The sequence below is a fragment of the Hemitrygon akajei genome, chromosome 2, assembly GCF_048418815.1.
Source record: "Hemitrygon akajei chromosome 2, sHemAka1.3, whole genome shotgun sequence".
Classification (NCBI taxonomy): Eukaryota; Metazoa; Chordata; class Chondrichthyes; order Myliobatiformes; family Dasyatidae; genus Hemitrygon; species Hemitrygon akajei.
In genome coordinates this window covers 96,945,496-97,233,853 of record NC_133125.1, presented here as the reverse complement: position 1 = coordinate 97,233,853, position 288,358 = coordinate 96,945,496, and the positions used below count along the sequence as shown (strand labels likewise).

The 288,358-nt window shown below is 40.0% G+C and overlaps 3 long non-coding RNA genes across 4 annotated transcripts; 1 reads left to right on the top strand and 2 right to left on the bottom strand.

Annotated features, from left to right (window-relative positions):
• Positions 1-84,290: 84,290 nt before the first annotated feature.
• LOC140714617 (uncharacterized) lies at positions 84,291-181,278 on the bottom strand. Its single transcript, XR_012095948.1, has 6 exons — positions 181,158-181,278; positions 121,437-121,508; positions 120,362-120,448; positions 88,124-88,247; positions 87,350-87,418; positions 84,291-85,521 (listed from the first exon to the last, which is right to left on the bottom strand). It is a non-coding gene; the product is annotated as an uncharacterized lncRNA (long non-coding RNA).
• Positions 181,279-181,494: 216 nt separating this feature from the next.
• LOC140714628 (uncharacterized) lies at positions 181,495-213,074 on the top strand. Of its 2 annotated transcripts, none has more exons than XR_012095956.1 (3): positions 181,495-181,603; positions 195,130-195,238; positions 210,524-213,074. It is a non-coding gene; the product is annotated as an uncharacterized lncRNA (long non-coding RNA). The 2 variants fall into 2 exon arrangements; XR_012095958.1 differs by having other exon boundaries at positions 181,508-181,626.
• A 7,843-nt stretch (positions 213,075-220,917) lies between these two features.
• On the bottom strand, positions 220,918-252,050 carry LOC140714633 (uncharacterized). The gene is made up of 3 exons (XR_012095959.1): positions 251,913-252,050; positions 222,494-222,675; positions 220,918-221,374 (listed from the first exon to the last, which is right to left on the bottom strand). It is a non-coding gene; the product is annotated as an uncharacterized lncRNA (long non-coding RNA).
• Positions 252,051-288,358: the final 36,308 nt, after the last annotated feature.

Here is a 288,358-nt window from a genome sequence, read left to right as displayed (position 1 = left end):
GCTTAGACAGAGTAGATGCGGAAAGGATGTTTCCCATGGTGGGGGAGTCTTAGGACAAGAGGGCACAACCTCAGGTTAGAGGGTTGTCCATTTAAAACAGAGATGCGACAAAATTTCTTTAGCCAGAGTGTGGTTAATTTGTGGAATTTGGTACCACAGGCAGCTTCGGAGGCTAGGTGAGTGGGCATACTTATAACGGAGATTGATAGGTTCTTGATTGGCCATGGCATCAAAGTTTACAGGGAGAGGACCAGGAAGTGAGGCTGACAAGGGGAAAAGGAAGGAAAAGCCATGATTGGATAGTGGAGCAGATTCACTGGGCCAAGTGGCCTAATTCTGCTCCTATGTCTTATGGTCCTATGGTCTTTACCAAGGAACTACCCAGTTAGCAGAAAAGGTGCCTGAGAACATACAGGCAGACCTGACACAAGGAAGGAAGGAAGGAGGCAACATAACAGATCTCATTTTCAAATATTAAGCATTGCAATAAGGCCTAATTCATTGCTTGTCTATAATTGTCTTTGAATGGTGTCTTGTAATTTGAGATGTCAAAAGTATTGTGGATTAAATTGGGGGTTGCTCGGAAGTGTGGCGCAAAGGGTCAGAATGGCCCATTCCACATTTTAACTCAATAAATAAAAAATAAATAAATAATACAAAGTGCATTCTTTCCATTCTTGCATTCTTAATGTCACTCACTAATGCATGCTCATAATCTCCATTATATGTGTGATTGCCTGCAATGAATATCGGGAAGACACCCACTCCTGCTTGACTCACCTTGTACAGACATTTTTTCATTACCTAAACTTAAATTCCTTGGATGCTGTGGTGAGATTATAAACTCAAGGTAATTCAGATCTCTGGAATGCCAGGCAACTAATATAACCACAGTGACACTACTCAATCCCCACCAACCTTTGTTTCAGGACAAAAATGTCTAAACTCCATAAGGAGATTACTAACATCCTGTTCCAAATATAGTGTCAGCATCTGCTTTCAATATGTCCCTTACTGGTATAAATTTTATATCAGGAACTCCTCTCTCAACTGCCCAGTAGTACTGGGTTCCCATCTACTTCTTGCCTATTTAGATGTTAATCCCAACGGTTTTCGGCAGGAGTGAGTTCTACTGAGAAAGTCTCGGAACCTTGGCCTCACTTTCAACTCAGCGTGAGATATATTTGTTTACTGGCCACATCAAATGCACCCAAGTTGAAATTAAAGTTCTTACTTCAAAGTATTAAAATGTAGAGAAATAAAACAAATCGTTTCCTGCTGGGCTTTTTCTTCTGACCTTGACAACCTGGCCTTTATTTGAAGAATCTGGGGATTTAGAAGCAGCTGTCAGTCCACATAAATTACTCTCAACAATTAGCCACTAATTAACCTTACAATATGCCCATTTAAACCATTTCCCCACTCCTCCCCACACCCCCACCTCAGGGGAATACCTGAGCTGTGGGTTAAAAGGAAACTCTAGTTTTCATTATGACAGTCTTACCAATCTCCAAACACCTGCAAGCAACAGCCAGACAAAGTTTATTAAATAATATGAAAAATGCATTCATAATATGTAAGTGTGTTTTTAGTTAATAGAGCTCAATTACTTTGAAAATAAAATGTTTTGTTCAAACTACTGAGGAGACTTCAGATGGGTTTGGCTCCAAAAGCAGCCTGGAATGCAATTTTGACCAAAAGGCTGCCACAACGGAAGGTGTCACTTGAATAGCAGAAGCCACTTCATGGGAGAATTTGTGTCTATTTTTTTAAAGTGCAGGAAATGCACCATAGGTAAAACAGCTTCACATGTAGGATGTTAGGTCAACATTTGCGGTTTGACCTTTCTGCACAACCTTCGCTGTTATGAAAGGTTAAGTAGCAAAACCATAACCTGCCTTCCCCAAGCTGGTCTTTGATGGTCCTGCCACACATTTCGTGTAACCACTTTCTTTAATATTTTAGATCTGCAGCATTTCCTTTTGCCTGCGCTGTTTCTCTTTGTTCTTGCAGAGCTGATTCTAAAATAAAATTAAATGCCATTATGTCATTTACTGGCTCTTTCTGACCCAAACACCAAATGTATCTGGAATGATCGCATCTTTTTGAACATTTAAACAGGTAGAATATAGAACATAGATAACATCTTATATGAAGTATATTTAACATTTTAAAGCATTAAAAGCATGAAAGAAGATATTTCAGTGGATATTTTGCATTTAAGCAGTCTTTTGACAGGAACAAAACAAACTGAAACACAACTTTGTGTGTTCCATTTTTAAAAAATTTTATTTTATTGAGATACAGCACAAAGTAGGTCCATTTGGCTCTTTGAGCCAATCCAGCCAACAATCCCCCAATTTAATCCTAGATTAATCATGGAACAATTTACAATGACCAATTAACCAACCAACTGGAGCATCTTTGGACTATGAGAGGAAACTGCAGCACCCAGAGGAATCCCACATGGTCATTGAAAGAACGTACAAACTCCTTACAGGCAGTGGCAAGAATTGAACCTGGCATCCTGTACTATAAACCACTACACTACCATGCTGCCCAAATTATGAGAAATTTTCTGTAATTTTTGTAAGGTATGTAACATCTTAATCTATTCTGATGCAACGTCCAATAAACTACCAACATTTTACTGCTATTCATGTTATATGATTGTGAGATTTTTGATCTTTCTTCTATAACAGAAGGAAAGATTTTGGGCCTGCATTATTTTTAAGTGCTTGATAATACAACAAAGTGATTTTTTTTGCATGGTTAGCAAAAAGCTTGTAACCATTGAGGTTATAAATTGTGTTTGTGGGATGATATAACAGATATGATGAAAGTCAATTATCTAATGCTGGAGCCATTAGTCAGTTGTTTTATAGTTCAAGCTAATCTAGAAAGAAAGGTAAATCAAAAAACAAATAAATTTAAGTATGAAGCGGAAGTTCCATTTATATTTTGAGCGGATAAGTTTGTATTAATTCAATTGAGTTTTCCAAATATTCATGATGAAATAATTCTCCTTAAAGAATTGTATCTGTCTTAACCTCATGGAGTGTTTCAAGTCAAGTCAAGTCAAGTTTATTGTCATTTAATTACATATATGTATAGCGTCAAATCAGGCTATGTTTCTCCAGACAAGAGTGAAAATCACCAGTAGTAAACATAACACACAATTACTTAGGAAAGTAAGAAGAAAATCTGCAAATGACTTATGGATAAATAAACATCAAGTGCATAAGTTAAATATTGTAGGGTACAGAACAAAGTAAACAGCAGCATTTGGAATGCAATGTGGCAGGGAGTTCAGAGCCTAATGGCCTGAGGGAGGAAACCATTTCCTATCCTGACCATTGTTGTCATTATGCATCAGAGTCTCCTGTTTGCTGGTAAAAGGCAGGAAAGTTAGAAATAATGGTAGAAAGTCAAATAGGATGCTGAATGGATGAGTGGGATCCTTCAGTCTTACAGTGCAAAGATTGATGTTCATGTGAAGCTATGTGGGCAAGTTCTGTTGGAAGACTAACCAAAGGGTTGTATACTGCATACATACTTTGGTGTAACTGTACTTTAAATCGTTAATCTTTGAAGGTGCAAAACTGAGCAATAGTGGCCAAATTAACCTAATCTCTTAGCACTAAAGCAGTGCCAACCCTAGTCTCAGTTTTGCATTATGTTCCACTCAATGCCATTTTGGTAGCCCTCTTCTGCACTTCATTCTATCAACCCTGGATAGTTTTTGCTGCCAATCAGCAACTATAATTCTTCAACTGCCTTACTATGAAAATAATATATTCTGCCATGCATTATAACCAGCTCTCAGGTGTTTGTACTAAAATTAGACCAAAATGAATCATGTGCCAGAAAAAGTGGAAAGCCAAAGACATAGAATGAATGAGGAGTTCAAAGTAAATGCCATGAGCAAAAATTAGTATTTCAGAAAGTAACTTGACTGAAAGGCAATAAATCTCAGGACATTATAACTCACATCATTCAGTACTTCAATGATGGTATCTAAGAGGAGAGCACATGGTCTCACCTTCCAGAATTCCATAAATTTTGAAATGGTCTCCACAGAAAGAAAGGTATTAAATGTAACTCCACTTTTTAAAAACTATGTATGGGAAAGAAACAAGGGAATTATGGACCAGTTGGCTTGATATAACTACAAGCAAATTGCAAGAATCTATTATTAAGGATGCTGTAATAAGACATTTTGCAAACAATAATAGGATTGAGCGGAGTCAACATGGATTAGAAATGGAGCAACAACACACACAAAATGCTGAAGGAACTCAGTAGGTCAGGTAGCATCTATGAAGAGAAATAAACAACTGATGTTTTGGGCTGAAACACTTTATCAGGACTGACAAATTTCCTGATGAAGGGTCTCGGCCTGAAACATCGACAGTTTATTCCTCTCAGTAGATGCTGCCTGACTTGCTGAGTTCCTTCAGCATTTTATGGGTGTCTCTCTGGTTTTCCAGTATCTGCAGAATCTCTTGTATTTAAAAAAGAGAGATAATTTTGCCAAATCTATTAGAGATTTTTGGGATTGTACCTGACAGAATAGTTAAGTTGACCGACTCCATGTGGTACATTACAACTTTCAGAAGGCTTGTGATAAGGTGACTTATAAGAGATTAAAGAACAAAATTCAGATATTGGGGGACTATATTAGCATTGATGGGGGACTTATTAATAGGGAAATATCAGAACGAGAAAGCTATTGTTGAGAGCTTCAACTTGTGCCGTGCCATGAAGATCCCTACCAAAGAAAAATGTTCAGTTTCTCAGTTTATTCAAGATAAAGATAGATGAGTCTTAAGTATCATCAGAATCTCAAATATCATGAGAATAAAAGCTTAGTGCAGGATAGCAAGACTAAATTAAAAGATCAGCCATGATCTTATGATATTAAATTATAGACTAAACACAACAGGCTGAATATCCTATTTCTGTTTTGACTGTTTAGGCCCATTGTAAACTGTGGGAACTGCTTCGTTGGTCACCTCCACTCCATCTGCTAAAAGCGTAAAATCCCCATGGCAAAATATTTTAATTCCAATTCCCGTTCCCATTCTGACATGTCAGTACGTGGCCTCCTCGTGTGCGACGATGAGGCTACCCTCAGCGTGGAGGAGTAACACCTTATATTCTATCTGGATAGCCTCCAACCTGCTGGCATGAATATTGATTTCTCCTTCTAGGAAAAACATTCTTCTCTCCCCCTCCTCTCTTCTATTCCCCACTCTGGCCTCTTACCTCTTCTCAGCTGCCTCTCTCTTCCTCTTGGAACAGTTCCTCCTTCCCTTTCTCCCTTCATCCACTCTCCTCTCCTATCAGATTCCCTCTTCTCCACCCCTCTACTTTTCACACCCACCTGGCTTCTCCTTCTAGCTACTCTCCTGCCACATCTTTTTATTCTGGCGTCTTCCCCCTTCCTTTCCAGTCCTGAAGAAGGGTCTCAGCCTGAAGCATCGATTGTTTATTCATTTCCATATGTATTGCCTGACTTGCTGAGTTTTTCCAGCATTTTGACTGTGTTATCCTATTTTTACTTCCTTTGTTCTTGTATTTTAAAGCTCTGCATATAAGAAAAGAACAGAAACAATTTCAGCCAAGCATTACAGTGTGATCTTTCTCTGTCAGAATTATGTTAGTTTACTCAATGTATGATGATGTTCCCAAACATTCAATGCCACTTGTGTATGATGCTGAAAAATTACTGCCAGGTGTGGTCCCAGTTAGTCAGAGTCCAATGCTTACTGATAATCATCATTACTTCAGATTTTCCACTTACTGCTAAGGCAGTTTTCCTTCAGCAGATGATTAAAATCCCAATGAAAACAACTAATGGTTAAATTTTGCTGAGCTAAACAAACCTTTTTTGCACATTAGTTATTGAAGTCATATTGAGTGTAGAATCTAAAGACTTTAATTGGCATGCATTCACACTTGAGCAAATTTTTTGTATTATTATTTTCAAACTGGAAAGATAGAGCTTTTAATGTTTCACACTGATGTAATGCTGATATATTCTACTTACTTTAACATTCTTTTGAATTGATTTTCAAAATAATGCTTTTACAAAAATATTAATCACTTACAAGTTGAAATAAACTCATAATTAGATTTGTAATTCTGAAAATGAGTAATTTTGATCTAACATTAATTTGATAAACCAATTTCTATATTTTCAGGTCACATTCTACCATTGTTGGTAGAATCTCAGGTGGCGACAAAAGGGCACACAGGAGCGAGATATGCCAATTAGTGGAGTGGTGTCACAGCAACAACCTGGCACTCAATGTCAGTAAGACAAAAGAACCGATTGTGGAATTCCGGAAGGGTAAGATGAAGGGACACATACCAATCCTCATAGAGGGATCAGAAGTGGAGAGAGTGAGCAGTTTCAAGTTCCTTGGTGTCAAGATCTCTGAGGATCTAACCTGGTCCCAACATATTGATGAAGTTATAAAGAAGACAAGACAGCTGCTATACTTCATTAGGAGTTTGAAGAGATTTGGTATGTCAACAAATACACTCAAAAACTTCTATAGAAGAGCATTCTGACATTCTGCATCACTGTCTGGTAAGTGGGCAGGGGAGGCTACTGTACAGGATTTAGTTGGCTCCATCTTGGGTATTAGCCTACAAAGTACTCAGGACATCTTCAAAGAGCGGTGTGTCAAAAAGGCAGCATCCATTATTAAGGATCTCCAGCACCCAGGGCATGCCCTTTTCTCACTGCTACCATCAAGGAGGAGATACAAAAGCCTTAAGGAACACTCTCAGTGATTCATGAACAGCTTCTTCCCTTCTGCCATCTGATTCCTAAATGGACATTGAACGCTAAATGGACACAACCTTATTTTTTTAATACATATTATTTCAGTTTTTCGCATGACTTTTCATCTATTCAATATACGTACACCATAATTAATCTACTTATTTATTTATTCATTATTACTTTTTTCTTCTTCTACATTACGTATCGCGTTGAACTGCTGCTGCTAAGTTACCAAATTTCACGACACATGCTGGTGATAATAAACCTGAATCTAATTCTGATTCTGAGTGGCAGGATCAGCTGTTACAAAGGAGTTGTAATGCACTCCTTCCCTCCGCAAGCCTGCATGTCACCCTTGGGCAAGGTGTAACTCATGCTTAGGCTCACAATCAGAGTCACGTGAAGCCAAGGGAACATGTGATGGGTGGTCGTAAGAGCAGTTGATGCATATCACAAGTCCAGTTATGTGACCACTGAAGCCAGGTAGGCAGCTTACATTATACAACACTGCACATAACAAATGAATGATAGTTTAAAATAATCAGAATCCAGAGTTTTAAAAAGCTTACAATTTCTTTCAGATTTTGAGTATTGTGTGCCGTTCTAGCCAGTCCAGTCCTACCTACAGAAAATATATCATTAAGATTTAAAGAATACTGAGAACATTTACAAGAATTTTGCCGGGACTTGAGGACCTGAGTTATAGGGAAAGGTTGAATAGGTTAAGAATTATTCTTTTCTGTGGAGCAGAAGAGAATGAAGGGAGATTTGATAGATAAAATTATGAGGAGTATAGACAAGATAAACGCAAGCAGGCTTTTTCCTCTGAGGTTGGGTGAGACTAAAACTAGAGGTCATGGGTTAAGGGTGAAATGTGAAATATTTAAATGGAATCTGATGGGCAACTTCATTCAGAGGGCAGTGACAGTATGGAATGAGGTGCCAGGAGAAGTGGTGGATACTGGTGCAATTTCGACATTTAAGAGAAATTTGAATTCGTACATGGATGGGATAGGGAGAGAGGGCTATGATGCAGGTGCAAGTCAATGGTACTAAGTAGAATAACAGTTCGGGATGGACCATCTGGGGTGAAGGTCCTGTTTCTTTGCTGTATGACTCAATGACTCTATAACCAAATGTTGAGATTTTTTGAATTACACAGCTGAGAAGTTTATGTTAATTTTCTACTGAAATGTCAAATTATGACAACTTCACTGGGAAAACTGGAAGGGAAGAATTTGTAATTAAATGTAAGTGAGCCAAGTTAATACTCAAAGCTGAAGTAATAATGCAGTGGGTTTTAAAACTTGCATGCTAAATTTGCTTTTTCATTGAATAAATGGAAACTTTAAAAGAATACTATTCATATTTTGCTAATATTTTGGCAGAGCCAAAATCATTGATTTTGATATGGTTGTTATTGTATAGATTTATTGAGTATTCCCACAAGAAAATGAATCTCAGGGTTGTATATAGTGACATATATATAATTCAATAATAAATTTACTTTAACTACTGAATTTTGAGCATCATTTTGACATTTAAAAAGAAAATGAATGAAGGTTCTATTTAGAAGAAATTTGTGATCTAAGCCAGGTAGCTAATTCCTTGGCAGGGATATCTGTCAACCTGAAAATCATATAAAAATCTACTAATCCCTTATTCATTTATTCAACTGAAAAAAAAACAGGTTAATAGTTTATGGCTTCTTCCCCTTTCCTTTCCAGTCCTGATCTCGGCCCAAAAGTTCAGCTCTTTGTTCCTCTCCATTGATGCTGCCTGGCTGCTGAGTTCCTCCAGCATTTTATGCGTGTTACTCTGGATTTCTAGCATCTGCAGAGTCACTTGTGTTTATAATGGTTACCGATACCCAATACACAAGAAACATTGCAGTAGCCTACAAGCTGTGGGCACAACAACTGTAAAATTTAATTTTGATCTTTCTTACTTACTGTTGAGGGCCGCAATGGAGGTCCTCCATCTCTGGCGGTGTTCAGGGCTTTTTTCATTATGTCAGTAGCTCCCTCCTGGGTTCCACGACTGTCAGTCATACACGTCCCGGTTGGAGACTCAGGAATACTGTCACACTCAGTAGTAGAAGGAGTCTTCATTGCTATTTCCGTAACAATTTTGTTTTCCCAGTCAGCAATGTTAGCCCTCAGCTGAAATTTTGACCTTAGCAACTATGTTATGAGGCCAAAGTTTATAAATATGATTTTGTGACCTTTTCATAGAGTATTACACATTGCAGTAAAGCCCAAATCTGTCATCACATAATGTGCTCACATATGGCAACGCTGAATTGAAATCAGAAGAAATATTTTCTCACTCAGAGCTCATTTGGGACATTCTGGGTTGATACAGCTCAATTCAACACAGGGATGTGCTTTTGCCAACTTCTCCATTGGGAGGTTTTCAGATTTAGCATTTATGTTCATGTGTCACATTCATCTGCTTTTATTTTACTAATGGAAGGAGAACAGCTTTTGTTCAGATACAAATATTTAGTGGCATTTTCATCAGATTATTCCTTCATATGAAATTAATCTACTCTAGTATAGTATAATCAGAAACCTGGCCCAATAAAAGGTGCAAAGCGGTGCCATCCGGTTGAAATATGAGCTCTTTTCCAGTTTTAAATAGATTAGTCAAAAAGATCAAAGTGACCACATCAAGGATCTTCTTCTGAAAGAGCCAAATAAAATCCTAATAACTCAGCAAGTAGTGCGTATCGCATGTTATATAGTTAAGAATGTGCATACGTGTATATACAAAGGTGCATTATTACTTACATGGGGTCCAAATTGACTGTTCTTTATATTACAATAACATGTTAAGATTCCCTACTGTTCACATCTTCTAGCATCTGTTTCTCTGCATTTAAGACTTGCTTTGTAGCAGCAAATCTCTGGGAAATGTTTCTGACTGTTAGCCTGCAAGGCAAAATAGATGAGAGACACTGTCAGGCGCAGTTAAATCGGAGACCTGTCTATAATTGTTTGCAATTTAATTTCAAACAGTGATATAAACTATAATCCAGCAACATTTGTCCAACAAAATATTTTATTGGTTTAGTAAGACTTTGTGAGAAGCCAATCCCACATAGGGAGAAAATAGTGTTGACACTGCGCTATGGAAGAAGGTTGCAAGATTTTAAGATTCTGCAAAAACCGCTTCGGAGTATTGATTTGAGATCCAAACAGAGGAACATTATGTATTACGATACAAATTATTGAGCATTATTTTATTGCAAAGGCTGATAACATTTTGAGTGTATGCATCAAGTAAGGCTCACCTGGTATTCTTTAGTTTATTCAAATGAATCGTCTTTTCCAATTGCAAATGATTGAATTTTCGTTTGAAAGCAATTGTATACCAAACTCTCAGCCAGACTACCAGACTGGTTCAGTGTTATGTCTGCATAGATACCCCTTCCTCTAATTCCATCAATTACAAATTCAGGCGAATGCAAGCACAGAGAAGTCCAAGAAGACCTGAGGCTATATAAAAAATGATTAAAATGAAATAGATATGTTTTTATTTTTGTCTTTTGCTTTGGAAAGATACAGATTGTTTTTCTGGCAGCAGAAAATAAAGACTAAGAGAGAGGAGTTTGTCTGGGGTAGGTCAAGAGCTCTGTTATAATTGGAAATCAGCACCATGCAGTTTTAGGTAGTTGGCATTAATTTAACACCACGGGGTTATGCAATTATGGCACTATGCCATTAGGTTTAATGTTTTTACTTTGTTTCCTGAAATTTCCTCCTTTTGCTGAAGATATTGACTCATGGTGGAATTTAATTCTGATAGTTCAAACAAGAGGTCATTCTTCATGCATGAACTCAGTCAAGGAGGTCAGTTTTGACTTCTGGGTGTAGAACTTGTTCATCAATGACAAATATTGAGTCTCGGTCACTTCAAAATATGAAAACTGACCTAGTTTCTTGTTAGGTGCATCATATGAAGGCAAGACACAGACTCAGACTACCCAATGATATAATGAAATGACAGAGCAGGGTTGAGAGGCTGAAAGACTTATTCTGCTCTTGTAATCTGGCATTAAGTGCATCACTCAGTTGAAACTGGCCTTTGTTGGTGGCTTGTGGTTCTGTTGTTATAGAACATACAAGTGTGCCAGTGGCGACCTCGCTGACTAGTTCTGTGCCAGAACAATTGAAGTCCTTGAGACGAATACACATTTATAAATCACATGAAACAGCCAAAGACTTTGGGCAGTCATAGATGGAAGGCTATTGAAGTGACGGAGTAAGAAATCCAATTCAGTGATTGTTATCCCTATAAGACCAGATATGAATTAATTTAATTGTTACCATCAAGACAAAAGCCCACTTTTACCCTCAACCAACATCTCTATATATATGTCTCACAGTCTTAGTATTTGAAAAAAAAAGTAAAAAATTTTAAAAATATATTTACAGTACCATACAAAAGTCTTGGGCATATATATCAGGTGCCTAAGACTTCTGCACAGTACAGTAGTAATTTTATGTATTACACTGTACTGCTGCCACAAGAATAAACAGAAACAAATTTCATGACATATGAAAGTATAATATACCTGATTCTGATATGGGTCTCTATTGTGGAGTGGAAGTGGGAAGTGGACAGGGAGAGGGGAATCATGGTTCGGAAAAGGGGAAGGGAGAGGGGAGGGAGTAGGAAGCACCAGAGACATGTTCTGTAATTATAAATAAACCAATTGTTTGGAATTAAATTACCTTCCCTGGTGTCTCAGGGCTGGACCTGTCTCCACCCTCACTATTCCCAACATCTTTTGCTCTCGCCAGGTTCACAAACTTGCTGTCCACTCCACGTTGACAAATACAGTACTGTGCAAAAGAATTAGGCACCCTGGAGATATATGTGTGTGTGTGCCTAAGACTTTTCCACAATACATTCAATGTTCTTAACTCTTTAATCAAATCTATTTAAATAAACAATGTAAGACTTATGACAGCCATCCTCTATATAAAGTCAAGTAGCCAAGTACATACATTCCCAGCTGAGTAGGTTTTTGCTCTTCCACAGGAGGCAGTGCCGATCGGTGTTGTACTGACATCACAGTCGGAGGATATCATTATGATGGAGGGTGATCTTCATAAGAATGACAGATGGAGCTTTGTCTGGATAAGTTTAATGCATTGATCTTTAGGAAATCAAATGTTAAGGGGAAAATATGGAAGCATTGATAGACGGAGGTTTCTTTGGATGCATAGCCCTTTGGAAATAGCAGTAGGTGTGGGTAGGCCTACTTGCCTTCATCGGCCAGGGTGTTGAGTATAAAAGTCATGCTGCATCTGTTGAACCTCATTCGGAGTATCGCATGCAGTTTTCCTAGCCCCTTTACAGGAAGGACGTGGAGGCTTTGGAAAGGATGCAGAGGACGTGCATCAGGGCGTTGCCAGCATGAAGGTGCATCAGTTACAAAGAGTGGTGAGACATCACTATGTGAATTCTTTTCTCACATTTTTCAGAGGCTAAGGGGTGACCTACTATACTATTAAGTGATGTATAGGGTAGTAAAGTAAAATACTAGAAGGCATAGCTTTACAGTGAAAAGAGGAAACTCTAAGGGGATGCTTTTTTTACATGGGGAGTGGTAGGTGCCTGATACACACTTCCAAGGGAAGTGTTAGAACAGAAATGTTGCAACGATTAAGAGACATTTAGACACATTAAAAGGCAGAAAATGGAGTGATATAAATCACAGGCAGATGGGTCAGCACAGGCACTGTGGGCTGAAGGGCCTGTTCCTATACTGTATTGTTCTACGTTCTATCTATTGTATGTGGAGGCTGTTACAGTTGAAAGCAGTAATGAGAAGTCTACCCTCGCCTTGGTTTAAAAAGGCTGAAAGTGCCACTCTCCATATTCAACAGAGTAACCTCCATAATATTTGACAGGACTAGTGTGATTCAGCATTCAAATTCATCCTCTGCTTCTCTCAATGTATAACATAACTTATAGATTATTCTGCATTTAATGCTTTGATTAACCCTTTCACCTCCACTAATACCCACTCCATCACGTGCAGCAAGTCCCCTGAAACCACAAGAGCTGCTAGCCCTGCCCTTTTGTCCTCTCCCTTCCATCAATCAGGACTCCGTCTGCAGTGATTCCTTTTTGGATGTGATGTAGAAGCATGTGCAAATGTACACCACCTTTATATTTTGGTTCCATTGAAATATTTGAGGTATTGGAGAACAGCTAATTTACAGTATAAGCAAAAAGAAATTGGCAAATTTGCAAGTTGATAAACGGAGTAATTTTAAACCACCTTCACAATTCATCCCTGATCCAACTTCTTCAACCTTTTCTCCTAACAATTCCTCCAGCTCCAGTTTTATTTTTAATATAATGCTCAATCTTCATTCTCTGATTGAGGACAAGGGCTCCACATTCCCACTCGGATCATTTTAAGGCAAGTCATCATTGTACCCATGTTTGTATTTCTCAAACAAATTTAAGAATGAATATTGACTCCCTTTTTCTAAAGTGCCAAGGAATATTTCACTACATTAAAAGTGCTTAATGTGATAATTTGTTGTTGTGTCTGTATTACCAACACTATACACCCACTTCTTATTGAAGCCGAAAATCAGATACGACAGTGGGATTTAAATGCTTCAAACTTTATTTTTTGAGCTGATATTTTAAAGTGGCATTTATTTTCCCTCTGCTTACAGAACACATGATTCTTTTATATTGAGGCAATCACCTCTTGTGAAATATAAATTTTCAGTGATTTGCTTTTTCCTAATACACTCATAATGAAAGATATTAAAATTGTTAAAACTGAACAAATGATTGAATATGCTCAAGCCAGGGAGTAAGTAATTCCTGTACTACATGTAAAAGGCAAACAGACAGATGATACAATCACATTAACACAAGAGGTTCTGCTAGTGCTGGAAATCCAGAGGAACACCTACAAAATGCTGGCAAAACTCAACAGGTCAAACATCAACTACAGAAATGAATAAACAATCAATGATATGGACTGAGCAAAAGATTGACTGTTTATTCATTTCCATAGATGCTGCCTGACCTGCCTGAGTTCCTCCAGCATTGTGTTATTGTGTGCAGATGCACGCGTGTGTGCATATGTGTGTGTGTGCGCGTGCATGCGTGAATGTGCGTGAGCGTGCGCGTGTGTGTGCGTGCGTGTGAGTGTGCGTGCATGCGTGTGTGCATGTGTGTGCTGCTGCACATGGTACAATAGTCTTCAATGAACTCACCTGACAGAAAGTAATGATAACCTTTCAGGCTTGTTATTAATAAAATAATTAAATTAAATAATAATCATAATAATTAATTTAATTTTCCTCACTCCTTTATTTAAACAGTGAGTTTAACAGGCATTGTTTTGGAGAACAGAAAGTAGCCCAAGAGAGTAAGATCAACAAAGAGTGGTATAGTGGCATAACTAATGGTAACCATCGCCAGACAGCGACTGAAGTACAGGTTCAATTCTGACCTCTGGTACAATCTATATGGAATCTGTATGTTCTCCCTATCATTGCTGGATTTCCTCCAGCTCCTTTGCTTTTCTCCCACAAAGTCGGCAGGCTAAAAGAACCCAGTAAATTGTCCCTGGTTTGTAAGGGAATGGTAGAATCAAGAGGAGTTGATGGGGATGTGGGGAGAATCAAAGAAATGAGATTAATATGGGGTTTAATATAAACATATGGCTGATGGGCAGTGTAGGTCTAGTGAGCTGAAGGAACCTGTTTCCATGCCAAATGACTCGGACAATATTTAACATCACCATACTATAGGAATCACTGATCTAATATAGTCAGTGGTTCCCAGCCTGGGGTCCACAGATCCCTCAGTTAACGGTAGGGGTCCATGGCATAAAAAAGGTTGGGAACTCCTCACTATAAAGAAGCACATGACAAGCAGGTCTAAATTAACATGCAATTTAAGTTAACATTGTGGAGCTAAGATGGTGCCAAATGGCTGATACTTTGAGCTGATCTGTAGAAACAGCTTAAATTCCTCTCTTTAACGTCCATTTTTTAAATTCCTTTTCAAGTCAGAATAATTTACTCAGATACTTGAACTGGTGGTAGCAAAGGCAGGTTAAGCATGATGGTCACTACTTGAAATGATTGATTCAAAATCATATTTTCTGTTACATATTTAATAAAATAATATATAGAACCAAATGATCGTTCGTGCATTTATTTATTGAGATATAGTGATATACATATATATAGGCCCTTCCAGCCCTTTGAGCCACACCACCCAGCAACCCCCTGATTTAATCCCAGCCTAACAGTGGGATAATTTATAATGACCAACCAAGGTTAAGTCTTCAGTCTGTGCGAGAAAACCAGAGTCACTGGAGGAAGCCCACACAGTCACAGGGAGAATATACCAACTCCTTACAGACAGTGGCGGGAATTGAGCTCCAATTACCTGTACTATAATAGCTCACCACTACGCTATTGTAAGCTGCATCAATTTATCTTCACTTCTAAAGCTAAAATGTGATTGGTGTTATGATACGGCAACAATGAAAATAGAATTGAGACTGTTTTTTTTATAAACGAATAAAACATTTATTTAAACACTGCTCAATAAAAATGAAAAGTAATCAAATGACTAACCTAACTGGAAGTTAACTGCTATAGAGCAACTCAAACAGTTCTTAAAGCAATAAATGCGAACACAGTTCTTAAAAGTGGTATATGCAAAAATCCAAATGATTTACACGGTCAATTAGGAGAGACTTTCCTGAAGTAGCAAATTCCTCGACGACATGACGTTACTGCTGATCCCTGCTGAAATATGCCTTGCCCGAAGGATTTACGACAAAGGAAATAAAACGGCTTAAAGGCACTGACCTTTCCTTGGCGAATACCACTGCATTCAGCCCTTTCTGCTTTCACAGTGCAGGAGCTATCTCGGATGCAGATTACTACCCTCTGAATGAGGATTCAATAAGGTCAATCCTGTATTACCACTGACAACACCAACTTTACTCCATCCTTTGGGTCTCCCCACTTCAATAAATTCTTCACTCTCCAACTGGACTGCAAAGGTAGGAATCAAAACTGGCAGCATTGTGGCAAAAACTACCAGCAATAACCTTTGAGACTTAAGATAGAAAGTAAAACTCCACTTTAAAACTGTGTCATGACACAAATCTGCAGCATAACGGAGTAACTGATGAATTAAACCATGAACTGACCTGCGTCACCGCAGAGTTTTCCCGTTATATACCTGTTGAAGCAGGTCATCATATGACCTCTCACTGGCAGGAAATTACAAGACCATTACATCGTGCTCATAAGACAGTCACAAGATACCCATGGGGTGTGTAACATTGGAAAATGGTACATTATCAATTGTTTCTGTTCCTGAATAAAGATCAAGATGGTATCATACCATAAAAAGCTTTCTATTTTATCAATTTAAAGATTTCAGCTTCAGTGGGAGTGTGCTGTTCACTAGTAATATCTTGATATCATGAGTCATATTGAGACTTTGAAATACTGCAAGGAGGAGGAAATGAGAATAATTCACAGTCCAAAACATTTTGGTTGTTAATCTAGACTAAAATATCTACTCCTTTCTATTCTACAGACTATGCGATAATTTGATCAAATATAATAATATAATAAATGGGTCAGGCTCTGAGGAAAATTGATATGCCACCCAAGACACTTGCAAATTTCCACAGATGTACCGTGGAGAGCATTGCAACTACCAGCATCACTGAATGCTATAAAGAGGTTACTGCACAGGAATGGAGAAAGCGACAGGAAGTTGTAAACTCAATCAGCTCCATCAAGGGCACCAGCCTCCCCAACATCCAGAACACCTTCAAAAGGCGATACCTGAAAAAGACAGCCTCCATCATTAAGGATCCCCATTACCCAGGGCATGCCCTCTTCTCATTGCTACCATCAAAGAGGAGCTACAGAAGCCTGAAGACACACACTCAACATTTCTTCCCCTCTGCCATCAGATTTTTGATTGGGCAATGAACATTACCTCGGTATTTCTCCCTCCCTTTACGCACTACTTATTTAATTTATTGTGTCATATTACATGTTGTAATTTATCATTTTTATTACCATGTATTACAATGTACTGCTGCCACAGAACAACAGATTTCTCAACAGACAGTATGCCGGTGATATTAAACCTGGTTCTGATTCTGACTGTGTCTGAGAATTACAACATCGTCTGAATTTATCACTTTGGATTTCTTCCCATCTAGTTATATTTTGTTGTCGGCCGCTGTAGTGTGACATCCTACAAGAAGTTGTGATCAGAGTTGATTTGCCCCAGTTCAAGGATTTCCCTTTCCAATTTACTTTGAACGGCAGAGTTAGGAATTCAACAGTATTTCAGAATGATCTACTCCAAAACAATGCACTTTCCAGATCATATTTGTAAGGCCCCTTTTGCTCTAACTCCACAAATTTTGCTTGTTTCACCTCACAGAGCTCCACAATACAAACCTTAATATAATAAAGGCAATGGTGTGGTTCGTCAATATTCAGCTGCCAAGTTCATGTTGGTTTAGAGCTCACATTTTCTGCTTAAGTGATCATGTTTACTATAGCCTATCTCCCTCTGTGGAAACTAAGACTTTTTTGTAGAGTGATTCTTTGCTCACATCATGTGAAGAGTCATGCATCAATCAAATCCAAAGCTGACTTGTCAAATGTATTTCTCAAGCATATTTTTACATTGCATGCATTTTCACCCATGGCAAAAGCATATATAAAGCAATCTATTGAGACAAGATTAATGGCAAAGCTGAGCAAGTTCCATCAAGTATCCTGACACTATTGCAATGTAGTGATATAGTGATATGCCATTTTTCATTTTTAAAGGCTACTCGTTGAATCTGCATGATCACACCTGTAACATCAAAAATATTCACAAATGCTGGTTTATTTTTACATCAAGTAAAATCTACACCGAGACTGATGTTTCTGAGGCAAAATTTTAAAATGTGACTACAATTCTCATTCACTTTGAAAGTACCAAATTATTAACTGTAAGAAGGCATAGTTTAAACCAAAAACTATCTCATTCATTGTTCCTCGACACATCCCACACAATGTACTAACCTCTTATCCATGGGATTCAATATCCACGGGTTGAACATAGTTCCAGTTTTTGGCATATTTAAGCAACATCATCTCAGCCATGCATCCCAGTTGGTGTATGAAGGAGCCCATGACTTCAGTTTTGAACTTCAGCAAGTTAATTTGTTCATCTGTCAAGAAAATCTTGGTGTAATGTAAGCAAAATGTACATAAGAAATAGGAGCAGGAGTAGGCTATCTGGTCCATCAAGCCTGCTCCGCTATTCAATAAGATCATGGCTGATCTGGCCACGAACTCATCTCCACTTACCTACCTTTTCCCCATAACCCTTAATTCCCCTATTATGCAAAAATCTATCCAACCTTGTCGTAAATATATTTATTGAGGTAGTCTCCACTGCTTCATTGGACAGAGAATTCCACAGATTCACCACTCTCTGGGAAAAGCAGTTCCTCCTCATCTCCGTCCTAAATATACTCCCCTGAATCTTGAAGCTCTGTCCCCTTGTTCTAGTCTCACCTATAAGTGGAAACAACTTTCCTGCCTCTATCTCATCTATCCCTTTTATAATTTTATATGTTTCTCTAAGATCTTCTCTCCAAAAAGTAAAAACTATCTTGATCTTACATTAAGGGTACTTTCTGGCATCCTATTCAAAGTAAGCTGACAGAGGCAACAAAAAAAATCATACATTCTGGGAGATTCAACAGCATGTGTATAAATATTGACCCTGGTGACTTCAGTTGGGTGTTCCTATGGCACGCTTAGGAGAGCATATTAAAATTCACTACTGTGAGATTGTCTTCATCAATTATTTATTTATTTATCTATCTATCTATTTATTTATTTGTTTGTTTGTTTATTTATTTATTAGCATACAGCAAGGAATAGGCCCTTTGGCACTCTGAGCTCAGCCACCCAGAAACCACCCTCCACCCAATTTAACTCCAGCCTATCAAGGCTCAATTTACAATGACCACATAACATACAAATTGGAAATCTTTGGACTGTGGGAGGAAACCAGAGCACCCAGAGGAAGCCCACGCAGTCACAAGGAGAACATACAAACTCCTTACATTCAGCAACAGGAACTGAACCCAGTTTGCTACTACTGATAACCACAACATTACCATGCTGTCCTAGTGGATATTAATTCTCCAGTTACCTGAACTTCCACGATAAGCATAATGATAAAATATCCCCTGAAATTTTGAATGGTAGGAAAGTATTATCTTGTTCATGGTACTCATTCTTCTTTTCATAAAATAAATTATTTGGTGGCTGGCAGTGCTTTACAAGTAGGTGGCATGTTGTAGAATCCTGATGTTATGTAGTTGTATGGCCTAAATTCCAGTTGTACAGCATTTTTGAATATATGTTAGGGTGTAATAAGATAGTGAGTGCTGATAAATTTACAATGTGCAACACCTTCATTCAGTTTAATCACTGTAGATAATAGCATATTATATGTAAATATGTAATCTCATCAAATGACATACTTGATCAGCAGTGTTTTGCTGTGAGCAGCTTATGAAGAACTTGCCCTTTATTTCTGAGATTTTCGTGTATTCTCTACATTACTTGGTGCAATCATTATGTTACTCATTGTGAAACTAGGAAGTGTGAGGCTGGAACAGAAAAGAAACTAACTAAGCACAGGAACAATAAAAGGGAGAGCATGCAGACTGACAAGTAAAAACCTTGTATCTTAAAGCATACTCATAACAACATGGCAGCTTCGACCAATTCCAATTATATCAGGAACTTTTGCACGCCTGATAAGCATTTGAGTTCTTCTGTGTCCTTATGTTGAATGGATGGAGGTAAGTACTATCATTGCAATTCAGGGCAAAGTATCAGTGTTTCTGTTCAAAACAAAGCCATGAAAGAGCATAAAAATCTAAGCTTGATAATGGTAACTTTAATCCAGCATTTTCAGAGATAATAGAAAGCTATAAATTCACAAGCAGAAACCAAAGATCAAGCAACACCAAAAGACTAACCTTGATAATGGTTGGAATTGCTTTAATCCAGCGCTTTCATAGATAATAGAAAGCTATAAATTTAGTCCCAGTAACTGAAGATGAAGTAACACCATTTTTTTTTACATAGCTGAGAGAAATCTGACTGAACACTAAAGTTTTGGTATGTACCTGGAATGTGTATTAACGGACAAGTTTGCCAGATAAGCCAACTCAATCTAAATTATTAATATATCAAGTTTAAATCCGCATGTTGATGGAGATGGCTTCTTAAAATTTTAGGTGGTAAATAACTTTCATAAGTTAAATCGATTTTAGTGACATATGGTCTTCCCAAGGAGATTGTTCTGAATATCACTGTTTATAAAACAAATGGGTTCAAACATCGTTTTACATCTTGTTATCATCCAATCTCAAATAAGAAAATAAGGAATAGAAACAGGAATGAATCATTCAGTCCCTTCATGCCTCCTCCAAACTGAGTGCTGATCTTCTGCTTCAGCTCCTATTTCCTACACTAAACTATATCCCTTGATACACTAGTTTTGAAAAACAATCTCTCCCTTGCATATATTCAATGACTAAGCCTCCAGAGTGCACAGAAAGTTCCAAATGTTCACCATTCTACAGACAAAAAGACAACTTCTCAGTTTTGCCTTGAGTGGATGTCCCATTATTTTGACAGTGTGATGCATTATTTTCTGGACACCCAGCCCGAGGAAATATCATCTTATGTCAAGCCCATAAGATTGTTATATATTTCAATGAGAACAACTCTCATTCTACTAGAGTCCCCATCTACTTAATCTCTCTCAATAAGACAAACTAGGAAAGGTCAGAGCATGCAATGAATTGAATACTAAAGAAGCAAGTCACGCAAAGCAAATAACCTGCAGAAAGTTGTAAACTTACTGGAACACTAGACTCTCCAGCATCCAGAATGTCTTCAAGGAGCGATGCCTCAAAAGGTGACATCCATCGTGAAGGATCTCCATCATTCAGGATATACCCTCTTCTCATTGTTATCATCAGGAAGGAGGTACAGGAGCCTGAAGGCACACGCTCATTGATTCAGGAATATCCTCTTCCCCTCTGTCATCAGATTTCTGAATTTAAAAAAATTATTTATTGGGATACAGCGCAGAAAAGGTCCTTCGAGCCATGCCGCCCAGAAACCCTGATTTAATATGTAGAGAATGCAGAGTATTATATAGACCAGCTACAAAACAGTGTAGCTACAATTTATAATGACCACTACATGTTTGGTCTGTGGGAGGAAGCTGGAGCACCTGGAGGAACTCCATGCAGTCACAAGGAGAAAGTACAAGCTCCTTACTGACAGTGGTGGGAACTGAACCCGAGTCATTGATACCATAAAGTGTTGCGCTAGCCGCTACATTACCAAGCCGCCCCATGGACATTGAACCCATGAACACTATCTCACTCCTGTTCTTGCACTACTTATCTAAATTTAGATAATATACAAAGAGCTGGAAGAAAGGCAGCTAAAATAAGGCATCCTAATATTGATTGGCACTTGATTAGTTCCAAGGGTTTAGATGGGGCAGAATTTGTTAAGTGTGTCCAGGATGGATTCCTGTCACAGTATCTTGACAGGCCGACTAGGGAGAATGTCAGACTAGATCTAGTATTAGGTAATGAACCGGGTCAGGTCACAGATCTGTCAGTGGGTGAGCATCTGGGGAACAGTGATCACTGCTCCCTACATTTAGCATTAACATGGAAAAGGATAGAATCAGAGAGGACAGGAAAATTTTTAATTGGGGAAGGGCAAATTATGAGGCTATAAGGCTAGAACTTGCGGGTGTGAATTGGGATGATGTTTTTGCAGGGAAATATACTATGGACATGTGGTCGATGTTTAGGGATATCTTGCAGGATGTTAGGGATAAAGAATGGTAGGGTGAAGGAACCATGGGTGACAAGTGAAGTGGAAAATCTAGTCAGGTGGAAGAAGGCAGCATACACGAGGTTTAGGAAGCAAGGATCAGATGGGTCTATGGAGGAATATAGGGTAGCAAGAAAGGAGCTTAAGAAGGGGCTGAGAAGAGCAAGAAGGGGGCATGAGAAGGCCTTGGCGAGTAGGGTAAAGGAAAACCCCAAGGCATTTTTCAATTATGTGAAAAACAAAAGGATGACAGGAGTGAAGGTAGGACCGATTAGAGATAGAAGTGGGAAGATGTGCCTGGAGGCTGTGGAAGTGAGCGAGGTCCTCAATGAATACTTCTCTTCGGTATTCACCACTGAGAGGGAACTTGATGACGGTGAGGACACTATGAGTGAGGTTGATGTTCTGGAGCATGTTAATGTTAAGGGAGAGGAAGTTTTGGAGTTGTTAAAATACATTAGGACCGATAAGTCCCCGGGGCCTGACGGAATATTCCCCAGGCTGCTCCACGAGGCAAGGGAAGAGATTGCTGAACCTCTGGCTAGGATCTTTATGTCCTCGTTGTCCACGGGAATGGTACCGGAGGATTGGAGGGAGGCGAATGTTGCTCCCTTGTTCAAAAAAGGTAGTAGGGATAGTCCAGGTAATTATAGATCAGTGAGCCTTACGTCTGTGGTGGGAAAGCTGTTGGAAAAGATTCTTAGAGATAGGATCTATGGGCATTTAGAGAATCATGGTCTGATCAGGGACAGTCAGCACGGCTTTGTGAAGGGCAGATCGTGCCTAACAAGCCTGATAGAGTTCTTTGATGAGGTGACCAGTCATATAGATTAGGGCAGTGCAGTGGATGTGATCTACATGGATTTTAGTAAGGCATTTGACAAGGTTCCACATGGTAGGCTTATTCAGAAAGTCAGAAGGCATGGAATCCAGGGAAGTTTAGCCAGGTGGATTCAGAGTTGGCTTGCCTGCAAAAGGCAGAGGGTCATGGTGGAGGGAGTACATTCAGATTGGAGGGTTGTGACTAGTGGTGTCCTACAAGGTTCTGTTCTAGGGCCTCTACTTTTGTGATTTTTATTAACGACCTGGATGTGGGGGTAGAAGGGTGGGTTGGCAAATTTGCAGACAACACAAAGGTTGGTGGTGTTGTAGATAGTGTAGAGGATTGTCCAAGATTACAGAGAGACATTGATAGGATGCAGAAGTGGGCTGAGAAGTGGCAGATGGAGTTCAACCCAGAGAAGTGTGAGGTGGTACACTTTGGAAGGACAATCTCCAAGGCAGAGTACAAAGTAAATGGCAGGATACTTGGTAGTGTGGAGGAACAGAGGGATCTGGGATTACATGTCCACAGGTCCCTGAAAGTTGCCTCACAGGTAGATAGGGTAGTTAAGAAAGCTTATGGGGTGTTAGCTTTCATAAGTCGAGGGATAGAGTTTAAGAGTCATGATGTAATGATGCAGCTGTATAAAACTCTAGTTAGGCCACACTTAGAGTACTGTGTCCAGTTCTGGTCGCCTCACTATAGGAAGGATACGGAAGCATTGGAAAGGGTACAGAGGAGATTTACCAGGTTGCTGCCTGGTTTAGAGAGTATGGATTATGATCAGAGATTAAGGGAGCTAGGGCTTTACTCTTTGGAGAGAAGGAGGATGAGAGGAGACATGATAGAGGTGTACAAGATATTAAGAGGAATAGACAGAGTGGGCAGCCAGTTCCTCTCCCCCAGGGCACCACTGCTCAGTACAAGAGGACATGGCTTTAAGGTAAGGGGAGGGAAGTTCAAGGGGGATATTAGAGGAAGGTTTTTCACTCAGAGAGTGGTTGGTGCGTGGAATGCACTGCCTGAGTCAGTGGTGGAGGCAGATACACTAGTGAAGTTTAAGAGACTACTAGACAGGTATATGGAGGAATTTAAGGTGGGGGTTATATGGGAGGCAGTGTTTGAAGGTCGGCACAACATTGTGGGCCGAAGGGCCTGTAATGTGCTGTACTGTTCTATGTTCTATGACACGTCATAATAGAAGTTTAAGATTTCATGATACGGACCATATGCCAATAGGTCAAGGATAGAACAAATGGGATGTCAGAGAAACTGTGGAAGCACATGATTCTGAGAAGCCTATCTCACAAGATTAGGTAACACCCATTCGTTCATATGACGTAGGCAATCATGGTCAAGGCCATGATCGTTTTTGGCAATTTTTTCTGCAAAAGTGGTTTGCCATTGCCTTCTTCTGGGAACATAGTCATAAAAATTCATCCAAATCTACTGATGTCAGCACAAGATATCCAAGAGAATATAAAGGAGTATTGTGAGTTTAATATAATCTTGACGTAAATCCTGCAATTATTCATGATAAATTGGCAATGGACATCAAAGACAGGAGTTAAGAGGTGAGAGGTTCTGTGTGTGCTTAGGCTAGTGAAAGTTGTGCCAGTCAAGCAGGCTGCCTTGTCCTTATTGTTTTAACCTTCTTGAAAGTTTTTGGAACTGACTCATCTGGGTAAGTAGAGGGTGTTCCATCAGCACCTGGCTTTTACCTTATCGATGTAGGAAAACGACAGGATTCACAGCCTCTGATCTACATTTGTAGCTGTGATTTATTTAAATAATAAATAATACTCTGCATACTCCATATATTATTTAACAATAAACTAAGGACTCAGAGAAGGAGATACTGTTCGCCCATTTACAGATGCTCATAAATGCTTCAGGAACTCGGGTGAGTTGGATTTTATTCAGGATTGAATAGAATATATACATCACCACTTCAAGTGAAATAAAGGCAGAGAAGATTGATGGTGGAAGTGTGCTAAGGAAAACACTGAAGTGATCAAATCAGAAATGTAATAGAAATATCCAAGACATTTATCAGGAGCGCTGCATACGCAGGGACGTTAGCATTGTCAGTGATCCTTCCCATCCATCCAACAATCTCTTTGACCGCCTACCATCAGGCAGCAGGTACCATAGTATTAGGACGAAGACTGTTAGGATGGGAAATAGCTTCTTCCCCCGGGCTGTGAGACTGCTGAACTCCCTGTCACCACCCAGTTCTCATCATGTATGAAGCACCAGTAGAGTTATAGCGTTTACTTTTTAACTTGTATCATAAATGCACTTTATTATCTGTTAATTTATTTGTAGTAATATTCCTTTAAGTTTTAGGTGTGAATTCTTTGCACTTTTTGTGCATCTTGGTCCAGAGGAATGCTGTTTCATTTGGCTATATACATTTATATGGCTGAATGACAATAAACCTTGAACATGTTCTTGAGCTTGATAGAAACCTATTTCTGTGACATGTGAAAGGGATGGAAGAGACAATATTATCTTGTTACTGGGCCATTGGTTAACATACATAGTGTTAGTAAGGGTGGATAAATCATCAAAGGAGAGATATAGGAAAATGGTCCAGTGAAAGTGCTTTCATCTGGAGTGTCATCAGAAAGCAGAGTGGAACCAAATTCATGCAGGCTTTCAAACAGGAATTGCATGTATTCACAAAAACAAAAGAAAAAGGGGAAGGGATGCACATTCACTGTCCAGGACCGGAAGGCATTTTTGCCAAGCTTAGCTTTCTAACACATCAGCTGACATTTCTAGAGATCAAAGAGTTGTTTTTGATTAAGTTGAAGTCCCAACTATTATTATTTGTTCAACTTCTTCTCATGAATGGGAGCAAGTCTTCAGTTCTTAATGTAAATGGCAAGCAATAATCAGTCTGAAGTTTAAAGGACAGCTTTGCAAACAAATAGCACTGTCTATAGAGCACAGTTTGCTGGCCCATAGCACAATGCTGACTCTCAAGAGATGCAGTGTAAAACAAGTAAGTTATGCTAATTGGCTGCATCAAACAAGACTACACACACCACGTTACTTAGTTAAGAAAGTTTGCTGACCAGACTGATACTGTCACTTAGCACATCAAATAGCTGTTAGTCAAACTTCTAAGCAAAGTGTATGCCTTTAAACTCAGCAAAATTGGTACTTGTTTCCCATTGCAACACACACACAAGATGCTGGAGGAAATCAGCAAGCCAGGCAGCATCTATGGAAAAGAGTAAACAGTTGACGTTCAAGCTGAAACCATTCCCCAGTGGCTGTTTCATTTGCTTTAATATACTGCCCAATCCTTTCAGAATACAAAATTCAATTATCTGTTGTGATATTAAACGTGTCTATCTTTCTGATGTAGTCAGTCATTTCTGCTCCTTTTTAATGATTATTGATACTTTTTTAAATTCATGAATTCTTCTGTTTTCTCCTTTTATTTTAAACATAAATATTTCTTATCTTCTGAAGAACACACTCTGCAAATTTTTTTTTTAGCCTGAACGTCTTCTTGCACTTCCACAGGTTCTCTCAGGTTAATTTTAAAAATACCTTGTCATCACTTGTTATGTTTTGTAACTCCAAGAAATTAGTGTAATTATAAGGAAAAGACAGGAGTCCAAGAGATGTGCGAGTCCTGGTTTTTTGTTCTTTACTTTAAGCGAGGTGCTTGTGTATCACGTGGTAGTGTCATAACGTATGTAATTCATTTATTTTTACATATAACCCATAATAAATTATTTAAATGGACAAGAATTCTTTATGATGCAATATATTTACAATATTACTCAAATATTACTGAAATATTAAATACATTACACTGTTTGTTAATGCAAATAACTAACCAGCCAATCATGTGGCAGCAACTCAATGCATAAAAGCAGAAGGCATTGTCAAGAGGTTCAGTTGCTGTTCAGACCAAACATCAGAATGGAAAAGAAATGTGATCTGAGTGCCTTTAACCATGGAATGATTGTTGGTGCCAGACGGGGAGGTTTGAGTATCTCAGAAGGTGCTGATCTGGGATTTTTGCACACAGCAGTCTCTGCAGTTTACAGTGAAAGGTGCAAAATCAAAACAGAACACACCCAGTGAACAACAATTTGATGGGTGAAAATCACCTTGTTAATGAGAGAGGTTACAGGAGAATGCCCAGAGTGGCACAAACTGACAGGAAGACAACAAGTAACTCAATAATCACACGTTACAATAGTGTGCAGAAGAGCATCTCTGAATGCACAACACATCGAACCTTGAAGTGGATGACTTACAGCTACAGAAAACCACAAACATACATTCAACAGCCACTTTATTAGGTACAGGAGGTACCTAATAAAGTGGCCACTGAGTGTATTTCCAAAACAATTTTAATGCCTTTGTATAAACAGCATTTTTACTTGTTTGACAATGTAATCATATATGGTGTCATTCTGAATTTCAGCCGATTGTTCTCTCTCATTTCTAACCATCTGACTACTTCTTGCAAATGTCTTTGCACATTTTCCTCCAGTTCCTCAAGCAAGTGATCTTTTAATATAAAGTGTTACAAACTGTTTGTTCTTTTGCCAGGTTAAACAAGTCTTTTTTTTATCACCATACTATTAGCTCGCTTTGCCATTCAAGCACTTTTTTTCCAATTAAGATTGAAAGTAACCTCAATAAAATGTTATCTGCAACTGTAAATTTCAAAGTACATTTAGATGGAGTTTAAGATCATCACTAGCAGGATCTATTTGAATGCATTGGTGCCAGTTGTGTATTATTGATCTTGTGCAGTAGTGCAGGTTCATTGAATGGATGGGTGAAAGATCAACCAGTGAGCAATGGAAAACGTGTTCACACCTTGAACACCAAATTGCCTTTCTCATGCATTCGTTTCAGGCAGGCCTTTAAATAAATTGCTAGAACATCTGCTTTACGCAGGTAGAGGGGTAGTTAAGTATGGAAGTATAGGTTTTCATGTCAATACAACTTTTGATATGACCAGACTACCAGGTTCAGAAACAGTTATTACCCCTCAGCCGTCAGGCTCTTGAAACTGAGGGCTAACTTCACTCAACTTCACTCTCCCCATCATTAAACTGTTTCCACGACCTATGGACTCGCTTTCAAGGACTCTTCATATCATGTTCTCGATATTTATTGCTCATTCTTTTCTCCTTTCGTATTTGCACAGTTTGTTGTCTTTCGGATAATTGATTGTTTATCCCGTGGGCTGCATCTTTTCATTGATTATATTGTGTTTCTTGGATTTACTGTGTATGCTTTCTAGAAAATGAATCTCAGGTTTGCATGTAGTGACATATGTGTACTTTGAACTTTGAACTTTGATTGTTGTTTAATTACAATACTATTTTCAATAATATACGTAGCACCTTAATGTATGAAAAATGCCCCAAGGGTGTCCGGTAATAAGTAATCAAATCTGTGCAAAGGTTTTAGGCACATATGCATAGTGCCTAAGCATGATACCCTCTCCCTGCCCCTTCCCACTTTCAGTCCACAATGGAGACCCATATTAGAATCAGGTTTATCATCACTCACATATGTCATGAAATTTGATTTTTTTGCAACAGCAGTACAGCACACTACATAAAATTCTAAGTTTCAAAGGTCAAAGGTTCATTTATTTTTATAATGCATCCCTATACAACTCTGAATTTGTATTCGCCAGATAGCCGCAAAACGAAGAAAGAACATGGAAGTCGTTCAGAGAGAAAAATCAAATCCACTCCAAAAGGAGCAGCATCCCAATCATCAACATCCCAAAACCCCACTCCCCTCACACAAAATAGAACAAGAACATCGCCCCCCCAAAAAAACAAGCCCTCCTCCGCACAAAAACCTACCAGAGCATCAACCCTCAAGCATCCTCCCCTTGCACAACAAAACGGAAAAGGTACGAGCAACAAATGAACACAGAATACAAAAACCAGAAGTATAAAAATGTCCACCATCCATATACACAATAGTCCAATCCATAAAAGCAGAATCACAGTATCGCTGACATTTATGGAAAGAAACCGCGTGAGGCAGAGATGCCTACCCGCAGAGAGACAGTGAGCCACGCAGCTATAGGCCACTCACAGACTCCTTCTCCAGCAGCAATCCAAAGGAAGGCAGTCAGTGCTGAAACTCTTGCCCGCCTTCCGCATTCACCTCGATGTCACAATCTTTGTCGTCTCTTTAATTGGTGATTAATGGGCACTTTAAACATTGAAATGGTATCGAAGATCAGCTCCTGTGTCACCTTGAAGTTTCTTTGCATTGAGACCGCACTGGTACGTGCTGGCTTCCCAGAATCTTCCTGGAGACAGCAAAACACTGGATCACTCAAACAATCTCCAAACTGTAAATTGCAGGCTCTAATCGTCCTAGAAACAAACGTAATGGGAAAAAAACATATGTAGGAAAAGAAAAAAAGATACTTTCATGAGCTATCTGGAAGATGTGAACCGAGGGAGCGCTGTACGCTAGTGTCATCTTGACCGGAATAAATGCAGTTAATAAAATGACTTCAGTACTGTGCAAAAGTCTTAGGCAAGCTAGTCATACTTTCTAGAATAGATTTTCCTCTGAGGTGCAGAGTATGCAGTAAGTCTGGTTATACTACCAACAAAATGTTGACTTCAGTGCAACTAATTTTTGGACTGGGTGTGCTATAAGTGTCTGATAGAATTGTGATCACCAATAGTTGCCATCCATGACAATTGAAAGTTTGGTGGTATCATTTACTATTGCTCCAACATTTCATGCTGACCGTTCAGACTGAACTTTATAGTGAAGAACTAAATTCATAGGGTGAGTAAGTCTGACATTCAATGGGCTAATTTTAAGTACCTTTGCCAGAAGTAAAAAGAGGTAGTGGCAGTCAGCAAACGACAGAGTTGCTTACCACACAGTTTTTTGCTGAAACTGCAGTCATTGCTGAGGAAATGCTAAGAATATAGAAGTACAAGACACGGCAGATGAAGGTCGTAAATGACTGTTTGGATGAGTGAATCTGGTGGAGAATGAAGATAAATTAGAGAGGGAATGCTGATAATTTAGATAATTTTAGTGAAAAATTCCTTAGAAACTGGGATCTCTTGAAATAGATGCAGACTATTTTCAAAATGAGGGGAAAAGTTGAAAATCCAAGGTGCAAGGGACCTCGTGAGTCCTCGTGCAGGATTCCCTAAAGGTTAACTTACAGGTTGAATCAGTGGTAAGGAAGGCAAATGCATTGTTAACATTAATTTCAAGAGGACTAGAATATAAAGCAATGACGTAATGCTAAGGCTTTATAAGGCACTTGGAGTATTGTGAGCAGCTTTGGGCCCCTTATCTAAGAAGAGTTGTGCTGCCATTGGAGAGGGTCCAAAAGAGGTTCACAAGAATGATTCCAGGAATGAAAGGGTTAATGTATGGGGAGCATTTGATGACTCTGGGCCTGTACTCACTGAAGTTTAAAAGAATGAAGGGATCTCAATAAAACCTATCGAATATTAAAGGGTCTAGATATAGTGGATGTGGAGACAATGTTTCCTATAGTGGGTGAGTCTAGAACCAGAGGGCATATCCTCAGAATGGAGGGACATCCATTTAGAACAGAGATGAGGAAAAATTTCTATAGCCAGAATGTAGTGAATCTGTAGAATTTATTTCCACTGACAGCTGAGGAGGGTATGCCATTGGTATATTTAAAGCAGAGATTGATAAGTTCTTGATTAGTCTGGGGGTCAAAGGATATGAGGAGAAGGCAGGATAATAAATCAACTATGATGGAATGGTGGAGAAGACTTGATGGGCTGAATGGCCTCATTCCATTCCTTTGTCTTATGGACTCATGGTCTTATAACATGTCATTACTGAAATATTAATATCTGAGAGCTACGCACAGACGAGGGTGGACCTCTAACCGGCTGGGGCTTCAAGCACTTATGAGGAGTAGGAAACCGTTAGACTCAAAGCATTTGTTGATTGCCTAAATTTAAATTCAGCCCCACTGATGGTGAATAATGTAGCTCATGAGGAAAGCAGGAACTATACAGGTTAAATCAAATATCAATACCACTCTTCATCAAGCTGAGCCTAATCCTTAAATCTCAAGACAAATTATGTCCTTCAGTGTACAATATTAATCATTCAGCATGCGGAACTCATGCACCTTCTGCTTTTAGAAAGGTTCAGTTTTGGGCTTAACATCTGAGAGTCATAGTCTTACTGACTGAGATACACATATATTTATGCATTTTATTACTTTGCATTTGGGTTTAGCTTGAATGATCCCTATGGTCTTACATTTGCTGTTCATATGACCACTACAATGACTAATGGGGTGTTAGGCTGTGTCCCTATCACTTTCAAAAGCCAATCGTATGATGGGTATCTGTTCTAATATGCCAAGAAGTGAATGTAAATTACAAATCGCAGCACAATCTCATTTGATGATAACACAAATACTCACTGTATATAATAAGAAATATCTTTTGGTCAGAAGTCAAAATTAAACTTTCTGAATGTCACTAGACTATCTCTTTTCCGTTTCAAGATCATTTTCTTCATGCCACTTGATAATCCATGAAGGATTGCAACACTGACAGCATTTCTTTGAATAAACAAGAGGGTATCTGTTAAATGTGAAGGTTAAGTTTGTCTGTCTCTGATGAAAAAAGTATCCATTGTATCTCTTAATTCCAAGGTGGAAGTGACAACATCATTCGTGCAACTTTATGAGATCTTTCTTATTTAGCACTCTGTAGGGTTTTGATAGGATAAATTGAGCAAGGAATTTTTTTATATTCTCAGACTGCTGTTTCATACCATAGTGATTATAAACAGTCCACTGAAGGACAATCAGGAAATGAGAAGCTCTCTTGTATCTGCGTGCAGAAGGGAAATTCCAAAGCTACTGTGTATTTTCTTGTTCGAATTGTAGTTATAAAAGAATTTCCTGGTACTTTAATTGCCCAACTGGCATTCTCTTTGTGCCATCTTAACTTTCCACACACAGCACACTACATGTTGAATGCAATTGTACTCTCTGTTCTTGTTCTCCACAATCAGCAGATATTACTGATTGCACTCAGTACCTGACAGCAATGAAAGGGAAAGCGATATCAACTAATGACTGACAGGAGAAAACACATAAACATTTTAGAATCATGAATCTTGCTGAGTGTATATAAGAAGTGAAAATTCATAATGTTAGGCAAGTTCATCATCCTCTTACCCAGTGCTCCCAGCTTTATCCAGGCTTCAGATTTCCCAGGCTACGATCCAGGTTCACGTTTCTTACTCCATTCCCATAATGCATGTGTTTCTTTGTCTGTAAGAAGAGTAGGAAAGAGTTGGTGAATGTTTGTTGAAAAGCAGTGTGGAGATGTGCCAATGCCTAAATCTAAAGAAAAGGCAAGAGGAAACGAGGCTGAAATGTTTCGTAGAACATTAACATAGAACACTGTAGCACAGTACAGGCGGTTTGGCCGACAATGTTGTGACAACCTTTTTACCTTGTCTAAGATCAATCTAATCCTTGTGTAGGGTAATGTAATGGGTGACAGATAACATATACTGTTCATAATAGACACTGTTCTGTATAATTCACAAACATCATCATTAAGTTGATGTGTTCACTTTAAGAGACAGTGTCTGTCATAATGACGTCAGTGTAAGGTGACTGCTTTTATTTTGTTGGTAATGGATGCAAAGGGCTGCAGCTTTTGTTAAGCACATAATACAACTCTTGCATATTTTATTCACAAAATTCAGCCCTGGTGACCTCAAGGAGATCAGACAATTAAAGAATTACTCAACAACATGTTGACCAATGCAGTGGCTTAGAATCTGCCAGGAATTTGGGAACAGCACACAACCAGAGGTATCCGCTCTACTACCATCCCTGGCAAGGTGTTCAACAGTCCCTCAAGAATCAACGAAGCCAGCAGACCTTACTCAGTACCCCATCTGAAATTTCTTCTAAACACAATCCCCAATTCACGTCAGACCTCTGCGCCAAAATGACCCAGAACCTTGGTGTTAAATTGTATCACACCACAGTGTATCACCCACAGTCTAATGGCCTGTGTGAGCAGTTTCACCATTCCTTAAAGGCTGCTCTGAGGGCCACCCTGACGGACAAGTGTTGGCACAATCATCTCCCATGGGTCCTTCTGGTCCTTACAAAGGCTCTAAAAGAGGATCTGCAGCACTCCGCCGCTGAGTCGGTGTATGAGCAACTGCTGCGGGTGCCAAATAATTTTATTCCTGATGTCACGGCCGCCTGGTCTACATCTCAGTAGGATTCTGCCCTCCTCAGAAAACTAGATCATTTTACATCTATTCCTACATCCCATCACAGCCTACTGCTTTCTTAGGTACCAACTGACCTCTGTTCTACCTCGTTCATTCTTGTCTGCCATGATGCACATCAACACCCTCTTAAGACCCCTTACGATGGCCCATTCCATGTCTTGAGACACGGGGAAAAGACTTTTATTGTAGATAGGAAGAATAAACAAGAATGTCTATCTGTAGATCACCTTAAACTGGCCTACCAAGACCAGGATGGTTCCACTACCTTTGCCTTTGCATCACGTTATGACCATCTGCATGTCAACACACCCTTGGATGAGGCAGAGGCACTTGGTGTTACTCTAACCAAGGCACATAGGACCCAAGCTGGGTGATTCGTAAAAGCTCAAGACAGACTCACAATGCCGGTTTTGGAGAATTTATGGGGGCCTGTTTCAGGTAAAGTAATGGTTGATAGATTGTTTAGAACAGAAACTGTTCTACGTAATTCATTAATACCTTTCTTTGAGTTGTCGTGTTCACTTTAAGAGATGGTGTCTGATGTAATATCGCCAGTGTAAGGCAAATGCTTTTGTTTTGTTGGTATTCGAAGTAAAGGCCTACGGCTTTTCTTAAAGTGCATAAAATGGCTCTCGCATGTTTTATTCACAAAATCCTAACATTCCCTCCTATACAGTCATCCACTTTTTAGTCATCCATGTGCCTATCTAAGAGTTTCTTAAATGCACTAATGTATCTGTTCTACCACCATCCCTGGCAAGGTATTCAATAGACTCACCACACTGTGTAATCTCTGACATCCCCACTATACTTTCCTCCAATCATACTAAAATTCTGCCCCCTAGTATTCACCATTTCCATCGTGGGAAAATGTCTCTGGCTATCCATTCAATCTGTTCTTCTTTTCATCCTGTGCACCACTATCAAGTAATCTCTCATCGTCTTTCACTCTAAAGAGAAAAGCCTTAGCCCGCTCAACCTAGCTTCATAAGACATGTTCTCTAATCCAGGCAGCATCCTGGTAAATATCCTCTGCACACACTCTAAAGGTTCTTCATCTTTCCTATAATGAGGCGCCCAGAACTAAATATAATATTCCAAGTGTCATCTAACCAGGGTTTCATTTTGTCTTCATATACAGGATATGATTTATACTGATGATGAAAGAATTTTATTTTGTCCCTCTTGTTGAAAGATCTTTATTACAACAGAGCACCTTTCCGGTAAATTGATTACAGATTGTAATTAATGCTATGGACTTTGATATGGATATACAGTTACCTGGGCGGTGGGGTGGGGTACATCCCGACCAAAGGAGGTGTAAGGCACTCCTTCCCTCCGCTAACCTGCATGTCACCTTTTGGGCAAGGCGTAACACCTGCTTCACGTGATTTGATCAGGGTCACGTGAAGCTATGGGAGGTGGATATTCATTTGAGCAGCTGTTGCTTATCTCAAGTCCTGCTTATACAACCACCGGCATCAGGCAGACAAACTCTGAGGAGTATCGATACTGCTCAGAAGGCGGCCTTGGCAAACCACTTCTGTAGAAAAAATTGCTAAGAGCAATCATGGTCAAAGATCATAATTGCCCACGTCATACAACACAGCACATAATGATAATGATGATAAAATTCAGGTGATTCAGACCAATGAAAAGTTTCCTTAGGGAAGCAGCTAGGTTTGCCCAACAATTCAACTGACTCTTTATACTACTGTCAGCTTATTGTCTGAACGTTTTTAAACAAATGCTCAAATTCAATTAATTAGGATTCAAATTGATCATCTTTGAGATGTCACTCTAGTAATATTGCCTCTATAATACCACATTGACGTATTGAATGGAAAGTTGGGTGCATAGAATTTATACCAAGGAGGGAATGAAGAAAGAAATTTGGTTCGGTACATACATTGAGTGGAAGGTGTAGAAATGGTTGAGTGTATTTGTTCTCAGAGAGAGAATATGTAGGATGAAGACTATATTTGATGACAGAGAGCAATAGGAAAAGTCTGAGATCCATACTGGCACATATTTTAAAGTGGGAAATGGAATGCTAGTGGTCTCACTTGAAGTTCACATGCGATCATTGAACAATTTCCTACATTAATTCCAGGGTTGATAGCAATGAAGCTACCACTGGACTATTGAGAATGTGTTACAAGACGAGAAGTCTTACAAAAAAGGCATTGGTATTTGTAGGATTGGATAAGTAGCACCAAATGCTACCTGTGCCTTCCTGAGATCTGACTGCATGTCTCTTGCTGATATTGCTAAGATAATGGAAAAGTTTTCCAAGCCTAATGTTGGCTAAATAGAGCTCCACAACTCCACCCCCTTCCCAGTCGCAGAAATTCCAATGCAAATTTGGTCAATGACTGTTTCCTCCAATTCAAGTAGTGCATTAATTTTAGTGACACAAGAAGTTCTGAAGATGCTGGAAACCTTCAAAAATGTTGGAGGAACTCAGCAGGTCTGGGAACACTGTGGAGGGAAATAAACAGAAAACATTTGGGGCCAAGGCTCTTCTTCAGGACTGGCCAGCTGTGTTCCTCCAGCATTTTGTGTGTAGTGCACTAATTTCATCATGCATCTTGCTAAATGCAGGAATGTTGCATAAAACCATAAGAACATGAGACCAAAAGATATAGGAGCAGAATTAGACCATTCAGCCTATTAAGCCTGCCCGTCATTCCATCCCAGCTTATATATTATCCCTCTCATCCGCAATGTCCTGCCTTCTCCCTGTATTCCTTCATGCCCTGACTAATCGAGAGTCTATAAATCTCTGCCTTAAATATATCCAATGACTTGGCCTCCATAGCTGCCTGTGGCAATAAATTCCACAGATTCACCACCATCTAGCTAAAGAAATTCCTTTTCATCTCCGTTCAAAGTGGATGTCCCTCTATTCCGATACTGTGTTCTCTGGTCTTAGACTCCCCTGCCATAGGAAACATCCTTGCATAATCCACTTTACTGAGGTCTTTCAACCTTCAACAAGTTTCAAGATCCCATTCTAATGATGCTGCTGAGTATCTGCTTGGGATGAATATCTTGAGTAGTTAAAGCCAACCTTCACCTCTAAAATGTAAACAATGGCTCCTGCAGAGGCTGCATATTGGACCATAACTGAAACTTACTTGGAGACTCTTGGGAATGGGTATGCACAGTTATCAGGTAGCCTGAATGAAATGTCAAAGGCTTTGTGCAGAGCTTGGAACCCATCCTAAGCAACACACAAGAAATGCTGCAGGAACTCAGCAGGCCAGGCAGCATCTGTGGAAAAGAGTAAACTGTTGATGTTTTGGGCCGAGAGCCTTCATCCTTCCTGGCAATGAGATGGTATCTAGCTTGTAGAATTATTATGTAGCATTTACTTATAGCTGAGCATTGTGGCCAAGCAGATGCTGTTCTGGTCAGCAACAACTGACAACTGGAAGAATGAACTATCTGCTGGAGGTCCTAATGCAGGGTTGAAACCTAAAACATTGACAGGACTTTTCCCCACACAGATTCTGTTCAACCTGCTGAATTCCTCTAGAAAACTGTTTGTTGCTGCCAATTCCAGCATCTGGAATCTCTCGTGCCAACAATTACCATCATTTGAGGGAATAGGGAAAAGTAATGCTATTGATGGTAGTGCTGATATTACAATCAGTTGTGTTTTCAGAAAAACTACTTCCGCATTTAACAAGACGTGTTCCGGAATTCAGAGTTTAATTCTGGCACTGTTCTGTAAGGAATCTCTATACATCCTCCCCGTGGAGTATGTGGGTTTTCTCCAGGTCTCCCCATTTCCTCCTACAGTCCAAAGACGTACTAAGTAGGTTAATTGGTCATTGTAAATTGTTCCGTGATTAGATTAGGTTTAATCAAGTTTGTGGGGTTGCGTGACTCGAAGGGCGAGAAAGGCCTACTCCATGATGCATTGTCAAATAAAATTTAAAAATTAAATAAATTTCCCTCTATCCGTTCTTTTCCCTCACTTTCTCCATTTCCTTCTAAATGCTCTCTGTCCCGTTGGGCCTGTTCCCTGGATTCATGAATGGCAGCTGGTAATCACATTTTAGCTGTCATAACTACTCAAAACCAGATGACACAAATGACTGATATTGATTATGACTACTAGTAGTTGAACTGACAACAGTTAAATATCAACATTGCAAACAGATTCTTCTTCTATACAGCTCAGAGTGACCTTCAACCATGTGAACCGAGTCAATGGCACCCTGTCCTATTGGGGAGGTTTGATATTTCCTCAGAGTTGCTTCCATGTTACAAATATCCAGCTCCACCCTAGAATCTACCCGGCACATAAAAGAAGATGCAATAATCACCTTAACAACCTCTGAGAAAGCAGTTACTGTTTGTCTTCACTGAACCAGAGATGATTTATATGTTCTTCCTGACAAAGAGTTGGATACTCTGGATGTGGTAATCTCCAGCTAAAAGCTTCTCCCCACCTCCTCTTCCAGCATTCTTCCCTATTCTTCAAGAACTTCTGTCTTTCTCTATGTGATTTGATCTTTGAAGAAACATCCCTACTAATATGCCAATGTCTTTGAGAAAGAAGTTCATGCAGAACTTTGAAATGAGGTTAAAGCTTTTTAGCACCTGCCACAAAACCACATTCTGTTGAATATAACAACTTTAAAGAATGATGCAAAACACTCTAAACATATATAATCACAGGAGCAGCAGTAGAAACCAAATATTAGTTGATGATCACTTCATGTAATAATGAGATGGGTTAGTATATTCTGCCTATTGTTGACATTATGGAAGGCATTAGTATAAGTGCAGAGCTCCAAATGGCAGTTTAGTGGCAAATGAATACAACCTTGATTGATGTCAAGTTATGCCTAACATGTAGATTACAATTCAAAGTTCAAAAAATTCAAAAGTAAATTTTATTATCAAAGTACATATATGTCACCATATACAACATTGAGATTTTATTTTCTTGTGGGCAAGTCTATAGAACAGTAACTAAAACAAGATCCATGAAAGATCAACCAGAGAGCAGAAAACAACAACTGTGTAAATGCAAATATAAATTAACAGCAATAAATAATGAGAACATGAAATAACAAGATGAAGAGCTCTTAAAGTGAGATAATTAGTTGGGGAACATCTCAATGGATGGGCAAGTAAGTGTAATTATTCCCTTTTGTTCAAGAGCCTGATAGTTTGAGGCACTAACTGTTCTTGAACTTGGTGGTGCGAGTCCTGAGGCTCTTGTACCTTCTGCCCAATGGCCGTAGCAAGAAGAGAGCATAACCTAGGTGGTGGAGATCTCTGATGATGGATGCTGCTTTCCTATGACAGTGTTTCATGGAGATGTGCTCAATGGGTTTTACCTCTGATACACACTGCTGAATCCACCACTGCTGAATCCACCACTTTTTGTAGGATTTTCTGTTCAAAGGCATTGGTGTTTCCATACCAGGCTGTGATACAGTGAGTCAATATACAGTACCCTCCACTGCACACCAGCTGAAGTTTGTTAAAGATTTAGTTGCCAAATCTCCACAAACTCCAAAGGAAGTAGAGGCACCGTAGTGCTTACTTTGCAATTGCACTTGCGTGCTTACATGCTGCTCTGAAATAGTAACACCCAGAAATTTCAAGTTGCTAACCCTCTCCACCTCTGATCCTCCAATGAGGGCTGGGCCATGGAGCTCCGGTTCCCCTCTCCTGAAGTCTCAAATCAGTTTCTTGGTCTTGCTGACATTGAGTAAGAGGTAGAGTGAGACATTAACCATGCTTTCACTAACACCCTCGCAATATGATATCTTGCACCTAACGTTTTGCATCTCAACACACGCTATTGACTAATTCAACACCTGTGGAGCCCAAGAAAACAGTGGTAGGGAGCCAAATTTTGTGGGCCAGTTGTTTTAACATACACATATCATCAAATTCCCTCTAATCATCACTATTACATTATAAAATTATTCAAACATTTTAATATTAATGAAAAGGATATTAAACTGAAAATTTAGCTTTCCTAAGTAGATAATTACTAAAGACATATGAAAGCTAAATGATTTTGTAAGTTTTGGAACTGGAATTGAAATTATTATTGTCATATACACCAGGATGCAGTGAAAAGCTTGCCCTGCAAACTGCTCATACAGATCAGATCGTTACACAGAGCACTGAGGAAGAACAAATAAAGCAATAACAGCATAGAATGAGGTGTAACAGCTACAAAGAAAGTGCAATGCAGGGAAAACTATAAAGTACGAAATCACAGTGAGGTAAATTGTGAGGTCAAGAATCCATCTTAACGTATTAAAGGACCATTTTATATTCTTTTAACAGTGGAGTAGAAACTGTGATGGAACATGCTTTCAGACTTCTGCCAAATGGAAGAGGGGAGGAAAGAGACTGTCTGTAGTGGATGGAGTCTGTCATTATGCCGGTTATTTTACTGAGGCAGCAACAAGTATAGACAGAATCCACAGAAAGGAGACTGGTTTCCCTCATGTACTGAGTTCTGTCCACAACTCTCTCTGGTATTCTTGCAGTCACGCGCAGAGCAGCTGCTATACCAAGCTAGCTTGCATCCGGATAGGATATGTTCTCTGATACACTGACAAAAATTCATAAGAATCAATGGGTCAGGCCAAACTTCCTTAGCCTCCTGAGGAAATAGAGGCATTGGTGAGCTTTCTTGCCATAATGTCGATGCAGCTAGACCAGAACAGGCCATTGGTGATGTTCACTCCTAGAAACCCTTCCAACCTCAACTCCTTTGATACAGACAGGAGGAATATGTACATTGACCCCCCACCCCCCCACTTCCAGAAGTCAATGTCTGTTTTCTTTTTCATTTTGTTGAAATTATTGTCATGACATTATGATACCAAGTACACTGTCTCCTTCCTGCCCTCTGACTCATCATTATTTGTGATAAGGGTCACAATTGTGGTATCATCTGCAAGCTTGTTGAGGGAGTTAGAGCAGAATCTGGTCACACATTTGTGGGTGTACAGGGCGTAGAGCAGGGGTCTGAAAATGCATTGTTGTGGAGCACCAGCATGTAGAATAATCACAGTGGAGGTGTTTCTGCCGATCCTTACTGATTGTGATCTGCTGATCAGGAAGTGAAGAAGGAGGCATTGACTTCCAGGATTTGGAGTTTAGTGATAACTTTGCTTGGAATTATAGAATAATAAAATATAATTGTAAAAATTGAGATAAGAACGATCTCTAAGGATAGTATTTTGTACCCAGAATATAAAATTTAACATGTAAGTTATTTTCCTTGTCAGAACTAACCATGCATAAACCAGGGATTTATCCCAAACAACATTGTTTTAGCACAACATAATGCCCAGAGACAAGACATTCCCCAATGTAATTAGAAGTATTACTACGCAGTACTATACTATTATACTATAGGGTGCCACAGTAGCATAGCAGTTAGCGCGCACTCTTACAATTTGGGGCATTTCTGGGGTTTGGAGTTCAATTCCAATGCCCTTCTGTAAGGAGTCTCTGCACGTCCTACCCGTGGAATGCATGGGCTTCTGCTGGGCCTCCAATTTCCTCCCACAATCCGAAGTAGTACCAAGTAGGTTAATTCGTCATTGTAAACTTGTCCCGTGATTACGTTAGGGTTAATCAAGAGCACCGCAAGCCTTGTCGTAGAGTCTGGAGGCTTCGTGCCTCAATGACCCCGAGAGCTGCGTTGACTGGAGTCAGGGCCTTGGCTCTTGTTAGTGTCACCCATGCTGAACAGATCAATGCATGGGGACCAGGCTAAGAGTGGTCCACCAGTCCGCCAGGTTAGAGGGTTCAGCTCAGGGATACCAACCCTAACTGGTCAAAAAATAACTGTTACAGAAACACCAGTGAAGAATCCTTCTGTGCAGACAGAGACGGAGGACCTTCATTACTGTCCTAAATGCCAGCAGTGTAACGGGCAGTAGGTAAGCAAGTAATCAGAGTTTGTCAGGGGTTGCTGAGACAGTGTGGCTCAAAGCGCTGGAAGGATCTATTCCAGCTATATCGCTAAATAAAATTAATACAGTTGGCCCTCCTTATCCACGAGTTCCGCATGCGCGAATTCAACCAACCGCGAATCGAGAAAACCCAGAAGTATGTACATGTACATGTACGAGCATGTACAGACTTCTTTTTCTTGTCATTATTTCTTAAACAATGCAGTATAACAACCATTTTACATAGCATTTACATTGTATTAGGAATTATAAGTAATCTAGAGATGATTTAAAGCATATGGAAGGATATGCGTAAGATACCATGGATAAGGATGGAAAAAAAAATCGGAAGTTCTCTTACAAAGTAAGTCAGAACAGGTACATCCGGTATTATTTAGCATCAGTTAGTCAAACGTTTGTCTTCATACATTGTATATATTTTACCTTTCTATGCATATAAAACACTTAAGAATGTATGTTTCAGTGCCGGGCTCGGGAACTGAAGTCCCCGAGTTTGATCCAGTGACAGATCGCCTCCGAGCGTGCTCTCCATCCATGTCTGGTTGGTGTGGAGGATCAAAAACCCAAAACCCCAAAACCCAATAATTAAACCACTGCGTTGCTTAGTAATAATTGTAGCTTTCATTGGGGCAGGGCCTTTCTCACTTTATCCTTTAAAATTGTTCTGATCGTTGACGACTGTAGCCTAACGCTTTTCCAATGACCGATGGTGTTTCACCTCTTTCCAATTGCTTTATTATTTCCACTTTATTTTCAATCGTGATTATTTTCATGAACAGAAACACTGCGGATTCAGAGCTCCGCCACCAGATCCTAATGTCCACCGCACTGAGACAGGTTAAATAAGGTCTGGGGTTCCGCTGAGTCCTAAGGTCCACCGCATTGAGACAGATCGAATAAGGGACTTGAGCATCCGCGTTTTCTGGTATCCACAAGGGGTCCCAGAACCAATCCCTCACGGATAAGGAGAGCCGACTGTATATCTTTAGATCATGGAGAAGGTAGTGCTGTGAATTAATTTCCTGTCACCTCTTTCTTACAAAGCCTCTGCAAAAAGCAACCCAATACCAGAGCCAGTACAAGGATTACCCACCAGCAAGGATTAATAATGCAATCGGCTACATGTGAAAAACAGATGGCAGGTATATTTGGCAGAATGATCATTTTGAGCCAGGTCCAGGCTTCTAGTAGTAACTTTAAAAAGCTGCACAGCTTGCTAAGAGGTACTTCGAAGATCCTTCATCTCTCATCTCTCCAAGAAACAAATTCCTTCACAGGCATTGAATAGCCGAAACTGGTCAAGTCATTAGTGTCCACAACTTTTGTCCCTCAGGATCTTTATTTCTTGGGTCCTCAGCAACATAAGGCAATTAGCTTCTCTAGAAATATTAAGCAAATCACTCAGGTTATATTTACTTGTGCAACAACATGGAAAAAGCATCAACTTTTGAATGTAATACTCAATCAACCCTTAAAAAATCGATTTCTTGTTATCTCTTACTTGGGAAAAATGGAATCACAGGCAAATTTATTTGGAAAAAGTTTTAATAATTGGTCAACACTGCAGTACTTTAAAACTGTGCATTTGTTCCTAATAGGTATCAATGGAAGAATTAATTCAGTGTATGCTAACATGTTCTTTGATTGACTATAAATGAACACAATCAGCGTAGACACCTGCTTTCGATGATTACATCCTCCAAATCTTCACATTCATTGTAACATTCAAGATGTTTGCCAATGCCTTCAAATTCTTTATTGTTCCTAATTTGTTGAAGTAGTGAAATTGTTTCATTTTCACTCCCAGCCATTTCTGGTATCTCCAAGCCTGAATGCTCAAAATCGCAGTGAGCAAAACAGTTCTAAATTGTCTTACTGCTTATTACTCACCAACTGTCAGTGACAAAAATCACGGCTCTTTGAACACAAACGCACAAGTGAAGCTATTTTAAAATTTTTCTCTCTTAAGCATGGTGTAGTGTCTAGCCGCCGCACAACATTCACCTGACTGACGCTAGTTAGAAAATATTCAGCAAAAGCCTCTTGCCCCAATTAAGCAGCATAGTGTCCCAAATAAATGAAATGAATCCTGGTTATTTTCTTGATTTAAGTTTTGTTCTTTAAGAGTTGTCACAAATAAGTGGCTGCTCTGATTAACTGATGGCTCAGTTTACCAGAATCCATGGTTCTTAAAACAAAGGGGGGTGTAAATGGCACTCAATGTCTACTATGTGGTGTTTGTGGATGTTGATAGGGTTATCTTTCTTGGCTGCACAAGTGAATTAATTAAATTTCTTCAAGCACTGGACACAGCACTTGAAGAAATTTAATTACTGCCCTATAGCAGTGTGGTGGAGCTGGCATTAACATGTGCAATATAGTACAGATACATTAACATTCCTCATCACGTGCTTCACTCATGGAGTTACAACGGCTTCGTCTGACAAATGGGTCTAATTTCTCAACAGTGTGTTGTTCCTCTAGAGCAGGGGTTCCCAACCTTTTTGATGCCATGGACCTCTACCGTTAACCGAGGGGTCTATGGACCCCGGGTTGGGAACACCTGCTGTAAAAATTATTTATTTATTTGTTTGTTCATTATTGAGGCACTGCGTGGAATAGGCCCTTCTGGTCCTTCAATCCGTAACACCCAACAACCCCCGATTTAATCCTAGCCTAATCACGGGAGAATTTACAATGACCAATTGCCTGACCAACCTATGACCAATCTTTGGACCGTGGGAGGAGATCGTAGCACCTGGAGGAAACTCACACTGTCATGGGAAGAATGTACAAATCCCTTACAGGCAGTGGCAGTAATTGATTCTGGGTCGCTAGTACTATAAAGCATTGTGCTAACCACTACACAATCACGCCAGCCTACTGGAAGAAGTCCTGAAAATTCTGTGGCTGCACCACAGTTCCTGTGTGGCAATGTATACACATCCTCTTTGAGTGTTTCCAATGCTGGAAGCAATAATATGTTAATTATTTCATAAAAGTTCATCTGGATCTCAAACTTCTTTGAAATTGCCTACCAAGTCTGTGGCATCCACTAGCAGGACATTAATATCAGGAAATCAATACCTGAAACCTCTATTCCAAGTCACATACAAGTCAAGTCAAGTCACTTTTTACTGTCATTTCAACAATAACTGCAGGTACAGTACACAGTAAAAACAAGACGACGTTTTTCAGGACCATGGTGCTACATGAAACAATATAAAAACTACACTGAACTACGTAAAAACAACACAGAAAAAAAACTATACTAGACTACAGACCAACCCAGTGTCTTGCGATCCGAGATGGTGCAATTTCCCAACCAGGCAGTGATGCAGCTGCTCAGGATGCTCTCAATACAACCTCTGTAGAATGTGATGAGGTTGGGGGGCGGGGGGGTGGGAGATGGACTTTCCTCAGCCTGACTAGAAATACATTATCATTCAGCTATTACCATTGGGTCAAAATCCTAGAAATCCCTCTCAACAGCAAGTGGCGGTATCATCACTAGAACAGATGGCTGTGGTTCAAGGAGGAGTTCACCACCATCACCACTGTGTACTTGAAGATAATTAGGGATGGCAGCAATGCCTACATACTCTAAAATGAAACATAGAAGAATATCTGTATTTGACGACATTATAAAAAGCCCAACCATCAAGGTTGTTTTTTGTTAATATAACTATATTTTACACAGCTGATGTTAAGAGTCAAGCAATTATGAGAGTTTGCTACCTGAAGTGTGAGACAGTATAAATGTGCTGCATTCTTTACTGTTATTGCTGGAGAATAACAATCTTTGAAAGTGCAAAATAACATTGCAAGTGGTATGCATGATAGTTACTCCTTTACAAATTAAATGATACAAAAATGATGTCTACATTTGCCATAGTTTGTTGTAGTCACCCTTGTGACATTTTACATTTGATATTAATCCTCAGTTGCCTTTGGCAGGAATATGTAGCTGACCCATCCAATTGTATATAATTATTGCTTAATTGGATAGGGGTATCATACTGTGCAAAAGTTTTCAACAGTATTCCATTCAAAAGCTTTGAACTCTACAAATTTGTTACTTAAAATAAAACTAATGTCAAATGCAAACAAATTATTCATTACAATATGTCGTGGTTGAACCAATTTTTATGACATATCAATGGAAAAACATCATAACACATATTCTTAATTAGTAATAAAATGAGAATCAAAAAGTGTAAAATTTGAAGGACCAGGAATTATTCATGGCTGTCAGTGACAGTAACAGCATTTTCAGTAGGAAAGAAAATTATTGGAGTTTCATATACAGGCAATTTACCTGTGTGATGAAACAGTTCATTATTTCAATACTATTTTTCTTACAGACGTGATACAAATTCTCAGGCTTCCAGCCAGGTGCAAGTCTCAATTTTAACCAAAATTTTGATAACAAACTCTGCCATCTTCATCAGAGATGATGCACTGGCATTTCTAGTATGGTGGTATATATACTGTACTCCCATCATCCATCCCTCCTGATTGGTTAGTCTTCAACCAATCAGATTTCCATTGTCCTTGTTTAAAATCGTATTCCAGTTCTGACTTAGAGCAAGAGCTTCGTCTTTGTTAAAATTCTTGGTGTCTAGTCTTATTTCAATGGCTCCCTTTACCAAACAGTCCCCAAAGCCATTGGTGCAGCACAGTAGTTTTGTGCTGTCAAAGTCAATCTTTTGACTAGAGAATAAGAATTCTAACAAAGATGCGAAGGCCTCGCTCTAAGTAAGAACTGGAATACAATTTTAAACAAGGTGAGACAGCGAAAACCTGATTGGTGAGGACTAACCAATCAGGAGGGATGGATGATGGGAGTTGTGTATATATACCACTGGATTACACATGCCTAGGCATCATCCCAGATGAAGATGCCGGAGTTTGTCATCGAAACATCAGTTAAAATTGAGACCTGTACCCATACGGAGGCTTGCGAAGAGCTAATGCATCATCTACACCCGGAAAGCATTTGCTCCTTCTTGATATAATTTCATATTAAAGCACATGCAAAAGAATAAAAAAGAATAAAAGAATAAATAAAGAATATGCAGAAGATATTCTGTGAATAGTTTTGAAGATGGCAGTGCAAACATAATGAAATATTCAGTCTCTTATTGTCAACATTACAGAGAGTATTCAAAGGGTTAAATACAATAAGTCTTAACTGTTTCAATTCAGTGCTCTGGCAGAAGCGTGCGTATGTAGCCTAGTGCTGCACAGGAAGCTGTGCACTACTCACGTTGCTGCTTCAGTGAAACCGTGCTGTCCCACAGTTTAAAAAAAGGGGAAAAGAGCCTAAAGGCAGTAGGATAATTAAGCAAACTCAGTGACAGCTGTGGCAGGTCTTGTGCAGGACTGGCTCCACTGAGCTGAATTAATAGCATCAACAGCCCAACAACCTAGCATCTACATTAACATTTGATCATTAATTATTACCCCCTGACAGTGAGATCTGAAACCTGTCTAAAATTGCATGGTTACTAATCTATTGTACCTGCCCTGACAACCCCAACTGTCCATCTCTTGCTAACATTCCCTTCCTCTTTCCTTTACATTTCTTTCAAATCCTAAGAAACTCGATCCTTACTGTTTTGAGTAATTCCAAGGATTGTATAAGTATTAGAACATAACTTCGAGAGGTTTCCTGTATTTCAATCACAACCAACAAAAATAAAAAGCATTAGCAGCATCCTGAAAGGCTTCGGGAGAATCCAATCGCAATGACACTTTGGAATCCCACATGTGATGAATGGCCTCTTGGGTAAGATGCCAGAATCCTGGCCAAACCCATGACAAGTAAGCAACGAAAGCCAGCACTTTGGGGAGAGTTCAAGAGGTATAATTGGATAGGGATGGGTGTGAGGGGTGGGAACTTGCTTATAGAAGGAGATATATGAAGGTAATAGAAGTTCCCACAGGCACAATAATATCAATATATGAAAATTCTTTGCACCAATTATTTAGTCAATTAAAAAAAAATAAGTGTTCTTCTTGGTTTAATCAAGAAGCAAAGCACAGATGAATGTGTAAAAAAAAGTTTAAACCTACTGTATATACAATAAGTACATATTGTTATTTGAACCCAATTGCTTTGCTCATGTTTTCAGAGACAGAAAGCTGCTACCTTAATGTATTTCGGCCTATATGTAATTCCAGATCCACGAGACACCTCACTGCCTTCTATGACGGACCAGTTGATCCTTCATTCCAGGGCTGTTAGGTGTGGTGGTGAACACAAGGCTTTTGCCACCGTTAGCCACATCCAGTAAATAAATAAATCTCAAAGCCACTTTGCAATATTTTGACGGCAGATGCGTAATATTGCTCCCAGCACCTTCAGATTTGCATTTGCAAAAGGTCGCACAGAATAGAGAAAGGCTTTTTGGCACAAAGGAGCCCACACCAGGTTGATGTAAGAATCATCCTAGTGGGATCATTCCTCTACCCTCTCCCCAGACACCCACATTCTTTATCCTTTCAGATATGCGTGAAACTACTGGGTATCTCCCAGCCTGGTGGCATGAACACAGAGTGATTTCTATAACTTCTGGTAATTTCTCTCCCTCACCCTTCTCTCATTTTCTATACCCCATTCCAGCTCCCCTCTTACCCCTTCTCTTCTTCCCATCTGGCTATCACCTCCCTCTGGTGCCCTTCCTCCTTCCCTTTCTCCAATGGTCCACTCTCCTTTCCTGTTAGATTCCTTCTTCTTCTTCTTGAGACTTTTACATCTTCTACCTATCACCTCACGGCATTTCACTTCAGCCCCTTTCCCCACCAATCCACCTTCCCCCTCACCTGGTCTCACCTATCACCTGCCACCTTGTACTCCTTCCGCTCCCCCGCCTTCTTATTCTGGCTTTTTTGCTCTCTTCATTTCCAGTACTGGAAAGGGTCTCAGCCTGAAACATTAACTGTTTATTCCTCTCTATAGAAGCTGCCTTACCTACTGAGCATTCTGCGTGTGTTGCTCCAGATTTAAAACATCGGCAGAATCCTGTGTTCATCAATCGCTATGTTTTCAATCCCGCTTTCCCAGTTTTATTCCCTATATTCTCCTGTCTGACTTTATTTTTATTTGATTAAACTTAAAAATTTTAAAGTGGGAGCATGATATGGGGTTAAAAAGCATGTATCTTACCACTTATAAAATGAAATATGAAAGGCTTGAGGCAGTGAAAATGCATTATTTTAACAAAGTAGAAAAAAGAAAAATCATAATAGACATTTCTACTACAAAATCAAATATCTGATAGCAATAGACTTCATTAAATTTTGTCACTTTCCTCAGTGTTTGTGTTTACTTTCTGCTGTATTGATCCAATTTTAATCTATGCTACATAGCAAGAATATGAAAATATTAGCACCCATAATGGAGTGTTATAATTACCTATGAATTCACCCATAATGTTAATTAACACATGAAATTAAATCAGTTAATGGCACACTGGGAAAGGTAAGAAATGTGTATTGATCAATTGATCAATAACTGAGTATTGGCCATGATTAATTGGTCACAGAAATTTCAAGTGATCAAATCTCAAATCGATATTGTTCAAATGAAGTTGTCTGTTGTATTACCTGCCTGTCGTTCATCACTCCTGGCTGGTATTAGGTCTATACAGTAATATTGCAGATTTCTTGGAAATAAGAATTACTAAAGGTTTGTTTTCAGATTCCTGGATTTTACAGCCTTCTTGGGTTACTTGAAGTACGCCAAGGTTGCAGTTTTACTGGTACGTTACTAAAATTGTCTTTCCCATATTTCTTAAGGCCATCCATTAGTAAGGTGAGTCTATAAACAAGTGGTAAATGAAATGCTGTTTCTTCCACTGAAACCGAATTGCATTTCAATTCATATAAAACAGAAGATTCAAAAATCCGCATAAAAGCAGGTTTGAATCTTTTGTTTCAATGCTTTTAGGCATACTGCTGACCAGTGTCATGGGATAAATAATCTGGGAATCTGCAAGATTTAGGTGTTTCCAAAAACAAAAAGGAATATTTAACACTGGCCTCAAAGGACAGCATGCAAGTTTTATTAAACCCCCCTCTAGAGAGAAGAGACACAACCTTCCTCTGCCAGGAAACAGGAACACATTCTGTCATTGACACCTGCAGAAGATGGATACAGATACCACTATACTTAGAGGGATCAGATGCAGACATTTATGCCCCAAAGGTCTATCAACCCATCCAGTATCACTTGGGAAAACAGATGTATGCATTTCCACTTGGGCATTCGAGAAATTAATGTGAATTTTACCACAATAAATTTAAGTGCCCTCGATCTGGACAATCAGGGATCAGGTGTCTTCCAGCAGGATTAAAATGATTTCAAGAGATACTTTACAGAAGTCTTGCAAATCTCGTCATAAAACATAGGAATTTGTTCCTCACCCAAAGATTGAAACAAAAACTAAAATAAGAATATGAATACCTAACCAGATTATACTTCCCTCTTTGGAAGTATGCAATCATGGCGGGAAAATTGTGGACTGTCACACAAAAGTGTAGTTAATGCAAAGTCAGTGTAAAGGTAACTCTTTGCCATACTTAATCCTTCCTTAGCTGCACAAGGAGTAATTGAAGATTTTGAGTTCTAAGGGCTGTTCATCTTTCAAATCAAAAAGTATAAAATTCATAATTTTCTTAAGAAATAAAAGATTATAGCACTAAGTCTAACATGATGTGTTGATATGATAGTTTTCCTATTGTCTCTTGCAGTGGCAACTTGAGTCAGAATGTTATAGTTTGAACCAGGGGTATAAGGTAAGTAGATCCTCCAACACACTTCCGGAAAGGTGTTACACTGCTGAAGGGGCTTTCCTTCAAATGAAACATTCATCTGTTTAGGTGGACGTTAAACTTCATTGTAGACAATGCTGTTCTGGTAGACAAAACACATACTGTGTACAAAATAATTGTGTTGTTAATCTGTGTTAGAATGTTCATTCAAAATTTGTGAAATGCTTCAAGTATTTTGGGGAATGGTATGTTATACTACCAAGTGAAGCAATTATTCTGGAAAATTATGTCATTTAACCGTTTAACTAAATATAGATCACAATAAACAGTTATGGTTCAAGTGATATTACTTCAAGAAGTTATCTGGGAAATAATTCAAGGGAGAGAAACCTGTTTTGGTCGAATAATTTGGAAAAAAAAACAGAAGCTGGTCTTTAGATTTGAAAGAGAAAGATTGTTGGTTTGCACACATTAACATTAATAAAAGATTATTGTGTTTCACGTATCTATAGGATCTGATTATAGGGTATGATGTTCTTTGAATGGAAACCGTATAGTTTCCAAGAGTTAGTAATAGGTTGCAACTGAGTTCAAGGGGCCAAACTCAAGGTTTATGTTGTGAATGGCGTGTATTTTCACCCATTCAAAGTTTGAAGTAAATTTATTATTAAAGTACATATATGTTACCATATACAAACCTGAGATTCCTTTTCTTGCAGGCAATCACTGTAAATACAGTATACACAGTAGAATCAATGAAACACCACTCACAACAAGGTGGACAACAATTAATGTATAAATAAAAACAATGAACTGTGCAAATTTAAAAAGAACGAAAAGAAAGAAATAATAATAAATAAATATGCAATAACTATCAGCAGCATTAAATGAAGAGTAGTTAAAAGTGAGTCCATTTCAGTGTTGGGTTGAAGCTGAGTGAAGTTATCCACTCCAGTTCAAGAGCCTGATAGCTGAGGGGTAGTAATAACTCTTCCTGAACCTTTTAGTGCAGGTCCTGAGGCTCCTGGACCTTCTTCCAGATGGTGACCATGACAAGAGAGCATGGTCTGAATAGTGGAGTTCCCTTGATGATGAATGCTGCTTTACTGCAACAGTGCTCCATGTAGATACGCTTAGTGGTGGGGAAAGCTTTACCTATGATGGACTAGCCATGTCCATTACGTTTTGTGGGCTTTTCCATAAAGGGAAATGCCAAATACCAAATACCAAATACCAAATACAATACCAATACCATACCAAGCCATGGTGCAACCTGTCAGTATATGCTCCACCACACATCTGTAGATGTTTCTGGTAGCAAATGAGCAATCTTTTAAATCCATGATCCAAATAAATTCACATTCATACTATGTCATAAGGAAATCCTAGGAGAATTTTCAGATGTTGCACTTAGAATCAATTATCTCTTTGAACCATGTGAAAATATTGAAATCAGGAAAAGGTTACAAACAGCCTCGAAGTGCATGCTGATCTTATTGTTGACACACCTCAAAAGGAAATTCTTAGAGTTCCTCTTGAAAACTTCAGCCACCAAAGAAAAAAAAGTCAGTATATCATACCTTTTAACAGCTGCTACATAGTTCCTATGTCGACAAGATGATACAACAGAGAGCATTTTGAAATATCTAGCATCACTGAACTTACTTCAGTAATTATTACAAAGCTTTTCCTTGCAAGACAGAAATATGACTGTGACCTTTAATTCATGGTATTTCATCGCCATCCTCTCCTCTTCTGTTCCACCTTTGTAAACTGCTTCTCTTTTTTAACATTACAAAAACCATCCTGTTCAGGTCGATTTCAAAATTAGCAGTTTCTGATAAGTGTGGAATAATGTATTAGTTTGGCAGGTGCAAGTCTATCATTGTAAAGGAAGGGTTAATGAAATGCCCGATACTTTTTTAAACTGAAAAGATGCCCTCAGCACAGTTGTCCTCAACAGCAAAATTAATTAGTCATGGTTTATTCTATTAACTCAATAAATGTCAATAGCAGAACAAATAAACTTCCAAAAGTTGGATTTGAATTCACCCTGCACTTTCCCTTTGACTTTATTGAACCAAGACTGCAAATAAATTAAGCCTGAATGACACAATTTCCGCACGAGAGAAAAGAACTAGAAATTAATTAGTAGCACTACATTTCATGCACTAAACAATTTGACTTCTATCAGAGATTTACTATGGCAATTGTGAAATCCATGAATTTTTGCTCCAGGTGTAGTACATTGTGCATATGATGTAGGCACCCAGATTGGCAGTGACATCTAATGATATGGATAACATGTCTGGACACGATTTCTGTGACTTTCATGTGTACATGCATGAGCTACAGATGGCCACTTGTGCAGAAGATCTTCCACGCCTCATTAGTTTTTTGAGAAGATGCACGCCTTAACAAGGAGTCCCAAGGAGTCAGGTGCTGGAAGCCAGCTATAGGTCCACGTTTGTACTCAAAATTGTACTGTCCATGCTAAGACCTACTTGAATATCCTGTATGCACCCCCCTTCTCAAAAGAAACAAACCGATCTTCCTTGAAGCTCCAATCTAATAAACAGAGAATGGCCAAACCCTTGCATTGCTGATATCCCAACCTCTTTCTTTCTCCTTGATTGCTCAGCCAACCCATGAAAAGTGCATTTACCTGGTTTTTTACAGTTCATTGTGCACTGCTGGAGAAAATTACTTTGTAATCATTAAATGTGTAGGGCTTAAGAATGAGATTGTGTTGGCTTGCCATGCACCCAACAGTGTAAGTACCTTTCATTGCTAAAGAGTTTCTTGGGCAAGTGCTTTGTAAAGAAAGAGAATATTAATTAATGGATGTTAATACAGTTCTACGCTCAGTTTACAAGTATCTTATTGATATTGCAAATATTTTATTACCACAATCTGGAAATATGCAGATGTTTCTCAAAATTATTCAAAGATTTCCCTTTCAATAATCTATAATAATATTATGGCACATATTTTTAACTATACTGTACACAACAGTAAATAAGAAAGAATCATCTTTTCTTTCTTATTTACTGTCATATACATATGTAGTGTTTACATCTACTACATGAATTGTTTGCAAGCAAATAAATATAGTTAATTCCTTTTGATCATAAAAGGAAAAATTGTCTGAAGATAGTGAATTGACTTTAAGCTACTGAAATATATTACTGAGGGTCAATTATCTTCAAGTATCTTAGAAAAGTTCCACAAGCATGAAAGTAACTGGCTTTAAGCTCATCAACATCAGATTAAGCAAGAGACATTCAAAGAAGTGTGTTATGCTAATTGACCTAAAAGTTATTAATAACTTACTCGTGTTTAGAGGATAGTGTCTGGCATTTGGTCACAAATGTGATTTGATTCACTTCAGAGATCAGTTGTTGATGAAGGAAGGAAAACTAACTGAGGAAGAAGACCTTCCCTGCATTACTCAAATATAGTTTCTGATGAAATGGCTGGAATGACATTGACAGTATTCAAGATCTCTTCCCTGACTAATGTTACTTTTCCTTAGTACTGAAAATTAAATATTTATTGTGAGACTAACAAATGATAGCAAAGAAAACAAAGGAGTTCAGACTTGTGCAATGTCTACCATGGACCAAGGACTCCTTGAAGTGTTCAACAGGCAATAAACTAAGGTATTTTGGGGAAAATGTGGCAGACAAATTGTATGCAGCAGGTAAGACGCATGGCCAGATGATCCAGTTCAGCAGTAAATACTAACCAGGACATCAAGAAAACTACCTACCACAAGATCTATTATATCCACCTAAAGGACTGACAGCTGGTTAGTTCAATGTTTAGTTTACAAGCTCATACTTCCTATAATGCTACATCCAACCAGCACTGTACCAAGTAGACAGCCTGGATTAATATGCTCAAATCTCACAAACAGGGCTTGAACTTCCAACTCTCAGTCATTTGTGCTAAGTATCAGATTATTATTTTCTGAGGATTTCATGAAAATTCTCTTCACCACTGAAGCAAAAAATTGTGTGTTTTTTTAATCTCCCTTCCTAAGTAGCTCCAAGTATTGTTTGCTTATAAAAATAGTGGAGAGTATTTTCAATCTGACTTTAAGAAAAGTGGTGCCTGGTTACAGTAACTATAGAGGTGTGTCTAGCTGTCTGCCACAGGATACCAATCACCAGTGGCTAAACAACTGATACCACTTTCTTCCAGTGGCTAAACAACAGTGTGGATTCCATCCTTCTGAAGGCACTAGAGTTATCATTATGTCATGCAACCTCTCCAGAAGGAATCTGGCTTTTTTCAATCTCATAGTTCAAAAGAATAATGTAAGATCCTTCTTAACTTTACTTGTCCTCACATTTGTTTCTACCTATGCCATTAATGACATGCAAGATGTGTCCTTAACTGACAGAATTCACCACAGACTCAATTCCACCATAGAATGAAACAAAGTAAGTCTGTCTCAATCCTCCTCACTGCATTAATACGTCTTACCTCAAATGAGCTTCTCCCTGGAATGGAGTTATCTATCGTACATGGAAGCTGTTCAATCTTCCTCCCTCCATTCCAGAAGTAAAAGAACCAATCCCTGTCACAAGGTCACGGCAAGCAGAAAAGGTGTGCACGTATTCAAGAGGTTGTTATTGATTTTCAATGAAACATGAGGATAAACATTTCATTTAATATTTGAAGGACAGAGGTTCTCTACCAACCTACACTAATCACACAAACGAAACTCCAACAATTAATATCCACAAAATAAAAAACCTCTTGGAAGAGTAGATCACTTCCCACAAGTTGGTAACAACTTCTTAACCAGACTAGCTGTTGCTAATAAAAACACAAAATGCTGGCAGAACTCAGCAGGCCAGACAGCATCTATGGGAGAAGGTAGCGACGACGTTTCAGGCCGAATCCCTTCATCAGGAGTTTCGGCCCGAAACGTCGTCACTACCTCCTCCCATAGATGCTGTCTGGCCTGCTGAGTTCTGCCAGCATTTTGTGTTTTTATTTATTTCCAGCATCTGCAGATTCACTCATGTTAGCTATTGCTAATGAAGTTCACCATTGTTTTCAGTGCACCTGCCCAATCCTCTGACTGAAGAAAAGATGTTTAAAGATCAATACTTCAAAACCAACATTAAGGTCATGATTTATCAAGCAATAATGATCTCCTCTCTGCCTCAGAGATCAGAATCAGAATCAGGTTTAATATCACCAGCATATGCTGTGAAATTTGTTAACTTTGCAGCAGCAGTACAATGCAATACATAATAATAGAGAAAAATACTGTGAATCACAGTAAGTGTGTGTGTGTATATATATATATACACACACTCACATATTAATTAAATTAAATAAATAATGCAAAAATAGAACTAAACAAGTAGTGAGGGTGTGTTCATGGGTTCAGTGTTCAGAAACCTGATATCAGAGGAGAGGAATCCTGAATCATTGAGTGTGTGTCTTCAGGCTCCTTTGCCTCCTTCCTGATGGTAACAATTAAATCAAGGCATGACCTGGGTGATGGAGATCCTTAGTGAATGATGCTGCCATTTTGCGGCATCACTCCTTGAAGATGTCCTGGATACTACGGAGACTAGTGCCCATGATAGAGCTGACTAAGTTTACAACTTTCTGCAGCTTGCTGTGATTCTCTGCAGCAGACCATCCCAACCCCCCCCCCCACCCCTATACCAGATGATGATGCAGCCAGTTAGAATGTTCTCCATGGTACATTGGTAGAAATTTTCAGGTGTTTTGGTGATATAGCAAATCTTCTCAAACTTCTACTGAAATATAGCCACTGTTGGACAACCTAGATGGGCACCCATTTGTTTTTTCCCATTCTTCATGTTCTTGGCACTGCTGTAAAATTACTATTGGAGCTACATTCAACCAATTAAGTGCAGAAGATTTCATCACACTCCTGATTGTGCATTGAACAGATGTCAAGAAGTGAGTCACTTACTACAGAATCCCCGGCCTCTGGCCTATTTTTGTGGCCACAGTAATTTTGTGACTAGCTCAGTGTTTCTGGTCAGTAATAACTCCTAGAAATTTGCTGGTAAATGACTGAGTAATGGTAATATCGATCAATGTTGAGTGTGTGTGGTTAAACCATCTCATGGTAGAGATGATCATTGTCTGCCATTTTTGCAATCTGAATGCTAATTGCCACATCAGCACAAGCCAGCATATGGTATTGACATTGTTGCACTTTAGTTCAAACTGTAAGGAATTTCCAATAGAGCGATACACAAGACTCTGAAGGACCTCAGCAGGCCTTCATTATCGATAGAGGGAAATATTCAGTCAGCGTTTTCGGTTAATATCCTTCATCTGGACTGATCTAATATCTGCAGTCTCCTGTGTCTCTGCATTTCAACTAGATTTACAGTACTGTGCAAAAGTCTTAAATATACAGTAGCTAGGGTCCCTAAGACTTTTGCACAGTATTGTAGTAATTTTATGTATTGCAATGTACTGTTGCCACAAAAACAAATGATTTCATGACATATGCGAGTGATGATAAACCTGATCCTGATATGGGTCTCTGTTGTGGATTAAGAGTAAGAAGGGACAGAGAGGGGGAATTATGGTTGGGAAAAGAGGAAGGGAGAGGGGAAGCACCAGAAGGATATTCTGTAATGATCTATAAACCATTAGAATCAAATGCTCCTGCCTGATATCTCAGGACTGGGTGTGTCAGCACATGGCGCCAACCCCGCAACCCACCACTGCCCACCCGGCCCTGGCAATCCTACTCTGCCACCCGTGCCAGACTCCCCCAGCAGTGCTCCACTCTCGCCATTTCCCAGCATCCTTTGCCCCCACCGGATTATATTGCAAATACTGATTTCAACTGCAGCCAGTCTTCAGACCCAACCATGGATTGTAGATTGAATTTAAAACATACCCCTGAACAATGGTCTTCCTGGAGCTGCATTTTGCCAACAAAGATACACTCCATTTGACCTCAGATGCCTGCATATGAATGACCGCAGCCCAGAGTCAGTGAGAATTAACATTTTGGGTGTCTGGAGTGTTGATGTGAAGATAGAGGAGCTTGAAAATTACATGTAATTTAAAGGAAGCATTGTAGATACATTGTAACTATAAAATTGCCCTGCTGTTACCTTTGATCTTTAGCAGATAAAAACGTGAAGGAATATTGGGTCTGACAGGCCTCTTCTTCCAAAAGTAGCACAAATATGGTGCCTGCTATTCATTTTGCCGAATAAAGACTTCGATATGCACCAGCTTCACCGTCTCTCCAGTGACTTAGTTCACAGTCACACCACTCATGTGAGTCCCAGACTTTTATTGCTGCAAAATGGTAGGGCATTAGGTCTCTTTGACAGGAGGTTGTAAATGCCACATACAAACAGCCCAAAGAATGTAGATGACTTTAAGCAAGCCATCTGCCTTGTCAGTCTCCACCCTCCCCAACCATAGCAAAGCCTGCGTACCCTACACAGGACTCTTCAGCCACAGAATATAGAAGTGGAGAGGAAGCTAGTCATTCTCAAACCCCAAAGCCTTTGGTAGTTGAATAAGTGGAAGAGATCCTGGGACAAATAGATCATCCAATGATCTAATACACTTTAATGATTCAGAGCAGGATCTCTGCCGGACCAGCTACTGCTAGTGTAGGATCATTGCCAAACATGTGTACTCCCTCTCCACAGCCCCGCAAATGGCCAAAGCATAAATCTGATCTTACAAGCATTTGCAACTGTGGCAGCATGGTAGTCACAAACTGCAGTCTTACCCAAAATGTTTAAACCTGAAGTAAATGAGCTGGCTCAGTGGCACAGCTAGTAGAGCTGATGTCTCACAGTTCCAGAGACCAAAGTTCAGCCCTGGCCTTGGGTGCTGACTGGGTGGAATTTACATGTTCCCTCCATGACTGCATGTGTTTCCTTCAGATGCTCTGGTTTTGTGCCACATCCAAACAATGTGCAGACTGGCAGGTTAAATTGCTCCTGGCATGTGGGTGAGTGGCAGAATTTTGTGGGAGTTCATGAAATGGTAAGGAAAATTTTTAAACATTTTATTTATGTAGCAGTTGGGCTGTTGATGGTCAGTGTAGATTCAGTGGGACGAGGGACCTGTTTCCACACTGTATCCCCCATAACTCTGCAACTGCTGCAAACAATGCAAAAAAAATCTTTGTTTTACCAAAAAATCATGTAAAAATTGTAAACCCATTGGCTATTTTAAATTAAAGCAAAAACTTGTTCAGCTTACACATCTGTGTTCCAATTAATTTTGATTCCGAATTTAAATTCAATTCAGATAGAGTGATAATAAAAAGCTAAATATTTTAAGTAATTTTCTTGCTCAATTGTCTGATTGAATTTATTAGATAATAGCATGATTGACTTTTCTTATTTGCTTCATATAACTTCAGACACATGTAATGTAGGAAAGTTAAAACATTGTAATCAGAGAGGATTTTATTTAATTCTTATTTTTCTGCCCAATCATACTATTTAAACTGTCAGATTTGTATATAACTTTGACAACATGGCTGAATACTGTAAATTATCTACAAAAGAACGAACAGATCTTGGCTGATCTCAGTACAAATGTCTCTCCTTACATTTGAAAGCTAATGATATGCATTGAATAATATTTGCAAATATTTATGTCTCCGTCTCTGGGAGTTTGTTCCATTTAAAGATAAATTAAAAATGGAACATAGTCAGTTGATTGTGTAGATGCCCTAACAGTAGCAAGATTGCAATTTTTTAATAAATTTTTTCCAGGACATGGGAACAATTATAAGTTCAATCCTCATTCCCTTACCCTAATTATCATTACGCTGAATAGCTTGCCAGGTGGCAATTAAGAATTACCCACACTAGTGTGTCTAAAGTTGCATATAAAAACATCAGATTTATTTCCTTGAAGAACGTTGGTGAATGAGTCAGGTTTATATTACCATATTTGCTATTTTTATTCCATGTTACTTAATTAATATAATTTAAATTCACCTGCAGATTTGTTAATGATCTCTGAAGGACTCAAGTCTCCAAATCTTTAGTGTAGGCCCTAAGATTACAAGTAACATATGACTTAATCATAATGTTACTGTACCTAGAACTGGGTACAGTGGATTTGAAAAGACTCCCTTCATATAAAGACTAGGTTGGATAAAAGAGGTTGTAAGTCATAGCTTAGGTTAGTTGATTATAATTGAAGAATGAAGACTCTGACTCACTCAACAGCAATTGAAGAAGACTATGCCATGATCTGCAAAGCTCACTTTGAATAATCAATTAACCTAATCGACTTACTGCGTGAAAGATTCTATACTACTTCTCTTCCTAAGGAGAACAATACCACAGTAGACAGAAAAGCTTATCCCAGTAGAGTCCATCTGGTCAGGTTCCACTTTGAGAGTTAAATGTAGGTGATCGATTGTAAATCAGAAGTAAACTCTTCACATCTTTTCTGTCACTGTCCACCATATAGCATTTGTCAAGATATGCTGTATATCTTGATCTCGTATCTATAGTTATGTAGTGATTGCAAGTTAAGATGTTTGCAGATTATAGGTAATTCTGTATAATTTATTGATGGGTCTGACGTGTTGGTTTATTTTATATTTTCTATGTCATTATGGTTATTCCACTCACACAATGTCTTATGTTTCACATTTAGAGTCATAGAATCATAGAAAAAGTACAGTAGAGAAACAGGTCCTTCAACCCAACCTGTCCATGTCAAACCATTTAAACCGCCTACTCCCGTCGACCTGCATCAGAACCATAGACCTATATACACCTACCATCCATGTACATATCTAAACTTCTCTGAAACATTGAAATCGAGCTTGCATGAACCACTTGCATTGGCATCCCATTCCACACTCTCATGACCCTCTGAGAGAAGAAGATTTCCCTCACGTTCCCTTTAAGCTTTTCATCTTTCACCCTTATCCCATGACCTCTAGTTGTAGTCCCCCACAACCCCAGTGGAAAAAGCCTGCTTGCATTTCCCCTATCTATATCCCTCATTATTTTGTATACCTCTATCAAATCTCCTCTCAATCTTTGACATCCCAAGGAATAAGTCCTAACCTATTCCATCTATCCTTATAACTCAGATCCTCCTGAGTACAAAAAAAATTTGATATTTTTATCACTTTACAAGTAAGCTTCACTTAACTATTCTACATAAATTTATATTTTTACAGGATGGCATCAGACAAGCACACAGATTTTATCAGGAGCATCATAAGTTTGGTAATTTAACTTTGCTCACAATAATGAGATTTCAATGAATGGTGCACTAATTAATTCCGAATCATTGATGAAAGACGAAAACCATATCCTAATATTTAAATGTATATATCTGGTATCTTGGTGATGGCCTAAATCTATCTGTTAAAGGCTAAAGCAACCTAAGTGTTTTTAGCTTACTCAGGCCTCTTACTTCTCACCTGCCCATCACCTCCTCTTGGTTCCCCTGCTCCTTTCCTTTTTCCTATAATCCACTCACCTCTCCTACCAGATTCCTTCCTCTCCAGATTTTTACCTGTCCTATCCACCTGGCTTAACACATCACCTTCTCACTGCCCTCCTTGCCCTCCCCCACCTTTTTATTCTGGCATCCTCTCCCTTCCTTTCAGCCCAAAACTTCAACTGTGTATCCATTTCCATGGATGCTGCCTGACTTGCTAAGTTCCTCTAGCATTCTGTTTGTGTTGCTTTGGATTTCCAGTATCTGCAGAATCTCTTGTGTTTCTAACTATGCTTATGTTGTTAGACTAAATGTATTACAGGCTTAAAGCAGTCAGCAGAGATTTAGATAGGAGGTGCATAAGGTGAAAATGTTCATGGGAGTATTAATAGTAAATAAATAATTTTCTGAATACTTCTTCCTAAAGTACTATTCCATCCTTGGGTAGATCCTGTTGTCCTTGAAGAGCCATGGTCTGTATTGAATAGACATAAAAGATGAAGGATTATGCAAAATTTAAAAAAAGGGACTTTACATGTAAGGAAAGACACTTTTCCTATCTGCTTATTGTACTTGGAATCCAACTATTCTCAATAGCCAACTAGTAAAGTATCAAAGTAGGACCTGTTCTAAAACAAAATAAACTGGCATGATAAGTCTCTACAATGCTTAACAAGTGTTGTGCAGATCAATGCTGAAGGTTATCTATTCTGAAAGCAATTGTGGAATCAATTTTCCACTATCCAGATCTCATTGCTTGTTAGGAGCATTTCTCTATCACAAGTAAAATTACATTGGCTGCATACAGAAATCAAAGCTTCAACATACTCATTAATGACAGCACTTTCACAGAGAAAGGAAATTTGACATTAATATCATAAGTTGTAAGTTTGTGACATTTAAAGAGAATTGCCTGTTTTATTAGAGAAAATAGCTTAAATTCAGATTCATTTACTTATGATACATATATGAAAACATACAGTGAAATGTGTCATTTGCGTTAACAACCAACACAACCTAAGGATGTACTGGCGGCAAGCCCACAAGTGTTGCCACACATTCTGACACCAAAATATGATGCCCACAAAGTTTAGCAGAGCAGCACAAGGAACAACTGTACAACAGATCAACAGAAGCAAACCAAGCTCCTTTCCTGACCGCCACTTACCCACCCACTCACACACACAGACAGGCCTCCAATCTCAGGATAGGCCCAGGCTCGCAGACTGGCAGACATCAGGCTCCAGCTGATGTCAGGGCCCTTGACTCGCAGAATCACAGACTCACCAACATTAGGCCACTAGCTCACAGACTCACAGACATCAGGCCACCAACTCTCAAACATCGGGGCCCTGACTCACAGATATTAGGCCTCTGACCAATGGAGCTATCACAGAATTTGTACAGGGTTGGGAATATTTTAGCATCTGAAAACAGTAAAAAAAAATCTTCTAAGACTCAGCTAGCATCCAGTTGTAAATGAGTACTCTTTCACTTTTACAGTAATAATTAAACTTTTCTTTAATGGAAGTGTTTTCAGTGTAAGGGAAATTTAATTCCATTGATATTTATTGGGTGAAATTAACTGTTATGAGCAGTGAATGTGCCAGATCTTATAATAACTGTTTAAAATGCTTAAACGTTATTTACTGTTATGAAATATTTCTCCGCCAACTGCTAACTGTTGGGTTTGCTGTGGTTTAACTTTTCAGCAGCATTCAGGAAAAAACACAGCTTCCCTTTAATTGCAAAATCTCTTGAGTCCAACAGGTGTGTGCAATCAAGAACCGCAGCAGAAGAACAAAAACTGTTACCTTCTAAAAATTCCACTGATCTACGGCACAAACTGGTCAGAGTTGCATAACTTCACTTTCCTGTAGCAATTCTGATGACTCATTATCCTCTGTCAGGGAAACAGCGTAATTTTTATATGCCACAGCAGGACATATCTTGCTGTTTGATTTGACTCTGGTGATTAACACTTCAATTACTGGATTCCCACTAGCAAGCAAAGCACAGTGATTACAATATGCAAGGGCTTATTCTGTCCATGACTATAACACCTGTTCCACTATCTGTAAAAGGCCAAGGTTTCTTTGCTGGCACCTCCCAAAATCTTGACTTCTTCTGGCTAAGAAGGCAAGGGCAGCAGGTGCCACTACCTAGTTTCTTCATGCCAAACACCCTCCATGCATTGGAAGCACGTCACCATCATCACCACAAGGTTAAAATTATGTAACTTCTCTGCTTTCACCATATCATGAGCAATTCATCAAGGTTGTTCATCAGTGGTTTGAAGTCCCTTGCCAGTAAATAAAAATTATCTTCACTAATTACTCAAAGATTACCCATTTATTCCTGGATCTTCGGATTAATCATAAGGAGCTTTTAGATAGTTAAATGAATTGGCAGAGAACAGAATGATGTGGACCATGTTCAGGCAGAAGAAACTAGCTTAATTTGGCATCATGCTCAATGTAGATACTGTATCATGAACCAAAGAACCTGTTTCTGTACTGAACTGTTCTATGTCTCTTCCATGACTGTTCTATAATCACTCCAAACAAAAATTGTCAGGATTCTCTCACTGGCATGACTAGTGGATTAGATCATGATTTTGTTCTGAACCCATTTACTAAGCCTGAACTCAGATTTTCACAGTGTAATATTCAGACGAGGGCAAGAAGTACAAATAACTTTCTGATAACTATTTTGACGTTTGATTATATTATACATTTCACATATTGTACTCTCTTATCACTAAAAGAAATGCAACTTGAGTGTTCCCTGCATTATCCAATTTAATACTGGTGTCAATTGATAATGACATTGTGAAGCAAACGGTTTCATGGTTCTAAGAAAAAAATGGGAGGGTTGAAATTCAACCAGAATTATAGTAGGTGTAGTATCTGCCAATATATGAAGTCTGTTGTGTTTTTAGCTGATTTCCTGAAGGACGGGTTGTTACAATATAAAAGGTGAGTGGCAACAGAAGTAATTACCTTGCTGAAACTTACGCTGGTGACCTTCTGCTTCACTTTGGCTAATGGCTTAAAGCAAGCGAGCCTGAATACTGGTCAGCTCACATTGCATATTCCCGTGTCTAAACTGCTATCAGTTCCAGTGAGGACATGGAGAGATGGAACTTAATGTTTGAACTTTGCCTTCCAGAATGTTTTCATTCTGCTGTCAAGTCCATCTGGATCTACTGCTGGCATGCCTGACATGTTCTTGGTGTTAACCAATGAGCATGAAAAAATCATAGAAAGCCGCATGAGGTAGAACAGAGCCTTCTCTATCCCTTCCAATTTTCTGGGCCAGCTTCAATGAAGTGAATTCGCAACAACTGAGTGCTACCTCCACTGGAATGTATGTCACAAAAGGACACACGCTTCTACCTTCTCATGACTGATAGGTGATGAGCAATTGACTATGCCAGTAATGCATATATCCTGAAAAATAGGCATTCAAAAAAAAATACAAAGAAAGGAAGATTGTTTTCTGGCAGTTGAGATTTTCAGTTGTTGAAATGGGATATAGAACTTCTAATGTCCATTGTTTGCCACAAGTGGAAGATTTAATCATCTTCTAAGTGTGTTTTATCACTTTCAATGCCAGCAACCTAGATAACTCGGGTGGAAAGGCATGTGTGGGATGTTCAAGCACGTAGCTTATCACAGCTTGTTTGACAAGGTTACTTGAACTTTCTGCCTGCCTCCCTCGTATTCTCTTTGGCGACTTCATCCACAGAGAGAGTTCAGAGAGAAGATGGTCACTTTTTTTTAATAAAAAATCACCTTGGCATTGAACCTCATCCAAGAACATTCCATTGAAAGAAAACTGATAGATGAGCAATAATCACATTGCTCCACCTCCATTTAAATTACTTGAACAAATGTTTCACCATTCTACCAGACTGCACAGATGATCAGACCATGACTCTCTTTCTATCAGCATATCACTAAGTCAATCCTTTGATGTGCCAGAACATGGGCAAAGGCACATTACTGCAGGTGAAAAATTCCTTAGCTCTTGAATTGTAGTAGAGGTGACATAGCTTTGAGTTGTGCTACTTTCTCATATCTCTTCATGAGCATTCCCCTTTCTACTGACTATGTGACTTGTAGTAATAGATTCCCATTCCTGTTCCGACATGACCTTATAAGCCATCTGAGTAGACTCCTACCTCATGGCGTGAATATCAATTTTTCCTTTGGTTAAAATAAATCCTTCCCCCTACCCTCTTCTTCTATTCCCCATTCTGATCTTTTAACTCTTCTCATCTGCCTATCACCTCCCTTTGGGTCCCCTCCTCTTTCTCTTTCTTCTGTGGTCCTCTCTCCTTTCCTATCAGATTTCATCGGCTCCACCCCTTTATCTCTCCAACTTCCTTGGCTTCACCTATCACTTTCCAGCTCTCCTTCTTCCTCTCCCACCACCTTTTTACTCAGGCATCTTCCCCCTTCCTTTTCAGACTTGAAGAAGGATCTCAGCCTGAAACATTGACGGTTTAGTCATTTCTACAGATGTTGCCTGATCTATTGAGTTCCTCTAGCATCTTGTGGTGCTTTGAATTCCTAGTATCTGAAGACCTTCTTATGTTAGTAATAGTGAATGTCATGGTTATTATAAATAATAAACTATACTCCAGTAGGTAGTGAGTAACTGGAACTAGCAGCTAGAGGAAGTGGTTGATACGGGCACATTTGCAACATTAAGGAGGCTTTTGGATTGGTACATGGAGGGGTGGAGTTTGGAGGGTTATGGACTGGGACAAATAGTGAGGGTACTGTGGTCAGCATGGATTAGTTGGGCTGCTCTATGACTCTCTAAGCAACCTTATGAAGTGGATCATCAATTATAATAGAATACATTAAACTGGGTTTTAGTCTGGAGTTCTTGTTCTTTATAGTGTGTGGGGGGGGGGGGGGCACAGCTAGGATGCCCAAAAGGATAGATAGAGAAGACTCCTGAATTTCCTACTGAATTGAATTTAATTGGAGGACTTTTTTAAGAGGTGTTCTCAGCCATAGGCAGGCTGATTGATGGGGTGAAACCTGGTGGTGTTAAGTCTAATTCATGAATGTAAAGCCTCTGGAGCAGGGGTTCCAAACCTGGGGTTCACAGACCCCTCGGTTAATGGTAGGTGCCCATGGCATATAAAAGGTTGGAAACCCTTTTTCTACAGTGTATTGAGGCTGGAGAGAGGCCACAGGATTGTGTGATAGATGAGGATTTTGGCTTCACTTTATTGAGGGATTGGAAGGCCTCAAACGTGAGAAATGGTGGTCCATTGGTAGTAATGTATGACTTGCCATTCCAAAAATTACACATTTCATTCAAATAGCATCAAAAAATACTTAATGCCATGGCTTCCCGGGCTCTCTAGCTTGATCTGTACTCTGAAATTTCTGGAAAGAAGTGTTTGCTTGTGTATAGTCAGGATAGGAACCAAATCTTGCTCTACACTGCCACCATTTTTGCTAAATAAGCTATTATCATACAGTTATTCTTTTGTGAGTAATAACATATACAAAATGGAGCGTCCCTTATCTCTTCACTAGACCATTCTAAAATTTAATCTGACTGAACTAAGAATTTTCCCCTCTTGAGTTTGAATAGTTACTGTAATATTTCACCCCTTCTTATTTGTCATCATAAAATATATATTTAAATGATATAATTTCATTCACTTCTGATGGCATTATCTGTCTGATGTATCTCAGTTGTAAGAGCAAACATGAAGGAAGTACTCAACATCAATTTCTGTCATTTGACATTGTTGTTTCCAGTTTATCCTTCTCACTAACATCTGCTCCACTTTACATTTATTCCAGCAATGCTTTCGTTTTCTTGTTAATTTAATGTGCATTACTAATTTTTTAACACATCTGTTTTAATCTTTTCATATTCACCTTTGTCATGCTGTCCCCAGCTATTCTTGTACAGTATGTAGTGTATGCTTTTATCTTTTCCCACATTTTTTTCTCATTTCTTTAGTTGTCAAAAATGCTTCATTAGTAATTGGTGCATTGTTGTTGCTTGCATGGTGGGAGGAGGGGAGGGGGGCTGATGCTTTGCTGGAGCAAGTGGGAGGAGAGGAGAGGGAGGGTTGATGCTTTGCTGGAGTAGGTGGGAGGAGGGGAGGGTTGGGCTGATGCATTTGGTGCTGCTTGTACATGGGAGAGGATGGGAGGGGAAAGAATTGATGTTCAAATGTTTTTTTTACCATTCATTCTTTAGGGATTTTTCTCTCTGTTTCATGAACGTCTGTGAAGAATAAAAATTTCAGGTTGTATACTGTATACAGTTTCTGACAGTAAAGGGAAGCATTGAACCACCTATATTTTGTTTTAATCTGTAATTCATTACACATAATTTCAGGAATTGCCATTGCTATATTGTATAAATGTCTTAACCTGATTCATTTCCTCTGTTCAATTATCAGTGCCTCTAAACCAACCTTCCACCAATCTCTTACCTTGGTTTTCATCATGCTTATCTCCTGACTAACTGCATGAGTCTTAGGTTAGTCTACAATTGTGTAGATGATCCTATCAGAAATGAGGCAAATAAAAATTATTTTGTCTGAAATCAGAAGGAGTATGTCATCATCAAGTAAAAATTAAACCAAAGTACCGGTAGGTAAACTTTTCTGAGGAGAAACGTACAATGATGTACTTACCTATTTTTGGGATTTGCTTAGAACAGATATTACTTAATATTCCTATCCATCTACATCAATCGTATATTTTGCTTTTGATCCTTAATAAAGTTCCTTCTAGCTGGGCACACCCTTACTTTTAATTGTGTTCTGTTAATTTGTATCTCTATCCTGATCATACTTATCAATAGGACAGCTGTTGAAATCATTTCCTATGAAGTTAGTCGCATGAATTGCATGTTAAAATGCAAAATAATATTCACTGAGCAGTACACAGACTTTCATTTTACTGCTTCTCATAAAACACCTGGGAGACACTCCAAAAGTGTAAGTTTTGCTCTAATTTTATTTTTGTTTCAGAGCAGAAGGACTGACAATCAAAGTTCAAAGTTCAATGTAAATTTAGTATCAAAGTACATCTATGTCATCACATACAACCCTGAGAATCACTTTCCTGTGACAATTACAGTAAATACAAGAAACACAATGGAATTAATGGAAGACCACACTCGACAGGACGGACAACCAATATGAAAAAATTAACAAACTATGCAAAGGAAAGAGAGAGGGGAAAAAAGAAATGTTAGTAGCAATAATAAATGAATAAATAATAAATAAATCATTAATAAATATCAAGACATGAGATGAAGGGTCCTTGAAAGTAAGTCCATTTCAGGATGGGGCCAGTGAAGTTACCCCTTCTGGTTCAAGAGCCTGATGGGTGAGAGGTAGGTAACTGTTCCTGAACCTCGTGATGCTGGTCCTGAGACTCATGTACCTTCCTTCTCATGGCAGAAACAAGAAGAGAGCATGTCCTGGTTGGTGGGGGTCCTTGATGATGGATGCTGCTTTCCTGTGATAACGTTCTGTGTAGATCTGCTCAATGGTGGCAAGAGCATTATCTGTGATGAACCACTTCCACTACTTTTTACAAGCTTTTCTATATAAGGGCATTGGTGTTTCCATACCAGGCCATGATACAACCAGTCAATACACGCTCCACCATCCATCGATAGAAGTTGGCCAAAGTTTTAGATGCATGCTGGATCTTTGCAAGTTTCTAGTAGAGGCACTGCTGTCTTTTCTTCATGATAAATGATAGCACCGAGGAATTTAAAGTTGCTGACCCTCTCCACCTCAGATTCCCCCGATGAGGACTGGCTCACGGACCTCTGGTTTCTTGCTCTTGAAGTCAATAATCAATTCCTTGGTCTTGATGAGATTGAGAGAGAGGTTGTTGTTGTGGCACCACTCAGCCAGATTTTCAATCTCCCTCTTGTATGCTGATTTGTCACCACCTTAGATTTGGCCAATGACACTAGTGTCACCAGCAAACTTAATATGGCATTGAAGCTGTGCCTAGCCGCACAGGCATATGTATAATCCAAGTAGAGCAGGGATCTAAGCACATGGCCTTATAGTGCACTTGTGCTGATGGAGATCATGGAGGAGATGTTGCCATTCCGAGCTGACTGGGGTCTACAAATGAGAAATTTGAGGATCCAAATGCACAAGGAGGTATTGAGGCCTGGAAGTTATTGATTAGTTTTAAGGGGATGATAGTGTTGAACGCTGAGCTGTAGTCAATAAAGAGCATCCTCATGTATGTATCCTCACTGTCCAGATGTTCCAGAGTTGAGTTGAAGAGCCAGTGCAATGGCATCTGCTGTTGACCTGTTGTGACATTAAGTAAATAGGAGTTGAATCCAAGTCACTTCTCAGGGAGGAGTTGACATGTTTCATCACCAACCTTTCAAAGCACTGCATTACAGTGGATGTAAGTGTTACTGGACAATAGTCATTGAGGTAGGTTACCACAGTTTTCTTAGGTACCAATATAATTGAAGCCTCCTGTGGGGACCTCCAACTGCCAAAGTGAGAGGACAAAGATATCAGTGAACACTCTAGTCAGTTGATCAGCACAGGTCTTTAATACTCAGCCAGGTACTCTGTATCGACCAAATACTTTCCATGAGTTCCAGAATTGTCACTTCGCACATGAGATAGCTTTCTGGACATTGTTCCTGGACCTCCTGTATTTAACTTGGTCGTCAGACCTGAATGCCATTGATCTGACCCTCAGCAGATTGTAGATCTGATGGTTCATCTAGGGCTTCTGGTTTGGGAAGACTTTGAAAGATTTTGTGAGGATACGGTCATCTATAACTGAGGGAAATGGGTCCTCTCTCTTCCCTAATCTCGTTCATTCTTTACGTGCTGTGTCATATAATGTGGCTGATCGTGGTCTTTCCATGATCATGATTGTTCTTGGCAAATTATACTACAGAAGCGGGATGCCATTGCCTTCTTCTGGGCAGTGTCTTTACAAGACGGGTAACCCCAGCCATTATCAAAACTCTTTAGAGATTGTCTGCCTGGTATCAGTGGTCACATAACCAGGATTTGTGATATGCACCAGCTGTTCATACAACCATCCACCATCTGTTTGCATGGCTTCACGTGACCTGGATGGGAGTGAGGGGGGCTCTAAGCAGGTGCTACACCAGTAGATCAGTGGAGGAAAGAAGCGCCTGACACCTACTTTGGTAGAGACGTATCTCCACCCCACCACCTATTAGCCTCTTATTATTGCATAAGATTTTGCTAAATAATCCCTGAGCCTTCTTTATCCCAAAGAAAACTTTCACAGCCGAGAGAATCTCTCCTTATAACTGTAATTCAAATCCAATCATGTGCAAAAGCTCCGGTTATCACAAAGAATTGCAAACTCCACTTATAGAGACTTCTTTAATATGAGAATGATTTTATAAGCATATAGTTTTTATTTGGATTTGTCAGATTATATTTTAAGTTCAACACTACATATTTTTCTCAGTGTAGCATTCTATTGTTAAGCCATTGACAGAAAAGTTCTGCCATGCTGCCAGAAACTATGCAATATTGTTAGGGGTTACATACACATTCCTACATCTTTGTACTCTGCAAAGTCTTCAATGTTGCTTTGTGTTTGACTTGGAAGTGTAGAATTGTGAATACATTCTTCTCAGTGAAATTGCAATGATTTCCAAGCTTTTCCATCAATGGAGGATGTGCCTCTCAATTTATGTGGAATGACAGGTAAGTAAATGCACTCCAATTATGACATTTTAATAGATATTTAATTTTGTTACAGGAAGTTAGCATTTACAGCTTTTCATGGAATCATACAGCATGGAGCCAAGCCATTGACCCTATAATATCTTACTAACCAGTGAACATCCATCCATATTAATCCTGTCTTCTTGGCCTGTAGCCTTCTATGCTTAGGCATTTCAAATGGTCATCTTGACATTTCTTAAATGCGCTCAGTTACTCTGTTTCCTCAGGGAGTGAATTCAAGGTATTGGCCCCTTTCTGAGCGAGAAAGTTCCTTCTCAGATTCTCTCTACATCTCATATCCCATATGTTAAATCTACCTATGATAGGTATGTCTTGTATGTTCATGGGCACTTAATCATCAAATGTTTCAGGTTGGGGGAACAAGAGTGCGACAAGACTGCTGTGTCTGAGCATCAGAAAGAGTTTATCATAAAACACAGACCTCACCTTTTGCCTTCTCTGAATCAGCAGTCCAGTCCATCCTGTGTATTGAGAAGCGGTACACGGTGGATGTTCATGGTTTTCTGCTGCTGTAGCTCATCCACTTCAAGGTTCAACGTGATGTATGTTCAGAGATGCTGTTCTGCACACCATTGTTGTAATGCGTGATTATTTGAGTTACTGTCACCTTCCTGTCAGCTTGAACCAGACTGGCCATGCTCCTTCTACCTTTCGCTAACAAGGTGCTTTCACCACAGAACTACTGCACACTGGATAAACCCAAGAGACTGTTGTGTATGAAAACCCCAGGAGTTCAGCAGTTTCAGAGATACTCAAACCACCCCATCTGGCACCAGCAATCATTCCACAGTTAAAGTTACTTAGCCCACATTTCTTCCCGATTCTGATGTTTAGTCTGAATAACAACAGAACATTATACATTGAAGTGCTGCCACATGATTGGCTGATTAGATGCAGTATTTGCATTGACGAATAGGTGTACAAGTTTCCTAATAAAGTGACCATGTTCTTTTGTTTTATCTCCCCTAGTATGGGTGGTGGGGGTCAATTGTGTACTGTTACATTTTGTAGCTCCAAAACATTAAACTATTTAAATGAAAGTCAGGGGAGTCCAAAATATGAGTCTAACTTCATGTTAACTTTAAGCAAAGGCTGTACATATCATGTGATAGAGTCATAGCATATGCAATTCACATATTTTTTACATATAACCCATAATAAATTATTTATATGATCCAGAATGCCTAATCAAATAATATATTTACAATATTACTCAAATACTACTGAAACATTAAATACACAACACTCCTTCCTGCCTAGCAATAAACTCCAACTCAAAATAAAAAGTACCTCAATTATAAACACAGTATACTATAAAATAACAACTACAATACTGTCATTCACAGCATAGTAAATTTTAAATTGTCCTATTCAGCCCTAAAGATTTACTTACTCTCTTGTGGGGTAACGTCTTTCCTGACAAGGGAGGTCATTCTGCTTTGCAGGTGGGACTTGTGGCTGTGAAAACAATCCCAAGTTCAGGGCCCTCCTCCATGATGGTTACAGGAGTTGACTCTGAGATTGCAGGAAGTGATTCTGACAGCTCTGCACACTTCTCCTTCCTTTTTCTTCATCTAGTTTGCACATCTTGTTCTTGGGAATGTGCAGTTGTTAACTGAAGTATTTTCTCATTAATCCTTCTATTAATCCCTTTACAATCTATTCTCTCCTCTCGATTTCCTCATCCACAACAACGTCCTTTGTTTTCGTATCGCCACTGACTCCTTTCTTTTTGGCCTTCCATTCATCCAGCTGCTCATTGGTCTTTGTACCCACTTTTAGAAGCAGTTTTTCGTCTTTCAGCTCATGCGATAACCGTAATGCACATGAAATAGATTCTGGTTGCAACTTTCCTGAAGCTCCCTGAGCTCTCTTCCAGCTTAAAACCAAGCCACATTTCGTAAGTAACTGCCTGATTAATGTATCACAAACTTTCTCAGATAGGTTGTCTGTGAAAACTGTTCTGAGCAACATGGTTCCTTGTTGCTCCAATATGCTTTCCAACCAGAGGCACCAATATCCGTTTGCCCTCTGTTGAGCAAAAGTTCATGGTGCACAGCATGGAGAGAGATGTGACATCATCCAGTAGATTTCTTAACTTTGTTTCAGTTGACTCCCTTGCGAGGGATATGGCATGCAATTGGCAGATGGACTTCCAATCAAGTTGTATCTGTCTCAGTCAATCACATCCCACAATGCTGGTCCTTCTGTTTTTATCACATACAAGCTCAATGTGACCTCTTGGTTGCTGTATTTCACTGTCACAAATGGCATTCCCACAGGAGTTATCTTTCCTCCAGTATAAGATCTTAGTTGCATATCTGCAGGCTTCAATTTAATATCTTTGAGATGCCATTCAAACTCATTTTGTGGAATGACTAAAACAGCCACTCACTTCTGGTGCAAGCCATATTGTTTGTCTCTTGTTAGTTTTCACATTTTAAATCTTAAGGCTACCTAGTCCTGCGTCACTTTCATCATTATCAGATTTTTTTCATCAACAGCATGCAGACTAGTGCTCTTTTTGAAACTGAAACTTGAATTTTATCTTTATCTCTTCCCTGTGCGGTCCATTTATTTTTGTCTGCCTGACATGCTCTTTTTATGTGACTATTTTGTTGCATTTTCAGCATGTTTTGGCTTTGAATCTGCATTGGTCTGAGGTATGTGAGCTCCTGCCTCAAGGGTAACATAAATTCCATGAACTAAGTGATTTCACCGTGCATTATTAAACCCATTATCGAATTGCAATGCACAGAAAATCTCTTTAATGCAGCCATACATGCTGAAATGGACACCCCTTCCTTTTAATTCCACTTAGAAACCTAAAACTTTCTGCAATCAACAATGGTTTTGGTTCTAAATGTTCCTGCATTGCTTTCATGATATCAACAAAGCTTATTCCTGCTGGTTTGTTTGGAGCAGTTGAACTTCAAAGCAAACTGTATGCCTTTAAATCCAACGTACTCAGCAAAATTGGCACTTCTTTCTCATTGGTTATTCCATTTGCTATAAAATACTGCTCTATCTATTCAGTATACAAAATCCAGCTATCCGTTGTGTAATGGAGTGTGTCAATCTTTCCGATGTAGACACAAACAAGAGAAAATCTGCAGATACTGGAAATCTGAGCAAAACACGCAAAATGCTGGAGGAACTCAGCAGAATGGAAACAAGTACAGTCGATGTTTCAGGCCAAAATGTCAGCTGTACTTTTTTCCATTCTGCTGAGTTCCTCCAGCATTTTGCGTGTTTTGCTCAGATTTTCAGCATCTGCAGATTTTCTCTTGTTTGTGATTTGATTACTACTCTGCAAACTCTCTTACAGTGATGCCTGCCCTGAAGAAGTTTAAATCTTCCCTCTGCTGAGTTCCTCCAGTATTTTGTGTGTGTTTCCAATATAGACAGCCATTTCTGCTCTTTTTTTATGATTCTTATCACCCTGTATTCTCTGCCTATGAGCCTGTGAATTCTTCGATTTTCTGCCTTTTTTTTTACTAGATTTTGTCTTCCCTTCCAAAATACATGTTCTGCTGCACTTCCACAGGTTGGCAGTTGTCTCAGGTTCATTTTTAAATTACTTTGCCTCCAACGTTATGTTTTTTTGCTCCAAAACATTAAACTAAATAAAAGAAAGATATAGCAGTCTGAAATGTGAGTCTAACCTTGTGTTTACTTGAAGCGAGGTGTGCACATCATCTGGTATGATGCATGCAATTCACATATTTTTGCAGATAACCCATAGTGAATTATTTAAACAAACAAGAATGCTTAATCAAGCAATATATTTATAATATTACTCAAATACTACGGAAATATTAAATACGCAACATATACTAACCCAAACTGTGCACAATACTCTAGCTAATGTAAACAACAAAAGCTTAAGTGTGGGTTTCTTATCCTAAACTTAAATTATGAAGATTATGGATGAAAATGAAATGTTCTCATACTGTGCCTTAGTTTCCTTGCAAAACATAAAACCTGTGATCAGACCTTGGTGATGGTGATCAATGAGTTAAAATGTACCAGATTAAACCAGGTTGGCAAATTATGGCGTGAGCAGTGTTAATCTTCGTGTATGAAATACATCAAATGACTCCTTGAACTAAACACTAAGGAGTTCACTTGTTCCAAATTGTTATTTGAAAACAAAAACCTGAGAGGATTGAACCTCTTGTAGAGAGTATACTGTATCATAGCAACACATGTAGATATTCAAACAATTCCATTATGCTGGTTGGAGCTCTTAGCAGGTGGGTGATGCCAGTGTTGATAAACATTTACAGCATTGTGGTGTATGGTGTTTACCAACACCATGACGATGAAAACATTTCATAGCAATATGTTCAGTGGCTCATCCATAAAACAGCTGCAGAAGTATATTTGTACTACTTAATGTCAGAGTCATTTACTTAATCATTTAACAAGTGGTGTATAAAATTATGAGAGTTCTTAATATAAATAATAGGAAGGAGCTGCTTCCCCTGACAGAAAGGTAGATTTAAGTCGATGGGTAGAGATTATGGAATTAAGGAAAAGAGAATTACAGCAATAAACTGGAAGTCATTGCCTGAAGTGATCATCAGACTTTAAAAGTACCTCAGAATCAGGTTTAATATCACCAGGATATGTCACAAAATTTGTTGTGATGTGGCAGCAGTACATTGCAATGCATAATAATAAGTATAAATTACTCTATTATGAGTTAGTGCTTATGGGTTCCATGTCTATTCAGAAATCTGATAGCATAGGAGAAGATCAAGGGATGACTGTGCAAGTGCGTGGACGTCAGGGAGTTAGATCAGCACGAAGAGATTAAAAGGAGACAGCTTTATAGAGTGGGCACAACAGAGAAGAGGGAGTCAGAGTAGGAGGGCTTCGGCTCAATGGGGCTTCAGCGATAACGGGTCGAGGAGAGGTAGATTACCTGTGAAGAATAGAAACAGGAAGCATGTCTGTGAGGCTGGTGTTCTGTACTGAGTGTCGGATGTGGGAAGTCCAGGAGACTCCCAGCCTCCCAGAAAGGCATACCTGCTCCAGATGCCTCAAGCTGCAGCTCCTTAGGGACTGGGTTAGGGAGCTGAAGCTGCAGCTCGATAACTTTCGTCTGGTCAGGGAAAGTGAGGAGCTAATTGAGAGGAGCTACAGGCAGATAGGCGCACCAGGTCCTCGAGAGACAGATAAGTGGGTAATAGTCAGGAGAAGGAAGGGCAAGGGTCAGATACTAGAGAGTACCCCTGTGGCTGTTCTCCTTAACAATAAGTACTTCTGCTTGAGTACTGTTGGGGGAGACGATCTACCTGGGGGAAGTAACAGTGGCCGCAACTCTGGCACAGAGTCTGGGCCTGTGGCTCAGAAGGACAGGGAAAGGAAGAGGAAGGCAGTAGTGATAGGGGACTCTATAGTTAGGGGGCCAGACAGGTATTCTGTTGATGCAGGAAAGAAACACGGATGGTAGTTTGCCTCCCAGGTACCAGGGTCCAGGATGCTTCTGATCGCGTCCATGTTATCCTGAAGTGGGAAGGTGAACAGCCAGAGGTTGTGGTACATATTGGTACCAATGACATAGGTAGAAAAAGGGTGGAGGTCCTGAAAACAGACTACAGGGAGTTAGGAAGGAAGTTGAGAAGCAGGACCGCAAAGGTAGTAATCTCAGGATTACCACCTGTGCCACGTAACAGTGAGTATAGAAATTGAGTGAAGCGGAGAATAAATGTGTGGCTGAAGGATTGGAGCAGGGGGCAGGGATTCAGATTTCTGGATCATTGGGACCTCTTTCGGGACAGGTATGACCTGTACAAAAATGACGGGTTGCATTTGAATCCAAGGGGGTACAATATCCTGGCAGGGAGATTTGCTAAGGCTATTGGGGAGAGTTTAAACTAGAATTGCTGGGGGGTGGGAGCTAAACTGAAGAGACAGGGCTGGGGCTGTTGGCTCACAAATAGAGAAAGCTTGTAGACAGTGCAAGAGGGAGGATAGGCAGGCGATAGAGGAGGGATGCACTCAGACTGGTGGCTTTACATACGTCTATTTTAATGCAAGAAGCATCATGAACAAAGCACATAACCTTAGAGCGTGGATCAGTACTTGGAGCTATGATGTTGTGGCCATTACAGAGACTTGGACGGCTCAGGGGCAGGAATGGCTACTTAGAGTGCCAGGCTTTAGATGTTTCAGAAAGGACAGGGAGGGAGACAAAAGTGGTGGGGTGTGGCATTGCTGATCAGAGATAGTGTCACGGCTGGAGGAAAGGAGGAAGTCATGGAGGGATTGTCCACTGAGTCTCTCTGGGTGTAAATTAGAAACAGGAAGGGGTCAATAACTCTACTTGGTGTTCTTTATAGACCACCCAATAGTAACAGGGTCACCAAGGAGTAGATAGGGAGACAGATTCTGGAAAGGTGTAATAATAACAGGGTTGTCATGGTGGGAGATTTTAATTTCAAAAAAATTGATTGGCATCTCCTAGAGCAAGGGGTAGAGATGAGGTGGAATTTGTTAGGTGCGTTCAGAAAGGTTTCATGATATAATATGTAGATAAGCCTACAAGAGGAGAGGCTGTACTTGATCTGATATTGGGGAATGAATCTGGTCAAGTGTCAGGTCTCTCAGTGGGAGAGCATTTTGGAGATAGTGATCACAATTCTATCTCCTTTACCATAGCATTGGAGAGGGATAGGAACAGATAAGTTAGGAAAGTGTTTAATTGGAGTAAGGGGAAATATGAAGCTATCAGGCAGGAACTTGGAAGCATGAATCGGGAACAGATTTTCTCAGGGAAATGTACAGCAGAAATGTGGAAAATGTTCAGGGAATATTTGCGTGGCATTCTGCATAAGTACGTTCCAATGAGACAGGGAAAGGATGGTAGGGTACAGGAACCATGGTGCACAAAGGCTGTTGAAAATGTAGTCAAGAAGAAAAGAAAAGCTTATGAAAGGCTCAAAAAATTAGGTAATGATAAAGATCTAGACGATTATAAGGCTAGCAGGAAGGAGCTTAAGAATGAAATTATGAGAGACAGAGAAGGCCTTTGGTGAGCAGGATTAAAGAAAACCCAAGGCATTCTGCAAGTATGCAAAGAGCAAGAGGATAATTCATGAGAGAATAGGACAAATCAAGTGTGACGGTGGAAAAGTGTGTATGGAACTGGAGGAAATAGCATAGATATTTAATGAATACTTTGCTTCAGTATTCACTAAGGAAAAGGATCTTGACAATTGTAGAGATGAATTACAGCAGATTTTAAAGCTTGAGCATTTAGACATTAAGAAAGAGGAAGTGCTGGAGCTTTTGGAAAGAATCAAGTTGGATAAGTCTCCAGGACTGGATGAGGTGTACCCAAGGCTACTGTGGAAGGTGAAGGAGAAGATTGCTGAGCATCTGGCAATGATTTTTGCATCATCAAAGGGATGGGAGAGGTTCCAGAGGATTGGAGGGATTCAGATGTTGTTCCCTTATTCAAGAAAGGGAGTGGATCTAGCCCAGGAAGTTATAGACCATTAAGTCTTCAGTGGGTGGTAAGTTGATGGAAAAGATCCTGAGAGGCAGGATTTATGAACATTTGGAAAGACATAATATTATTAGGAATATTCAGCATGGCTTTGTGAAAGGTAAATCATGCCTTACGAGCCTGATTGAATTTTTTGAGGATGTGACTAAACACACTGATGAAGGTAGTGCAGTAGATGTAGTGTATATGGATTTCAGCAAGGTGTTTGATAAGGTACCTCATTCAAAGCTTATTGAGTAAGTAAGGAGGCATGGGATCCAAAAGGCCATTGCTTTGTGGATCCAGTATTGGCTTGCTCAGAGAAGGCAAAAAGTGGTTGTAGACAGGTCATATTCTGCATGGAGGTCAGTGACCAGTGTTGTTCCTCAGGGATCTGTTCTGGGACCCCTTCTTTTGGTGATTTTTATAAATGACCTGGATGAGGAAGTGGAGGGATGGGTTAGTATATTTGCTGATGACACAAAGGTTGGGTGTGTTGTGGATAGTGTGGAGGGCTGTCAGAGGTTACAGTGGGACATCGATAGGATGCAAAACTGGGCTGAGAAGTGGCAGATAGAGTTCAACCCAGATAAGTGTGAGGTGGTTCATTTTTGTAGGTCAAATATGATGGCAGAATATGAGTATTAATGGTAAGACTCTTGGCAGTGTGGAGGATCAGAGGGATCTTGCAGTCTGAATCCATAGGACACTCAAAGCTGCTGCATAGGTTGACTCTGTGGTTAAGAAGGCTTACAGAGCATTGGCCTTTATCAACTGTGGGATTGAGTTTAAGAGCCAAGAAGTAATGCTGTAGTTTTATAGGACCCTGGTCAGACCCCATTTGGAGTACTGTGCTCAATTCTGGTCACCTCCCTACAAGAAGGATGTGGAAACTATAGAAAGGGTGCAGAGGAGATTTACAAGGATGTTGTCTGGATTGGGTTACCTTATGAGAATAGGTTGTGTGAACTTGACCTTTTCTCCTTGGAACGACGGAGGATGAGAGGTGACCTGATAGAGGTGAATAAAATGATGAGAATCATTGGTCATGTGGATAGTCAGAGGCTTTTTCCCAGGGCTGAATAACATGAGAGGGCACAGTTTTAAGGTACTTGGAAGTAGGCACAGAGGGGATGGCAGGGGTATGTTTTTTACGCAGAGAGTGGTGAATGCGTGAAATGGGCTGCCAGCAACGGCTGTGGAGGCGGATATAGAACCATAGAACCACAGAACATTACAATACAGAAACAGGCCTTTTGGCCCTTCTTGGCTGTGCCGAACCATTTTTCTGCCTAGTCCCACTGACCTGCACCTGGGCCATATTCCTCTAAACCCCTCTCATCCATATACCTGTCTGAGTTTTTCTTAAATGTCAAAAATGAGCCCACATTCACCACTTCATCTGGCAGCTCATTCCACACTCCCACCACTCCCACCTAGGAGACTGATATATGATAGGATCTTTTAAGAGACTCCTGGGTAGGTACATGGAGCTTAAAAAAATAGAGGGCTATGGGTAATCCTGGGTAATTTCTACAGTAAGTACATGTTCGGCACAGCATTGTGGGCAGAAGGGCCTGTATTGTGCTGTAGGTTTTCTATGTTTTTAAGTAGATGTACCTTCAGGCTGCTCTACCTCCATCCTGATGGTAGGTAATGGGAAGCAGACATATCCTTGGATAATGGAGGTCCTTAGTGATGGATGCTGCCGTTTTGAGCATCTCTCCCTTACGATGTCCTGGATGCCGGACCCCCTCATGGAGCTGATTGAGTTAACAACTATCTGCAGCTTATTTCGATCCTATGCAGTGTACCCCACCCCCACCACATACCAGATGGTGATGCAGCCAGCTAGAATGTTCTCCACAAAACATCTTTGGAAATATGTGAGTGTCTTTGGTCACATACCAAATCTCCTCAAACTGTTAATGAAATTTAGCCACTGTTGTGTCTGCTTTGTAACTGTATCAATATGTTGAGCCCAGAATAGATTTTCAAAGATACTGAGTCCCCCAGAATTTGAAACTGCTCACCTTTTGTACTACTGATCTCTGGATGAGGACTGGTATATGTGCCCTCATCTTGCCCTTTCTGAAGTCCACAATCAATTCTTTAGTCTTACTGACGTTAAGTGCAAGGTTGTTGCTGTGACACCACTCAACCAGCTGACCTATCTTACTCCTGTATGCCTTCTATTCACCATCTGCAATCCTGTCAACAATGGTTGTGTCATCAGCAAATTTATAGATGGCATTTGAGCTGTACCCAGCCACACAGTCATGGGTACAGAGAGGGTATATCAGCGAGCTAAGTGATGCACCAGTGTTGATTATCAGTGAGATGGAGATATTATTTCCAATTCGCACAGACTGTTGTCTTCCAGTGAGGAAGTCAAGGATCCAATTGCAGATGAAGGTGTAGAGGCCCAGGTTTTGAGCTTTCTGAGCAGAACTGGAGGAATGATTTTGTTAAATGTTGAGCTGTAATCAATGAACAGCAGCCTGATTTAAGTATTAGTATTGTCCAAGTGATCCAAAGCCATGTAAAGACCCAATAAGATTGCATTTACTGTATAGTTGTTATGGCAATAGGCAAATTGCAGAGGGTCCATGTCCTTATTTAGACAGGAATTGATTATAGGCATAACTAACCTTTTCATCACCGTAGATATGAGTGCTACTGGATAATAGACATTAAGGCAGCTCACCCAGCTCATTCTGGGTGCTGGTATGATCATTACCCTTTTGAAGCAGGTGAGAAATTCTGAATTTGAACACACTTGCTGGTTAGTTGGCACAAGTTTTCAGAACCCTACCAGGTACACATTGGGGCCTGTTGCCCTGCGAGTGTGCACTCACTTGAAAGATGTTTTGAACTTGTATACACACTCAAAGAGCCACATGTGTGAGCATTAATCCAGGGCCAGAAAGTAGGAATCTGGTGTCATCATGATGGACTGGGTTCTCGACCTTACTTTCCCAACATCCATAGCCTGTCATTTATTTTTCATAATAATGAGTTAGAAATACACAAATAGATTTTGTTGACATTTTGGCCATTCACAGTAAAATTGCAGCATTCCTACACTCAGCTCTTCACCTACACCAAGGCTCTAGCCTTTGTTTAACTGAAGCATGGATTGGGAGCCAGAATCAAGCAGAGAAAGACTCCTTGGAGGAGATGGTTTGGCCCTGCTTTGTTTCAGAATTAATTCCTTAACCATCACCTGATTTGTACTGTATATTTAGCAGCTGTTGGAAGTTTTGAGCAGTGTGAATATGTTGATATTCCTCAGGAGGTACAAATTGGGATAGTAAGATAGGCCAGTAAGATAAAAAAAAAAGAAAAGGAGAATAGAACTTCTGCACAATTGGCAATGGATAGTGTAAATTCCTTCCCCATTATATCATATCTGTTTTATAGTCTTTAAGAACAATAGTTATAAATCCTTTGAGAGTGAAAAGGTCCATAATTTGCACATAATTTGGTTGAGAACCTATCGCTTTGAAATTTTAAAAATGAGAAGACCCAAGGCAGCAATATTCTCAAAAATGCTTCATCTCCAACAATCTTCCCAAATGAGTGAGCCGATCTACGGGATAAATAGGAGACAGTTCATTGTATGTTACCTCCACTTCAGGTCTCCTTTAGAAATGGAAGTGATTTACTGTTAGTGGAATGGAAACACTAATGCCCAAGGACAGAAAAGCCTACAGAAAGTAGTGGATGCAGGCCAGTACATCACAGGCAAACCCTGCCCATCACTAAGCTCATCTGCAAGGAGCACTGCCACAAGAACACAGCATCCGTCATCAAGGACATCCGCCATCCAGGTCATGCTCTCTTCTCATTCCTATCACCAGGAAGAAGATACAGGAGCCTTAGATCCCACACCAACAAGTTCAGAAGTACTATTACCCTTCAGCCATCAGGTTCATGAACCAACGTGGATAACTTCACTCACCTCAACCTATGATTCCACAACTTATGGACTCACTTTCAAGGACCCTACAGTTCATGTTCTGTATATTATTTATCATTATTTGTTTTAGTTCATATTTTAAAATTTTGTCTTCTTTTGTACATAGGTGGTTTGTCTTTATTCATATTTTCATTGATTGTATTGTGCTGTTTTCTATCTACTGTGAATGCCTGCAAGAAAATGAATCTCAGAGTAGCACTTGTTGACATATATGTAATTTAATAATAAATTTACTTTAAACTTTAAATTTACTTTGAATGTGCAGCAGAGCAAAATTTACTCAGATGGTCAGGTGCATAACTTCAGTACTGAAAGATTCTTGTACGTGTTTTAATGGTAAAATTTCCAACTGCAAAGCCCTCTGCATCCCAAGTAAAACTAGCAACAGAAATGTATGGGATGAGGGGCTGAGGCTTCCTACATTGAGAATTACCACTTCCTTACTTCTTATTTCAATGAAACTGTAGTTAAGATTGTTGTCAGGTAATTGATAAATTGCAATTTGCCAACCAATAGGTATGTTCCAGAAAGGGCCAAAGTCACCAAAAAAGGGATTAAAATTAAAATTAAAACATCCATAGGGATGTATGTTTCCATCAGCACCAGGTGTGTCAACCTACCAGTAATACCGCAAATCCTGCTGGTGACAGTTACAATGTACTTGGCTTGATCCTAGTCCTTGTGTATTAAGCATTGGAGCGCACATTACATACATCTGCAATTTTATATATATAGTAATAATTATACATATAGCACTGTGCATAGTCTTGGGCATGTATTTATGGCTAGGATGCCTAAGACTTTTGCACAGTACACTTTTTGTCAACATGGAATGGAGAGTGAGCTTGTCAACCTGGTGGGGGCAAAAGATATTGGGAATGAGGAAGGTGGAGCACCGTTGGAGGGAAGTGGAACAGGTGGGAAAGGAAGTGGTGGCATGGGTGCAGACACACCAAACCTTGAGATACCAGGCAAAGTCATTTGAATCCGAATAATTGGTTTATTGATCATTACAGAAAGTCTCTCTGGTGCAACCCACTCCCTTCCCTTTTTCCCAAATTATGATTCTCCTCTCCCTGAATTGATTAAAAATGTTTTGGATAACTATCTCACCTTCAGAATTGAATTGAATTTGACAGTCTGTATATGTAACATTGGTTCCCATTACCTCTACAGCAGCTACTCACTAGAGTCTCAAATTGGAGCAAATATAAACGTAAATAATTTGGTTGGATTCTGTGGAATTTGTTTATGTTTTCCACTTCTCACTTGAACCGAATTGTTCATCATTGAATCATCAAGAATACATTAGATAGCTTGACACCATTGTGCTTGGGACAATAAAATTCATCTCAGCACCCTTCAAGTTGAAGAGAGTATTTTAAAGTTGCCAGGTTAGAACAAAATATCAAAACTTATGTTTTATTATATTAGGCAATGAATTCACTCTGCTAGTATTGCTCCTGGATATAAATTTTACCCTAAGTGTTTCCTCAAACCATTAACTTGTGTATTATTGGTTCAGTTCTTTTTGAATAATGTGTGGTGAAGGGTTGGATTAACTCTCCTCTATTGAGTGAAAGCACAGTAATGACCATGCTGAGGAGAATACACTCTATCCCTCATTTAATCTATTGGAATTCTCTGGGGTAGATATTGAATATTGACATTCATCACCTTTTCTAAGGTCTGTAAATGCATTGCAAATACATACAACAAAATAATTGGAGAGATTGGATGTCAGGAACGGGGGCAGGATTGGACCCAAATGCAGGACGCAGACACTGAAGTACTAGGGGTAGGACAGGATGGGGATGCCATGGCATGTAAAGGGTAAGGCAGGTGGGGCTGGATCCCAGAGTTCAGACGAGGCAGGTGGGGCTGGATCCCAGAGTTCAGACGAGGCAGGTGGGGCTGGATCCCAGAGTTCAGACGAGGCAGGCAGGAGGATTCCTCATGGCGGGCCGCATGGATCTCAGGCAGGGCCGCCTCCCAGGCAGAAACAGAGGTCTGGGCCAGTCGCGGACACCTGGGCAGGTGCCGGGCACAACCCATGGGAAACGAGGGGAGGAAAGGGTGGGAGTCCTTAAGGCAGGCCGCATGGATCCCGGGCAGGGCCGCTTCCCAGGTCTGGGCCAGTCGCGGACACTTGGGCAGGTGCGGGGCACAACCCTTAGGGAGCAATGGGTGGAAAGGGCAGGAAAATCTGCTGGCCAGTGGCAATCCGGCCAAACCTGCCTAACGGAGGTAATGGGTAGGAAGGGGCAGAACCCCCACTGGGCAGCGGCAGTCCAGCTGGAGCTGCCCAACAGAGGCAAGGGATCAGAAGGAAGCTGGGTCCAGGGTGAACAACAGGACTACTGTCATACACAGGTAATTTGGGAAAGGCAACCGACAGTGAGGTAGTGCGAGCAAGGAGAATAAGGCGGAACAGCGGGACCAGTGCACAGGAGAGAAGCAGGGGAACAAGACCAACCGGATAGAGCATATACAGAACAGGCCAGCAACCAGGACAGAGCAGGATTCCGAGCAGGGTGGCAACCAGGGTAGAACAGGATTCTAAGCAGGGCGGCAACCAGGGCAGAACAGGATACAGACAGGATTCAGAGCCAGCAGTCCAGGTACAGACCGGGTTAAACCGGCTTCAGAGCAGGACAACCCCAAACCTAGGCTCAGTCCCCGAGCCCCTTATAAACACCTGCCCCCTAATAGGCAACAGGTGTACCTCCTTAAGCCAAGATGATCCAATGGTTCCGGGTGACAGGAGAGCTGGCTGCAAGGCCCGGAGTCCGGAGTCCGCGGACCAGAGCAAGACCCAGAAGGCAGGCTCCGGACTGGACCTTAACATTGGAATAAGTATCAGAATGATTTTCATAGTTCTCAGTGTCTCAAGTGAAATGTTTATTATTGGTGCTATATAAATTTAAGCAAGAAAACACGTATACATTACAAAGTAATAATGGCAATATATTGAATGGATATCATACAAAGAATTTTAGAAAATCAAATAAGATGGCAGAAGACAACAGTAACACACACAAGATGCTGTAGGAACTCAGCAGGTCAGGCAGCATCTATGGAAATAAATAAACAGTCGACATTTTAAACCTAAACCCCTCTTCAGGACTGGAAAGGAAGGGGCAGATGCCAGAATAAAAAGGTGGTTTGGGAAGGGTAAGTATGATAGCTGGAAAGTGATAGGTGAAGCCAGGTGGGTGGGAAAGGTCAAGGGCTGGAGAGGAAGGAATCCGTTAGGAGAGGAGAGTGGACCATGGAGAGAGAGAAAGACCAGGGGCACCAGGGGGAGGTGATAGGGAAGGTGAGAAGAGTTAAAAGGCCAGAGTGAAGAATAGAAGGAGAGGGAAGAGGGAGGGAATTTTTTACCCAGAAGGAGAGATTGATATTCACGCCATCAGGTTGGAGGCTACCCAAATTGAATATAAGGTGTTGTTCCTCCACCCTGAGGGTGGCCTCATCTTGTCACAAGAGTAGGCCATGGACCAACAGTGACATTTTAAGTCGCTGATAGAGTGGGTGATCAGGGAGGCAGCTAACTTTGAGTGTGCGCTGGCAGTTGTGTACACAGATGGATGTGTATGGCAAGGGGGGGGTACAGATCCACTGGAAGTGCGGCACGGGAATACTTTGGGTGATAAAAGCAGCAGACTGTTTGCAGGGAAGAGTGTGGCAACACAAATAAGTGCAACACTGCAATGACCTCACGTGCTAGGAACAGGGAAGCCATAACATACAGCAGCCATGAAACAATTTTGTTATTGACGAAAGTAGAAACCACATAATCTGGTGTGACAGCACTTTGGGGAGAATGATCGTCAGTCCTTATATAATCATTTACATTCTGCTAATTATTGATAAACTGGTAATTTTTGCAGTCTGAATATATACAATATTATCCATGGGAGTTCCAACCTTTCATTTAGAACATATTTAAATGTTATTCTTACCACCATTCATAATAAAAATTGATAGCAAGACCACAAGATGAAGGGTCTCATCTCGAAATGCCGACTATCCATTCCCCTCCATTGATGGTGCCTGACTTTTGCATATGTGTTGCTCAAGATTTTGCACCTGTGTTCATAGTGTAGAGATCATCATCTATGGAATCAAGGTGATATATTATTAGCCACAAGTAGCAAGGATATAAAATCCAAAGACTGATTCAGCAGTAAGTCTAACATAACAATAGGAACAGGAATCAGCCATTTGGCTGCCATGCTTTTCTACCACTCATTAGATAAAGTTTGATTGATATCCTTAAACGTTCAAAATGTTCAGCAAGTCATGCAGCATCTGCGGAGTTCATATTTCAAGTCAATGATCTTCAGCTGCAATTGGCCCTATAATTCTGACTTCTGTTTTCCACTTGGCAGCTGCCATCTGGCCTGCTGTGTGTTTCCAACATACTTTGTTTTTATGGCAAAGAATAAGCTATAAATATCATAACTGTTCAGGTATGAAAATGAGTACCATGAAATGCTTATACTTTGTGAGAAAGGCTAAATATAATTGGATTGTAAATGGTCATAGAAAAATTGGAACCAATTGTGAAGGAAATAAAACCTTGAAACACTGCAGAACTTGGATCATTCCTAGACATTGGACACTGTCATGTTAGATTTCTGCCAGGTCTTGCAGAAATTCTGGCACCATTGCATAACTTACTGAAGAAAGATGAAGTAGACTTGAGACAAGGAACAGAAAATGCATTCTGCATTTGCAAGAAAAGTATTGCAAGTGATTCATTGTTAGTCACCATGTTACAACATTAATATTGAACTTTGGATGGAGATTATGGATTTACAGCTGTCATTTGTCATGTGGTGCATGATCAACAAGAAGACAAGCAATTGCACCACACACAAGATGCTGGAGGAACTCAGCAGGTCAAGCAGCATCAATGGAAATAAATAAATAGTCGACATTTCAGGCCAAGACCCTTCATCAGGACTGAAAATGAAAAGGGGAAGATGCCGGAATAAAAAGGTGGGGTGATGGGAAGAAGGATAGCTAGGAGTTGATAGGTGAAGCCAGGTGGGTGGGGAAGATAAAGGGCTCGAGTAGGAGGAATCCGATAGGAGAGGAGAGTGGACCATATGAGAAAGGAAAGGGGGTGTTTTGGAGGGGGGGAGTGTCCCAGGGGAAGTGCTTGCAGTTGAGAAGAGGAAAAATGCCAGCATAGGAAATAGAAGAAGAGGAAAGGGAGGGAAATTTCTTTTTACCGGAAGGAGAAATCAATATTCATGCCATCAGGTTGGAGGCTACTCAGACAGAGTATAAGAATTTGTTCCTCCACCCTAAGTGTGGCCTCATCTTTGCACATGAGGAAGCCATGGACTGACATGTCAGAGTGGGAATGGGAATGGAATTAAAATGTTTAGCCACCAGAAATTTCTGTTTTTGATGGATGGAGTGGAGGTGCTTGACAAAGCTATCCCTCAATTTACACTTAATGTTTCACCGATATAGAGAAGCCACATCAGACTGGGAGCCTGTGGAGGAATTGTGCTTGCATCAAGTACATTGACAAAAGTAGCAGAGAAAAGTACTCAAATTGATAAAGAGATAGTCTGTGGAGTGAAAATATATAAAGAATTTCTATTGGGCAGACCTTTACGTTTACTCACAGTCTACAAGCCTTTGAAAACTATATTTAGTCCCAGGTTAATTGTAGAAGAAAGGAGAATGAACAGTAAAATATGAATACACAATCAATCATCACAAGCAAAATGAGATTGCAGATGCTTTAATAAAATAATTATGTGGGTCCATGGCACCTTCCTGTCCCACAGTAAGGCCACCCCATATACATCTGGATGGCCTCCAACTTGACGGCATGCATATTGATTTCTCCTTCCAGTTAAAAACATCACTACCCCCGCCCCCACACTTCACTTTCCCACTCTGGCCTTTTACCTCTTCTCACCTTTTCCATAGCCGCTATCTGTCCTGCAGAGTTCCTCCAGCACGTTGTGCGTGTAACCATGCAAAATTCCTGAAGCGGAATAGGAAAGCATATTTACTCTTATTTGCCCATTGAAAGTAGGAGTGGCCATTCAGAGCAACGGAGCTGACTGAGAATACGCAGAAGTGGGTATATTTGGAACATTTGGAAAGCTTGTGCTGAACTAGGCATAAATCCAGATGAAGCCATATTAAAACGTATGATATGAGCTGTCAGTACAACGAGTTGGGCTAAATGGGAATGCAGAGCTGCCATATCTGTAGAGAAGACAAGCTTTGGAAGGGTTTCACATTGAACATTTGGCATTGGAAGCATGAAGGTAATTGCCAAATGTTTTGATTATGACAGTGAGTTGGATAAAGATCTTGAAGAACTAGTAGACAAGTGTACTATCTGCCAAATCTGCAAAGTCAAACCACTAAAGTAATCTTTACAGAGTTGGACATAACTAAATTGACTTTTATAAAAAGGTCTCACTGATTGTTCTGAGATTTATGACTTCTCAGTACCCATAGTTACTCAAAATGCTTGAGTGTTGAGTCCATAATACCCTAAGACATTGCAGCAGTATTAGGCCATTCAGCCCATCATTCCATCATGGCTGATTTAGTATCTCTGTCAACCCCATTCTAGCCTTCTGCCTGTAACCTTTGATGCCCTTACTAATTAAAAACCTATTAAGAGTCCTATACTATAACAGAGTATGGAACTAAAGAATTGAGATTCATTTCTCACCTCATAGACTATTACTTGTCCCCAGTTCCATGCATTCCCATATGGGTGTTCTAAGAATTAAAGTTTCCGTCAGGCCCATTGCATCATATCATCCAGCATCCAGGATGGTGCAGTGGAGAGTTCACTGAGAATTGTCAAAGAATCATTGAAAATACAAATATTAAAAAGTTGCTTGAGATTAATGATGACACATTGATGAAGTAACTTTGCTTAGCAACAGGGTGGCATCACATTTTTCAACATGTTATTCATCCAGCTGAGTTATAAACACATAATAATTTCAGTATATTACAGACATGTGAATTAGAAGCAGGAGTAGTCTGCTTGGCCCTTCAAACATAGTGTGTGTTTCAATACAATTAACTCCACATTCCTATCTTTGCTTGCTGTCTACCTCTTCTTGGATTAGACTGTATAATTGTTATTTTCTTTGCAGTTTAACTCTTTATGCCTGCTCATCTAATATACTTGTAGCTGTTTAGTATGTTTCTTGGTGGTAATAGTATGTGTATGCAATTGTTCAGTGGGCTCCTTGGAGGTTACAGTTCTGTCTTTCTGGAAGCTTCTTGGTATCACATTATTTGAATAAGCTGATCTGATTGTTTAACTCTATTCTACTTACTTAACTATTATCTACAAATTTGAATGGAATGTCTCTTATCTATGGTATAAGAAGGGCTGGACATATTGATCCACCATCTTTGCTTCTTCTTTTCCTTCCACTACTACATCCCACTCATCTTCATTTCCAATTCTCTTTGTTCTATTAGTGCTTAATAAAAAAAATCATGAAGCAACAAGTTTTATGCCTCTTTATTGACTTCTGAAAGAACTTTGGTTCAAAAACATCAGAATACAACACTTTCTTTATAAGTAATCATAGTGTCCACTTTCCTTTGAGGAAGGGAACCTGAAAGAATCTTAATCCACTGAGTACAAAATAAATCACCCCTCTTTAAATAGTTAATCCCTTATTTTTCACATAATCACTAGCTTTAGATCCTTCCACAAGAGGAAATATCCTGCCATTGTTAAGACCATTCAAACTTTTACCTGTTTCAGTCCAGTACCCTCTCATTCTCGCAGCAGATATAAACCTACTCTGCCCATTATTTCCCCATAGGACAACTGACCCATTTTAAGCATAGATTTTGAATAATAATGCACCACATTCTGAAATGAGATATTGCTGCTTTACAAAGAAATAAAAGTGTACATGTAAATAAATTTAATTCTGCAAGAGATATTGAAGAATTATGTAATTGTCAGTGTATTCTACAACTAAATCTATCATTACCCATAGTAGAGACATCGCAAGATTCTAGTGATCCAAATCAAGTAATGACTCTTCATTTCAGACAAGACCCAGATAGAGACCAACAACACAACTTGCCTTGAAAAGATCAAGGAAGATCAGAGAATCTTGGAGAGTTTAAACTGTTCCCACAACCAATGGGCTCACTTCAAGGACACTTCATCTCGTATTTTCAATATTTATTTATTTGTTTGTTTGTTTGTTTCTTTATTTATTATTTCTTCTTTTTGTATTTGCACAGTTTGTTTTCTTCTGCACTCTGGTTGAATGCTCTAGTTGGATTTTTTTTATTGATTCTGTTTTGGTTATTATACCATAGATTTATTGAGCATGCTTGCAAGAAAATGAATCTCGGGGTTTTATATGGTGACATACAGTATATGTACTGTAATAATAAATTTACTTTGAACTTTGAAATTGGTAAATAATGTGTGCAGATGCGAATCATTCTTTCTTTTCAAAGAGGAAATCTATAAAATGGATGCAAGTATGTGACATCCAGGTGTAACGTTTGAATGCTTGTGATGTAATTAAGGAGCTGAATGAACAAGATGCAGCTAGTGATATCTCTCAATGTCTCAATACATTTCAAATACATATCCTACTATCTAGAGCCCAGATACAGCCATTACATTGGAGAGGATATGCTTGACACCAGACTCCAAAAATAGATCTGTACTCTGTAACGATGGGAGGTTATCCAGAGCAGGGATAACTCTTGAAAACTCTTGGAAACATTTGCCTGTTGGAGCAGTAGAAGTCAGGATGGCCCTCCAACATGAGTGCTGCAAATCAGGAAAGTCACCATACAGTGGCATGCAAAGGTTTGAGCACCCTAGTCAAAATCTCTGTGAGTAGAAGATGAACTGATCTCCAAAAGTCATAATGTTAAAGATGAAACATTCTTTTCAACAATTTTTTTTCAACTTCTTTTTTCTCTTCCAGTATTGAAATGCCACAGAAAATGTTTTTTGTTTTCTATTGTAACCTGCAGATTGTTAAAATGTGGCTTTTTTGGTAAACTAATGAACTTGTGGTGAATAATGGCTAATGCTATTTCACCATATACCTCACACTATATATCACAGCCTCGGATTTTCCTACAGCTCTGTGACTAGAGTGTATGGTTCTACTAGTCGCTTGTGGTGGATACAATTATTTCATATTCCTGGATCTCTGTTTCATCAAAATAGGAATTTTACAAGCAAGATCAAATGCTTGGTTTGCCAACACGTTCAAATGAAATCATTCAACTAACAAGAATATGGAGAGAATACAGTGATATGAACCACATGAAAACAGAAGGGTTTTATTAAATCAATTTTTTGCAGCAACATCATGGGCCAAAGGTCTGCTGCTATACTATATTCCATATAGCATATATAACTCAGTCAACTCCATCATGGGCACTAGTTTCCACAGCATCCAGGACATCTTCAATGAGTGTTGATCAAAAGGAAGCATCCATCATTAAGGACCCCATCACTCAGGTCAAGCCCTCTTCTTATTGGGAGAAGGAACACACTCAACAATTCAGAAGCAGATTCTGCCTCCCTGTCTTCAGATTTCTGAATGGACATTGAACCCATGAACATTACCTCACTTCTTGCTTTCGCACTCCTTATTTAACTATTTTATATTATATATACAGTGGCATGCAAATTTTGGGCACCCTGGTCAAAATTTCTGTTACTGCTAATAGTTAAGTGAGTAGAAGATGAACTGATCTCCAAAAGTCATAAAGTTAAAGATGAAACATTCTTTTCAACATTTTAAGCAAGCTTAGTGTATTATTTTTGTTTTGTACAATTTTAGAGTGAAAAAAAGAAAAGGAGCACCATGCAAAAATTTGGGCACCCCAAGAGATTTGAGCTCTCACATAACTTTTACCAAGGTCTCAGACCTTAATTAGCTTGTTAGGGCTATGGCTTGTTCACAGTCATCGTTAGGAAAGGCCAGGTGATGTAAATTTCAAAGCTTTATAAATACCCTGACTTCTTAAACCTTGTCCCAACAATCAGCAGCCATGGGCTCCTCTAAGCAGCTGCCTAGCACTCTGAAAATTAAAATAAATGATGCCCACAAAGCAAGAGAAAGCTATAAGAAGATAGCAAAGCATTTTCAGATAGCCGTTTCCTCAGTGCGTAATGTAATTAGAAATGACAGTTAACAGGAACGATGGAGGTCAAGTTGAGGTCTGGAAGACGAAGAAAACTTTCTGAGAGAACTGCTCGTAGGATTGCTAGAAAGGCAAATCAAAACCCCTGTTTGACTGCAATAGACTTTCAGGAAGATTTAGCAGACTCTGGAGTGGTGGTGCACTGTTCTACTGTGCAGCGACACCTGCACAAATATGACCTTCATGGAAGAGTCATCAGAAGAAAACCTTTCCTGCATCCTCACCACAAAATGCAGCATTAGAAGTTTGCAAAGGAACATCTAAACAAGCCTGATACATTTTTGAAACAAGTCCTGTGGACTGATGAAGTTAAAATAGAACTTCTTGGCCACAATGAGCAAAGATATGTTTGGAGAAAAAAGGGTGCAGAATTTCATGAAAATAACACCTCTCCAACTGTTAATCACAGGGGTGGATCGATCAGCTTGTGTTACAGCCAGTGGCACAGGCAACATTTCACTGGTAGAGGGAAGAATGAATTCAACTAAATACCAGCAAATTCTGGAAGCAAACATCACACCGTCTGTAAAAAAAAGCTGAAGATGAAAAGAGGATGGCTTCTACAACAGGATAATGATCCTAAACACACCTCAGAATCCACAATGGACTACCTCAAGAGGCGCAAGCTGATGGTTTTGTCATGGCCCTCACAGTCCCCTGACATAAACATCATCAAAAATCTGTGGATAGACCTCATAAGTGCAGTGCGTGCAAGACGGCCCAAGAATTTCACAGAACTAGAAGCCTTTTGCAAGGAAGAATGGGCGAAAATCCCCCAAACAAGAATTGAAAGACTCTTAGCTGGCTACAGAAAGCGTTTACAAATTGTGATACTTGCCAAAGGGAGTGTTACTAATTACTGACCATGCAGGGTGCCCAAACTTTTGCTTCAGGCCCTTTTCTTTTTTTTTTGTTATTTTGAAACTGTAGAAGATGAAAATAAAAAAGTAATCTTGCTTAAAATATTAAAGAAGTGTTTCATCTTTAACTTCATGCCTTTTGGAAATCAGGTCATCTTTTACTCGCTTAGCTATTCACAGTAACAGAAGTTTTGACTAGGGGTGCCCAAACTTCTACATGCCACTATAAGTGGCAGAAGAGATACATCATCTCACAAAATACTACTTACCCTTAGCTGCGTCTTGTCCCAAGTATGAAGAAGCATCTGTAGACATTTATTGAATGAAGGAGTTATCCTCCAAAGAAGATAACCTCTGCTACTTATTGCAGTGTAAATTAGGAGCCACGTGTTCGGTTCAAACTTGATAAGCTAATTCTCATCATAAACATGAAATAAGTCAGGAAAAGTAAGGCACGTGCGGTCATGAAGACAGTATTAAATTAAAAGCAGGAAAACATATGAGAAACAAAAATCTACATTTTAATTTAGTTTTCATACCTTCAGTAACCCAACCTAGAAATATTGTTGAATAATAAGTAAAATTTGACCTATTGATTAACTATAGAAGTCTTGCACTTGTTAAGGGTGACTAACTTCAAAGACAACATCAATTGTACAGAAAAGTGAAAGTGAATGGCTGACTTAGTTTGAGTGGGGATTAAAGACCCACAGTCAGTGGGAGTAGAAGACATTGGTATTTTAACTGTGGGAGGTTATTTTATTAGTTAGTAGGCTGTGAATTATCCTCACCTTTGAAGGATCAACAGCCTAATTATGGGTTACAAGATAGATGTGTTTTGCCTATCACTAAGCACAAATAATTGTTTGCTTAAAAAAATGATGCCGTCTGTAATTATTTTATGCAATCTGAACACATTATGATTTGTGTAAATGAAATAAAACTAAAAAGTAATATGCAGATCTCTCATTAAACAACCCCATAATGATGTCATGTTCAGATTCTCACCTTAATCTGTGATTTCTGAAAACTGGAACTGCTATTTGGTCAATCCCCTGTTGTTTTTCCTTTGATCACAGTTGTGGTGAGTGCCATATTCCAGTCCTTTCTAAATCAAAGATACCCCTGTGACAAGTTATTTATATGCAGCCACTGCTGTCAGAATCAGGAGGTATTGTGGGCTGCCCCATTCAATTTGAGCAGACTATCTTTTGGAGATATAAGAAGCAGCAGATGCTGTAATCTGGAGCCAAATATAAGTCACTGCAGGAACTCAGCAGCAGTGGAGGCAAAAGGATAGTCAACATTTTGGGTCAGGACCCTGCCCAAGTCTTGGGACTTGGGCAAGGTTTAATCAACACGGTTTGTGAATGTTACACTGTGGTTCACGTTATAATGTGTTTCTGCTTTCTGCTTGCTCCTATCTTGCTGCTATCTTGTGCAATTTTGATCGGGGTGGACTGGCTCTGCAGCCTACAGTCAACAAACAACAAAGTGCTGGATTGAACTGAACTGTGCTGAAAACAGAACATTCCTGAACTGTTTCAATGACTTTGGGGTTTAATGTTTTATATTCTGTGTTTTTCACTCTTGTTTTCTGCTGCTTGTGCGATTTGTTCTTTGTATTGCGTGTTGGGGGTTTGATGTCTTTTTCTTGAATGGCTTCCATGGTTTTATTTGTTTCATGGCTGTCTGTGGGAAAACAAATCTCAGGGTTGTATACTGCTTATATACTTTGATAATAAATGTACTTTGAATCTTTGAATCTTTAAAAAGACATTAGAGACTGTGAATGCTGGAATCTGGAGCCAAACGAAAAACAAATTAAAGAAGGAACTCTCCTCAACTTTTATCTTAGTGCCATTTTCCTGGATTCATCCCATATCCTTTCACCAATTATATCCAAACCAGGACTATTCTTGATTGCTTTTGGAGATAACAGTTTCTTCAATAAATCTGTCGACAGCTGATAGGTTGAGATGGAAGTGGAATTAGGTGATATTGTGGTGGTTGAAGTAGATGGCCTTTGTGACAGAGAAGATTGGAATAGAATAAAATCATTGTCAAGCCATGAATAAACAAAGTTTCACTTATAAAATACCAGCTGTGATAGAATTCTTGCTTGAAGCTGTGGGCTCAAAGCTTATTTCTGAGGTGTGAGCATAAGATTCAGGCTAATGTTCCAGTAAGTGCTGCATTGTCAAAAGTGGCATCATCTCGTTGAGACTAAACAGAGGCTTTCTCTGTCTTTTTATGCATATGTGAAAGATCTTGTGCCTTACAAATATAAAGGTTTTGCTGCAATCTTAGGTAATAAATAGCTCTCAAACAAAATGGTCAAAAATAACCGTACAGAAAAAAGACACATATTTTGAAAGTGAGAGCTTGTTCCAAACAAGCTGTTTTTTGTATTTCTTACACTCAATTATTCAAAAATACAAGATTGGCCATGAAGTATTTTAAAAAGTTTGTAAAACTGTAATATCAGTGAAATTCATTCTTTTTTTGTTGGGAGAAACAAACATGCCATCACCAAAACCAGCTATAAATTCTACAGCAATGTTATCCTCTCTTTGGTCACAATCTTTGGATTGCCTTTTTATCTATTTTGAATCCAAACTAAGCCGCTAATGTTATGCCCACAATATCAACAAAGTTCCCATATTCTTCAGTTGTGGAATCCCTATAAAAAGGTAGATGGATCTCTGTTTAATATCCCATGCAAAAGATTACAGCACAGCAATCAGTGGCATATTAAACTGATATTTGTATACACATCTTTTGAAGCAATATCCTTAAATCTCTGAGACAAAATACTACTATAAAACTACAGCTGACACTTACATCTTACTATTTCCTACTTCCAACTATTGCTATGTTTTATTTAAGTCTGGAACTAAACATTCAAGACATGCCTGCTGATGTCAGGCCACAACTGAGCGATTGCTAACAAAAGTTGTGGAGGAAAATGTATGGAAATTTCCATTGGTTTATCCCATTTCCCATAAGTGACAAAAAAGAGACAGTGGAATTTAGGTAGACATGTCATAGTTGCAGAATTTTACATTATCACATTTATCACTCTACTGATAAGCATTGGAACATTCATACATTTCTAAGAAGTTTAAAGTGAGGAAAACTATATTGTTCTTGGGCATGGGTATTGTAGCATTCAAATCTTTCTTGTTCCAGGGTTCCCAACCTGGGGGTCCTTGCTTAATAGTATTGGTCCATGGCATAAGAAAGGTTAGGAAATCCCTGTTCTATTTCAAATTCTATCAGCAAAGGGGTTCACATTTAAATCACTAATCATTTAATGGTTTCTAAGGAGCCTGTGACTACTGGGATAAAGAGCATTAAACTAATTGAAAACAATTTCCTTCCAACATAAATCTGCAATTGAACTGGAATAATGCTGGAACTGGAATCATTACTGGAATAATACTTGTACAGTAGGCACATTTTACACAGGTGACTTGAAATCATACTTCTGGTTAATTCTTGCAGAAATAACTCCTTAATTATTCCTAGCATGTTAATGGTTAGTTGAAGTTTGTACCATATCATTAAAACAACCAAGGTAACACAACTGCATCATCAGTTTTACACTTGGGCATGCATTAATCAGTTATAAATATACCTGAAATACCTGGATATCAATGAAGCATAAGTATTGTGAAACTGTTTAAAAGAACAAAGGCTATGTGGAGACAAATCTCAGAATTATCATTGCCTGGTTACTCATTATAGTTTGATGCTGTTACCTCCTACCTGAGTGAAGTCATGCAAGATGCTGACAGATTTACAGCTGGATTAACAGAGGTTCATACTCTATCCTTCTATTTACTGAAAGCATAAAAGATTGCTATGTGCAATAAAAAATAATTAACTTTGTCTTAAAGGCCACCTGTAGAGATAAACCACAAATATATAAGGAGTTAATGGTCACGGATTACAACCCTTCAACAGAACATCTATTACTTAAACCTGGACCTGCAAATCATTTCTAAAGTAATCTTAGCATTTGCACATTTGTGGGAAGATCTTGTGCTTTAAGAATTTTTATCTTCTTTGTGGAGGTTCTCCCCTATGTTTCATACCATTATCCAGCAAGAAAACTTTATGCAATAAAATGGCAGCCATCAGACATCTCATTCAACTGGTTCTTATTCATCTGCAGAAAGATGCATGACTGTATCCCTGACAAAGTGGCATAAACTTTTTTTTTCTTAATCCATTTCTGACAAAAAATTTGAGGATAATCATATATAGTACAAGCTATGCATCAGAAACTAGCTATTCCATTTTGCCACACATTAATTCGACAATCATTCAGTCCCCTATAGATTCTAAGAAGGTTTTCTCTCAATGGAAATTGCCAAACTATTCTAGTGTTACAAGAATCACCCCTTGTAATAATGATCAGTGAGGCACGGAGAATCTGTAGTTACTGACAAGTAACTTTTATTGTCTCAATTAAAAAGCACGAGGGAGGGTTCACAAACTAACTACCTGTATGCACCCTACTTGAATCCCTGACCGTGCATGAATAGTCAATGAAGAGGAAAGGTATTATCCGGGAAAGGACTCTGCACTGGCCAGGCTTTCCGCGTGGTCCCGATCTCCACGTGTCCATGAGGTCTTCTTTAACCACAATGGTTGGTCTCCGGTTGCTGAAAACATATCGCCCCTATGTATTTGGAGCTCCTGACTCTTTCTGCGTTCTTCATCAGTTGAACTGGTGGATCTCCATCTCATTGGCTCAAGGTCACCTGACTTAACTGGGGCAGCTTCTTACTGGTTCTAGTCCAGGGCTACAACCAACACTGTTTCATGGTTCTGCCCAACCCAGCATTGTGCATCTGTGTCTTTCAGCTCTAACTGGCCCAAACAAGGTCTAATGAGATTATAGGTTGCTTCTTTGGCAGGGCTGGCATTTTACATTTTAAGTAGCTACTCATCTGAGAATGTCTTCAGGTTTAGCAGGTCATTACCTGAAGCTCCTTATGTCCACATTCACTAGATTATCCCAGAGCAAGATTCATTTCAAATGGGGAGGGGTGAGAGGAGCAAAGATAATTGGTTGCCTTCTTCCCCTGTCCTTGATTCATTCAATCCATGAAGTGTAGACTGTAGTTCATCTGGCCAACATCTCCCTCCGCTTGTATCTTTTATCTTCAAATCATTATTCTCCTCTCCTTCAGTTGACTGCCCAGAGAACTGCCAAGGACCACCAGTAGGTGTGCAACACTGGCATTCTATAAATAATAACAATCTCTTACTAAATTTACCCCCTTTATACTGACAATTATCTCTGCTGTTTCATGAAAGCATTATCCTCAATTTTGTCCTTTATTTCGGTCTTCCATCTTCACAGTTGATAAACATTGAGCAATACAATTAACAAGGTACATAAAAGTAGTGTGACAACAGAATGTGATTGTTTTCTCACCCACAGGTGTATTTAAACATTTGTTCCCCAAATCCAAAATGTACTCTGTGGGTTACTCAGTATTTCATTTGCCTTATCTGAGTGTGTTTTAATAACTTTAATGTGTTCAGACCATTGATGGATTATCTCCCTTGTCTCCACTACAGTACATGTCCAGTCTGCAGTAAAGTGAGGAACTGGTGGCAACTCAGTAACATAGAAACACAGAAACTCTACAGCACAATACAGGCCCTTTGGCCCACAATGCTATGCCAAACGTGTCCTTATCTTAGAAATTACCTAGGGTTACCCATAGCCCTCTAATTTTCTAAGCTCCATGTACCTATCCAGGAGTCTCTTAAAAGACTCTATCGTATCCGCCTCGACAACAGTTGCCGGCAGCCCATTCCCTGCACTCACCACTCTCTGCATAAAAAGCTTACCCCTGACATCTCCTATGTACCTACTTCCAAGAACCTTAAAACTGTGCCCTCTCGTGTTAGTTATTTCAGCTCTGGGTAAAAGCCTCTGACTATCCACACGATAAATGCCTCTCAGCATCTTATACACCGCTATCAGGTCACCTCTCATCCTCCACCACTCCAGGGCAAAAAGGCCAACTTCACTCAACCTATTCTCATAAGGCATGCTCCCCAATCCAGGCAACATCCTTGTAAATCTCCTTTGCACGCTTTCTGTAGTTTCCACATCCCTCCTGTAGTGAGGTGACCAGAACTGAGCACAGTACTCCAAGTAGAGTCTGTCCAGGGTCCAATATAGCAGTAATATTACCTCTTGGCTCTTGAACTCAGTCCCACAGTTGATGAAGGCCAGTGCTTCATATGCCTTCTTAACCACGGTGTCAACCTGCACAGCTGCTTTGAGTGTCCTAAGGACTCGGAACCCAAAATCTCTCTGATCCTCCACACTGCCAAGAGTCTTACCATTAATATTATATTCTGACCTACCAAAATTAACCACCTCATATTTACCTGGGTTGAACTCTATCTGCTACTTCTCAGCCCAATTTTGCATCCAATCAATGTCCCACTGTAACCTCTGACAACCCCCCCACACTATCCACAACACCCCCAATCTTTGTATCATCAGCAAACTTATTAATCCATCCCTCCACTTCCTCATCCAGGTCATTTATAAAAATCACGAAGAGAAGGAGTCCCAGAACAGATCCCTGAGGTACACCACTGGTCACTGACCTCCATGCAGAATATGACCCGTCTACAATTACTCATTGTCTTCTGTGAGCAAGCCAATTCTGGATCCACAAAGCAAGGTCCCCTTGGATCCCACGCCTCCTTACTTTCTCAATAAGCTTTCCATGGGGTACCTTATCAAATGCCTTGCTGAAATCTGTATTCACCACATCTACTGCTCTTCCTTCATCAATGTGTTTAGTCACATCCTCAAAAAATTCAATCAGACTCGTAAGGCACAACCTGCCTTTCACAAAGCCATGCTGACTATTCCCAATCATATTATGCCTCTCCAAATGTTCATAACTCCTGCCTCTCAGGATCTCTCCATCAACTTACCAACCACTGAAGTAAGACTCACTGGCCTATAATTTCCTGGGCTATTTCTACTCCCTTTCTTAAATAAGGGAACAACATCTGCAACCTTCCAATCCTCTGGAACCTCTCCCATCTCCACTGATGATGTACAAACATTTGTAAATATCATTGCCAGAGGCTCAGCAATCTCCTCCCTTGCCTCCCACAGTAGCCTCGGGTACATCTCATCCATTCCCGGAGACTTATCCAACTTAATGCTTTCCAAAAGCTCCAGCACATCCTCTTTCTTAATGTCTAAATGCTCAAGCTTTTCAATCCACTGCAAGTCATCCCTACAATTGCCAAGATCCTTTTCCATAGTGAATACTGAAGCAAAGTATTTATCAAGTATCTCTGCTATCTCCTTCGGTTCCATACACCCTTTTCCATTGTCACACATGATTGGTCCTGTTCTCTCACGTCTTATCCTCTTTCACTTCACATACTTGCTGTGTGTCTTGGGGTTTTCCTTAATCCTGCTCACCAAGGCCTTCTCATGGCCCCTTCTGGCTCTCCTAATTCCATTCTTAAGCTCCTTCCTGTTGGCCTTATTATCTTCTGGATCTCTATCATTACCTAGTTTTTTTGAACCTTGGTCCATAATAACATAGTCCCACAGATATTGATCTGATGCAGTGCATTGGATCTTGAAGTTCTCCTCATTACTATGTTTCTTACTGGCTAAGGATAAGTTCATCCTCCGATGGCCAGATTTAATGTCACATTCCCTGTGACGATATTGCTACTTTCCAAAGGGCATTGTTTCCATCCCTTGATATAAATTGTGGCCGTTGTTGCTATATAATATGTCTGTCCCACCAATGCATATTGTAAGAAAGGCTGATTACTCACAGGTAAAATAGACAATGAATAGTTCTCATAAATACTGAAACCACAGTTTGTTAGCTTCTGCTTTGTAATTTCTTCTGGACAAGGCCACTAGTCTCTCCTTTGACGGCATCTTGACAAATCTTTCCCTTTCACAGTACCATTCACAACAATAGCTTGTGTTGGTAGGTTACTTAAGGATATCCATGTATTCTCATGATATTTACCAACATTGTGAACCCTTTTCAAAGGGTAGGTTGAATAATTTCTATGTCAAGGAATGTGGACTACTGATCCAACATAAAACCTTCCTTTACCATCATCAAGGGTATCCAGCACTTTGTTGGTTATTATAAAGCTACTAAAATGGCACAACAGCACCCTTTCTCCAACCCATTCTTTTAGATGCTCATCTGAGGCTCAATTTTTACTTGATGTACATCAATTTGTAATAAATTACTGCCAATCAAGGTAAACAACCATCTAGCATATATAACACATATCACAGTTTTATGCATTTTCTTAGACATGAGGTCTATATGGTCAATAATCAGATTTGTTGTATCTTGAAGGAGCTTCAGAAATTTAACCACATCCAGAATTACTTGGGATGTATCTCAATCAAGCTGATTATTTTGTACCTGATCTTGATCATTTTCTCCAGTAATATCCTGTATTTTCTGCTGGAGGGACTGAATCTGGTTTTCTAATTCTGTTATATCTAGTGTGTTCACCATTGCTACCCTGATGCATAACCTGTTCCCACAAATTCCAATAGTCTTCTTTTCCTTCTATTTTTGACTGACTTAAATTCACTCCTGCTTAGGTGAGTAAATAATTGTTTTGTTGCAGGTGAGCACCATTCAGGCATCATTATTTCAGTAGGATTAAAGATTACCTGCACATGCTGGTCTCCTGGTACCAATATGACAAATTCCTCATATCATCTAGCACTAATCCTACCCCATTCGCAGTACGCTGGGTTTGGTGCAGTTTCCATCACTTGTGGGTGTGGAGTAGAGATTTTTCTAATAGTTTTGAAAACTTGGAAAGGGCTTGAGCCCTGACAAAAGCTCTTCTCCGTGTCCTTTAGTGCCTTCCCCATTCTACTCTCCCCGCATACTACATTCTCCTGTGGGCACTTTACAATGACGGAAGCAACCTTCGAGAAGCAAACAGAGTGACCACCCCAGCTGATATACTCTTTTGTAGATCACTGCCACACTCAGTATTCACATGAGTGTGATCCCACAGAACTGTAATCTTACCATGCCTGAAGGCTGCTCAATAATTGGACTTATAGACTGATTTAGGATTATTCCCTCAGGGATACTGAACAAAGTCACCTCTTGAAATTTATTGCATAGGAACTGTACCTTTGTACCTTCTGGAATACGAAGGGATTTGTCCATGCATGCCAAGCCATTTACCCCAGTAGAGTACCAATCTGAGTCCCCCCTTTCTCCTTTGTGAGCCCACATTACCTGAGTCCGTTGAGAAGATTTGTTTTTGTTCACTGAGTGTTCTCCAAGCACCAACCTCACTGTTGACACGTTTGTGCACTGTAAGGGCTCTGAGGCAAGACTGACCATGGCCCAAGTCACAGCTAATTCCATCGCAACAAAATACATTATTATCTTCAAGTTGAATTAAACCTTCAATACACAAGGGTAATTTCTGCTCTTATTTTCAGTTTAAATCTTAAAATCATTTAAAGTCCTTATTTTCTATTTGTTCTTCCAGACTATCCAATCTGGACTCCAAATTGTCTTTGTACTTAAGGCATCCATTTATCCTCACCCAATTTTGCTTCAGGATAAGCGGGATAAGCACTGGCATATTTCCCTTTTCCTTTCATCATTTTGACAAAACTCCCAGGGTTCTCAGGAAGAAGGAATTGAAAATCACCCCCTTGATAGGACCTGCCCCAGCCGTCTTGGAACAGTTGTTCCAACCTCAAGTCTCCCATATCAGGGCCATCATGTACATCAATTGCTACATGATGGTGATAACATTCCTGTTTCTCTCCCAACTAATTTCAGCCAGATGTTATGGTACCAACCACTTTGATCTGGAGAAGTCAGTACTTTGTACCCTGAAAGGCTTGCTTTGTCTGGAATTTCAGAGGGCCCTGAAAACCTTGGATTAAAAAGTGATCACTCTTTGTCCAGGGCTTAATTCTATGGGACTGACTTTTGAGTCAAAGTAGGCTTTACTCTGTGGCTTCTTATTCTCTATTTGGTAGGCTGCCACATAATTGGCCTCTTTCACTGTCTCTACCAACTATTGTACCCGCTTTTCTAACACAATCCCATCTATTTCAGGTTCTGACAAATCTAATCCTAACAACTCCTCTAATCCTCTCATGTTCCTTTCGGTCATGAGTGTGTAAGGAGTGTAACCTGTTGAAAATGTATTCCTTATTATCATCAAGGTATAAGGCAAAACTACTAGCCATGTTACGTCATGTTGTTGCACCAGTTTTGCACTCATACTTTTTAGTGTTTGATTCGCCCTTTCCACATTTCCACTAGACTGTGCTCTACAGGGTATATGAAATCTCTGCCTGACCCCTAAAAGTGCTGTGACATCTTGCATTATCTTGGCTGTGAAATGTGTGCCTTGATCTGATTTGCTACTCTGGGATAGTCCCCAGCGAATGAATATCTTTTCCAATAAGATTTTTGCAATGCCCTTTGCTGTGTTTGCCTTAGCCGGGAAAGCTTCCACCCACTTCATAAGTGTATCTATCACTACCAGAGTATATTTGTACCCTCCTGGGGTGGGTGGTAAGGGACCAACATAATCTATCTGCTAACTAGTCCAAGGCCCTTCCACTATCCTAGTGAATCAAAGAGCTCTTTTCTTTACGTTTCTCTCCAGATTATATTGTGCACAGATCAAGCAATTATTGACATAATGCACCACATCTTCCTTCATCTTAGGCCTCTAGCTCACTTCCTTGATCTTTCCCAAGGTGCTTTCACACCCCTGGTGCCCCCATGGTACCAATGGATCATCTGGTTTCTTCCTCCCTCCAGAACCACAAGCTTTCCTTCATGAAAGACAACTCTATCTTTGACAAACACTCCCTTGTGCTCTTTGTATATTTTAGACCCTGCACCTTCTATCAATTTTTATTTTTAATTCCTTATTTTTCTTCTGCTCCTCTGTTAAATCCATTACCTTAATCTGTTGTTTTACTGCCTCCCAATCTCCGCAATCTGTGGCTGCCATTCCTGCCCACATAAATCACCTTGCTTTACCAATTTCTATTTCCCTCTGGAGATAACTTAGAGTGGGCTTTCACCTTTATGACTCCATATTCTTTTCCCTTTGCATCCTCAAATATATATTGTAATAAAGCTGCAGATGGGAAGGGCTTCCCATCAGCTGAATCAAACCCTCTGGCTTCCCACAGAGGGAAATGTTCTGTAAGGCTGTTGCAAACATACATACTATCAGAGTGTATGACTGACCCTGGCAGAAAATGTTCTGGGTGGCTAGCCACATATGCTACAGCTGACAATTCTGCTGCCGATGCACTCATGGTTTTGGGTAACTTTAAAGCTATACTATACCTTTCCTGACCATGTTCATCCTCTGCCTATGTGCCACACTCAGTTCTCCTCTGATCATCCAGTACTGATGAGGAGCCATCTACAAAAATTTTAAAATAGGGTTTTTATTTTTCCTTTGTGTCTTTGTTTTCAATCATTACTTCATTTGATCTGCTTCCAACCCCTCCTTTTTGTTTTGATACAAATGGACCCTTGGGATCATTTGCTATCATAACTTGACACTCATGTTCACTTCCTTGGTACATCAGGTTATCAGCAAACATTGAGGTAATGTTTACTCGCTTTGCAGTAATATTTCTCCCTTGCAGCAGCAATGCTAGGAAACTAATGCAAATGAAAATTGATAGAGGATGTGGCTTAAAATATAAATAGCTATAAGTAAGATTTTCTTTAGACATCTGACTTGATTTCAGTTTACAACTCCAAAATTATTGTCAAATGTGAATAAATATCACCTGGCAATATTCAATTGCATCTTGGGCAGTCCCCTGCTCTATTAGAACCATAGAATACTACAGCACAGAAAACAGGTCATCCAACCCTTCTAGTCTGTGCCAAAACTTTATTCTGCTAGTCCCATTGACCTGCACCCAGTCCATAATCCTCCAGACCTCTCCCAAACATGCATCTGTTCAATTTATTCTTAAAACGAAAGAGAGAGCCCACATTTGCCATGTCAGATGGCAACTCGTTCCACACTCCCACCACTCTCTGAGTGAAGAAGTTGCCCCAATGTTCCCCCTAAACCTTTCCACATTCACCCTAAAGCCATGTCTTCTCATATTTATCTCTCCTAATCTAAGTGGAAAGAGCCTACTTGCATTTACTCTGTCTATATCCCTCATAATTTTGTAAACCTCTATCAAATCCCCCCTCATTCTTCTACGCTCCAAGGAATAAAGTCCTAACCTGTTCAATCTTTCCCTGTAACTCAACTCCTGAAGACCTAGCAACATCCTAGTGAATCTTCTCTGCACTCTTTCAATCTTACTGACATCCTTCATATATATTCTTTATTCCCTAAAGATTCATGACAATGTGGCCATATCTGCTCTAACTCTAACTCCATCTAAATGTTTGCAGATGATGCCACCGTAGCGGGCCATATTGATGCATAATTGTCCATTCAGATTCAGCATTGTCTTGTCCCTAGAAAACACTGGTTGATGGCGGTTACTCTGGCTGGACATTTGTGGCCAGCAGTATTCTGTTTGGATCCATATCTGGACCTTGACTTGGATGTAGGTGGGTGGTTTAGTAAGTGTGCAGATGATATGAAGATTGTTGGTGTTGTGGATAGCATAGAAAACCTGCAAAGGGTACAGCATAATCCTTTACAGTTATGGGTGAAAAATTGTCAGACAGAGTTTAACACAACCAAATGTGAAGTGTTGCACTTTTGGAGATCAACCATAAAGAGACGGTACAAAGTTTAGGACAAGACCTTAGCAGTATTGATGAGCAAAGGGATCACATGGTCCAGGTTCGTAGCTCACTGAAAAAGGCTACACGTATTGATCAGGTGGTAAAGAAGGCATGCTTGCCTTTATTAGTTGAGGATATGAGTTCAAGAATTGAGAGGTTATGTTGCAGCTCATAAAATTCTACTAAGGCCACATTTTGGGCAGCCTTTAGTTCTGAGCAGCCCATTATAAAAAGGATATGGCATTTTGGAGAGGGTGCAAAAGAGTTTTACCAGGATGCTGTCTGAATTAGAGAGCACCTACTATAAGCAGAGGTTGGACAAACATTGCTTCCTTTCTCTGCAGTGGCAGAGCCTGAGTGGGGATCAGAGGTTTGTAAGATTAGGAGAAGCATTGATGGAGTAGGCAGCCGGTGTCGTTTACCCATGGTAAATATTTAATACCAGAGGGCATGCATTTAAGGTAAAACAGAATAAGTTCAAAGGAGATGTGCAAGTTGTTTTACACAGAGAGTGGCAAGTGACTTTAATGTGCTGTCTGGGGTAGTGGTGAATGCAAATGCCATCGGGATATTCAAGAGGCATTTAGATAAACACATGAAGATGTAGAAACTGAAAGGATAGGAACATTGTGCAGCAATAACAGAAAAAATTAGTTTAGTTGTACATTTGAGAGCTAATTTAATTGGAAATGTTATTGTGGGCTGAAAGGCCTATTCCTGTCTGTATCATTCTAGATTCTATGTTCTCCGTTCCATGACTCTTGACCTTGCACCTTACTGTACTGCACCTTCTCTGTAAATGTAACATTTCATTCTGCTCTCTATTATTCTTTTACCTCTTACTACCCTAATACATTATTGTAATGAATTAATCTGTATGAACAGTTTGCAAAGACAAGCATTTCACTCTATCTCGATACATGTGACAATAATAAACCAATTGAACCATTTATTTGCTCATTAACATTATTTAGTATTAGTTTAGTGTAATCCTCGGGCATTTTTAAAACTACTCAATAGCTATTGTTGAACTAAAGCAATGTGTAAATTACTCACATTCAAGGTATGGTATGTATTCTACCCTTTCCTGAAAGAAACCAAAATTGCATTTGGGTTTTGTCCATGAATCCAAGTTCTTGATGGTGGACTTTACCTAAACAAGTTATGGGCTATAATCTGTCATGGCCTCATGCTTTATCTGAATTCAAATCTCCTGCAAAAGCATACAATCATAAAAGAATAGCAGAATGTTGGAAGGCCACGCATCTATTATTTTGCATGCTGACTAAAACTGGAGCAATGTGGTTCATACTAATATCACAGCCCTGGTCTGTAGCAGTATCAATTATGGTTATTCAAGTATTCATTGAGGTGCCTTATAATTTTTTTGCTCCAATAACAGGTTATAGAATCTATCCATCTAATCCTTCCAGTTGTATTAGAAGGGTAGATTATAGATTTACCATAGGTCAATAAAGGAACAGTTTATTACTTATATACAAAGAGCCAGAGAAGCACAGAAAATAGGAATAAGGATAGGCCGCTCTGCCATTTGAGAATGTGTCACCATGGCCAATCCTCTTTCTCAATATCATATTCCCACCCTTTCTGCATATCCCTTCACCTCTTTTGTGATTTGAAATGTATCCATCCGCTTCTGAAGTATATTCTACAGATAGTCAAAAAGTAAACCAGGAAATTAATATAAACATGGTCAAAATATCTGGAGTGATGAAACAGGGACTCTAATTTGTTTTTTGGTATTTTTTTCTGGTCTTTATTACATCTCTACATGGTTTCACTTAAAAGAAATCTTGAATCATAATAAAGTTTCAGCAATGCACAGAAAGGTCCTTCAAGCATTGTAGGTGAGGAATCAATAAAATAAATCTACTGCAGTCAATAAGAATAACTTTAAGATTATGAACGTGAGCTCTTCATACAAAATATTTTATATTAAGGTTTTCTTTAACATCCTTTCTGAAAAACTCTAATTCAAACAATGCAGAAATTTCTGAACTGTGCAGAAAACAAAAATCAGTGATATCCTGCTGTACATCTGATGCAAACTAATCCAGCAGTTATTGAGGCAAGATTCCTTACCTATAGTTTTTCCTCAATATGAACATATTGTATCTCAACAGCACATGCATGTGACACTACCGGGGAACCAAAAGAATCTAATCATGTGACTTTGTAGCGGTTAACTAAAATGCTTGCAGTTCCATAAGAGGAAAGCTTGGCTTAATACTTTACCAGTGATGTCATACTTTGTACAAACATTCATTTATTTATTTATTGGGATACAGCACAGAGTAGGCCCTTCCGGCCCTGCAAGCAATCCCCGATTTAATCCGAGCCTAATTTACAATGACAAATTAACCTACTAACCTGTATGCCTTTGAACTGTAGGAGCATTCAGAGGATACCCATGTGGTCACGGGGAGAACATACAAATCCTTTACAGGCAGCAGCAGGAATTGACCGCAGATTGCCTGTACTGTAAAGCGTTGTGCTAACCACTCTGCTACCAGAATATGAGAGTCAATGTCTACTCTCCAGCATTTTTTGCATAATTATGTTATAATTGCTTGCTCAGGTTAATAATAATGCAAACTCTTGCACCGCCATACTATACCATACCCTATCATGCCATACCATACTGATTCCACAACCTATGGACTCACTTTCATGAACTCTACAATTCATGCTCTCAATATTACTTATTTATTTATTTATTATTACTATTATTATTTGTTTTTTTTGCATTTTCATAGTTTATCTTCCTTTGCACATTGAGTGTCTGCCAGTGAGGTTTGCCCTGCGGGCCGCTGCAATGTGCCACGCTGCGTTGGGCTTCTAGATTTCTCATGTATTTACTAATTGTCTTAACGAGAGTCGTTAAGCCCTTGTGCTTTCTGTTTAATCTTGTCAAGGTAATTGTGACTGGCAAGGTATTTCCACTTACTATGATTATTTAATGTGAAGTCCCGTTAAGCACTGATCGCGACGTCCTCGTGTGGAGAATGATTTGTCTCAAGTTGTCACTCGGTCATGCCACCGATGCCGTATTGGCATAACCCCTAGTTTCCATCCCTACATGGGAGTCTGCCATTCCTCCGCAAATGGGTTCAGGCGTTGCCAACACGCATCGTAACAGCCAGTCTTTGTTTGTGAGCAGTTTGTTCGCTAACTCTATTGTAATTTGTTGTTCTACTGTGAATGCCTGCAAGAAAATGAAGCTCAGGATGGTATATGATGACATATACAGTACGTATTTTGATAGTAAGTTTACTTTGCAGTTTGAGCTTTGAAAACAATAAATAATTAATAAGTTTGTGTGACTGGTTGATCTTACAATTTTGGAAAGCAAAACTCTGCAAACATTATAAATTAAGTTGGTTATGTTAGTCCACAAAATAGGGTGCACTCTGTCTTTTGATGAATTCTTGCCCTCTGTGTATGCGGGGTTTAGGCAAGGGTGCCCACTCATCAAAGCAGATTCGTAATCAGTGCAATAAAGTCAGTAGGTTCCATTTTAAATTATTATAATGGCATTAATATCTAACCACTTTTTAGAAATCCAGAAAGTTTCTATTTGCTTTTGTAATATATTGTTTAAAATGAACAGATTTGGGAACATTGAGAAAAATTTTAAACAAACATGCAAAAATATGATGTGCTTTGCAAATGGGAAAGCGATTTTACACTCTAGATTACATGGAGCTTTTAATTCAAACATACACTCTCCAGGGAAACTTGAGAGAGGTGTATAATGACCAGTGTACCCAACATTGTCTGTTTTACACCATTGCTAAAAGTTAAAATTAGTCCTGCTGAGCAGATGAAAAGCAAATCCCTGCAAGGAGAAAATTATCACAGAATGAGCTAATCTGAGCCATTTTAAGCACTGGGCACCTGGGAGCGTTGTTTCTTCCCTACTATTCTAGTTTAGCAAATTACAGTTGGGGTGAGTGGATCATATGAAAGGAGAGAATTGATTGCTACAGACATCACAGTTACAATATAATCATGCTAACAAGATAAATTTCAGAATAAACCATTTCAAAATGATGTTTCTTAGGTAGCAATCCACCTTTTTCTTTCAATAATGATGGGATTTCAATTCCTTGTAACTCTGAAACAAAAATAACTGTCACTGTTTCAAGACAAATGAAACAAAATGCTCACATGTGGAATTAGACTTTAAGAAGGTGCTAATGTATAGAGTATCTGAGATCCAGTCCTGAGAAAGGGTCTCAGCCCGAAACGTTATTTCCGTACTTGCTGCCCGAGGTGCTGAGTTACTCCAGTGCTGCAATGTACAGGGTATGAGAGTTTGCATCGATGGGGAGACCATAAGACATAGGAACAGAATTACGTCATTTGACCCATTGAATCGGCTCAATGCATATGTTACAATAACTGTTTCCAAAACTTGGCCAAAAATGAGAATTCTCTCTCTATCAGTATGTCTTTTAGCAAATGAAATATTGAAATGCCAACAGAAACAATTTAAAGGAGAATGGTATGTTTCCAAGAAATTATAAGGCACATAAATGGGTGTGTTAGATGGGAACAGCAGCGGAATCCACCTCTGCCAATTTTAGTTGTCAATAATGTCCATGGCCATGAGTTCAATTTTGGGGCAATGGATATTTTCATAGACTGCTAACTTGAACTGATGCCAAGACTCAGAGGGAAGGGAGAGCTGGCAACTGTAAGCCCAACAGGGACATTTATTCAAATGAGTCAGATAGAGTGATTGGTGCCTAAATTTTCCTTTTTTGGTTACTTTTCAGAATCTGGACGTTACTGGAGGATGAGCATTTATTTCTGATTCCTAATTGCCATTGAACTAAGTGGCTTCAAAGTAAATGTATTATCAAATTACATATATGTCAACATGTACAACCCAGAGATACATTTTTCTTGTGGGCAAACACAGTAAATACAAGAAACACAATAGAATCAATGAAAGACTGCACCCTATGAGGGTGGACAAAAACCAATGTGAAAAAATAACAACTGTGCAAATACAAAAGAAACACAAAAAATAACAAATAAGTAATAAATATTGAGAACATGAGATGAAGAGTCCTTAAGAGTGAGTCCAGTTCATTGGGAATAGTTCAGTGATGGGGCAAGTGAAATTGAATGAAGTTATTCCCTTCGGTTCAAGAGTCTGATGGTTGAGGAGTAACAACTGTTCCTGAACCTGGTGGTGTGGGTCCTGATGTTCTTGCATCTTCTTCCTGATGGCAGCAGCGAGAAGAGAGCAATACCTGGATGGTGGGTGTCTTTGATGCCGCAATGCTGCAACAGCACTCTGTGTAGATGTGCTCGAAGGTGGGGAGAGTGCTTTATCCGTGATGAACTAGACTGTATCCACTACATTTTGTTGGCTTTTCCAGACGAGGACACTGGTGTTTCCATACCAGGCCATGGTGCAACCATTGAATATACTCTCCACCACATATCAACACAAATTTGTTGGAGTTTTAGACGACATGCAAATCTTCATAAACTTCTAAGAAAGTAGAGGCACTGCCACGTTTTTTCATAGAGGCACTGAGAAATTTGAAGTTGCTGACCCTCTCCATCATGAGATGATCCCTTGATGAGGATTGGCTCATGGGCCTCTAGTTTCCTCCTCTTAAAGTCAATATTCATCTCCTTGGTCTTATTGACATTAAGTGAGAGGTTGTTGCTATGGCATCACTCAGCCAGCATTTCAATTTCCTTCCTATAAGCTGATTCATCACCACTTTTAATTCGACCAACGACAATGGTACCAAACTTAAGTATGGCATTGGAGCTTTCACACATTCATAAGTATAAAGTGAGTTGAGTGGGGGGATAAACACATAGCCTTGATGCATACCTGTGCCAAGGGAGATTGTTGAGATGTTGTCAATCTGAACTGACTGGATTAAATTACACAAGGAGGTATTGAGGCCTAGGACTTGAAACTTATTGATTAGTTTTGAGTTTGATAGTGTTGAATGTCAAGCTGTAGTCAATGAAGAGCATCCTGACATATGACTCTTCACTGTCTAGATGTTCCAAGATTAAGTGAAGAGCAAATGAAATGGCATCTGCTGTTGACCTGTTGTAATGGTAGGCAAACTGAAGTGGATCCAAGTGGCTTTTCAGACAGGAATTGATGATTTTCCTAACCAATCTCTCAGAGCACTTCATCACAGTCAATATAAGTGCTACTGGCCAATCGTAATTCAGGCACATTTTCTTAGGTGCTGGTATAACTGAAGCCTTCTTGAACCAGGTGGTTACCTCAAACTGCCAAAGCGAGAGCTTAAAAATAAGCATTCTAGCTAGCTGATCAGCAGAGGTGTTTAGCAATTGGCCAGATACCCATTCTGGTCTGGATACTTTCCATGGGTTTGCCCTCCTGAAGGATACTCTCACATCTGACTCAGAGGCTGAAATCACACAGTCATCGAGGGCTATGGGAGTTTATGAAGGTTCTTCCCTGTTTTGACGGTAAAAGCAAGCATAAAAAGCATTGAGATCAACTGGGAGTGAAGCCTTGGTGTCACCTACATCGCTTGGTTTTACTTTGCAGGAGACGGAAGCATTCAAGACCTGCAACAGCTGTCGAACATCCTTCAGTGATTCAAGTTGCCACTTCATGCCTGAGATGGCTTTCTGGGGGTCGTACTTGAACCTCTTGCACTGAACTTGGTCATAAGACCTGAATGCCACTGATCTACCCACAGCAGGTCTGGGATCTCATGGTTCATCCAGGGCTTCAGTTTAATTGTGTGGTGGCTCACGTGTCTATGACTGTTTTTATAAAGGTCATGACAACCATGGTGTATTCGTTTAGATCCTCTGATGAGTGCCCAGTCTACTAACCCAAAGGAGTCCCATAACTACCCCTCAGCCTTTCTGCGACCACCTCTTTGTTTACCTTATCTCAAGCTTTGCTCTTTAGTCTCTGCCTGTATGCAGGTAGGAAGAGGACAACTAAGCCTCAGATTTCTCGAAATACGGCATGGAACGGTAGATATTCCTAATCATAGAGTAACAGTGGTTGAGAGTGCTGGGACCCCTGGTACTGCAGGTGATAAGTTGATGAAAATTGTGCAGTTTTTTCAAACAAGCCTGAATGAATTCCCCAACAATGATTTGAAAGCATCAAGGTAGGCTGTTTCTTGTTTGCTAATTGCATAATTCAATACATTGAGTACTTGCTTAACATCTTCTTTTGGCAGAATGTAAACTGCAGTCAGCATCACGGAGGAGTACTCCCTTTGTAAGTAGAACTACCAGCGCTTAATCATCAAATGCTCTGGGTCAGAGGAAGAAGACCACTGTGTCTGAGCACCACAAAGAGTTTATCATGAAACATAGACCCCACAGTTTGCCTTCTTCGAGTCAGCAATCCAGTCAAATTACATGTTAGAACCAACCATATAGGATGGTTTGGGACTCATATATAGGACCAAAGAATCATAAGTAGAAGAGCCAGCTGGAATTTTATAATAGTCTGGCAGTTTTTACAAATATCACTTCTAAACCACATACCCAGAAAATGCTATAGATGAAAATTCACTAGAGTTATTAGAATACTGGATGGCTGGCAAAGTTTACTGTGGGAATGTGTGAGATGATTCATTTGGTTTAAATGTGCAGAAGAATAAAATATTATTTAAATGGCATGAGACTAATGAACTGTTGGTGTGATAAACAAAAATATAGAAAGTTAGAATTATTAAGGGAAATTAAGATTTGCTTTTATAGAGTCATAGAGCAATACAGGGCAGATTCAAACCCTTCTACTTAATGAAAAAACACACACAAAATGCTGGTGGAACGCAGCAGGCCAGGCAGCATCTATAGGAAGAAGTACAGTCGACATTTCGGGCCTGCTGCGTTCCACCAGCATTTTGTGTGTGTTGCTTGAATTTCCAGCATCTGCAGATTTCCTCGTGTTTGCTTCTACTTAATGAGCCCATCCTAACCATGGCATCTGCTCAGCTAGTTCCAACTTCCTGCCTTTGGACCATTGCCCTCTAAGCCTTAGCCCACCATGTACCTGCCTGTGGCAGAGAGTACTCAGTAAATGCACTCCTTACGCACACACACAAATATCGCCTTGTCGTTCTGCTGTCATTGTGCTGAGTGTACGCACTTCAAAGTCTTTCCTGGTATATTTTCATGTGTACTGCATTCAATGTAAATACTTCTGTTTATTTTGTAATATGATTGTAACTACATTGTGGGGTGCTTCATATTCTAATTCATATGTAGCTTTAAATTAACTTTGCTGATAATTGCAGAGGAAATGACCTAGTGTCTAAAAAAAGGAGCTCTTCTCCCTCAGTAGGGAGGAGAGATAGTGGCTGCCAGCAGTTCACACTGGACAAGCATAGTTGGTGGAACCATTATTCTATTTTCTGGTAGATATTTGTCAATATTGGCAGTTCTCTTTTAACTTTTTTTGCTAATTTTTGAAACTTTGATTTTTGTTGCACCTAATGAACTAAAGAGCTAAGCGACTCCAGACATATTTCCTTTGGTCATAATCCATGTATCTGGCGCTGTCCAAACATCTCAAATGATACTATTGTACCTGTCTTAACCACTGCTTCTGGAAGATCCTTCCATTCACTCACCACTCCTCTGCATGAAGAAATTGCTCCTCAGCTGACTTTTAAATGTTTTTCCTCTCACTTTAAATCTATGCCTCCTAGTTTTGGTCTCAATCCTGGAGAAAAAAAGAAGCCTGTTACTATTCACCTTTTCTATGCCTCCTACGATTTTAAGCATTTTTCTAAAGTTCTCCTCTCATTCTCCTTTGTTCCAGTGAATAAAAACCTTGCCTGACCAGCCTCTCCCTAAACCCTGGGCCCTGTAGTCCTTGCAACATCCTTGTAAATCTTTTCCAGTTTAACCACACCTTTCCCATAAAGTGACCAAACACGTACACAGTAATCGAAGTGCGGCCTCATCAGTGACTTAAACAAATGCAATATAATGCTCCAACTCCGATACTCAGTGCTCTGATGAAGGCCAGTGTGCTGTAGCAAATTGCACCATATATTGCATGTCAGCGATAATAAACCTGATTCCGATTGTGATTCTGATTCTGCTAAATGCCTTCCTCACCATCTTGTCAACCTGTGACAGCACTTTCAATAAACTATGCATTTGGACTCCAAAGTCCTTCGGATCCATTACACTCACCGGTGCCCAACCATTCATGGTACAAGTCCTACACTGGATCGACTTTCCAAAGTGCATCCTCTCACACTCATCGTTATCGAAAACCATTTGCCACTCCTCAGACCACTTGCCTAAATGATGAAGACCACCCCCTCCCACATCATCTACAATAATCACCTTTGCTATCAACAATACCTTCTAATTTCAAGCACAGAAGCGTTGTTTTAATGGTGAGAGAAATTTACCATCAAATCAAAAAAGCAAATGCAATGTTGGCATTGTACCTGGAAACACGATGACAGTTGGTCTACTTTTCCAAGGAATGGATACTTTGTTTGGGAGCAACACAGTGAAGGTTTACTAGGCTGATGTCCAGTATGGAGGGTATGTATTAGGAGGAAAAATCAAAAAGTGATCTTATAAATTCGTATAACATTTTAATGAAATATTTTTGAGAGGACTTGATGGGTTGAAAGCTGTAAGAATGGTTTGTTTAATAAGGGGATGCAAAAGCTGGGAGAGTGGCCTTAGGATGAAAAGGAGCCTGCCTGAGAATGAGATGAAGAAGAAATTATTCTTTAAGGAGATTGTGAATCTTCGGAATTCTCTACTCCTGAACATTGCGGATGCTGAGTTATTATCGGCCATTCAAAGAAGAGATAAATAGACTTTTGGAGATAAGGGAAATCCAGGATTATGGAAATCAGGTAGAAAAGTGAAGCTCAGGTCAATGATTAGATCAGTCGTGATAATTGAATAGAAGAACTACATGGACAATACCTGCTCCTTTTTCTTGTGTTGTTCTGTGCAGTCAAAATATATAGCAAAGTTTAAAGATAGCCCATTCCCATTGCACAATGACTTACCCTTCTAAATAAAATAATCCCAATAAAATACTTGACCAACAGAGAATAGAGGCAAAATTATCAATAAGAACATTAAAACTAAAAGTATACCCTCTGTATAAATATGAAGTTTTTTTTGTTAGGCTAATGAAGATAACAGACCAATAGATTATGCTAATGAGCAATCATTTACATCTCTTTATATATGTAAATTGAGGTAATTACCAAATAAACATTCCCATAACTTACAAAATATACTTCCTATCTTCCTGAATCTCAGAGGGTATTTTCACTACACCAACAGGGATAACAGATTAATGAAGTATGCTAATTGTGTTAAATTTACATATGCAAATAGTGAATATTTGAAAATAGACTGTTCTATCAAATTGAAATACTACAAGCCTTAACTTGCAGTTCATCAATGTTGTGCTATTTCTGGTAACAAATTAATGGATTATTTTGGCTAGGATTTTTAAGCAGGGCACAAACAAACAGCATTTGCCATTCATTGTGAATACAATTGCCCACAGGCTTGCCATTTTGTGACTTTGGACTATGACATGCAGTAATTTGAGAGTCAAAGCGGCACCAAGGCCTCTGCAGGGGATCTGGGACTTGTGTGAACAGGACAGGCAGTAGTCTGTCCCATCAATCAGTCAAGATGAAGAATATGCTTACTAAGCCACAGATGCAGAAAAATTTAGGTGGATAGCGCTCTTTGTTCAGAAGCTACAGATGGCACTTAGATACCTAAATGATATCCACCGGTGGACACACATTGCGGAATGATCTCTAGACACCATATTGTTAAAAGTGTTAGCTTACACGTAACTAGCTAACACCAGAGGTACATAGAAGAGACATTTTCAACAGCGTGTATTACTGATTTAATGGTACAGTTGCCAATTTCAACAGAGGGCTCCATTATTGACCTTTCTTAACCAAAGCTGAGTGAACATACCCACAGCAGCAAGAGCACACAATGTAAGGATTTCATCCTCTATTTCCAGGTTACTCACTGTCTGTTGCTATATTTAATTTTGTCTTTGGTCCTTTCTGGTTGCAGAAGAGGCAAGCGCAGTGGAACATTTTCAAACTTTAGGATAGATTTGCCACAATCAGATATAAAACCGTAAGGTACTGGAGCAGAAATAGGCCATTCAGTTCATCAATTCTACTCCATCAATCCATGATGTTTGATATTTGTTGCTCAACCCCATTCTCCTGCCTTCCCACTTACCTTAACCTCCTTACCAATCAAGACCCTATCAATCTCTGCCTTAAATCGGCTTGGCCTCTGCAGCTCTCTGTAACAACAAATTCCACAGATTCACTGCCATCTGGCTGAAGAAATTTCTCTTCCTCGCAGTTCTAAAAGGCTAATTTGTCATTCTGAGGGAGTGTCCTCAGATACTAGACTTCTACTATTGGAAACATACTCTCCATATCCACTTCACAGGTCTTTCAGTAATCAGTAGGTTTCTATGAAATCTCCCATCATCCCTCTAAACTCCATTGAGTAAGGGCCCAGAGCAATCAAATGCTCCTCAGACATTAAGCCTTTCATTCCCAGGATTGTTCTTGTAAACCTCCTCTCACTGCTCTCCTGGGCCAGCATATCTTTCGTTAGATTATGCAGTTCAAAATATTCAATAATACCTGTACCTGTACTCATCTGGTTAGTTGATGCTGCTTAAATATCCACATGAATGAGACCTTCGTGCAAGATGATACAGAGTGATGCTTCATAGAGGCAGCAGCAGCGGCATTGCCACAGACTGCAATTGTTAATGGGGAGATTCCTCCCCTCCTCAGACCCTCTAAACCCCCTTTTCTACAGTAATCCTGGCACTGAAGGTGGTCCAGAGGAGCAGGATCCCAGGAACAAAGGGATTAACGTTTGAAGAGTAATTGATGACGCTGGGCCTATACTCACTGGAGTTAAGAAGAAGTACAGAGATCTAAATGAAACCTACCAAATACTCCAAAGGGTAACACGTACAAAATGCTGGAGGAACTCAGCAGGTCAGCAGTATCTATGGAAATGAGACATTTCGGCCCAAGACCTTTCATCAGGGATATTGAAGTCCTCAGTTAAATTAGATATAGAGAGGATTCTTCCTATAGTGGGGAAGTCTAGGACCAGAGGGCACAGCTTCAGAATAGGATGTCTGTTTAGAACTGAGAAGAGGAGGTATTTCTTTAGCCAGAGTGCAGTGAATCTGTGGAATTCGTCGCCGAAGACAGCTGTGGCGGCCATGTCAGTAAGTATCTTGAAAGCGTCGGTTGATACTGTTTGTGATTCATAAGGGTGCCAAATGTTTCAGGGAGAGGGCAAGAGAATGGGGTTGAGGGGGTAATAAATCAGCCTTGATGGAATAGCAGAGTGGTCTCAATTGGCCAAATAGCCTAATGACTTAGGAGCCTAATGACTCCTATGACTTATTGGGGTGCTTAGCTCCCTGCGCTACTCATTTTACACATATTTGTGTGGCTAAGCACAGCTCCAATGACATACTTAAGTTTGCAACAACACCACAGTCAAAGATTGTGACAAGCTAGCATATAGGAAGGAGATTGAAAACCTGTCTGAGAACCAGCAGTGCCTCTGCTCCCTTAGGAGTTTGAGGAGATTTGATGAACTTTTATATTTATGTAGTGAAGGGTATATTGACTGGCTGCATCACAGCCTTTTATGGAAACAGCAATGCCACTGAATAGAAAATCTTACAAAAAGTAGTGGATACAGCCCAGTCCAGCACAGATAAATCCCTCTCCACCAAAGAGCACATCTACACAAAGTGTTGTTGCAAGTAAGGAGCATCCATCATCAGGGTCCCCCACCTCCTTTTATCTTCTCGTTGCTGCCATCAGGTAGAAGGTACAGGAGCCTCAGGACTTGCACCACCAGGTTCAGGAGCAGTAATTACCCCTCAACCATTAGGGTCCTGAACCAGAGGAGATAACTTCACTCAAATTCACTTGCACCATCACTGAACTGCTCCCACAACCTATGGGCTGAAATTCAGTGACTCTTTGGCTACATCCACACTAGACAGGATAATTTTGAAAACGCCGGTTTCGCGTAAAAACGATAGGCGTTCACACTACTGCATTTTTTAAAATATCTCTATCCACATTGTAATGGAGATTTCGGCGAATCTCCTCCTGCGCATGCGCAAGACACATCTACCGAAAACAAGCGACATGTTTGGTGTTGAATCTCACTGTAAAAGTGGGTGTTTGTGTAGTTACAGACTAGAAAAACTTAAAACGGCGGACAGCTGTTAGCTTTCGCACAGGAGAACTTAAAAGTTAAAAAAAAACAAATACTGGAGCATACAGAGGCCACCGACAGGGAGTTCATGGACAGATTGACAGGCTGACGACGAATATTGAAAAACTGACTAACTCTGTTGCATTAATAAAGCACCTTGTTAAACATATAAAACATGTCTGCATCAGTGTTATCTTGTATTTCCATACAATGTTACATTAGGCTGTTACACATCTATTGTCAGAGAAGTACTTGCATAAATAGGTAAACCGCCTTCATACAAGCAAGGACAGAAAACAGGGCAAAGTGAGTATGCTTATTTATTCATAAAAAACACAAAATGCTGACAGAACTCAGCAAGCCAGACAGCATCTATGGGAGGAGGTAATAATGACATTTCGGGCCGAAACCGTTCATCAGGAGTGAAGTAACATGGGATGGTCGAGGGGGGACAAGAAGTGGGGGGAGGGATAAAGTAGAGAGCTGGGAAGTGATAGGCTGGAGGGAAATGGGCTAGGGGGAAGGTGGAGAATTATGGGAAATAAAAGAGAAAGAAAGGTAGGGCTGGGGGGAGAGATTATAGTGAGGGGGGGAAAGAGAGAGAAAGAGAACCAGACTAAAATAATAGATAGGGATGGGGGTAAGGGTGGGGGGCAGGGGTATCAATGGAGGTCAATGAGTTGGATGTTCATGCCGGCAGGAAGGAGGCTACCTAGGCGGGAGATAAAGTATTGCTCCATCAACCTGCGTGTGGCCTCATCTTGACGGTACAGGAGGCCATGGACAGACATGTCGGAGTGGGAGTGGTCTGTGGAATTGAAGTGTGTGGCCACAGGGAGATCCCGCCAATGCTGGAGGACTGAGTGCCGGTGTTCAGCGAAACGGTCTCCCAAATGTATAAATGGCCACATCGAGAGCACCGGATACAGTATATCACCCCAGTTGACTCGCAGGTGAAGTGGTGCCTCACCTGAAAGGACTGTCTGGGGCCTGGGATGGTGGTGAGGGAAGAAGTGTGGGGGCAGGTGTAGCACTTCTGTTTGCAGGGATGAGTCCCCGGAGGGAGGTCCGTGGGAAGGGATGGGGGGGATGAATGGACAAAGAAGTCACGTAGGGAGCGATCCCACTTCTTGGTCCCTCCCCCCACTTCTTATCCCCTCTCGACCATCCCATGTTACTTCACTCCTGATGAAGGGTTTCGGCCCGAAACGTCGTTATTACCTCCTCCCATAGATGCTCTCTGGCCTGCTGAGTTCTGCCAGCATTTTGTGTTTTTATTTATTTCCAGCATCTGCAGATTCACTCGTGATGCTTATTTATTCAGTAAGTTATGGGTCGAAGTATTTGGTGAGTACATTTCTAATTCTTCTGGAGTCAGTTTCATTGCTGTCTGTTCTGAAATTGTTAGGTTGCGTTCAAGAAAACAATGAAACAGCACGTTGCCGTCTGACAGCGTTTTCAGAAGTCTCCAGTTACCCCGTCCACACTGATCCGGCCAATCCGGCGTTTTCAAAAATACACACTTTGGAGAGCGTTTCTGAAAAGCTCCGGTTTCGGGGGACGAAAACGCTGTTTTAGTGTGAACTAAGGGTAAAAACGAAGAGAAAAAGCTTTGGTTATGGATTTATCAGGTGTAGTGTGGATGTAGCCTTTGTCTCATGTTATCAATACTTATTGTTTATTTATTTATTATTATTATTATTATTATTATTTCTTTCTTTTTGTACTTACATAGTTTGTTGACTTTTGCACACTGATTGCTCTGTTGGTGTGGTCTTTCATTGATTCTGTTGTGGTTACTGGATTTATTGAGTATGCCTACAAGAAAATAAATCTCAGTGCTGTACATGATGACATATATCCATATACTTTGATAGTTACTTTGAACTTTGGACTTTTGAACAAAGGGCTTATACTCTTAGAAGCCACTTACACCAGCACCAATTAGAACAGAAAACACACTGCAGCTCGTGCCAACAGTAGAAAGAGAAGCAGAGTGTATGTTTCAGGTCTAAAACCTTTCATCAGAACTGGGACAAGAAGACAAGATATTTTAACCTGTAAAGATGGTGAGAGTGGAATGTATGGGACAAAGGGAAACTTTGATAGGTTGAAGCCAGTGACACCTAGGTGATCCCTATGTCCATAGAGTTGTCTAGTTAATAGATTAGTGAAGGCATTTAAAGAGATAGAAAACAAAAAGATCTGTTGCACTGTGTGGTGCAGTTCAGGACTACTAATGAACCTGAAGCTGAAAGGAAACTGTGGGGACATCAGCAGCAGTCCGACACGTCATCATGGCAGTGTTATGGTACTGCTTGTATTGTAATGGGTCAGGGCATTAACATTAATTCACAGGTAGGACCTCAAGTGCATGAATAAAATTGGTCACTATTTCCAATTCCAATTTAAATGCTAATTTGTTGATTTTCTTGACATTGAACACAGGGTTTCTCGTTCACTTCCTTCATTGCCACAAACGTTTCAGTTTGTGTGGGGTTTTTTCTCTCTTCTACAGTTAACTCCACGCAAGTGGGCATTTATGACCTTGCACTCCAGCAACCTGCAGCATCCTTTACCTCTGTCCTGCTCCTTCCTCTTCATAGCCCACAGTCACGGCCTTTGCCTTAAACTTTAAAAACTTGTATCAGAACTGGTGACTGAAAGTGTGAAATGAAGGGAGTGTTTCTTTATCATCACTTTCACCTTGTTGCTCCTCTATTATCTGGCATGTTTGCAGTTTTTGAAAACCTTGAAATGAGAAATGTACATGGCTAAAGTTGTGATTGTAAGGAGTTGCACTCACCAATATGCTTACCAGCAGGACTGCTCTACTACAGATGCCATAGCAATAGTCATGCACCTGGTCCTGACAAACCTAGAAACAAGGACACATAGGGTGGAATGTTGTTTCTGGATTTAATTTCAGCAATCAACACTCTCGTCCTACAAACCTTGATGAATAAACTTTACTCCTCGGTCTCAATACACTACTGTGCAAATGGGTGTTGGCCTTCCTAATGAACAGACCTCAGACAGACAGGATGCATGACCGCTCCTCCCTCCCCACCCTCCTCAACAGGGGTTCCCCCACAGTCGTGTGCTGAGCCCATTGCTGTACACTCCACTCACACACGACTGCACTGCAAAACACCCAAGTAATTACACTGTTAAGTTTGCCGATGACACGAGGGTGAAGGGGTTCATCACCAACAACAATGAGGCAGCCTACAGAGAGGAGGCGGAGGAGTTCAAGGGCTGGTGCCAGGCAAATAACCTCTTCAGCAATGTCAACAAGACAAAGGAGATGGTCATCGACTCCGTGAGAACTCGCACCACACACACCCCTCTTCACAACGACGGCACGGCAGTGGAAACTGTAGGCAGTTTCAAACTCCTGGGAGCGCACATCTCGCACAGCCTCTCATGGTCCCAGAACACATTTTACACAGTCAGGAAAGTCCACCAATTCCTCTCCTTTCTGAGAAGAATGGAGAGAGCTGGACTTTGCACATCTATACTCACGTCATCCTACCGCTGTGCGGTTGAGAGCATCTTGACAAGTTGCATTACACACAAAATGCTGGTGGAACGCAGCAGGCCAGGCAGCATCTATAAGGAGAAGCGCTGTCGACGTTTCGGGCCGAGACCCTTCGTCAGGACTAACTGAAAGGAAAGATAGTAAGAGATTTGAAAGTAGGAGGGGGAAGGGGAAATGCGAAATGATAGGAGAAGACCGGAAAAGGGTGGGGTGAAGCTGAGAGCCAAACAGGTGATTGGCAAAAGGGATATAGAGCTAGAGAAGAGAAAGGATCATGGGATGGGAGGCCTAGGGAGAAAGAAAGGGGGGGAGGGGAGCACCAGAGGGAGATGGAGAACAGGCAGAGTGATGGGCAGAGAGAGAAAGAAAAAAAAGGGGATGGGGAAAAAAAACTAAATATATCAGGGATGGGGTAAGAAGGGGAGGAGGGGCATTAACAGAAGTTAGAGAAGTCAGTGTTCATGCCATCAGGTTGGAGGCTACCCAGCCGGTATATAAGGTGTTGTTCCTCCAACCTGAGTGTGGCTTCACCTTGACAGTAGAGGAGGCCATGGATAGACATATCAGAATGGGAGTGGGACGTGGAAGTAAAATGTGTGGCTCCAACCAGATGGCATGAACATTGACTTCTCTAACTTCCATTAATGCCCCTCCTCCCCTTCTTACCCAATCCATGATATATTTAGTTTTTTTCCTCCATCCCCTTTTTTTTCTCTCTCTCTGCCCATCACTCTGCCTGTTCTCCGTCTCCCTCCGGTGCTCCCCTCCCCCCTTTCTTTCTCCCTAGGCCTCCCGTCCCATGATCCTTTCCCTTCTCTAGCTCTGTATCCCTTTTACCAATCACCTGTTTGGCTCTCAGCTTCACCCCACCCCCTCTGGTCTTCACCTATCATTTCGCATTTTCCCCTCCCCCTCCTACTTTCAAATCTCTTACTATCTTTCCTTTCAGTTAGTCCTGACGAAGGGTCTCAACCCGAAATGTCGACAGCGCTTCTCCTTATAGATGCTGCCTGGCCTGCTGCGTTCCACCAGCATTTTGTGTGTGTTGCTTGAATTTCCAGCATCTGCAGATTTCCTCAAAGTTGCATTACTGCATGGTAGGGAAACTTCACTGCAACAGACCGGAAGGTTCTACAACAGGTCATCTAAACTGCCCAGTGCATCACCGGCACCAACCTATTCACCATCAAGAACATTATATACAGAAAGGTGCCAAAGAAGAGCCAGTAACATCATGAAGATCCCATTTACTCTGCTCATGGACTGTTTGTCCCACATCCATCAGGGAGGAGGCTGCGTAGCATCCAAGCCAGAACCAACAGACTCATAAACAGTTACTTTCCCCAAGCAGTAAGGTTCATCAACACCTCCACCCACTAACCCAGCCCTCCACACCCCTAACCACCACTACTTTATCATTCCCTGTCTGTCTCTTTATGTACAGACACACCTGTGCCTAGCGTTACTTTATGGATATACAGTCAATCTATGGTCATACAATCAATCTTATGTATTTAGATTTATTATGCCTTTTTTTATTCTTGTATTATTTATATTATTGTGGGGTTTTGTGCTGCAGTGGATCTGGAGTAACTATTATTTCTTTCGGCTTAACACTTGTTTTCTGAGAATGACATTAAGCAATCTTGAATCTTGAATAAAACTGTCTGCAGCTTGCAAATCACAAGAGAGTATAGGTTGAGAAGGAGGTGGATTATGAGCAGCAGGATTAAACCTGAAGAGACAGTCAGCTTTGATGATTTCAGCCCCATTGCTGGCTGTATCCTCTTGCCTATAGTCAACCATGAAATAGACTGCCATCTCCATCAGTGTGATTTCTGTGATGGCAGATTTGTCATACAAGAGGAGTCTAGACAGATTGGGTTTAGCTTCTCTTGACATAAGAAGAATGAGGGGTGATTAAATGAATTGAACAGAATTCATAATAGGGCTGACAGTGTAGACAGAACGTTGATGTTTCTCTTGGCTGGGGTACCTGGAACCATTTGTCAGAGTTTCACAATATTGAGATAGCCACTCAGGACAGAGACAAGAAGAAATTCGTCACCCAGATTAAAGATACAAGATTTGCTGTACACAAGTGCAAAGGGGAACAAAATAATTGCTACTCCAGACCCAATGCAGCACAAAAAGAAGTAAGATAAAGAACATAATAATTTAAAATACATATAAATACATAGATAGCTGATAGACATAGATTGGTTATATATCCATAAAGTGACACTAGACACAGGAGTGTCTGTACATAAGGTGGCTCTGTCAGGAAATGCTAAATAGTGGTGGTGTGTGGTATCTTGGGTAGGTTAGTGGGTGAAGGTGCTGATCAGCCTTTAGCTTGCGAAAAGGAACTGTTTTGAGTCTTATGATCATGGTGTGGTTGCTATGTAGCCTTCTCCCTAAAGGTTCTGGGACAAACAGTCCATGAGCAGCGAGGATGGGACCCTTCATGATGTTACAGTCCTTTTTAGGCAACTTTCCGTTAACTATTTGCTGCAGTGCAGTTCCTGTATCATGCAGTGATGCAGCTTGTTATTTTCCTTATAAGGGCCTGCAACAAATGAATCTCAAGGTAGTATATAATACTGTAAATGGACTTGATAATGCATTTACTTCAATGTTGAATTTGAATTTGGACACACAGGCCTACCAGTATTCTTTTGGTCTGTTGATATTGCATCAGATGGACTACAAAGAGGAAAGTTGTACTTAATCTTTCCACTAATAATGTGAACACAGACCCAATCATCACTTTTATTCTTACTGGAACTGGAAAGGTCAGGTACAGGCTAAATCGAGAAGGCAGGGTCCAGACCTTAGTGCGTATCAAGGTGGCAGGGCCCAAGTTCAAGAATGAGGAACGACCCGGGGTCTAGACGATCTAAGCACCGGGCTGGATTGAAAATGTCACCATGTTGGGGCCAGAGGCGAAGGACGGGCCAGTTCAGCTCATTGCTCTGCGAGGTTTACTCATCTCGGCATTGAACTGAGGCTGTTGTCTGCAACTAACGGACTGAGTGCAGTGATGACTTGTCCTCATGGTTATGAACTCACTTTCATGAACTTCAGTTCCGAATGTTAGTTGCTTACTCTTATTGTTTACACAGTTTGTTTTTTTTCTGCTCATCAGGTGTTCGAACTGCCTTCTTTTAGGTTTCTTTGTTTTGTGGCTGCCTGTAGTAGATGAATCTCAAAGTTGTGTATAGTATACATACTTTGATAATAAATATACTTCCTACTTTGTGCTGCTAAATTTAAGCCATATTTGATCTATGAAATGTTTGCATATAAAGCCATCATAATTTGTCTGGGGCATGGACTATTTTCTCCATAACTCAAATGTGCAGGTTAACATTTCCAAAGTTTGGAAGGCATAGCTGTTCAGCTATTTAGAGGAACCATAAAAATAATCAATGAACTGATTACTAATCAGACTGATTGCTTAGTCAATTAACTGTTGATTGTTAAGCTTGAAATGCTGGGACAAATTAACACATGAACACAAAATAAGTTAAGCCCAAAAATTCCACAAAGAATGCAAATGGTAGATTAGATTTAAAGATTATCTTTATTTGTCATGTGTAACATACAGTGTGATGTGCTCTTTGCTTCAAACCAAATTAATGAAGATTGTACTGGGCAGCCCACCTGTGTCACTACGCTTCCAGTGCCAAAATCGCATGTCCGCAACTTACTAACGGGAAGCAGACCTCTTTGAAATGTGGGAGGAAATCAGAGGAGAAGCACGTGGTCACTGGGAAAACATGCAAACTCCTTATGGGCAGCTGGAGTCCCAGACGCAGTCCTACATTGCGTTGAAGACTGACAACTCCTGCGACGCTGCTGGTGCCAAACTGTGTTGGTCTCTGCCGTTCCTTTGGATTCATCAGATGCATGGAGGGGGACTTGCTACATGAACAGCAGTTTGCTCTCCATATCGTACTGCCCTAGCTTGCACATCTGGGCAGCTAAAATGTAAGTAACTCCATGGTCAACCCTGACTGACACAGACCTCACTCAAATAAGCCAAATAAACATTCTTTTTAACTTTTAATCTTTTGAAGAAAGAAAAAGCAATGTTTAAATTTATTATCACTGAATAATTACAATTTCTATTGAAGGATTACATCACAGCATTAACTCATCCTCCCCTTGCAGGGTTTATCGTTATCTCCCCGAAAATCTCCTGTGTCTTATTCCCACATTCTGTTTAATAATATCGCCTGTAAAGTGTTTGCCTTTGTGTATTTTGATTTTATATTTTGTTTTCTGTGATAAGTTACTCAAACTGTGAACTGACAGTGTAGCATAAGGGAATCCAGGCACCAAGTAATTAGGACGATCAAGAAGGAATCACTTTAACCCATTTGATTAAGCAGGAGAGAGTAAATGGGCTTGAGGAGAAAGTGTAAATTACAAAGATGAATCAGGTCCAAAACAAAGCAAAATGAGAGCAAGAAAATTTGGATGCAGAGACACTGAAACAAAGTGTCTGACAATTGTGTGCATGCCTCACTTAAACTACAATTTTACAGGACCCTCAGACCTCACACCACCAGGTTCAGGAACAGTTATTACCCCTCAACCATCAGGCTTCTGGACCAAAGGGAATAACTTCACTCAATTTCACTTGCCCCATTATTGAAATGTTCCCACAACCTATGGGCTCACTTTCAATGACTCTTATCTCATGTTTTATCAAATCTCATCTCTTATCAAATATCTCATGTTTTCGATATTTGTTTATTATTATTACTTCTTTTTTCTTCGATTTGCACAGTTTGTTGTCATATGCACATTGGCTGAATGCCCAAGTTGGTGCGGTCTTTCATTGATATTATTATGGTTATTATTCTATCATGGATTTAAGAGTATGCCTGCAAGAAAATTAATTTCATCGTTGTAAATGGTGACATACTGTATATATACTTTAATGGTAAATTTACTTTGAACTTTGAACTTTAAATTTATATTTATTAATGACCTGTGTCTATTGTGCTATTTGATGGAGAGATATGTGGACAATTTCCATTTCTTTTCTAAAGTGCTCTTGGACTTTTTACTATTCACATGAAGGGCTAGAAATTCAATAACAAGAATGAAAAAGAATGTAATAATTTTGGGCAATAGTTACTGTGGTCAAGCCCAGAACTACAGAGGACAGTTCTGTTACTTGGATAATCTGCCTCATCCATCTCATGTATGATGCTCAGACATCCTTGAAAGCCAAAATTAGAAAACAGCCCAATACTACATCCCTATACCATGAAAGCACAGTAGCACACATGTTCCACTGTTAAAATATACAGATGGACAGAGTGAACCAGAACTCATTAGGAACAGACTAAATTCCAAAGATTTTTCAGAAAGATCAATCCTGTCTATTTTTTTAAATGCAATCTTTAGCAAATATTACTAATCTTTTTCATTGTTTTCAATAATATTGAATATTGAACATTGAAATAAATCATGAGCAAAAAGTATTCTGAACATCTCAGGTATTTCTAAATACTCTCCTTAAATTTTTTAAGGAAGAAAAAGATGAAATATGAAAGTAAGCTAGCCAGCAATATTTAAGAGGATACGGAAAGATTTATCAAATATATAAAGAGTAAAAGAGAGACAAGAGTTGATATTGGACTGCTGGAAAATGACACAAGAGAGATCGTAGTGAATGACAAGGAAATAGTGGACAAACTGAGTAAACTGCCTTTACTGTGAAAGGCACAAGTTCGAGAGTGTTGGAGTCAGAAGTGAGTGTAGTTGGTATTACTAGGAAGAAGAAGCTTGGGGAAACTGAAAGGGCTGGAGGTATATAAGTCAACTAGACCAGATGGACTACACCCCAGGGTTCTGAAAGAGGTAGCTGAAGAGATTATGGAGGCATTAGTAATGATCTTTTAAGAAACACTAGAGTCCAGAATGGTTCCAAAGGACTGGAAAATTGCAAATGTCACTTCATTCTTTAAGAAGAGGAGAAGGCAGAAGAAGGGAAATTAAAGGTTAGTTAGCCTGATCGCTGGGGTTGGAAAAATGTTGGAGTCGGTTGTTAAGGATATGGTTTTGGAGTACTTGTAAAATTGGCCAAAGTCAGCACGGTTACTTTAAGCAAAATTCTAGCCTAATAAATTTGTTAGAATTCTTTCAGGAAATAACAAGCAGGAAGACAAAGGAGAATCAGTAGATGTTGTGTACTTGGATTTTCAGAAAGCATTTGACAAGGTGCAGCACATGAAGCTGCTTAAGGGCTGCTTAACGAGTTAAGAGCCTATGGTATTACAAGGAAGATAATAGCATGGATAGAACATTGGCTGATTGGCAGGAGGAAAAGAGTGGGAATAAAGAGAGCATTTTCTGATTGGCTACTAGTGACTACTGGTGCTCCATAGGGGTTGGTGTTGTGACTGCTTCTTTTTATCTTATTTGTCACTGATTTGGATGGATGGAATTCATAGCTTCGTGGCCAAGTTTGCAGATGATATGAAGATAGGTGGAGGGCTAGGAAGTGTTGAGGAAGCAGAGAGGCTGTTGAAGGACTTGGGCAGATTAGGGGAATGGGTAAAGAAGTGACAAATGGACAAATACAGTGCCAGGAGGTGTATGCACTTTGTTAGAAGGAATAAAAGCATCGACTATTTTCTGAACGAGGAGAAAATTCGAAAATCTGAGGTGCAAAGGGATTTGGAAGACCTCATGCAGGACTCCCTAAAGGTTAATTTGCAGGTTGAGTCAGTGGCAAAGAAGGCAAATGCAATGTTATCATTCATTTCAAGAGTACTAGACTATAACAGCAAGGATGCAATGCTGAGTCCTTATAAGGCACTGGTGAGGCCTCACTTGGGGTATTACGAGCAACTTTAGGCCCCATATTTGACAAAGATTGTGCTGACATTGGAGTTGGCTCAGAGGACATTCACAAGAATTATTCCAGGAATGAAAGGCTTATCACATGGGAGCAATTGACAGCTCTGTGTCTTTACTCACTGGAATTTAGAAGAACGAGGGGAATCTCATTAAAACCTATTGAATGTTGAAAGGCTTAGATAGAATGGACGCAGAGAGGATGTTTCTGATGGTGAGGGAGTCTAGGACCAAAGCGCACAGTTTCAAAATAGAGGTATGTCCACTTAGAATAGAGATGATGAGGAATTTCTTCAGTCAAATGGTGGTGAATCTGTGCAATTCATTGTTACAGGCAGCTTTGGGGGCAGCAAATTGGGTGTACTTAAGGTAGAGGTTGATAGTTTCTTGATTGGTCAGGCCATGAGAGGGTACAGAGAGAAGATCAAGAATGGGATTGAAAGGGAAATGGATCAGCCATGATGAAATGGCAGTGCATACTTAATAGGCCAAATGTCCTAATTCTGTACCTATGTCTTATGGTCTTATTCCACTTTCCAGTTCCAAATAACTTTGTATAAAATGCAGATCAAATGGCGGAACATAAGAGCACAGAAAGAATGTTCTTTTGTAGATTTAGAAGGAAACAAGTGAAAATTTTGAGAAGTCATTTGATAAACAGAATAGATTCAGGTGTTTTCCTATTTGGAAATTTCAGGCATCGATTATGTGGTACAAGCTGTGAGCTAAAACTAGACATTCCTTTCCTCACCTAGGAAGACACTCTGCACTGCACACTATTCCATATGAGAATGGAACTAATGGGTTGTTAAGGAGATAGTGGCATGAATTATGGTTGCTGGCTGTGGCCAGTTCTGTTTTTTACATTATCTCATCTCCAGGCAAAGAGGTCTGATGGCAAAGGGGAAGAATTTTCGAGCAACCTGTCAAGCAAAAGTTGTACTGATAACCTACCAACTGGTACAACTTTGGACTGTGGGAGGAAACCAGAACACCCGGAGGAAACTGGGGAGAGCGTATAAACTCCTTACAGACAGCAGTGGGAATTGAACCTGTGTCATCTCTACCATAAAGCATTGTGCTACCATGCCTTCTGCCATATGGAAGTGCGATTCATGGCCACACTTCTGATTTGCAAACTGTTCAGTTTACCAGAACCTTGCTAGAATTAAATAACATTTTCATGGAAATAATGTGATCTGTAAAAATAAAATGTTCCCTATGCAGACCCAAAAATTTTAAGACATGTGATAATCCTGTTAAATTATTGATTTAGAAAGTTTGTGAAAGGTATTCCACAGAATTCCATCCAATGAAATTAAATGCACTCAACATGCTGAGACACTTGAACCTGTGTCTTTTTTATTACATTACATTAATCAAATGCTTGAAGAGGACACGTTTCCAAGCAAATGTCACAATGATGTTCTGTAAAAACATCTTTCGAGCTGGAGGATTTTTGACAGCAATATCAATTGTGCTGTCTCAAATGATCAGTATGACTGAATTAGTTCAAAATTAACAATCGGAATTTATGAGTGAGTTGCCTCATTTCCCTTGAAGAAGTGTTTGGAAAACAAATAATTGAATTGATTTAAATGCTTAAACAATTCAAATGGCTAACTTAACATGCCTAACTGGTTTAACTGAAGCATGTGCACGGTCATGAATTGTATTTCAAAATGCAAACTCTGTTCTATTGCATGCTAAGTTTTTTTTTCCACAAGCAAAGGATATCCAGTGAACTGACAAGGGAATACTGTTGAGTTGTAAGATGCAATTTACAGGATCTTTACAAAAGTTGACAATTTCTTTCAAATTCAAAGGTCTGAACATGCATACAAAATGCTCGTCAAACTGCAAATGTGGCAATTACAGCAGGTTATTCCTTGACACTGTTACTTCAGGCAAGCGGCCAAAGTGCAGCACCAGTCAAAATATCCCACATGATCCAAGCAGCTTAACAAGCTCTTTTACTCTCTGCAGACTTGGAAGAAAAAGAGAATTCAACCCAAGAGGAACAGGACAAAAAAAAAGAAAGAGAAAGGTCTGGTGGTGTTTGCTGAAGAAAATGGTGCCAATGATTCGCCCTGATCAAGGTGTGTGTGTATATTGCAATGACAGCTGTCCACGCTCACATTTAACAGAGCAGCTTTAAATAGGCAAGGAGTCTGTCTGTTATTCACTGTTTGCTAATGAATGACTTGCTTCAGTTCATGTGCTTTTGTGTTCCAGAGGCTCCTCTAACTACACCTTGCCTACAGACACATCAGCCTGTCACAGTTTCCCCAACTCACCACCCCCACCATTTGCTCTTTTTTAATAACTTAATTTTAATTCCACCTCACAGCAATCCCCTCTGCACAATGGGCTTCTAAACTCATTAAGTAAATTCCAAAAGAACCATTTACAAATCATTTCTCTTTGGCCAGATATATCAGGTTTAATTAGGTGAGCATTTTTGACATGGCGCAAAAACAAAAGGCCTGCTCCTCTCTGAAAGCGTTCAGGTCCTTTACAGTCCGACTCTTCCCACCATCGTTCTGCTAATGATTCGGAATTTTTAAGCAAAAAAATAGAAGGGTAAGGTCTCATAAACTCGGCTGTACACAAAAGCCTCCACATGAAACCTATTGCCTCCTCACCAGGTGACTTTCGAACCTCATTACACGATGGTTGTCAGACAACAAAGACTCTGTATACAGTGCGCCGTACTGAAGCAAACACCAAATGGGATATGCATGTTTAACTCTTCGCTGCAGTGAACTAACTCGAGGACTTTCATCTCTCCCATACCTAGTGCAATGAAGAGGATTTCTTACTACTACCACAGGCACAAGAATAATACAGACAGTATCACTACTGCACTTTATGCTGCAGGCTTTTAAGGTAGCAATGAAGGTCCTCCATCCCTGGCAATGTTCAGGGTTTCCTTCATCGTGCCAGGAGCTCAGTTTTCACTACTGTCAGTCACTCAGGAACACTGTCACACTCAGATGTAGAAGGATTCTCTATTACTGCTTCTGTAACAGTTTTGATTTACCAGTCGGGCTTGTTAGCCCTGAACTGAACACTTGAACCTGGAGGATTGGTGGACCACTGTTAGTCTGGCCTCTACCCTTTGACCTATTTGGCATGGGTGACCCTAACAAGCGGCAAAACATAAAGCCCTGACTCCAGTCAACATAGCTCTCTGGGTCATTGAAGCACGCAAGACTCCAAACCCTATTCTTCTTAGAGGAATACAGACTATTCTCCTGGATATTTACAGAAGGAGTCAAGGGTGGGTTTCATTTAACCTCTCTGGTCTGTTCTGCCATGCAGTGGGCTTATGGTTGATTTATATCTACCTTTACCCCATATTGTTAATGTTTTTATTGATAAAAACAAATCTTCAAAGTCTATTGTGGAGAAAAATGAGCTGTTCAATAATAACATAATCAAAGATCGCATGAAAAAGAAAATTGTTGTTTTTACAGGCACTCTCCGAGGATGTGAGTTTCCCAGCTTGGCATATTTCAAGACATCCCGAAGTCACAAGCATATTTTCTGATATCAGAAACATCGTCTTCAGGTTTAATGAGATATAAGGCAGCAAAGTAATTGCAGTAACTTTATCAATGGATTTCTTTCCCAACGTTTGGCCTGCAGATACAGTTTCATTAATAAATATTGGCCCACCATACTTTATTTCTTGGATAGTGACAATGAACTTTTCAACATTGAACAGATCAGTATGACTCACATCTCTAGCATACCATTGTGAATAACATCATCTTATCTTCCATAGTTACAATTTAATATTTAAGGATGGAATGGGGAACTGAAAGAATTGCTCTTGTAGAATTTTATCCACCTTGTCCACAGGCCAACAGTATTCATAGGCAATTCTGCAGTGTGTGAGTGGCTGATCAAAATAGAAAGATTTTGCCCAAGTTGTACAAAAGAGTTCAGAACATGTGCTAGTTTAATTCTATTTTCCTTTACTCTTCCCCTGTTATATTTGAGCCAACATCTCTCTTTGGTCAATCCTGCATGATTCACAGACCTGAAAGAGAAAATAAATTTGATACACCAAAGATCCAAATGGATCTACATTGAACTCTAATTAACCTCGTTGTTTTGAGGATCGCTGTTACTGAAATTAGCTTTTTATTCCAATTTATTAAAATAATTGAATTTGAGTGAGGTTTATCGCATGATCATTGATCAAGGCTCCCTGGTTACACAACCAGAAATATTGACGCACAGCCATACATTTTTCCCTCTGAGATTGGCTGTGTGAAGCATGTTCCAAACTAATTGGAGCACTGGTTCTGAGTCACTGCATCATGGAAACAGACGAAAAACCCCTTTTGTAACATCTCTTGAAATTTCCTTTAATTATCCTTTCTAACTGGAAGATTCTTTCTATCAAATCCAACATTATTTTGGTTCCAACATTTCATTAACATTTTCCAGCCGGAGGGATATGTATTTTCGGTTCGTAGTATCCACAAAAAGTTACAATATGAAGATCTATGTTTGACTGTGTTAACTTTGCCTGAGTGAGGTCTCCTGCAATGACTCAGTGAAGTTATCCAGTGAGCATTTGAGTCACACAGACCAGGAAGCTCCCTGGCTCAATCCCTAGCCTAGATCAAAATAATTAATCTCAGCCAAGGCAAAAGCAGAACAAAAGGCTCATGCATTCCTGGACTAAGGAGTGGAAACTCAGAAAAATTAAATTCAGCTGTATAGTGAATATGATATACTGATTAAAAACTAATAACTCCCTCATGGAATTGCATGCCTATTGATCTTGGGTGAGAACATCCTTGGGCATGGCTGTAATGTTCCCATGAATAAATAGGCTGTTGATATTCTCAGGCAAGTTCAACTGTGTTCTTACATTTTGCAGGACTCGTCAACATTGGCACTAACTTCCATTTGTAATTTCTAGCGACAGGTGAGAGACACACTAGGGGTGGTGAAGTGGGGATATATCTCTACTAAAGGGGCTGCAAGGCAGTCCTTCCCTCTGCTAGCCTGCAGGTCACCCTTGGGTAAGGTGTAACACCTGCTTAGACTCTCTGATCAGGGTCATGTGAAGTCATGGAAGCAGTGGATGGTCGAATGAGCAGCTGGTGCATATCACAAGTCCGGGTTATGTGACCACTGATGCCAGGCAGACAAACTCTGAAGAGTATTGATAATGGCCAGGGTCATCCATCTTGTAAAGACACTACCTCAGAAGGCGGCAATAGTAAATCACTTTTGTAGAAAGATTTGCCAAGAAGAATCACGGTCATGGAAAGACAATGATCATCAACATCGTATGACACGGCACATAACGAATGAACAAGTGGGAGGTACTATATGAAGAACTGCAGGCTATCATTGTTATTCTGCACATGGTGTTTATTGAAGGTAGACTACCTGGTCAGTGGAGAGACGGGTCAGATCAGCAAGTGACTGGTTAGATGAGCAGTTACGTAATAAGCCCTTTCCACAATGGCTGGAGTATTGTGCCATAGCTTACTCTGTTGCCAACATTGGCTTAGAGCATGGAGACTATTCTATCCAACATGGGCTGAGAGATTAGCTTTATAAACAGGGCTTGGCACACACCATTGGGAGCGTCTGTCATGGAACTCGGTGATAAGCAATAAGGCCAACACCTAACTATACCCTCACGTAACAGTGTTGTGATACTTTTTTGGGAGACTGAATTTGGTTCTATAATATCCAATTGCATTCCACTTTCTGAGTGTTAGAAAGCTTATCTTGTCCACAACAGATGGGTCAGGGATATTGATCTAATTTCACAAAAGGGTGAAGTATACTAAAGCACTGTGCAGGAGATCTATATGGAAATATCTAAACAGTCTGATTATTTTTGGTGTGCAATTTAATAGAGTTGATTGTTCCAACTTCTCACACTTGCAGTGAGAGACTGGCAAATATGTACCACTATCTTAATCAGAAGAGATTGTGCAGATGCTGAAAATTCAGAATAACACACACAACATGCTAAAGGAACTCAGCAGGTCAGGCAGTATTTATGGAGAGGAATAAAGAGTCAATGGTTTGGACTGAGAGTTCGGGCCATCCTGTTGAAGGATCTTGGCCCAAATCAACTCATTATTCATCTCCACAAATGCTGCATAGTTTGCCAGCATCGTGTGTATGTGTTACTATGTGCCACAATCTCATTAGCTCCCTACAGTTTGGTTTAATGTCTATAAGATGGGTGAGAAGTTTTGCCACTACACTGGCTATACATGTATGATCACAAAACTCATCAGAAGGCAGATCATTCTCAACCTATTGTTGACATAGGAGCAGAGATACATGTAGCATGGAAACAGGCACTTCAGCCCACCAAGTGGTGGCATGTTAGTGTGGTGGTTAGTAGAGTGCTGTACAGTACCGGAGACCTGGGTTCAATTCCTGCCGCTGCCTGTAAGGAGTTTGAACATTCTCCTTGTGACCACATCGGTTTTCTCTGGGTGCTCCAATTTCCTCCCACAGTCCAAAGATATACCATTTGGTAGGTTAATTGGTCATTGCAAATTGACTCATGATTAGGCTAGGGTTAAATCGGAAGTTGCAGGCCAGCCTGTTGCAAGCTATATCTCAATAAGTAAATAAAGTCTGCATTTAACATTCCACTTATACCAGTCCAATATTAATCCTGTGTTTTCTTAATTTTCTTCACAATGCACAATAAGAAACTAAGAATGCTGAATAAAAATTGTAAGATTCTGAATGTTTTAAAATGTCTCTTTCAGCTGTGGGTTATTTCATCAGATCTATTGCATTGGGGAATAGGAAACTTTATGTTGTGTGTGTGAAAGAAACCCTGGCTGACAACAGAAAAAATAGAGTTGACGAGCATGTGTGTGTTTGTGGAAGACTTTCGCTTATGAATAGGATCCTAATACAGTAGATGTGGCATAGCACTAACCAGTTAAAAATAATACCGGGCTGGGTTATGAGCAAAACTTGTCTAATTGCCTGAAGTCTTTGTAAGCTACTAATGTCACAAAATAATAAAAATGAGGAGGGTATAGCAAAAAGAGTACCATTTGACAAACAGGAAATTATGTGCAGTAGAAACAAGAATCTGTTGGATCTCCCTATATTAGAAGCATGTTGCAAACCATTTTTCTATTTTTATGTAAAAATGGAAACTATAATGAGATAATTTCAAAGTGGAGTAATTTCTAAAAGATTCATAGAGTTTCCAATAATCTTTAAACTGATTTCTGTTCTTTGCAAGAATGAACTCTTAAAAATTAAACTCCAATTTTGGAAAATAATATAATCTCTTGTTTCACAGTTTATTATCCAATTAATCAGTTGTTCACTAACTTTTAAAATAGAGAATCTTTTGCATGGTGCTGATGCATATTAATTTCCCTGGAACTGCTGGGGAATTATTTATTGAGGCAATGCTCAATACCACTCGTGTGGTAGATTGTATTGACTGATTGATGTCAACAAAGCTTGTAATTTTTCAGACATGTTATTTGTGTCAAACCTGCTGATTTTTTGTTTGATTTCTTTTTTCAATGATATTTACTGTATATGATCAGAAACAAGATAAATGCATCAATGTTCTAATGATTTTGTGTGTTCAAGAGTCATGTGGATGTCTATTTTCTGTTAGCTTTTAGCTTTGCAATATAATTGAGTTAGTCAACCATGTAGGAAAGATTGTATCTGTAATGTGTGCATGTGACTTTCTTAGAAGAAACTAACATTGGCGTGGACAGATACTTCTACAAAACTATAGTCTGGTTGTCATAACATGCCATGGTGTTGTAAAGCGGAAGTCAGTGGTGAGCTGAGATGCCTCGGGAAGGCAGCTGACAGTTTTAGACATCCACACCAACCAGGACATGCCCTTGTCTCGTTACCACAATCAGGATGGGGGTAGAGCAGCCTGAAAACACACACTCAATGACTAAAGGACAGCTTCTTCTCCTCCACCATTTGATTTCTAAACAGTCTTCAAGACATCTTCCAGGAGCGGTGCCTCAAAAAGGCAGCATTCATAATTAAGGACCCTCATCACCCTGGGCCCTCTCTCATTGTTACCATCAGAAAAGAGGTACAGAAGCCTGCAGGCACACACTCAGCAATTCAGGAACAGCTTCTTCCTCTCTGCCATCCGATTCCTAAATGGACAATGAACCCATGAACAAGAGCTCACTTTTGTATATTTTATTATTTCTGCTTTTGCACTATTTTAATGTATTTAATATACATGTATATACTTACTGTAATTGATTTACTTATTTTTTTCTATATTATCATGTATTGATGCTAAGTCAACAAATTTCAAGACACATGCTGTTGACAGTAAACCTGATTCTGATTCTGATTCACAACTCCTTCCTAAGCTATAAATTCCAACTCAATATAAAATGCTTCTCAACTCAAATATGCAACATATTGATCTCTAGTTCAAAGGTTCAAAAGTCCAATTTAATGTCAGACAGATGTATACAGTATGCATCCTGAAATGCTTTTTCTTCACAACCACCCACGAAAACAGAGGAATGCCCCCAAGGAATGAACGATAGTTAAAGGTTAGAACCCCAAAGTCCCCCCAGCTCCCCCTCCCCCGCATGTAAGCAGCAGCAAGCGACGATCCCCCCCTCCCCTCACCGGCAAAAAAAAGCATCAGCACCCGCCACTGAGCACTCAACCGTGAGCAAAGCAACAGCAAAGACACAGACTTGCAGCTACCCATCTATCTATCTATATATATATATATATATATGCGTGCGTGTGTGTGTGTGTGTGTGTGTATACAAACATTCACATTGATGACTAAAGATTCAATTGCTGTGGAGTGTTTCTTACCCTTATGGGATAACATCTTTTCTGTCAAGGGCAGTCACTCTGCTTGGCAAGTGAAAATTGTGACTGAAACAACCTCAAGTCTGGGTAACACACACAGAATGCTGCAGGAACTCAGGAGGCCCGGCAGCATCTATGGAAAAAAGGTACAGTCGACATTTAAGGCTGAAGCCCTTTGGCAGGACTGGAGAGAAAAAAAACTGAGAAGTAAATTTAAAAGGTGGAGAGAGGGGAGAGAGAATGACAAGATGATAGGTGAAACCTGGAGGGGAAGGGATGGAGTGAAGAGCTGGGAAGTTGGTTGGTGCAAGAGACAGAAGGACATGGAAGAAAGAAAAGGGGAAAAGGAGAACCAGAGGAAGGCAATGGGTGGGCAAGGAGATGAGGTGAGAGATGGGAAATAGAGCAAGGGGTTTGGGGGGGGGGCATTACCAGAAGTCTGAGAAATCAGTGTTCATGCCATCAGGTTGGAGGCTACCCAAACAGAATATAAGGTGTTGTTCCTCCAACCAGAGTGTGGCCTCATCATGACAGTGGAGGAGGCCATGGATGGACATATTGGAATGGGAATGGAAGTGGAATTAAGATGGGTGGCCACTGGGAGATCCTGGTTCTTCTGGCGTTTGAAGCATAGATGTTCGGCAAAGCAGTCGCCCAATCTACATTGGGTATCATTGGAGGCAACACCGGGAGCACTGAACCCAGTAAATGACCTCAAAAGATTCACAGGTGAAGTGTCACCTCACCTGGAAGGACTGGAAGGTCTGGGTCTCCTCCGTGGTAGTTGTAGGAGTTGACTCTGGGACTAAAGGAAGTGGTTCTGACAATCTGAACACCTTTCTTCTCCAAAAATTGACTCTGCTCTCATCAATTGATCAACATGTCATCTCCAAATGACATCTGATGCAATCTCCTCTGTGTAGGAGAGTAGTCCAGTCTGCCTTTAATCTTTCCAAGTACCAACTTTTGATCATCTCTTTAGTCCCTCACAGGACTGCTTGGCCAGGAGAGAAACATCAGACCTCCTTGTTTGAGGAGCCTACAATTTGTCTCAGCTGTTTGTCCTCCATACTCCCTCTGAGAATGGGTCTGAGAAAATCTAAGTGTGAGCACAAGGAGCAACCCTGTAACTGGGTAGCTTGTGAGTTGTTGGTTGTGGAGTGTGGGGCATTGCGATATGCAAAGAGAAACTTGTCGAGCTTCTGATTCAATGTTAGTGTAGTGTGTTTGGCTCACATTGCTTGCACGTTCTCCCTGTGACAATGTAGAACTTTTCTGGGTGCTCCAGTTTCCTTCCACAATCCAAAGACGTACCAGTTAGTGGTAAATTGTCCTGTGATTACCCAGGGGTTCAATAGCTGGGTTGCTGGGTGGCCTACTGGGCTGTAAGGGCCTGTCCTACACTGTATCTCTAAATAAATAAATAGATAGATAGGTAGTTTAGTAAATAACAATTTTCAAGAAGCACTCCGTCATCTAATTCGCTGAATCAACAACTTTTCTGCTGGTATATAATTACTATAATCACAAAAATGAATAAATAGTCCAAAAGGCAAAAAATGAGGATGATTTTCATGGAATATTCAGCTTCACTTGATGGTAGCTTGAATAGTGTTTAGGGCCAAATTCCTGGAACTCTTTATCCAACTGTGCTGTGGAAGTACCTTCACCGCAGAGAATACAATTTCATACATAAAATCCATCACCACTTTCTAAATAGTAACTAATGATGAGAAATGAATGTCAGCCTTGTCAGCAAAATTAACAATCCAAATTAAAGACAGAAACAATGAAAAATCTGTGCTTGGTCCGCCAATTCCAGCTTTATTGTTTGAGTCTAGAAGAAGAGTCTTGGCCAGAAATGTTGACTCTGTATCTCTCTCCATAGATGCTGCCTGACCTGTTGAGTTCCTCCAGCATTCTCTGTTTCTTCTGTATCATGAGAAAATATGGAAAATAAAATTTCACTTTGGAATTCCCAGTTTGATAACCTTTCACTACCTTAGATATGGAAGATAATGATGATGGTAATTAGCTTTATTGGTCAGAGATACATTGAAACATTGAAATGCATCATTAATGCATTAAGTGAAATGCATCATTTTGTGTCAACGACCAACACAACCTGAGGATCTTCAGGGGACAACCTGCAAGTGTCACCATGCTTCTGACACCCATATAAGTAAGCCCACAACTTATTAACCCTTAATAACCTGTGTTTTTGGAATGTGGGAAGAAATTAGACCATACACATGAAATTCACATGGTCACCGGGAATATATACCAACTCCTTACAGATTGTTGCGGGAACTGAACCTCAATGACTAGCACTGTAAAGCATTCCACTAGCCGCTATACTACCATGCCACTTTCTGTCTGCCTGAAAAATATTCAAAGTCTTCAATATGCACAACCATTTAATAAAGGAAATCTGTTGTGTATTTAACATCACAATAATATTGCAAATATATTGTTCAATTCTTGTTTGTTTAAATAATTCATTATAGGTTAAGTATAAAAGTATGTGAATTGCTTACGTCATTGCACCTCACTTAAAGCAAAAATGAAACTAAGACTCTTTCTCCTGGGCTCCCGTCTTTTCCTTGCAATTAGCTTAGGCAATGAAGAATTTTTAAAGCAACCCCCAAGATAATTACCTACCTGTTGAAGTGAAGCCAGATGTCTGAGTTAAAAAAAGAAGCTGTGCGGCACATGTCTCTTCAGAAGAGAGGACAGAAATATCAAGTTCAAATATAAGCAGAAAATGTTCAAATTCACCAGTTCATAAGCAGTGAGCTCTGGGTGATAATAGCCATTAATTTTTAAAAAGGAGAAGAGGCTGGGTAAATCAGGTTGATAGATGGGTTCAATTGCACAACAGATAACTTGATGTTGTATCCTAAACGGATTTTAAAGTAAATGGAATAGACAATGAGGTACAAGTACCAATTTTGCTGAGTGCATTGGATTTAAAGGCATAAAGTTTACTTACAAGTTTGACTGCTCCAACCAAACCAGTCAAAACGAGCTTTGCTTTATCATGAAAGAAATGCAGGAATACGTAGAAATGAAATTATTGTTGATTACAGGAGCAGAATCAAAAGGAAATGCTGTCCATTTCAGCATACATAGGAGAAATGAAGAGATTTTCAGAGCATTGTCACTTCAATAATGGGCTTAATGATGCACTGAGAGATTGTTTAGTTTGTGGAATCTTATAAGAAAGTTTTCAAAGATGGCTTCTACCTGACGCACAACTTACATTTAAAAGAGTAGTTGAAATACCTGTATCAATGGAAACAGCCAACAGTGACACAACTGAGCTGCAGTCAGGAATGAACAAAATTGCAACGCCTAAACAGAAACTGGCCTGGCCAAACAAATTGTGTTACTGCTGTGGCAGGAGCTCACATCCACCACACCATGCAGCCTTAAGGGTGAAACTTGCAAAAAAGAGCACATACAAAGAGCATGTTAGGCAGACAAAAATAAATGGCATGCACTGGGAAGAGAAAAACAGAGAACATCAAATTTCAGTTTCAAAAGGAGCACTAATCTGCATGAAAATTCAGATTATGATGAGAGAGACACAGGACTGTGCAACCTTAAGATTTCCAATGTGAAAACTATCAATAGACAGGCAATATGGCTCACAGCAGATGCAAACATCAAAATATTTTAAATGGAATTGGATACTGGCTCAGATGTTTCAGTTGCTTCACAAAATATGCTTCAACAGCATTTCAATGATACTGAACTGAATTCTGCAGAGATCCAAATAAAACTTTTACTGGAGAAAATATAACTCCAATGGGAATGACATTTGTAACAGTGAAATACAATAAACAAAAGCCACATTGGGTTTGGGTGTGGTAAGAACAAAATGGCCAGTATTGTGGGGTCATGATTGGCTGAGACAATTACAACTTGATTAGCGATCCATCCACCATTTGCATGCTACATCCTCTGTGGTAGAGTCAATTGAAAATGAACTAAGAAAGGTACTGGATGATGCCACAGCAGTGTTCAGGGATAGCAATAGAAAACCAAACATATCAAGCATAAAACAGTGTTAAAATAAAATGCCAAGTTTTGCAAAGTCAGTCCGGTTCCTTATACCATCTGTGATAAAGTAGCCAACAAGCTAGATCGCACGGAGAATGAGGGAATTCTTTCCAAGGTTGAGGAGAGTCCATGGGCAACAGTAGTTGTCCTATTAGCAAAGAAGAATAGGCATCACTACAGATCGGGAAGAAATGGCAATGAAAAAAGCAGTGTGAGGTGGCTTTCCAAAAGGTACAGGAAATGGTGATGTCAGACACTGTACTCACAGATTATGATCAACATTGTCCAGTGAAGCTTGTCATGCACTGTTTGGGATGTCCTGAAGAAAGGTGTCCAAGAGTCAGCTCCAGGGCTGTCAGAACCACTTCTTGCAGTCCCAAAGTCAACTCCTACAATCACAATGGAGGATGCCCCAGAACCTGAGATTTCTTCTACAGCCACAAGTCCTACCTGTCAAACTGAGTGAACCCCCTGTCAGGAAAGACATTATCCCACAAGAGTAAGGAAGCCTCCACAGCGATTAAATATTTAGGCCTGAATGGGACAATTTAAATTTACTGTGCTGTGGATGTCTATGTGATAGTTGTATTATATAGTATACTGTGAATATATGTATATAAATTGAGAAGTATTCTATATTGTGTTGGAGTTTATAGCTGAGCAGGGAGGAGTGTCATGTATTTATTATTTTGATAATGTTAGAGTAGTATTTTAAATATATTGTTTGGTTTAGCATTCTTGCTTGTTTAAATAAGTTATTATGGGTTATATGTGAAAATGTGTCAAATGCATACACCCCACGTGTGTGCCTCGCTCTAAGTAAAAATTAAACTACGACTCGTTCTCCTGAGCTCCCATCTTTTTCTTACAATTAGCTTTGTGTTTTACAGCTAAAAAACGTAACACAAACATTCACAACTAGCTGAAAGAATAAAAAACCTATCTCACTTTCCAGTATTCATCTACTTATTTTTAAATGGCAATCCCTGCTTCAGGGAGAAATATCATTTCCACACCCACTGTACTAAGACCTCTCAGAACAATAGGCCAAATGGCCAAATTCTGGTTCTATGACTTCTGTTCATATATATTTCAGATATAAAAATTACCTGCTTAATTGCGAATCAAGTCCATTGTATGCAGTTTATATAAAAAAGCTTTATTTTATTCTACAGTGAAAAGTTAACATATGAATATGCCATTCAGGATCAAGCGAATCTTGATGCATTGTCACACCTTCTTCGGTGTGCAAACCAGGTGAAGTGGCTCATGAGACTTACCCTTTTTAATAATACCCAATTAAACTTTTGATCTCCCAAGTATTTTTAGACACTAAATCTGTTCAAGCACTGAAGCCTTATGCCACAGATATCAATGTTTTAATACCCAGCTGTCCTGTGGAAAGCAACCATAGCAAAGACACTGAATCCTGTTTGCAAAATGTAAGGTAATTATCGCATTTTGTTTTCTTTAAAGGGACACTGCCTCAACACAAGCCAAAGCTGAGCTTATTGCCATATGCACAGGTACCTGTATAGGTGCAATGAAAAACATATTTGCAGGAACATCACAAGTGCACAGCCTAAATGTGGAGAAACTGGTTTTCACACTTGTTTGGTAATGAGTACATACAATGTATAGCACCAACTCCTTATCATTCCCTTCAGAAATGTATGAAATTGGCCAAAAAATACTTTGGAAACAGGGAGTAATATGATGACTTCTCCTGCAAGAGGTGCATCCAGCTAGAACTGGAACTGGAGCTGGATGACCTATGACCACTGAGGAGAATGGGAAGTTGATGGATAGAGGCTACAGGAAAGCAGTAACACTTCTGTGGTAGGAGGCAGGTAAGTGGGTGACTGTCAGTAGAGAGGAAGGGAATCAACAGATAGGGCAGAGTAGTCCTGTGGTTATTCCTCTCAATAACAAGTATAGCGCTTTTGATACTAGGGGAGATAAACTACCAGGGAAAACCCACAGCAACTACATCTCTGGCACTGAGTCCAACTTTGTGCTTCAGAAAGCAAGGGGAGAGAAGAAGAGAGTGGTGTTCATAGGGGATCTAATGGTTAAGGGAACAGAAAGGACATGCTGTGAACGTGAAAGAGACACCCGAATGGTATTTTGACTCGTAGTCACCAGGTTCAGGGGCATCTCGGATCAGGTCCATAGTATTCACAGGGGTCAGGGACGGAGGGCAGCCAGATGTATCGAAATAAACTGGTATCAATGACATAGCTAAGAATAGGGATGAGCTCCCAAAGAGCAAATATAGGGAGCTAGGAAGGAAGAGAAAAAGCAGGACCTCAAAAGGGCAGTAATCTTGGAATTGCTGCCTGGACCTCACAAAGCCCACATTTTCCACTACAGTCGCAAAACATGTGGGAGTATGGTGCTTAAACACAAATGACCCGTCAGTCCATGCCTGAGCATGTAGACTGGATCCAGAAATGCTAGCAACCCCTAAGGCTGAGTTTGCCAACATAGAAAGACTCAGAATTGTACACCGGTCGAATAGCCCCTGGGCTTCTCCCCTCCATATGGTCCCTAAATTTGACGGTGGTTGCCAGACATGTGGTAATTACCGATGCCTTAACAAGGCCACCAGTCCCCGATCGTTACCTGGTCTCACACATACAAAACTTTTCAGCTCATTTAGCTGGAGAGTAAATTTTGTCAGAAGTTGATCTAGTTAGGGGCTGCCATTAGGTGCTTGTGTGCTCGGAGGACATTCCGAAAACAGCTGTGATAAACGTGTTTGGCCCTTTTTGAGTTTCTGCACATGTTGTTTGGGCTGAAAAATGCAGCACAGACTTTCCAATGGCTGATGAACGCTGTATTAAACGATTTCGATTTTTCTTTCTGTTTACCTGGATGACATACTTGTCACCAGTGAATCCAAATCCAAAGCTGTATCTCATCTCCGCACATTTTTTGAGTGCTTAAGCCAACACGGGTTGATTATTAACCCTGCTAAGCGCCAGGTTGGGTTGTCACCCATTGACCTTCTCAGCCATCGCATCTCCGCAGAAGATGCAAAACCCCTCCATCAAAGGAAGCTGCTATTATGGATTTCCCGTTACTAAAAAAACTACAGGAGGTTTTAAGAGATGGTGAATTTCTATCACTGCTTCATTCCCCAAGCTGCTGAACTCATGCTTTCCCTGTATAGCGGACTTAAAGGCAATACCCCTAATCATGTGCTTGACTGGTCAGGGAACATGACCAGGGCATTTGATGATACAAACAATCTGATCCTAATGCGACCCCACTGGTGCACCCGCTCCCCAACACACGCATAGCCATTACTGCTGACGCTTCAGACTATACTGTGGGTGCCGTGCATGAACAGCTGGATGGAGCTGTGTGGCAGGTAATGGCTCCATCTCCCCAAAAGGAATTACAGCACGTTTGACAGGGAGCTTCTCAGTCTCTATCTCGCAATTTTTGTTTCTTTCCAGATGGTTGCCATGTCACAGCGTTCATTGACCACAAACCCCTCGTGTACTCAACGTCCAAAATATCAGATCTTGGTCTGCCTGGCAGCAACGCCACCTGGCCTACATATCCGAGTTCACAATGGACATACAACATAATGCCGTGGCCGATTGCCTCTCACGGCCAGCCATTGAGGCCGTCATGGCAGCCAACCAGGTTACTGACCCAGAAGTTCAGGCTTACAGAACAGCAGTCATGGGCCTGCTGTTAACTGACAATAAACTCAGGGAAGCTGGGGTTTCTCTCCTGTGCGATGTCTCAACCGGCCACCCTTACCCTATCGTGCCTGCAAACTGGAGATGGACTGTTCTCGACTCCATAAATGGCATCTTGCATCCAGGCCTGGAGGCCTCATAGAAACTGGTGGCACTAAAGTTCGTTCGGCACAGCCTCAGAAAGGACGTGCGTGATTGTACTGCAGCCTGAGTGGAGTGCCAGCAGGCAATAATTAATCGTCATGGTCAGGCGTTATTGGCACCTTCTGAGGTCCCTGAGCGATGGTTTGTCCATCTCAATGTTGAGCTTGTTGGTCCTCTTTTCCTCTCTCACAGTTTCACGCACCTTCTTACCATGGTGGCCAGAGGTTGTCCCTCTAGCATCAATGGCCACCATAGATGTGGCTCAGGCATTCATCAGCACCTGGGTTGCTTGGTTTGGTTCCTCATCCGACTGTGGTCCCGAATTCACTTCAGACCTCTGGGCTGCAATGGCACAGAACCTTGGCGATAGGAAACATTACCCCACGATGCATCACCTGCAGTCCAATGACTGCTCAGTGGGCTTCCCTGACCAATAAGGGTTGACATGATCAACTCCCTAGGGTCCTGCTGGGGTTCAAACAGCTCCAAAAGAGGACCTGCAGTTGTCCGTGGCTGAGTTGGTAGACAGGTAGCTGTTACGAGTCACAGATAATTTAATTCTTGGTGCCACAACTGTCTGGTCGGCCTCTCAACATCACTCCACTCTCCTCAGTAAATTCAATTCTTTTTCACCTTTTCCTACCTCCCATCATTGTCTATAGCATTCTTGGGTTCCTGTTGACCTATGTTTCACCTCATTTGTTTTCGTCCGCCATGACGCACACCAATATCCCTTTAGGCCCACTTAAGATGGCCTGTTCTGCATTTTGGAACAGGGAGAAATTTTTTTTATCATAGATAAGAAGGGTAAACCCGAACATATTTTGGTAGATCACCTTAAACCAGCCCACCAAGATTTGGAGTACTCCATTGCCATGCCCCTGGCATCCCAACATGATCATGAGCATGTCAATATATCACTGGATGAGCCAAGGCACCCACCATTTCTCCACCCATGGAAAACAGGACCCGAGCCAGGCAGCTCGACCGAGCTCCAGACAGGCTCACTATGCCGGTTTTGGTGAATTCTGGGGGGAGCTTGTGTAGGGTAATGTAATTGGGAGAAATGCACGTAATTTGCAACAAGCAACATTAAGTTGGGGTTTCACTTTAAGAGGCTAGTTTGACATGATGATATATTTACTTAAAAGGTTTTCAGCGCACATTTGTGTTTACATTTAGGAGTTCAAAAATGTTCCCTCTAGTTTGTAATGACCAGTGTGCGTGAAAATATTGTGCTGTGCAATTTTTTTGTCCAGTGACAACAACATGTGCACAATGAATAATTTCTTCAATAAAAACAGTATAAATGAGCCAGTTCTAAAATCTGCAGAGAAATCATCACAAACTCCACGTTGTCAACACCATCCGCATCAGAAACCATGAAAGGAAATGTGATTGTGCACGATTGTGAAATACACTTAACATGCCAACGAGGTGGAGGATGACAGCCTTTTGAGTGCATTTAAATTCCCTTGTGCGCTAGTAGCAAAAGATGTGCATGTACGCACCTTAAAGGGAACATCGATGTTCAGTTCAGTTCAATCTAGTGCTAAGGCGTTCGTTGACTGCGGGCCACAGAGCCAGTCTGTCCCAATCAAAATCCCTTCAGACTTTCATCTCTATGCTGACCAAGATGTTTGTCTAAGCTAATATTTTTGGCCCATGTTTGACCCATCTCCATGTAAAGGCCATGTTAGACAATTATTTATTGACCACAGATCCACTTTCAATACTACAATTCCAAGCAAACTCGTCTCCAAACCTCTACACCTGGAACTCAATATCTCTCTTTGCACTTGGATGTTTGGCTTCCTGATCAACAGGTGTCAATCAGTAAGGACAGGCAGCAATACCTCCAACACAATTATTCTCAACACTGGTGCTCCACAAGACTGCATCCTCACTCCTTTACAATTACAGATACAAATTGATTTTTATCTCTTATTAGCAGTATTTAAGACAATTCTGTGCATTTTAACTTTTGGAAGTCCCTTGACAAATTAACATCAGCTGGACATTAAATAATTGAAAACAATTAATAAAATCTGTCCTGTGAAACAAAAGGTTTACTTGTCCTCTGGTGCCATTCAGTTCTTTATAGCACATTCAAAAAATGATTCATCGGTGACAACACGTCTACTGACATTGTACATTTAGAAGGTGAACCTAATGCCAGGCACAACAAAATGAATATTACAAACACTGCAGTGTCACTCTGCTAATGTAACCTGTGCACATAGTTCCAATAGTTAAAGCGTCAGGACATCATATGAGAGTATCACTTACTACTCACACAACTATAGCAGCAGTGGGTGAAGTAGTTATTATATTTATCTTAAAAAACAGATTGTTTACTTATTATTACACAATACCCTGTTAATATATTAGAAGTGAGCCAAAGGTGAAATCTGAACTAGAGGAAGATCATTCCTTGAGAAAGGAGATGACTCCGAGGTGACCTGATAAGGGTTATTAAAATTATGAATGGATTTAATAGGGTAGATTTAGAGAAAATGCTTCCATTTGTGAGTAAGTCCTGAACTATGAACATAAATATGAGATTCTCACTAATAAATAACAGCTGTGGGAGGTCAGTGTTTTTAAGATCGCTTTAGTAGTTGTGTGTTCTAACAATTATGTTGATTCTACAGTCACTTTATCATTGATATTTTGAGGACAGGTATGCTGCCACTGCACAGTGTAGCATACGAAAATATACCTCTCATTAGCTTCAGAAAAAGAGAGCTGAAGAAATACTTGAGGAAATTGTGAGGAAACTGGGGCTGAAAATGAAACTCACAAGTTGCTGGAAACAGTCGTTCAAGCAACTTCTGCAGAGAGACAGAAGGTCGTTGATGAAAATCATCAGCCCTGCCTTCCTTGTAATGCAGATACTGTCTAATCCACACTTTTTTTCCAAAGTCGTGGCCCTTGTAGAATTTTGGTTTGTGTGACTAAAAATTTGGTTAAATACTTTGCAAATGCTTCATGAATATATTTTTGTCACAGTGCAACAATTCAGACAAATAGTCTGTAAAACTCTGCTTCTCAGAATTATGCTTTTCCACTGTTAAATAATAAATCCAAATCTTTACACCTGTAGCAAATTCCTCTCAAGCCACCTTAACCTGTAAGACACAGCTTGGCTCATTTCAAATCAAAACTAATTATTTTATTGGGCAACTGACAGATATATGTGACATTAGGGAATTCTGACAGGAGCAAATGTATGTATAAGATCACCTTGAATCAGTCAGGTGCAGTGTAACTAAAACAAACGGCTGAAAGCAGATGGGTTGGCAGTGAATTATGAGAGTAATGTTCACTCACGCTGATCTTTTTTTATGTTGCGAAACGTTGTCATGAACTTTGAGAGGTTCGTGGGTCTCCATGATTCTAATACTTCATGAACTCCAGATATTCTTAAAAGAATGTGAACGTTAGAAAGAATTCTAATGCTTCTTGCTGAGCCTCAGCCTCTCTGCTGTGGCTAAACAAAAAATTGCCTGATATATATCAATGATAATAAACCTGATTCTGATTATGATTCTGTATATTGCTTTCCTTTACATGACAAGATGATGCACTGATGCAATAAAATGATCCGTATGATGACATCCCAAACAAAGTTTTTCATAGTACCTCGATACATGTGATGATGAGGAACCACTGTACCAATTTACCAAGAGTAATGGATCACTGTGCTCCTGACAGTGAATATTTTAAAAGTATTAATATAAACTGCAGAGTTTCAATGTCTTCAAAAGTCAACCTGCTATGCCAGGGGTCCCCAACTCTTTTTTAAGCCACGGACCAATACCGTCAAATAAGGGGCCCATAGACCCTAGGTTTGGAACCTGTCTTCTATGTTTTTCTCTACTGATGTAATGCAACAATTTGCTTAATATTTGTATAAGACACCGCATTTTCCTTCCTGTTGTTTTCACTGTAGTAGCATACATCAGCATAGCAATCTGCAATCACCCACTTGCCACCTCCTCACAAAGTGAAAACTATCTTCTGGATACTAAACAGCCTGTCCACCTAACCTTCCCTTTTGGAGAAGAAATTATGGCACAGCCTTAGAAACACTGTGTGGTTAGGTTTCTGGTTGCCTTTTTTCCCTGCATTGCCCATGTCAGGATATTTGCAGTGATATTGCAACCAGAAGTGCACACAGTGCTCCAGGTGTGACTATGCTAGTGCCTCAGATTCATTATCACCTCCTGGGATTTGTGATTTATCCCTCTGGCTATTCATTCAATGATCTGGATATCTTTCCTTAATGCTGTTGTGAACCAGGCTGCAGATGCTAATTAGTTATTCACCAGTACCTGGCGATCCTTCTGTATCTCAGGTCCTTTAACTTAAATCAATTATGTTATATAACCCTGCTCTCATACAACCCTTCCAAAACACTTCATATATTTCATCTGTCTTAAAAAGCTGGCATAGAAGTGCATTTTGGAAAATTATATGTGTGTGGGCTTAATTCCATAAATTGCCTCATGTCACCTCAAGTGACAGAAGACTAGAAACCCACTGAACAGCCTTTGAACTCACTTTCTTGATCATGGCTCACACTGTCACCAACTTCTGTGTCCAAGGTCCACGGTCATGTAAGTGTCATCAAATACGCTCCCAGGTTATTTAACATCACTGTTATGTGCCCAGTCTTATTTTTGCAGAAGTACAACTGCAAGGAGAAACACACGATTCAATGTCTTATTTTACTCGATGTGCTTTTATAAATTCCAATTGTTTTTCTGAATTAATTTTACACTTCGATTCAATTGAGTATCACTTGAAACCATGCACCACGCTATTGAATTTTAGGGCCATGATGTCAGTTTGTATTTAAGGATAACTCATCCCAGAATAATGATTTTTTTCCCTGCCTCCCAATCCACATTTCTCACTCCAAGTATTCTGATTGTGATGAGGTGCTCACCTCAAGGAAAAAAATAAGACAATGGGAACACTTTCACTGAAATAATGAAAAAAGAGTGCAGCTCGGACAGTTATAAATAAGACACCGGTTATTTTCTCACACAAAGACAAAGAAAGCAGTGAATACTAATTCAAAGGGTTCAATTTAATATCAGAGAATGTATACAGTATACAACCTGAAATTCTTACTCTTCACAGACATCCATGAAACAAGAAACCCTATTCAATGAATTATACAAACATCAGAATCCCGAGGCTCACCCTCCCCTCCCTATTATTTGAAAAATGAGTAGAATTGTTTTCAGGTAAGTCTATCAAAGATGATGGAGTAAAGGCAAGTGAATGGAGTTGAGAGATTGGATTTGCTATCAACTAATTGAATGCCAAGGGAGTTCAGGAGGCAGCGTAATCTATCCTTGTTACTACTTCAACAAAATCAAATTATGTGGGTTTAAATTACATGGAAGTTTCTCATTTTAGTCTCCTTTAATCTTCTCCATCAATTCTTTCCACACACAAACCCAAATATTCACTTACAGTATAGTCTCAGACGTTTCAGACAAAATCAATTTGCAATATATTTTGAAATTATTTCTCTTTGATTCAATTGTCAACAATTCATGCTGATGAGTTATTTTGCAATAATTTTCCCATGATCAGCCTGTTATGTTTAATGAAATTCTGTTTACTTGTGGTCATAATCCAGGCATAACTGTGCTATAACATACATCAATAGAGTCATAGAGAAGTACAACACAAAAGCAGGTTCTTCAGTCCATTTTGTCTGTGCTGACCACTTAAAGAGCCTACTCCCATGCAGCTGCACAAGGACCATAGTCTTCCATATCCCTACCACCTATGTACCTACCCAAACTTCTCTTAAGCATTGAAATCGAGCTCGCATGCACCTCTTGTACTGGCAGCTCATTCCACACTTTCACAATCCTCTGAGTGAAGAAGTTTCCCCTCAGGTTCTTACCCATGACCTCTTGTTGTAGTCCCATTCAACCTTAGTGGAGAAAAGCACAACCCACAAAATGCTGGAGGAATTCAGCAGGCCAAGTGGCACCTATGGAAAAAAGTCCAGTCGACATTTTGGGCTGAGAAGGCTAGAAGGGTCTTGGCCTGAAATATTGACTGTACTTTTTTCCATAGATGCTGCCTGGCCTGCTGAGTCCCTCCAGCATTTTGTGTGTGTTGCTTGGATTTCCAGCATCTGCAGATCCTCTCTTCTTAGTGGAAAAAAATCTGCTTGCATTTACCCTTTATCGATACCCCATTTACAAGATTATCTCATTTTCAAGATTGCTGAAATTTATATCATAACTTTCCATTTATTTAACTCAATATCAAAGTTATGTAAAATGTAGAGCTTATGACGTGTATGGTTCTGCCACTCTGTAGCATAGTGGTTAGCACAACGTTTTACGGTACCAGCAACATGGGCCGTTGTCTAGAAGGAGTTTGTATGTTCTCCCACTAACTGTATGGGTTTCCTCCGGGTGCTCCAGTCTCCTATCACAGTCCAAAGATGTTCCAATTAGTAGGTTAATTGGTCATTGTAAATTGCCCTGTGATTAGGCTGGATTAAATAGGTGGGTTGCGGGGCAGCGTGGCTCGAAAGGCCAGGAGGGCCTATATAGATATATAGATGATAGACTGATAGATAGACAGAGAGAAGTAACATTTTTGATTACTTGCTTTTTCTTCTGATTTTCAAACTTCTTCATATACACAATTCTTGTTAGTCATCTGTAATTACACTTTGCTCTGCAGTCTGCTGATGGGACTGTTCAGGCTGTAAAATATCTCAGCAATGTTAGAAATCCCACTCCTCGGCTGACATGTGGAGTGCTAAGTGAAATAATTGGGAGCAGACCCCTCACTGGCATCAGTTTATCCCTTCTCTCCCAGATGTGAACCAATGGCAAGATTGGTGAAAGTCACACTTCAGGTCAAGGCAAAGTGAAAAGTTTTTAAGATTTGATTCCCCTGGTCCATGGGTACATTATATTCAACTGAATCTAATAATAGTCCACATAATACCACTTATCTCTTTTTTTCCACCTGTTTCCATTTTAAGTCAATGCATATAATGTAAGTATTGTAAATGCTTGCATAAAAATTAGTTTATAGAATACTATTATTTTATTGGGAGGGGTTGTTGGATCTCTATCAAAGGAGGTGTTAGGCACTCCTTCTCTCTGTTAGCCTGCAGGTCACCCTTGGGCAAGGTGTAATGCCCTGATCAATGTTATGTGAAGCCATAGGAACGGGTTATGGATGGTCGTGTGAGCAGCTGGTGAATATTATGCAACCATTGACACCAGGCAGACAATTGCTGAAGAGTAATGATAATGGCTGGGGTCTCCCGTCTTGTAAAGTCAGTGCCCAGAAGGCAATGGCAAACCACATCACAAACTATAGAAAAACACTGTCAAGAACAATCATGGTCATGAGACATGGCGCATAACGATGATGATGACATGCATTGTGTGCATTATATTGCACTGTTTTATGATGTGATAACTATATTGGGTATTTTACTATCCAAGACATCTTCAAGGAGTGATGCCTCAGAAAAGCAGCGCCCATCATTAAGAACCCCATCCACCTCAGAACATGCTCTCTTCTCATCGTTACCATCAGGAAGGAGGGACAGAAGCCTGAAGACACACACTCAACAATTCAAGAACAGCTTCTCTGCCGGCCAATTTCCATGAACACCACCTCACCACTTTTTTTAAATTTCTGTTTTTGAACTACTTATTTAATTCAACTATTTAATACACATAGATATACTTACTGTAATTCAGTTTTTTTCTATATTTATCATGTATTGTACTACTACCACAAAGATAACAAATTTCACAACATATGCCAGTGATATTAAACCTGTTTCTGATATTAAACAGTTACAATGTATACATTAAACACATACGTGTTAGTGCATTGTTATATTATGTCATAGCTATACTGTTATATTAAACAGTAGCAGTGTACATACATTAGAGACAATTTCATGTAAAATGACTGAATTTGCTAATGGGCAGATAGAAATATTAAGCGGACAACCCAACCACTTCTGATTTAATAAAAGCAACCTGCTTATGGAGTCTTTACTGCCTCCATTTGAAACCACTTTTTACACCAACTGCATAGAATTCCTGAGTCTGAAGAATCGCAGCACATGCTAAATGTGAGAAGAACTAGATGAACAAGGTCACCACCTTTGGTCCATCATGATTACCTTTTAAGAGCCTCTTGATTAGATCCTGACAATAACTCCGACAAAATGTTCATTTCCCTTGAAGAAAGAAATATTGCTTGAGTACTCACTCATGATTTTCACTAGGCCACGCCTCCACATCATCTAATTTTCTAGGCACCGTATCATTCTATTAATAATAAATAAATTATAACTTCATTTACAGAGCACTCTCCATACAGGCGATGTAGTTCAAAGTGTTCTACGATGAGATAAAAGTACAAGCATGAAAATAAAAAATAAAAATTGAACATGAAAATAAAAGAAGTTAGTCAAAAGCAAATTAGTTTAAATAAATAAGCTTTGAGTTGGTGTTTAAGTTAACAAATTTCACGACACACCCTGGTGATAATAAACCTGATCCCGATTCCGTTGTCAACTAAATCTTATCGTGCTAGGTACTGAATTCCACAGTTTAGGAGTGCAGTTCAAAAAATCTGATGTGTCAATTATCTTTTGAGAGAGATTGGTTAAGTTTAAGAGACTGATGGAAGAAAACATTCATTTGCCTAAGGCAGGGGTTCCCAAACGGGGGTCTATGGACACTTTGATTAGTGGTAGGAGTCCATGGCATAAAAAAAGATTGGGAGATCCTGTCCTAAGGTAACACTGAAACATACTTCATCACTCAATTTTATCTAGAATTTTTTAAAAAAAAATTTCCTGGTCAGAAAAATGTTCCACTTCACAAGTCTCTACCGCAAAGCTGGAAAAAAACTCAGCCATTATGTTCAAAGCCAAAATCATTTTTTTTGTTGGATGGCAATGGAATCAAAGAAAATGGGAATGAGGAGAGGGGTAATTGGACAAGACAGGTGATCAGACATGATCTCACTGAATGTCAGAGCTGGTTTCAGATGTTTTATGGCCTACTCCTCTTTCTAATTTTCTTACGTCAAGTCAACTCACACTTAATGTCAAATATGGCAAAGTACTGGTACAAAGAAAAACTTGGAAAAACCATAAGACATAGGAGCAGGATTAGGCCGTTCAGCCCATCAAGTCTACTCTGCCATTCCATCATGGCTGATGTATTGTCCCTCTCAACCCCATTCTCCTGCCTTCTCCTTGTCATCTTTGATGCCCATCTAATCAAGAACCTATCAATCTCTGCCTGAACAATGTGCTTCTGCCAGCCTTTATAGAGAGTTCCAAACTGTAAGAGCCTTCAGAGAAAAAAAAAACACTCTCATCCCTACTTTAAATAAGTGACCCAAGAAGACATTATTATCATGGCTCTCTGAAGAAGTCATTATCACAACCCAACTAAAAGAGATGAAGCTTGACAGCAACAGATACCAAGATTGAATCCTAACTATGAATGCTCTCTGAGTTTGTATGTTCTCCCAGTGACCACATGGGCTTAATCCAGGTGCTGTGGTTTCATCACACACCCCAGAGACATTTTGATTAGCAGGTCATAAACACAAGAGGTTCTGCAGATGCTGGAACTCCAGAGTAATGCACACATAATGCTGCAGGAACTCAGCAAGTCAGGCAGCATCAATGGAAAGGGATAAAGTTGCCTTTTTGGGGTAAGACCCTTCATCAGGAAAAGTAATTTTCAGTGATATTTTCTGCTACATTAACAAGACTGTTGTTACCTTAATCCTCCCTTATTTTCTTTTTCTTTTAGTTTCTGATCTAACATTAAATTCCGTCACCCTAAATTACATTCCTTCAGAGCCCTGGTGCTTTTAATTTAGAAATCATTTAATATGATTGGTTAAAGTGATATCCTAATAAACTGGCTTATCCCATATCTAGTAGAGTTTAGAAGATAGCAAGGGGACTTCATCAAGACGTTGAGAAAAGTCTTGACTAATCAAATTTGGAGAGTAAATTTCCTAATGGGAGAATCTAGAAGTTGGGATTATGGTTTAAAATTAAGGGGTTGTCTGTTTAAGATAGAGACAGGTGGTATTTTTTCCCTCAGAGGGTAGTGACGGTTTGGAACCCTCCTCCACAAAGAATGGTAGAAACAGAATCCTTGCACATTTTTCAGGCAGAAGTAAATGCTTGATAAGTTGGGAATCAAAGGTGAAAGAGAATGGAAATTTCAATTAGTACAGTTTTATCAAATGACAGAGCAAATTTTGGGGGCTTTCTCTTGCTCCTAATCTGAATGTTCATATGTCACTTTTCTTCAAGTCTAATTATTTGACCCAATGGTTATTCACCGTATTAGTACCTGTTTCCTCTTGTATACGATGCCATCAGATTCTTATGTATTAGCAGACATGTGAAGTGCATTGACTGTGCGTCCATGAATTGGAGAGTCCCATACTTGAGGCACAGTTTTAAAACCTGAGCCTAGTTTTTCAGAGGTAAACCTCCAAGAAGACCACAACCTTATCATAGTGCTTGCATGCCTCAGTGACCCGGAGAGCTAAGCTGGCTGGAGTCAGGGCCTTATGCTTTGGCTCTTGGTAAGTCCACCCATGTCAAACAGGTCACAGGGTAGAGGAGAGGCTAAGAGTGGTCCACCAGTCTTCAAGCTTTAGGGGATTCAGCTCAGAGCTAACAAACCTGACTAGTAAAACAAGATTGTTAGGGAAACAACAATGAAGAATCCTTCTACATCTGAGTGTGATAGTATTCTTGAGTCGACACCCAGGACTTGTGTGACTGACAGTAGTGAAAACTGAGAGTAAGCTACTGACTCAATGAAGGAAGCCCTGAACACCGCCAGTGATGGAGGACCTTCATTGCTGCCCTAAATGCCAGTGGCATAACAAGCAGTGAATAAGTATGTTTTCGGAGGTAAGCCTACAAATAATTTCCATGTGCAAAGGTTTCGGGAAATATGGAACACAGTTCCCATTGGAGGTTGGCACATGGTCATTTGTGAATTATATGTTATTTCGAAATCTGAGGCTGGTAGATGTTTGTTATCCAAACAAATCATGAGAGATGAAGAGAAAGCTGGTGTATGGAATTAGGTGTCAATGCAGCTACCAATACAGACTTGAAAAACTGGATGAATTACTCCTGTTCCCATATTTGTGGGCTATTGTAGTATATTGAAATACTATATAAATGCACATTGTTGTTATTTTATATAGAATGGGATAGAGGAACTGCTGGAATGTGCAGTGGTTGCCAATCCAATACAGGTTGAGTAACCCTTATCTGAAATTTTTGGGGAAATTAGATTTCAGATTTTGGAGTATATAACTAGATAGCTTGGGATCGTCATCATTTTGAACTCTGAATTCATGTACTACCGGTAAACAGATTTGTCTTACAGTTGTTCATCGCACATATGTACTTAACAGTAAAAATTATTACATGCCATTAATATAATGAGAATATAATGTATGCAGTGTAACAAAATCAGCAGCACAGCCTCAGGAGAATACCTGAATCAGCTGTTGAACAACAATCAACAACAGGCTCTCAATATCCACCTACAAAACCGTGTTTTGATTAAAAAGTTACAGTACACTGTATTTGGATTTTACTTTTTTTTAGGTTTTATGTAAAGTATAAAAACAATCAGCATTGTAGACTTGTTCATTAGATTTTCATTAGCGACAATCTTTGCAAACTCATCAATGAATTTCTCCGCTGCTTCATGATCAGCAGATGCTTCACCTTTAAATCTTTAGAAATGTAATGCTGGGCCTTTTCTTAAATTTCTGCAACTAGCCTGCTGAACATTCACAATTACCTTTGATTCTCAGTTCATAATGATCAATCTTTGGTTATTTATGATCAGCATACCGTTAAGTGGCGCATGTTCACTCCAATGCTGATGAATCCACTCTTTCAATACACTATCAAGATCTTCATTTTTTCACTTTGTGCAGTGCTTTTATAATTTTGCATTAACTTCTGTCCATTACATATGTGAAGTCATTTCTCACAAATGTCTGTGTTGCACAGACACCTGCACATCGCCTGGGAACCTTCCCAGTGTCTTGTGGAGTTTTCCATTTGTGATATCATGTCAGCACCCAAAAAAATTTCAGATTTTGGAGGTTTTTGATTTATGGAATTTCAGATAAAGGGTACTCAACCTGTATTATTACAGAGCTCGACTGCACCAAAACCAAAAGTTACCTCCTTCCCCCCCGAACCGTTCTCAGTTACTCCATGCAGACTCACTTCATTTACCTTGCTTAAATAAAACATAATAAATTTTTAAAGGAAGGAAATATAACTATACTCTGGTAATTAATCAAAACAGTCTTACATTAATCTTTAAATTTGCTATATTTTTGATGTCCGTCAATACTCTAATCCAAATTTGAAAAAACAGCAGCTTTTTTTTCAATCCCATACGTAAATTTAAACAGCACATTTGGACATAATGCAGCGCATAGGAAAGTTTAAACTCAATGTTGAGCCTTTAACAAAATTCCATTCTTTACCAGCCTTTAATAGATTAAAGGTTCATTACAAAACTGGCAGGGAGTTCAATGAAATCTCTGTGAAGTAACATATTAATGGACAGTGGGCAAATAGCCTGCTTTAGTGGCTCCTGTGTTGCACAACTCTGATGCTCAGCAGCCAATCAGTGAGGTTTAGGGAGGTCTGGGGGCTGGTTGAGAGGCAGATCTGGTGGTGTGCAGTTCCAAATGTGATTCCAGGCTGACAGAGGAATTATAGGAAACAGATGACTTGCGCTTCTAATTTGTGGCCCTAAATTGCAAACAGAATTTCAGGAGTTGAGGAAAGTAATAAATAGCAATAGAGGAAGCCACACACAGCCAAATCAGTATGTGGTGGTTGTAGGTTAAAACAAATGGGAAGAGACAGGTTATGATGGTTTACTGTATTACAGAGGAGAAAGGATTAAATTGCTATTGGAAGAGCAGTTAAAACTGAACCCTGGCAGAGGTTGTTTTATTTATAAGGATCTGTACCTATTTCAAGCAAACTGTGTACAAAGTAACGTTGTGTAAGATCAGATATAAGCTATACACTTTATGGTTTTTACAGGCCATGGAAGATAAGTGTTACTTTACAGTTTAGAAATGGCTGTTGATTGATGTTCTTTTTATCTCTCCCAGTCAGCAATGTTCATACCAGCAGTCTGGTAAGAACAACTGAGAGAACTACCCCTATAAGAAAAGTCTAGAATAAAATCACCTTGTCAGCTCACCCATAGACAGAACAAGATACACTATAACTCTAGTAAGTAGTATTTTGTTCTCAAATCAAAGAATAAAAATGCAGTATCGCTGTAGTTAAGATCCACACATGCATTTGCCACAGCTTTTAAGAAGAGTATTACATCATGCTATCAAAGTATCAAACCATTCTCCTTCCACATTAAAGAAATGTTATATACTTAAATGAGGAGCAAATTCCTTTATTTATATGAAGCAATCCAACACATTAATGTCCAGCTCAACATTGCCAATACATGCAATTAGATTCCTAATTCTTAATAATGTGCCAGGATTGTCAAATGGGTGATAAAAGATGACATTAAAGGCATTTCTTTTAAAGCTTTACTTCATGAGTGGGTTTAAACTTGTGTTTTACAAGCCACTGGTGAACTTGTTGCACATGAAATCTTTTTAATAAAAAATTGAGACTGGAAGCAAAGCAGTACTTTATAAACTTTTACTGAAGGATTCCTTCAGCAGTTAAGACAGGGAAGGCAAGGTCACAGTGACATCATGGACATTATGTGAATTTTGCATTGTGAATGTACTTTGTTTGGAATTTAATAAATCTCTTGTTCCATTTGACATTTGCATATTTTGGATGTTTGTGTCACCAAATGGATATCCCATTGCATACTGTCAATGAAGTCAGATAACTACCCTGTGTTCAGCCATTCTGTGGGGTGGAACATTTACCTTGAAGCCTAATTAATCTTGCTCCCATTCAGCGAGTAAATTTTAATCAAAGTTAGAAATGTATGTTTGGTTTATTTCTGGGTGCCAAGAATTAGACATATATCTTTCAAAGGTGATATGAGTTTGTATATACACTGCTACTTCCAAAATACTAGAAAAATATAGTGAAAGATATCAGGATATTGGCACATGATATGGACCTGTAACCTCATTCTAACATGCCAAGGGATTTCCTCTCCAAGACTACCAGGCAAGTAAGCATGATCTCCATCTCCAAGACTATCAGAAACTGGGAACGTCCCTTTGGCAAGATTTTATTAAGACAGAACATTTTCCTCCTGGATGCAGCAATGGAGCAGATTCCCATTGGGATTGTGGAATGTTGGAAGTTGAACCAGAGTAGGACATACTGTACACAGTGAATGACAGGGTCCTGGGGAGTGTTGTAGAATCGAGAGACTTAAGGGTGCAAATGCATAGTTCCCTGTAAGTATGCTGAAGAGATCTGATGATATTGTTTCCCCAGAGCAGCTGGGGAAAACCCACGTATTCCACAGGGAGAACGTACAGAGTCTTGTTACTTTGGCATTGGAATTGAACCGCAAAGTCCAGAATGCCCTGAGCTGTGTTAGGGTTATGCTAACCGCTATGCTACCATCGTACCCTGTTCCTTTGCCAGTTATCTGTTGTTCTCACGTTCCTTTCACAAAAAGGAAAGTCTAGTTATCTCAGATTGTTTAAGTCAATGTTTAGCCCCATGAGATGTTCCTCCTCAAGCTAATTTTGCAAGAGGACACACATTAATTTCAGAGTGAGAGTAGAATGGAGAAATGCTACAGATGCTGCCTGACCAATAAGCATTTACAGCATTCACTCCTGTTACGTTAGTGTACAAATATTGTTTATTTATTTATTTAGGAATTCAGCGCAGAGTAGGCCCTTCCAGCCCCTCACCCCACGCCACCCCAGCAACCCCACAAGCCTGATTGACCGTAACCCGGTCATGGGACTGAGAGACTCACAATCCATAGGAGTTAAAGAATCTATTTCTGAAACTATTCTAAGAAACTAATGCATTAAGTGGTGAAATTTGTAAACAAGAATGACCCTACACATGCATAAAACACTCAGAAAATAAGGAAAGCTGTTATATCAATGCAGCCGTGTCTTCAAGATGAGGTACAAATCAAGGTTCAGTCTGTGAAGAACCTTTATGTTATGTTGAAGAAAATTGGGGGAATTTTAATGGATATCTTGGCCAGGTCTTATTTCTCAACCATCACAACTCAACTTGCTCATGATCATGAAAGGAATCTTGGGAGACCATTGCATGCAAATTAACTGTTGTACTTCCTATTTTGCAACAATGACGACTTTGCAAAAAATACATCATTAGCTATCAGCATATTTTGCCTTCCAGAGATTTTGAAGAGAACTTTATGAAATTTGATCTTAACTCCTGTGCATTTGTGATCGGATGTTCACACAATAAGGATCCTATCTTAAGCCTATTTACTAGAGTATATTGTAAAATCTGTCTCCAAACTGGTACCTTAGGGCTTTAAGGAGAGTAACAATAAACACAATCTCCTCTTTCTGCCTGGCACAATCAATGCCTTGATACATGCAGCATCTGAAATGAAAAGGTATGTATGGTCAGTTCATAAAAAAGGGTGAAAATTACTGTACTGTAGAATGGATGAGATGGGCTTGAAGTGAAATGAGTAAGATGAAGAAAATTTGCACAATCATTGAGACGTCTTCAAGGAGTGGTGCCTCAAAAAGGCGGATCCAACATTAAGGATTCTCACCACCTAGGACAACGCCCTCTTCACACTGTTACTGTCAGAAAGAAAGTACAGAAGCCTGAAGGCACACACTCAACATTTCAGGAACAGCTCCTTCCCCATGCTATTCAATTTCTGAATGAACATTGAACCTCACTACTTTTTTATTTCTATTTTTCACTGCTTACTTAATTTAACTATTTATACTTACTTTATATATACTTACTGTAATTCACAATTTTTTCTCTCAGTACAAAGTATTGCAATGTTCTGCTGCCACAAAGACAACAAATTTCAAACATATGCCAGTGATATTAAACCTGATTCTGAACCTCATACTTATTTTCTTTTGTCTGACATTCATGTCTGAAAGGTAATCTGGTCTGAAAAAAATGATAAATATGTTGTGACATTAAGTTATTACAGAATTTGGGTTAGTTATTTCACGCTAGTACTATACAGAAATGGATGATTTAAGATAGCTTAAGATAATATATATTTTTGTACTGGAACACATGTGGAATCAGATGATATTTGTTTGCACAGGTATCTCTGAAACCAGGAAGGACATATTGTATTATAAAACGCTGGGTCTGCACCTTACATAAAGCACCTGCCTGATAAGACTAGGAAGCTTCTAAAAACCACATATATTCAGAGACAGAAAGGAATGTGCAACTATTAACAACAAACAGATGGGCAACAGCAATAGGACTCATAAATTAACATTGTGAATCTGTCTGTATTTATAAAATAGGGGGAAATAAGACTGTGGTACAGGACCAGCTGAAAATGTCAATAACATCTCATATTGGATCCAGTGTAATGTTGAAAATTAAAAGTGTCTGTAGTATTATGTAATAACAGCATTATGTAATTGAGCAAAATGGCAGTAACTTCAGCTTTATGAGAATTTTTTATCTGATAGTTCTCACCTGAATCTGATTACCTGAGAAGTGCTCTTGGGTTCTACATACAATTTGCAGTATCATCCCATGTCACTATCAGCGAGTTGGCACTCACATGTAACAGTCCCAAACTTTCTGAGAGGACTTCCTCACTTCTATTCCTACTGTCTATAATTGTGGGATTCCTCAACGGTGAATGTCCAACTTCTTGTATTGTCCCTTTATTTTGCGTTTGGGAATCTAATGACAAATTAGATCTGGCATACAGTAGGCATAGGCCCTTCATTAATTTCAATGGAGAGGGATTTACATTTTAGTGAATAAATGAGTCAATTTAAACTTGTGATTGCTTTATCAGTTAATCTTTCCTCTTTTTGTCCCATTTGTTCATCATATGATCAACATTTAACATTTTTGGAACACTTGCAAATTTGAGACTTTTAACTTTATAGCTATTTAGATACTTTACTGATCCCAAAGGAAATCATAGTGTCACAGTCACATTACAAGTGCACAGATATGGAAATATTAGAAGAGAAGTAAGAAGAATAAAAAATAAGTTACCCTAAAAATAAGATGTAAAAGAATTCCAAATCAAAGATTACAAGATTTACAACGTTTCCAAATTCACATTGATAAGCTGGTAGTGCAAGAATTGCCTAATATTATACAGTAACAATGCACATTCACGCCGTCCAGATAAGTGATGGTAGTGCTGCACAGTATTGCACAAGGTGAACCATATGCTTAACCGTAGGCTTCTCTTTAGATCGGGGTTCCCAGATCTTTTTTAATGCCATGGAGCAATACCATTAAGCAAGGAGTTGAAAACTCCTGCTTTGGGTAGAATCATAGCATTATCAAGAGGTCCAGCATGGAATTAAGCCCTTCAGTGCAATAACTCTGCACTGACTATCATTAATCAAGGTGATTCTATTAGCACTAACCATGCAATTTTTATTTATCTCACTCTATAACCTGGGTAATGTGCAGCTACCAGTTAAACCAACAACCTGCTCATGTTTTTGATGGCAGAGGAAACAAAGCAGGAAGTTAAAACCCACACCGTGATAAGGAGAATGGACAACCTCAAAGAGAGAACACAAGTTGCTAGGGTCAAACTAGACACTAAAGTTGTGAAGCAATGACTCTAGCAGCACCACAGTACCAAGCAGAGCTTGCTATTGATTGAAAGGCCCTGGTTTCCACACTGTATCATCTATTATATTGTCGCCAGCTTCATGGACTGAGTTGTTGCTGGAAGATCCAGTCTAATCCAGTGCAGGCTTAGTGGAAAGGGGAGTTGCTGAAATACCATTATGAAATTCCCCACTGTTAAAAAAAATCAGGTGGCTAAATTGCAGATGAATCCATCGTAATTACTCCAGATTTAGGGAATGGTGTTTTTGGATTGCAAAATTTCACATACAAATATCATATTTAAGAAAAGTGACAAGGAGAAGCCAGGAGGGTCATCTATACATTTTTCATCAATCTAGGGAACACTACATGAATCTATCAGTAATGATAATCTGTCTGATCATTTAGGAACCAATCAAAAGGAGGGCATGGATTTGTGAAGAGTGGTTTAATACACACAAAATGCTTAAGAAATTCAGCAAGTCCAATAGCAATTATGGAGGGAAATAAACAGTCAATGTTTCATGTCCTGATGAAGGGTCTCTTTCCGAAACTTGACTCAGTATTCCTTTCTATAGATGCTGCCTTACCTGCTGAGTTCCTCCAGCATTTTGTATGTGTTACTCTGGATTTAGAAGAATGAGCTGGGAATCTCATTGAAACCTATTGAATGTTGAAAGGCCTCGATGGAGTGGATGTGGAGAGGATGTTTCTTATGGTGGGAGCCTAAAACCAGAGGACACAGCCTCAGAATAGGGGGATGTCCATTTAGAACAGAGATGAAGAGGAATTTCTTTAGCCAGAGAGTGGTGAATCTGTGGGATTTGTTGCCACTGGCAGCTGTGGAGGCCAAGTCATTGGGAATATTTAAGACAGATTGATAGATTATTGATTAGTTGGAGCATAAGGGATACAGGAGAAGGCAGGATATTGGGACTGAGAAAGAAATGGATCAGCCATGATGAAATTGCAGAGCAGACTTGAAGGGCCAAATGGCCTAATTCTACTCCTATGTCTTACGGTCTTATTTCCAGCACCTGCAGAATTTCTTGAGTTTATGCGAAGAGTGGATGTTGTCTGACAAATGTAATTGAATATTTTGCTAAAGTTTTGTTACATTGACTGGGGGTGTGTACAATTTTTTTCTGTAAGCATCTTCAGAAGGCATTCAACAGAGTTCCATAGTGGACAGAGTTGGAAATAACCGTATAGCATGGGATGAAAATCGTTTTGTCCTTCCTCTGTATTCCCATTAATAAACAAGTGATTGGAAGGAAATTATACATCCATAATCGCAGCCAGTCTGCTAGCAGAAGTACATCTCAATCACATTGATCGTCTGATAACTTGCTATCCCAAGGGCATCCCTAAGAGTTTTTTGTCTGTAGTGAGCTTTATTACCAAAGAGAATAATTTCCACCGAGTTCCATTGATAGAATCGTGTTTTTTTAAATCAGACAACAAATATTGTAACCAATCACCTTCCTTAGGAATTGTCAAACAAAGCCACTGAGCAGATGATCAAGTACAATTTACACTATTTCTGCTTTCCCAGTAATGATAGGAAACTCCTTTCCACTAAAGATGCTGCCAGATTTACCAGAGAGGCTTAGAAGGTGCATTACAGCAGAAGCAAAATGTGTGCATTGGAATCCAATCAACAACAAATGCATCATTCAGAAAGGAACACTGATGACTTTGCAAATATTTGATGAGTTAAGAGCCCTATCCAGCATTGCTCTGTGATGTTATTTGGAGCCAAGATTTCTGGAGCTCAATGAATTCCCCACATCCCACAGATGAACCAGACTGGGCAATTAATCGACAGCAGGATCCTGGAATACTGTGGACTTGGTTTTCTCAGCTTAATAAATTGACATGGAAAACAGGCTTGGTTCCAGTTTCCAACATTCAAGCCTATCATCTTGAAGTAGGATCAGTCCCATAATAATGCTAGGAGACTATCCGAAGGAGATTCCATCCAGTCAAAAGCAAGGTGAGTACTTCCAACTGCTATTACAAGAAGGAAGAATTAAGTTTCCATATTCAACTTCACCTTAAATATATCTTTATAATATAGCCAAATAAGGCATACGTTTTTCAATTTGTTACAAGATGTGCTAAAGCTAGTGTCCCTGAAGCACTGTAAAATCAAGCACAATATTTGGTAATCTAATGAAATAGTGAATGATCTGAGAAACTTAAAATGGTGGCAGTTTTTCTTACAGTTCCTCTAAAAACATTACATCCCCCATTACCTCTGATTCCCCACTGCCTTCCCGCCAACACCCCCTCCGCCCCAAACACACACAAGCAACAAAAGCAAAATGTACAACATTGTTTTTTTGTGTGGAATATCATCAGATTTTGATAATTTCATATTGCATTCCTGCGCAAGCAAATCTGCTCTCAGTAATTTAAAACAATGTATTCTGCTTATTCATAAGTTACTTTACAGACCTTGGACCAGTTGTAAATGTTCTGTTATGACCCGTTACAGTTCTACACTTTACAATGAAATTATGAAGGTTTAATTAGTTTATTAAGATGTTAACTTAGTTGTGGAAATACATTCAATCTTGTAGTTCCAAGCTCAGTCTATTGCATTAATGATGTGGAGGTAACTGCGCAGTCCAAAGTTATAACAAATCAAAGTGCATATGCCTTGCGTTTCACTATGAGGTTTATTGGAAACAGCCTCCCATATCATTCACTGTTGTTGGCAAGAATCAGCATCACCAAAAAAATGTTAGAGAGAATATGGTATAAAGTTAGGAAGAAAAATATTCTTGGTATCAAGGGACTTTACTATGAAGTTGTATTTACAAATGTAAAAGGATATTTTGAGCAGGTCACGACAAGAAAGTGGTATAAGCACAGATACTTGTTGAAATTGAAGTCATGAAACTTATCCAGAGACTGTAATTAGGATCAACAAATGTAAGTTTGGAGAACTAAGACTATTTTATTAAAAACATAAACAAAGTCAAACATTTGAATCTTACTCAGAATGAAACAGAGTATTTCAGAATAAATAATGAGCATGTTAAGCCTCCAAGGTCCAAAAAAAGAAGCCAGTTTAGTGAGAAAAATATGGTTATTTTCTCTCTCTGAATTCTCATAAGGATCATTTGTGTAATGAGTTCAATGCCATATAAAGTTATTTTGCAGGAGACCCCAACATGTAAAGTTCTCCTAATTTGGCCATTGTTAATTTTTATCACAACCATCAGTTTGGTGCTTTAATTATGTCTTTCTTTTTATGAAGACGTCGATTTGTTGTGTTTATTCGTTAAACTATTCAGTACATGGTCATTTTAAATAATGATCTAAGCATAAAATATCAATTTTGTGTGCATTTATATTTCTGTTTTTTCTGTTTGGCCCTTTCCTTCTGAAAAAGTTACTCAGCTAACATAAGAAAAATTCAACTGCTGTTTTCAAAATGGAGTAATTGCATCAGAATGCACTTGAGATAATTACCGCTGTTTGATGTTCTCAGGGATTCTGCTGAGAGAAAGAATTATCTATCGGCTTCTACCAGAATAAAAAAAGGGTATGCAATAAATACATTGAGAAAGGGTGTTTTACATTAAAAGAATAATTAAACTACAAAAGTAATCCACTGGATGAAAATTTGTTTCAGATATCTAAAGGTTATAAACTTTACATACGTTTAAATTTTTTAATAACGGGACAGATTTTTTTCCTTCTATTCATCTCCTCTTTCTTTGCCTTCATTCTCTCACTCTGGTTTATTCCAAGTTAATATCACATTGTGTCGGTGTGTGTGTCCTTCCTCTGTCTTAGTCCATTGCCACTTTTTTTCGGAATCAGGTTTAATATCACTGGCATAAATCATGAAGCTTGTTGCCTTTGTGGCAGCAATACAATGCAATACATAATAATAGAGGAAAAGAACTGAATTACAGTAAGAAGATATATATCGTAAATAGTTAAATTAAATAAGTAGTATAATTTTTTTTAAAGTAGTGAGGTAGTGTTCATGGGTTCAATATTCATTCAGAAATCGGAAAGAGGGAAAGAAGTCGTTCCTGAATCATTGAGGAAATAATAAAACAAAAATAATAAAAATAATGTATTCCTTCAGGCTCCTGTACCTCCTTTCACATTGCCACTATTAAGAAGGAGGTACAGGAGCCTGAAGGCAGACACTTTTTTTTTGTTATTTCTGCTGTAGATCTACCTTTCTGGTTTGCATTTTCCTATCCTAATTTACTTTTGTGCAACTTTCAGATACCACATGCTAGCATGCACCTCACTGACTTGTTAACTGTTATTTTTATCTATTCCCACCAAAGAAGATTGTTTTAACAACCACAAAAATAAACATTGACAACTTGATAATCTCCACCTTTGTTTTCTGCTGCTCTGTATCTCAAGATGTATAGGAAACAAGATAAGTGATAAAATTGCAATAGTGAATAGAAGTTCAAACAGCCAAGTACACTTATTGACAATGTACATTTATCTCACCACATACTACATTAGGATTTATTTTCTTACAGCATTTACAGGAAAATAAAGAAATACAATATAATTCATGAAAAGAAATACATAACAAAGTCTGACAGACAACTAATCTGTAAAGGACAAATCGTGTAAATAATAAAACAAAAGTAAATAGTAATATTGAGAACTTGAGTTATAAAGTCCTTGAAAGTGAATCTATAGGTTATGGAGTCAGTTCAGTGTTGAGGTAGGTCAAGGACTAATTTGGAGCATTTATATTACTTTCCTGTGTGCCCTTTTCTTTTAGGAAAAACACATTTAAATTGCAAGTTAAGATCTGTGTTAAAAAAAAGGCACACACAGGAATGAAATTGCAAAGTTAAGCATTTCAGCCTGATCAGTATTCCCAATTTAACGTACTGACAGGATAAAATTTTGTCCAGTTCATCTGATTAATGTACATGATTTATAACAGATAATAAAGCTCCAGGGAAAAGGAAAATTATGCTTTTGTGAAATGTTCAATGGCTAATATCAATAAAGGCAATTTCATGAATGATGCAGGTGTAAAATTATGTTTTGCCTGGGTTTCAATGAGAACTACATGATTTACCATTCAGAGCATAAGAAAAGAAGCCATAAATGAATCTCTAAACTGAAAGCTTAGAAATAGACAAGTTCTTCAACTGGAAACATTACTTACTTGTATTACACGTTATTTGCATTTTGACAAAAGTTCTTTTTCTGTTCATGGCATATCCATAAACATATCTCTTGATATTTTGAAAACTTGAGTGTTAAACCCTGATGTGATGTTCTTTTAGTATCTGTAAAAATCTTCACTTTATCTTCTTTATGTTTGGTAGTTATGCTTGTGAGGTGCACAAGATTAATCCTAGACCTATATTTCCTTCCCTGCATATTAACATAATGTATCCACTAATTTAGCACAGACAGTAAACCAAGTTGTTAAAATGGTTCAAATAATGGTAATAGCTGGTGAGTTATAACAACACACAGAATAAATTATAAATGCTGCACAAAAAATATCTAGTCCACAGAGTCATAGAAACAGCCCCTAGTCCAGGGAGCCCGACTTTTTTTATGCCCTGGTCCCTTATCATTAAGTAAAGGACCCCAGGTTAGAAACCCCTGCCCTAAATCCATCTGGTGCACACTGACTAAGATTCCCATCCAATAGCCATGTTTTACCCATATCCTAACACATGCCTGTCCAAGTATCTTTTATACTTTGTTAGAGTCTCAACCACTTCATCTGGCAGCTCATTTCATAAACTGGGAATAATTTCTAAAGGCTGAAAAAGAAAACCAGAGAATTAAGTTTAAAATTATTTGGAATCTTAGTGGCTGAAATTGGAATCAGAATCTAAAGTCGGGTTTAATATCATTGGCATATGTAGTGAAATGTGTTGTTTTGCAGCAGTATTTAACATAATTACATTATATTATAACATAGAACATATTTTATATATAGTGTGATTAATAATATAAAATATTATTCTTGTACAAACATAATGTATATTAATATATACATTATATATATGTGTGTGTGTGTGTGTGTGTGTGTAGTGTAGTGTAAAAAGAGAGGAAAAGAATATGCAGTGGTCTGATCTTCATATTATAGAAAAAAATATACAAAATGTATTAACTGGGATTATTACAGAATTTGAAAATTATGCTTATCATGTAAGATTGAACAGTCAGAAGATTTTATCCCAGAAGATGCCTGACAAATATGAAATAATTTGTGTTGTTGAAAGGAAAGTACTTTCACTTGTGGCGTAGAACTAAAATTAAGGGCGATGGCTATAAAACAGCAAATAAAAATTAAATACAGAATTCAGACGAAAGGTTTTAAAAATGTAAAATTCAGTGCCTCAGGAATAATTGACATAATTCACCAAAATACATTTATTGGTAATTAATAAGCATGAGAGCTAAAGGTTTATAAAATTATACTGATAGACAATTGAATTTATACTTCAGGCTGATGATCACCCCTCTGAAACAATGATAATGTTCATTCTTTCTGAGAAGTGATCAGCCAAACTACTTAAAATGTTCATTTTATTTCTATCTCCACCTCAGTATTTCTGGCAATTTTTTGATTTTACTTCCACTTCCTGCTATATTTGTGCCAGAAATTCATCCTCAGTCAACAGCATTATTATAATTATAGCAACTCATGCTGGGTCTGCCTCCAAACTTCACATTATACAAGACCACAGGATCATGTAATAGACAATGGGAACAAAATACACTGCGTGGTTGTGCATTTTGTACAACCAAATATAAATGATTTTCTAGACGTTGTTTTGTTTTAATAGCTTATGCGTTTCAGTCAAGTAGGATGGGATGAATCCCAGGTCTAGCATATATTTTTATGTATTTATTGAGATACATCATATAATTGGCCCTTCTGGCCCTTCAATCCACACCACCCAGTAATCCTCCAATTTAAACTGTGCCTAATCACGGGACAATATACACTGACCAATAGAAATACTAGCTGGTAAATTTTTGGACTGTGGGATGAAACCGGAGCACCGGAAGAATTCTTTTCAAGAAGCTGCAGGAATTGACCCTGGGTCGCCGGTACTGTAAAGTGTTGTGCCAACCACTACACTACCATGCCACCTTGCAGCTTGGTGGGACAAAAGCCCCGTTTCTGTACTGCAAATTATTCAATACTATGTAGGATAACAATTTAACATTATATTCTGTGAAATAATTAGTTATCTGTGGCCATGAATTGTTAAACTAAGCAACTAACCAAATTCATCGCATACTTGATAAAAAAAAAATTCAAATTGATCACCCTTCAGCTTTCTCTTATCAGTAGCTCTCTCCTTTTGCATTGACCTGGCAGCCTATTTTATTTGAATTTTTATCAAAATTTACATCAAATATGCTGTTCCACCTGGCTCAAATCAAGGGTTGATAGATGCACTTGTACATGAAATTGCACAAATTTTGCCTCACAGTTCTAAAAAATAACTAGTTACTTCAGGTAAGGGGAACTACAAATTTAATATGGCATAATGCATAGCAACGTCATTAATTTTCATTTCTGGATAGCCATTTGAAGCTTACATTTATCTCATTCTGTGAATTTTCAGAACTTTTATTACCTAAACATGAAGCTCATTCCACTTTTGCTGAAACATAGTCTGAATTCAGCAATTAAATCTTTATAGTTAAGAGGATATAGGAACCATGCATCTGTTCTCTATCCACATTGTATTCTGCACTGAGTGTTTATTATGGTAACTAATCACGAGTGGGTATGTGGTAAAAGCAAAGGGAATAAGTTACATATCCGTGCTTTGTTCATGGCAACTTGCAGCTAGGGGCTGATGGATATCGTATCTTTTGTTGACCACTCAGTTATGTTTAGCTTACACTTGGGTATGCTTACGTTTCACCACTTCAGGTTTGTATGTTTGCTAACTGCTAATAAAGGATTGAATACACATCTTCAACTTTTGGAATAAACATTATTGGAGCTGAGGACACATCATACAACTGTAATAAATCTGTGTGGGTCACCAGCAGTGACAATTTGTTGGTTAGAATTGGCCGCTACTGAGTTGTGTGAACTGTTCTGTTTATACAAATAAACAACACCAAGGTAACAGAAGCCATTAAATTAAACATGTGTCTACATTTCCATTTAATAACAGACTTTTAATAAAATGAAATAGTAAACATTTTCCTTGTTAATGTTTCATATAATCACCTGGATAGAGAGTCTTGTTTTTTTAAATTGCAATTCCTGTGTTGGGATTAATGAAAGATTGAGGAATTCAGGGCTATGAGGAACTGCCCAGAAGTGGATTTAAGGCCAGCATAGATCAACTGTGATCATATTGAATGATGGAAGAAGCATGAGGGCACTGGAGGCCTTTCCCTGCTCCTATTGTATTGTGTTTCTATGTTCTTGAGATTAAAAAAAGATTATCTTGGACAAAACTTTTTGTGGCAGTTTCCACACTGCTAATTGTTAATTTGTACTTGCCTGCATTAAATTACCTTATCTTGAAGTGATTTTGTTTTCTACAGTCATTAATTTAGATTTAAGATTTCAAATAATAATGGTGCATATGATTCTGATTGAGGGATGAATCTAGTCTTTGCTTGACCTTCATATTGTATGTAATAGATTGTTTATATAAAACTCTGCAGATACTGTAGTCTGAAGCAAAAAGAAAGCTTTCAGAAGAAATCAGTGAATTGAGTACCATGTGCTGGAGAAAGGAAAATAAGAAATTCTTCCCCCTGCACCCCCCCCCCCACCCACACACACACACCGTTGCTACTTGACACACTGAGCTTCTCCCAGCAATTTGCTTTTTTGACTTTCATAGACAGGGTCATTAAAACAGAGGGGTCTCCTCTGTAGTTACATCTGTAGAGCTGTGGAAAACTGTCCATGGAAAATCATTAATTACTTGGTTGGCAATTGATAAAGATGATTTGCTTCTTTAACGTTTATGGTGATTATGATACAAGTCCAGTAGGTTTGATTTTGCCTTGTTTCACTGAACGCTCATTAGTACTATCTGGTAAAATAATGATCTTAAAACGTTAATATTACAACTCAAAATATCTGAAAACAAGGAAAGTCCAGTGGTCAGTGTTTTAGAAAATTCATTCCCTTTAAAATATTTTGCCTCAGAAATGGGAGGCCACCAAATGTTTGAACAAAATTTAATAGGATCAACAGATAAATATGGTTCTTCTATTTCTTTGGTTGACAGTCAGTAATACTGTAAAACTTAACAGTCGCATTGCTCAGCAAAATAAAAACCAGAGGGTGTAATAACTTACATTTATGCAACACTGTTCCCATCCTCACAACATGCAAAAGTAATTTACTATCAGTAGATTGCCTTTTTGAAGTGGAATGACTATTGTTATATCGATAAGTGCAACAGCCAAATTGCATATGGTTCAGCCCTACAAAATGTGGAATTTCTTGCTCACAGCTTCATTTTAATATCAGAGAATGTATACAGTATACAACCTGAATTTTTTAATTGAATTTCTTGTGTTTCTTAAAGGAGGAAAATGTTATCTTTCTTCATATAATGTTGTGAGATCTCTCATAGCCTTCCAGCAGGCTGGAAAGTATTTGTGATTTTGGTTATAAAAGAGCAACTGTTGCTCTTTGGTTGCAACATTATTGGTAGAAATGTCCAGAATTGATCTACAGGAGCCATGTAATAATGTTGTTTAATAATCTTCATAATATAACTAAATGGAGAACTACATGTTGCATTATAATATTAGCTCTCTCCCAGATTTCATGGTGTTACTACCTGACATCCTCTGTTAGAGCTACATATTTCAGATCGATGAGAGGATATTGAGGTAGCTGAATGGACTTCAAATGACTAATTCAAAATATACGCCATTTGATGGGACAAATTGATTGCATTGATTGGCAATAATTCAATGCTATTGATTAAATTCTTATAGCTCAGGGGTTCCCAACCTGGTGTCCATAGCATAAAACCCCTATTATCAAAGAACAAATGCTATGGTGCATATTTTGAATCACACCAAGATCAATTTCATACAGTCTATGCCCTAATGTGTACAGAGAGCCCAGATTCTATGAGACTATGGTGTGACGAGACATCCTCATGGTTGGCATTACTTCAGACCCTGACATGTAAAATAAAACAAGCGCATCCTATCTCTCAGTAATTGCCACCAATAGAAATAACTCACCTTTTCATTATTCTCAAAAACCACAGCTTTCAGGGGAAAGGTAGAAAGTGCTAGAAGGAGCCCCTCCATTTGTGTCACGTTGCTGATTTACAAGGAGATATGTACGCAGCTGCTCTTAATGAGCCTTTTTTTCTCTAACATCAGTGAAGGCAATGTATAAACTGGAAATAGAAGGAGTCTAAGTACCCTCTCTATGTGCTTTGTGCGCTATTGGATTGAAAACATCAACGATCCTGCCTCTCCTTTCAATCTTGGAACTCTTTTTGTCAAATATGGTAGCAGAAGCAGCAATTTGCAGGGGGAAAAAAAAGCTGTTATAGCTTGACAGCTAAAGAAAATGCAGCCTGTTAATTATGTAGATGAGTGATTCACTTCCATCATAATAAACTGCCCTTGTTAATGTAATACTTGTTAATGGGCTGGTGTATAAAGATTCCTGAAGGGCCTTTGCTGCAGCAAAATGACTAGCTGCTGGATTGAAAGTGCCGCCAAACTTGCCCTTTTTTTCATCAAATTGTGCTTTAATTGACTGATGCTGTCTTTACGAGTGACAGGAAGAAGAGTCATCCCTTTGGTCTCCTTGGTAAAATAGCAGTATAGTTATGCCCACTAATTGGAACATAGAATGATGAAAACCTCTGTGCAAACAAAACAAATGAGCATGAGCACTTACTATAATGCAAAAGTGATCCCAAGTATTTTTAAGTGGTCCCTAGTCTGCTGTATAAGACTGATGAGCAGAACAGTTTGCTTTTTAAAAAAATGCATTACAACAAACCTACTGGTGCAACAATTATTTAGACAATAATGAATAAGAATGCATGTATTTATTATAGGATTCAGTTCAACAGGGACTTTTCTCCCTCACACATGGTTACCCTGACTATAACAGGCTCATTGAATGGCTGCCATTTTAACTCTTGCCATTCATTATTTGTGTATCATTTGAATGGTTAAGCATAATTAGTCAAGATATGTCCCACCCAATAACATACAACTACTTCATGGGCAGAACGTGCATTTCTAGATTAACTTGTCAGGTAATATTCAAAAAGAATGTTCCTTCTTGCGGAATGCTAAGTATTTTCTCTAACCATGCTGAACAGTGCTATCAAAAATTATTCTTGGACCAGTACTAACAAATATGCAGAATAGTAGTTTTAGTGTGCTGGATTTTACTTCTAAAATCGGCTCCACTGGAGTCAAGGAACCAAATCGTTTTCAAGAGGCACAATACCCCTGCACATCTCAAATGGGAGAAAGTCTGCAGATACTGGAAATCCAAAGCAACACACACAAAACTCTAGAGGAACTCGATAGGTCAGGCAGCATCCATGGAAATGAACAAACAGTTGACATTCTGGGCTGAGACCCTTCTTCAGGACTGGAAAGGAAGGGGGAAGATGACAGAAGAAAAAGTTGGGGTGAAGGGAAGGAGGTGGGTGGGAAAAGTCAGGGGCTGGGGGGGGGGGAAGGTAGCCTGATTAGTCTACTGTTTTCATGAAGGTTAAGCAAGTTGGAAGCACATTAGAATCATCAATTAAACTTCCTTTCTTTTCATCTGCAATATATTGGAGTGGAGTACCACACACAAAAGTGCATTATCACTATGAATCTGAGTACTTCATCTTCCTAGTGGGCACTACATGTTATTTCAAAGCAGAAAGGCTGATGAGCATTTACTAGTTATTTACATTCATTATGAATCAGTATACATTTGAACAGAGGACAAATCACATTTTTTGTCCTCAACAGCATCCTATAACCAGTCTAAAAGAATGTTCTGTCTAAAAAGCTCTCCACCTTCAGTCACACAATGCTTTGTCCTTACTTATTTAGGCCATGCCAAAGGAAGACTTGGCTGTTCGTCAGGGTGTATGTAGTTAGACAACTATTCAAATGGGGAAAACTGTGCAATAAACTCCTCAAATTCAGTTGTCCATGAAATATAGAACAGTTCATCACAGTACAGGTTTATGATGTAGCAACGCCCTTTTAACCTACTCCAAGATCAATCTAACTCTTCCCTCCCACATGGCCCTCCATTTTTCATCAATGTGCTTATCTAAGTCTCTTAAATGTCCCTAATGTATCTGCATCTACCACCACCCCAGCAATATCCACGTATCCACCAATCTCTGTGTTAAAAAAAAACCTCTAACATCCCCCCTATAATTTTCTCCAATTACATTAAAATTGTATCCTCTCATATTAGTCAATAATGCCCTAGAAAAAAATTCTCCAGCTAATCCACTCTATCTATGCCATTTTATGTAATTCTATTAAGTCAGCTCTCATCCTCATTCACTCCAAAGAAAAATGCACTAGCTTACTGAATCTTTCCTTATAAAGCATGCTCTCTAATCCAGGCAGCATCCTGGTAAATCTTCCCTACGTTTTCTCTGAAGCTTTCACATTCTTCCTATAATGAAGTAACCAAAACTGAAGACTGTACTCCAAGTTTGGACTCTAACCAGAGTTCTACAGAGCTGCAACATTACCTTGCAGCTTTTAAATTTAGTCCCTTGACTAATGAAGACCAACACACCATATGCCTTCTCGACATCCCTATCAACTTGCACGACAATTTGAGAGATCTATGGATGAGGACCCCAAGTTCCCTCTGTTCCTCCACACTGTTGAGAATTCTACTATTAACATTGTACTCTGCCTTCAAGTTCAATCACCAAAGAGCATCACTTCACACATTTTCCGGATAGAACTCCATCCACCATTTCTCAGCCCATCTGTGATGACATGTAAGCCATTATACTAACATGGTTCTGCATTTAAACCAATATGGTGAAGGTTAATGTGAATCAATGTTCCATCATTGGAACATTTTTCTTAAACTGTCTCGTTAATTTTTTGTTCCTTAACTCCAAAACTTCCCATAGAATTGGAGCCAATCTTTAAGACTAATGGGAAATATTCATCCGACACTTCAGAACCAAAGTCGCCTTCATTTCAGTAGCTGAGCTGCAGAATGCTGGCAACACTTGTATTTTCATGCACTCCAAGGTTGAGCTCCAAGCCATCACTGACAGTCACTGAGAGGACGAATCGTACATTCAATATCTGCAGAATAATTACAATAGCTCCTACCAACCCAACCCACTGCCAGACAACAATGAGGTCTCATGCAAGACCTTGACAAAATTGGACCACTTCCCATTTTACAGGAGCTATAATAACAAGGAGATACTGTTGATAGAATCACCAATGCCTTCAACTAAGCTGCACAGTCTGAGGCTGGCTGAGGAAAATCTGACACAAAGCTCCTGGTCTACTGGCAGAAACAATTCCTGTTCTCTTATATGTTTCTGACATTTGGATACCTGAAAAGTCAGTTCTATGTCTGCAAAATTCTCCAGCTTCATTGGGCAATAAGCAAAGCAAACTCTGCATTGTCTCCCTGGCATTCAGACTCCAGTTACATTCAGTCAACAAGTTGAATGATGTTGCAACAACAAACTTGCACCGATGTCAGGAAGGCCCATGAATACAGTAGGTGGAAACCAGGAGAACGCATCTCAACAAGAGATCAGTAGTGGAAAGGGTGAGTAACTTCAACTTTCTGGGTGTCAACATCTCTGAAGATCTATCCTGGACTACACCCACTTATGTAATTACAAAGAAGGCCCTCCAGTGGCTATAGTTCATTAGGAATTTGCAGAGATTTGGCATGTCATCAAAGACTCTGTCAAATTTTCTGCAGCTTTACCATAGAGAGCATTTTGGCTGGTTGTATCACCATCAGGTTTGAAGGACTGGAAAAAGCTGCACGTTTTTGTAAACTCAGCCAGCTACACCATGGGCATTGGCTTCCCCACCAATGAGGACATCTTCAAAAGGCAATGCCGCAAAAAGGTGGAATACATCATGAAGGTACCTCACCATTTTGGACATGCCCTCTTCTCATTACTTCCACCAATGAGGAAGTACGGAAGCCTAAAAACATACAATCAAGATTTTAGGAACAGCATCTTCCCCTCCGCCATCAGATTTCTGAATGGACCATGAACCCATGAACATTATTTCACTAACTGGCTCCTTTTTTTTCCACTTTTTTTTATTTGTATAGTAATTTTTATGTATCACATTTTACTGCCACCACCAAAACAACAAAATAAACATGCTTTTGATTCTGCTGTAGTGGGTGGACCACAACATTTGCATGCTCAATATTAGACTTTCAAAATAAATCATCTGCACCAAGCTCTGTAAACAACCTGATAAGGTAAACCCATCACTGATGTTCTTAAAGACTTAGAAACATAGAAAACATACAGCATAATACAGGCCCTTCAGCCCACAAAGCTGTGCCAAACATGTCCCTACCTTGGAACTACCTAGGCTTTACCCATAGCCCTCTATTTTTCTGAACTCCATGTAGACTTCCAGGAGTCTTTTAAAAGACCCTAGTGTTTTTGCCTCCACCACCTCTCCGGGAACAATTGAGAACCCTTGGCCCATAAACACTCAAAGTAGAGAGGGAGCATCTAAGATGGCATTGAGAATGTTGTGACCATGACTTTGGGACTCACAGAGGCTCTGTATAAGTAGGAAAATGGATGCCTCATCTCAGAAACTCTCAGCCACTCACTCCTTTGGTTAGCTCCTCCACAACTGTGGAAGGAACTTTGGTTCCCTCATTGGCTTCATCGACCACTTCAGAACTCAACTTCAATCCTGACTGAAGAAAAGTGGAAAACTACTTTCATCTACCAGAAACGGGCAGTCTCAGGAGTTCTTGAGAATTCACAATTCAATAATGAAAACAATATTGTTCAATATTTTTTAAAACCTCATTGGTCTTTGAGTCACAAGTTGGATTTGGGGGATTTGGTTGAGACGATATCCACGTGGATATAAACTTGCCAATATAAACTGTTAGTTCCTATAGAGGAGGAATTAAGCTACAATGGTTGAAAATGATGTTTTTTGTTATGTTTGTACTGACTGAAAATAAAATTTCATTCATTCATTCATGGTTTAAGAATTTAAATCCTATAGGGCAATCCTGAACATAATAGGATAATTTATCAATCTCAGATTCTATTAGACTGTATATTATACCTCCTCTCTATCAACCACGTTGTGCCATCAAAACCAAGTAAGCCAAACCAGAATTCCAGAAAAATTCCCAATGCTTCTAACATTTAACTTCACATGTTTCTATAGCAACACCTAAGAACAACTCAAGAAACAATGTCACAAATATAAGTGATGCTGATCTTTTTTTAATAATATCCTTACTCGTGTCTCATTCGTGTCACATGCCACTAGAAATACTGGCTCAAATTGTAATCTTCTTCATATGTTCTGATTATTCACCATTTGTTAGTTATTTTTCTCCTCCACTTTCACCCTCTGTGTAAAACCAAACACCAAACTGTCACGTACAGACAGACAGGAACCTTACTGCCTAGCTTTTCCCAATGCCAGGTTTGAAATGATTGTTACGATGTGAACAGGGATTGCCTAGGGTGTACTGGATAAAAATCCAACAGCAACCCTGGATAATTTTTTTTAACTGAAACAGGGAAACAAAATTGTCCGACACAATAGTTTCACTCATTGTGACATAATTTAAATGAAATATGAAGTTGAAAGATCACTCCATTTAGTACAACCTCCACCCCCTCCCACCACTATATGCAGTGCAGTAGTCATCTAGCAAGTTGCAACATAGACAAGACACAGGGCTACAAACCTAATGCAGGCAAATGGAATTAGCGTAGGCGGCCAAAAAGGTCGGTATAGGTGTAGTGGGATAAGGAGCATGTGTCTATGCTGTACAACTGTATAATTCTAACATTAACTGTCAAAAGGTCAGGCATTGACCCTTTTGGCTTAATTGTAGCATGCTTGAAACTCAGCAACCTGCTGGGTCAAAATCAAATATTATTTAACAGCCACTTTGCTAGTACATTATTCTCCCAAACACCGCCATGGATTTCTTACATATATCTTGTCAAGTTATTTGTTGTTTGTGTACCTTGTATTTAAAATATCCTCCAGCGATATCTGTGAAACAATGGATTGGTGCAAAGAACTTTGGGCATTCTAGGATGCAAAGTCAGGTGTTCCCTATGACTCATTGCAACCATTTTAGCACCTCAGAAAGTTTATTAGCGTTCTAAATGGATGTCCATTTAGAACAGAGATGAGGAGGAATTCTTTAGTGGTGAATCTGTGGAATTTGTTGCCACAGGCGGCTGTGAAGGCCAAATCATTGGGTCTATTTAAGGCAGAGGTTGATAGATTCTTGATTGGTCAGGACATGAATGGATACGGGGTAAAAGGCAGGAGAAAGGGGTTGAGAGGGAAATGGATCAGCCATGATGAAGTGATGGAGAAGACTTGATGGGCCACATGGGCTAATTCTGCTCCTATATCTTATGTTCTTATTAGCTCAATATGTCAGAGGCTTCTGCCAATGCTAATGAATAAGAATTGTGAACTTTGCTCAGCTGCTGGGGACACACATTATGTTGAAGCTCTGCTAACAAGGTTTGACAATAGAAAAGCAGAAATTGGGGGACCACAAGCCAAGGTGTATTACAATGAACTCTAGGACACCATGCAAAACACCACCCCACTAAAGCCATTTTTTTTCCTTCTTCTAATTAAAACTATGTTCTGAAGTATCTACTGTAAGTAAGGAAATGTTGATTCCAAGGCAGAAATCCCAGTTGAACTATAGCATTCAATATTATTTCACAAAATACCAGAAGAAAATTTCCTGGAAAAATATTAACACATTCCAATGTGAAACTGCCAATTGCACAGCGTTAGGATTGTTCCAGTACAAATTAAGTGAATTCTGATAACTACAATTGTGTCATATTTTCCTGAAAAAAAGCCTGCAACGTGACAATGACATCATTCTTTTTCTAAAATGTGATCCCCAATTATAAACCAAATCTTTGGATTCCCACAGAGTTACGTTTATGTGCAAGGACCAGGAAAAAGCTGAATGCCAGTTTCTATAGTTTTCCAAATTTGTGTAGACCATCATTATCTACTCCAGTTAACTGCCAGCAGGGATTAATCAAGAAAAGCTTCATATGTCGATATTGATTTCCGAAACTGGTAAATGCTATTCAACAACAACATTAAAAATGATGCAGGAGGATCGGCTGGTCTGCATTCACCTGTAGTACATCCCTTCAAAGTTAAAATCAATGTCAAAGTTGAGTTTATTATCACATGCACACGTACCTGTACGCACAGCAATGAAAATCTTGCTTGCAGCAGTATCACCGGCACACACCATTAGAGACAGAGCATTTACAAGAAAAACAAGGAGCCAAGAGAATTACAAGAAAAGTTCTAGCATGGGTGGAAGATCAGCTGATTGGAAGCAAACCAAGAGTGGGAATAAAAAGGGCCTTTTCTGGTTGGCTGTGAATGATTAGTGGTGTTTGTCAGGGTCCAGTGTTGGGTCTTCTACTTTTCAGGTTATATATTGATATTCTGGATAACAGAAATGTTGGACTTGTGGCCAAGTTTGAGGATGATATAAAAATAGACAAAGGCCAGGTCGTGTTGAAGAAACAGGGAGTCTGCAGAACGGGTTTGGAGAATGGGCAAAAAGCTCAATTTTGGTTTCATCAGACCATAGAACTCTCTCCCAGCTGACTTCAGAGTCTCACACATGCCTTCTGGTAAATTCTAGGCGCGGTTTCATGTGAGTTTTTCTCTTTGACACGGAAGAGTCTTCTTTTTTCTGTTGATCAATTAAATGCTCTGTGATTCAATGTCATAAAACAATAAAACATGGAAACTTCCAAGGGGGATGAATACTTTTTACAGGCACCAAATTTTCTCTTACCTCAGTATATAAGTGAACCAAATTAACTTCTGCTAATCTAGTCCTTTTTATATATGTAGAATTTTTTTTTTAAATCTTTTTTCATGTTTTTGCTAGATTAGGTTCTACCTTCTATTTTCCCATTTCTTATCAATTTCTTGTTCTCCTTTGCTGCAATCAGACATTTCTATTCCCCTAATCATTGGACTCACTATTTTTTGGCAATACTATAAGCTTTTTCTTAACTTTGTCTACCACAGTTGGAGCATTTTATATTGAGCATTTGTGCTTTAAAAGGATATACTGTATATTCTTTGTAAATTTTGCAGTAATTATTTGAATATTACCCTTTGCTCATGCACTGCTATTTCATTTCCCAATTTACCATAGCCAATTTATGCCTCATAACTTCATTGATAGTTTTGTTTAGATTTAAGACCTTGGTTTTAAATTAATAACTTCCAGTCTTTTAAAAAATCTATTATATTATGGTCACTTTTCCCTAAAGGCCCCTTAGTTACCAAGTTATTAACTACTGCAGGTCTTTCTCATTTCACATTTCTACATTTAAAGCAGACGGTTCACTCAATGGTTTTTCAACATGTTCAACCCCATCTTTAACTCACTGTGTGAAGTGGTTTTATACATTATCACTTCTAATTTAGGCTGCTTAGCGTAAAGGTAAAATAAAATCCCTGATGATCATTGTATTATCACTGTTATGACCAGCCATAATATTTTGATTTATGCATTGACATACAAACTCACTGCTGTTAGGGTGCCTCCAGGCAACTTCCAAATGATGCAGCACAATGGATAACTAGTACTCACAGAACAAGAAACCAGAGTTCAGTTGTAACCTTGAAGCTGTCAGCGGGGGGTTTGCACGTGCTCATTGTGACCATGGAGCTTTCCTCAGGAGTTCTGGATTCCTCCCACATCCCAAACATTGGTAGGTTAATTGACCACAACAAACTGGGATGATTTCCATCTCTCTTTCATGCACCCATTACAGTGGGGTTCCCAACCTGGGGTCCACCGACTCCTCAGTAAATAATAGGGGTCCATAGAATTAAAAAGGTAAGTGAACCCCTGCATTAGAGGTATTTATCAGGACCGCTGTGTGCACAGGGCCCTTAACATTGTCAGTAATCGCTCTCATCTGTCCAATAATATCTTTGACCCCCCTACCATCAGGCAGGATGTACTGTATCATTAGCAAAGAACTGAGAGACTGGGAAACAACTTCTTCCCCCAGGCTGGTAGACTACTGAACTCCCTGTCACCACCCAGGTCACATCACCTCTAAAGAACCAGCAGTGTTATTCTGTTGTCTTTTTAATTTAATCGTATACAAACATTATTATTTATAAATGTATTTGTGGCAGTATTAGCAGTATTGCTTTGTGTGCTGTGGTTTATATGTATTGTGTTGTCCAGAGGAAAGTTGTCTCCTTTAGCGGTATTCATGTGTATGGTTGAACAACCATACGATCATAAGACCATACGATATAGGAGCAGAATTGGACCATTTAGCCCATCGAGTCTGCTCTGCTATTTCATCATGGCTGATTTAATTTCCCTCAGCCTCCATCCATCTCCTGCCTCCTTCCTATTTCCCTTCATGCTCTGACTAATCAAGAATCTATCAACCTCTATCTTAAATATACCCAAAGACTTGGCCTCCAAGCCATCTGTGGCAATGAATTCCGCAAATTCACCACTCTCTGGCTAAAGAAAATGACAATGGACTTAAAATTGAAGTTGAACTTAGGGGTACTAATGAGAATGAGGGGAGAATAAAAAAGATGGAATTAATGTAAGATTAGTGTACAGGGGTAGCATGGATCCAGAGGGTTGAAGCATTCGTTTCTGTCCTCTATCTCTCAATGAAGCAGATAGACAAGGATGTCTTTTAGGAAGCCAGAGCTACCACTTGTCACGGATGTAGTTGCACAAGTAAAAGATGACATATTAAAAACTAAAGCAGGAGAAATAAAAAACAGAACAATACTGGTCATTAGGTTGGATAAGATTACATACTCATTAATGACTTCCCCACTGTTAGTAACTCTCTAATGTCATCAAATACTTGTAGCAGCTGACTTTTCTTCCTTTAACATTTCTGACCCTTTCTCTTCTGGGCATTTTGCCCTACAAGTAGAAAATTAGCAATAACAAGACAAAACTGCCAGAAATACTTCAAGAGACATCCGAGGGTCGATCTCTGGCTGTCTTGAAATGCAAGTTTATGAGTCACATGATTTGAATTGTTCATTGTATTTTTTTTAAACAATCAGTTTAAGAAGTTAATGTTCCAGGAAGTTCAGCTATGAGATGGTGTAGGAATTTGTGCCCAATGGCAATATGTTCACACATGATAAGCACTCACTAAGTTGTGAAGTGGTCACGGTCCACATTTGTCACATGAGGCAACAGAATCGCAGAATGGCTATAACACAGTATCCTGCCTATCATGACCATACGAGCTCTTTACCAGCACAATTCTCTAGTTCCTCATCTGGCATTTCTCATAATCTTGTAAACTTTTCCTCACCATTATGTTATTTAATTCCCTCTTGACAGTGTGTGCCATATTCCAATTATGCACGTATATAAAAGCTTGTCCTCAATGCTCTTTCCCTTTAGTTTATACTGGTGACTTCTTACCCTCCAGCAATGGAATAACCTCCCAAATCCATTCTGTCCAGAGTCCCTTATCAATATATATGTTTCTATCAGATCTCCCCCACTCAAAAAAACAGACTAAGCCTCTCTAATTTGTCTTTGTAACTGTAATTACTCATCCCAGGAACCATTCTTGTAAGTTGTTTTCTGGAAACAGTCTCTAATGCCATCACATCCTTCCTATTATTTGACCAGAAGTGAACTGGATGCTCCAGTTGAGTCTGGACTGTTTTATAAGGTTCAGCATAAGTTCACTGCTTTTACATTGTCTATGTACCTCTGCAAATGAGTCAAAGTATTGTACATCATGGATGTAGGCCCTTTGGCCCAATGAGTCTGTGCTGACCACAGTGCCCACCCAGTAGTGCCAATGTCCTACACCTGGTCCATATCGCCCTAAGACCCACCCCTCCATGTACCTATCCAAGTGCTTTTTAAGTGATACTGTTGCACCTGCCCCAACCACATCCTCTGGCAGCAAGCTCTATATACTCACCACCCTCTGTGTGAAAAAGTTGCTTCTCAGCTTCGTTTTTTATAAATCCGTCTTCTTCTACTCTAAACCGGGGTTCCCAACCTTTTTATGCCATGGACCACGATCTTCCACTTGGAAGACCACGGTGAAGTTTGGTGCCCTGGCAGATTCATTACCATGACCAAGCAGTTTCATGACAGGATGTCAGCCCGCTTGCTCGAAGGTGGTGACTGCTCTCAGTCACAAATGGCGTCAAGCAGGGACGTGTGCTGGTGCCCTCTCACTTCAGCATGATATAAACAATATAAACCATATAACAATTACAGCATGGAAACAGGCCATCTCGGCCCTTCTAGTCCGTGCCAAACGCTTACTCTCACCTAGTCCCACCGACCTGCACTCAGCCCATAACCCTCCATTCCTTTCCTGTCCATATACCTATCCAATTTTACTTTAACTGATGTTCAGTGCAATGTTGACTGATGCATTCCGGGGCTGCGATTCTGGAATCCACATCAAGTACAGGATGGATGCCAAACTGTTCAACCAGCACAGATTTCAAGCCATTACTGGGGTCAAAGAGATGGTTCTGAGAGACTTCCTATTTGCAGACAACTGCGCTCTCAACAGAAGGTCTGAGTCTAAAATGCAGGACATCTTTGACAAATTTTCCACAGCCTGTGACAACTTCAGTCTCGCTATCAGCACCAAGAAGTTGGAAACCATGCACCAAGCAGCTCCAGATCAATCCAATGTGGAGCCACCCATCGGTGAACAACTACCAGCTCCAGGCAGTGGACAAGTTCACGTATCTCGGCAGCACCCTCGCAGGAGCAGTTCACATTGACAACGAGGTCACCAAGGCTAGTGCCAATTTTGGGAGACTTTGTGACACTGTCTGAGGGAGAAGAGAATTACTCTGAAGACCAAGCTGAACGTCTACTGTGCTGTCATCCTACCCACCCTCCTCTACATGTGCAAAACGTGGACTGGTACATGAGACACATGCATAGACTGAACAACTTTCACTTGCCATGCCTACAGAAAGACAGAATTCCTGACACGGAAGTTCCATCTGCAGCAGACATGCCTACTGTCCACACATTGGTGACGAAATAGCAAGTCAGATGGGCAGGCCATGTTGTCAGGATGTCAGATGATCGCATCCCCAAGCAGGGAACATGCAGCCTTGAATCACTCATCCTGGCGTAGTCTTCTCAATGAAGGTGCCTCCAAAGCTGAAAAGAATCTCAACGCTGAAGCAGGAAGGGAACAACACTGGAAAGAACGAGCAGCAGGCACCTCAACTACAGAACTTTCACACACTTGCCCCATGTGCAGGAGGTACTTCCCTGGCCCGGATTGGTCTCGTCAGTCACCTCTGAACACACAAATAACAAATATACCCACCCAAGGACTTCAGTCATCCTCATCGCTCGCAATGAACACACACATGCAATGGATCCCTACCATTATCCCAGGGGTCCATGGACCCCAGGTTGGGAACCCCTACCCTAAGCTTATGTCCCTAATTTTGGATACATCTACCCTGGGAAAAAAGTCTGGTACGATCCACCTCATCGACTATGCCTCTCATAATTTGAAACATTTCTCTAACATTGTCCTTCATTCACTTACATTCCAAGCAACAAGTCTTAGCCTGACCAAACTCTCCCTAACCCTTTTCTGAACTCTTTAAAATGCACTGTTGATGATGTGTATGCCATGTTAACCACTTTTTCAACCTGCTCTATCACTGTCAATGACTCTGCATCCATATTACTCTGTATCTCTGCCCTTGCACAGTATTTCATGTTGCCTCTCCTCATCTTTTCTGCCAATGTCAATTCGTGTCAATCAGATGCAAGTAAATATTTTGTGGCTTGCATTTAAATTTATTTCAAACTATTCTTGGTTGGCAGTAGGTCATCTGGTTGGACAACAAGGCATCTTAGCATTGTGTCAACATGTCCGAGCCACAATGGTTTACTCAGTCGTCCATAGTGTGGTCTAGAGTATTGAACCTTTCCACACTCTCCCATTCTTGAAGTACTTCAAGATTCTACCTGTGAAATACAGTGATATGTTTTGGCAATATTTCTGATCATTTTCAGTGAGTTTCTACAAAAGACTTTTCCCTTTAAAAGTTCACTGTAGCAATTTCAATGACTACACTGATGGCAAATGTCTTGCACTTAACCACAACACTTAATGGCAACTTCTGAGCTTCTAGCAACTGATAGATTGATTTCCAAGAGCTCATCTTGAATCTATAAGACCCAGAATAGAAGTTGGAGTAGTTTTGGCTGGCGGAATCTGAATGCAGCCAAAAGTTACTAAACTGCTTCCCACTGCTGTATCTTGCAAATCAAAAAGTCCTCACCACAGCATATGTTTACAATAGAAGATTGGGAGAAAATAATTTCAGAAGGAAAAACACATGAAGTTTTGGCTAGTTCACATGAAGAGCTTCAGGAAAGGGAAAGTGTTAACAGTTTAACATTGAAAATTTGTTAACCCTTTAGGTATGTTCTTTCGCTTTCGAAAGAACCATGCGCAGTACAATTGCATCTTAAAAAGCTCAGCCTGCTAACGTTACTGAAGGGATCAAATAGATTTCTTGGTGTCAAGTAGAAATTATAATCTCACCGGGTCCCTTTTCAGTCTTCTTTTAAATTTGCTCCATCAGCATTCTCAGGATTAAAACTCTTGATAACCTAATCACATTTTCATTCAAGAAAATCAGGAATGTCTTTAATCCTTTGATCTGTAGGTCTGAGGACATATTAAGCTTTTGCTGGCTGAAGCTAGTTATCATTGTTTTTAGTATTAACTATGGCTTATGATAAATTGATCACAGATTTTTCAAATTCTAGCTCCAGTTGTAGCCCAGATTTTTATTTACTTTCTCCCAGCTGTTTTATGCTTTCTGATCTGAAAAACAAATACTTAACCCATTATCCCTTATGTTTATTTCCCTTATAAATTAAAGGATTGTTAGAGATGGTAAAGGTGAAACAGAATACAACTTTACTGACAGTTTTATAGGCTGAGTCTCTGAGTGAAATGTCTGGAAATTCTTCTGGCTATTGTCCAAGGCATTCAGGTATAACACTGGGTCCATTGCTCATGTTAACTGAAACAATCTGGATCTGACTAAGCCCACCTTGAGCTCAGCCAAGTGGAAAGCTTAATCGTTGTTCCAGGCCAAGACAGAGAGAATTATTTACCTTAGGATATAAAGCGAGTGGCTGGGCTGTGAAGTGTGGAAACATGTGAGTATCAGGTTTGATTACCTACAGCTTTCTCACAGCTCTACTGAGGCCAATGTGTTCAGTGCCAGTCAGGAGATGGACACTGTGTCAGAAGGAAAAGATAAGAAAAAAAATTGAAGGACCATAAGTGGAAAGTAAGAAGGCTGCATATGAAAAGAACAGATATTATAGTGTATAAAAAGGAAAGATAACAATACAACAGAATATTACAGCAGTGGTAAAACATATGAGAATTAAGGCTGTACATTCCACAAAGGGGAAAGAATTCCTTCCAATAATAATTATGTCAAACAATCGCATTTATATTTGTGCCCATTTAAGTGCCCTATTTGGTTCCGTCAGCTTCTGATTTATTATTAGATGTGTTTATTTTCCTTCTCACATCTCAATGGCATCGAAACGCTAATCCATGTCCTGATCAGCCCAAGTCTATAGTTCACTGACAAATTCATTTATGAATTCACATTGTCAACACCTACCCACTCCCCTGTCCCCACCTCTACCACCCATTGACTGAAAGTTAACCAGAGTTAGGTTTTACTTATAGCAAGGTTATTCATATGCACTGAGGTTTTAAGTTTTAAATGCGCTCTGGGACACAGAGAAGAGCTTTTAAATTCTTCATCGTCTACTCTATATCTCTGAATGTTCATCTTCTCTTTACCTTCCACAAGTCTTTCCACTTGTCACATTTCCATCTTTTGCTCATAGAATAGAATAGAACTTGATTATCATTGCTCAAGACAATGAGACTGTGTTGCTAGATATTTATAAAGCATGTGGTATGGCTTAATTTTAAAAATCCCATATTTACAGGCAACAAGTGACTTTGATAGTCCTTAACACTCAAAGGCCATTGGCAAGCCAGGGTGTAGTGTTATTCAGCTGCATAATAGCCCTCCGGAAGAAGCTGCTTTTTAGTCTTACTGTCTTGGCTAAGATGTTTCTGTATCTCCTACCAGATGGCAGGGAATTGAACAGACTGTGGGATGGGTCTTTAAAGATGTTACGAGCATGCTGCAGGCATCGAGAATTGTCGATTGTCTCCAGGTCCGGTAGATGAGTTCCAATGATGGGCTGAGCCGTTTTAGTCAGCCATTGGAGTCTCTGTGACCTGTCTTGCTGCAGCTACAGTAAAATGTCTTGCAAAGCCATAATAGCCACTTCAGACCTCTGTCCTGATCAACATTAAATCTGTTGCTTCAACCGTGATGGTCAATATCTCTAACTTCAAACACCAGCACATCTGCCTCCAGAAGGCTCCCTACCATTAAGCATCTGCTTCCTTTGAAATGCTTGATTCCATTTCTCTATCTTATCTGGCTCACCCTGCCTGAGAGCGTTTTCTCCAGGTGCTTCTCAAAGGTGGCTGATTGTGTTTACAAGTACTTGACAGAGAACTTTTCACCACCTACTCAGCTTCCTTCTGTTGGAACATTTGATCACAGAAAGTTTTTGACACATTGGGGATGGCTTGCATGTTGTAAAATAATTCAGATGTGTCAAGAGGAAAGAGTCAGAATCGCACACCACAGAAATAGGACCTTCTACCCATCATAGAGTCATAGAACACTACAGTACTGAAATAGGCCCTTTAGCCCATCTAGTCCGTGCTGAACTATCATTTTGCCTAGTCCCGTCAACCTGAACCAGGACCATAGCCCTGTCTTAGATGTTAAAATCTAACTCACATTCACTGCTTCCACTGACAGCTAGCTTCACACTTTTACCACCCCGAGTGAAGAAGATTCCCTTTCATGTTCCCCTTAAACATTTCACATTTCACCCTTCACCCATGACCTCTACTATCACACAACCTTCTTGGAAAGAGTTAGCTTGAAATCACCCTGTCTATACAGTACACCAAATTATTTTGTATATGATTTTTATGTTGTATAGCCTAAGACTTTTGTGCAGTACTGTATTTGCCATTGTGGAGCAAAGAGTGAGCTTGTAAATCTGGTGGGAGCACAGGATGTTGGAAATGGTGAGGGTGGAGCCAGTGGGGTGTGGGACAGGTGGCAGAGAGGGATTGCCAGAGGCAGGGGGTGGAACAGGAGCAGACACATCCAGCCCTGAGACATCAGGCAAGGTCATTTAATACCAAACAATTGCTTTATTGATCATTACAAAATGTCGCTCTGGTGCTTCCTGTTCCCTCCCCTCTCCCTTCCTCTTTTTTCCCCAACTATGATTCCCCTCTCCCTGTCCCCTTCCCATTCTCAGTCCACAATAGAGAACTATATCAGAATCAGGCTTATTGTCACTCACATATGCCATGTAATTTATTTTATTTTCATGGCAGCAGTACAGTGCAATACATAAAATTACTACAGTACTGTGCAAAAGTTTTAGGTAGCCTAGCTATATATATGTGCCTAAGACTTTTGGACAGTACTATACCTCTATCAAATCTCCCCTCATTCTCCTGTGCTCCAGGGAATAATGTCCTACCCTTTTAAAAGTTTCCCTATCCTTGTAAAATTTCTCTGCACTCTTTGTATCTTATTAATATCTTTTGTGTAAGAAGGCAACCAGAACTGCAGACAATACTCCAAATTAGGACACTCCAACTTCTTAAACAACTTTAACATAACCTCCCAACTTCAACATAGCATCCCAAGTCAACCATCAAATGTCCGTACCAATCCTATTTACTGGCACTGACTTTGTGTCTTTCCTGTTCTCGGTGATTTAAGTGCTCATCCAGATACTTCTTAGATGCTTTGAAGTAAAGATCCAGTCCAATTTGTTGGCAGAAGGGATGTTCCTTTGTAAATTTAGTCTCAGGGCAAAGAAGTTACTGAAGGGATTATAATTGTCATATAAAGTTGAAAGTGTGTGTCTGCAACTGTTGATCAAAAGTGAATGTTAATGAAAAAGTCATATTCAAAAGTTATAAAAATTGTAACCAAGATTCTGATAGAATGTTGGTTGGAAGAGATAACCTAGTGGTATCTTTGTGAAAAGCGGAGACTCTTTGTAAAGGGATAGAAATGTACAGCAAAATCATAAACAGATCCAAAAAATGTGCTTATAATTTTACCACACAGAGTAACTAAGGTAATCCTTCCCCTCTGTGTGTTTTCACTTCGATGTTGTCATGCGTAATTAATGTGAAATTTAAATCATTGTTATCTCTTTACATGCACCGGGGTAAAGTTCTCCATAATACTTCATAATGAAGCTGCCCCTGTAAGGCACAGAACAAGCAGCCTGTATGAAAGAATCTGAGAAAAGTAGGTAAATTAAGTTGTGTAATTCAAATGACTTCCTTCCCGCAACTAAAGTTAAAGATCAACATTAAAAGGATATATATGTATCCCACTCAAATTCCCTCCTCCCGATGCCTCGGGTAGTAGACAGCAATGCAATTAGATATCTGGTGCTATTTCCAATTGTCTGCCAAAACACCATTCATGTCTATTAAAGTATCATTGAAAGCACCCATTACATCAATTTTCAGCAATGGCTTAATTACTCTTTCTCTGGAATGTCATACAACGTGAGTCACTCCAACAGAGTGGGATTTAATCTAAAGACTCAAGGAATGCTTTATATGAGAGAATGGGGAGGGTACTGCTCTCCTATTTATTACTGTATGTATAAAGAAACTTTTTATAAATGAACTTTTGTTACATGCTGAATGACCAGTGCTTAGATGTGAGACAGGAAAGTAGAGCTCAGAGGGCCAGGGTTCAGCAACATAGAACAAAGATTTTTATCTTGAAAATGAACAGAAGATTTTTTGATTGCTGCGTTTCACTTTGTAGTGGATACTAATGCAGGGCCTTGGCTTTTAAAAATTGCATTACTTACCATTTAATTATATTCAGATAACCATAGCTTGGCAAAGGATTGCTCAATAGTTGTTAAATGCTAAACAGAATTGTTGACAGGCAATTCTAGCTAACTCCTTTTGTTGACCTATTTGCCAGTTGCGTGCTTGATTTGGGACCATATTCTGCTCCTTTGATACTGACTTTATTAAAGTTATTGATGGACTGAAATAAAGGAATTACCCTCCTCTTTTGGTTTTAGCACATGCAATCCCGTAAGCACTGTATAACATATTTGATCTTATAAATACCCTCTTCTGACTGAACTTCTTGAGAGCTTTTATGATGTCTTTAACAGTTAAGTTATGGAAAACAATGGTCGCATAGCAAGATCCCACAAGCTGCATTTTGATAACAACAACAATTTAGTGATGCTAGTTGAAGGAGAAATATCACCGGAAAATGCCACTGGCCCTTTTCCAACAGATGAAATGGATGTGGCCCTCATTAAAATGTCTTCAGGACTTCAGGACAGGAAAGTCGAGGGAACACACAACAGTCCTCAGTGAGGAATCAGCAATGAAAAGGGTTAGCAGTTTCTTGGTATCAACATTTCTGAAGGTCTAACCTGGACCCAACAGATGGATGCAATTATGACAAAGTCATGGCAGTAGCTATATTTCATTAGGAGTTTGAAGACACTTGGTATGTCACCAAAGACTCGGGCAAATTTTTACAGCGGTAACTTGGAGAACAATCTAACTGGTTGAATCACTGTCTGCTATGGAGAGGCCACTACACAGGATTGGAAAAAGCTGCAGCAGGTTACGCAATCAGCCAGCTCTTGCCCTCCCCAGCATCGAGGACATCTTCAAAAGGAGGTGCTTCAAATGGGCAGCATCCATCATTAAGGACACCCATCACCCTGGACATGATCTCTTCTTATTACTACCATCAGAAAGGAGGTATAGGAGCCTGAAAACCCCCAGTCAATGTTTTAGGAACAGCTTGAACAACTATTTAAGTTGTTGACTTCAAGATTCCTACTGATTTGGAGAGCATTGGTCACTAGATTCTCCTCAGTCAGGACATTTTGTAAATGAAGCTCCAACTCACTTGCAAGAATCAGTCCACCACAGAAGTGTACACCTATCTGATGAGTGAAATAGAGTTAAGCTGTGGTGAAGTCCATTTATGGAGTGAGAATATTTGTACTGTACTCTTTCAAATGCCCCTTGCTATATGATGTGTTTTTAATCCAGGCAATGCAAGGAAAAGGCATTTACCACAGCATGAGAAAAGGAAGAATTCAACATCCACAGTATTTACCTCATTTCTGGAATGACGAGCTTCATGAACTCTTCAACAAAGTTAGTCAGCTTCAAAAAAGTTTCATAAGTCAAGCAAAGGACATGCAAAGAAATAAAATTAAGCAATGGAGATTGAAATAAAACAATCAACAAGAACTCTGAAGAGCATCCATTAAATAGAAGGATGCAAGCTAACAGCTGCAATTCAACACATGGCAGGCCCTGCAACTCAGCTTGATCATCAAGGAAGGCACTAAATCAGGCTTTCCTAGCACAAATTTTATTGGCTGCTTTCACAGTGACACCAGTTGTGGCCCCATAACCTGCTCTCACTGGAAAGAAGGGATGCTGAGGGATGCACTTCAAACCTCGGGGAAAGCAAATCGCACTAGGGATTCAGAATGAAGTGAGTCTAAAATAGTAGCCTTGTACTCGCTAATTTCAGTGTTGAAATCAACGTCAATATAACACAAGATTTGTTGTTCATACACAAGTAAAGTAATTCTGCCTTAAGAGATCTCCACATGATGTTGGCTGGAGTCAGGGCTTTATGCTTTGGCTCTTGGTAGGGTCATCCATGCCAAACAGGTCAAAGGGAAGAGGCCAGGCTAAGAGTGGTCCACCGGTCTTCCAAGTTTGTGGGTTCAGCTCAGGACTAACAACCCTGACTGGTCAAACAAAATTGTTATGGAAACAGCTATGAAGAGTCCTTCTACATCTGAGTGTGATATTATTCCTGAGTCGAAGATTGCAGAGAGACATTGATAGGATGCAGAAGTGGGCTGAGAAGTGGCAGATGGAGTTCAACCTGGAGAAGTGTGAGGTGGTACACTTTGGAAGGACAAACTCCAAGGCAGAGTGCAAAGTACCGTAAATGGCAGGATACTTGGTAGTGTGCAGGAGCAGAGGGATCTGGGGGTACGTCCACAGATCCCTGAAAGTTGCCTCACAGGTAGATAGGGTAGTTAAGAAAGCTTATGGGGTGTTAGCTTTCATAAGTCGAGGGATAGAGTTTAAGAGTCACAATGTAATGATGCAGCTCTATAAAACTCTGGTTAGGCCACACTTGGGAGTACTATATCCAGTTCTGGTCGCCTCACTATAGGAAGGATGTGGAATCATTGGAAAGGGTACAGAGGAGATTTACCAGGATGCTGCCTGGTTTAGAGAGTATGGATTATGATCAGAGATTAAGGGAGCTAGGGCTTTACTCTTTGGAGAGAAGGAGGATGAGAGGAGACATGATAGAGGTGTACAAGATATTAAGAGGAATAGATAGAGTGGATAGCCAGAAACTCTTCCCCAGGGCACCACTGCTCAGTACAAGAGGACATGGCTTTAAGGTAAGGGGAGGGAAGTTTAAGGGGGATATTAGAGGAAGGTTTTTTACTCAGAGAGTGGTTGGTGCGTGGAATGCACTACCTGAGTCAATGGAGGCAGATACACTAGTGAAGTTTAACAGACTACTAGACAGGTATATGGAGGAATTTAAGGTGGGGGTTTATATGGGAGGCAGGGTTTGAGGGTCAGCACAACATTGTGGGCTGAAAGGGCTTGTAATGTGCTGTACTATTCTATGTTCTATGTTCTCCACCCGGGACTAGTGTGTCTGACAGTAGTGAAAACTGAGGGGAAATTTCTGATATGATGAAGGATGTCCTAAACTCTGCCAGAGATAGAGGACCTTCATTGCTGCCCTAAATGCCAGTGCCATAAGAGGCAGTAAAAAAAACTGCAAATAGATGAGATTTTTTGACAATTTTTTTCTGGTTTTCTCTTTAAACAGTAGACGTGAAATTCACTCTTTTCTCATGCTATGGTAAATGCATCACATCTATACCTATTCCTTACAGTGCCGGAATTAAAAACACACTAAAGCAAAGGACAGCTGGAAGAGTGGATTACAAAAATGTCATTACATAGGTGGACTTCACCACAACTTAGCCCTACTTCCCTCATGAGGTAAGTGTACACTTCCACGCAAGTGAGACAGGGCTTCATTTACAATCAATTCCGATTGAGGAGAATACTTCAATTTCTCCAGAGCATGATGATAAATTTAATAGTAAATTTTAAATGTCAATAAACTGCGGAGATTGATGGATGAGGATAGCACCATCCCGATTCTAAGGAATTTGCTGTTTAAAGTTAAAAAAAATAAAGGAGCACAGGCACACTTGTGAATGGACTGGTAGGCAGCTATCCTGTAACAGTGCGTGATAATGGTAACATGGATGACAATCGGAGATCAAAGGCACATCACAACCAGAGGAACAAAGTCGTTTTACAGTCTGCTCACTGTGTTGCTAACAGTGTATTTTCTAGGTGGTAGGGTTGTCATTTCTCTGTCCAGTGATATGACAGTGATAATCTGCTGCAAGGATGTTAGAAATGGATGTTAGTGAAGGATCTGTTGATAGTGCACTCCAAAGCTTGCCATTGAATACCTTCAGAATTTAACAAGGATTCATCAAGTGAAAAGACCATTAGTTTGTTCACCGAACCTTACACAAATGATAAATTTAAGAATTAACTTAATATTTACTGATCTCATGATCATGCAAACATTGAAATTCTGTTCTTTTAGAAACTGTGTAATGTATATGGTGAAGTAAAACATGTAAATGAGTTACCCTCCCATGAAATGTAATTGTTATTTTGCCAGAAGGAAGTGTACCTTGCCAAATTCAAACCCATTGTCATAAAGTTGCCTTTTGTTTCTCCAAAGTGTTTGTTTCTGTACAAAAATAAATAGCAAATGTTATTCCAGAAAATATGTGTCATTCGGGTTTAAAACTTCCTCCAATTATCAGGTATTGAGAAACTACAAAATTAGTCAATCTTCAAAGATTTGGTAATGTCATTAACCTTTTAGATAAAACCCAGCGAGTTATACATATCCTCCAGGAGGACAACAACCATATCGTGGTTTAGAGGGTTGCATGCCTCAATGACCCAGAGATATGTTGGCTGGGGTCAGGGCTTTATGCTTTGGCTCTTGGTAGGGTTACCCATGCCAAACAGGTCAAAGGGTAGAGGTCAGACTAAGATTTATCCACTGGTCCTCCAGGTTTGGGAGTTCAGTTCAGAGCTGACAACCCTGAATGGCAAAACAAAATTGTTACAGAAACAACAATGAAGAATCCTTCTACATTTGTTGGCACTGGTACTCCTGAGTCTCCACCTGGGACTCGAATGACTGACAGGCAGCCACAAAACAAGAAACCCCTTAAAAAAAATGTTTTAAACAAACTGTCAACCACCCAATGTGCAGGGAGAGAGAAAAAATTTGTGTGAAAAATAAAAGTAAGCAAATGCTCCTCAGACACGAAGCCGGGAGCAGCCTAAGCAGCAGAGCAGGCCCACAGCCTCAGCCTCAGTTGAGCACATTGCACAGTAAACGTAATGGAGCATGCAGATACAAAGCCCAGACAGCCAGAGCAGGCCCACAGCCTCAGCCTTAGTACAGTGAAGAGTGGAGTAAACATAGTGGGGCAACAAGCACAACAGGAAGCAAACCACTTGAAAAGGGCAAGTGAGGAGAGATAAATAAAATCTGCTGGCATACAATGAATAACCTCAAAGAATAGCAAAGCTGAATTCTACACGTACTTTATTTTAAAATGCAGGTTCTGTATGGTTTGCAATTTCAAAGATCCAAAGCTCATTCACTATCAAAGTACATATGCAGTGTACAACCCTAAGACTTGTCTTTCCACAGACAGCCACAGAATAAGAAATGCCATGGAAACTGTTTGAAGAAAGCATCAAACACCCAACACACAAAAAACAATATGTGCAAACAGCAAAAAGCGAGTGAAAAACACAGAATATAAAATATCAAACCACAGAGTCTTTGAAGTAATTGTTCTGTTTAGTTCAGTTCGGTTCAGTTTGGCTCTGTGTCATTTGTTGACTGCAGGCTGCAGAGCCAGTCTGCCCTGATCAAAATCACATAAAATAGCAATAAAGAAGGAGTGACCAGAAAGCAGAAACACAAATAACATGAGCACAGAGTACAATGCACACTTTAGTACCAATGTTGATTCATGATCAGCGACCTGATGTCCCTTAAAAGAGAAAAGTCCCTTCTCTTGCGACATCAGATATTTTTTAAAAGTCTACAATGTTTAAACTTTAATTTCCACAGGCAATAAGTAGAATTCTACGTGCAATATTTAACACAGTGATGATAAACCTCACAGACTGCTTAGTTAAACAACTTACAACAGGAAGTAAACTCAGATCCATCAGGGTTTTTAGACAGTGATTTATCCCTGTAAAAATCATGTTGTAATAATGGTAAAAAAAAGTGACTTCTCTGGTGGAAAAAGTAATGTTCTTGGCAATAGCAAATATGTGCTAACACTATCTGTTATTACACAATGTCTTCATCTAAAAAGGGAAGGTGGGTGGTGTAGTTCAATAATGTGTCATACTCTTCTCACAAAGAGATTTGGAAACATAGAGACAGCAGTCCCATCAGGCCACCTCCGATTTGCTGTCTCAGTGAGATGCCCTGTAAATCCTCATGTAGCTCTGCCCATGGCCCACAGCTTAGTTCTGTTTCAGTGCCTCAGCCAGCAAGCCGGAAAGTTAGAAGAAGAGCCATTAGAAAAAAGATCTCTACCTAAATGAAAAACAAAAACATATGACCCTTTCTGCTGAGACTCCCACGCACGGCAGAAAAAAAAACATCTCATTGTTGTTAGTTAAGGGCAGAGCTGCAGTAATTTTGCTTTTATAGTTGGCTGCTGCCACTGTATTCTAGGTGAAAAGCAAACTTTTTCAGACCCTCTTTGTTAATAGATTTATTAACTGAATACACCATCTTCTAAAAAAAGAGCAAGAGGAAAACATAACTATCATGGGACTCTGGAGTGCCCCTCACGATTCCAAGTGATTCAGTGAACACAAGATATATTATGCTTTAGAAGCATGGAGATGCAATGACTTAAAACCGCACAAGGGAATACTACATTTTTATAGCATGCTAGTAAATGTTGTAAACTCATGTTTTCAATTATAGTGATTCAGAATTAAACTCTGATGGCTAAAAATGCTGAATTGACCTTGCATAACCCCATAGTACAAAGTGAAATGACTTTATACCACTTCATACGGTGAAAGCTATATTACCTGACATTTCATCCACAAACTATTGGTACAATAAACATCCAGTGTTTATACTACACATGTTGAGTTTGGAACTCAGAAGAAGCAGACCCTGGGCAAGTACAGTCCGTAACGTTGTCCGTGCCTGGCCAGATTACCTCCCACATTGAAAAGGCAGTTCCCAGTTGTTTTCAGTGGCTAGCTAGAGTTAAGGATCCTAGATGTGCAATTCAATTGTCACAGTGGTGTTGAAGTCTCTCCCAATAGGGATTTTTTTTTGCCCTGTGGCAGAAATACAAGATTACATTTTATTTTGCACTTTTAACCGCAACATGATAACTATGCAAGTGCCAATTTGCATATGCTACCTATATGATTACACACAGATGAATAAATACATCAAGATCACTCACCAATGTAGTAATGGAAAACACCCCCTCTGAGACAAAGCACTGTGGATTCTACCTTTACTAAATCGACATACCATGTCACTATTGCACAGTTGTATGAGCATGTCAGTGAAATCCCAATGATATAAATCCAGCAACACTTTTACACCAATTGAACAAACGTATATTTCCTTGGCTACACTGACCTCCGACCCTCTCAACCTGTAGGTTTTATGGAAGACTAAATTCCAGCCCCATTGTTGACACACAGGAAATTAAATTGAGTTTATTTTTAATTTTGCAGGGGTTTTGTTTTTGAGCACTAGCCAATGAGATTTTCACATTTGTTGTGGAACCACAGAGGGCAGAGAATCTTAGCTCTCTGCCATCAGTACCTCTAAAAAAAAAGGCTATTCATGGACTTAGCACATAGTAAAATTGTTTTCCCCACCCAAAGAAATTACCATCAGATTTTCAATTTGATATGCTGAAAAAATGTGCATGCAGCATAAAACACATTATTAGTTAAGCTAAGCTAGTCAAATTGATAGGATTGAAGAAATGAGCATGCTTTTTCAGTCAAGATGACTACTAAATTCAGAAATACAGTTTTTACTATTATCCTTAATAGAAAACACAGAAACAGCAATACACTGAAATATTGCAAAAAAAAACCTCTCTTTTAATTTATACACTCTCCAGTCAAAGGGAAGCTGCAAACATTGTCTATTTTTCTGTCTCAGTTAAACTTGTTTCATCCATTCTAAATTTCAATTTGTCTTAACTCTTGAATAATATGTTCACTAATATGATGCACAGCAGTATCTTAATGTCTATTCCTTTGGAACTTTTGGACCACCTGAGCCCTTTGAGCTATGCCCTTTGAACTTTGGCACTTAACCCTCGCATCTCAATTTATTCAGTCTTCTCATCTTTATATAAAGGTTTCCATTAACTCTAAGGTATCACCCTTTATTCCTATTATATATTAATGCTAAGTCAGTCACAATCCCCACACTTTAGACTATATCTTTTATGCCATCATCTTGTCCAGCAGCAATGATAAACTTTTTTTGTCTTCACTTTGATGATTTCCTACCTTACTCGTGGCATGTGGTGTCTTATCCCTCTCCTGTTTCAATAGTTATTACTCTCTGCATAATTGGTTCAATTGTCCTGCACCTTGTCATACCAGTTTAAATCTTCTACCACCGTTTTTTTAAAACCTAGGCCAGGAAATTGGCACTTCCTGCCTTGGCTGAAGTCCATCACTTCTGCTTTGTTTCCTTTCTTCATAAACTGTTCCAACAAAATTAGAAATCTGAGCCCTCTTCTCCACTATTCCTCAAGACATAGGTTTACATGTCGTGTCTGTCTCTTCACATCGAGGATATCACATGGCATCCCTAACTATCCTATGATTACCATAAATGGATTTTAACTCTTAAATAATTCTTACTTCTGAAATTGATCCTGACTGATATTATTTTGCCAAAACAATGAGACACAAAGTTGCAATAGCATTTCCTATGCAACTGTTCTTTTTCTTCCATTCGCCAAAGTTTTGTTGCCCACTTTTTCCCACTACTCTTCTTCCCAGTGGGATTGGGGCAAATGAAGCGCCCTCTTTCACGACTGCAGGAAAAATGTTTTCCAGAATTAAAGTGTTTGCAACAACTAAACTCTGCTCTCGGGTCCCCCTGTTTCATCTTGCCTTACTTTTCATACATATCAGCCCATGCATGACTCACTGGAAATAGACTCCCAAGTGCCATTCAAAATAGGTAATATAATTTCTGCCATCATCCTTTTGATGATTTACATGATACTCATGAGTTTAAAGGAGGTCAGGGGTGCCCTTTAGAACAGAAATGAGGAGGAATTTCTTTAGTCAGAGGCTGGTGACTCTGTGAAATTCATTGTCACAGATGGCTGTGGAGGCCAAGTCATTGGATAAATTTAAAGCGGAGGTCGATAGGTTCTTGATTAGTAAGGATGCCATAAGTTACAGGCAGGAGAATGGGGTTGAGAGGGATAATAAATCAGCTACAATGGAGCAGACTTCATGGGTAAATGGCCTAAATCTGTGCCTATAAATTATGGTCTAATGCAGGGGTTCCCAACCTTTTCATACCATGAACCACTACCATTAACTGAGGGGTCCATGGACCACAGATTGAGAACCTCTGGTCTAATGGTCTGAATTTGACAGAGAAGCAGAGCCATATTTATGAGGTTTAGAAGATGGCAGTCAGGGTGAAAGTAGGGGTTCACTGATGAAGAGGTGAGCTACAATGATCACACTTTACTGTTTCACCTCACGAATAGCACTGAACTGGAATTGGTAAATTAACTTCACATGTACCAATGTATAGGGAAAAGCTTATCTAGCATATTGCTTGTGCAGATTAAATCATAAACTGTGCATTGAAATAACACAAGGTAAAACAAAAACAGAATGCAGTACAAAGTGTAACAGCCAAAGAGAAAGTGCAGTGCACGCAGACAGTACAGTGCAATATCATAACGAGGTAGATGATGAGGTGAAGAGCTGATCTTATCACAAGTGGTTTCAGCAATAGAAGTCCAATTGGCTTCAGAGCCCTTTGACTAAACAGAGAGGGAAAAAAATCAGCTAATATTCACTCTCTTGAACACTGTGTTTTGACCTCTGCTTATAAGTCCATCTGTCAGGATGTCTATCAGTGACTGACTGGCATTAGTTATATTATTCATCACCAGTTAGACAACCTATTGACACATATTATCTGTCAGGAGTCACACATAAAGAACAACCACTTGGCAAGGAGTTGAAGAGTTGTCAGGAACTGCCTCATCATGAATAACTAGATGAGGGAACAGGGGGAGGAAATAGAAAGCTGAGTGCTGGAAATAAAGTCTCCATTGCTCATTATACATTTAAAAACAGTGATCGACTCGATAAAGTCAAGGTTGTACAACACCATTTAATTTTTTTTTTAATTTCTAATTGAAACGGATAGTGGATGTAAGCGGAATGCACGAACAACAAAGGCATCAGGTGATGAACTTGCTCGACAAAAGTTTAAAAATGCCTCAGTACTTGGAGTATTTATTTAAAGACTAGCCACCAAGTCACAATCCTGGTGTCACAAGTTGCCTATTAATAATGCTAGATACATAGAGTCATCCAGCACAGAACACAGGCTCTTTGACCCACAGAGTCTGCACCAGATTATCAACTGCCATTTATACTGCCATCTTAATTAATCCCTTCTTTTTATTCTCCTCACATTCCCATCAGCTACCCACCCCACCCCCTCTGGATTCTGCCATTCATTTAGACCAGAGTTTCCCAACCTGTGGTCCATGAACCCCTTGCTTAATGGTATTGGTCCTTGGCATAAAAAGGGTTGGGAACCCCTGATCTAGACATTATGGGCATCTTACAGTGGTCAATTATGCTACCAGTCTTTGGGATGTGGGAAGAAAGCAGTGCATCTGGAGGAAATCCAAGAAGGCACAAGGGGAACATGCAAACTTTATAAATCCTGCATCGGATGTCAAGAGTGATCTCGGGTACCTGCTGCTGTGAGACAATGAACCGTCCCAACCGCACCACCAGGCCACCCTAGGAGCTCTGCTTCTGAGCACGCCCACAACCAAGCTTCATTAAAACACTGTAGTTTGATGATGTGCCCTACGCATAATATCTGCAAGACAAAGATCGTTTACCAAACAGCATCTGTAGGACAACACACAACCAACATGAACCACTTTTCATATCTTATGAACTATCTCTTGACAAACACAGTCATAAAATTCACCATCACCTTTAATGCACCAGCACAACATTTGCTTGACTGAGGAAAGGGGTGTTAGAAAATCAAGATTCAATGTTTGGACAGCACTTATGATTGAACAGGCAGCAGTATCCTGCATAATTCGGAGACGTGGACTACTTATAGTAGAAAGCTCAAGACACTGGAAAGAGATCAGTAAAACTGCTTCTCCATAATTCTCCAAATTTACTAGAAAAATAATTGAAAAATATCAATGGCCTCTACCAACCCAACTTCCCTAGAATCTAATTACACTCAGTTGGCTCCATTGAGTAGGCTACATCTTTCACATGTCTGACTCCAGACACTCTGTTCTGAGCTCTGTCATCAAGAGTTTGCTAGATGTTCAATGTACTCTAAGCTTCCTTGAAAAATACAACATTCCCCTGACTTTGAGGAATCTTCCATCTGTAACTACTTAGTAGGCCCTCCATTGATTGGGGTTGACTATGGATCTTGTGTCCTAGCTGTTTATGCAAGCTAGTATGTAAGCTAGGATGGTACAATAGGAAGAGCAAGCTGTTACCCAGCCAGCAGGCTCACTCACTCCATGCAGGTGATGAATCCAAAGGAAAGATCAATACAGTTTGGCATCAGCGGTGTTGCAGGAGTTGCCAATCAGCATTAACACAATGTAGGACTGCACTGGGGACTCCAGCTCTAGATTTCACGTGAAGGCCAGGAGCTGGTCTTAGTTGTCAGAGACTATTTGAGACACACTATTGGGAGTATTTAATGGGTAGTGGGTGGTTATCGCTCCTACTCCCCAGCTCGCCGACCCTGGTTATGATGACCTGTGGCAACCTAAAGTGAAGAAGATATGGTATTGAGAACTTGGAGACCACATATGAAGGGCTAACTGAGCATAGATGGCAGAAGGAGTGTGCCTCCTCACAAGCTACAAACCTGCATACCCAACCAGGAAACTCATGCTTGATCTACCAAACAGTCTGCACTTTCCACATGCGCCTCATCAGTCACCACCAAACCCAGAGATAGAGTGGAAGCAGTTTCTCAGTGATCTAAGAAGAAAGATCAGCAATAGTTATCATCCTATCACGACCACTGAATCAGCCAAATGTCAACAATGTAGAATGTCTCATTTTCAACATGACTATATAATTCATATTTTAAGGAAAATGTCTCTGTAAATTGTTTTATAATTGAGTTAATGATATAATTGCACATAGTACACTGAGATGACCTCCCCTTTCCTGGATGAAGTTTCATTTCTACCCTCAATTCCTTTGCCTCAGAAAAAAAAAGTTCAGCACACTTATTAGAAGATCAATTGAGAATCATGAAACATCAGAAATGGGGCATAATCAGAAATTATGTCACTTTTCTTGTGTTTCTACAATTAACCAATGTGAGATAAAGTTGTGGAATCCTTGTGCAAAGGATTACCTTATTGACAGAAAAAAGGTATGTGAGACAGCCACAGAAAATTAACTTTTTACATTTGTGGATTCTTTTTCTTTTAGAATTTAATCATTGTTAAATATATATTTTTAAAATAAATTTCCTCTCTCATTTGATTCATTCTTTCTCTCAGTGCTCTTGCGCCTTATTTCATAGTGAGTTTAACAGTTTGACAGTTCCTTGTCGAGTCTCTTATCAGTCAGTGGTTCCTAAACTTTTTATATGCTGTGGACCAATGCCACTAAGCAAGGGATCCATGGACCCCAGGTTGGGAACCTCTGGTACTGGTGAAGGAGATACATAGTTACCCTCTTTGCATAGCTGCCAAATATCCTGTAAAAAATGCTGCAACTTTCTGCCTCTCAAATTCACAGTAAGTTCCAAAGCAACCAAACAATAGCCCATCACAGGCAAAGCCCTCCTTTTGTTAAATGCACTTACATGGAGCACTGCCACAAGAAAGCAGCATCCATCATCAAAGACATCTACTACCCTGGTCATAACCTCTTCTTGTTCCTACTATTGGGTAGAGGAGCCTTAGGTCCTACACCACCAGGTTCAGGAAGAATTATTACCCTACTACCATCAGACTCCTGAACCAACATGGATAGCTCTACACTGAACTGAATCTATGACCTTCAGACTCATTTTCAAGGACGCTACAACTCATGCTCTAGTACTATTTTTTATATGCACAGTTTGTCTTATTTTTCACGTGACTTATGTATAGATTTCTATCAAATTCTATGTTATTTATATTTTTCCTGTAAATGCCTACAAGAAAATGAATCTCAAGGTAGTATATGGTAACACATATGTACTTTAATAACTTACTTTGAACTTCGAACTTCCGAAAATGTCTTTCTGGAGAAGCAAGTGTAATGAATGGTGTTATGTGTTCAAAGCTGAGACCAAAATCCACCCCGATGTCAAATCAAGTCAAGTTCAAATTTATTGTCATTCAACCATATGCATGTATACAGTTAAGTGAAATAGCATTCCTCTGGGATCAAGGTGTAAAACACAGTACATATAGTTACGATTCTGCACATACAGACACAAAATAAAAATCAGCACAGCTTCCTGAGTGGCATGCCTGAAGATTGATTGACAGGTTGACATAAAGTGTGATGTCCTACATGCCTAGAAAGTGTGAACATTGTGTTGGCCTCTTCATCATTTTGTCCATATGCAATCACATAAGACACAAAGAAGACATAAGACCAGAAGTAGGCCATTTATACCATTGAGTCTGCTCCACCATTCCATTGTGACTCATTTATTATCCCTCTCAACCTCATTCTCCTGTCTTCTCCCCGTAACTGTTGATGCGCTTATTCATAATATTATGTATTTGAATATGTAGGCTTCTCTATTCTCCAATTCCATCATTATAATTTATCTTCTTTTTCCAAAATACATTCCCTCTCTCCTTTCCACATCAAATGGCCTTTATTCCCATTCTTCTGATATGCCTTTAGTCCTTAATTTTTTGATGAAGCCTCACTTGGAGTACTGTGTATAGTTTTGGAAAAACTTTTCAAAGGACAAACTGGGAAGAATCCAAAAGAAGATTTATGAGGATGCTACCAGAAATCAAGGGTCTGAATTACAGGAAGAGATTGACCAGGCTAGGTTTTTATTCCTTGAAGCACAGAAGAATGCGGTGTGACCTTACAGAAGTGTGTAAAATTATGTCAGGTGTAGATGAGGTAGATAGTAACAGTCTTTACCCCAAGGTAGGGGAGTCCAAAGCTAAGGGGAATAGATTTTCTTTGAACAAGTTCCATGGTTTTCTTTGTTTCATGACTGTCAGTGGGGAAGACGAATCTCAGGATTGTATACTGCATACATACTTTGATGATGAATGTGCTTTGAATCTTTGAACTTAGGGTGAGAGAGGCACGATTTAAAAGGGACCTCAAGGGCAACATTTTCACACTGAGGGTGGTGGGTATATGGAATGGTGGAAGTGGCTGAGGCAACTATAATAGTGTCATTTAAGAAGCACTTGGATCGGTAGTTGGGGGAGAGAGGCCCAAAGGGATATGGCCAGACAGGAAATTGGGACTAGCTGAGTGGGCACTATCACCAGTACGGATTTGTTCGCCCAAAGGGCCTGTTTCCATGCTACATAGCTCTATGACTGTATGACTTTATATGCAGTTTGTAAACATTTACATGAAAAGCATTTTGTTTCAGCTTCTTAGCAGACTGACAAATTGCTCCTAAGCCCATGCTATTGAATCCCATGATCCATGTTTTTCTTCATTTTACCATTCCCTTACACACTTTCTCCCAGAAGTATGCTAAAAGACAATTCATATGACTGATTGTATTAACCAAATGAAAGCTCAGTTAATCTTAAAAGGCACAAATAATAGTATCTTTTGATACTTGAAGCAAAGGATGGATTTTTGCCGTCAGTCTATTCTCGATGAGCCCTGAATTAGGAGTATTGATGCATAAAGACTTTATGGGTATTACAAAACTACAATAGATCTGGTATTAAAAATAAATATATAAGTTTGTATGAATACCTGCTAAGATTATAGAACCAAGGAAGCTTCATTAATGAAAAACATTCATTTCTATTTAATGGCCCTTCTATGCAGTATAATTGGTGACAGGGTGGAGAATTGTCTTTACTAAAAGAGGTGTAAGGCATTCCTTTCCTCCACTAGCCTCCAAGGTGTAGTGAGCTCCTGCTTAGCACCCCACCCCCCAATAAGGGTCACATGAAGCCATGGGATCAGATGGTGGATGGTCTTACGACAGCTGGTGCACATCACAAATCCTGGTTATGCGACCACTGACACCAGGCAGGCAATCTCTGAGGCGTATTGACATTGGCTGGGGTCACCCATCTTGTAAGGACACTGCCCAGAAGAAGGCAATGCAAACCATTTCAGTAGAATTTGCCAAGGACAATCATGGTCATAAACTGTGATCGTCCACACCATACCACACGGTGAAGCTGATGCAGTGTAATGGCCAAGTCCCTTCATCATACTCTAATAACATTCACTGTTATCAGTGCTGTGGATTAGTCCATAGAAAATAATTGGGTAAACATACAAAATTCTTGGCCCCCATTACCTCTATCAAATTATAGCATACAATCCCAAAAGGAAAATACTTTTTGCAGCCACTCAATGAATTATAAGCATTATGATATATAAGCATAATTATGAGCATAAAAGTGAGTTACTGATGCTTCTGCTATGGCCCTCAGGCTGTCCATAGCACACAGAGATACAACGAATATGATCCCAAAGGCATTGCCATGCCAGCTTTTCATTGATTCTGCAAGAAGTTATTGGATTAGTTGTGACTGCCAAAACCAGGAAGCCTATTTTACAGAATAACTGTAGTTGATAAACATTTAAAAAATGAACTAATTTGCCTGCAAATTGATAACTGTAATGGAGGTGTTCCTCTGTGAGTTAGTAAACACTAAATATTACATTAGGACAGAACATTTGATAGCTATTGATGTGACAGAAGATCTGGTACATGTGTTGCAGACCACAACATGTTTATCTGGGGGAATAAAGGCTTCCATAGTTCTGTTTTACTCTGAACAGACAGTGGCTAGGTTATCAGCAGTGATGAAGTCATCAACATGAGGTATTAACTCTATTTCTCTTCCCACTGATGAAGCTTGACTATTTCCAGATTTTACCATTTTTATTTTAGATTTCCATTCTTCTTTTATGATCTTCATTTACTTGACAGAATCAAAGCTTTTGTGAGTGAGGATGAAAAAGGCCTCAAATAATGGTTGATATTGTTCCCTGCATTTGTTTTGGCATGATCAGATGGTAACAATCATCTCCACTCCAGCTTGAGATGGAGAGAATCCGTGATTCACCCAGTCAATGGCGTTTTTATAAGAGTATCCTGGTGATAATTTTCTCTGTGGCAGACAGGTGGGACTCTTACAAAATGATGGAAGAACTCAGCAGGTCAGACAGCATCTATGGCAATGAATAAACAGTCGACATTGGGAGATCCTGAATAAGACAATTGGTCTTATTTCCTTCTTGAAGCTGATCCGTACTGTTACATCCCTGAGGTCCTCTGGAATATCTTCTTCTTCCCAGCAATGACAAAAAGATTCTGGATTCCTAACCAAAGCCCTTCAGTGCCATTTTTAAAACATTAGCAGAGATACTGTTTGCCCTTTGTTATTCTTTTATTTGCAATATGGCATATGGTCTTGTTGGTCACCACAGGCAACAAGGCAGAATGAAGTGGATTACTGTGGAATGGATTCAAGTACATTCACAACAAGGAGAGAGTTGTGGTCGAGAAGGTCTTTGAAGCGCTTCTCTGTTCCTGATGATGTCACCACCTCCTCCCATTTGTGGCTCTCAGTAGGGTGGGTTCCAGAGTGTTTGGGCCACAGATGGCCTTGACAGCACGATAGCACACAGGCATGTCACTGCTGTCAGCAGGTTGCTGAGTCCTCTGATCTCCTTCCACACACCCACTCTTCTATAGGTCATGAATTTTTCTTTGGATCTCTGGTTTCTTTTCCCTTTAGGAAAGGTGAACTTTCAGTCCAGGAATAGTTTATATTTGTAGTTAGTTAGCTCTTTGATCGCCCAGTTATTCTCATCAGACCAGTCCTAGTTCTTGGTAGGCAAGCCAGGAGTCCTTTCACTATTCTTCAGGGTCGGCTGCCAAGGCTCCAAACTAGCTCCTCCTTCAGCGGTATTCTACGATGATCTCATTCTTCTTCCAGTTTCTCCCTCAATGTTGGGATGGTGTATTCATTAAACTGACCTCTCCAGTCTGTCTTATCTCATTCAGGATGCCAACATTAATACCAAAGCATCAGTTCACCTATCTCTGATAGAATGCCATTTAGGTGTGAACTACTGGTACTGGCCACAAGGATCATGACATTTCAGATCTTATAAAGAACATGGAACACTGTAGTACAGTACAGGCCCTTCAGCCCACAATGTTGTGCTGACCTTATAACCTACTCTAGGATTAATCTAACCCTTCCCTCCTATATAACCCTCCATTTTTCTATCATCCATGAACTTGTCTAAATGTCCCTAATATAAGATAGTCCATAAGATATAGGAGCAGAATTAGGCCATTTGGCCCATCAAGTCTCTCCACCATTTTATCATGATTGATCCATTTCCTTCTCAGCCTCAATCTCCTGTCTTCTCCCCAAATCCCTTCATGTCCTAAATAATCAAGAATCTATCAACCTCATCAGCCTTAAAATATACTCAATGACTTGGCCTCCAAAGCCACCTGTGACAATGGATTCCACAGATTCACCACTCCCTGGCTAAAGAAATTCCTCCTCATCTCCATTCTGAATGGATGTCCCTCTATTCTGAGGCCGTGTCCTCTGGCCTTAGATACTCCCCCCCCCCCCCCCCCCACCACCACTGTAGGAAACACCCTCTCTCCAGCCATTCTATCCAGGCCTTTCAACATTTGATAGGTTTCAATGAGATTTCCTCGCCCCTCCCCCCCCCCCCCCTCCATTCTTCTGAATTCCAGGGAGTACAGGCCCAGAGTCATCAATCAGTCCTAATGTATCTGCCTCGACCATCATACCTGGCAGGATATTCCATGCAACCCCATTCCCTGTGCAGGAAATCTACCTCTAACAACCTTCTTATTTCACTTCATCGTGCACTTCATATTTCCTGCTTCTATTTTCTTTAAAAATGGTGAGACCATTGAGCATAAATCACCACACAGATTTGACAAACTGTGGATTTCATCCTGGGCAAGAAGGACCAGGCAAATGCACATGCAGCACTAATAGATTAACAGCAAATACCAAGATTGGGATTTGAAACAGAGGAAGAACAATGTTGATTGAAGGCATGCAAGGCTCTGCAAGTTTCTGTTCAGTAATTTATCTGCCAGTGTCCTTTCCTAAATGATGTAAAGATGTTTCTTAATTTACTTCATACTGACTACAAAACATGTGATTGAAGAAAATCCAAAAAGTCCCCCCAGTTTCCTTGAACAGTTAGATTAAGGCTGAAGTTATATGTTACTCTTCAGGCAAATTAATTTTAGGTTGATTCAAGTCCAGCCATACAAATTTCTAACTTTTCCTGCATTCGTTTAATGAAATCATTGTGTGTTGTTCTAGCGTCTTTTAAGAGTCTGTTAGATAGGTACATGGAGCTTAGAAAAATAAAGGGCTCTACGGTAGGGAAATTCTAGGCAGTTTCTAGAATACAACACTGTGAGCTGAAAGGCCTGTAATGTGTTGTAGATTTCTATGTTTCTATTGCATTAAGGCAGAGTTTCCAAACTGGGGTACATGGACCCCCTCAGTTAATGGTAGAGGTCCATGGCATCCTTCTAATAGAATCCTTCTATTAAGATATGGATCATTATGCCTTTTCATCCTGGTGTGCCAACACAAGTACCTGATAGGCCATTTAACTCAACCCACTAAATGCCAGGTTCAGTCTTCTGGAGTAATTTGTTCTATTTCATTTCAGGTGTAAGGATGCATAAACTTGATGTTACCTCCCTAATGTGTCAACTTTGAAGGCATCCAAGAGGAACAAAGAAGACATAGAAATGATCAAAATCTGAATGAAGTAGGGGTAGCTATTCCTATACATCAACATCTGTTGACTGGAATTCATTCTCTTTCCTTTTCTCTGACATTCACTTGGGATTGAGTATAACCTCCTTCTATTTGTTGTGGGTCTTGTGGGTCAGTGTGGGAACTAAAGACTTCCACAGAAGGGGCAGCTGATGGGCCAAACAAGTGGATAATATATGAACAACAACACACACAAAATGCTGGTGGAACACAGCAGGCCAGGCAGCATCTATAGGGAGAAGCGCTGTCGACGTTTTGGGCCGAGACCCTTTGTCATATATGAAGTGGTTGTTTCTTCCACCACCTACATCGCCTTCTATGCGCTCCCAATACATGGACTCATGGTTCTCAATACCATCCAAAAGGCTGGTATTGATGGAGACAACACACAGTTCTTCCAGGAATCTTTGAGGACATCCTTGAAGATTTCTCAATCTACCTGGCAACATGACCATTGCATGTAATGCTTGCAAGATCAATTTTCTCTCCCAATCTACCCTGCCCCCCAAAATTAAGGCTTCCAATAACACCCTGGTAAATTTGAACCACTTTTGCTTTCGGGGGTGGGGAGGGAGCACCATTTGACAAAAATAAACATTGATACCAAAATTCATCACCATCTTCAATGTATCATCTTCAATGTATCAGCAATTTTCTTTCATTGGCAGAAACAAGTACTTGAAGATTAAAATTTCAGACCTGGCATAAATCTCAAGGTCTACTGGATTGCAGGTTCCCTGCCTACCTATACTCTTCTGAGAACTAGAATACCTACAGCAAATATTTCAAAGTACTGGAGCTGTCCCCCATTAGTAAGCAATTAATCAAGCAATCCTCCTATTTCTGGGTATGTTCATTGTGTTTTTTTAAAAAAAAGATGCCACAAAGTTAATTATGCTGAAAAGTTGCACATAATTAGATCAGGTTGTCAGTGATAAACAAAAGTAGGCAGGAGAGAGTGTTAGATGAGAACCAAGGTGTGAATATTTTCACTGCTGTTTGCATCTGCTCTTGTTGTTTGATGTCAGACAAATCCATCAGTTCTACCTTGGTGAGACAGTAGAAAAAAATGCTTCAGCAGAACCAAGAACAAACTGAGGAGGTGTGAATACTGAAGAGTTACGCTTTACTTAATGTTGCTACCTAAATCCAGATGAAGCAGATGAAGTCTTATCCTGATGTTTGTGTGACTATGTTCCTGCATCTTTTATTTTTAATTGGCACAATATATTTCCAATATTTCTGTGTTGAGACTCAATTGTAACTAGAAAGATGATTCTTCAATTATTCATCCCACCACCTCAAAAATATTTCAACTTCTTTTCTTTGGTTCCTTCTCACAAATCACAAAGCTACAATGATCCTTGTTGGCGTGGAAGCAATGCATGCTGACATTAAATTTGCCTAATTACAGGGGCGCAAACTTGTCCTTGCATAGATCTTTTTTCAGCCATCCATGCAAAATGGCAGTAAAATGTCACTGCACACTGAAGGCCCCTTCTGCTTTACCAAGGACTTGTCTGGCAACACTTGTGTGAGGTGACAATGCCCCTTTAAGGACTGCTCATGCTATTGAATGTAAGCCTGTAGCCTTTGATGCCCAGTGTGCCAACAAAGGTTTGATTCACATGGTAATCCAGATTTATTCAAACCAGATTAACTCACTCAAGGCTGTTAACCTTGAGAGACCATAAACAGGGAGAGAATGCATGGCTGTTTTAGAGCAGCATTGATCATCTGGACTTCTCTATTGCAATGCTGAGCTACATTCTGTTCATCAAAATATATTAAATTGTACATTTCTATGTTCTAAAAAATAAAAATAGGAGAATCTCAAATTAACATTCTGATTTTAAAAACATACATACAAAAGTGCTTGCATATACTTATTCAACAAATTGGGAATAAATGTTTATCACAAATTGACAGTGAGGCAAGTAATGAAGTGAGAATAAATTCTCCCTCAAGGTGAGTAAACACGCCTGACTTTATTTCCTGTTCTGTATATTAATAGCACCAGTGGTACTTCCCATTTAACTTGACGACAATGTCACATGAAGATGCACAAACTATCCACATGATCAGGAACATTTGCCCCTTACATAGCTTGCACAGTTTTCATTTGGTGCTGCTGACACTCTTGAGCAGCAAGCATGCTGGTAGGGGAGGTCACCTTGGGACGATACAAGAACCTTGTTCCTGTTTACTTCCCCTGCTCTGTACGCCTGACCGATTCTACTCTGCTGACCTCTGCAATCTCTGTGAAATAACGAAGGAGTCTGGATTGCTTGTGCAATATTGCCTGTACTCTAAAAATACAGAGGAATTGAATTGGCCAAGATTGACCTATGATAGATATCTGCACAATAAGGCTGAATGAATTCTTCATGAGTGCTAATCGGCTGAGTTAACGTTAAGCTAACCAGAGGATGTAGCACTCCCAAGGCTGTATTATAATTCGTATTTTTTACTAAAAATATAATATTATGTTTTCACCATTGTCACTAAATAGTCTGCAATAAAGTACCTTTTTGGTATGATGTTTCACTGAATATCTTTTATTTCCAATTGATTTTTGAACTAGAAATAACTTGCAGGAAAAAAGGTTGGCAAACAAGGAATGCTTTCATTAGAGAATTAATGTGGACAACCAGTGAAATTACACTGGCATTCCAGTCTCAATACTCCACGGCCAGACAGTTATTTGCAAATGGGTATTCAGTTATTATTAAATAAATAAAAGAAAATGTCATAACTGTGAGTTATTTAACGCTGTATATTATACCATGTAATCTGGCCCTCACTTCTCTTCAAAAATGAGTGATAGCCATCTTTAAAATTGCCGTGATAATAAAAGATCACTCTTCGCACATCCTCGGGATATTCCAAAGTGCTTTAGAGTCAATGGAATGCAGCCAGCATTGTGGATGTGTGGACAATAAGCTCCAATAACAGCAAATACCATGAGTAACCAGTTAATCTGTGGTGCTGGTTGAGAGTGGATTACACTTCAGGATAACAAATTGTGCTTTAAATAATTCTCTTGAAATGTTTCCTTCCAGCTGAGAAGTGAGATGGGTTTAGTTTAACTGACCAGAGTGCAATGCCGGGTGTTCCACAACGAAATACCAGCATGTGTGCATTTGCAGTGGCAGAGTGGTTCAGACCTGTGCCAAATTAGCAATCAATGTGGGGGTAGATGAGGACACAGATGGCTTCATGCACTGCAGGTGGACTCACTACTGAGTCCTGGGAATTCCTTAAGTTGCTGAGTAAACGGTCAGCCATACTTCATACCTGACTCCTCAGTTTTATGGCACCCAAAGTAGGCTGATCTAGCAGCCTGCCACACCTTTCATTTAAATGGTAGGTGTAGGTAAGATATTGAAGTTCAAAGTAGATACATTATCAAAGTATGTATACTTTACACAGCCTTGAAATTCACTACCTTATAGGCAGCCACAAAACAAAGAAACCCAATAGAAACTATTAAAACAAAAGAAGACCATTGAATGTGCGGGGAGAAAAAAAAGCACAAATCATGCAAACAATAAAACTAAGCGAATAGCATTCAGAACTGAAGCTCACGAACGTGAACCCACGGCTGATTCATAAGCCCATTAGTTGCAGGCCACTGCCTCAGTTCAGTACAGAGATGAGTAAACCATGGAGCAGCGAGCTGAACCAGCCCTTCCCTTGCCTCCAGCTCTGACACCCTGGCCCTCTCAACCCAATCTGCCTCGGGTAGTTCCTTACTCTCGGACCTGGGCTCTGCTACTTTGAGTTGCTCCCGGGCTCGAGAGCAAGGTACAATCCTTCAGTGTATGTCACTATACAGTCATGCTATTACTGAATTATTATGGTTTAACCATCGTTCAGTTGACAGTAAAATAGGTGGTGTAGCAGACAGTAAAGAGGAGCATCAAGAATTGCAGAAGGATCTTGGTAGGTTGTGGATGGGCTGAGGAATGGCAAATGGAATTTAATTCAAATGTTTGAAGTGTAACATTTTGAAGAACAAATCAAAGTAGGTCTTTTACATGGAGACACAACAGAGACTGCAGATGCTGGAAATCTAGGGCAACACACACACACACAAAATACTGGAGGAACTCAACAGGTCAGGCAGCAATCTATAAAAGGCAATGAATAGTTGGCACCTTTGGCCAAGACCCTTCATCAGGACTAGGTCTTCTACATTGAAAGAGGGACCCTGAGTACTGTTGTAGAACAGACATACCTTAAAGTGGAGTCACAGGTAGACAAAGCAGTGAAGAGGCTGTTGGTCTGATGGCCTTCATCGGCCAAGGCACTGAATATAAAAATTGGGAGATGATGTTGCGATTGTACAAGATGTTGATCAGGCCACATTTGAAGTAGTGTGTTTAGCTTTGGTCACTATATTATAGGAAGGATGTGATGAAACTGAAAAAAGTGCAAAAAGATTTATGAGGATGTTGCCAGATCTCAAGGGACTGAGTCACAGGGAGAGGTCAAACAGGCTTTACTCCTTAGAACAGAGGCAGAGTCATAGAAGTATATAAAATCACGAGCAGCGTAGACCAGTGCTTTTTCTAGGGTTGAGGAATCAAAAACTAGAGGGCATAGTTTTAAGATCAGAGTGAAAAGGTTTAATAAGAACCTGAGGGGCAACCTTTTTTACATAGTGGGTGGGAGATATGTACATGGAACTAGCTTCCAGAGAAAGTGGTTGAGGCAAGTACATTAGGAAAATGTATGAGGAGTGTTTGATAGCTCTGGGCATGTACTCGCTGAAGTTTCATAGAATGAAAGCACAAATATTGAAAGGTCTAGGTGGAGTGGACATGGAGTGGATGCTTTCAACAGTGGGAGAGTTCAGAACCAGAGTGCAAGTTTAAGTACAAGTTTATTATCCTCCGACTCTACACATATACAACCGAATGAAACAATGTTCCTCCAGACCACAGTGCATCTACAAACTCTATAACACACACAGCATATAAACCAAAATATTGCCATAAATAAGTTAATAAAATATATTAATTATATAAGCATTAGATCCATTTTTAATAAAATATTATTCAAAATGTATTCAGCACAGCTAAACAGTAAACCGTACGCTATACAGTAAACAGCACGCTGACCTAGTGAAGAGATCTCGGTGGTGACAGGGTATTCATTAGTCTCGCAGCCTGAGGGAAGAAGCTGTTACTCAGTCTGGCAGTCCTAGTCCTGATGCTTCTGTACCTCTTTCCTGATGGTAGTGGGTGAAAGAGATTGTGGCATGGGTGGGAGGGATCGTCAACAATGCTTTGGGCCTTTTGTCTGCAATGCTCCTGGTAAATGACACAAATAGGGTGGAGGAGACCCCAGTGATCCTTTCACCAAGTTTTACTGTCCTCTGTAGGGTCTTGTGGTCTGATGCCTTGCAGCCTCCGTACTGTTCAATGGTGCAATTAGATGGGAGACTCTTAATGCTGCTCCAGTAGAAAGTCGTTAGAATGGAGGTGAGGAGCCTTGCAAGCCTCAATCTCCTCAGAAAGTGTAGATGCTGGTGTGCTTTTTTGACCAGTGAGGAAATGTTGTGGGTCCAGGTTAAATCATATGTTATGTGCACACTAAGGAACTTGGTGCTCTTCACTCTCTCCAGGGCAGAGCCATTGATGTGTAATGGAGAGTGGTCGTCCCATGCATTCCTGAAGTCCAAAATTACCCCTTTTGTCCTGTCCATGTTCAGACTCAGGTTGTTGTTCCCACACTAGTTAGCCAACCTCTCTGTGTGCTGACTCATCATTGTTGTTAATGAGGCCAACTGCTGTAGTATCATCTGCAAAATTCGTGATGTGGTTTGAGCTGGATCAGTGTGAATAGCAGGGGGTTGAGCACACAACCCTGAGGGTCATCAGTACTCAACATGATGTTGCTGCCAACTCAGAGTGACTAGGCTCTTTCTGTAAAAAAAAGGCCAAGATCCAGTTACAGGAGAGTGTGTCTGAGTCCCAAGGAGGACAGTTTACCTATCTGCCTTGGAGGGATGATCATGTTAAGCACAGAGCTGAAGGCATCATTTTCTAGGTGGGACAGGACAGAGTGGAGGGCCGAGGCTGTGACAGCATCAGTGCACCGGTTGGAGCAGTAGGCGAACTGGAAACGGTCCAATATCGCTGGAAGTTGGGATTTTATATGATCCATTACCAGCCCCTCAAAACACTTCATGATTGTTGAAGTCAGTGCCACTGGGCAGTAATTATTTAGGCCAACTACTGCCATTCTCTTGAGCACTGGAATGATGGTGGCTGCCTTGAAGCTTGCAGGTACAGTGGACTGTTTGGAAGAGATGTTAAAGATGTCTGTTAAAAACTCTGTGTAGCTACAGAATAGAAGGGCATCCTTTTGGAAACAAGATGAGGAGGGATCTCTTCAGCCAGATGGTGGCCCTCATTGGTCAGGACATTGAACATACAACTTGGGAAGTTATGTTGCAATTGAACAAGATATCGACCAGCACACATTTCACGTGCTCAGTTTTGTTCATCAGGTTATAGGAAGGATGCCTGTAACATCTGTGGAATTCATTGCCACAGACAGCTGTGGAGGTCAAGTCATTGGACATATTTAAAGGGGACATTGACAGATTCTTGATGACTAATGGGTATCAAAAGGTACACTGAGAAGGCAGGAGAATGGATTTGAGATGGAAAGCAAATCAGCCATGACAGAAGGGTGGGGCAGACTTGATGGGCCAAATGGGCTAATTCTGTTCCTATATCATATTCTTATGGTCTTAAGGATGTCAACATTTCAAAGGGATGTGGGCCAAGGGCTGGGAAATGGAATTAGCTTGAATGTACATCTTGGTTGATGAAGACGTATATGGGCCAATGTAATGCACACAAAATGCTGGAGGAACTCAGCAAGACCAGCAGCATCTATAGAAATGAAGAAGTAGTTGACATTTTATGCTGGGAACATTCATCAGGACTGGAAAGGAAGGAGGAAGATACCAGAATAAAAAAGATTGGGAGAAGAGGAGGAGGACTGGCTATAAATTGATAGGTGAAGCCAGTTGGGTGGGAAAGGTTAAGGGCTGGAGAAGAACGAATCTTATAAAAGAGAAGAGTGGGCGATGTGAGAAAGTGAAGGAGGGCACAAGAGGGAGGTGATAGGCAGGTGAGGAGAAGAGGTAAGAGGCCAGAGTGGGGAATAAAAGAAGAAGGAAGGGAAGGGAAAAAAAAATATCAGAAGGAGAAATGAATGTTCATACCATCAGGTTAGAAGCTACCTAGATAGAATATGAGATCTTGCTCCCCCACCCTGAGAGTGGCCTCATCTTGGCATGAGGAGGCCATGGACCGACATGTAGGAATGGGAATGGAAATAGGAATCAAAGCGGTTGGCCACTGGGAAATTCTACTTCTGGTGGACGGAATGGAGATGCTCATCAAAGCATTTCCCCAATTTATGTTGAATGTAGAGGAGGTTGCATCGAGAGCACCAGATACAATGGACAACCCAACAGATTTGCAGGTGAAGTGTTGCCTCACGTGGAAGGACTGTTTGGGGCCCTGTCTGGAGGAAAAGGAGGTGAATGGGCACTGCCAAAGTGCCATTTTTCTGTGCTGTTCAACTCTATGATTCTGTGAATCTAATCTTTCAGTCACTTCAATTACTTCTGCTATTTTTAGCTGAGCTCATATGTCTCTAGTCACCAGAGACGCTTGTAAGTTTTCGGAAGGCTGTCAGGGTGGGACGTAGTGTTCCACCACACAGGGCCTGGTCACAGCTGATGCCCTGCCCTGCCTTGTGAAACAATTGAGACAGTGGTGTTGGCAGGACCTTAACAGCCACACAGCCATATGGTTAATGTGGCTGCATGGCTTAAGCAGGCGATGAGGGAGGCATGGGCCGGATCGAGCTCTATCAAGCCCAATATCTAGCAGGCAGCATTTCTGACAAAGTCATGGAGAGCACTGTGTTCTGATAAATATCTTGCAGGAAGGCATGTTAGACACTTCATGAGTGACATTTGACAGCGATAAAGTCAGTCTGCAAATGGAGATAGCGATCATGCCACATTATTATCCATGATGGGGACTGGTTGCTTAATACAGTAACTGCTACATGAGCATTTCTGGCAAGGGTCGCTGATATGATCATCAGTTTTACATTTGGGTCGCAATTTGTAAACCCATTCCATTCTATATGCATTTACTGTACAGGAGCATAAATAAAAACAGTAGATCATCAGCCCTTCACACCTGCTCTAACATTGTATTAGATCAGTGCAGATCCATATCTCAGCTCTCACTTCAATATTTTATTTTTGAGATCACATAACAGACAGGTTTTCAGCCAAAAAAGATGTATCTTTATCTGCATTGCCAAAATGCTCTTTGACACCGTGATATCAAGACAGATGATTTCTTATTAATATCTTCACCTTCTTAGAGTAGAGGTTATTTAGTAAGTAGTGCAGAGTGTATACAGAGATATTTTCATTGTGGTTAGAAATTGAATTGTGTTGTAGTGTCATTTTCGATTACATCCTGGAGTAGAGATTGAATCCATCAAATTCTGACATGAAGGTGAGAGAAGTACTACCTGAACTATCAATCATGTATTTAGCATTTGTGTAACTGTAAAGCTGGAGCGGCTAAGTTCAAAGTAAGTATGCTGAGATTATTAAAGATTCAAAATACATGCATTATCAAGCTATGTATGCAGTATACAACCTTGAGATTCGTCTTCCCTCAGACAGCCACGAAACAAAGAAAACCATGGAACCCTTTCAGAGAGAACCATCAAGCCAACCCTGCACACGCAAAAGAAAAACAAACCATGCAGATGGCAAAAAAAAGAGTGAAAATCGCACAATATTAAACACCAACCTAGAAATCATCGAAAGGTTCCAGGCCATATTCAATTCATTTCAATCTTGTGCTGTGTCTTTCATTATCTGCAGGCCGTCCCGATCAAAATCGCACATAATACCAACAAGAAAAAGGAGCGACCAGAAACCAGAAACATATCACATTGAACATATTGATCACCAACCCACTTAAATATCAGTGAGATGCATACTGAAAATGTAGAACACTGTGCACAAAATGTTCTAGACTGCATAAATACCAGCTGACCAATAAAAGTTACACACAAAATACTGGAGGAACTTAACAAGTCAGGCAGCACCTATGGAGAAGAATAAACAGTTGATGTTCCGGGATGAGACCCTTCATGGGGATTAGAAAGGAAGGGGGGCAGAAGCAAGAATAGGAAGATGAGGAGAAGGAATCCTCTTATTCTGGCTTCAGACCTGATAAATGGTCTCGACTTGAAACAATGACTGCTTGTTCCCCATCACTGGTGCTGTCTGACTTGCTGTATTTCTCCAGTACTTTGTGTGTCTGTTACTCAAGATTTCCAGCATCTGCAGAATCTCGTGTTTTGAACGCCAAAATAATTTGACAGCACAAGAACATAGGAACCCAAGAAAACCTTCCCCACCATTGAGCACATCTACAAGGAGCGCTTTTGCAGGAAAGCAGCATCCATCATCAAGGGCCCCAACATTTAGACCATGCTCTCTTCTTGCTGCCACCATGAAGAAGTTACAGCAGCCTCAGGTCCCACACCACCAGGTGCAGGAACAGTTATTACCATCAGGATCTTGAACCAGAGGGGAAGAAGCTGTTCCTGAATCATAGAGTGTGTGTCTTCAGACTTCTATACCTCCTTCATGATGGTCACAATGAGAAGAGGCCATAACCTAGGTGATGGAGGTTCTTAATGATGGACGCTGTCTTTTTGAAGCATCGCTACTTGAAGATGTCCTGGATACTGCGGAGGTTATTGCCCGTGGTGAAACTGACTAAGTTTACAACTATCTGCAGCTTATTATGGTCCTGTGCAGTAGCCCTCCACCCACTCCCGATACTAGAAGGTGGTACAGCCAGTTAGAATGCCCTCCATGGTACATCTGTCGAAATTTGCAAGTGTTTTTGGTGACAGACCAAATCTTCTCAAACTCAAAGGTTCAAAAGTTCAAAGGTAAAATTTAATGTCAGAGAAATGTATACAATATACATTCTGAAGTGCTTTTTCTTCGCAACCATCCACGAAAACAGAGGAGTGCCCCAAAGAATGAATGACAGTTAAATGTTAGAACTCCAAAGCTCCCCCCAACTTTCCCCTCCCGCGCATAAGCAGCAGCGAGCAACAATCCCCCTCCCCCCACCGGCAAAAATAAAGTGCACGCGCTACCATCATTCAAACATGAGCAAAGCAATAGCAAAGACACAGACTTGCAGTTACCCCAAAGACTACATTGTTCACCCAATAATTCGACATGCTGCAGGCTCTCTCTCTCCTAATAAGGGAGAAAGAGGTGACTCCATTTTCCAACAAGCGAGAAGACATAACAAACAACTGGCTGATTTACGATGCTAAAAGTCCGTTACGTAGCTTTTTTTGAGCTCTGTGCCTGGAGATCACAAAGATCCCGGGTCCCCAGGCACACAACAAATGTTCCGACTCCCCCCGCCCCCCCCATGACACACGGGTCTCCTGTGGCGACACTGACCCTTGATTCGCCCATCTCCAACTACTCCAGATCCCAGGCTTCTGAATCCGTGCCAAAATCTTAGGCCGAGACTTCGGCATGCCGAATAGCGGCCAATTGCGGAACCCCCGAGAGCAGGTCCCATTCCTGCAAAGAACCGTAGTCAGCATGTAACTCCAGGTCAGGGTCTTCAAGAGAACCCTGAAAGGGAAAAACAGAGATATTAAAGATGGGAATAGGACCGTTTTCTTAGATGCAAACACAGGAGTCCTAGTCCTACTTAACTCCTAGTGAGATATAGCCGCAGTTATGCCTTCTTTGTAGCTGTATCAATATGTTGGGTCCAGGTTAGATCTTCAGAGATATTAACACCCAAGAACTTGAATTTGCTCAGCCTTTCCACTTCTGATCCCTCTATGAGGACTGGTGTGTTTTCCCTCATCTTACCCTTTCTGAGGTCCATTCTATGAGTAAAACTAATTTCATTGAATGGAGGTACAAGAAACCGCAAGTGCTGGAATCAGGAGCAAAAAAATACTTAACTTTCACCATCTCAAATGAGATCTTGTCACCAAGCACATCTTTCTCTCTCCCCACTTTCTGCTTTCCGCACAGATCACTCCCTATGTGACTCCCTCGTCCACTCGTCCCTCCCCACTGAACTCCGTCCTGGCACTTTTCCTTGCAAGCGGAACAAGTGCCACACTTGCCCCATCACTCACATTCAGGGCCCCAAACTGTCCTTCCAAGTGAGGCGACACGTCACCTGTGAGTCTGTTGGGATCACCTACTGTATCCGGTTCTCCAGCAGTGGCCTCCTGCATATTGGTGAGACCTGCCGTACATTGGGAGAAGACTTTACCGAGCAACTCCACTCCACCCCCAGAAAAGGGGGGGTATCTCCCTGTAGACACCCATTCAATTTCCATTCCCATTCTGACATGTCAGTCCTTGGTCTCCTCTACTGATGCAATGGAGGAGCAGCACCTTACGTTCTGTCTGGGTAGCTTCCAACCTGATGGCATGAACATTGATTTCTTGAACTTCCATTAATTACCCCCCCTTCACCATTCCCCATTGCTGTTTCCCTCTCTTACCTTATCTCCTTACCTGCCCATCATCTCCCTCTGGTGCTCCTCTTCCTTCCCTTTCTACCATGGTCTTCTATCCTCTTATATCAAATTCCCCCTTCCTTCAGCCCTTTACCTCTTTTGCCAATCAACTTCCCAGCTCTTTACTACACCTCCTCACCCTCTCCCAGTTTCACCGAACACCTGCCACCTTGTACTTCTTCCTTCCATTACCCATCTTCTTACTTACTCTGACTTCTCCCAAATCCTGAAGAAGAGTCTCGGCCTGAAACGGCACCTGCTGCGTTCCTGCAGCACTTTGTGAGTGTTGTTTTTGATTTCCAGCATCTGCAGACTTTCTTTGTTTGAGCTGCTAGAAGAATTCAATTCATCAGGCAGCATCAGAGATAGTTAACTTTTCGACTTGAGACCCTGGTAAAAAAGGAAGGCAATGAGTAGATTCGGAGAAGGGTCAAATGGTGGGGCAGCTGGAAGCAGATGAGAAAAGCAACTGGATATCAGAGGGCTGAGTGGATGAGGTATTGGAAAGCAGGGTGTATATGAAAGGGTCCAAGTCGATGAGATAGATAGATAGATAGATAGATAGATAGATAGATACTTTATTCATCCCCATGGGGAAATTCAACTTTTTTCCAATGTCCCATACACTTGTTGTAGCAAAACTAATTACATACAATACTTAACAGTAAAAAATATGATATGCATCTAAATCACTATCTCAAAAAGCATTAATAATAGCTTTTAAAAAGTTCTTAAGTCCTGGCGGTTGAATTGTAAAGCCTAATGGCATTGGGGAGTATTGACCTCTTTATCCTGTCTGAGGAGCATTGCATCGATAGTAACCTGTCGCTGAAACTGCTTCTCTGTCTCTGGATGGTGCTATGTAGAGGATGTTCAGAGTTTTCCATAATTGACCGTAGCCTACTCAGCGCCCTTCGCTCAGCTAAAGAGAAGGGAACAAAGGGGGTGCAAGTTGCCTGAAATTTTTTTTAAAATCAATATTCATGACATTGTATTGTAGTCTCCCCGAGCAGAAAATAATGTTCTTCTGATTTACATTTAGCTGGGAATGAGGCTGAGGATAGACAGGCTGCTGTGGAAATGGCTAGTAACTGAGAACTCTGGATGACCACTGCAAATAGAGCTCAGACACTTGGCAAGGCAGTTGTCTAGACAGTGCTTGGTTCCAGTGATGTAGTGGAGGCCACATCGAGAAGCCTGAATGCAAAGCTGGAGGAGGTACTACATGTTAATCGAATGAAACTTTTTTTCTTAAGTTCCTCCTCTGTCAATTCCTCTTTGATGAGTTCACCTAAAATGTGCTCACATCATATAAAACAAGAGAGGGCAAGAAAGATTGAAGCTGAGTGGATCCTCTCTGGTATAATTGTTCTTGTTCAAAAACAATTCCAATGTACATCTCACAGAAAATCAAGCATTAGAAAAATCAAAAATGCGGTGATTACTTTTGAATTGCTTATAAGTTTGCCAGCTCAGCATGGATTCTAAAAAAAACCTGGGATCTTCTAAGTATGAATGAATTCTAATTTAAGCTATAGGTCTGCTGACAGTGGATCCATGAAAAATTGTGATGTTTACAGCTGGGAACTCTGCTATCTGAGAGTGAATTTCCAACCTTGTTCCCAGTATGAAAACTGCGCTGAGAGAAGTATATGGGAACTTCAGGCATATGCTACAGCTTTCCAAAATTAATCCAAATGGGTAGAAAATTATCAACAGCACAAGCCAAATTACTTGTACTTTGCTCCTGGTGTGAAAGTTCCCCATTGGGAACAAGTCAGAAAATCATCCTGCTAATCTTTTCTGGGAAATCCTTCTAACAAGTGCTTGCTACTAGAAGGACGCATTCATTTTTTTTCAGCTCCTGTGGCGGCAGGAGGAGAAAATAGACACACACACAAACACACTCCAACGCTGAACAAGTTTTTGGTTACTAACCAAAGAACACTGTAAAGATTATTTCAACTTTACAGCAGGTCAAAGTTCCACACAGAGCAGTAATCCAATCTAAGACCTTCCACGTCTGTGTGCAGCTGAAGCTCCACATTGTGGCACACTTCTATCCATTAGATTAAACAGGATGGACCGTCCTTAACAGAGTGATAATGCTACATTTCTAATTAATTTAAAAATAGCCTAATGAGCACTTTCTGATATAGTTTTGTTCCCTTTTACCACATCGATTTATTATTCATTCTGTTGATGACCTCATTACAGGAAGTTACAATGACCCCTGGACAGTAAAGAATTAAGAGAGCTCTGAATAGAATGAATGTACCTCCCTGTTACAACAGCCTCACCATCACTTTACCTTTGACCCTGAGGCCAATCTAACTTCCTGTATGGTGTCACCAGAAGAATGAGCAAATAATCAAGAGAGATTTTTTCAATCCCACAAGTCTCATGATTTATTAAACGTAAAAGGAAGAATTTTAGCAATTTTAATTTGAAATGATAACATTTTAAGGCTATATGAAAGATGATAGCAGTACTGCCTGTTTCATGAGCCTTCCAAATCTTGGACATCTACAGGCACCTGAATTCAGGCATCATTCTTAATATTGAGCAGAGTTGATCCTCAGAATAGACAGGAGGATAAACAATTTGAAATGATCAGACCGTTCAGTCACTTTGGTTACTTAGCTGGCATCTGTACTGCAGGCCTCATTCGTTCGATCACACCAACACTCTCATCAACTTCACAGGAAAACTTCAAGGTATCTCGTGGCTGTTTGAAGAAAAGTTCATCAAAATAAATGTTGTAGGTGTATCAGAAATGGAAGGAGGAGTAAGCAATTACATCTGCCGACCCTGCTTTTCCATTCAGTAAGATTATGGGGTGAGCTTCTTCCACATCCATTTTCACAAGTGGAAGTTTCCTGCTAATCAGAATCACGTTTAGTTTCACCGGCATATGTCATGAAACTTGTTGATTTTGTGGCAGTAGTGCAATGCATAAGAGAAAAAAATGTGAGTGCATATATATTAAATAGGTAAATTAAATACATGATGCAAACAGTAGAAATATATAGTATTGCCTTAACTTTCCAAGCTAACAAAGTGTCAACATTTTAGTCCCTTATGTATAGTTCCAGAAGATATCTGCATCCTATTACATCCCAGACTTCTTCAGATAATATGCTTCTATTTATATTTTTCCTGCCAAATGTTTCACATATTTCAACACTCTACTCCATTTTAGTCATAGATTCATAGAGTATTACAGCACTTAAACAAGCCCTTCGGTCAGTCTAGTCCATGCTGAACTGTTATTCTACCTAGACTTATCAACCCACAAATGGGCCATAGCTCTCCATATCCCTCCCATCCATGTACGTATCCAAACTTCCCTTAACTTTGAAGTTAAACCCACATATACCATTTCTGCTGGCAGCTCTTACCACACTTGCACCAACCTCTGCGTGAAGAAGATCCCCCTCAGGTTCCACTTAAATATTTCATCTTTCACCCTTAACCCATGACCTTTAGTTGTAGTCCCACCCAACCTCCGTGGGGAAAGCCTGCTTGCATTTATCTTATCTATACCCCTTATCATTTTGGATACCTCTTTTAAATCTCCCATCATTCTCCTACTTTCCAGGAAATAAAATCCTAACCTATTCAACATTTTCCTATAATTCAAGTTCTTGAGTCCCAGCAACATCCTTGTCAATTTTATCTGTACTCAGTACTTAGATTTATGAAGGCCAATGTGCCAAAAGTTCTCTTTATGACCCTACCTGCCTGTGGCACCATTTTCAAGGAATTATTGATCTGTATTCCCAGATCCCAGTGCCCTGCCATTCGCTGTGTAAGTCCTACTCTGGTTTGCCCTCCTAAAATGCAACACCTCTCACTTGTCCACATTAAGTTTCATCTGCCATTTTTCAGCCCATCTTTCCTGCTGGTCGAGATTGTGATGTAAGCTTTGATAGACTTCCTAGCTGCCCACTACACCACCAGTTTTGGTGTCAGCTGTAAATTTGCTGATCCCGTTTATCACATTAACATCCAAATCATTAAAGTGAATGACAAACAACAACAGATCCAGCACCCATCCATGCAGCACACCACTACTCACAGACCTCCTGTCAGAAAGGCAACCATCTACTAGCACACTCTGGTTTCTCCCAATAAACCAGTGTAGAATCTAATTTATGACTCATCTTGAATGCCAAGCGACTGAATCCTCTAGCCAGCCTTCCATGTGGGACCTTGTCAAAGGCCTTGCTGAAGTCCATGGAGACAATGTCCACTGCGTTTCCTTCACCAATGTTCCTGGTAAACTCCTCAAAAATCTCTACAAGATAGATTAGACATACCCTACCATGCACAAAGCCGTTGACTATCGCGAATCATGCCCCGAATATCCAAATACTTCTGTCTTGTCCCTTCGAATGCCTTCCAATAATTTACCCACCATTGATGTCAGGGTAATAGGCTTATAATTGCATGCCCATTCTTAGAGCTTTCTTGAACAGCGGGAATATAGTATCTATCCTCTTGTCTTCCAGCACCTCACCAGAGGTTTTAAATACCTTTATTAGGGCCCCTGGAATTTCTGGAAAAATTGAAGAGGCCCTAACAGAGAGACTTAAAACATAAGGTTCAAAGGGACACGTTATCAGGTCCTGAGACTTATCCACCCCAATTTTACTCCAAACAGTAAACACCTCCTTTTCTGGATATGATCCATGAGTTTACTGTTGCTTTGCCTCAGTTCTATAGACAATATAACCATTTCCCAAATAAATACCAATGCAAAAAAAAAACATTATTTTGCCATTGCTGTCCTTTTGCTCTTAATATATCTATTGAAACCATTTAGATTCTCCTTAACCTTGTCTGGCAGAAAAACCTCATTACTTCCTTTAGCCCTCCTGATTTCCCTTTTAAGTGTTCTCATGCAGTTCTATGCATTTCTTATGTTCCACAAGTTGCCTGTTTGCCCCTTGTTGCCTGTACCTGCAATGCACCTCCTTCTTCTTCTAAATCAGGGTCTCAATATCCCTAGAAAACTAAGGTTCCCTCAACCTCGTAGCCTTGTCTTTTATTTTAACAAGAATATACACACTCATGTTCTCATAAAATTTCACTTTTGAAGGCCTCCCACTTATTAAGCACTTACTTAACTAGATCCAAAGTGTTCTCCTACACACACTTCTATCACTTGTCTCATTCTCAAATAAGAGATCCAGTCACATTCTATAGTTGGGACCTCTATATATTGGTTAAGGAAACTTTCCTGAACACACTTAATAAATTCTATCCCACACACACCTTTTACACTATGTGAGTCCCAGTCAATATATGGAATGTTAAAATCCACCTACTATTACAACCTCATTTTTCTTGAAACTGTCTGCTATCTATAACTTTTGCTCCTCTAAATCCTGCTGACTATGGTATAATCCCATTAACATGGTCATCCCTTTCTTATTCCTCACTTTTACCCATACAGTCTCAGTAGACGAGCTCTCCTGTCTGTCTTGTCCAAGTACTGCCAAGACATTTTCCTTGGCTAGTAAAGCCACCCCTCTGCCTTTAATTCTCTCACCTTCTATCATGTCTAAAACAATGGAGCCTCGGATCAGTGAGCTGCCAGTTCGGTCCCTCCTGCATCCAAGTCCCACTAATGGCTCCAATTTCATAGCTGTCCATGCTAATCCATGCTCTAAGGTCACCTTCTTTACCTGCAATACTCTGCACTGAAATAGACACAAATTCAAGACATTAGGTCCACCATGCTCAACTCTTGGTTCCCATCTTTGTAGGTAGGCTTTACAACTATTTTACCACAACCACTCCACTATCTGATCTGGCAGTCTGGTTCCCATTGCCCTGCAACTTTAGTTTAACCTTTGGAAGAGTCCAAAGATCCAGAAATATAAGCCCTCCCTCCTGCACCATCTCCTTAGCCATGTGTTATAGTGTATTATATTCCTGTTTCTAGTCTCACTAGTACATGGAACAGGTAGCAATACTGAGATCACAACCCAGGATGCCCTGTGATTTAACTGAGCACCGAACTCCCTGAGCTCACTTCGCAGGATCTCATCACCCTTCTTATCCATATCATTGGTATCAATGTGGTCCATGACATCTGACTGCTCACCCTCCCTCTAAAGAATGTTATTGACTCAGGCGGAGATGTCCCTGACCCTGCACTTGGGCCACAACATACCATCCGGGAATCTCATTCTCTTCAACAGAACCTCCTGTTTGTTTCCTTAACCAAAGAATCCCCTTTCACTGCTGTTCATCTTCTCTCCCCTTTTCTCTTCTGAGTCACAGTGCTAAAGACCTGACTACAATGTTATTCCTCTGCTAAGCTGTACCCCCACCAACAGCATCCAAAGCAGTATACGTGTAATTGAGGAGAATGCCCACAGGCATACCCTGCACTAGCTGCCTATCCCCGTTCCCTCTCCTGACAGTTACGCAGTTACCCATATCCTTCATTTTAAGTGTAACTTACTCCCTGTGTCTGCTGTCAAACAACACCTCCATCTCCTGAATGATCCTGAGGCCATCTACAAGGGGTGATTGATAGATTTGTGGCCTAAGGTAGAAGGAGTCAATTTTAGAAAACCTAGCGCATTTATTTTTCAATATAGTCCCCTCCTACATTTACACACTTAGTCCAGCGGTTGTGGAGCATACAGATCTTGGACCTCCAGAAAGTGTCCACAGCATGGGTGATTGATAAGTTTGTGGCCTAAGGTAGAAGGAGATGAGTTATACAGCTCTCGCTACATGCATATGCAGTTCAACTCTTTGAGTAATTATGCAGAAGGTTTGAAGTTAATAGCTCATCAGTTAATAACTCACCAGGGGTGATTGATAAGTTTGTGGCCTAAGGTAGAAGGAGATGAATTACTAACTTCAAACTTTTGGCATAATCACTCAAAGAGTTGACCTGCATGTGCATGTAACAAAAGCTGTATAACTCATCTCCTTCTACCTTAGGCCACAAACTTATCAATCACCCATCAGTGAACACTTTCTGAAGGTCCAAGCTTCAGAATGCTCCAGGTATGCTCCACGACCGCTGGACTAAGTGTGTAAATGTAGGAGGGGACTATGTTGAAAAACAAATGTGCTACGTTTTCTAAAATTGACTCCTTCTACCTTAGGCCACAAACTTATCAATCACCCCTTGTACTTTCAGATCCAGTTCCCTAACATGGTCTGTAAGAAGATGCAGTTTGATACACTTCTCGGTGATATAGTCAGCAGAGGTACTGGAGGTCTCCTTGTCTTCCCACATCCTGCAAGAGGAACGTCTTGAACCAAAGCCACAGCTTCCCACTCTAACAATGGCCCCCACACACGCAGGCCACTTCAGCAATAAACATCTGCTTAAACCGAACTATATTTTAACAGCTCTTGTCAAATGCCTCATAACCCAGATGATCTCAAGTTCTGCAGAATGTCCCAATAGGTCACACTCACATTTTAATTCTGGTGCTTACTTGCCACAAGCAATAACTTGCATGATCTCGAGCTCCACCGAAGTCTATATTTTTGGCCACTCAATTTATCTAAGTCCATTAGTAGTACTGTCATGTCCTCTTCACAACTCTATATATTGTGGTCACATTTAGTTGCACCAGCTGTCATTTCAAGTTACTTAATAAGCAGAAGCAGCAGATGTTCTGACATGTTCGATGTTCTGGTTACACCTTGCAATGACTTATAGCCATACGTTGCGTAGGATTATAGTCACCGAGGAAGCTGATGGCAATGGGGAAGAAGCAATTGCAGAACTTTGGTCTTTGGCCTTCTTGAGATGTTACAATTTGGTTTGATAACCCCCTCCCACCCCACTTTTCCATTTTGTTTTATATCATCAGCAACATTTGGACAGCATATACAACTTCAATCAACTAAACCATCAATATATTGTAAATATATGACTCTTGTGCCAACCTCCCAAACCTCAACTGTTTGGTCCATATTTTCTGTCCATATCCTATTTTTGACCTTTTATGTTTTTTTTAAATTCTTAATATATGACATCCCAAACTCCACCTTATCTACCCTTTTTAATTATATTGACAAAATGTTTTCCATTAATGACAATTTCTCTTCTACAAAATCAAGCTGGCTCTGCCTATTCACAAAAATTATCTGTTGCTACCTACTTAATATTAAACTCCAGTATGTTCCAAACAGTTGATATCAGGCTAACCGATCTGCAGTTTTATTTTTTCTATCTTTCCTACCTTACGTGGCTGTGTTGCACAGATTTGACAGAGAGCTGCAGACTCTAAAAAGAAGTGCAGTGATACTCTAGCCCAACCAACTAGTCAGCTCTAAGCAGGAAACAAAACAGGCAAGGAACTGTTATCAGTTCTAATCTTCCATACAGCAGGCAACATCTGGCACTGCAGATTGGAAGATAACAAGATAATGCTGTACATATTGAAATGGGTCTGAATATTTGAATACAGTTGACTGTGGAAAATAACCAATCTGAACCAAGTATAATTCTATCAAAATATATATTCCAATTTACATAAATGAAAGTAACTATTCTCTTTCATTAATTTCAATTATTGGTCTATGTATATTTTCAGGATACATTTCCCCAACTGTTTGCAGTTTGGGCAAAGATCTAAGGCAGGAGTTCCTAACCTTTTTATACCACGGATTCCTACCATTAACTGAGGGGTCCATGGACCCCAGGTTGGGAACCCTTGATCTGAGGACATTCATTTGGAACTTACGTAAAAATTTTCTTCAATTCCATAGAAAGTTTAATACCACAGAATATTTAATACTTCTCCTCAATTTCCCCGAAATTATGATGGAGGCAGGTGAAGTTCTACCTTATGTCAGTTTCAAAGCATACACACATTTATGTATTTTAGCATGGCCATAATTTACATCTGACTAATTGACTTTTATGATATTCATTAGCACAGAATGAGTTCATGTCCCAATGTTTTAACACCATAACTTTTATGAGGAAAATAGCAACTAAGTTTTGAAAACTATCCTCTTCTGTGCCTTGCAACATGACACCTCCATCCTTTCAATGTTTGCTTGTTAGATATAAAAAACTTCTAATTGAATCTGATCACATCAGGGTACAAAGCGTTTTTTTCCCCTGCATGTCTTTTGATTAAGACGTGTTTCATCTCTCCAAAAGGAACATGTCCAGATAGCTAAGGAATTCCAAAGGGATCTTTTCCTCTTGTTTCAATGAACATTTCAAATAACTAACTGTACAACTTTTAACCACCATTTCAAACAGCACTTCAGCTGATATGTACATGTTCCTCCATAAATTTGCTGAATTTGAGGAGGGTTTTGGGGAGAGTGAGTGATCACAACAATATTTTTAAGGGGGTGTCATTTCAGTCTGGATTTCATTCTTACATTAAAGGAGGTTTACATGAAAATCCACATCGTATTATGTTTTGAAAGCATAATTTAAGTTCTTTAAGTACTTAAACACCTAGGCTATTCTCTTGGACCACAATGAAGCTTCTATATTTAAGAAAATGGCCATGTGTCACCAGGAAAACAATTTTGATGCCAAGCTGCTGAGCTCGGAGATAAAGAATTGAAATCCCATTGGAGGATTTAAATAAATTATAAAATAAATTATGGAATCGATAATTTAAATGTAGCTGGCAATACTTCAAATCAAAGGGAAACCTGTCAGATAAAAGGTGGTATGAAGAACTAGATCTAACAAATCTGTGCCAGTCCACATAATGACTGAGTTCTAGGTTCATTTTTCTACTTTGCACACTTTGGCATGGATTTGTGAGCCGAAGTGGAATCATCCCCTAATCTCCTTTGGATCACCACAAAAAGATCTTTTTTGAAAATCATTCTTGGACAGAGATGGAGATCTAAAAGGTTTCCAAGGTCTGAGTGGATGTGACAATGACCAATGTTGAGGGGGATGGATTGAATCTCAGCGAGAGAAAAGATGCAAAGGTTGTAATAACCTTTGGATAGTTGTAAGACCACAAGGCCTTAAGGCATAGGAGCAGAATTTAGCCTTTTGGCCCACTGAGTCTTTTCCACCATTTATCACAGCCAATTCATTATTCCTCTCAACCTTATTCTCCTGCCTTCTCCCCATAACCTTGGACATGTTTACCAATCAAGAACCTATCAAACTCCATTTTAAAGAGACCCAATAACTTGGCCTCCATAGGAGTCTGTGGAAATGAATTCCACAGATATACCAGCTCACTGGTCCCACTCTGTTGTGAAGGGATGTCCTTGTATTCTGAGGCTGTGCCCTTTTGGTCCTAGACTCCTCCACCATTGGAAACATCATCTCAATGTCTTGTATATCTATTCAGTCCTTTCAATATTTGGTGGGTTTCAATGAGATCCCCTCTCATACATTAAAACTTTCATTCCCAAGATCATTTTCATGGGCAAATTAGTGGTTGTTAAGAGTTTTGTGTCAAAAAAAAATCAGGGAAGAGATGGACTGGATATAGGTTGTATTCTGAGCTTCTTAGTGAAGCAGCCCATGCCTGGATGCAGCTAGACCTAGATAACATTCAGACTTTGGATGATAAGTGACAAGCAGAATTCATGTCATAAAAATGTCAGGCAATAACTCTCCCCAACAAGTGAGAGTCTGAGATTCAATGGCATTATTATTGCTAACTACCCACCACCAATTTCATAGGGGTCACTATTGACCAAAAGCTCACAAAATTACATGGCAACTAAATCAGGTCAGATGCTGCAGCTTCAAGGCACAAGTCTCTATTGTAATGGAAAGCCCTGCACTTGCCTGCAGAGCCAATAACTCGCAAACGCTCAACAAAGCACACTCCAACAACCATCCTAAAACATTCATTCTGTGCATCACAAGCTCATAGTGGCTTCAGTGTTTACCATCTACAAAGTCATCCATTAGTCTCGAGAGACCATTGATTTGTGCCTTGGAAAGTTTCCAGGGTATAGGCCTGGGCAGGGTTGTATGGGAGACTGGCAGTTGCCCATGCTGCAAGTCTCCCCACTCCACGCCACCGATGTTGCCCAAGAGAAAGTTGCCCAGTGTCGTCACAGAGCAATGTGTGGTTAAGTGCCTTGCTCAAGGACACAACACACTGCCATAGCTGAGGCTCGAACTAGCGACCTTCAGATCACTAGACCAACACCTTAACCACTTGGCCACGCGCCAACCCTCTGGTTATACACTCAGGTTATTCTAGCAGCATTTCTCAAACCCAAGACCTTTACCACCATGAAAGGAAAAGACGTATATAGATGTATGGAAATATTATAACTATTATTATGGTGGCATATATGTACTTCGATAATAAGTTTACTTTGAACTTTGAATTTTGAACTTTTTGACCTTCAGGGTCCCTTCCAAGTTGCACAACATCCTTTATTCAAAGCACTTTGCTGATCTTTATTAATAACAGTGTGAATCTTGAAAATCCCTGTTCAGTAGCACTATGAGTGCACCTTCATCGGAAGGGCAGCAGCAGCGGTTTAAGTGAGCAGCTCACCATCATGTTCTCAAGGGCAAATAATGCTGCTGGCTAGATTGACCAAATTAGATTAAAAACAAAATACAAGCGTTTATTAAACTTGAAATAAATTAGGAGGCAGATAATCAAAAAGACCACATGGGGAAGATAGAAAGGGGCTTAGAAGCATAGAGCCACAGAGTCCTACAACATAGAAACCAGGTCCTTTGAGCTGTCTAGTCCATGCCAACCTGATCTTCTGCCTATTCCCACCTAACTGCACTGGGACCATATCCAACCAAACCCCTCCCATCCATGTACCTATCCAAATTTCCTTTATATGTTACAATTGAACCTGCTTGTCAAGGACACACCTTTCAAATATCCTTTGGACCTCCTGAGATCCCAGAGCACTGAACTCTCCTCTCTCCCTCAAGGCCTTCAGTCCCCCTCAGGTGGCATCTCTACCTCTCCTTTCCCCCTTCATCAACCCCTATAATGATCCTTCCAGTTGCTTCATGCTACTACCATTGATCTCCTTCATCACCACCATCTCGTTCCAGGGGCTCTAATTACTCAGAACTGCTCCGCAGCATCATGCCAAATCTTACTAAGCTGTCAACAGTTAGCATTTTAATCTGGCTGGTTGTGACTGGGAAACAGAGACAAAAAATATTCATAAGGTCTTGGTAAACTCAGCTAGGCCCGAGGGGGGCAGATCTGTTTGGCTAGAATTCATGGCTTAGTAGGCATCTTTGATGGATCCTACTCTTCTGAAGGTTCACTTGTGACTCTGTGGCCGGATTCAGCTCTAGCTCCATCTGCAAGTTTGCAGGTGACGCAACCGTAGTGGGTCACACCTCAAATAATGATGAAGGAAATAGAGAGCTTAGTAATGTGGTATCTTTACAACAATCTTCCCCTCAATGTCAACAAAAGAGGTGGTTATTGACTTCAGGAAGGGAGTGTTGCACAGGCTCATGTCTACGTCAAGGGTGCTGAACTTGAGAGCTTTAAGTTCTTAGGTGTGAATATCACCAATAGCCTGTCCTAGTCCAACTACATTGATGGCACAGCCAAGAAAGCTCACCAACTCCTCCACTTCCTCAGGAGACGGAAGACACTCAGAATGTCCCCATCAACTTTTACTGATTTTTATCAATGCAGCATAGAAATCATCTGTCTGGATGCATAATCACTTGGCATGACAAATGCTCTTCATGAGAACGCAGGAAATTTCACGGAGTTGTGGACACAACTCAGCACATCAAAGGAACCAGCCTTCCCTCCATTGGCTCAGTCTATACTTCTTGCTCAGTAAAGCAGCCGGTATAGTCAAAGACCCCATCTACCTGGACATTCCCTGCTCTCCCCTCTCCCATCAGGCAGAAGATGCAGAAGCCTGAAAGCATGTACCACCGGCCTCTAAGGTCAGCTTCTATCACACTGTTATCAGACTCTTGAATGGACCACTTGCACAAATAAGGTGAACTCTGGGCCTTACAATCTACCTTGTTATGATCTTGCACTTTATTGTTTACTTGCCCTGAATACATTCTCTGATATTAAATGGAACCATTTGAACCTGTAACTTTTATATTAAATTCTACACTGTTATTACTTTATCTTATTCTAACTCAATGCATCGTGTAATGATTTGATCTGCACTGTAGAGCAGGGGTTCCCAACCTGAAGTCCACAGACCCCTCGGTTAATGGTAGGGGTCCATGGCATAAAAAAGATTGTGAACTCTTGCTGTATAGAAAGAAAGAGAGAGAGAGAGAGAGAGAGAGAGAGAGAGAGAGAGAGAGAGAGAGAGAGAGAGAGAGAGGAGAGAGACAGAGAGCAGAGAGATAAGCTTGATTTGACACTTGTAGATCAAAACATACAACAAAATGTATCACCTGCACCGATGACCAACACAATCCAAGCATGAGCACATCCAAGCAATACAGCAACCTATCAGTCTCACAGCTCGTTCACTCTAACCCTGACCGTACATCTTTGGAATGTGTGAGGAAACTGGAGTACCCAGCGGAAACCCACGTGTAAACGGGAGAGAACGTGCAGACACCTTACAGACCGAGGCAGGAACTGAACCCCTACTGCCGGTGCTAGAAAGCATTATGCTAACTGCTTCGCTACCATGCAACCCACTAGAATACATGTGACATTAGTAAACCAATAGCAATACCTGCTCCATCATACACCCCACCTTAGCCTGTCAGCAGCTCCCACACCTCCCAAACAGACATCCATCCAACAGAAGGAATTACTATTAACTTCAGTGATTCCTCTACTCCTCCCCCTCCCCCCCCCCCCCCCAAAAGTGCTACAGTGCAGCACTCTAGCCCTGCATATATTGGGATATTTGGAAGAGATTCATTGAAAGTGGGTTTCAGACAAGAAGTAAAGTGCATAACCAAACTTTTCTGGCACTTTTCTGACAGATGAGGGTTAGGTTAACACTGCACGTTGTATTTTACATTATCATATTTTGCTGTCTGACTTGATAAATCATTCTTCCCTTTAAAGTACAGGAAAAAATTATGTTTATAAAATAAATGCATGTTGTTCTCAGATATTAGAAGAGCAAGGTGTAAGCCAGTTCATTATTAACTTGGCTGACCTCAACCCTTGACTGGAACAGGGAAAAAAACAATCAAGCTCTTCATCTTCATCACTATCAACCTACTGGGAGCTGCGTCCATTATGGGTGCATGCAAATAGAGATTGAATCAGGTTTGGTTGAATTGGTTCAATAAACCTAAATACTCATTGCCTCGTTCACACATGAACTTCAGCCACCAGCAGACTGAAGGCAGATAATTAGTCCTGTGAAAAATGGACAAGGTATTAAGTTGATGTCAGTGCTCTAGGAATCCTACAGCAGTAGCAGACAGTACCTTCAGGAAAGGAAGAGAAAGAACTTGAATTATACAGCATTGTTCACAACCTCACAATGTCTCAACACGCTCCAAAGCCAATGAATTACATATACATTGAAGAGTAGCTGCTTTTGTACTGGTCAGAAATACAGCAGGTAATTTATACTCAACAAGTTCCCATAAATAGTATTGACATAAATGGCTGGATAATGTGTGTTTGGTTTTGTTGGCTGAGGCATAAATATTGGCTAAGACAATTCCTCTGCTCTTACTGAATAGTTTCATTTTGCATACGTCTGAAAGGGAAGACAGATGAATGTAGATCTGACAGATGGTACCTCCATCAGGCCGATACTCCTTGAGTACTGCACCATCGTGCTGAATGAAACTATGTCCTCTAGTCACTGAAATGGGGTCAATTTCACAATTCTCTGACTTCAGAAGTACGAGTGTTTTTGTTGATCTACAGTATTACCTTTATAGGCAACTAGTAAGATAAGTGAGGGAGAAGAAAAAGACAGCTGTGAAGCAGCATGACCAACTCCCCCTGGTTTCCACCCATGAAGATCAAGAGGGGCACAAATCCAGAGAAAGTCATGGCGCATGCAAACACACAACATACAAGAGAATCCCTGGAAGCATGGTTTTCTGCGAACAATTCTGCAAACAAACATGTAAACCTCAACCCTATTTATTAGCTAATGCAGGCAAAATTCCAGAGCACAATGCACAGAGTTCGCCACACAACCTGTCCTGCAATGAGACCCCCCCCCCCCCACAACGGTACAACTGAGTTTCCGTGATAAAGACAATCGAGTGATTGCTAAGTATAGAAAGGCCAAGCTTTCGGAGAACACACCACAGATTAACAGTGCACTGATGATGTCTCCTCATATGGTGACAAAACATTTGCAAATAGATTGCCAAGATTGGTGAACAACTCAACCCAACAAAAAAACAGGCACCTGACAAAGCACTTTAGCAGCAGCAAGGGAGTGCTTTTTTGCACACTCTGTGGCCAACGAGTGGACTTTGGTTTATCAACAAAGCTCTATAAAAAAAAAGCAGTTTAACACTCTTCCAAACTCAGCTATAACAGCTATCATAAAACCTTTGAACCAACCTGAACTCAACACGCTCTGGTGTAGTCAAGTATTGCACTTCCTCACATCTAAGGCTACAACACCTACAGAGGTTGTGTGAATTGTCACCAAACTGCATCCAACTTCTTGAAACGTAAGTTGTTACAACCCCATCTGATCCCTCTACCCAGGTCATATTAGTGTCAACAGTAATGAATAGACCAAACCCTGAACCAGAAACAGGCCCAAAACAATGAACCCATTCAAGACCCAATAGCAAGGCTTCTTGGGCTTCACCAGCCTGGTAGGATATACAGTAGGTATTTCTAAACAGGATCTGAATGGGACATGGGCCAGTGACCACTTAATCTGTAAGTGGTGAATCAATCCCTCCTCTGCCTGTGAATGCAGTAACCCAGATCAAACAATGGACGATATCATCACATCCTGCCCTCAATAAGTATTTGACAGATACCTTTGAGATAAAATCCGTCTTTAAAATAGCCGTACAGAGGCTTAGCAACATCAACCTCATTTTATAAACATTGTCTAGCCTACACAAGAAGAAAATTGCTTGTAGAGGCATAGTCCTCACACAGTGCAAAGGCCCAACAATTGTAACATCAGCAAATGAGGGCTGAGCTTTTGCTGAGGTATAGTTTCAGCTTTAAAATAAACAACTGCAGGAATTACAAATGCTGTAAATTGATAATAAAGGAGGACTGAAGCAGAGCCAAGGATTTAATTCTGATCCCAGCACTGAAAGTTTTCCTGGAAAACTAGTCGTATGTTTACCAAGACCCAGCTGAAGTTACAGCCAAGCATTTTAGGTGGGGGAAAAAAGGAACAGTGTCACATATTTAAAACATTCCACACTAAACAATACTATTTTTATGTTGTGATTCATATTTGGGTTTTTTTAATATTCCTGTTGAGACATTACAGGGGATCCTTCAGTTCTTCTCTGGAATTTGTACTTTTTCCCTTTAATCTAAGCAGCTGTTTTCTTTCCTCTCTGGGTGCATTTATCAGTCAAACAGTGACTCAAAACAAACAGGAAGTCTTCATTAGCAAGACTCCTTGGCAAGCAGTTATAAAGGTGCCAGCAGAGAGGAAATCAAGGTCTGCCTTAGTATTTAGATCTGGATGAATTATTCTCTCCACACTTGCCGTGAGATGCATTTTACTGCAGCTTAGTTATCTAAACCTACCTGAGCAGGATTTACAGGTAGTGCCAACACTTAATAACTCTCTTTACTTTGTGGCCTGACGTGTTGTTCCCTCTCCACGGATTTCACTGAGCTCCTTTCTGTTCCTATTTTATCCTACCTCCCTAGCACTTCCTTCCTGAGCTGTCTGTGCACTCTCCTTTCCAGGGGCCTTCGTCTTGAGCTTCCAACTTAACTAATGGAAGACGGGAAACAGAAAGGGGTATGCTTTCAACATAGGCCCGAAGTTTTGTGCGTATTCAATAGAAAAGTCACATCCTTCTGTTTTCTACTGAGAAATAATGTGTCGCCTTGTCACTTCCTTACTAAGATCAGCTCAAACTTCCTGTGAAGTTACTGAGGTAGAAAGCAAAGGTAGTGCTGGTTGGGGGTAGGGACGAAAACAAGGGAGCTAAAGGGCTTAATCTGTCAAAGTCTCTCTTTTTTTAAAAAAAGAAAAAAGGAAAATGAAGCATATTTAACATTAGCCATTTCCTGCACTCAGGAGGGAAAGAAAGCATGCAGTTAGTGCTGTGTCTGAGGCACTCTGTGCTGCTGTTATCTCTGACCTGCAGCTTAGCCTTGGTGCCTGCACTGCCAAAATGCTCCTATTCAACATTGTGCTGAGTTCATCAATGCTCCACGTGTCAGGATCCTAACAGGAAAAGCAGGACAGACAGTCACTTCATTCAGCAGCCCAGAATCTCATGACAAGCAAAATCCCCTTGTTGTCCATTTGTAACACCATGACACAGGTAATCTGTCCAAAAACTGCAGGTCCAGGCACACTCCCCTTTACCCTGCCTGCAATGTGAAACTTACTTAAAAATCAGCCAGACTTGATCCTAAAATGATGGTTAAAATGGATTGTACTAGAAACCTCTCTCATGCGGGTGTCGCAGTTAACAACAGCTGGCACTGTGTTCCCTGCAACTTCGAAGTGTCACCAGTTAATTTGTTCTGTTCCTTACAATATTTAATTTATGAACTTTACTTTGTTTATTTGTGTGTAGTTCATCTGTAGAATTTTCCTTACTTTCCTAAATTATTGTGTGTTATATATATGTTTGTATACTACTATGCTTTACACCCTGGCTGGGAGAAATGTTGTCTCATTTGACAGTATACATGTACAGTATATAGTTAAATGACAATAAACTTGACATGATTTGACTGTGTCGGACCGTGAAGAATACAGGTCATTTTCATTTTCTACTGGAATATTCAACGAGAGTGATAGCCAGCCATCAATAGACACCTGCCTTATGCAGACGCACGCACTCGCGCGCACACACACAAATATGCATATGCACATGCACACACACACACACGTGCACAAAACTGCCAGAGCTGACAGAAGCAATAAAAGTGAACAGGCAAAATTATATCAGTCCATAACAGTGACAAAATCAAAACAGGTGCCTCAGGTATAAGTCTCCCCCTTTTCTACTGCAGCCCCAACCCCAGCCCCCGGCCACCCCCTATCCATGAACTCTTCCATATACTCATGCACAGCACTGGAATGCTTTGACAGGTGCAAGGGTTCATGTTACAGTGTGAACTGGTGAATAAATATGTAGTATCATTGAAGTCTAACGTGCTCACTGAACAACCGAGGACGTTAATAACTGGCAAGGTACACTAATCTCTGATTGCAACATTTGGTTTCCTTTAATCTGGAGGGACAGCTGTATTAAAGAGGGAATTATACTAATCAGTTCAAGGCCCTCGCATATAAAACTTCCCATTAGGCTTAAAGTACAACAGCTTACCACTCATTCTCTAGGAGTATGCATCTGGTTCTGAATACGGCCATCACTAATTTGCAAGGTACAAACTGAAAACAAGAGGCTGACAGTTTCTGGGGGATGGTGGGGTGGTGGCGGGGGTGGGGGCTGCTAGCAATGCCCAATTCTATGAGAATTTTCTAACACAAAAGCAGCTTTGAAGCATCTCACTCCTCCTGCATGTGTTATCATCCCTTGTCCATCTTTTTCCTGTCACCGGAGGTGAGCAAATTGAAAAAAAAATGATGTTGTCAGTCAAATACTAAATACAAAGCTTGGCTTTGTTATCTTCAGTCAGAGGTATGATAGGCCATGCCATATGGCCATAATCCCTCCATAGCTCCCATCACCTGACAGGGGAAAACCTTCATGATGCACGACCTTATACGGCAGGCGCCAGGTTAGGGGCTGTCCAAGGGTTTCTTTTTTTATTTCTCTTTCTGTTAAATCCAGGGGTTTACGGTGATTCTCTATTTTTTAGCCAGGCAAACTATAAATCCGACTGATTACTCTGCACTCTTTTGCTTGACTGAGTCTTTACAATCAGACAGCTCTGTTAACAATAAACCCCTGATGAATCAAACATCTATGGCATTAGTTTCACCTAGCTGCCTCTTTCCCATGCACCAAGAGCTCTGTCAGACCTCATCTGACAAGGAGAGCAACTGACACGTTTTCTCCCGATGCACCTATTTATCAACAATTCAGTAATGAGGAGGTGGGGGGGGGGTTAGTTGTACAGACAGGGAGAGAGAGAGAATAAAACAACAGTTCCCTGTGAAAACTCAAAGCTCAAATTGGCAGGAGCGTCTTCAGCACATCCAGGTTAGCTTCTGTGAGCTAGACACTTAAAGCTGCATATTACAGGGTAAAGACCAAGCAGTGTTTGGCTACAGATCAAACCAGAATATACTGGGTGTTTGTCATGCAGTGCAGACACCTATTAATAAGCATGCAGAGGGGAGAAAGTAGGAGAAGCTGGCGGGGGGGGGGGGGGGTTGCTGGGTGACTGGGGAAGCACACAATTTCAAATAAAAACCTAGCAATTATAAAATACAGAACTGCTGAAGTTATGGAATTATGTCACAACTCTGCAGCATGTGGTAGTTCCTTCCTTATGTATTTTAAAAAGTTTTGCTGACCTAACCAAGAACTTCTGGTAAACTAAAACTTTTAATATTTTGCCATCGGTGAATTTCAAATCCTTATTTTCCGAGTTCAGTCACATTTAAACAATAGGACTAATGCACGGCTTTGCAGCATTAAAACCATAAAATGTCTCTTTTTGCTTCGTGTTTTCTTTTTAATAATCCAATATGAAAAGGTATGATTCAGATCTGAGACCCCGAGACTGGAGATTGCTATTTAGTTTTGACACTCTCTTACCCTACAAACACAAGCCTGTAGTGATTATATAATACGGCCCTCTATCTCTGGATAGCCAACTAATTTAAATGCTGATTTAAGACCTTCAGAATGCACCTGCTTTTTTTGCTCACAGTCAGACCAAAATACATTAAATACAGGCTTATTTCATTCACATGGAAGCAAGAGGGATTTTTTGCTTTGGTAGAGAGAGAGAGAAAAGTTTCCTTTTCTCCATGGAGGATTAACTGTAGATTCAGTCTGCATTCACTATTGCTCTTGTGGCTCAAGTAAAGTGATTTTGGATTACCTATATGAGGGTGCTTTGCATACCTCAGAGGCTGACAACAACAGCTCTGCATATGAAGTAAGTAACAGATGGGGACTGCAAAGTATGGCCAGAGAATAGTGTCGTTTGCAATGATCTCAGATTGGTTCCAAGATTGGTGCTAATAAAGATTGTCACCATGCCAAACATAAGTGCTTGACATAATCCAGATATTTATTCATTGTAAACATTTTAGATTTTGTGCATCTTGATCAATTCTGAACATACTGACCACTGAATGTCAGTGATTGTTATGCGTGGCCCTAGAAACCACTCCATCAATGATTGCTTTAAGGGCACCTTTTAATCTAGCGCCTGCCCACTGCTGGGATCTTCATGCACAGTATTTATTTCCCTCCAATATAATTTTCAATACCCTGAAAATGTATAATCACAGAAATCTGTGTGGTATCACAACTGAATTGTGCTTTGCATTTTCTGTCTGAGGAGGGATTTGGATTGTTCAACAAGTCTAGTTCTGCATATGAATCGGTATTGGGCAGAAAGTTTATCAGCTACCTTTAATTGTTCACTTTACGTAATCTGTGTGTCTGAAAGGAAGTGACTAATAAAAGGCAACATTAATATCCTGGTTCACCATTACAAACTGCACCAGTTGCCGGATTGCCACCAAAATGGATGATAGAAAACTAAGTGGAGGTCCATTATTAGGCCTACTTTCAGACTTGAACTGCACTGCATGCAAGGACCATACAGACCAAAAGAAAGGCTTACTGTTCTTTGGTCCTACTGAAATGATTTGGATGATTTATAGCCCCCTATTATGTCTCCAAGGGCAATTCAATCACTTTATGTCCAATGGGAAAAGAAGCTGGATCCTGTTTTGGAAAACACCTGCTTTAATTAATGCAGGAGAAAAATGCATGCAGCAACATCCAATGAGCATATCTGGATTTAGGAAATGCAGGCTTCTTCACCCTCTTCCTGATGGCAGCAGCAAGAAGAGAGTGTGACCTGGGTGGTGGGGATCCCTGATGTTGGATGCTGCTTTCTTGCAACAACATTTTGTGTAGATATGCTGAATGATGGAGAGGGCTTTACTGGTCATCATGTTTAACAATATTATCTCCCTAAGACCATAAGACATAGGAGCAGAATTAGGCCATTTGGTCCATCGAGGCTGCTCTGCTACTCAACCATGGCCGATCCTTTTTTATTTCCCCTCCTCAGCCCAACTCCCCGGCCTTCTCTCCGTCACCTTTGATGCTGTGTCCAATCAAGAACCTATCAAAATCTGCCTTAAATACACCCAGTGACCTGGCCTCCACAGATGCCTGTGGTAACAGCTTCCACAAATTCACCACCCCCGGCTAGAAAAATTTCTCTGCATCTCTGCTTTAAATGGATGCCCATCTATCCTGAGGCTGTGCGCTCTTGTCCAAGACTCCCCCACAATGAGAAATATCTTTTACACATCTACTCTGTCCAGGCCTTTCAACATTTGAAAGGTTTCAATGAGATCCCCCTTCATCCTTCTAAATTCCAGTGAGTACAGACACAGAACCATAAGATGTTCTTTGTATGATAACCCTTCCATTTTCAGAATCATCCTTGTGAACCTCCTCTGAACCATCTCCAATCCCAGTACATCTTCTCTTAGATGAGGGCCCAAAGCTGATCTTAATACTCAAGATGAGGCCACACCAGTGCCTTATAAAGCCTCAGCATCATATCCCTGCTCTTATATTTCAGAATTTTTGAAATGAATGCTAACATTGCATTTGCCTTCCTCACCACTGATTCTACCTGCACATTAACCTTTAGGGTGTTCTACACAAGGACTCCTAAGTCCCTTCGCATCTCAGAATTTTGGATTTTCTCTCCATTTAGAAAATAGACTACACATTTGTTTCTACTACCAAAGTGCATGACCATGCATTTTCCAACATTGTATTTCATTTGCCTCTTTCTTCCCCATTCTGCTAATCTGTCTAAGACCTTCTGCAGCCTACCTGTTTCCTCAACACTACCAGCCCATCCATTAATCTTTGTATCACCTGGAAACTTGGTCACCTTTTCCATCATCTAAATCATATATGTCAAACTCAAGGCCCGCGGGCCAAATCCGGCCCGCGGTGGAATTATCTTTGACCCGCGAGATAATATCTAATTACTATTAAAGCTGGCCCCAGTAATCGAAGCGCCTATGGCGTATGATATGGCTAATGCTGAGTTTATTCAGGTACCAGGTTTTCAGGGTTTTTAGTGTTTATTCGGCAGTCTTCTTCATAAGAAACGGAATTTGTAAAGTGAAACACTTTGTAGTTATAGCAGAGACTGAGACACATGAGAGCAGGCTGAAAAAACGGAGGCAACGAAAGCTGCGTTCGCACGCGTCCGACTGATCCAGCCCGCATGAAGCTGCATTTTGCTCAATCCGGCTCGTGACCTAAAATGAGTTTGACACCCCTGATCTAAATCATTGATATACAGCAGAAAAAAGCAGTCCCAACACTGACCCGTGCAAAACACCACTAGTCACTGGCTGCCAACCAGAAAAGGATCCTTTTGTTCCCATTTGCTGCCTCTGACCACTCAGCCAACGCTCTAATCATGCCAATAACTTCCCTGTTATACCATGGGCTCTTAACTTAGTAAGCAGCCTCATGTGTGGCAGCTTGTCAAAGGCCTTCTGAAAGTCTAAATATACAACATCCACTACATCCCTTTTATCTGTCATACTTGTAGTCTCCTCAAAAAATTCCAACAAGTTTGTCAGGCAAGATTTTCCCTTAAGGAAACAATGCTAACGTGTCCCATGTCACCAAGTACTCCAAAACCTCAGCTTTTTGAGCACCTTCTCCTGTAACAGTAACAGCACTCACTTCTCTTCCCTCACACCCTTCAACATCTGACACACTGCTAGTGTCTTCCACAGTGAAGACTGATGCAAAATACTCATTTAGTTCATCTGCCATCTCCTTGTCCCCCGTTATTATTTCTCCGGCCTCATTTTCTAGTGGTTCTATATCCAATCTAATCTCTCTTTTATTTTTTATATACTTGAAAAAGCTTTTACTATCCACTTTGAAATTGTTTGCCTGCTTGCTTTCATATTTCATCTTTTCCCTCCTAATGATTCTTTTAGTTGCTATCTGTAGGTTTTTAAAAGCCTCCCAGTCCTCTGTCTTCCTGCTAATTTTTGCTTTGTTGTATGCCCTCTCTTTTGGTTTTACATTAGCTTTGACTTCCCTTGTCTACTATAGTTGCATTATTTTGCCATTTGAGTATTTCTTCATTTTTTTGTGTATACCTATCCTGCCCCTTCCTTATTTTTCCCCAGAAACTCACGCCATTACTGCTCTGCTGTCAACCCTGCCAGTATCTTCTTCCAATTTACTTTGGCCACCTCCTCTCCCATACTACTGTAATTTCCTTTACTCCACTGAAATGCTGCTATGTCAGAATTTACTTTCACCCTATCAAATTTCAAGTTGAACTCATTCATATTGTGATCACTGCCTCCTAAGGGTTCCTTTACCTTAAATTCCCTAATCGCCTCTGGTCCATTACATAACACCCAATCCAATGTAGCTAATCCCCCAGCAGGCGTAACAACAAACTGCTCTCATAGGCAAAAAACCATTTCATAGGTATTCAATAAACTCTCGAAATCCATTACCAACCTAATTTTCCCAATCAACCTGCATCTTGAAATCTCCCATGCTTATCATTACATTGCCCTTTTTCTGTTCCCTGTTGTAATTTGTGGTCCACATCCCACCTGTTTTCAGCCTTATAGAATATAGATTAATATTTTGGACAATAAGGATTCTTCTCACCTGCTTCCCAACTCAGTAGTAACTACAATCCAGGATAATGTACTTACTTTCAAACTCCAATGAGTTTACCCTGAACACTCATAGAAACATAGAAAATAGGTGCAGGAGTAGGCCATTCGGCCCTTCGAGCCTGCACCGCCATTCAGTATGATCATGGCTCATCATCCAACTCAGAACCCTGTACCGGCTTTCTGTCCATACCCCCTGATCCCTTTAGCCACAAGGGCCAGATCTAACTTCCTCTTAAATATAGCCAATGAACCGGCCTCAGCTGTTTCCTGTGGCAGAGAATTACACAGATTCACCATTCTCTGTGTGAAGAAGTTTTTCCTCATCTCAGTCCTAAAAGACATCCCCTTTATCCTTAAACTGTGACCCCTCGTTCTGGACTTCCCCAACATCGGAAACAATCTTCCTGCATCTAGCCTGTCCAATCCCTTTAGAATTTTATATGTTTCAATAAGATCCCCCCTCAATCTTCTAAATTCCCACTCCTGGGCATTATTCCATGTTAGGGTCCAGCAGGAGGTGCTCATCACAAGGGCATTTTATTATCGGCATATCCCAGGGATGAGGTGTTTTCCAGGGCATCCAATGACCTGCTTCTCCTGATCTCATGCATTTGCAGCTGGAAGATCGCTGATTCACATGGACGAATAAATGATGTTTTCAGGTAATACCCTCAACGTGAGTAAGTAAGCAAGCATCCTAATCTTACGAGCCTATCTGACCTGCATGGCCATCCATCCACACTGTGCGGCGTGCCTGTTATTTTATTTTAATAATTCGCTGTGTTCTTCTCTCCTTTTATTGTAAATTTCCAGACTATTCCCTTCCCCCACGTTCCTGCCTTCTTTGATCCTTACTCTCACCCACCACAATGCAATCCCCTTCAGTCAGGACAACAGGGTTGGGTGGTCTAGTGCTGAACTTCTCCATGGCAACCAGTATAGGTGTAGACATTTCCTCATGCATGGACGAGGTTGTGAATCATAATTTATGCATGGTGTCGTTGCTGCACAGCCTAATCTGCATACAGGAGTTTAAAAATGCAAACCGATATTAACAAAAAGTCAAGATAAGTTTAAGAGTATTTTACATTGGGATCATCATTCCTTTCTTTAGCTTTTGAAGCCCAGCACAAAATGAAGACCAGAAACCCTATCTCCATTAATTCACTTCCTTCCCCCATCCCTATTGCTTGTTATCTGTTTACACATATCCTTCTATTCCTGGAACGGGTGACCAAAAGGACTACACATGACACAACATGGATTGGCATTGCTTACTGTCAAAATAAGACTGACAGACGGTGCCAGAATTCTCTTTGGAGATGGAATTCCCTTCCTTTCACCGGCTAGTAAGGAAAACCATTAAAAAATGATGACAGAACCAGCACAATATTCCATTCAGAAAAAGCATGAGGTAAGAGTGATTAGAATCGCCCTCAGCGTTAACATTGTAGAGAACTATAGATATTTTCTTCTGGAGTAAATTTCCCTGAAGTTCACTCTTTCTTATTCCTTTATTTCACAAGGTACACTAGCTAGGTTGGCATCAATCTAAATTAGATTTTTTTTCAATCAAATATAAGTTCTGACAAGCACTACAAAGTCTGGTAAAATATAATATGCATGTAATAACATATTTTGACACACTAGTTCATTTTGTATTGTGGCATCTACATTACTAACACATACCAGCTCACACCTACACACCTCAGTATCACAGTCTGAGGTGTTCAAACGTTTGCATGAAAATTGTGCTCAGCAGCAGAAACACAGTTAAAAAGTCAGCGAACCAATTACTGTCTGCAACAACTGACTGACTACCGATGTATAATTTGCTGGTCTTTCAAAACTGTTTCTCTCAGACCCACAAACAAGAAAGATATGCTTCTGTTATTCTTGCAGGTCTTTCGACTCCACTGAAACATGCATGTGCGCCTGACTTGTACAGATAGAATGAGCTTCACTGAGTGGATTTTAAACAGGAACCTAAAAAACTAAAAACAAATCAGACTTAATTGTAATTGGCTGGAACTAAATGCCTAAATCAATACCGCAACAGCTGATCTGCTCATCATTTAACCATTACCTGGGAGACGGTCCCTCCTGCTGTGTCTGATTTTTACTTTAAATTTACTGCAGCTTTCTTCACTCAGATACTTTATTAAATAGAAGGAGCCCATGTTTCCCTCATTCTTTCTCATTTTGCCTCTGACTTTGACAAATATTTTTCCTGATAAGTGACCTTCAGTACTCATAATTGTACATATCCAATAACACACTATTTGTTTATCTCTGCATTTGTTTCCTGACTTGGATTTCTGAGGGGTAATTTGTCCCCGCATCTATCTGTCGGAGACTCCAATGTGCAAAATGCTGTGGGAAAGAAAACTGGCAATCTTGCAATGTAGGTAAATATAACAGCACTGTAGAAAGATTTGTCTCCAGCTACAACCCCACCCATCAGAATGAGTAGACATGGGACATTCCGTGTCCCTCCAGGGTCAGAGAAGCTCTCCACTGGTGAGCTAACATAGTATCTTTTCCTCTTGTCTTTTTGTTCTGTGTGGGAAACACTGCTTTTTTTTCCTCTCTTAATACTCTTTCCCATTACTCATGTTTTCCAGTTTCAATGTACCTCCAATACTGCCTGGTCCATATGCACATTGAAAACTTTTGTTTTTGTGACTGTGTTGTTATGTGGGTGTGTTTGAGCGCCTGCCAAAAAAATGGGGTATGCGAGAGGCAGAAGGACTGACGAAAAGAGCAAAAGGTGACAGGGAGAAAAATGATGGTGGGGGATGGGTTAGATACAGAACCGACAGATGACTAGTTTTAGCCTATCCACCTGCTGTTAGCTTACATAACACCTCCCTTCTTTTTCATAGAAGTATTAAATTCTGCACAATCCTGCACCCCCCCCCCCACCTCAGCCAATGCTGGGGTTATAAATTGGTCCGAAGTAATCTTAAAATGATAACGTGTGGTTTGGAGTACATGAAATCAACCAACTAATGGTAAAAGTCACTGTGAGGGGAGTTACCTTTGCACAAGGTTTCATTTAAGATGGTTCCTCTCTTTTACTCAGTGCCTGCGAATCAGCATTTTCAATGGACAATAGACCCAGCAGTGGTCTCATGATTGCTTCTTTTCAAATGGTAATGGACATCCTAACTCCTTTGCCAGGTTTTCTCCCCCCTTAACAAACCGTAAATTACAGATTACAAGGCCGAAAAAAAATAATTTTTTAAAAATTCTGCACTGCATATCTTTCTGTACCCCCCCCACCCCTCCCGACAAACTGACATGTTAATTACCCTTTAAGTGCTCCACTCTAGGGCTCTGATCATCTCCTAATTGTCGCAGTCAATTGTAGCCAACAGTCTCTTCATTCCCTAGCGCTTTGACAACAAGCGCAGGGATCAAAGACGAATCAGCTCCCTTCAATTTCCATCTGTTTAGGATACCACAAAAAGACTGAAAGGAAAGGTATAAAGGGCACCACTATAAAGGAGAATTAAGTGTAGAAATTAGTACAATTGTAATTTTTGTTACCTTTTATTGATATATGTTCCAGTAAACTCCCTTATTACCTATTTTGAGAAAATACATAAACATCTGCAGTGGCAAATGGCTTCTTAAATACTTAAAAGCCCCTGACACGTTAGCATAATTTCCTGCATCCCGACAGGGCAGAGAATGATTTGAATCATTTTTCACTTATTTTGGCAGCATGGTATGATGCTATTAAAATATTCTTTCTTATTGCAACCTGTATTATGCAATCGAGGAGATTAAGAAATATCTCCAAAAGGCTGTACCAGCTTTCTTTGGTGTTGTATTTTAATGAGTTAAGATGACTGCACTGTTACTTTTGTCAGATTTCAATCTTTCCATTCACTCCACACAAGGAGATATATACAGTTCAGGCCTTTTGGAAAAGTTCCAACTCCAGACTTCACGAAAAGAAATGCATTTCATATAATTTCTGGTTTGGATAAAGATACTTCCTGTTTACACAGGTCATGCTTAAAACAACATACAATCACTTCCAGAACACTGAATAACAATGATTTTTTTGACTCACTTAGACTTGTCAAACATCCAAGCACGTTAGTTGGATACCATTGATATTCTTGTGAAAGTTTTCTTCCCCTCAACCCTTGACCTGATAATCTCATGAATGTAATGCCACCCACCTTTTCCCCATCAGTAATATACGCTGAGGGTACACATTATGTACAGTATAATTGTACAATTTGTATAAATACAGCACAGTGCAAAAGTCTTTGGCACACACAGTATATATAGTTAGGGTGCCTAAGACTTTTACACAGTACTGTATTGTCAACATGGAGTGGAGAGCAAGTTTGTAAATCTGGCGAGGGAAAAGGATTTTGGGAATGGCAGGGGTAGAGCACCGCGGGATGGAGGTGGGACAGGTGGCAGAGAAGGGGTGCCAGGGCAAGGGAATGACATGGGTGCAGACACACCCAGCCCTGAGACACTAGGCAAGGTCATTTGATTCCGAACAATTGGTTTATTGATCATTACAGAATATTTCTCTGGTGCTCCCCACTCCCTCCCCTCTCCTTCCCCTTTTCACAACCTCTCCCTGCTCCCTTCCTTCTCTCCGTCCACAATGGAGACCCATATCAGAATCAGGTCTATCATCGCTCACATATGTCAAGAAATTTGTTTTTTCTATGGCAGCAGTACAGTGCAATACATAAAATTACAATAGTACTGTGAAAAAGTCTTAGGCACCCCATGGTCCTGAAGAAGGATCTCAGCCCGTAACACTGACTGTAGATTCATTTCCATTGTTGCTGCCTGACCTGCTGAGTTCCTCCAGCATTTTGTATGTCTAGCTATATATATACACATGCCAAGATTTTGCACAGTACTATACATACTGAAAAATAAAAATAGCTTGCCATTTTCATCAAAGTATGCTAGCAATAACCCACAGCTAAGGCCAGGAACTCCTAGAACAGTGTATTTGAAGGAATATTGATTATCTATCCCCTCTGAGGTGAATCCTTAAAGGGACCCTACCATCTGGTGAATCCCATCTGTTCCTTAAAATATTTATATGTATACTAGCTGATCTCGTGTGGTATTGCTCGTGCATCGTCTCAGGCCTGTGTTGCAATGGCTGACAAATAGTAATTATATTTAACCTGTGTTAAGTCAGTGTTCACACAGCCTCTCAGGGGATGCTCTTAATGTAACTGTTAAGTTTACAGACCAGAGGATGGACTAGATTATCAGCAGTAAGACAGAGATGGAGGAAGTTTCTGGTATACTTTTTCTCATTTGTAAACACAGCTCTGACACATTGAGTTACCAAGCACACACCTGAGTTCAGATCTTTGAAAAATGTGAACTTGTGGCTCCATTTCACTTCTCTGTGGGTCAAAAGTAAATCATTCAAATAAAGATGTCTTAAGCAACACAGTTGGTATAAATATCACTGCTTGCATATGTTAGAAATAAAGAATATACAGAAATAATTGCAAAAGAATTATTAATCTCATATCAGTTTCAGAGGTGACTGCCTTGTTTTTCAATCCTTCTAGGACACTATTCTGCACGATTACTGCTGCCCATTATTATTCACTAATTACTAATAAACACTCCATGACGCGAGAAAGGTGGTGAACAGATTTGCGCTCTATGAGATACAGCACCTGCCACACTGTATGCTTTCCGTAGCAACCACCATCGTAGTCTTCTACTGGGGTTATCAGTGCAGTTCCACCTCCTCTATTTTCCTCTGTGCAATCAGATTTCCGTGAGTCAGAAGGTCCAAAAGTGCTTAATTTGACATCATTTTAATCAAGCTGACTCAATCTCTGCATGTGATTGTGCCTCCTCTGATGTGAGGTTTGCTAATGAGATTACAAAAGAACAGATTACAGCAGCTTCCATTTATATAGCGCCTTTAAGACTGCAAAACAACTCAGGGCATCGTTATAAAACAAAAACTGACGTAGAGACATGTGAGCAGATTTTTGGGCAGATAATCAAAGCTCGGTTAAAGAAACACACTTTAAGAGATGCCTGAATGATAGAAGGAGACTGAAAAATGAAGAGCAGTTTGGGAGGAATTACAAATAGTGCTTTGGCACCTGAAGATGTGGTTCAGTCATGGTGATATTATATTTACGATTGATCAAGAAGACAGAATTACAGAGGTGCGGTCTGAAATTACAGAAGGTTTTGATAATGTCTGTGAGAATTTATCAGAAGTCAGTGCAGATCCAGAAGAATGGTTGGTCTGAATGAGACAGGGACAGCAAGGATATGAATGATCTTAGTTTTATCAAGCCTGGAATGTGGGTGGCCAGCCAGCAGTCCAATCTAAAAGTAACAAAAGAAGCATCTCAGATGAGCTGAGATGAAGGGATGAAGTTGCATATCTCTATAGAGGTGGAAATAAGCTGTCCCAGTTAATTATAAAAAAGAAAATGCTAGGCAGGCAGCATCTGTGGAAAAAGTAACGGGGTTAAAATTTCACGTCAAAGCCTTCATCAAACCTCAGGTGTAGGTGTAAGTCAAAAGCATAAGGAGGGAAAAGGTTATCAGTATGATTCGAAAGGGAAAAATTTCCTCTCCTTAAAAGGGGTGGGAAGTTATGATGTAAAATACATCACAATCCAATTTTGATTCCTGAAACATTTGGGTCAGAAGGGGTGGGGCTTGGATGGGGTGGGCTCCCTGGAGATAATTACTCATAATAACTTATGATGGGTAATTTTTTTTCTCTCCCTTTCTTGGCAGCAGTTAGAGAGAGAGAGAGCCACATGAGACATCGGAGAGTTATTCTAGCCATATTTGTAAATCAGTGGGTGCACCACTACCTTCTGCTCCCCATCAACTTCCTCCAATTTCTCTGCAAGCAATATTTTTAACTCCTCAATCAATGAAACCTTGAAATCAAATGTACACCCAGTGTTCTCCAAGCTCCACCATCTCCTCCATACCTCTTTCAGCTATTTCCTTCACAATGTCCCCAGTGATCTTCTGCTCTTCTTTCCAATCTAGTCTCCTTCTTGCAAATCACTTTGTCGTCCTTTCAATGTGCTCACACCAGAAATCTGCCCCTTTGCCTACCTACTATGGAGATCTTTCCGGATATATACTCAAGGGAAAATCTGCAGAAGCTGGAACTCAGGATAAGATGAAAAGTCTGAATCTCTCCTCATCTTTTTTTCCAGTCTTATTGAAGGGTCTCAGCCCAAAAGGTCAACTGTTCATAGGGGATGCCTGGCCTGCTAAGTTCCTCCAACACTTCCTGTGTGTTGCCATGGGCATTCAATTCAGAGGCTACTTTATTAAGTAACTCCTGTTGTGCATTCAGAGATGCTCTTCTGCACACCCCGTTTTAACATATGAGTGACTATCACCTTCTCTCAGCTTCAACCAGTCTAGCCATACTCCTCTGGCCGCTCTCATTAACAAGGCATTTTCACCCACAGAACTGCCGCTCACTGTATTTTCTTTTGTTTCTCGCACCATATTCAACTCTAGAGACCTTTGTTCATGAAAATCACAGGAGATCAGCAGTTTCTGAGATACTTGTACCACCCTGTCTGGCACCAACAAACATTCTATGGTCAAAGTCATTTAGATAACATTTCTTCCCTTCTCTGATGTTTGGTCTGAATAACTGAACCTCTTGACCGTGTCTGAATGCTTTTATTGGGTTGCTGCCAAATGATTAGCTGATTAGATATTTACATTCACGAGCACATGTACAAGTGCACTCATTAGAGTTGGCCATTGAGTCTAAGCCCATTGAATCCATGCCAAGCATCAAATACTGTTTCTATACTAACCCTATCTAAATCCATTTTATTTTTCCCACATCCCCATCACTCCCCTCACTGATACACCAGTCTCTCTCATTCTCCTCTTTACTGGCCAGATGAGGCCAGGAGCTGAAGACTTATTGACTGTCAAATGACCCAATTCCCACCATGGCTGACTGACTCCAGGAAGAGCACTTCAAGAATAGCAATCATGGGTCAAGCTGATAAATTCAGCAGGAAGATTTTTAACCTCTCCCTTCTTCAATTTAAGGTGCCTACTTGCTTTAAGAAGCCCACTACCACTGTGGTAACTTAGGCAAGGTCATTTGATTCCAAACAATGGGTTTATTGATCATTACAGAATGTCTCTCTGGCGCTTCCTGCTCCCTTCCTCTTTCTATTCCCCTTTTCCCAATCATGATTCCTCTCTCCCTGCCCCATTCTCACTCTCAGTCCACAAGAGAGACCCTTTTCAAAATCAGCCTCATCATCACTCACACCATGAATTTTTGTTGCGGCATCAATACAATGCAATACATAAAATAATGACAGTACTGTACCAAAAGTCTTGGGCACCCTAGCTATATATAAAGAATGTGCCTTCAGCCATCTACTCTACTCCATATACATTCATAATACACAGCTAGAGTCTGTTCTATCTCCATCTACAAGTTTGCAGTTGAAACTACAGCAGTGGGCTGTATCTCAAATAACGATGAGTCAGAGTACAGGAAGGAGAAAGAGAACATAGAGTCATGACAATAACCTTTCCCTGAATGTCAGCAAAGCAAAAGAGCTGGTCATTGACTTCAGGAAACAAGGGCAGTACACATGTTCCTAAATATATCAACAGAGCTGAGGTTGAGAAGATTGAGAGCTTCAAGTTCCTAGGAGTTAAAATCACCAATACCCTGTGCTGGTCCAATCATTCAGATGCCACGGCCAAGAAAGCTCACCAACATCTCTACTTCCACAAGAGGCTAATTCGGCATTTCCCCATCAATCCTTACCAAAGGTTTTTTTATCGATGTACCATAAAGCACATCCTGTCTGGTTGCATCATGGGTTGTTATGGAAACTGCTCTGCGCATGACCACAAGAAACTGCAGAGTGTTGTGGAAACAGCACAGCACATCACTGAAACCAGCATGGACTCTGTCTGTACTTCTCACTGCTTCAGTAAAGCATCCAGCATAATAAAAGACCCCACCCACACTGGACATTCTCCCATCTCCACTCTTCTATTGGGAAGTAAATACAAGAGTCCGAAAACACATACTACCATGCTCAGTATAGCATCTACCCCAATGTTCCCTAGTACACGACCTCATCGTCTACTTCATTATGATATTGCACCTTTTTGTCTACCTGCACAGCGCTTTCTTTGTAGCTCTTCCACTTTATTCAGCATTTTGTTGTTGTTTATCATTGCACTATGTAAAGAATTGATCTGAATGAACAGTAGGCAAGACAAGCATTTTGCTGTACCTCAGTGGTAGTAAACCAGTTCCAAGAGACACACTGTTCCTAGTGTCTGAATGGAAAACTGAACTCACCCCACATCTTCCCACTCCCTTCTCTTCCTTACACTCACACACTTTGCATTATGTCCTTTAACTCTAATGAGTAATGCTTAGATAATAATGTTATCTGTATAGATGGAGCTTGTAGATCAAGAGAACATCCTTTCATTTAGTTATGATTTATGATTTCATCTATGCCACCTTAAGATAGTGAGTTAGTGCAGGGAATAATTGTTTGCCGAAAAAAGACCAAATAAATAATCATTTGAACAAAAAAGTGTTCTTCCTGGAAGTGCAAACAAATTTCAACTTTTATAATTCTAAAAACAAGGTGAGGTAGTGAAAATAATTTCTGATGTAAATATAACTATACAAAAATGTTAAATTTTGGCCATGTGGTCAATGGTATTAAGATTTCAAAAATTCAAAGATTTCAAAGTATATTTATTATGAAAGAATGTATAAATTTTACAGCCTTGAGATTTGTTGGTTTACAGGCAGCCAAAAAGCAACAAACCCAAAAGAATCCAATAAAAAATAATATAAAGACCAACCCTCGATGCACAGAGGAAAGGGGAAAAGTCATGCAAACAATAGAACTGAGCAACAACATTCTGAAACAAAATCAGGACTTAGATCCAAACCCCAGAGCAGCTCAGAGAAGGCTCAAGCCTCAGTGTCAATCCATCATAATCACAAACTCACAAAGATTAAAAACTACATTCCTTAAACAAATCTCACATAGATTTCAGTATTGGTAAATCATTAAGGTAATATATTGTATTTGACATATTATACATATATAATTTTCATAGATCAGTTTATACAAGGAAACACAGGCATTTCATCAATGTAAAACACAATAAAAGTATTTGGATTTATGCATAATTACACTTTCATGAACCTTACAGAACCATTCATAAAATGATGCCAGCTTTGAATCTCAAAATATTTATCGGTCTGAGTTGGCCAAATATATGTGCAAATGCATGATTCACAAGGTCGAATGATCAAATAGTACAAGTTGTTCTAAAAGTTAATTTATCATGTTACTTAAACTAAAGCAAATGTACCATTCTGAAATCCGGCAAAATTTACTCTTGTTTTTATGTAATCTATAATAGCCAACTTCAAAGCGAATGTGCAGACTAGATGTATACAAGCCAGAAGCCCACCTCTGTCGAGGTATGTGGGATGGATGCCAGAGTAACTTGAGAGACTGTGTGATGCAGATAACCTCTCACAGCGACTTCTCCATCCCAGCAGCTATCAAGGTTGTCTGGCAACCTAGACACAAACAAAGTGATGTTGGCAGTGCCTGACGTATCCTGCTGGACCATGTCTATCAGCACTGAACTTTGTTGACTGTCATGTGTGTCACAGTGTTATCAGCCAGTGGAGGCACCTTGCTGTGAGAATTTGTGCCAATAAACCAGCTCTGTTTAGATCATCAGGGTAGACAGTAGCACAAGTGTAAATAAAGATTATAATTCCTAACGCACTTGTACCCCATAGTTCATCCAGGTCACTACAGAAGACATTCCTGTCATTTAATTTGCAGCTTTACCTCAATGTGATGGTTTCCCCACCTATTAAACAGAAGGTCATAGGTTCAAGTCCCACTTCAGAATCTTAAGCATGTAAACTTATAGAACATTCCAGTGTTGCATTCCTGTTCTATATCCCACCATATCTCCTTTCTTTTATTGAAAGTGACAACTGAAAGATGTGTAACCCTCTGCAGGTTTACCTATTTTGTGCTACTGCTAAAGGTCACCTCTGATAAACCCAGATTATTATTTAATGGTAGGCCATGCCATGCAAAGCCAAGAGGACAAGAAAGTTTAGTCATAAGCTGAAAATAAATTTTAAAATCAATGTCAGACAGGCATTTCACGCTATGATTATTAATTCCTGATGCTCTGAGGGGTAAGTAGGCATTTCTTATCGATTCAAACATATAAAACGTGTTATCAAATCATCCTCATTCTTGCCATGAGATATGATGGTTGTAGAATACACTCAGAGAAGATCTTAGGAGGTTTTTCCCAAGTTTGTGTAAATTTTTGGCACAATTCAAGAAAATGAGTGTGCCTTTTAATCAACGAACGGGTTATTTTCTTCATTTGTGAATGAGTAGTGTATAATTTGTAGGTTACGGGTTTAGGTTTTGTTGTTGTCCATAACTTACAGGTTTTATGGCTGTTGCTGTTTTCTTAAATTCCTAAAATTCTACATTGTCCCCAGAATATTACATGTGATAGTTAGGAACACAGGAATGTCTATCTGGCTTCTCCCAAGTGAGTACATTATCTTTGGTTGGAGATTTACTTGGCAGGAACATAATAATACTCAAGCAAGTGCAATAAAGAAACAGGAGGAATAATCTGAAGTACAACAAAAGCATGTGTGTCATCATTGCAAATTAACTCCAGTACTAATTACAGTGTGAATCTTGACAGCAAGGAAGCTGAGAATGTAAATATCATGGGTAGATATGTTGTTTAAAAATGGCAAATTATAAACATATTTACCCTCCAAAAATGGAAGTAGGCCACTATCTCACTACAATATCCTAACACTCATCCTACTAAATACTTTCAGAAGCAGAGTCTGAAATTTTCATGGTCGTTTCACCAACTACCCGAGAACCCGCAGCAATAAAGTGAAAACTTCAATCACAAGGGATTGCTTCAGAAGAAGAAGGCTAATGACAAGATGAAGGAGAATCCCGAAGGGCGTCTACAGATATATTAAGAGCAAAAGGATAGAAAGGGACAAAATTGGTCCTCTGGAAGATCAGAGTTGTCATTTGCACATGGCAGTGAAAGAGATTGGGAGATCTTAAATGGATTTTTTTTGCATCCCTGTTTACTCGTGAGACAGACACAGAGGCTTTGGAAGTGAGGCAAAGCAGCAGTGAGATCACAAACTATATACAGATCACAGAGGAGAAGGTATTTGCTATCTTGAGGAAAATTAGGGTGGGTAAGTGCCCAGAGGCTGACAAGGTGTTCCCTCAGACCCTGTGGGAGGCTAGTGCAGAAACTGCAAGAGCCGTCGCAGAGATATTTCAAACCTCCTTAACCATGGATGAGGTGCTTGAGAATTGAAGGATAGCAAATATTGTTCCACTGTATAAGAAAGGCTGCAAGAGTAAGCCAGGAAATTATAGGCTGGTGATCCTGACTTCTGTAGTGGGCAAGTTATTGGAAGGTATTCTAAAGGATTGGATATATGAGTATTTGGATAGATAGGGACTGATTAGGGATTGTCAACATGGCTATGTGTTTGGTAGGTTTTTTGAGGAAGTTATCAGGAAAGTTGATGAAGGCAAGGCAGTAGATGTTGTATGGTAAATTGGATTATGAAGTGGTAAATTGGATTAGGCATTATTTTGCAGGGAGAAGCCAAAGACTGATAGTAGTGGTAGTGACTGGGGCTCGTTCCATTGTTGTTTGTTATCTATATCAACAATCTGGATGATAATGTGGTAAAATGGATCAGCCAATTTGTGGATGACATGAAGATTGGGGAAGTAGTGGAGAGCAAGGAAGACAACCAAAGCTTGCAGCAGGATCTGGACCAGCTAGAAAAATAAGCTGAAATATGGCAGATGAAATTAAATGCAGAGAAGTGTGAAGTGTTGCACTTTGGGAAGTCAAACCAGGATAGGATTTATTCAGTCAGCGGTAGGACACTGAGATGGGTGGTAGAACACAGCAACCCTGGAAAACAGATCCACAATTCCTTGAAAGTGCCATTACTGGTAGATCAGGTCATAAAGAAAACTTTTAGCATTTTGGCCTCCATAAATCAAAGTATTGAGTACAGGAGTTGGGATGTTATGCTGAAGTTGAGTAAGATGTTGGTGAGGCCTAATTTGGAGCATTGTGTGCCAATGCAAGTAAAGATTTGGGTTATATTTCAACATTTAAGAGAAATTTGGGTAGGTGTATGGATGGGACAGGTATGGAGGGCAATGTTCCAGCTGCAGTTCAATGGGACAGAGCACATTAATAATTCAGCATGAACTACAAGGGGCAAAGGGCCTGTAGTGTTTTATGACCTTATGATTCTTTTATTTTGAAGAAGTATTTCCTGTGGACATTCTAGAACATCTTAGCTCTAATATTGCAGGTGTTTCTGTTCTGGATTCCTAGACAGTGTCCAATATCCAAAGGCTAATGGACAACATGTAATGATCTTAGAGAAAGAAACTTACTCTCGTATTGTGTACCTCACAACTTCAGGACTTCCCAAAGCATTTAGAGCCAGGAAAGGATTTTTGATTTGCACCAAGTGTTGTAAAATTAGATACTGATCAGTCGCTTTGCATACAGCAAACCCTAAAAAAAAGTAATTTTACAGACTGCTAACCTGTTGGGTGTGATATTGATTGACAGTTAAATGTTATCCAAAACATCAGTGATAATTTTGCTAAAGATTCGTATGTGAACTTTCATGTCTGTCTGATAAAATAGATGGATACTTTGTTTATAGTCTCATCCAAAGATTAGTGCCTGATGCAATGTGGCATTCTCTCAGTGTTGACCTTGAGCTTTGTGTTCAAATCTCTGCAGCAGAACTTGAACCTTCCATGTTAGAGTCATTGTGAGCCTCAATTGACACTGTGAAAACATTCAGGAGGCATTGAGCACCATTTTTCCTTCACCACTTAAGCAACAGGCAGAATCACTCTGGCCGCATCGCAACACCAGAAGAATGTGGCAGATAGTTGGCTTATCTTTTGTTGAATATAAAATGAGGATTAGAGACCAATATGTGAATAATCAAAATATCTGAATGTTGACATACAAATGTTCAAATCTCTGATAACACATTGTTTTACTGGAAACTATTTCATCACTAATGGAAGATAGGAGTCGAGTTCCATCTCTTCTGTAATCTGGTTGGATGAGCTGTATTGGTGTGTGATCCAGAATACTTGCCTGAATATGATGACAAAAGTCTACCTCTACATACATAATGAAGGGAATGCAGGTCATTTGTGGATGGGTTTGAAGTCATTTGACTCCAAATCAAACTATCTCTGTGTCAACAAAATCATTTGGAAAGCTTCAGACAGTAATTAAGATCCATATATGGATTTACTGGATTACGCCTTTGGAGAACAGGTTTGCCCTGGAATAACCTCTGATGAATTGTCACATGTGGTCCAAATTATTCATTAAGGACACTTCCTCAAGGTTACAGACTGTAACTGATCAAGACTATAGGAGGGAACAACAGAAATGTTATGAGTGGGAGTCTCAACCTTCACTCTTGTTATGTCCTAACACTGTATTCATAGTCTACAGAACAAAAGGTGGTTGAAAATATATACCTATACTGTTATAACAAATGGCATTAAGAACCTAATCAATGACCAAATATTTAAGAGTTATTTGATGGTGAGTTAGAACACAGTTCTGTCAAAGTAACTAGTTGAGTCTATACCCACCTAGATTCTAAAATTACTTGTATCATAGAACAGGAAGTCACCATGCCTTAATTAAAATGAATAATAAGGGATTAAAAGGAAAACTGAATTTCCTTTACTGCAGACCTATTTGTACCCGGTACATTATTCATCCTATTGGATATTAACATTAAAGCATCTACTACAGAACTTTCAGCTTGATTTGCATGAACTTTTAGAGCCAACGATACATTTTAAAGAAAGGGGAGATGTAATGAGATCCAGTAGACTGTTTTCATAGACACTGCAAACTGGTTCCTCATTAGACGATTAGTCACAGCTGCTCTGTATTAAAGGATCCAAATTTTGAAACCTTTTGTAGTAAAGACCTCCTGAGCCCCTAAAATGATACAGAGACTATGGGAAGTTGGATTTTCCCCAGATCAGGAGTATAAGTGCACTATAATTATGAAATGAGATATTCTACTGGCTAAAACATTCCTGGTCAGAGAAGGAAAGATTTGACTGATATTGTTATAAATGGACTACATCAATAAATCATCCAAAGGATATACCAGTGGATGATTTCCATTGCCTAGTTGAGAAAAAGTCACCCACCTCCTCCCAAGAGACCACAGATTTAGTTCTTGTACACATTAGATCATCTTTGATGCCACTGTCATGAGCTAATTCACGTACTTGCCAACCCTCTTACATGGAAACTGTTCTTGAATCTTCAGATTCGTGTGCATGCTCCATACATTCAATCTCTCTCAGGCAACAGACTAAACTGCCTTCTAATCATTCAATGTTCAAATCTGAAAGGGCCAATTCAAGACTCCCCAGCAAGTTCCCAGTCAATCTGATCAAAACTGTTTAAGTCAATCACATACACCTGGCCAGTATTGTTCAGCATAAGAGATGATTAATTTCAACACATTTACTGTATGTGTTTTATAAATGTTACCTTTAAATCTGAAATAAGAGACAAACTGTGCACAGCAGAAATCTAACTGTAGGAGTACTTTTTTCAACAGGTGCTGTCCATTTTAAAATTGCAACATTCTTTTGTCTAATCCCCTGAGCTAACCTATAGGATTTTAGAATGATATTGCTGTGGGGATACTCAAGTGGAATGATAAAACAAAAGACTGCTTGTTTTAAAACATCTAGCATAGAATATCAGATTTCACTCTGGGTATTACTGCCAAAGTTGTTCCAGTCACTCTCAATCAGGAAGAAGTGTCATTTTGATAGACCACAAGACTGCCATTTTTCCATAGTTGTGTGAACTATTTCTTCAGAATGATACTAATTACTACAAGTTATGTTATTTTTCAACTGTGACTCATGTTTAAATACTAATTCTAATATTAGCAGGATGGAAATGAGAAGACCAAAAACATTTGAAATGGGCGAAATGTAGTCTGTACCTCAATTCAGAGGGGAAAGGAAGAACATATTTAAAATTGGATACTAGAATTCATTGACTGTTTTAGGAGATTATAGGTCCTTTTCAGAATGTAACTCTTAAAGATGAGTGAGTGAATTCTTTCCTACACCAGGTATCTCCAACACCATAGACAGTCCTTTAGGATCAAGGATGATTTTCTTGAGCTGTTTGATGAGACAAAAGATGGGAACCACAAACTCAGCATATGGATAGTGCATATGCCTTCTGCCACTTATGCAAGGGATCCTAAGGCATGAACTCTAAGACCTCAATACCATCCCAAATGGTCCTTCCCGACACTGACTGGTGACCGACCTGGGATTATTAGAAGTCAGAAGTGATACTGCAATATTTTCCACTCTGTAGCAAGCATCTTAAAGGTGAACAAGATGCTGCAAATACGAGCAACACACACAAAATGTTGGAGGAACTCAACAGGCCAGGCAGCATTTAGGAAAAGAGTGCGGTCAATATTTCAGGCAGTCATACTGTAGGGTGACAGCCGGAAACATTGACTGTATCCTTCGAGGTGGTATGGATTATTGCATTTTTAGGGTGTCTTTGAGTATCTTCTTCCCAGGAAGGGGAGTATGGAGCAGAGGAGGTCCCAAACAGCATTGAGATTGTAGAAGTGCATCTGATGTTCTCCACCACTTAATCTTAGAACTTCATTATAGATAAAGTATGCTTCTGAGGTCTGGTGTATGTTTGTATATATCTATACTAATCTACATACATTGTGTATATCGATAATAACTATATGCACATGGGTTTGGGCTAATTCTAACAGCCCAATCAGTGGCAGGAGCAGACCACAGCAACAAAGTTTCTCAGAGGTCGGTGATGCTTGCTTAAAAGGAGGCTTTCGCAGGTGTTCGGGCTCATTCCAGCAGCCCAAACAGCCTCAGGAGCAGGCCACAGCGACAAGGTTTCTCGGCGATCGGCGACACTTGTTTATAAGTACAGAAGGGACAGGCGGGGCGGCTATCATTGTGAGTAGGCCAGTGGTGAGAGTAGGAGTGTCACGCCTTGCCTCAAAGGAGAATTCCCAGGGAACTACAACTGCGTGAACTGCATCCAGCTGCAGCTCCTTGAAGACCGTGTTAGGGATCTGGAGCAGCAACTGGATGACTTTCAGCTTGTACGGGAAAGTGAGGAGATAATCAATCAGATTTACAGAGAAGTAGTTACCCCAAGGTTGCAGGAGGCAGGTAGCTGGGTGACTATCAGGAGAAATGGAAATGTGAATAGGCAGTTCGAGCGGAGCTCACAGTGGCCATTGCCCTCAATAATAAGTATACAGTTTTGGATACTATTGTAGGGGATGACCTCCCAGGGAAATGCCACGGAGACCGGATTACTGGCACTGAGCATGGGTCCGTGGTGCAGAAAGGAAAGAGGGAGAAGAGAGGAGCAGTAGTGATAGGGATCTCAATAGTCAAGGGAACAGACAGGAGGTTCTGTGGACATGAACAGGACAGCCAAATGATATGAGAAGCTGGTGCAGTAAGCAGGGCTTCAGGTTCTTAAATCATTGGGATCTGTTCTGGGGGAGGAATGACCTGTACAAAAGTGACGGGTTGCACCTGAACTCAAGGGGGAGCCAATATTCTCATGGGCAGGTTTGTTAGAGTAATTGGGGAGAGTTTAAACTAATTTGGCAAGGGGGTGGGAACCAAAGTGATGGGACTCAGGATAGGATGGATGGTTATAAAGCAAAGACAACATTCATTCAGACTGAATGGTCGAAACTGTGAAGGAATTAGTAATGATCTTCCAAAAATTATTGGACCAGAGGATTGTGGTGCCAGAGGATTAGAAAATGGCAAATGTCACCACATTCTTTAAGAAAAGAGGAAGGCAGCAGAAAGGAAATTATAGACCAATTAGCCTAAACTCAGTGGTTGGGAAGATGTTGGAGTCAATCATTAAGGAAGAGGTTATGGAGTACTGGGTGACGCAGGGCAAGATAAGACAAAGTCAGCATGGTTTCCTTAAGAGAAAATCTTGCCTGACAAACCTGCTGTAATTCTCTGAGGAGATTACATGTAGGATAGATAAAGGGGATATAGTGGATGATGTATATTTGGGCTTTCAGAAGGCCTCTGGCAAGGTGTCACACATGAGGCTGCTTACCAAGTTAAGAGCACATGGTATTACAGGAAAATTACTGGCATGGTTAGAGCACTGGCTGAATGGTAGGAAGCAGTGAGTGGGATTAAAGGGATGCTTTTCTGATTGGCTGCCAGTGAATAGTGGTGTTCCGCAGGGGTTGTAATTGGGACTGCTTTTTTATGCTGTTTATCAATGATTTAGATAGAACTGATGGTTTTGTTGGCAAGTTTGCAGATGATACAAAGATTGGTGGAGGGGCAGGTAGTGTTGAGGAAACAGGTAGGCTGCAGAAGTAATTATACAGATTAGGAGAATGGCAAATGAAATACAATGTTGAAAAACACATGGTCATGTTCTTTGGTAGCAGATATAAATGTGCAGACTATTTTCTAAACAGGGAGAAAATCCAAAAATCTGAATCCAAGGGGACTTGGAAGGCCTTGGGCAGAACACCCTAAACGTTAACTTGCAGGTAGAGTCAGTGTAAGAAAGGCAAATGTAATGTTAGCATTCATTTCAAGAGGTCAAAAATACAAGAGCAGGGATGTGATGCTGAGGCTTTATAACACACTAGTGAGGCCTCATCCTGAGTATTGTAAACAGTTTTGGTCTCTTCATCTAAGAAAGATGTGCTGGCATTGGAAAGGGTCCAGAGGAGCTTCACAGGGATAATTCCAGGAATTAAATGGTTATTATATGAGGAACATTTGATAGCTCTGGGTCTCTACTCACTGCAATTTAAAAGGATGAGGGGGGAATCTCATTAAAATATTTCAGATGTTGAAAGATCTGGACAGAGTAGATGTGGAAAGGGTGTTTCCCATAGTGGGGGAGTCTAGAACGAGAGGGCACAGGCTCAGGATAGAGGGTTATCCATTTAAAACAGAGCTGCATTGAAATTTCTTTGGCCAGAGGGTGGTGAACTTGTAGAATTTGTTACCACAGGCAGCTGTGGTGGCCAGGTTGTTGGGTATATTTAAAGTAGAGCTTGATAAGTTCTCGGTTGGACATGGCATCATTGGTTACAGGAAGAAGGCCAGATAGTGGGGCTGAAGAGGGGCAAAAAGGATCAGACATGACTGAGTGGCGGAGCAGACTCGATGGACCAAATAGCCCATTTCTGCTCCTATGTCTTATGATCATAGTCTATATGTATAAACTATATGGATATGTACAAAAACACCTGTCTTTTTAATTAAAATATATATATATTTTAATTTTGCTGGCATTAAAAAAAACCTAATGAACAGATATTTGATATTGCCAGTAGGATTAATTGCCAGGGTCCTGCTGGTTTTTATAGGCTTTGATTTTAATATGGCCTGCTGAGAGAGGACCCTTCTGCAAATATACAATGTACTGCTCCTCATGGAGTCCCACTGCCATCTTAATTGGAGACCAGCTTAAGAAATCCATAGAGGCCAACCCAGTGAGAAGAGAAGTTAAAGAGTTGGAAGGGACTCAATCAGCTAATTGCCTCTTACATTTTCCTGATTTTCTTTCAAATGCAGGAAGATCTTAGTGTCGTTAGGGACCTCCTTTGCTCCACACACCCCTACCCATTGGGACGTCTGTCTAAACTTTCATCAGGTCACTTATGAGTTCTGGTGATCTTTCTTTGGCTCCAGTAGTTTGGACCTGGCACCTGATACTTTCTCCTGGCAAATGAACAATACAAGTGAAACCTAAGTTAAAATATCTTCTCCTCACAAAGCACAAGGTCATGATATTTTAGTACCTGCCTGGGAACTTCCTTACATGACTATATTTCTCGTTGATATTGTCTTTCTACAAAGATTCATCGGTTACATTCCATAGCAGCAACTTCTGTTAAAGATGCAACCATTTTAGAAAGAGCTTTGGTATCTATCCAAGCGGACAACTTGGAATTTAGAGCCAGTTGCCAAGCCAGAGGGACGTCCCTCAAAACTTGGTCTCTCTGATAGATCTTCTGATATGACTTTCAAATGATTTTGCATCAATTGTCAAAATAGAGGTCCTAAAAAAATGAGGTCAGGTTAACCACTGCTCCATCTTAGCAATTAAGCGTTGCAATCATGCTTCAAACCTTGATAACGGATGCGCAAAGCCACCGTAGATCAACTATTTTTCATAATATTTTCAGTTTTGCACCAAACGATTGCAGCTGGAAGGAGTGAAGTGTCTATCTTGTGAGAATAGTCATTGCCAAAAATTGCAGAATTTATTGCTCATCGAATGGCAATGTATATCGCTGAGTGTTGCATTGCTCAGAAACTGATAACAAAGTGTTTCAGTTGAAATATATTTTATGTATGAAACTGAAATCTGCTCTGATGAGATGTACATTGGTCTAATATCTCATCAGAGAGAGATATTCAATGTGTCAGCAGATTTCGGAATCTATTGACGTGTCAAGTCCAGAATTAAGGCCTCACACGGCCTTTCAGTTCAACCTAACAAAGACTTGCAGCATACGGCCATTATTTATTTTACCATATAAACTCACAGAGCCTTGTAAATGACCCGAGTGAATGATGTCCTCTTAACGGAACCAAACCCCTGCTTGGTACTGTGAGGTAAAGTTGTTTGATTCCAGATGTTGTGCTCCGTGGAGGCGTCTTCCCAGCTAGTGGATTCTCCCTACAGTCTGGTCTGCTCCAAGAAACACAATGTCACAGCTGCTTGTCTGAATATAATCGCAATGTCCCATTGTGACTGCGTTCTTTATGCAGCTCTACAGATTGTCTTTCTTCATTTTTGTTTTTTTTTTGTGTCTGGTAAGTGTTGTTTAAAATTATAGGGTTCTTCTAATGAATGAATTTAAAATGATCATAAAAGTACTTTGAAAACTCTTCCCTTTGAAAGAGCCTTGGCTTAACATCCCTTCTTAGAGACAACCCCTCCAGCACTGCAGCATTTTCCTGCTACTTGCACTGGGGTGCCAGCCTTCATGATGCCCTCAAAGGAAAGTCTTGCCACTGATCTTTGGCTGATGCCAATGCATTGATTCTTATTGGAAAGGTCTTACCTTGATATCAGCTCAGAGATAATTCATCTCTGCTGTGTCACTCACCATGGTCAAATATACTGCTGCATCTCACTTCAACAGTAAGTAAGTAAATTTATTATCAAAGTACATACATGTCACAACATACAACTCTGAGATTAATTTTCTTGAAGGCATACTCAATAAATTCATAATATAATAATAACTATGATAAAATCAATGCATGATCACACCAAATTGAGCATTCAACCCAGGTGCAAAAGACACATATTATGCAAGTACAAAAAGAAAGAAATAATAATAATAAATAAATAAGCAATAAATAATTGAGAATATGAGATGAAGAATCCTTGAAAGTGAGTCCATAGGTTGTGGGTATAGTTCAATGATGTGGCTAGAGGTTGAGTGAAGTTATCCTCTTTGGTCAAGAGCCTGATGGTTGACGAGCAATAACTGTTCCTGAACCTGGTAGTGTGAGTCCTGAGGCTTCTGTACTGTCTTCCTGATGGCATAAGCAAGAAGAGAACATGTCCTGGTAGTGGTGTTCCCTGATAATATATGCTGCTTTCCTGTGTAGATGTGCTCCATGGTGAGGAGAGTTTTACCCATGATGGACTAGACCATATCATCTAACCTTTATAAGATTTTCTGTTCTGTAGGCTATATCCTAACTTCAGACCCACTGATACAGTCGAAATAATGATTTTGTAATTTTACTCAGTAACTACGTGGTCTATTAATGTCACACATAATATAAAGCCACAATTTTACAAAACTTAACCTTATTCTTTGAGTTCATTATCCAAGATCCTTAGTCTATTCCAACCAATTTATACTCTTCATTATTTGAGATTTCCAGCTGCAAAGTTGAATACTGATCCAGCAAAATATTATGGGATAACTTTTAACTCCTTGGCAAGAAGATGGTTGTTCAAATGGTCAGTTTAAGAATTGCCACTAGGATGCTTGGTTATTATAATCATGGTTCTCAGGGGCTTATTAATTGGACTCAAATGTACTTAGCCATCATATTCTTGATCAAATGAAAGAAGAAAATTAAATTCACTTGAGAGGTTGCTTCTTCTCTTGACTCTACCCATTTTGAATTATTCTGCATATTTAATAAAGAAACTTGAAGACTGCGCAGATCTGGAAATTTATTTTATATTCCAATATCTGCAGATTATAACATTGAATGTGTAGATATCATTGTGCTTTCATATTAAAATGTATAGTAATTGTGATCACAGTAATAGATGATCTGCTGAATTGCTGGCATAATGCACTTGCCTTCCAATCTTATTTCTGATAATTAGAGCAAATTTTCATTTCCCTTCTCTTTGACTGTTACTATGTTACACATGCAAAGGTAACAAATCTTCCCAGTTTCTGTGGTCTCTTTGGCCTAAACAGTAGTTGCAGTTAAGAGGATTAAGCAAGCATCCTCATTTCTCTAACAGGTGAAAATCTGCAGAAGGGGGAAATCCAAGCAGCACACGCACAATGCTGGAGGAACTCAGCAGGCCAGGCAGCATCTACATGGATCCTGCCTAGAGGTCTCGGCCCGAAATGTTGACTGTACGTTTTCCATAAATGCTGCCTGGCCTGCTGAGTTCCTCCAGCACTTTGGGCATCATCCTCATTTCTCCGATCAGCTACCATGAACCATACATAAAGTTCACCACTTTCAACCACTTCCATTTCACCTGGTTTTCATCCTGTGCCTGCATGGGAACTCGCTGCGGTAAAGTGGTTAAATTTAGCAGCTTCAGGTAGGAGACAAAGTGATGAAGAAAGATCAGAGTTATGCCTCAGTTGTCATGCAGGGCTGGTGAGTAGCTAATGTCATTCCATTATTCAAGAAGGGGACCAGGGATAATCCTGGAAACTATAGACTGGGGAGTCTCACATCAGTCATAGGGAAGTTACTGGAGAGAATTCTTAGAGATTGATTTATGGGTATTTGGAAAACCATGGCCTATTTAGGAAGAGAAGGCATGGCTTTGTGTGGGGTAATAGTGTCTTACTAACTTCATTGAGTTTTTTTGACGAAGTACGATGATGATTGATGAAGGTCGAACTGTAGATGTTGTATACAGCACATGGATTTTAGTAAAGCATTTGACAAGGTCCCTCATGGGAGGCTCATCCAGAAGATTAATATGCATGGGATCAATGGTGAATTAGCTGTTTAGATTCAGAATTGACTGATAGAGACTAGCATGCGAATAGACTTATTCTAGCTGGATGTCTGTGATTCATGGTGTTCCGTAGGGATCTGTACTGGGACCTCTGATGTGTGTGATATATATAAATAATCTGGATGAAAATGCAGATGGGTGAGTAAGTAAATTTGCAGGTGATACAAAGCTTGGTAGTGTTGTGGATAGCATAGATGACCAACAAAGAATACAGTGGGATATAGATTAGTTGTGGATATGGGCAGAGAAATGGCAGGTGGAGTTTAACCCAACCAAATGTGAAGTGTTGCACCTTGGTGGATCAAATGTAAAGACACTGTACACTGTTAAGGGCAAGGACAAGAAAAGCAGAGGGAGCTTGGTGTTCAAATTCGTAGCTCTCTGAAAGTGGCTGCACAGGTTGATGGAGTGGTTGAAAAGGCATACAGTGGGCTGGCCTTTGTTAGTTGAGGCACTGAGTTCAAAAGGCAGAACTAATGTTGCAACTTTAGAAAACTCTAATTAGACTGAATTTGGAGTATTTCATACAGTTCTGGTTGCCCCATTATTGGAAGGATATCAAGACAGAAGGAGTGCAGAAGAGGTTTATCAGAATGCCGCCTATATTAGAGGACACGTGCTATAACAAGAGTTTGGGTTGTTTTATCTAGAGCAGTGGTGGTTGAGAAGAGATCTGATAGAGGTTTATAAGATTATGAGAGGCATAGATAGGGTAGACAGGGAGTATCTTTTTCCCAGGGTTGAAATGTCTAATACCAGAGGGCATGCATTTATGGTGAGAGGGGTTATTTCAAAGGTGATTTGAGGGGCAAGTTTTTACACAGAGAGTGGTGGGTGCCTGGACTGTGCTACCTGGGGTGGTGGTAGAGGCAGATACATTAGGGACTTCAAAGAGACATTTAGATAGGCTCATGAATGTGTGGAAAATGGAAGGATATGGACATTGTGCAAGCAGAAGAGATTAATATAGTTGGTCACTTGGTTACTAATTTAACTTTTTCGGCGGAACATAGTGAGCTGAAGAACCTGTTCCTCTGCAGAACTGTTCTATGTCTATGTTCTAAAAGATAAACCTTTACGAAGCAATGATAGAAATTAATTGGCTTATAATATACAAAACCAAGGTATCATAATAGAATGAATAATGAATTAACTCTTTTTCAAAAATGCACTTTATTCATAAATTATGCTGTTCTATAATATACAGTACTGCATTGCCTTCTCTGATCCAATGATATCATTATATCATTTTACAATATTTAGGCACTGTTAATATAGCACCCATTTTTCATTCCCAAACATTCCATCAGTGATAAGTTTGAAAGATTATTACACAGGGCTGAGCTCCTAGTATCCTGTGGCAGGAGAATGGTAAACTGGCTTTTCTACACGGAAGTTTTGCCGCATCGCTCAGTATGTAGACGTGCTTTACAAAATGCAGATGGCAGTATTCAGTTGTGGACTTCACAGGGAAGCCAGGTTTAGGCAGAATAAATTGATTCTTTTATCCAGTTAATCATTTTCCAGCAACAATCAAGATTTGACTCCATATACTTCCCTGTACAGAGCACACAAAACATTTCTTTCACCAGAGGGTAGTGAATCTGTGGAGGTCAAGCCATTGGCTATATCTAAAGTGGAGGCTGGTTAGTAGCAGAGAGGAGGCAGGAAGATGGGCTTGAGAGAGATAATATATCAACCATAAATGTATTGGCAGAGCAAACTCAATGGGCTGAATAGCCTAATTCTGCTTCTATGTCTTATGGTCTTTTATTGTAATTTATTTTTTTATTGAAGTTCATCATCAAACAAACATTTCCATAAGATGTATTTCAGACATTGTACCTATATATCATATAATCATATATACCACAAATCTCCACAAAGTATTTATCTGAGGTATACAGTTATAGAAAAGAGTGGAAAGAAAAAACAAGCAAAAGGAAAGAACTATGTACAAGTAGGGAGTGATCTTTTTTTTTTACAACATATTCATTGATTTGTGAGAATAAAATCAGGCCTATGAGGCATTATGTAGTTAAACCATTTTTCCCAGTATGAATCAAATTGTTCCAAATTGGATAAAATTCTCTTACGTTTGATTGGATTTAATAGCCCATTGACATTAAAAGAAATGAATTTTACCTTGTCCTTACCCATCTGCATTTATCTGTCAATGTACCATTTAAATTAGAATAAAACTTAATCAATCTACTCCCTGAACAAATAGGAACCAAGAAATGCAAATAACAACAAAAATGGCAATGAACGTGTGATTCCAAGGCTGAGGTCTCTAGTAGATGACCCTGCGTTGAGCTAGAGGAAATGTCTAGCTGTGGGGGATAACCCCTCCTACTTGTGAGTTGAGGGCCCCCAATGCAGTATTCATAAAAGTCAGTGAACAAATCCATTACACAGTAAAGATTTCCCTGTGTACTCCTCCTATATATACACACACACACACACACACACACACACAGACATATATATATACACACACATATACATATACATATACATACACACATACATTACATACACATATATATATATTCTCATTTTGGTGGGGAAAAAGAAGTAAGTGAGCGAATAAAGAATAACAACTAAGTAATATAAAATCCACATTATAATAAGTATTTCTCGAGATACGTATATCACCGTGTACTTTTGCTTCCGTTTAGCTTCTCAACATTTTTAAAGTTAGCCAAACCTTATGGCTCTTCTGAGGTGGGTGAGGACTGTCTTTGGGAAACTCCCAGCCTCTTCCTGATATATTTCTCCCAGCCTCCTCCCATCTCCTGCCTTCTCGATTCTCGTATTATTTCCCAAGTGGAGCGGGATAATTCCTCAGCCAGGTTTTCCCTCGTTTTGGTGACGCTAACGGGCAACCCTCTGTCTGTAGTCGCCTCTTCCGCCGTCTGATACAACCGCGTCCCGTTGTCATAAAACACTCGAAGTTTAGCAGGGTATGGAGTTTGAAATCTAATCTTGTTTTGCTTTAGTACTCGCTTTACTTCAGAGTATTCTTTGCGTTTCTGCAGGACCGCGGGGGGGGGGGGGGGGTAATCTTGGTCGAAATATATTAATTTATCGTCGTAAAACACTCTCTTCTTACCCCAGGACCTTTGTAGAATCTGCGCCTTGGTGCTGTACCAAAGGAATATTATTATTATTGAGCGTGGCTTTCTATCCTGGGTAGGTTTCGGAACAAACGCGCGGTGGGCTCTCTCAACTTCCAGCTCCATAGCTGAGGGAAGATCCAGTGCATCCCGCAGTAACTTTTCGACAAACTCCATCATAGACGAGCCCTCCGCTCCCTTGGGAACATTGTTGATTCTGATATTTTTCCGCCATGATCTTCCCTCCAGTTCAAACAGTTTACCTTCTTGGTGATGTATTATTTTTATTGTCTTGCTCAGTATCCGTTCCACGTTTTGAACGTGATCTTCCACCTTCTCAATTCAAGTCTCTGCCACCGCTATTTTTTGATTAACGCTGGCGAGCTCTGATTTAAAATCACGGAGCTGCTGCTTTATTTCTTGACCTCCCTTATCTCTTTCAGGATTTCGAAGATATTCGCCGCTTCGTCTGAACGAGGCCCAGCAGCCGCCTCGCTCGCACGCGATCGGGTAGGAGAGCCGCTCGCTGCACTCCTCTCGGACGCAGGCTCCGCAATGTCGCTTTTTTAAATATTTTTCGAAAAATATTATATTTGATGAGATGACGGGGCTTAATACTCGTTTTTTCCGGAGGAGCTAGTGACTTAAGCTGCCATTCTCGACGATGATGTCACCGGAACCCCCCCCCCCCCAATGTCTTATAGTCTTAACACAGGGTCCAGTGTTTCAGAACTGCTTAGAGAAAACCACAACAAAGATCAGAACATCCCTTCCCATAACTCCTTGACGATCATCTATCAATTCTAGATGGTGCCATCAGATCCCAAATGCCCCTCAAGATCATCACACAGTGGGTTTGAAAGTCGGGATCTGCATGAAGGATCTGACAGTCAGCCTGTCCTCGCCACTAAACAAACAACGTTTGGTGCTTGCCTGGAACTTTTAGTGATGAGGTATTCTGCCAAAAGCTTTCTGACAGTCTGCTCAGAAAACCGTCTGATAGCATCCGCCTCAGCAGAGGATAGGGTCTCAAGTGGGCTTCTGCCTGACTGACTAGTGGGCAAAGGTATCCTTCTGCAGAAATTTTTCCATCCGGGCGGGCCAAGTGGTGCAGCACAGCACAAATGAATAAGACTGCAGTGGTAACAATGCCAGCTCATCGTTAACAATACAGAATCTCAGCATGTGGTGTTTGTGTACCCAGGGTTTACACACAGCTTGATGCAGCTATAGACAAACGCGGCTGTAAGGATTAGTCAGTCAGGTGCAAATGTCAGATACTAGAAGTGATACCTTTAAGGACAAGGAGGAGTTTATCTCAAAGGAACAGGCCAACACAGTCAACTTGTCCAGTTCTCCCAGTTACCATCACATAATATCTCCAAGTTAGAGGGTAGGAAATTCGGTGCTGTCCTTTGCCTTCAAGTCATATGGGTCAGCGTAAGAAGATTGACAGCTCCTTAAATTTATGCTGCAAGGACATTACTGCATCTTCTATAAAACTACCCATCCCAGAGCTCCTGAGAAGCCTTTGGAAGAGCAGCTCTCTCCCTGCTCCACGGGGTTATCTCTGGATCTGAGGCTGACCTTGGAGGGCAAAGGCTTCAACGATTTAAGTTCCTCCTCGACATCCGTTCAAACCGGACTCAGTAGGAGCAGACGAGCTTGCTGTTTAAATAGGTGCAGTGGCATGCACAGAGCGGAGCCTGCAGGTCCCATAACCAGCCCCAAGATCAGGCCATGATGGTTGTGCCAAATATGAGGCTAGTCTAAACTGATCCTATCTGCCTGGACGTGGTTTATCATCCTTCCATTGCCTGCCTATGCATTTGTTTTCTAAATGCCTCTTACATATGCCCATTGGACCTACTTTCACCACTTCCCCTGGCAGCACCTCCCACTCCAACTCCACACTAGTCACTTATCACATAAAGGATGGATGCATGTGGAATTATTCCGTCCATCAAATTCCTCATAGCAAACTCCAGTCATTGCTGTAGCTCCACTCCTTCATTGAACCCTTGCAATTTCAAAGATTCAGAGATTCAAACCACATTTATTATCAAAGAATGTATAAAAGTACATACAAAGTATTGTGAGAACAGCTGAGAGGATCATAGGGGTCTCCCTACCATCCAACAGGGACGTAGATCAGAAGCGCTGCATGTGTAAGGCCCTTAAGGATCCCACCCATCCATCCAGCATTTTCTATGACTTTCTACCATCAGGCAGGAGACTACAATGCATAAAAACAAGAACGGTCAGGATGACAAACAGTTTCTTTCCCCAAGCCAAAAGGCTTCTGAACTCCCGGTTGCATCAAATTTGAAGTGTCGCTGTTAATCAGTTCCGTATCTTATGATATTTAAGATTAGAGCACTTTAGTTTGTTATTTATTTGTGATTCAACTGTAGATTTTATCCTTACCTTCATAAGTTATCATTGTTATGTGTGTTATGTGCTTTACATCCTGGTTCAAAGAAACATTGTCTTGTTTCTATTTACATTATATTTGTTATATACATGTATGTAGTAAAAATGACAATAAACCTCACTTGTCACCTGTCAAATTATACACCTTGAAATTTGTTTGCTTATCGGCAGCCGCAAAGCAAGGAACTCAAATAACCCTAATTTTAAAACGACCAAAAGCTACTGTGCAGAGAAAGACAGAGAAATAAAAACACATGGCGCAAACAATAGAAGCAAGCCAACAGCATCCCAAAGCAGACTGAGCTCCAGGTCCACTCCCGGAGCAGCCAGAGTAGGCCCATGTCAAGCCTCAATCCCCAGTTTTCACACAAGCAGAACTGAAGTGCACGGCAGCCGGCTCAATTCTCAGTTCACAATCTGATGTAATTAAACGGGCTTACGCATTATACGTGTCTGTGCAGAAAGATCCCACCATATTTAAATTCCTGTGCACGCCATGAGATAAGTTTACGGATAACTGACGTTCACCATAGGGGCTTCAGTTGCTAATTTGTGGGCTATATAGCATGAAGCAGTGGGCAGAGACTTACTGCAAAACGCTGCTTAATTATTCAGCATTCACATACTGTACCATGAGCATGTAACCAATATTTTATATTAAATAATAATGATGGTTCTGTACATGCAAATATTCTATACAGCAGCTGCTGTTGCTCTGGGGTTGGCAGGTTGCATTATAAAGAGTTAATGTTGTTATACTTTCCAGGTCTTGAGAGTACCTTCATCATTGTCTCTTTTTAAAGTACACAAACAGTACACATCAAGAAGCAGATATGCAGATTTATGTAAAGACTACAGCTGCAACAATTATTCAAATGTTTGATTAATAATTTATTACAGCAGTAGTCAATTATTAATTCTGTAGCATGATAATCCATTTTCCAGAATTGACTTAACAACCTCCGTCCCAGAAGTTTACATGACAAGCGGAGTGTGTGTGGAGCTGATTTAATTTTGCAGGGGTCTCAAACTAAACCAGACCAGACCAGATTTGACATCCTCGGGTCAGCGAGCTACATTACTGCAGCAGCAAACAGTGCCGACTGTATGGAAACAATTGAGAAAACATGTGTGAAATTTGTACTGCTTTACACAAGGTATCTCCTTCTACTTCACTTTTAACATGCTGCCCCAAGAAACCATCCTGCAGTTCCTCTTTTTAAAGAAAACCTGGCCTGTGGTCTCTTTGGATTAAGCAGAGCAACGAGCAGGTCACTTTCTGGGTCTTGATCCTCATCTGTGAAAGGAAAATAGTTGAAAAAAATTATTTGTGATGAGGACGGTGCGATAGGCAGATGGGATGACTGGACATATATGTGACAAGTGGAGCTTACTGTGGGTGAAGTGCACCTCAGTAAGGTGAAACAAAAGGTAGATTATTATCTAAATGGAGATAGCTGAAAAATGAATGAAGTTCAGTGGGTTCCAGTCCATTAATCACAAATACTTTGCTGACAGGTCCAACAGGTAGTTCAGAATACAAATTGCAAGTTGGCCTTTAATGCAAAGGGATAGGACTGTCCCCACACTTCTTCCCTCACCACCATCCCAGGCCCCAGACAGTCCTTTCAGATGAGGCACCACTTCACCTGTGAGTCAACTGGGGTGATATACTGTATCCGGTGCTCCCGATGTGGCCATTTATACATTGGGGAGACCCGCCGCAGACTGGGAGACCGTTTCGCCAAACGCCGGCACTCAGTCCTCCAGCAGTGGTGGGATCTCCCTGTGGCCACACACTTCAATTCCACAGACCACTCCCACTCCGACATGTCTGTCCATGGCCTCCTCTACCGTCAAGATGAGGCCACACGCAGGTCGATGAAGCAATACCTTATCTCTCGCCTAGGTAGCCTCCTACCTGCCAGCATGAACATCCAACTCACAGACCTCCGTTGATACCCCTGCCCCCCACTTACCCCCATCCCTATCTATTATTTTAGTCTGGTTCTCTTTCTCTCTCTTTTTTCCCCCCTCACTATAATCTTCCCCCAGCCCTACCTTTCTTTCTCTTTTATTTCCCATAATTCTCCACCTTCCCCCAGCCCATTTCCCTCCAGCCTATCACTTCCCAGCTCTCTACTTTATCCCTCCGCCCATTTCTTATCCCCCCTCGACCATCCCATGTTACTTCACTCCTGATGAAGGGTTTCGGCCTGAAACGTCGTCACTACCTCCTCCCATAGATGCTGTCTGGCCTGCTGAGTTCTGCCAGCATTTTGTGTTTTTATTTATTTCCAGCATCTGCAGATTCACTCATGTTGTATAGGACTTTGATGTTTTATAGAATTGTTGCCGTTGAACAAGGTGTTGGTGAAGCCAAACTTAGAATACTCTATACTGTATGTTTCCTTTCCTAAATAGTATTGGAAGCTTACCAGAAGAAATTCACCAAGCTAAGTCCTAGGACGAGAGAGTTATCCTATTAAGAGAGGTTCCACAGTTTGGGTTGGTATTCCTGGGAATTTAGAAGAATGAAGAGTGAGCTTATCCAAATATTTAAAATCCTAAGGGTGGAATTTGAGACGTTTTCACTAGTGGGACAGTCATGAAGAAGGGGACATAGCTATAAAATAAGTGGCTGAGTTAACTAAAAAATCAGGATGTGTAGGAAATTTCATCTGGCAGAGGATAGTGGAGGATCATTGGAAATTTCAGGCCCTATTTTCCGATGTTCTTGTAACACTAACACTTGTTGGAAAATAGTGCACTTGCTTGTTTGTGAGTAGTTCTTTCAACCCCACATTCAGTCCTGCCCTAACATTATAATCTACGCCCTATCTCACAGTGTACTGGAAAAAATCTGATTTGTATTGTCCAACATTTACACATTCATGCTTTTGACTTTTTCCCATCTCTCAGTGAATGCAGAACTCTAATACCCAAGCCTGGCTTTCTCACCTTTCAACTATCCTTACCACTGGCTTCCTGAAACATTGTGCATTGATATTATTTGATTATTATAGAGATTTTCCCAACAATTGTAATTGGATTCTTCTGCCCTTATATCCCAATGCTAACCAATCTAGGTAGAGTGGATGGCCCAAGGTGGAATTGGCTAATGCAAGAGGACATAATTTAAAGTGATTGGAGGGAACTATAGGGGAGGTGTCAGAGGTTTCTTTACACAGAGTCAAGGGTGCGAGGAATGGCCTGCTAGGGGTGGTGGTAGAGGCAGATATATTAGGAACATTCAAGAAACTCTTAAATACCCATATGGATGAAATGGAGGGTTAGGTAGGGGGGAAGGGTCTTGGTCTTGGAGAAGACTAAAAGGTCGGCACAATTTCATGGGCCAGAGGACTTGAGCTGTAATGTTTTATGTTCAATGTTCTATGCAATAATTTTATTTCTGATGTTGATTGCTAACCCTTCAGCTTCCAATAGGTTCACCCTTAGCAGCCAATCAAGTTGTCACTATGTCTCTGGTATCGTAAATTCTCAAATTGTTTTTCCTCCTTGTCCTTTATAACCATACAGATTAAGCTTTGCTCCACCTTTCTCAGCGTTTCCCACCTTCTATCTTCCAATGTCCTAGCCAACTTGGTAATCATTGTCTGGCGTGATTGTGAAGAAAGGACCATAAAAAGGCACTGAGTGAAAAAAGACTGTATTGAGCAAAGTTAACAGTTGCAATTGAACATCCTATAAATGTTTGCAGATTCATCTTATTCATGGAACTCCTCAAGACTTGAACCAGTTCCTTGAATTACAACCATAAGACCGCATGTCCAAAAGACATAAGGCAGAATTAGGCCATTCGGCCCATTGACTCTGCTCCACCATTCCATCATGGCTGATTTATGTTTCCTCTCAATCCCATTCTCCTGCCTTCTCCCTATAACCTTTGTCACCCTGACTAATCAAGAATCTATCAACCTTCACTTCAAATATACCCAATAATTTGGCCTTCAATGCCATCTGTGGCAATGAATTCCACAAATTCACCACCATCTGACTAAGTAAATTTCTGCTCTAAAGGGGCATCCTTGTACTCTGATGATGTGCCCTCCTGTTCTAGACTTCCCCCACTATAGGAAAAACCCTCTCCTACTCTATCTAGATTTTTCAATATTTGACAGGTTTCAATGATAAGTTAATTTAGAGAAGAAGCTGGAGAAAATATAGAAAGAATATTTGAAAGGAAAGTTGAAATTCTGCAGACTGACCCTGAGCCTGTTCTGCCATTTAATTAGATCTTGATTCATCTGGCCATTGGCTGGTACTCATGTCAGATTTTTGATTCCACTATACTTCAAAATCTACCCATCTCGACCTAGAAGATATTTAAATAATTCAGCCTCCACTGCTCACAGGGACAAAGAGTTGCAAAGATCCACAACTCTAAATAAAGAAATTCTTCCTCATTCCAGTCTTAATTAGGAAGCTTTTATCCTACAATTATATTTCCTTCCTGTCCTTCATTCATCTTCCCCATTAAAGAAATACCTTCAACAGTGACTACACTGCCATTTCCCCATGGTATCTATAAATCAGCTAGGACACACAATTTTGAAACTCCCTTCCCCATTCCCTCACTTCACCATTCTATGCAACAAATACATAACAAAGAAGTCCACCATCTCCTTTCCTTTCCAAAATGTTCTCTTTATTTACAGTCCTTGAATAAAATTCATCTTGTTTCGTTTTTAAAAAGAAGACACTTCCCAATTATTGATTTCCTTCCCTTGGGTCACAGGCTTTCCTCCAAATAGATTTAGCTTTTTTTTCCTCCTCTCAGCTCCTCTTAAGTCAGCAGGAAACAATTCAAGCACCCATGTATACAAAGAAAATTACTATGTTGGGTAACTAAGAGACAGGCTGGGACAACAAGAAGCCATTCAACTAACCCAATTTATCCTGTTGCTGAGGTGCCTATTGCTTTATTTCTTTAATTCCTGCATTCAGAACCAGGAATCAGGAAATCTGTCTACATCTTTCTTCAAAGCTTCACAGTAATCCACATGTATGCTGCTAGATAGCAGTCCATTTATTTGGCGTCCGGCTTTCATTCCAGGATGGGAGTGAGAGAGGCTCTTTGAATAACATTGCTTTAGCATCATGAATAAGATTGCCCTTCTCATATGTAGTTCTACTCCATTTCCTCAAATCTACATCAGCTTTGAAGGGCAGAGTCATATGCACAGACAGCATCAAGTATGTGGAAAGTTTTTAAACTATGAAAATTTGCTTACATATACATAAAAACTTTATCAGGTGTTAAAGTCTTGCTGATAAAATGTATATTGTTTTGCATGTGTAACATAATTCAAATGGTCTATACTGTTACAACCTTCAAGTTATTATGTACACTCATTCAATGTAAGAAGTACTCTAAAAAGACTTCATAAGAAATAGTTTATTTAGGGCAGTTTTCCAGATCTTGACTCAAGAGCCTCCATTTTAAACTTATTTTAAAGATATTCTCTGAAGATGGTACTTCAATAACGTTGTTGGGAATAAGAGTTCCATGACACAGACCCAGAACCAATGAAGGTGAATGGTGATTAAGTTCTCACACACCATCTTGACTTAGAATAATATTAAGGTTCTATCGTTGTTACTCGATCTAAATCTTGGAACTCCAAATTCAACAACATTGTGGCAGTACCTCGAACAGAAGAACCACAATATTTCAAAGAGGTGATTTCACCACCACCCTCTCAGGGTCAGTTAGCAGTGGGCAGCAAATGTTGGCCTTGCTAATGATCCCCATGTCAAAAAAAATTCAATAACTACCTCCCTTACTAAGCAAATCCAACAGAATGGGCATGGTAAGACAAAGGGACACCTTTGGTGCTGTATGACTTCAAGGTAACAGAAATTACCTCTGCATCATCCGCCACAAGCCAAACTTCCTAGTAGCCAAACATTTTAATTCTGATTACCATTCATGTTCAGATATGTTGGACCATGGCCTCCTCTTGGGCTAAGATGAGGTTACCCTCAGGGTGGAGGAGCAGCACCTTATATTCCGTCTGGGAGCTCTCCAACCTGATGGCATGAATATCAATTTCTCCTTCCAATAAACAAATCTCACACCCACCCCTCCCCCTTTCCACTATTCCTCACCCTAACTTTTACCTCTTCTCACCTGCCTTTCCTTTCCCCCTGGGTCCCCTTCTCCTTTCCTTTCTCCTATGGTGCATTCTCCTCTCCTATCAGATTCATTCTTTGCCAGCCCTTGATCTTCCCCCTCCACCTGGCTTCACCTATCACCTTCCATCTAGTCTCCTTCCCCTCCCTCCACCTTTCTATTCTGGCATCTTCACCCTTCCTTCTCAGTCCTGAAGAAGGGTCTCAGCCCGAAGCATTGACTTTTCAATAGAATAGACTTTTCTATTCTTTTCAATAGATGCTGCCTGACCTGCTGAGTTCCTCCAGCATTTTGTGTGTGTTGCTTTGGATTTCTAGCATCTGCAGACTTTCTTGTGTTTACAGAAATTATTCACTTGTTATTAACAAAATAAGTTGCCCAACCCACCACCAAGAACTTTTCAAGTCTTGTGGGCGTTCTCATTGTTGGCATTCCTGCTTTCCCTAAAGAAGATCATGGTGAACTTTCTTCTGTTCTTCCCTGTCTTTGCCATGAAGGTACCACCACAATGCTGCAGGGTAGACAGTTCCAGGATTTTGACCCAGTGACCTAAAGAAATGTCAAAATATTTCCCAGCCAGGATGATGAGTGATTTGGAGGTGGTGGTAGTTCCTAGAACTTGCTACTTTGGTTTGAGAAGGTTGAGGTTGCAGATTTGAAAGATTCAGCCAGATGAGTTAAAAAGGAAAGTGGGGAAAAATCTTTGGAGATCTGGCACATTCTTTGGACACCTATTCCCTAATTGATTAACTGTAGAGCACCCTACAGTTATCTCAAAGTCCCATGGAAATTTTGTTAGGTTTGCCACCCATATCTTTATATCTGAAGACATGTGAGAGGCAGTGAGAATGATGGTCACATTCTTGGCATTGGAGAGGGTCCAAAGGGGCTCCACGAGAATGATCACAGGAATGAAAGAATTTATCAATAGCATTTGATGACTCTGGGCCTGTACTTACTGGTGATTTGAAGAATGAGGGGGGATCTCATTGAAACCTATAAAATATTGAACGGCCTAGACAGAGTGGATGTGAAGACAATGCTTCTTATAGTGAGGGAGTCTCTGACTAGAAGGCACAGACCCAGAATACAAGGACATCCCTTTAGAATAGAGATGAGGAGGAATTTCTTTGTCAGTTGGTGCTGAATCATTCTGACAGATGGCAATGGAAGCCAAGACATTGGGTATATTTAATGTGTAGATTGGTAGGAGTTTAATTAGGAAGGGCATCAAAGGTTACAGGGAGGAGGCAGGTGTATGGGGTTGAGAGAAATAATAAATCATCCATGATAGAATGGAGGAGCATACTCAATGAGCCTATGCCTCCTATGTTTTATGGTTTTATAGTCTTATGAAACAGCTTGGATTCTGCTCTGATGTTCTGCCACAGTTGAATATGACTTTGACATTAGTGTTAACTTACTCACCTGTTGCCCATTACACTGCTGGTGTTTACAGCAGCACTGAAGGTCCTCCATCTCTGACAGTGTTCAGGGCTTCCTTCATCATGTCAGTAGCTTCCGCTCAGTTCTCACTACTGTCGGTCATGCAAGTCACAAGTAGAGACTCAGGAATACTATGGCACACGGATGTAGAAGGATACTCCATTGCTGTTTCTATAACAATTTTACTTTACCATTCAGGGTTGTTAGCCCTGAGATGAACCCAAAATCTGGAGGATCTTAGTCTGGCCTCTATCCTTTGACTTGTATGACATGGGTGAACTTACCAAGAGCTAAAGCATAAAGCCCTGACTCCAGCCAGCACAGCCCTCTGGGTCATTGATGCACACAAGCCTCCAAACCATGACAAGGTTGTGGTCCTCTTGGAGGATTACTGTCAAGGTTCATAATTAATGAATTGACCACTTGACACAAGATATTACCAAGCACGTTGTCTCCTGTGAAGAACCGATGTTCTCATGAGAAAAGTTAGGAGCAAAGAATAGGAAAAGAACTTGACATATTCTAACACTCACTGGTAGGGGTGGAAAGTAGACACTTGGTAAGCCTTGGTAAGCTGAATCAGCCACATCATTAAGTCCACACACGAGGTTCGCTGTGACATTGAAGAGTAATAAGAGATCAAAAGCATTTCCTCACAAGCACCCAGAGGGGAAGTCAGAGAATGGGTCATTCCAAAACCTCACAACAGCTATGACTTCCCTTGCCGTTTATATCTAAAGTTTTATATGTGTGATGTGGGAAGATCCAGAATTAAAAATGAATGAAATAACCATCTATAGAAGTGATTAATTTGTCATTAAAATTACAGGTGATTTTAGATATCTTTTTTCTATCCTCTTCTACCTTTGTTGGCCTTGGTCACTATTTCATGTACCTATAAACATAATGTGACACAGTCTATGTGCAAATATTAGAATTGTGTTACCTTGATAAGGAGCAATAATCTTACAACATAGAAATTTGTCTGACCAAACTGCTCCTACTGAAACTATAGCAAAAGATCGTGATACCGTAGCCAAAATTGTGACCCTTGGAGTATATACTTGCTGCCCCTTTATCGAAAAGACTATTGTAAAGTATAACAATTTCTGTAAAACCATGAAGTCATAAACTAAGTACGACATGGTTGTAAACGGAATCATTAATTTATAAGAGGATTCTGGTAACCTGTTTACACCATATGTAACCCAATGATAAGAAACCAAGAGGTAAACGGATAAATTTATCTTTCAGTAAAAGGAAATAGAAATTTGAAATCAGTAATTGCCATTTCTTATTTAAGCCTCTGTCAAGCAGTCTAAAGGAAATACAAACAGAAGGTTTAAATAGAATGTAGGTAGGGTCTGATTAAATTGTCCTTATTGAATAAAAGTTCTTCACTGCCGTTCATGACATGACAGGCTGTTAGGGGAAATTCAGATGTGCTGTATTTGCGTTTGCAGTAAATTTCTTACTTAAAGAACTATTTATCCAGCAGTCACATCATACCCATCATATTGAATGGTCTATATACTGTATATAGCAAAGTCATAGCAAGTAAACATTTTTCTGACAGGACTGTTTGAAGTGTAGCCTGTGGCCATTTGTTCACCAGCAGCCTGGCCTTGCTGACATCATCAATTTGACCCAGCTACTAAGACCGGTACGGTTGCAACATCTTTTTGTCAGGAGCAAATCAATCGTGCAACTGAATTAATGCTCATCTCGTGAATAAAAGCATTTTCTGGCACAAAGCCTCCTGCTGAATAGTACTGACTTGCAGAATAAAGTCCACAGAGGTCAGATTAGACTCAACCAGGTAAATGTGAATGTGCAGTTGCTTAAAGTTTAAGGCAGAGCCAACTACTGCAAAAGGGGACTTACTGTTTTATTCAAGCCTAGTATTAGTAGAAAAAGCCAAATTCAGAATTTGTAAATCTTGCAACTTCATTCTGCAGTTTGAAATGATTACATTTTCAAAATAACTTAAACTTGGAGACATGGAACTGTAGTAGAAACTCAGTGCACAGAAGCAGGCAGACATGGTCGAGAGCTTCAGTTGCTGTTCAGACCAAACTTCTGATTGGAGATGAAATGTGATCTAAGTGACTTTGACCGTGGAATGATTGTGGTGCCAGATGGGTTGGTTTGAGTACCTCAGAGACTGCTAATCTACTGGGATTTTCACACACCACAGTCTCTAGTGTTTACAAAGAATGGTGCAAGGGACAAAAAAGAAATCCAGTGAGCAGCAGTTTTGTGGGTGAAAACACCTTTTTAATGAGAGAGGTCTGAGGAGAATGGCCAGACTGGCTCAAGCTGACAGGAAGGTGACAGTAACTCAAGTAACCACGTGTTAGAACAGTGATGAGCAGAAGAGCATCTCTGAATGCACAAGGTCCTGCAGATGCCGAAAACCTAGAGCAATACTCACAATGTGCTGGAGGAGCTCAGCAGGTCTGGCAGCATCTAGGGATGGGATTAAACAGGCAACGTTTCTGGCCCGAGACCCTTCATTGGGATGCACAACACATCTAATTTTGGAGTGGATGGGCTACACCAGTAATAGACCACACCAGGTTCCACTCATGTAACTAATAAAGGGGCCACTGTGTGTAATTCACTGTTGTTGCGAGATTCTTCACACACTCTGCTGTCAATGGGCATTGAGGAGCAGTGAGAAAAACTAACTCACGTGGACCTCACAGACCTTCTAGATGCCAGAATATCAGAAAGTAATTACCAAAAGGCATAAATATCCAATCTGTTTGACAAGGTGGGAGTTTATATAAGAAAATCTATGACTGAAAATATGAAATAAAGCGGATTAATTTGTAAGTGTTTTTCACCTTCACTTCAAAACATTGTAGGTTGTAGGCTTGACTACATTACAGTAGCTAATGGGACAAGTTTTAGATGTTGCCCTTTTACCAGACTTCTCTATGTGAGACATTTGCTTTGCAGGGGTTTCCAACTTCTTTTAATGCCATAGACCCCGACCATTATTTGAGTGTCCCTGGGCCCCAGGTTGGGAACACCTGGAAGGAAAGTCATTTTGTAGCTACCTTTTCAACTTCATTAAAACCTGTGATGTAACCAAAAAGTTTTAGTTGAGCTAAAACTCAGGCATCTGAACCAAAACAGCCCCATGTGAAGTGTCCTGATGTGTTTCCTCTCTTAGTTTACACTTAGAAGTTTATATGGTTGAGTAATTCTGGGCAAACTGGAATTTCAATCATCATGCAGGAATTCTCCAGACTGGATGCTAAAAATTAAATAAACAAAACTTGCTATTGATTCAAACAAATCCCCTAAATGTTTATTTTTTCATTTCACCTTCTAAAATGTCTGCGTGTAAGTACAGATGTGAATTGCAACCTAAGTGGCTTCCTTGCATTAGAGATATCACCGCGATTGTCCTTGCCTGCGAATCTGCAGAAGCAAGACCTTTATTAGATATCGTAGCACATTGTGGGTGCAGCTAAGGTGGTGACCTTTACTTAAAATCTTTGTCATTAGGAAAGCTGGGAGGTTAGACTCATCTTTTCAACTCAAACATTTTGCACAATCCACTTCCTTCAGTCATGTTGTCGAGAACGGTCCAAATGTCTCCATATTTGTAAATGTTTATTAAAGGCCTGGCATGTCATCAAGCCTGAGATTCTTGTTTACAAATTCACAGTGTGTGATGACATTGCTGCTGAGTGAGCAGCCTGATCAGTAGATTAGTGAAATAAAAACCACTATTGAACAGGTTGGGTCTGCTCTTTATTTCCACTCTTTTGCAGTAAATTTTGTTTGCATGGTCTCTAGGGAAGAATATTCATGCACCCATTTAAAGGGAGATAGACCCAGGAAGCATTGATGCCACAAAAACTCTGATTATTTACTTCGATTGTAACCTCCTCACCCTACTATATTCAAGCCTTCTGAAGTATTTTGGTTCCAAAGGCAAAGTTTATTTTACAGTCATTTCAATCATTTTTGTTTGTTTTATTGAAAATCCTCAACAACAAACAATTTACATTTAGGTAGCACCAACAAGAAGTTGTAAGTTCACTTCCAAGTTAAAATATAAGCAGGACTCAGCAGCAGTCAATGCCCTCATTGAATTCTAAAGCTCTGTTGTAGTGTGCAGTCACAACTTTACCATCTTATTGTGCACAGCGGGGAGGAGGAGGATATACAAAGGGATGTCACGTATTTTATAATCATGGATATCTGCAGAGTCCTATGGAGTAGCTTCCTTGTGGTCTGCCACTGGGAAAGTCATCGTCAGGGCTCTGCTCCGTCTGGTCCTCCGAGAGCATGATGAGTATGGCAGCCTCATTGCTGTGTCCGAAGCTCATACAAATGAGCAAATCCCTTCCCACACTTGGAGCAGATGAAGAGCCGCTCCCCGGCATGATCCCGCTCGTGTACCGGCAGTCTGGACGACTGGGTGAACACCTTCCTGCACGTTGAGCAGATGGAACAGTCTCCCCCGGGTATGAATTTGCTGGTGTATCAGTGGGCTGTAAAGCTGACTGAACCCCTTCTCACACTCGGAGCAGGTGAACAGCCGCTCCCTGGCTGGAAGGCCTTGTCAGTCCCTCGCCACACTGACAGCAGATGAATGGCTCTTCCCCAGTGTGAACTCGCTAACGTGTCATCGAGTTTTTCTTTAAGATTATTTATTGCGTGGTACCACTGCTGCAGAACAACAAATTTTCACGACATATGCCGATAATATTAAACCTGATTCTGATTCTGAGCTGTTCCAGAGTTCACAGTGTGGATTTCACTCATATACGGACACACTGAGAATGATCATCACGACATGCCAACTCAGGTAAAATGCAGGGAGCAGCACCATTATCCATGGCCTTTTCTATCCATGCTAATGCCTTTAATTTGACTATCTGGAAAAATTCATTACATTTGTTTCATGAAGCCACACAAGCCACTGAATAAATTACCAGGCTACAACTGACAGAATTTCAGTGAATACCAATGGCAAGGCTGTAACATTGTCCCATCACTTCTCTAAATTCCTCTCCACAGTAATGCACCTCAGCTCCAAAAAGAACGCACAGGAAGGGAGCAAAACTTCAGGGCTAAAGAGAAACTGTTCTCTCTGTGGTGACATCTCTCTAGAACCAAGGTCACTCTGACCTCAGTAGTTGAGCTTGGATATGCAAATGATATTTGTGTTTGTGCACCCTGAGCCATCAAGCTCCACGGCCATAACTGGGCCACTTTCCATATGTTCAGAGAGGATGGTACTCATACTCAACATATCCAAGGCTAAAGTCTTCTACCAATCTGCCCCAGCTGCACTACCCTGCCATCTGATGATAAAGATTCATGAAAAGACCTTGACATTCAAGGATCATTTCCAATATATCAAAAGCCACTTCTCTTTGGAGGAAGACAACAATGATGAAAGTCCTCATCCTCTTAACTGTGCCCAGCAGAGCCTTTG